At 41.0% G+C, this 235302-nt stretch overlaps 8 protein-coding genes and 3 long non-coding RNA genes across 34 annotated transcripts; 6 read left to right on the top strand and 5 right to left on the bottom strand.

Moving 5' to 3' along the window:
- Nucleotides 1–17272: 17272 nt before the first annotated feature.
- WDR47 (WD repeat domain 47) lies at nucleotides 17273–62303 on the top strand. Of its 4 annotated transcripts, none has more exons than XM_077332792.1 (16): nucleotides 17273–17548; nucleotides 33634–33800; nucleotides 35043–35126; nucleotides 35499–35583; nucleotides 36168–36967; nucleotides 38086–38215; nucleotides 39950–40128; nucleotides 40509–40739; nucleotides 44589–44667; nucleotides 45656–45813; nucleotides 48376–48456; nucleotides 54957–55126; nucleotides 57929–58099; nucleotides 59401–59532; nucleotides 60155–60373; nucleotides 60769–62303. In XM_077332792.1, the coding sequence occupies exons 2-16, from the start codon at nucleotides 33643–33645 to the stop codon at nucleotides 60909–60911; spliced, it is 2820 nt and encodes a 939-aa protein (XP_077188907.1). In that variant the 5' UTR covers nucleotides 17273–17548; nucleotides 33634–33642; the 3' UTR covers nucleotides 60912–62303. The 4 variants fall into 4 exon arrangements, with proteins under 4 accessions (XP_077188907.1, XP_077188908.1, XP_077188909.1 ...); XM_077332793.1 differs by having other exon boundaries at nucleotides 44592–44667; XM_077332794.1 differs by lacking the exon at nucleotides 48376–48456.
- On the bottom strand, nucleotides 59297–67382 carry LOC143835347 (uncharacterized). 2 transcript variants are annotated; one of them, XR_013230103.1, is made up of 5 exons: nucleotides 67247–67382; nucleotides 64061–64106; nucleotides 61052–61263; nucleotides 60096–60337; nucleotides 59297–59311 (listed from the first exon to the last, which is right to left on the bottom strand). It is a non-coding gene; the product is annotated as an uncharacterized LOC143835347 (long non-coding RNA). The 2 variants fall into 2 exon arrangements; XR_013230104.1 differs by lacking the exon at nucleotides 59297–59311 and having other exon boundaries at nucleotides 60206–60337; nucleotides 67195–67333.
- Nucleotide 67383: 1 nt separating this feature from the next.
- On the top strand, nucleotides 67384–87818 carry CLCC1 (chloride channel CLIC like 1). Of its 7 annotated transcripts, none has more exons than XM_077332813.1 (14): nucleotides 67384–67538; nucleotides 69951–69988; nucleotides 70434–70692; nucleotides 71892–72002; nucleotides 72229–72339; nucleotides 72832–73053; nucleotides 74017–74157; nucleotides 75281–75374; nucleotides 76820–76917; nucleotides 77005–77151; nucleotides 79608–79937; nucleotides 80345–80413; nucleotides 84426–84704; nucleotides 87688–87818. In XM_077332813.1, exons 3-14 carry the CDS (start codon nucleotides 70561–70563, stop codon nucleotides 87709–87711), a joined length of 1758 nt encoding a protein of 585 aa, XP_077188928.1. In that variant the 5' UTR covers nucleotides 67384–67538; nucleotides 69951–69988; nucleotides 70434–70560; the 3' UTR covers nucleotides 87712–87818. The 7 variants fall into 7 exon arrangements, with proteins under 7 accessions (XP_077188928.1, XP_077188930.1, XP_077188924.1 ...); XM_077332815.1 differs by having other exon boundaries at nucleotides 84426–84639; nucleotides 87688–87793; XM_077332809.1 differs by lacking the exon at nucleotides 87688–87818 and adding an exon at nucleotides 86174–86496.
- On the bottom strand, nucleotides 86422–128387 carry GPSM2 (G protein signaling modulator 2). Of its 7 annotated transcripts, XM_077332801.1 has the most exons (17): nucleotides 127989–128182; nucleotides 124878–125218; nucleotides 116049–116345; nucleotides 106584–106670; nucleotides 105803–106024; nucleotides 104888–105023; nucleotides 102606–102748; nucleotides 101047–101170; nucleotides 100386–100501; nucleotides 98461–98616; nucleotides 97342–97450; nucleotides 96619–96748; nucleotides 94351–94421; nucleotides 91997–92173; nucleotides 90661–90811; nucleotides 90337–90554; nucleotides 86422–87875 (listed from the first exon to the last, which is right to left on the bottom strand). In XM_077332801.1, the coding sequence occupies exons 3-17, from the start codon at nucleotides 116105–116107 to the stop codon at nucleotides 87708–87710; spliced, it is 2067 nt and encodes a 688-aa protein (XP_077188916.1). In that variant the 5' UTR covers nucleotides 116108–116345; nucleotides 124878–125218; nucleotides 127989–128182; the 3' UTR covers nucleotides 86422–87707. The 7 variants fall into 7 exon arrangements, with proteins under 7 accessions (XP_077188916.1, XP_077188917.1, XP_077188915.1 ...); XM_077332802.1 differs by lacking the exons at nucleotides 124878–125218; nucleotides 127989–128182 and adding an exon at nucleotides 128372–128387; XM_077332800.1 differs by lacking the exon at nucleotides 124878–125218.
- LOC143835348 (uncharacterized) lies at nucleotides 101207–108698 on the top strand. Its single transcript, XR_013230105.1, has 2 exons — nucleotides 101207–102234; nucleotides 104386–108698. It is a non-coding gene; the product is annotated as an uncharacterized LOC143835348 (long non-coding RNA).
- On the bottom strand, nucleotides 110691–115935 carry LOC143835346 (uncharacterized). Its single transcript, XM_077332818.1, has 2 exons — nucleotides 113841–115935; nucleotides 110691–113640 (listed from the first exon to the last, which is right to left on the bottom strand). The coding sequence occupies exon 2, from the start codon at nucleotides 113469–113471 to the stop codon at nucleotides 112809–112811; it is 663 nt and encodes a 220-aa protein (XP_077188933.1). The 5' UTR covers nucleotides 113472–113640; nucleotides 113841–115935; the 3' UTR covers nucleotides 110691–112808.
- On the top strand, nucleotides 128106–152019 carry AKNAD1 (AKNA domain containing 1). 6 transcript variants are annotated; one of them, XM_077332788.1, is made up of 20 exons: nucleotides 128106–128282; nucleotides 131748–131805; nucleotides 133001–134078; nucleotides 136690–136749; nucleotides 137127–137268; nucleotides 137989–138119; nucleotides 138221–138280; nucleotides 139480–139613; nucleotides 141553–141709; nucleotides 142476–142642; nucleotides 143646–143739; nucleotides 143937–144037; nucleotides 145231–145334; nucleotides 145466–145589; nucleotides 145756–145868; nucleotides 147263–147385; nucleotides 148799–148882; nucleotides 150021–150105; nucleotides 151256–151400; nucleotides 151571–152014. In XM_077332788.1, the coding sequence occupies exons 3-20, from the start codon at nucleotides 133110–133112 to the stop codon at nucleotides 151718–151720; spliced, it is 2943 nt and encodes a 980-aa protein (XP_077188903.1). In that variant the 5' UTR covers nucleotides 128106–128282; nucleotides 131748–131805; nucleotides 133001–133109; the 3' UTR covers nucleotides 151721–152014. The 6 variants fall into 6 exon arrangements, with proteins under 6 accessions (XP_077188903.1, XP_077188905.1, XP_077188900.1 ...); XM_077332790.1 differs by lacking the exon at nucleotides 128106–128282 and adding an exon at nucleotides 128528–129545 and having other exon boundaries at nucleotides 151604–152019; XM_077332785.1 differs by lacking the exon at nucleotides 128106–128282 and adding an exon at nucleotides 128528–129545.
- Nucleotides 152020–152733: 714 nt separating this feature from the next.
- On the bottom strand, nucleotides 152734–190966 carry STXBP3 (syntaxin binding protein 3). Its single transcript, XM_077332808.1, has 19 exons — nucleotides 190849–190966; nucleotides 185710–185759; nucleotides 184221–184302; nucleotides 179095–179171; nucleotides 178154–178232; nucleotides 176349–176449; nucleotides 174834–174982; nucleotides 174093–174183; nucleotides 172898–173022; nucleotides 168013–168117; nucleotides 165895–165952; nucleotides 164457–164522; nucleotides 162555–162635; nucleotides 161680–161818; nucleotides 159439–159545; nucleotides 159256–159351; nucleotides 158385–158470; nucleotides 158121–158269; nucleotides 152734–153610 (listed from the first exon to the last, which is right to left on the bottom strand). Exons 1-19 carry the CDS (start codon nucleotides 190904–190906, stop codon nucleotides 153513–153515), a joined length of 1797 nt encoding a protein of 598 aa, XP_077188923.1. The 5' UTR covers nucleotides 190907–190966; the 3' UTR covers nucleotides 152734–153512.
- LOC143835349 (uncharacterized) lies at nucleotides 153605–181085 on the top strand. The gene is made up of 3 exons (XR_013230106.1): nucleotides 153605–153677; nucleotides 174535–174680; nucleotides 180961–181085. It is a non-coding gene; the product is annotated as an uncharacterized LOC143835349 (long non-coding RNA).
- Nucleotides 190967–191143: 177 nt separating the features above from the next.
- Nucleotides 191144–219544, top strand: FNDC7 (fibronectin type III domain containing 7). Of its 3 annotated transcripts, XM_077332796.1 has the most exons (14): nucleotides 191144–191293; nucleotides 193514–193607; nucleotides 195297–195315; nucleotides 196881–197138; nucleotides 198690–198944; nucleotides 200726–200986; nucleotides 202672–202929; nucleotides 207044–207298; nucleotides 207906–208163; nucleotides 209779–210033; nucleotides 214099–214353; nucleotides 215325–215585; nucleotides 217648–217677; nucleotides 219391–219544. In XM_077332796.1, the coding sequence occupies exons 2-14, from the start codon at nucleotides 193545–193547 to the stop codon at nucleotides 219447–219449; spliced, it is 2487 nt and encodes an 828-aa protein (XP_077188911.1). In that variant the 5' UTR covers nucleotides 191144–191293; nucleotides 193514–193544; the 3' UTR covers nucleotides 219450–219544. The 3 variants fall into 3 exon arrangements, with proteins under 3 accessions (XP_077188911.1, XP_077188913.1, XP_077188914.1); XM_077332798.1 differs by lacking the exon at nucleotides 191144–191293 and having other exon boundaries at nucleotides 193475–193607; nucleotides 195297–195329; XM_077332799.1 differs by lacking the exons at nucleotides 191144–191293; nucleotides 195297–195315 and having other exon boundaries at nucleotides 193525–193607.
- Nucleotides 219545–220203: 659 nt separating this feature from the next.
- On the bottom strand, nucleotides 220204–233681 carry PRPF38B (pre-mRNA processing factor 38B). Its single transcript, XM_077332816.1, has 6 exons — nucleotides 233215–233681; nucleotides 226609–226677; nucleotides 225116–225267; nucleotides 224972–225032; nucleotides 223142–223365; nucleotides 220204–222270 (listed from the first exon to the last, which is right to left on the bottom strand). Exons 1-6 carry the CDS (start codon nucleotides 233533–233535, stop codon nucleotides 221409–221411), a joined length of 1689 nt encoding a protein of 562 aa, XP_077188931.1. The 5' UTR covers nucleotides 233536–233681; the 3' UTR covers nucleotides 220204–221408.
- Between the last annotated feature and the right edge of the window lie 1621 nt (nucleotides 233682–235302).

Below are 235302 nucleotides of genomic sequence, written 5' to 3' on the forward strand. Positions count from 1 at the left end.
TAACAAATCTTATTAATTTTAATTTAGTAGCGTTTTCTGGGGTTTGGGGCTCTAAACCCAGTAGCTTAGTTTATTTTGGATTCTAAAGTAATTGTGGAACAAATTTGCAAGTGTCCCACCTTGCGGGACTGACTTCTTGATTAACACCTGGTAGAGCTGGAAACTTTGTCTCTTGGTCTCTTAACTGATGGTTAGTTTAGAGGGGCTGGTGGTGGCCTGTTATCCTGAACAATGAAGAGTCACTCCCCAGTTTTGTGCATTTTGCTTTTTACGTTCACTCCAAATCCTCCTTGTGGGACTTGCAATCGCATAACTTCTCTGACCCTCTTGAGAGGAGAACAAGGTAAGCTTATGTTACCAAATGTAATCAAATAGACAAGCAGTGTACTAGATGTACACTGCTTGTGTGAATGAAACCTCTTTCCCAATCTGATCCAGATTCACTCTGGAGAAGCCAGGCCTAACAAGAGACATTTCACTCCTGTTCCTTAAAAGCTGCTGTTTTAGAGATTAGTACTTGGCTCAGGGTGACAATTGACGTGTATACAATTCTAACGGATCAGTTAAGCCAGCCATTCTCAACGTGGGCCATATGGCCCCCTAGGAAGCCCTAGCACATTTGAAGGGGGCCACAGATTGAAAAATGTGAGAAAGGGGAGCTCAAAGGGTTTGTATGGGGCCCTGTTAACAACCAATTAAATACCTTTTTGTTACATATGATGTTATTAATTGTAGAAAGTTCAACTTTCATCAAGGGAAAGAAAAATAAACCATGCAATCTGCTCCTTTGTGTGTGCTTCAATTAAAGTATCCAAGAGGAAAAAATGAATGCATGTGTTTTTCTTGGTCAAATGGTTTAGAAATCTGTCTTATGTCTATATAAGACAAAGTACATCAAGTATAATTAACTCCCTCTTAGCTTAGGCCTTTTTTTAGCCTTGCTCATTGCACAAGCAGCCAGCCTATAGCAAGGAGTCCTGGAACCCAAGAAGAGCTCCTAAAAGGGCTAAAAATAGGCAAAAAAAGTTGAGAATGACTGATTTAAACAAAGCAATTACATGCCTAAAGAAGTTGGAATAAAGCAAAGATCTGTGATAGTGAAACTTTTTTTGAGCAAGATAGAAGATATGTCATTAGAACAATATTAAGCATATAAACCAAAATTAGAACAATATTAAGCATATAAACCAAAATTCCCACAGTAAATATTTTACACATCCACACAGTCAAGCTATAACAAAATATAATATATTTGTACACATCTAAAATTAAAAACATTTACAAGCATTCCTAGTGGATGAATATATGATCCACATGAAACTAGTCATATTTTGGCCCCTACATTGGTCAAAATATATTAAATATGCATAACAAAGTATGATATATTTTTTCACAATCAGATATTCTCTGAAATTTAAAAGGGAGGAAATTGACATACTAAAATTTTATTATTTTTTAGCATTTTATAAGAATTCAGAATTATTTTACCACCTGTGCTGTGTGGTTAGACAGAGAATTTTTAACATATAAGGACAATCCATCAAATAGGATTAAGAAAGAAGTAAGAGAACTTTTGAAGGTGGGCCTTATAGAAAGTTTTGTCTAGACAACGGGGCCTTACCTAAGGGATACTATGGATTTTCTAAATCAATAATTCTCAATTAGATGTAAAAGAGTTCTTTGTCACAATAGATGTAGTTTCCCTTTGTGCCAACATTCCACAAGATGAGGCTCTGAATGTATTATGGGAAGTTCTAGAGAAAAGAGAACATTCCAATTCCCTGACGTGTCTGTACCACATTGCAGAGCAGTGTTCAAATAAAATGTCTTTGAAATCAAAGGAGAATTTTTCTGGCAAACTGTGACTGCGATAGGAAGCAAATCTGTACCCCAATTAGTCCATCTGTTTATGGACAGGTTGGAAAATAATTCAGGAGAGTAATTAATACAAAAAGTATATTATCTTTTATAAAAGATTCCTAGATGATTTTCCCCATTTGGAATGGAACAAAGGAATCTTTGATTAATTTCGGTCAGTTCATTAACAACATCCATGGCACAGTTAAAATTGAAATGTTCTATGATAAATTGAAAACAGTGCAGTTTTTTGATGAGATCAGAAGGATTGTAATAACTACGGATGGATGTTTACAGAAATTGGAAGATTTTGGGTTGAGTTTGCTTCCCCTCTTTTGTTATTCACCTGCATCTACCACAGCCTCTTCCCAAGCTAACCTATTGCATGCAACTGGGATATGGTGAGAGGGTGTTGCAGTTATACATAACTACAATACAGTGAAAGTTCACCTTCTGAGCAATGGCACAATCCTGGCCTGGCATACAAATCTGTGTGTTCAATTTACAATTAGACCTAAGCATACCATTAGACTCAATTTCACCACTAAGGCTGGCTCATGCAGTGAATGGACTGGGGGTGGGCATCAAAAATTACATCCTGTTACCAAATCCTCCCCCTCCTTCATAAGTCATTCATTGGTAGGAACTCTCTATAACAGTCCAGCCCTGTCTTTAACTGGGGTGGCAGTAGTGGTTTTTCATATATGCAAAATCATGCTGAGGCTTCATGGCAATGAAAGGCTGCCTTGGGCAGGCTATTTAAAACCTGTATTTCCTCCATTCCTTTAGCATAGATCACACCTACCCATCCTCCTGTCAGTGCAAAGGCAGCCTTATATCCAGCAGCGCTTTAATAAACTATGAAGTAATATTTCATCACCAATTCTACTATATCAAAGTACTATCCAGCATAACAAGTCCTGACAATGTTCTTTGAAAGTAAACACATTCATTTAAATGCCTGGTTGTATATTATCATACTCCCAAATCATTATTTGACACATTTTGAAGAGGAAGGGAAAGAATTAAGCAGAAGACCTATATGAGTATTGTTCAAGGCAAGGATAAGATCTTGGTCTGAGTACAGCTGGGTTTTTGAAAGGAAGTTTCCAGTCCCTCCTGTCTTACTGCAGTCTGCTAGACCCTGCCCTTGAAATCCTTCTAAGATTAGCTGTCTCCAGAGAAGAAGGTGGAAGGTAAAGTAAGGGTGAGGGTGAGGGTGAAGTAAGAGCCAGCTTGGTGTAGTGCTTAAGAGCAGCGGCTTCTAATCTGGCGAGCTGGGTTTGATTCCCCACTTCTCCCCCACATGCAGCCAGCTGGGTGACCCTGGGTTACTCAACGCACTGTCAGAGCAGTAATATCAGGGCTCTCTCAGCCTCACCTCCCTCACAGGTGTCTGTTGTGGGGAGAGGAAAGGGAAGGCGACTGTAAGCTACTTTGAGACTCCTTCGGATAGAGAAAAGCAGCATATAAGAACCAACTCTTCTGCTGCTACTGCTTTTTCTCCCCCAAAAGTCATGCTAGTAGAAATTACTGCCATCAAGGAAGCAGACGCAGGATCGAAAATTTTATGTGCACTTAGAGCTGGATTCTAAAGGGGCTGGCAGGGGGTACCGAAAGGCCTTAGTACAGCTATGCACAGTTATACGAACCAGAATTTGCTTTGATTGGAACAAAGCAGACGGTATTGTGAAAGTATAATGCCGCCAAGCCCTGCTCCATGCCATCACCAGGTTGTTTCCCATGAATTTCAGGATTTTGGATGCTGGGGGCTGAGCGACATTTAGGACTCAGACAAGATGAGCATCTCCACCATGTTTGCTAGATAAAGTATAAATTACAGGATCATTCCACCTCTATTTGTCTTGGAGTTGGTACAGGATGGTACAAGGAAGGGAAAGAGTTAACCCATCAACCTCCATTCAGTTTCATCATTTCTAGCTCCTTGCTTTGTTGTTAGCGTTTTTAAAGGGGAAAGCATCTGGAGCCTCAGCAGTTTCTCTAAGATTCATCACTGATCTCTTGTGGCGCTGTTTCGATAGCACTCAGCTGCCTTAATGCTGCTGGACTGGCCCTCACTCAAAGGCATGGAGCACAGCAATCCCTGCTGAATCACTAAACAGAGTGATGTGCATGTGTGGGAGGGGAGCAGGCCACACCAATAAACTGAGCAGCTGTGTGCGGAGCCCAGAACATATGTTATGCAACCTATCTTACTAGAAGACTGGACTCGAAAACGAACAAACATAGCTGCCATAGTGAGTTTGATTGTTGAGCTATCTAAATCAGTAAGATCTATTCTGAATGGCAGCAGCTCTCTGGGGTCTAAGACAGGGGTCTTTCACCTTCCCTGCTACTTTTTTAATGGGAGATGCTGGGAATTGAACCTTGGATCTCCTACAGGCAAAGCCATGGCTCCACCTCTGACATTCAATAATATATGTCTTGGCGCTCCCCTAATGCTTTGTTTTGCATTCTCAGACATGCATGGAGGGGGGGAATCAAGCTTTGCCAAACCCTTGGCAGGTAGCCATCCACGCGGATGGACTGTGTGGTGCACAATTTGTCCAAGTGTGGCTTTTAATATATGTATACAATCATACAGCAGATAGATGATGAATGGTTGCTTGAATATAAACTGCCCGTGCAGCAGATCTGCAAGAAGGATTTTTGCTACTACCGGGATGTAAATTTACACATCCAAATTAGCCATCCCACCTTCAGATGTGTTATAGGAAAGGAGTTTTGGAAATAGCAAGGAGCAAGAGAAAGGATGGCTGTTGTATAGCACTGCACCACCTTTTTTTTTGTTATTGGCCTGGATCACTTTAAAACCACGTTTTAAAAAATTGTTTAAGTGCTCCTATGTTTTCTTAAGAAGGGATGGGCATGTTTGCTAATGCCATTCACCCACTGCATGCCTCCTTCCCTCCTGAAGAAAGTAGAAGTGTGTGTGAGAAAATATTATGCAGTTTGATGGTAGAAGAGACAAAGAAGGAGAAGCAAACTGATATGAGTTGGCTGTGCATTGATGGAGGAGAGCAGATCAGTTCCCCTGTGCCTCGGCCTTCAAACAGAGAAAATACAGCAAGAAAACTGTCACTCTCCCTCTTCTAAAGGGAATACAGTAAGAAAACTGTCACTCTCCCTCTTTAATTCTCCCTCTTCTAAAGGGAACCAAACTATGGTTGAGGCTAAGGCCAGCGAGGTAGATCGACGCCCCCCCCCGGGTATGAGTAGTTAATCATTTTGGACCTCCTTCCTCAGCCCTCCTCAGTAGTGGGGGTTGGGGGGGGGGTTCCACCATGTTGGGGTTGTCATGTCTTTTAACGTGGTTTTTTAATGGGTTTTTAAGAGACTTGTAACCTGTCACAAGCCGCTTCAGAAGTGGCGGACATCATCATCATCATCATCATCATCATCATCGATGCTACTCCTGGAACTTATCACTGCTTGGAGAAGCAGAACATGATTAACATACACATTATTTAACATATACACCCCTAGGTCAGCTGGTCCACAGCTACAGGCTAGGTTGTCATCAATATGCAGATGACACCCAGTTCTAGCTCCTCATGGACAGCCACTCAGACTCCCCTCCCCCAGATACATTTGCCAGATGTTTGGAAGCAATTGCTGGGTGGTTAGAGCAGAGCCGCCTGAAATTGAACCCCTCCAAGATGGAGGTCCTGTGGCTGAGCAGGAAAGGGGCAGGACAGGAAGCCGGCTTCCCAATCTTTGCCAGGGCACAGCTTGACATCTCACCCATGGCCAGGATCTTGGGGGTGATCTTGAATGCCTCCCTGTCGATGGAGGCCCAGGTCACAGAAGTAGCGCGTATGCTATTCTTTCATCTATGCCAAGCATGGCTACTAGCACCCTACCTGCCCTTGGACTGTCTGACCACAGTGATCTAGACTCGCTCTACATGGGCCTGCCCTTGTCCTTGACCCGGAAACTCCAGCTGATGAAGAATACAGCTGCTAAGGTCTTCACTGGCACACCTTGGAGGAGCCATATCCACCTGATGCTGCAGCAGTTGCATTAGTTACCAGTTGTGACCCAGATCAGGTTCAAGGTTTTGGTTTTAACCTTTAAGGCCAGCCACAACTTGGCTTCTGCCTATCTGAGGGATCACTTGTGTCCTTATGCCCCTGCAGGGCCCTTTGTTCTGCAGGTACCAATCTGTTAGAGGTCCCTGGCCCCTAGACCAGAGCTTTTTCAGTCCTGGCCCCAGCCTGGTGGAATGAGCTCCTGGGAGAGCTCAGGACCCTGATGGAACTATCAGCATTCTGCAGGGCCTGTAAAATGGAGCTCTTCCCCCAGGTCTTCAGTTGAGGCTTGGCTCTTAAGATCACTGGGCACCGCTAAGGCTACGCTATATCATCAAGCGAACCTCCTAGTGGTTGACTGTGTGGGGGGAGGAACTTCGCTATCTTGATTTTTTATTGGGGTGTTGGTTTTATGGGAGGGGTTTTATAATGGGATATGACTTTTTTTGTAACTCGCCTTGAGCCTTGGAATAAGGTGGGCTAGAAATTAAATAAATAAATATTTATTTATTAAACATTTAATAATTAAACATTAGCATCTTGAGTTCCAGCTGTTAATAATTAAATTTAAACAATGTAACCGGTAAAAGTAAATGCAACCAATGAAGACTTTATGCTATCATTTTTTGTATTAACAACTTTTCTTCTGTATAACTAAATAGGCCTCTTTTCTTAAATGTAGTGGAAATGTGGATGGCTCTTAGACCCAAACGTGAACAAGTTTATAAGCTCTGGGCAAAAGTTTATATCATTGTGTAGTTAATGTGGGGTCGTACATTTTCAAATAAAGACTATATCTTACTATTTTTTGTATTAATAACTCATACTGTATTCTATATTTCTATCTTTATGAAAATAAAAAAACTTGTATTAAAAAAACAACAGTGTAACCGGATGCTAATCATTATAATAATAAAAATTATTATACTGGGGCTATGATAAGATCTTGTAGTGTTTACTCATCTTGTTCCACTAAGGCAGTGCTGAACAGAATACATCATTTATCAGGGTCAAAAGGTAGCAATCCAGTAGTTGCCTCACCAAAAGAGTGCAAAATTTTATCTGTACCTCTAAACAAAATATGGGGGAACAAGAAGTATTTTTAATAAGATGGTCTACATCATGTTCATACAGTCATCAGATCATCAAACTAATTTCCTTTCTCCTCCAGCTTACTCATATAGTTTTTTATAACCGGTATTATGAAGCTTTTATGTGTTTTATATGTGCAGTCATAATACAGATCTTTAAACATTAATCAGTCTAACTTGAAAAGGAATGTAATGTTACTGCACAAGGGTTTATTTTTTTAATTTATTCTTAAATGTTTAGCCTGCCACTCCCGCAAACAGCTCATGGCAGGTAACAACAAAAAATCCAGTTAAGACTCCATCAAAAACCCCATTAAAACCCTTCCATACAACAATAACAAATTCTGGCAGAGATTAAAAACTCTTCTCTCCACCCCTGGTCCAGAGCTGTGGGATATGAGGATCAGCCAGATGTTCAAGCTTGGCCTGGGGAGGGACCTGTGATCTTCCTTGCCCTGGCCTCAACCAAAGACCTGGTGGAAGAGCTCCATCTTGCAGCCCCTGCAGAACTGTGATGGCTCCATCAGGGCCCTTGAGGACCCTAGCATCTACAGGGCCAAGTTTGGATTCTGTGTCCTGCCACCTCAAAGACTTGACACCTTTGATTTATATACACCCAAAATCTATTCTGAATTTCTATAAGTTGCCTGATTTATTTAATTATGAAGACACTGGAAGGATAAAAGGACCTATCTCTGAACATGTGCAGAGAAACTTCCTCACTTACCTGAAAACTATTGGGGTGTCCTGATCTTGCCTGCCCAGATCAGTTGCAGTACCACAGCTGTTGTACTGTGTGAGAAGTATTCTGGGATGAGAGAATAGAAATTACTTTACTCCATTGATTGAGACCATTTATAGCAGCTGGAAGAAAATCACATACACTTGAAGACTTGCCAGATATATTCTACAGAATGGCGCTAGCCACTTCAGTTATCCTATTGTTAAGGGATGTTCTTTGTAGTAACACAGTGTGTATATATGTATATGTTTGTGTTTGTGTTTGTATTATTCACAGTACATTCATACTCCTTTCTCTTCAAATGAAGCTAACAGCTCTATGTGATATTTTTGTCTACAGCTGAGTTACTAACAGCAGTAACTTTTTTGCTGGATTTTTTTCTTGTCTTTGTAACTGTGCAAGAAAGCAGCATTTTGATTTTCCCAAGAAGTGACATCAATCTGTTCTAGGAATTGGCCCAAACACTGTGGTTGTACCATAGGCCAGTTCCTAGAGTGGCATGACTTCAGCTGATGGCAACCATCCTGTGACCTATCCCCCCAGTCTACCACTGGTTGCCAGACCTAGCAACCCTCGCTGATTGACATGGCTATTATTCCATGCTGGTCCTGCAGCCCTGAGTATAAACTTTCCCAGGATCACAAATGATTGATAAGAGGAGGGAGACACAGGAAAAACCTGTGATACTTGTGTCTGTGGATTTTGGGATCCAACTCAATATATCTATGCCCGTTCATGGAGCTTCAAATCAAGCTGTGATAAATTTAAGGAATAATTCTGGAAGTGAACCCAGATAATATCGAGTATCTTAAAAAGGTAAAGGTATCCCCTGTGCAAGCACCGAGTCATGTCTGACCCTTGGAGTGACGCCCTCTAGCGTTTTCATGGCAGACTCAATACGGGGTGGTTTGCCAGTGCCTTCCCCAGTCATTACCGTTTACCCCCCAGCAAGCTGGGTACTCATTTTACCGACCTCGGAAGGATGGAAGGCTGAGTCAACCTTGAGCCGGCTGCTGGGATCGAACTCCCAGCCTCATGGGCAAAGCTTTCAGACGGCTGCCTTACCACTCTGTGCCACAAGAGGCTCTTTGAGTATCTTAGTGTGACCATAGATAAAGACCTAACTGATGAAGTATTCAGTCTGGGGAATCTGATCTTGATAGTTCAGGCTACACTGATTTCATCAGATCATGAAAGTTAAAGCCTTGCCTATATTTGGATGGGAAACCTCCAAGGAATACCAGGCAAAGCAGGCAATGGCAAACCACCTCCAGGGGTGCCATTCTCCAGGTGGCCCCTGGAGATCTCCCACTATTACAGTTGGTCTCCAGTCAACCAATAGTTCCCTTGGAGAAAATGGCTGCTTGGGAGGGTGGAGCCTATGACATTATGCCTGTTGAGGTCTCTCCTTGCCCAAGCCTCACCCTCCTCAGGCTACCAGCCCCCAAATCTCCAGATATTTCTCTACCCAGAGCTGGCAACTTTATTCTGAACATTTCTTGCCTTGAAAATCTCATGGGGTGGCCAGAAGTGAGCTGTGATTTGACAACACTTCCCACCACCATCCAGTCTGGAGCAATTATATGAAGAAATGTATCTAATTAATTTGTTTGCCAGTTTAGTCAAAATCACTAAATTTAAGTGGACGGGAGGAGAGATTTTCTGTAAGACTGGAAAATGTAAGAAAAGACACAGATAACTTGGAATCATGAAGACTGCATGCATTGGAAACAATCTGGAAACTTCCACTCCCAAAGCAGAGGTAGAAAAAAAGAAAGTTGATGACAGACTGAGGGGCAGGGCCTGGCACTGGCAATAGAACCATATCTGAATTTGACCCAGTCTGAGAATGAGAAACACTAACTGGCAGCAGCACTAAACAAAAGGGAAGCTAAAAGACAAAACGAGACAAATATGGTTTATTATCAAAATGTAAAAGCCTCACAGAACATCCCCCATGTCTTTTCTGTATGAAGACAGATTCAAACAGGTAACTGTGTTGGTCTGAAGCAGCAGAACAAATTTTGAGTCCAGTAGCGCCTTTAAGACTAATTACGTTTTATTCCAGGTATGAGCTTTTGTGTACATGACTCTAAAAGCAGGAGATGAAGGAGGAGCAAGATCTTTCTCACACTGCAGTTCTTTTGCTGCCATTACTACCATCAAACAATGACTGCATCATTAAACCGATTACTGAAATGTGACGGTAGATTAACCATTGGGTATACTGATATTCTGGTGGCAGATATACTTAGGGCCAAGGTGAGCATTATGTTGGAAAGATATGATGGATCTCTCAGTCCACAGATGTGTGTGAGAATTGGATCAGGGCCACAGCATCAGGGCAGGAATTGGTTAAATCAAGAAACAATTTATCAGGCCACTTGTACTTGGCTGCTGAGTTTTGGTATATGTCATACGGCAATAGCCATGACCTCAAGTAAAAAAAAAGACATCTGAGAGATTAAGAGGTTAACTTTGGGTTAAATCAGAAAAATGGAAAAGGTTCATCATTATAACAGATGTCTGCATAAAATTATAACAACAGTCTGATTATGAACAGGAGCTGGGTGGGGATGGGGGTGAGGTGTGTGTGTATATATATATTGTTGTTGTTATGTGCGAAGTCGTGTCCGACCCATCGCGACCCCATGGACAATGATCCTCCAGGCCTTCCTGTCCTCTACCATTCCCCGGAGTCCTTTTAAGTTTGCACCTACTGCTTCAGTGACTCCATCCATCCACCTCATTCTCTGTCGTCCCCTTCTTCTTTTGCCCTCGATCTCTCCCAGCATTAGGCTCTTCTCCAGGGAGTCCTTCCTTCTCATGAGGTGGCCAAAATATTTGAGTTTCATCTTCAGGATCTGGCCTTCTAAAGAGCAGTCAGGGCTGATCTCCTCTAGGACTGACTGGTTTGTTCGCCTTGCAGTCCAAGGGACTCGCAAGAGTCTTCTCCAGCACCAGAGTTCAAAAGCCTCAATTCTTTGACGCTTGGCCTTCCTTATGGTCCAACTTTCGCAGCCATACATTGCAACTGGGAAGACCATAGCCTTGACTAAACGCACTTTTGTTGGCAGGGTGATGTCTTTGCTTTTTAGGATGCTGTCTAGATTTGCCATAGCTTTCCTCCCCAGGAGCAAGCGTCTTTTAATTTCTTTGCTGCAGTCCCCATCTGCAGTGATCTTGGAGCCCAGGAAAATAAAATCTGTCACTATCTCCATTTCTTCCCCTTCTATTTGCCAGGAATTGAGAGGGCCGGATGCCATGATCTTTGTTTTCTTGATGTTGAGTTTCAAGCCAACTTTGGCACTCTCCTCCTTCACCCGCATCAACAGGCTCTTTAGTTCCTCTTCACTTTCTGCCATTAGAGTGGTATCATCTGCATATCTGAGGTTGTTGATATTTCTCCCTGCAATCTTGATCCCAATTTGTGACTCCTCTAATCCCGCATTTCTCATGATGTACTCTGCATACAAGTTAAATAGGCAAGGCGACAGTATACAGCCTTGCCGAACTCCTTTCTCAATTTTGAACCAGTCAGTGATTCCATGTTCAGTTCTCACTGTTGCTTCTTGACCTGCATATAAATTTCTCAAGAGACAAATAAGATGCTCTGGTATTCCCATCTCTTTAAGAACTTGCCACAATTTGTTGTGCTCCACACAATCAAAGGCTTTAGAATAGTCAATGAAGCAGAAGTAGACGTTCTTCTGGTACTCCCTAGCTTTCTCCATGATCCAGCGTATGTTGGCAATTTGATCTCTAGTTCCTCTGCCTCTTCGAAATCCTGCCTGTACTTCTGGAAGTTCTCGGTCCACATATTGCTGGAGCCTAGCTTGTAGGATTTTGAGCATAACTTTGCTAGCATGAGAAATTAGTGCGATGGTGCGGTAGTTTGAACATTCTTTGGCATTGCCCTTCTTTGGGATTGGAATGTAAACTGACCTTTTCCAATCCTGTGGCCATTGTTGAGTTTTCCAAATTTGCTGGCATATTGAGTGTAGCACTTTTACTGCATCGTCCTTTAAGATTTTGAATAGTTCAACTGGAATGCTGTCACTACCACTAGCTTTATTGTTGCTCAGACTTCCTAAGGCCCATTTGACTTCACATTCCAGGATGTCTGGCTCCAGGTCAGTAACTACCCCATTGTGGTCATCAGGGATGTTAAGCTCGCTCTTGTATAGTTCTTCTGTATAATTTTGCCACCTTTGTTTGATCTCTTCTGCTTCTGTGAGGTCCCTACCATTTTGGTCCCTTATCATACCCATCTTTGCATGAAACGTTCTCTTCATATCTCCAATTTTCTTGAAAAGATCTCTGGTCCTCCCCATTCTATTGTTTTCTTCTATTTGTTTGCACTGTTCATTTAAGAAGGCATTCTTATCTCTTCTAGCTTTTCTCTGGAATTCTGCATTCAATTGGGTGTATCTTTCTCTTTCTCCCTTGCCTTTCACTTCCCTTCTCTCCTTAGCTATTTGTAAAGCTTCCTCAGACAGCCATTTTGATTTCTTGCATTTCTTTTTCTTTGGGATGGTTTTAGTTGCTACCTCTTGTACAATGTTGCGAACCTCCGTCCATAGTTCTTCAGGCACTCTGTCTATCAGATCTAATTCCTTAAATCTATTTGTCACCTCCACTGTGTATTCGTCAGGGATATGATTTAGTTCATACCTGAGTGGCCTAGTGCTTTTCCCTACTTTCTTCAATTTAAGCCTAAATTTTGCAACAAGAAGCTCATGATCTGAACCACAATCAGCTCCTGGTATATATATATATATATATTTTACTATTTCTCATCCACACATACTTCTCAAGTTCTAGAGCTGCTATTTATCTGTCCCAGGGGTGGGAAATATAGGAATACCTGAATGGTGTCTAGATGTTTCTCCTGCTGGGCAAATAGCAAATGGGAAGGGTAATTTGCATCAGGGAGATGACATAGGTTTTCCTTCCTTCCGTACGCTGCAACCCAAATCTGAATTGTCTCTCTAGTGCAACAGCCATCTGTTCATGGACCTCCTGATTTCATGTCAACTTTATCACTCAAATTGTATACCACTATTTGGTTGATCCCTTGGGCAAATTGTATCGGAAGATGGGGAAGGAAAATCATCGTGCATAATAAAGCTTGAATTGTTAACAAAACAATTCACAGATTTAAAAGGTGACTCTGTTAAACCAACTTAACTGGATTTTTTCTTAGTACCGTTGAGATGTTAAAAACTTGCGGAACTGGCACTGTTAAACGACTGGCATGGCTGCACCCAACTCACACCCCTACAGACTTGATAGCTGTCATCACTTCTACAACTTTGGAAAGTCTTGTATGTTGGTCATCATGACATTACTTTGTTTGTCCCAGAATACTTGGATTTATGCAGACAAGCTGACAGAATTTAATTTAAAAACAGGACATGCTACTTTGTATAACCCTTATCTTCTGATCTCCCTTCAGTGACTTTACCACTCTTCCCACTCCTCCCAGTAGTTTCTTCCTGGGAAAACTGGGACAAAGTTGTACAGTAGGGAACCTGCTAGAACTTGGAACTTGCTAGAACTTACAGCATTTTCTCCTGTATCTCCTCTGTACGCTTTCCCCTTGTTCCTCTTCCTGGCAGCCCCATATCCTCATTGTTCTCTGCTTTCTTCTCTCCTTCTTACAACTTTTTATCTGCTACTCCATCCTCAACTATTATTTATGTCAATTATATCCCACCTTTCTCTACAACGAGATCCCAAAGCAGCTTATCATTTTCCCACCCACTCCACTTTATCTCCACAACAATCCAGTGAGGTAGACTAGGCTGAGAATGTGTCACTGGCCCTAAGTCACTTTGCAAACGTCTAGGGTACCGTAGGGACTTTAACCTAGGGCCCTCAGATCCTAGTCTGAAACTCTAATCATTACAACCACCCTGGGGTTCATGGGATGTCTGTTTTGAACAGTTCCCAATACGTCCTCCTTCAAAGGTCAAAAGAGCCTTGTAAAGAACATTGATAGAACCCTTGGCTTTTACTGTCAGAAACCAAACCTGGGGGGGGGGGGTGAGGTTTGAGAAGAAGAACCCAAGAGTGGTATAATGCCACTGAGTCCACCCTCCAAAGCAGCCATTTTCTCCAGGGGAGCTGATCTTGGAGCACAGTTGTAATTCTGGGAGATCTCTAGTCCCCACCTGGGTGGGCAATCCCAGCTCCTATGGAGGAATGGCTGCTTTGGAGAGTGGACACTATGATATTATATCCCTTCTTGGGTCTGTTCCCTCCTCAAACCCTACCCTCCTCTCCCCAGATCTCTAGGAACTGCCTAACCTTGTGTCTGCAGTTCCATCACCTTCCTGTTCAACCAACCTTTTATCCACCCTTCCATCTGAAGCTCCCTCTGCCCCGGCAGCTTCTGCCTAAGAAAACTGTGTCCCAGTTGTGTAGTACCAGTTGTTCGGCCAGGCCAACATCCATGGAAGGAGCCCTCAAGGACTGCTGGGATGGCACTTCCCTTTCACCTCTGTCCCCCTCCTGACACTATTTCCTCTTTTCCTCCATCGGGCAACCTTCGTATCCTCTTCCCTTTCCCCGCCTCATTCTTTCTCATCCATTCATCAACTTACCTTTTATCTGCCTTCCATCTTCAGCTGTATTTATTATTTATTTAATTCATTAAAACCCAACCTTTCTCCACAGAAGGGACAAATACATTTTGCATTATTCTCCACTCTTCGCTTTTATCTGCACATGAACCCTGTGAGGTAGGTTAGGTTGAAAATGTGTAGCTGGTCCACAATCACCCATTGTGCTTCCAAAGCAATGTGGGGATTCAAATATGGGTCTCCCAGATCCTGCTCTGAAGCATTAACTGCTACACCACACTGGCTTTCATAAAGCGGCTGCTGTTGAACAAGAACAGACAGCCAGGCCCAATTGAGTGATATATGTTGGGTGGCATCAAGTTATCAAAGGTTGCTTGCAGGCCTAGAGTTTTCAACCTCCAGGAGGGACCCAGAGATCTGAACTCTTGGCAAAGATCTGTCCCCCTGAAGACATGACTGCTTTGGGGGGTGGACTCTATAGCATAATATCTTGCTAAGATCTCTCCCCTCCCTAAAGCCTGCCATCCTCAGACTCCAAAACACAATTTCTAAATGGCCTAGCTCTGATATGTATCAAAAGGCAAAATAGAACTGGAAATGGCCCCTATTCCACTGCCTTTTTCCTCATAAAACCATCCATTAATACTTTGGTTGCCTAGCAACAGGCCCTGATGGAATCTGCTGTTTAAAGTTACAGAGACACTTCTTTCATAATAGTTGACTTTTTAAAATATGCAATTTCTTTTTATTTGTTTTTAGATTTCACATTTTTCTGCAAAATCCAGAATGCTTTTCAGGTTTGCAGAAAGATCTGTCCCCATTCACAGATCTAGGCTGGTTCTGCAGTTACTTCCTTGACGCATCACCAGGGATAAAAAGCTCAATGCAGATTCAGCCCTTGTCACCAATTTCAAGTATCCAAAGACTGGCCAGCTTTACTATTAAAATATCAATATACTATTAGCTATGTGTGACCTCCATCTGTCGATATCTATATCCATGGATTGGGGCCACATGTAAACTAAATAGATTTTCTGGCTAACTTTGGGTACTCCCTAAATGAAAACAAAAAATCAGAGAATTTATACAGAGAGGGTTTTTTTTAATCCCCCCAAAAATAGCATTGTCTGCACAAGCATAGAAAGCACACTTACCCCAGGCCATCAGCAACAGGACAGGAGGGTTGTGCTGGGTTCAGCAGCAGTGTCAAAGCTTGGGAAGCCTCACTGGGCCTGTTGGCAGTACATTCCAGTAGCTCTGTTGGCAGCTACTCTGACCCAGCCATGGCAGCAGAAGATGCTAACTGTGGCTCTGAGCCCGGCAGCAGAAAACACTCTGGCAGCTTCTGTTGTGACCAAGCTGCAGGGCTCAATAGGAGTGATGGAGCTCTTCGCCCCCTGTGAGTCTTCCACCTACACTAAGCCATAAGAAATGTATCTGCAGCATTGTTTGTGTGTGGGGCTTCCTCCAGTATCACCTCTCTTTACTTATAATAATTGTGACAGACAATATGATGTCCTCAGCCGCTTTGTCATTCTGCAGTGCTCAACCCAACTGGAAATCCAAAGGCTGTACAGCAGCTAGCCATACTAGAATGTGTGTAACCTCCATTCAGTGTGTCTGGATCCTGCTTGCAATCTGCTGGGAACTAGTTTATAGATTATCTCAGTGTAAAGTACAAAAAAGGCTGAAGCACCAGGACAGAATTTACTGCAGTTGCCTAATCCTGTAATTAAACTGACAAGTGTGTTGAATGTCCCAGTATTGATAAAGCCAGAGTAATCACCCTGAAAATCACCTCTGGAGAAAAGATTCCAAATATCTTTAAGGATAGTATGGACTACTTAAACACTGCATAATCCCAAATCCCAACGTGATAATGATTAGAGTGCATGAAAAATATTGGGGGCTAGGGATGCCAGCCTCCAAGGGGAACCTGGGGATCCCTGGAGTTACAGTTCATCTCCAGACAAAAGAGATCAGTTTCTCTGTAGAGAATGGCTGCTTTGAAGGATGGACTCTATGGTATTATGCCCCTCCTAAAATGCCACCCCCAGATCTCCATGAGTTTCCCAACCTGATTCTGGGAACCTTTCCCCCCCCCCCCCCATCCCCTACCAGTGCCAGGGGGCACCTGCCAACCCTACTGGCGGCTGGTTATTCGTCTTATAAACCACAGGCACAAAAACAACCTATTTATGGTGATCCCTACAAGGGGGCTTCAAAGCAGTTGGGAAGCAGCGGTTTGCCATTGCCTTTCTCCGCAACTTCTTCCTTGGTGGCCTCTCTTCCAAGTAGCGTCCTTGCTTAGCTTCCGAGATCTGGCGACGTCGGGCGTAACCAGGCCGCCTCCCCACCCCGGATGGATGTTAGAGTTTGGAATGTGGCGTTCCCCAAAAGAACGAAGGAGCGGGTGAGGGCGTGCTACTTCAACCTTGAAGGGAAGATTTGAGCAGCGACCTCGATGGGTCCAATCAAAAGTGCTCTTGGGATGACAGCCCGGGAGATTTCCGTGTGAAGCAGAAGAGCTCCAATGTCAGGAAGCCTCAAACCCTGGCCTGTTCCGCAGCCGTCGGGAGGAGAGAAAAAATGACCTAAATGCGAAGGGTTTATTATAATTATTATTATAAAAGGGGGAGGGAGAGAGATCATTAGATCCATTGGACAATTATCAAAAGAACACTAACGTCTGTGCTTCCGCTAGGCCACCTGCTCCCTTCGCTCTGACAAGGCACGTTTTCAGAAGCGGCTGCATCCAGGCGCTCTGCTCGTCCCCCTGTCGGATCACAGCGGACAAGCCGCCGCCTTCCCTCAGCTGCGGGCTGACAACCCGCCCGCCAAGCATCCTTGCTCTCCGCCTCCCGGAGGAGCAAGCAGCCTGTCTCTGCGGCCGCCGCCCAGGCGCCGCCCCTTTCCCCATTGAGGCGGCGGCGCTCTCTCCCCGCCCAAGCGCCGCCGGGCCCGGAGGAGCTGCGCTGCTGGGCAGGGATTGGCGAAACCTCTTGACAACCGCAGTCAAGGGCGCCGCCGCCGCCGCCTCCCTCCCTCGCTCGCTCGCAGAACTGGAAGAGAAGCGGAGGCGCCGGGCCGTGCTGGCTGCTGACAGAACCCCTCGACCCTTCCTCCTTCCCCCCACGGCCCCCCGGTGTGAGGCGCGTGCCGCCATTTTGTGCGGGTCCCCCCGCCCTCGCCAGTGTTTTGGGACGGACCCTCTTTGAGGTGAGTCTTTTGAGAGGGAGGCTTTCGCCTCGCGGAGGTCTGGGGGCAGCGGGCGTACGAGGGGGACGGCGGGGCCCGGGGCGGGGACGCCGTCCTCTCGTGGTCGGGGAGATGGGACGCTGACTGACAGCCGGGGCTGGTGGGATGGGGTGGTGCCGGGGCCGGGCAGCGCCGGGAGTGCCCGAGGCCTGCGAGGAGGGAGGCCTGGGTGCCCTCTCCGAGGGGAAGGCGGAGGCTGGCCCCGGTGCCAGTCTTTGGAGGAGTTGACAGGACGAGGGCTTGACGACGACGACGCTGCTGCTGAGGGAAGCCGCGCGGTTGGCAGCAGGAGGAGGAGGGAGGGGAGGGGCTGGGAAGGCCACCAGCTTGCCTGGTACTCTTTTGATGCTGGACCCCCGCCTTTTAAAAAAATCAATAAATATCCACCACGCCTCTGCGGGCTGGTGCTTGCTCACAAACCATAGCTTTGCCTCCACTTATCTGGCCTCACAGATGAAAAGCAGGTTTTGCTGCTGAACTTGTTTTTTACTGAAGGAGCTCTTTCTCTCACTTGCATCCCATTTTATGCTCCTTTTGTAATTGATTTGGATCTAAACAGGGGATTTCGCTTGCCTCCTGTTTAGAAAATAATGCATGTCTTTTAAGGTGTCCCCTTTTGTTGCTATTTTGGATGCAGTAGACCAGCATGCCTACCCTTCTGGAAGTTGTTTTTCCTTTGTTACTGCAGAATTGCCAGCGCAAGCCAATCAGATTCTTTTTATGGGTATGCCCCCACCTTGGCACTGCCCCTCCCCAATAATGCATACAGGGGAACATAATACAGCCTGGTAGTTCAGAGCTTGACAGAGAGAATGCCTGAATCAAAGGCTTGTGCCGTCATGGGTGGCAGGGGTAAGGGAATAGGTGAGAGGTTTCTGTCTCAGCCTTACTAGCTTTGATGCTTTTATTTCATGGTTTCCTGTGAAAGCATTCCAGGTAGACTGTCCCAATCCTAGAAGCCCTTGTTTACAAGTAATTGTGTTGACAAGAAAGACCTTACTATGTCAGATTAGTTAGTTATTTCAATCTGTTTGAATAGAAGGGCACAAGATCAGATAACAGACGTGCAGATATCCAGTTTCTTAACACCGTAATAATCCTTTGTTCACCCAATCAAGCCGCAGTGAAAGAAGTATGGATTGGCGTGTGTGCTTCTTCCAGTGTGTTAGTGGCAGTTCTGGTGCTGTAAAAATAAAGGGTGAGAGTTCTTTGGATGCATTCTGGATAAAAGAATGTGAACCTGACCATGTGGAACAGCAGGCAGTTGCAGATGTTGCAGCAAGTGCATGTAGTAGCCTGAGACGATGAAGGAACACACTGTTCTTTGTTCATTCTAGTTTGTTGAGGGCTGTAGTTTGAAGGATGCCGTGAGCATAAGGATTCATGCCCTGACTTTTCTGAAGTAGTGTTTGTCAAAGAGATATTCAGGTTGTGCAAACTGAATGATATTACTGTGAATGACAGTAGGCCTGGCCTGGGAGAAGCTAAATAAACCAAAATATGCTGATACAAGTATTTGTATGCAAAGATGCATGCTTTAAATAGTAATCTTCTGAGAAGAAGCAGTTTGTTAAATCCCCCCAAATTGTATTAAGTAATTTTAGATTGCCTTATTTTAGTTTTTGCCATACTTATCTGTATAATTTCATTCATCTAGGTAAAGTGTAGGTTGTGAATTAAAATCCAGAATGGCAGAGGCTGGTGAGAACAGAATGATGGACGACTAGATTGAATACAGAAAATATCCATTTGATGTAAGGCTGCAGTTCATAGGGATGAGTGAGAAGCATATTGATGATACCCTCAACATAGAGTTGTAAAGATGCTGGCTGTTCAGTGTCCTTTTGTGACGCTTGTCATACTTGGAGTTGTCCATGTCCATTCTCTGGTCATTTGCCTTTGGTTTTTTTATTTCCAATGGAGCCATCTTGATGTTCAAGGAGCTAGTTTGAAAGGAGCAGACATACCTGAATGTGCTAGTGAGAGACCCCTCCCCTCTTTATTCCAGAGACAACTTATTGAGAGGTGTCAGGCTTTCGACCTATCCAGAAAGCATGTCCTGTGATTTGGAAACATTTTCTTTGAAACATTTCAATTCATGGAAGTGGATATGGTGGCCAAGTTCCCCATACAGCATCCATCAAGAAATAAACCCAGTTCTTCAGTAGTCTGAGCATCAGGACCAGTTTTTTTTAATGTTTAATGTTAGAGCAACTAGACACCTGGATTTTTGCTCTTCTGTTCCTGTATGTAGCCCCACTATCCTTGGCATAAGAAGTACTCCTAACTTGTACTGCCCTAGGGTTCTCTGCCCTAATGCAGGCTTTTTCAACCAGGATTCTGTTCAACCAGGGTTTCTTGACAGCTCTGGAACAGTTTCCTGAATGGGTGGGCAATAATTAATTTTAATATATTTTTTAAACATTTATTGGGCATTATGACCATATATAGTCATGTCGACCCACCCCTCTGAAAGAGACCAATGATGGACCTGGAGGGGATGAGAAGGGGTGTGCAAGTATACAGCTATGGTTCCTAACCATATTCTGCAATTATGCCACTTCTGAAGCTTCCCACAGCCTGAAGAATGTTTTAGGGGTTTCTCAACGCTAAAAAAGTTGAGAAGGGCTGTCCTAATAGGATGTAAGCTAAAAGGTATACATTCCTATTGTTCTGTTGGTGATCTATATTGGTTAAGACAGTGAAATTCTGTACCAGCTGGAGCTTCCAAACTGTTCTCAAAAGCAGTCCCATTAGTTATTTTGGAAGTCTAATCTGAAATGTACAATAATCAGTCCTTTGAGCTGTAGTAATGACAGCTGACTTTAAGAGCAGACTCCCAGGTAGAGCACATTGCAATATTCTAGTCCTGAAGTTCCAGTGGCTCGAATCCACTGGTCCAGATCAGCCAAGTCAATGTAAAGAGCCATATTCCAAGCAAAACTAAGGTAAATGAAAACAATGTTTTTGGCAGTTGTCTTAACTTGTTTGTCCAGCAATAATGCTTAATCCTGTATAACCCTAGGCTCTTAGTTGAGTCAGCAGGTAACCCCATCAAATATGAGGCCTTGCTACCAGTTCCTGAAGTAGTTCACCAGGCCTCCAACTGGGCAGGATGTGGACCTGAGTCCATAGCCTTCCAAGAAACACACTCATGCTGCCGAAACAGCATTGGCAGAAGGCCTGGGCTGAGGTAACCCAAGGAGATTAAATGCTTGACTTGTTGTATGCAACCCCATTCCACTGAGAACAATAATTATTTGCAGGATTCTGACCACAGCACAGTGCAACAGGAGGAGTTCAACGCCTGCAAAAGCAGGACAGCTGAGCCAGATTACTTCCCAGCCTGTTTAGACTATGGCTTGGGAAAGCTGCCTTGCTGGATCAACCAGTCCCCTAGGTACAAATATGTGTGCCAGTGCCAGTTCCTTGCTTCTAGTTCCATCTCTTGGCTGCTAGCACCTGTTGATGCTCCCAAGCCTTACTATCTAGTCCTGAGGGCATGGCTCTAGGGGAGACCTGACTGGGCCTGCCTGCAGATCATAGAACAAGGGCTTTATGTAGAGATTGAATAGCATGGATGGAGCTTTGTGAAAAATTTCACACTGATATCTGGCCTCCAGCAGCAACCCTCTGCTTATTGCCTATGACTATAATGAACTCCCCCTCACTGGCAGTCTTCAAGCAAAGGTTGGATACATACTTTTCTTGGATGTTTTAGAATACTTAGGGCTGATCCTGCATTGAGCAGGGGGTTGGACTAGATGGCCTGTATGGCCCCTTCCAACTCTATGATTCTATGACTTACTCCAAAGTGCATCTTTTGATGTCTTTTCCTACCGCCAATTGTCTCAACAAAATGATATGATCAAGTATATTAAATGCTGCTGAAAAATCCAGTAGCAGTAATGAACAGCCTGACTGAAAAGTGTCTAGAGCAGATGAGTTATCCAGTGAGATCTGAAGTTAGACCACAACTTCTCCTGTCTCAATCAACTAGCCTAGAAAAGGCAGACTAATGACTGGGCCACATCATTGTCTGTTGCAGTTGTTTTAAAGTAATGGATTGATAGCCACCTCTTTGCACGGCTGAAAGAAGGTGCCCTGTGTTAGTGATTGATTTATATGTGCTCTTTACATGATTTCAGCAACCAGGATGGACAAGGATCTGGGGCATGTCACTTTCACAGTTCCCAAGATCCTGTCAATGTTCATCCTGGTAACTGAGTTAAAAATAATCCATAAATCCACCAAGATGATACACAAGGCATTCCTTCTGTTTGAACTATATTTCAACTAGAGTCCAGATTGGAACATATTGTAGAGATTTTATCAGCAAAATTTTTTTTTGCAAAACTGTCGCAATGAATTAGTTGTTCTTGAGAATAAAAGCTCAGCAAGCTTAAGCAATTGAACTGGTCATGAACTAGCTGATGCTATGTTAGTTGCCTCCTACGCTTTCCAGTAAGCTGTATGGCACACTTCGGTGGATTCACTTGCAAGTGTCCACTAACAATGCTTTAGACATCTTCTGGCCCTCTTTAAGTTCCCCAGCTCCATAGTAAACCAAGGGGTTAGGTTCTATCTGAAGGATGGGAGTGGTTGACAAGGGACAACCTTGTTAGGAACTTCACATTCCAAATTCCCACTGCAACCTCAAAAGTGCTGTCATTTGGGATCTTAACATTCTCTAGAACAGTGGTCCCCAACCCGCGGGCCGCGGCCTGGTGCTGGGCCGCGAAGGCCTTGGCGCCGGGCCACGGCTCCCTCTCCCTGCCCCCCCCCGCAGTAAAAAACTTCCCAGGCCGCAAGCTTGCGGCCCAGGAAGCTTCTTATTGTGGGAGGGGGGGAGAGGGAATCAGAGGGAAAGTGCCGCGCATGCGCGATTTCGGCCACGCGTGCGCGGTACGCATGCGCGCATGCACGGCATGCGCGGGCAGGCAGTTGCCCTGCCGGTCCCCAGCCTCAAAAAGGTTGGGGACCACTGCTGTAGAACATCTTGGAATCCAGAAGAACCTCTTGTTCTCTGCCTCTTTTTAAATACTGTGTAATACCAAATGGGTTGCTGGTCAATGATAAAATTGATCTAATTTACATGAGAGACTTTGTTAGAAGAAAATGATGTGGTGTACCATTTAATTCCATCAAGTTATGTAATCAGTCATCAACCCCACACTGAAGGATGAGAGAGTGGAGCTATCATCTATGAAAGTCTCTCACAGACTCTGAGTTCAATCTCTACTGCCAGGATTAATTAGCTGTTCCTTATCTCGGGTTCCATAGAAAGAATGGGAATTCTACTTGTTAACCAGCTGTCTCGTTCCCTGCAGGGTACCCTGTCTGACCTGGCAGAAATACTCTTGGGCTCAGTGCTAGAGATACCCAAAATAATTGCTCTGGGGGACTTCAGCATTCATGTCAAAGGTGCCACGTGACCAGCTCAGGTTTTTGTAGTCTGTTTGGCTGCCATGGGCCTGTCTCATGTTGTGATGGATCCAGCACATGAAAAGGGACATTGTTTTTTGCATTAGGCCTTTGGGGGAAGTTCTGATTTGGGTGTTTGAGGTTCAGCCTGTTCCATGGTCTGACCTCTGTCTACTCAGTGACTATGGCTTCAACATTCTGCGAAAATGGGGCTGGTTAAAGTGTTCCCCCATAGAAACATTTGGATTCTTGCACCTCTTAGGATGGGAAATAGTAGTAATATCCTACCCATCCAGCATCCTACCATGTAGGATCAGAATAAACCCCCAACATTCAGCAATATAACAGTCATCCACAAAGGAGTCCAGTGGCTAAATTGGTAATAAGCCAAAGGCCAGTACTATTCCCAGATTCTGTCTACACTGAAGCCATGAACCCGGCTCTTGAGGTCAATGCACACCCCATCAATGGTTCTGTTTTTTCTGGTTTGCATTCATTTTCTCTTAGACACTCATTTAGGGACACAACTGTTTCAACTGGGTATGATGAAAAAGAAATAAAACTGGAATGGCATCATGTTGATGGCACCTTGCCTAATTTTATCTGATAACCTCCCAGAGTGGATTCATAAAATTTTACAGAGAATCAGAGGGATAATCTGTATTCAGGGAACCCTGCAGGGCATTTCCCACAAACAAGCACAGTAGTCTCCCACCTCCTGAAACCTGCCCAGCAGGAAGGAGCTGAGCCACTGTAAACAGAGTCTCCCAGTTCTGATCAGTTATTAATAAAGATAAAGGTACTGAAAGCTGCTGGAAGACTCAAGAAAACCAATAGGACCAAACTTCTCTTGTTTGTTTTGCAATTCAGTTTTAAACTAAAGTAACCAGGGTGATCCCGTGTTGGTTCCTGTAATGCACTTTTGAAGACAACCTATATAAGACCATTTCAAATCTTCATCATTTAGTACATGAAGAGACAGTATGACTGGTGACTGATATTAGTCACAGGAAACATCTTGCCAGGTCAAAAGAACTATTGTTTGAGATTTACTTCTGGGTTAAATTCAAATTGTCTGGGACCAAGAGAGTAACAAGATCTTTCCATATGAGCCTGTCTGACGTCTGAGATCATCTTTGGAGGTCTTGCTCAAAGTTCCTTTTTTTAAATGGGGTGTTTAGCAATTATGGGGTTTTCAATGTATGTCTGATCTAGATGTGGAAAATGTTTTCTGCTTCCATTTTCCTGGTCTTTTGTTTTTACTTCCAGTTATTTCTTCCTGAAGCATTTTGTTACCTTGTATATATCTGTTTTGTTTCTCGTTGTTTGCCTCTTACAGGGGTTTTATTACAAGATCAGCTAAGAAGGGTAAGGATCAAGCGAGCGTATGGTAGACAGACTTATGCATGCATATCTGAATCCTTAGGTGAAATTAAATTAGATCTTACTTCGGGCAATGTAGCAATACACTTGATCCATTAAGTGTGTTTTTTTAATTTAATCTACAAATGACATTGAAGTCACTTGATATTAGTGAATAGCAACATGAAACAAGTAGAGAGGACAAGTGAAGAGCTTCAGGCAGACTGCTCTTTGCTGGCATAACTCTGTTTTACCCTGCAATGTTGTTTACATGCAATATAAACAAGATTTCATGTATGAAGTAAAAAGGTAAAGGTAAAGGTATTCCCTGTGCAAGCACCGGGTCATGTCTGACCCTTGGGGTGACGCCCTCCAGCGTTTTCATGGCAGACTCAATATGGGGTGGTTTGCCAGTGCCTTCCCCAGTCATTACCGTTTACCCCCCAGCAAGCTATGTATGAAGTACAAAGAGCAATTTGCCAGAAGAAGGCAAAGGATGATATAATCAATAGCTTTAGTTAGTTCTTTTTTTCTGATTGAATGGAATAGGCTGTCAGGCTGTATATATACCAATATAAGCACTTGTGTGGAGCAAGCACATATGACTTACGGTGCTGCAAAACATGATCATTTCTGTGCTGTCTTAGATTGTGAAGCTGTGTTCACTGGAACATATCTTAATTGGTAGACAATTTCTAAATTCAAAATGCTTATTGAAGAGAAAGACATTCTAAATTCTGGCCCTGGCCCTCATTTATTCTTTAGTCTTGGATCAGTTTGATGACGCTGTGTGCTATATGTCTTGGCAGCAGAACGTGAGCTGTTTCTTTGAGATTTTTAAGATAGCTGTTTATCTTTCAGTATGACCAAGCCTTTATTTTCTATGTCTTGTCCTTCTATAATACAAAAAACAGTTGACCATATTTGTGTTCAGAATTTGTCAATTTTGTTTTTTTGTATTTGTTTGTTCTGTAGCATTTTAATGTTTCTTAAGTTCTTAAGCTTTTGTTTGTTGAAACCAGTTTTTTATCTTGTTGCATAATACTTAAAACATAGTTCTTCAATGTATAATCAACTGAGATACAGGCAGCTGTGGTGTTTTAAAAATGCAAGGACCACCATTAGGGGAAAATACCAGAAATTTTGAAGCATGGGAATTTTCCCCATCAGCTTACCCCAACAAGGACATCGCTGGGAAAATGGAAATATATGCAATACTTTCCTATCAAACAAAACTTCTTTTGCTGTTTAAAATTTAAGAATATCTAATCTCACTCATTCCTAAAGGGGAGGAAATGAGATTTTTTCCAGTGTTCCCCCAAAATTCCCAGGTTTTTTTAATTGTGAAATTTGGGGGGGCAGAGCCTCAAGGAGGACAAAATAGCTCACCTCCTGCATTTGTTCTGCTTCTTTTTCTTCCCTGGACCTTCACATCTCTAACCATCATCCAAGACAGCTCTTGTTGCATGTGAATATTATTTCCATGGGGCTAGTTGCTAGGATATCTGAATTTGCATACCATTGAAAAGTACAGATAACAAAGTAAATGTAGACTAGACAGTATTTGCATTTGGATACGCATCCAAAAATGCATTCAGTTTACTCCTGCATCTCCCAGATCATACAGAGCACTTCTCATACTGAAGACTCTTTTCATGTTTAGCTTTCATAATGATGCAAACTTTTGTTTTTCTTTTTTAACCTACATGTTATGTAAGAAAAAGTGATATAAATCAATTCACACTTTATTCTGGATTCTGGTCTCTTAATAATGCAGCATTATACAAAGCAAGATGATGTGTTGTTGTGAAATTTTAAAGCTTGCCACTGGTAGGGGAGTCCAGAACAAATATTCTTGTTTTTTAAAATTGAATTAGAAATGCTCATTATCTGCTGCTAATTTCGGAATGAAAGCCATGGTGAAAAGAAATTCAGGGATGTATCTTCAATGGTTTGCTGTTGTGTGGATTGCCCATTAATGCAGTAACTGTTCTTCAGTGAAGAACACATCCATAGATGATGACAGGCTCTCTCTAGGGAGAACCAATCCACTCTTTCACTTGAATTCAAAGTACGCATCATGCAGTATGTCAGCTGGAAACAGCATGTACACGTTAAGTAGTGTATAGAGGCAGTCATCAAATAGTTAAAGGGCTGCCAGAACGTAGTATGTGGGTTCTTCATTGCCTGCGTAGAGCATAGAAAGTTTTCGTCTGGAAGAGACAGACATAATAGCTCTGTTGTGCTGGAGGCCTCTTATTTCTGGCACTCAAGCAGGACTGGTATAATCTTCAGGGCATGTGTTACCTGTTCCAGCTTTTGAAGCTCGCTGGTGGTGGTGTGCATAACAAGAATAACAGTTATGTTAGAGTTGGTTCATCTCAGCTTGAATTAAACAAAAGTGGTAAATATGGCTTGAGGAAATCATACGTTAATGGTAGCCACCTGCCTGCTTGTGTGGTGCTACTGCAAGTTTTTAATGGAACAGACGATTGCATTTTCCCAATGGAGACTTTTGAATACATAATAGGGAGCTGTCCAAGGCTCGTTGCCGATGAAGCCTATGCATAATGTTCTAGTATCCAAATCTTACAGCAGTTGATCAGATGCAGAGGCAGTTGGGGCTTTTGTAACTTTAGTTATGGTGGAGTTAACAGAATTTCAATAGGGATGGCTTGTCTTGCTTCGATGAGAAAACGTGCCCCTGCTGAAAATACATAGGTCTGCACAATTGGGGGCGGGGTGTCTTTTGTATCTGGTTGTAATCTTTGGTTACAATGTAGACAGCTAACTTGAAGGTACCTTTTGATACTACCATGGAAGTCTGTTGCTTGGTGTAACGTACATGTTAATTTCTGTATCAACAACATTTATAAATCTTTAATATGAAAATTACTATTTTGGAAGGCATATAGTTTGCACTTCTTTGGCTTGTAAAATTCAAAGTCTGGGGACCTATTTTGTATGGGGTATGAATTATAAAAGTTTATATTATATACAATGAGTTATTTCTACAAATGAATCAATGTTAAATATTCATAGCATCCTTTAAAAACATTTAGGGTTTCTAGTAGGGAGAGAGGACAGAATTAGTATTCTTAAAGATTATATAGCTTTTGTGTTTAGAGTTATCAATCAGTTTAGCCCTGTGAGATTCCTGTTCCATGTAGGGAATATCTCTGTGGATCAGATGTCTGTCCCAACTGCTTAATGGGAACCAAACCAATTATGATGAAATGTATGCCAGCTGTCTGCATTAGTGAAAGACATTTCATTTACTGCCCAAAGATTTTGTGGTTTCCCCTCCATCATACACAGCACTCTATATTTATATGTTATCTGACTAGCACCTTCTGTGAACCAGCTGCCTCTTTTTCTTTGGTCTATTCAGCAACCAAAAGTGTAGTTGAGATTGATAGGCGTGACTGTCATTGAATCTCTTTGAATATTTAACAGTTCTCAGTTTAGCCTTCTTTATCTGCAGAATCAATGCTATTCTCAGGATTGATTATGTAGTTTGTTCCTGGCAAACAAGATATGGTAGCTTGGAAAATCTCATATAAATATATGTTTCTCTTGTAAAGATCCACTATAGGAATTGGACTATAGTGCTTGAGAATTTAAGGTAGAATTAAAAAAAAATCCTTGCAGTGAATCAATGTGTAATACAGATTCAAGTGGGTAGCCATGTTGGTCTGAAGTAGCATAACATAAATTCGATTCCTGTAGCACCTTTACGAACAATAAAGATTTATTCAAGGCATGAGTTTTCGTGTGCATGCACACTTCCTCAGACAAAATGGAACAAGGATCATGGCAGTACAGATATATAGAGAAGGTAAATTAGTGGCAAATTATATTATGTCATATGATAATTCTTGGCTAAAACAGCTAATCAGTCCTTTTGAGTTCAGTTGTAGTTCATAAAAACATTGGAGAAATAAAACTGTCCATGCTAGTAATTAATAGCAGACACTTTCCCAGTTGTGAAAAGAAATAATTCAAAGAGACTAGTTGCTTGCCCCATCCATCTCTACACAAGAGTAGAAGCATTCCTGCAAGTGACAAATTGTGCTGGCAAGTTATCTTGTCCTGGGACCAGAGAGTTAAATTTGAAATTACATATTTCTAACATCACATTATGTCTAAAATAAAATAAAATAAAAAGAGGATTGTAAGGAATGTGGCTAAAAGAGTTGAATGAGATTAGCATGCATAGTGAGATAAAAAAATCTATGTCCTTGTTGAATCCAGGGTATGCCATTGTTTTGAGTGTTGTAATAACTTGCATTTCTCCAGTCTCCCTTTCTAGTTTGTTCATGAAGTTCCTTTGCAGTAAAGCAACTGCTTTGAGGTCCCTTATTGAATGTCCTGGAAGGTTGAAGTCTTCCCCTACAGGTTTTTTAGTCCTTTGATTTTTTATGTCAGACTTATGTCCATTAATTATTTGATGGAGGGTTTGACCTGTTTACCCTATGTAGAGAACAGAGGGGAATTGTTGGCATTTAATGGCATATATAGTTTTAGAAGATGAACAAATGTATAAGCCCTTGATGGTATAGGTCATGTTGTTAGGTCCAGTGATTATGTTATTGGAATGTATGTGACAGCAAAGTTGGCATCTGGGTTTGTTGCAAGCTCTAGTACCAGTGTCCATGTTCAAATTAGATGTTGCATTGTTGTCGGTAAGGAGTTGTTTGAGATTGGGGAGGATGTCTGTGTGCAAGAAAAGGTTTCCCTCTCAGTACTTGGAAAAGAGAACTGTCAGTATCCAGGAGAGGTTGTAAGTCGTTGATGATGCACTGCACTATTTTGAGTTGAGAGCCATATGTAACCACCAGTGGTGTTCTGTTATTGTCTGTTTTGAGTCTATCTTTCAACAGGTTTTCTCTTGGTATCCTTCTGGCTTTCTTAATCTGTTTCTTGACCTCATTGGGTGGGTACTTAAGTTCCACAGCCCTATTATTCCCACCATGGTTCTGTAATGCTCATGGCAATGGCAAAAGTAGATGATGCCTTACTTAAGGCTCTATGATTTATCACAAGAAACTTAGATGAGAAAGCCTGCCCTTTCCTCTTGTGTTCCCCACAGTTGGCAAAGGACCAGAATGGGAAGGCTTTCCCCATGCATTTTGCAAATGTACAAAGTCTTATGGAAAAGTGCAAAAACACTTGCACTCCGCTCCCAAATCTGAAGAGGACAACATGCTAGTCAGTTCTAATCTATGTTTAAAGCAATGTTAGTTCACTATTGGAAGTTTCAGTTCCATTGGTGTACAAACAAAAACAAAGTTCATGGTATATCCCAATTATTAATAATTTCCTGATCTTGTGTTGGATTCCATTGGTTCATGTTGCTAGTGAATTCATGTTCCTCTGACACAAGGAACTTTGTTCTGATACAAGTGATATCCAGCCCCTTGTTTCCTCTTCGCAAATTTAAATCTGTTAGTCACTGCCCAGCGCAGGAAATACCTTTTAATAAATCCATATTTGTAAGCACATTCAGGCTTTCTCTGCAGGGCTCCACTTTTTAATTAAGCATTTCTTATTTGTTTTGCTCTTTGTCAGTTAAGCTGTTCAAAAATAATGGAGGAGTAGGATTGCTTTGTAGACCACCCTAAAATGATGGCACAACCAGGAAATCACAGTGTATTACCAACCACACCTCCTGCCAAGCAAATTAATACCACATTGCAAGTTAATACTGAGCAGGCTAGTGCTACATTTCTATTCTGAAAAAGAATGGAAGTTAGCACAAAACATTCTAGACTACTAGATGTTGGTAGTGGGTGATGTTCAGTGGCCATATGAATAAACAATATGATTCTAGACAAAAGGGCTAAAGTGGAAACAACATAAATGCTGATCCTAACAAATATAGAAACAGCTGTCATTAGCTGTTCTAGATATCCTTGTTGTTTTTTTAATAATCATTTTGGGTTTTTAGATGCAGTGTGTAAACTTTAGTATAAATCATGTGGATATGAGCATGGGATATAAAAATATGCTTATGACTAGGATTCCTGGCTCTGAGCAAGAACAAGTTTTAGATGACTGTACAACTGCATAAAATTTGTCTATGTGGGAAGCAGAGTGTGTCCTTAAATGCCTCCTAACTCTTTTCAATGTTTGTGCAGCAAACTCTATAATCTTTTAGCAAGTTCTATGGCTGAGTGGGTCCTTTCCCCCACTCATTCCAAGAAGATCAATCATTGATCAGAGAGATGGATAGACCTTCCTTGTGAACCTTCCACGGTGCCCTTGTAACTTTTTTCAAACTGGAGTACACTATAGCATTTTCAGATTCATACACATGCACACACATACAATGTGGCTTTTTTACTAAATCATAATAATAAGTGGGGAGCCTATGAGATTCATGGGGGACCCCATCTTTCCCCATCAGCAAGTTTTGTGTCGCTCCAGACCCCAACACCCATCTCTGAGCCTTGTTGCAATGTCAATGCTGACTGAGAACTACTCCAAGCACAAAATGGTTCCCAGAATTGCCCACTGCTGTTGGACCTGGAACAGTCTCTGGTGTCCTGGAGCAGCTCCCATTGCCCACAGCTGTACAGTCATGATAAACACACTGTATTTGCCAACATAGCAGTTTGGGAGGGGGGCTCAACAACTGGAGGGGAGGAGAAAAGGAGAGAGAATGTCTTCCCCAGGCAGTTTCCAATAGAAATAGATACATAATTGTTGGCTACTATTACTACTGGCTGGCTGATCAGAAAGGATGTAAAAGGGGATTAGCTATTTGCCTATCAAAGGTGCTTGTTGATCAAGGCAGGCACAAGAGGCTCTAGAAGTTCCTTGGCTTACTATGACTGAGGTTGTGACTGTAATGGCGATCCCACGGGGGCAACAGGCTCTAAGCTTTGCTGAGTGGTCCTAGTCAGTGGTCCTAGTCCTCAACGGCAGAACACAATGAGTTCCAACTGAGTCCAGGCTCTAAGCCACAGAAGGCCCCTGGTGAACTCCAGAGCTTGGAGGGCAGCAGAGGCCTAGTGAACGCATTCTCTATAGCAGGGGTAGTCAACCTGTGCTCTATAGCGGGGGTCATCAACCCCGGTCCATGGCTTGGTACCGGGCCGCCGGCAGCCGCGCCTGCCTCCCTCCCTCCCCACAGAGAGAAGGAAGGGAAGAGGCAGGCACGGCCTCCGGCACGCCGGCAATGCAAACACGCAGTTGCCGTGCATGCGCGTTTGCGCCCCTTGTGGCGAAAGCGCGCATGCGCAGCAACTGCGTGAATGTGCGCTAGCGCCCCCTGGTGATGAAAATGTGCACGTGTGGCAACTGCATGTGCGCGTTTGTGTGTAGCTACCGCGCGTGTGCGCAGCACCCAGGCCATCGGCTCTCCCCTCACCACCGGAGGCGGTCCCTGACCTCAGAAAGGTTGGGGGCCACTGCTCTATAGAATGAATTTTCCCTGTCAATTACCTGTGTGATAAGAATGCTGAATACTACCTTCTTAGAAAATAATGCAGAAGAATTTTATAGGAGACTACTTCCCCTAACCAGATATTCTGGCAGTGCATGAGCTTGTTTTTCTATGTGTACACATGATGGGAACTGGCTGCCAGTCACCAATCTTATACAAATTGCATAGTGGGAAAAAGCAAACTAACGGAAGCTTATTGCCTGCTAGACAAAGAAATTTGTTACATATATTGCCATAATCAAATAAAATTTTCAAATAGTTTATTTAACATCTTTTTTTAGAACTCACGTGTAACATTTTAAATATAGTCTTGCCTGGTAACTCTTTACCCACTGAGTGCTATTTTACCACTCTGTGTATTCCTCAGACTCCACCACAAATTCTCCAGGAACTTCCCAACTGTAGTTAGGCCTGGCCCTAATGAGTCTTCTCTTAAAAGCTCTGCCTTTTACTGACAGAATGTTCCTGGAATACTGTGGTTGCCCAGCAACAACCACTGAGGGAATCTGTTGCTTAAAGCTGCAGGCACTCCTTTTATGATTTCTGGACCATTTCTGTATGGAAGGGCAAAGCACAAGTGGCTTCCTGCTTGCAAATGTGGGATGGTAAATCTCGTGTTTGCAGCCCTCCTTGTGAGACCGTTCCCGCATTCTCCTTCTGCCTTGTTGCAGCTTTTTGCCTCCTGATGAGGCTGCAAGGGAAAGCAAAACTAACTTCTCCCTCTACTCCTTCACTTGTCAATCACAGCAAGCCACCAATCACAGCACAGCAGTTCTCTCATGGACTGAAACTTTCTCCCCCCTCCAGCCCCAAAGTTAATTTTTTTTAAAGGCACTTCCGCATTGCTATGGAGTAATGCCACAACACAGATGCATTTTTAATAAAAATCAGCAATGCCGAATTGCTATGGAGAAATGCCAGTGTGATAAAGTATTCCCCCCACTTTTCTGGGATTTGTATTTTTTTTAACTTTATTTGTGCCTCGGTGGATTCTTGAGAGGCTGCACATGATCCCTGGAGCCCAAAAATACATTTCGTGTTAATGGTTGGCTCAAAAACAAGGTGCTGGGACCCCTGTATGATCGGGAGAAGGCTGCTCAATCACCTGCCCCCCACCCTCTTTCCCAGTTTATTTCTCACCTCCAGAAAACAGAAAGGGAGCTAAAAATAGCCATTTCATTTATTAAAGGATCTTCCTGAATCAGTCCATTATCATGTAGACCTATTACCTTCATAAAATTCCATTCTGTTTTATATAGTTCTTGGAATTACAGAAGGCTGGAATCCTTCCTGACTTTCTCAGGTAGACCATTCCACAAAGTGAAAGCCACAACAGAGTGCATGCGTAGAGGCAGTTGTTGATCTTTCCAGTTTTCAGAGTGGCACCTGTAGAAGCCTCTGCTTGGATGAGTAAAGTTATTGTGGCAGGCAATGGGAGAAGAGCCAGTCTTGCAGATATAAGGGTCCAAGGCCAAGAAAGGCTTTTATAGCAGTCACTTTCAATTGATTTTATTTGTGTTTTTGTAACGGTCAATTATAAGCGTACAATTGTCCTGAATTATTAGAAAGGGGATGCTTAACCGTAATATATAAACTTAGGAAGCTTGCATCAAGTTTGGATTATTATTTATTAGTGATGGTGTATTAAACTTTATAAACTTTACTACTTAGGGCAGACAGCAAATTCTATTATATTATATTTTGCCTTGTTTAAATTAATGTAACAATATTTAACATTTGCTGACATGATTTATGAACAGCAGATTCCCCCAGTTTATATTGAAATACAGTTATTTTCTTTGCTTTTCAGTCTTCCACAATGACGGCAGAAGAGACAGTGAATGTAAAAGAAGCTGAAATAGTCAAACTGATACTGGATTTTTTGAATTCAAGAAAACTTCATATCAGTATGCTGGCTCTGGAGAAAGAAAGTGGAGTAATTAATGGACTGTTCTCAGATGATATGCTTTTCTTAAGGTAGAAATGGTGATTTTAATATGGACAGTCTGAGTGATTGCTGACTAATGCTAAGACTTTGCACTATAACTCTGACTGCTGTCATCCATCATGGGCATGACTTTTCATTGACTGCCTCATTATACATTTCTATGTGTGCTAGATAAGCACTGAATAATCTTTATCCACAGCCCTATTAAGCATCAGAAAAGTATAGGGCCTGGACATATTAATGTCATGAAGGTTAACTACTATGAATTAAGTGATTTAAATTGCAATCATGTGAAACACTTAATAAGTAAATATGTTGTTGACCGATCTGTTTTAATTTGCAGGTTTTTCTGCTGCCCAACATTATCTCAGCTAGTACTACTCTGTACAAAATAGCATAACAAAGATTATTTGAAATGGCTAAATATATGTTTAGAAAAGAATCGTGTGCATGCTAACTTGGAAATAAACCTCATTCCACCTACTTTTCTGTACTTTTTATTGTACCAGGGACAGATCACAGGAACAGATGTTCAGATAAATATTTCATTAGCCTGCTTACTAATTTTCATGTGTAAGTGGGAAGTTAAAGTTATAAAACAGATACAGGTATAGAATCATTTTGAAATACTTTAAAAATCAAATCTAAACATTTTCTTTTATAACGTTATAGCTGTAATGTATTTTTGTACATGTGTGTGTGTGTTTGCTAGTTGAAGAGGTTTGTTCTGGGAGTGAAACTGCCCATCACAGAGGCATTACAGTCAGTCTATAATGAATTGAAAAGTGTCCATTTTATCTCAGTACAATTTTGGCACATCTGTGCTCATTTTGACACAATTTGGTCACTTTGGGGTATTTCATGAGGAAATTTTTTTAAGCTGATATGACACTATCTACACAACTAAAATGGGTTTAAAATCTACAAAATCTGTTAGTCTTTGGATTGCGAAATAACAGAGCACTGTAGAAGAAATTATTAAATACTATAAGGCAAAAGAGCCCACTGAAGAGTCATCCGTGCTACTTGTCAGATATGCATGTTGGCTGTCTGTTTTCAGAACAGTGTTTAGTGCCACATGGGCATGTTATTTATAAAGATTAGGTTTTACTTTTATCTATTTAAATGAGAAGATAATCTTATTAAGTGCTTTCCAGAGCATTAACTTTTGTAAAAGCTTACAGGTCAGCTGCTGCAGTTGTAAGCATGCTTTGGTTAATATAAAAGAAAAAGTTCAGCGTAATTCAATAAATTTTCTCAACCTTCTTAAGGCAGTTGATCCTTGATGGTCAGTGGGATGAGGTTCTTCAGTTCATCCAGCCTCTTGAGTGTATGGACAAATTTGACAAGAAAAGGTAAAAAACAAGCTTCCAATATATTTACATAGAATATTGGAAAACATGTAATTACAGCCTCCATTATCCCATTACAGTTATTTCAGTTATGGAACACTATAACCTTTGTATTATTTTAAAAATAACTTTAGGATAGTGTGGCAGCTTTACTTCTTTCTCCTGCAAAACCTCTTGGTGAATGAACTCCATAAGAACTGCATATCGAAGTTTTCAGAGTGAGATGTCATTACTTTAAATAGAAGCAAAACAGAACTTTAAGCAAAGCTGTCACTATTATGATCAGGAATTGCAGGATGCAGTTAGTTTCATATATTTCATATTAGTTAAATTTACTGTGCCTATACTCATTTGGATTTTTTGTCTTATGTGCAGGTTTCGCTATATCATCCTGAAGCAGAAGTTTTTAGAAGCGTTATGTGTAAATAATGCAATGTCTGCCGAAGATGAGCCTCAGCATGTAAGGCACTAACTCTGTGCATGTCAAGACTATAAAATATACTTTTTAGCAGCCTTGCCTCTTGTTCATAATTATACAAAATATAGAACATTGAATGTGAAGTATATATAAAATTTTAACGTTAAAGTGAGGTCTGTAGTGATGCAGTGATTCCTGAAATATGAGAGCATGCATGTTAGTGTACCACAACAGGAGCTGATCTGTGGTTTGAAATATTCAGCTACCATATTGGATACATCTACCATATTATGCCCACTGGAGCAGGGATTCCTTGTGCAGAATTGCTTCTGCCAATAAATGGTGAACAAAATAGCATTTTACCTAGTGCCACAGTGAATAAGTATAACATTTATTGCAAGTTACCAGAGCCTCTGTAGAAAAACATTACATTGAGTTGTACTACATTGGTAAAATAAGTGGAAGTTGCCCTCACATCTGAAAAGCTAGGCTGAAATATTAAAAATGAAACCAATATTAAGAGCAGCTGAACAGTTGAGGGAATTATCTGGTTGTACTTTTACACAGCCACGAACTATAAAATTAAGGGATTTAGCCTTAATCAGGGATGCTCTTTTCTGTTGCAGCTGGAATTTACAATGCAAGAAGCTGTGCAGTGCCTACACGCTTTAGAAGAATATTGTCCTTCTAAAGATGACTATAGCAAACTGTGTTTACTTCTCACATTGCCTCGTCTGACCAACCACGCAGAATTCAAAGACTGGAACCCCAGCACTGCCCGAGTCCACTGCTTTGAAGAGGCTTGTGTCATGGTGGCAGAATTCATTCCTGCTGACAGAAAACTAAGTGAGGCTGGCTTTAAAGCAAGCAACAATCGCTTGTTTCAACTTGTGATGAAGGGGCTACTGTATGAATGTTGTGTGGAGTTCTGTCAGAGTAAAGCAACAGGAGAGGAAATTACAGAGAGCGAAGTGTTGCTCGGCATTGACCTTTTATGTGGTAATGGGTGTGATGATTTGGACCTTAGCTTGTTGTCATGGCTTCAGAATCTTCCCTCTACTGTGTTTTCTTGTGCTTTTGAACAAAAGATGCTTAACATTCATGTTGATAAACTCCTAAAACCTACAAAAGCTGCCTATGCTGACCTTTTGACACCCCTTATCAGCAAACTTTCTCCTTACCCGTCATCCCCCATGAGAAGGCCACAATCTGCTGACGCATATATGACCCGTTCCTTAAATCCTGCTTTAGATGGACTCTCATGTGGATTAACAAATGATAAGCGCATCACAGACCTTGGAACAAAAACATCTCCTATGTCCCACTCTTTTGCTAACTTCCATTATCCAGGAGTACAGAATCTTACTCGAAGTCTAATTCTGGAGAACACAGACTGCCACAGCATTTATGAAGAGTCACCTGAACGGTAAGTTGCACTCCGGGGCACGTAAATGTTAAATCCTCATCCTTTTTCAGTTCTCAGTTTAGAACTCGGAGAAGTTCTTAAAATATTACTCTAAAGTACCTGAGTAGGCCCCGCCTTTAAATTCTTTGCCTATTTCCTAACCAGCAACTGTTGAACCAGTGTCTCCAACTCTGACACTGAGGTCTTCCTCCAAGATGAACCAGAGTACTGTATTCATTACAACCTACACGTATATGTGCTTTACAAAAGAAAAAAAGGCACGTTCCTGCCCTAAACAACATATGACACAAGATCTATCTAAGGAGAGACAGGTAGTATTGGAAGGAACATGCATTAAGTTTGGTTATAGTTATTCAAAGAAACGAAGACAAAGCTAATGACTTCACTAAACAAGGTTCATAGAAAGACTTGAAGGAGTGGATACAGTTGACGTGTAGATCAGTCTTTCTCAACTTTTTAACCATTTTACCCCTGAAACGTTCTTTAGGCTTCGAGAAAATCCAGAAGTGGTGCGATTGTGCAGAATATGGTTGGGAAGCACAGCTGAGTACATGTGTCCACCCAGTGCCCCTTCCCTTCCCACCCACTCCAAGCCAATCATTGGCCATTTTGAGAGGAAGGGCAGGTCAACATGACCATATATGGTCATATCACCCAATAAATGTTTTGTATGTATGAACGTCTACCCATTTGGGAAACTGTTCAATGGCCATCAAGAAACTCCAGGGTTTCACGAAACCATGGTGTAGGTACTCCTGGGCACAAAGGACAGCAAGGGCACAATTGGGAGCAGAACACATTCACATGACTTGTGTGAGAGCCAGTGTGGTGTAGTGGCTAATCGTAGTTAGTAGAGTTACAGTTCTTCATTGCCCTTTTTGTATCATCTTCTCTGTACCCAGTCTTCTTATTCTGTAATTCTAAGGCAAGTTAATTGTATCCGTTGCCTGTCATTTAGTGACAGCAAAGGCTATGAATTTAGGAAATGTTATATTTGTAGACAGCCTTTTCTGCCCTAAGCTTGTGAGATTTGTTTTATACATGTTTAAATGCAAATCCATATAAGATGTTCAACAGAAAGAAGTTGAATCCCCTTTTTGTCTTTTTTACTGTTAAAGAAGTGACACTCCTGTGGATTCTCAGCCTTCCTCTGGCAATGAGACCATGTGCCAGAACTCAGTCCCAGACAAAGAGCCAGTAAATGGAGCACAGACCAGTCCAGGACCAGTCAAGCAAGAAAAAAATGAGGTAATGTTTTTATGGCTTCCAAGTGAGGGCCTGTAACTTGTCTTCTTTTGCTACAACACTGAGTTTGTTGTGAGAGAAACTAATGGGCAACATGGTGATTTTTAAGGGCGTTCTTGTGTGTACATGTGGTGGGTGTGCATATCTAATTTAGTAAGGTAAAGGTAAAGGTATCCCCTGTGCAAGCACCGAGTCATGTCTGACCCCTGGGGTGATGCCCTCTAGCGTTTTCATGGCAGACTCAATACGGGGTGGTTTGCCAGTGCCTTCCCCAGTCATTACTGTTTACCCCCCAGCAAGCTGGGTACTCATTTTACCGACCTCGGAAGGATGGAAGGCTGAGTCAACCTTGAGCCGGCTGCTGGGATTGAACTCCCAGCCTCATGGGCAAAGCTTTCAGACGGCTGCCTTACCACTCTGCGCCACAAGAGGCTCATTCTAATTTAGTAAGGAGCAGAAAAATATGGTGTTTTAGCTTACTAACATTTTTCTGCAAGGCACTCTACCATGCCGATAAAAAAACAGTAAAAATTGCTTCAGTTGAAGTCCAGCTATTAAAGAGTGCTTTATTAGCCAGAGCAAGCCAGAGGAGGAGTTGAAGGTGCTTGCTTCTTTCTTTTCAGGAATGGGGGAGAGGGGTGGAGCCAGCAGCAGCCTCACAGAGGACCAGGCAAATCTCTGCTGAAAGAAGTGTGGGCTTCTGGAGCTCAGTCACTTTAAAACAGGGCAAAATAAGTCTTGGGAGGAAAGCCATGCAATGGGGAACTGGGAAGTCTTTGAACTGACGCCCAACCAATCAGGGACAGACTGCTTCTCTGCATCAGTACCGTACGAAGTTAATCCAGCAAAATGCAGAAGTACATGCTGGTATTTGTTTAAAGCAGAGGATGCACACAATGTGTCTGACACCAATTCTTATTTTCTCCAGGATACTCCAAATCTGGCTTTCTCAACCAGGGTTTCCTGACAACCCTGGGAGGGTTTCCTGAATGGGTGGGAGTTAATTAATTATATATATATATATATATATATTAAAATGTGTTAAGCAGTTATTGGGTGATATGACCATATGTGGTCACGTCGACTGCCCCACTCCTGCTTAAATGGCCAATGATGGACCTGGTGGGGAGAAGATCCCTATAATTCCAACCATATTCTGCATGATTGTACTACTTCTGAGGTTTCTCCAAGCCAGAAGAATGTTTCAGGGGTTTCTCAATAGTAAAAAACTAGAAAAAGACTGCTGTAGGTTCTTGGGAGTCACTGTCTAAATTCCCCATTCTCACTTTCTTTTCTTCTCCCACTTACCCCCCAACTATGCGCAAGTGTCCTTGTTGGTTCACTGGTCCATTGACAAGCACAGGGAACTAGCAAAGATACTCTTAGAAATCATGGGAGTGAATACTTGCCCATGATGTGTCATTTAAATTGTTTTTGTCTGCTTATGGGAGATTTCCTCCAAATAAAGCATTTTAAGATCCTGGGATCATAGGTGTCTGGAAAAACTATTTTTATGCTAATAAAATTCTAATGTTTGTTTCCCAGATGATTCTTTGGCAGGAAGCAGCCAGGAAAAATGTGCAGATGCGAACAAATGTTTAAAGTATTACACCAGTGTGTGCAAGGGGGTGTTTTGGGCTTCGGTCTTGTTGGGGTAGAGTAAGGATAAATAAAGGTTATTGAGAATTATAATAGCTAATGTTTTTACAACACTTAATTATGTCTAATCTTGTCTAGCTTCGTGATTCAACCGAGCAATTTCAAGAATATTACAGACAGCGGTTGCGATATCAGCAACATCTAGAGCAGAAGGAGCAACAAAGGCAACTATATCAGCAAATGTTGTTAGAAGGAGGGGTAAACCAAGAAGATGGTCCAGACCCGCAACAGAATCTTACAGAGCAGTTTCTTAACAGGTTGTCGTTGGTTTATTAAGATTAAGAGATGTGATTAAGATTAAGCAATTTTTTTTAACAAATTACAATCTAATCTTACTTTGGTTTCATTATGCTTTCACTTTGGTCTCAGTATACTGTCATTAAAATTAAATGGGGTTTGTCACAAAAAGGAAATTAGGTTAAAGTTTCTTTTACAAAGGAAAGTTTCCTAAAATTTTCTTTGTGTATATTGCAAGGTCCACCTATAGTGTATTGTTTTGTTTGGCTTTCTATAGGAATACAGGTACTTCTTATTGCTTTCCTTAATCCTGAAAACTAATACACTCCTTATCACAGTTGACAACAACTGTATTTAGTCACACCATAACTGTTAATAATTTCAGTATTTCATCTGTCAGGTCTATTCAGAAGCTGGGGGAATTAAACATTGGTATGGACAGTTTGGGAAATGATGTGCAGACGCTAAACCAGCATTGCAATGGGAGCAAAGGAAGTGTATCCAACCCTCCAGATTCTAGTCAGAGAATAACAAATGATAACGCAAACATTAATACAAGCACACCTCGTAAACTTGGCTCTACGACTCAAATATCTTCACTCGAAGAATCACCTGTCCATGGGAATCAAACGTAAGTGATGGGAACATTTCATATATTTCAGTGCTGCTTGATAACTGAAGATTAGTGTGGATTTAATGTACAGCTGTTTTTATGATATCTTGTGCCTCACTTCTACATTTTCTGGAGTATTTTTTTAAAACCACATCCCAAATCCCAACCAAAACTTAATAGCAGCTAAACTGAAAGATACTATCCAAAGATTGAATTCGTATGGAGGTGTTTTTCTGCCTTGGCTTCCAAACTGCAGCCCTGGTATGTGTGTTGTTTTTCATCTGAGCATTCACTTGCTGTGGCCTTCAAGGCCCTCTCAAGGCTGCTCTGGTATGTTGTTTCTCAAACCAGACTCGGTACAGTCTGTCAAGATGCATGGTCTAAGTCCTCTAGGAAGCCGTCTGAATAATAAAACGTGCATTTTCAGTGGTCTGTTTTACTTCCATCACTCTGGGGCTTTACGCACCGGGATCTTTGTAGCAAATTGGTCACTGAATGAAAAATCGCCATTTAAAATAGTGGAATTCGTTGTTATGCATACCTGCCTTTGTAGTGGTATCCAGTTGCGTTTTGTAGCGTTTCCCACAGGCTTCCGGTCTCTGCAGAAATCGCTAGAAAGGAAGCGCTATTGCCGAGCTCATCCCGCCCCTGGCCGTCAAGCAGCCAATGGGCAGCCGTTAGCATGCTCCCAAACAGCCCCTTTCCCTTTAAGAAAGGTTTTTTTTAAAAAAAAACACACACCCATTGTAACGAATCTGTGTAGATTCGTTGCAACGGAGAGACCCATCCAGCTGCCTGGGGTGTTTGAGCTGTCGTTTGATCGTGGCCACGCTGCCTCCGAGTGAAACCCCCCCCCCTCACGGGCCCGATTTTCGGCTGAATGACTGTGTAAAAAATAAAGTGACTGCTTAGTAGTGTGCTTAGTGACTGAAGTGTGCTTAGTGACTGAAGCCGGGGAAGCCTCTGTTTGAGCTGTCATTTGATCGTGGCCACGCTGCCTCCGAGTGAAAAAAAAAAATCCCCCCCTCCCCCCCTCTCACGGGCCCGATTTTCGGCTGAATGAATGTGTAAAATGTGTGTGCTTAGTGACTGAAGGGGAGGGACTGAAGCCGGGGAAGCCTCTGTTTGAGCTGTCATTTGATCGTGGCCACGCTGCCTCCGAGTGGAAAAAAAAATCCCCCCTCCCCCCCCCTCTCACGGGCCCGATTTTCGGCTGAATGAATGTGTAAAATGTGTGTGCTTAGTGACTGAAGGGGAGGGACTGAAGCCGGGGAAGCCTCTGTTTGAGCTGTCATTTGATCGTGGCCACGCTGCCTCCGAGTGAAAAAAAAAATCCCCCCCTCCCCCCCTCTCACGGGCCCGATTTTCGGCTGAATGAATGTGTAAAATGTGTGTGCTTAGTGACTGAAGGGGAGGGACTGAAGCCAGGGAAGCCTCTAAACTGAAAGAGGCTCGCTGGTGCGTTATCCCCGCTCGCTCGGAGAAAAAAAAAATGGCGAACAGTTCGCCGGAAGTTTGGAGGACAGGCTCAGGAGGAGGGACTTTGAAGAAACCGCAACAATGTTAACGCACAGGTCTTTTTCGCTAGTGTTGCAGATTGGTTGCAGGAGTGTATCGCTTTCCGGAGGGTGAATCCACTTTTGGGGATTTCCCTGAAAGCGCTACAAGGAAGCGCTTTTTGCAGATTGGTTTCAGGTGTGTGGCAGATTGTCGACGACGTTGTGCAAAACAGCAAATCAGTAGCGTTTTCAATTGGCAACCATTGTGCTATTTTGAAGGCGTGCAAAAAGCCCCTCTGTCTTGGCTGTCATTTTCCCTGCCATGCCACCAGAGGGCTTTTCTTTAAAAAAAAAAAAAACATTAAATGCCACTGTACTGTAGCACAGTAATGTTGTAACATGTTGTATTGCTACAGTTTGGTTCCTCCACATTCTCCACTCTCTTTAAAATCTCAGGCCTTTTTCATTATGCACAATGAATAGGGCTAGATGCTCTTTTATTGAAAGCTGGAAATTCAGATATCTAGTAGACTGTGACAATAGAGTGTTAAAACAGAATTGTACTGTAGCACCATAGCAGCCATTAACATTTTTAAGACACTCTCCAAAAAGACCACAAGTGGCATAGCAAGAAAAAAGCAGCAACTGACAGAAGAAAGTACATACAAAGCACCTCTTTCTGCATTTGTGGTGGCGGTGACAGAGAAATGGAGCATTCTTGCCTTGTGGTTAAAACCAAATATTGGATTCTCTCATTTTATTTCTAAAAATGAATCAATATTATTGATAGCCCTTAGAGGCTAGCTTTTACTGTCATTAAAAAAGAAAATAAAATGATCACCTGATCTTCCAGATAACTAAGGAAAAAATCAACTTATTGTTAAAGAATTGGCAGAACATCAAGTTTCCATCCTTATAAATGAGTCAATTTAGAATGAGAAGAAAATGCCGGCTAGTACTTGGGGAGGGTGGGATAAGTAATAGGGAGCAGTTGACTGAAATGCACTGGGTATGTTTTGACTGCAAACCCCTTTTCTTCAAAAGAAACTTCTGTTTAATTTTTCACAGAATGCTGCTTCATGCGCTCTCAATGAGACAGCATAAAAATAACAGCATGAGAAAAAAATTCAGGAAGGAGACTGTCCCTGAGAAAGGGTTTTATATGTTTGCTAATGTATTTTTTTCTGTCATTTTCTTTAGAATGAGACTATATTCAGACATCACAACAGGCTATCACTGAAATGGTCATCAGACACAAGCCTAATTTGTTGCTGCACTTGCACATGACTTTCTCAGGTGCAAGCTTCTAAGTCAAATTAGAGTTTATTCCACATAAGCCAGGGTCGAGTCTGCACGGGGCTTTTTATCCTCTCCCAGCCCAAATAAATCCATTCCCTCTGGACTGAATTCGATTTCTATTTTGATTTTGGGCTCTTTAAATTTTCCCTCTGCAATATGCATGATTGATCCATGGTGACCCTACCTTTCCCCCATGATATCCAGGAGCAGATATAAGTCACCATATTTGAAAAACTGTCTTTGAAAGCCACCAGTATAAGTGTAAATATCTGCTTTTTGCGAATTAACTTTGTGCCTGCAACGCTGATGTAGCAAAGCAGTCTGTCCCTGATTGGCTGGGTGTCAGTTCAAAGACTTCCTGGTTCCTGGTTGCAAAGCTTCCCTCCCAAGACTTATTATTTTTGTCCTGTTTTAAAGTGACTGTGCTCCAGAAGCTCACACTTCTCTAAGCAGAGATTTGCCTCATTCTCTGAGAGGCTGCTGCTGGCTAGGGAGTCAAAAGAGAAGAAATAAAGGACAAATGCAGGCTGGACTTCCCTCCCCTACTAGTTCAGGAAAAGAAAAATAAAGCAGCTTTGTGACCACTGCCCCCTCCACCTTCTGAGCTTCCCCAATCAAGTGCAGAAGGCTTTCTGTTTCAATTCAGGGGAGTAGGAAGGAGGAAGACCCAGGTTCAATTGAGGGGGGAGGGGGGGAGTTCAAATCAATCTGAATTCAGCAGAATCAACAACGGAAAAAACAAGTAATTGCAGATTCAGCCCTGGATTCTAAACCCAACAGTTTGTGAGGAGTAAACCAACTTCAGTTTTATCAAGTGCCTGCATTTTGATGTCATGCTAAATAAAAGCATGTGCCAAGTGGGAAGTTTTGAATCAAACTCTATGCAAGAGTAGGGGGAAGGTGGGACGAGGAAGGGGATTGTGGGAATACTGCAAAAGGCGTGCTGTGATATCTGAATGCTTTCTATATGCTTTCATAAGGATTATGTTCATATTTTAGACACACACAAAAGATAATGCAATCTTCTTTGTCTCTCATTGTAATAGTTTTAATTTTGTTTGCATTAAAGCAGAATACCAGAGCATGCTGCCATTCAGGCACAACATGATGATTCTCCGGGAAATCTAGCAAGAACAAAGGGTGATGAGGTATGACTTCCATAGCACGGTTTGCTATGAAGAAATGAGGCTCATTCAGCTCTTTTAGATACAGCTGGAATCCCTGTAGAAACGTGTCATATTAGAATTTTCCTGTTAGCATAAAAACATTGTCTGAATGTTTTTAGAGAGACACTAGAGTTTTTCTTCATGTTTACTCTAGACAATGTTTGCATCTTGCCCTTTTAATGCTCATCCTTACAGGCTATTACTGAAGTAGTATTGCCCCTAAGCAATATTTGAATTTTTTGTTCAATGTGTTGGGTTTTGACTTCCCAGGATATGTAGCAGCTTACTGGTATTTCCTGGACTGGATAAGCAAATTGGCACCACTTTTGGTTGCATTAGTCATTTACATCATGCGTTAGACTACAGCTATATACTTTATGGAATGAAGCATTACACTTCAATTTGCCAGAAGTCCCCAACTGTGAAGGTATCATGTTTGACACAAAAGACTACTTGATAAAAATACTGTCTCCTGTTCAGTAATAGTGACAACAGTTGAATAAATTTTTATTTTTAATTATCCTCTTGAAGGATGTGGGTTTTCATAACACTGGAGCACACATCAGTTTTTCATGTGTACGGTATTGTTAAAACAGACACACCACATAGGCCTTTCTGGTAGGAAGCCCTTCTACCACTATCCTGGCTAGTCCCAACATTTGGACAGCTGTCATGTTAATACAATTAGAAAGATCACTGCATTATTGTGAAGAAAACTACTGAAGCTTGTTTTATTTATGGCTAATGCTTATATTCTGACAATTGGCCCTGTGCTATAGTTACATCCATTTGTGCAGTATAAGCATCTTACAATGATAGAATAACCACAACAGCCATGTGTTCTCGTCAAGAGAGGTTTTTAATTTAAAGCATTTTTTTTCTTAAATAAAAATGAAATTTTATTTCAGGAATTCTAGAAAATGCAAAATTGTAGAGACAGTCACATATATTCCTATTTTTCTTATAATAGGATGACAAATCAACAAAGCAGTTCATTTGTATCAACACCCTAGAAGATACACAGGCTGTCAGAGCTGTGGCTTTTCACCCAAGTGGCACAATGTATGCTGTCGGCTCCAATTCAAAAACCTTGAGAGTGTGTGCCTATCCAGACCTTCAGGACTCAAGGTAAGATTGATTATGCACTTTGTGAAAATCTTTATTTCACATCAGTATTTTCTGATATTTGTGTCCATTTCTTCTCAGGGCTTTTCTGTCAATCATTTTTCCATTTCCTGGTTGTTGTTGTTTTAATCTCAGTGATTTAATGTTGCAGGGACTTTTGAACCATAAAGATATTCCCTAAAAAATGTTCTGCAAATAGAAAGACTCTGAATAATTTTACCCATTATCATAATAATAAAATCTCAGTGTAATATTTCCTTTTGGTAGCAAATATTGCAACTATACAGAGAGATTTTCCTCTGTTGTTATTAAAATGACTGCTAAACAAAACCAGGATTGTTAGAATAATTATACAGAAACTCATATCTTCAGCTTCGGTTTTCATATGCTTGAAGAACCTACCTGACTGTGGGGAGGAAAGCCGACTCAGAATAATATGTCTTCCTCCCTCTTTTGCTTCATGCATCTACCATGGTGAGCTCAGCTATTGTTGAGCTGGAAATTTAAGTGAATTCTGAACTGATCATTTTTAATCTATGGATATCACATTAAGATGCTCATCCAAAAATTAGCTAATGCCTGAGCCTTAGGGGAGAGTAGTAGCTAAACGTAATAAATAATTAATACTTCCTGAATATATTGATTCTTAGCAATAGGTCTTTGATTTTATTTTGTTTGTTTTATTTATTTATGTAACTTCTAAACTGCCCTGCCAGCAAACTGATTCAGGGCAGTGTACAATATATATATATATAAAATACAATACAATGCAATTCTTAAATTAAGGTAAAAGTCAACTAAATTGTCAGTAGCACCAGCACATTTCCAGAGTATATTTTGGTAATCTTCCAGAAGCCAGGCTATGGTCTGCGTCTTTTTGCAGTGTTAAAAAAGTAGGTGGGGCCCATTGGATGTCTTATTTAATGACTGTTTTACCATCAACTATATTCTTTTTACCTTACTAAGGTTCTTACCTTACTATATCCCAGTGTTTCTCTCCTTTTTTTTTTACTGTTGAACAACCCCTGAAACACTCTTCAGGCTTCAATAAACCCCAGAATTGGTGTGATCAGGCAGAATACGATTGAAAAGCATAGCTGTGTACACAGCTACCTGGGGCTCCTCTCTTACCCACCCTCTCCAGGTCTATCATTGGCCAATTTCGGAGGGGTGGGTGAGTTCCCACCCATTTGGGAAGCCCTTCCAAGGCCATCAAGAAACCCCAGTGTTTTTACCTTACTGTTCCGTTTTTCTTTCAGCATTTTTCACCTAGCCAGAGTCACTTCCAAAAGCTTGCATGGCTTTCCCCCATAACAGCTGTTGAAGTGGCAGTGTTTTATTAAGGACACAATCAGCCCTTTTCTCATTAAACACCTTGAGATCTACAGTCCTTTTCATTGAACTCTTGCATCTGATCTGGTTTGGGCAGTTTGTCTATTAGTGTTTGCAGTGATGGCTGGGCAGCTACTGCCTGGTGTCCAGAAGGGAAGAAGAATGTAATATGTTCCTATTCCCCCCCCCTTTTCTGTCTGTTGGTGAATAAGCAAAATATAGCAGGTGTCACACAAGAGAGCAGAATACTAAGCGAACAGGTTGCTGCTTATGATGGAATCAAATCAAAGCCCTTGATATAAATAACTGATATAAATTACCCTTTAAAATGCCTAAGTATCAGTGCAATCTGGTTTTATAGCACGTTTTGTATATAACTGCTGACTAGAAAATATCCTTGTCAATTATGTATCTGCTGAGTCAGTCTTGTAGAAATCTAAACTAGGTGGTATGAGAATAACTCCCAGATTGAAATATTAATGATGGTAGGTAGTTTTTTACCAATTTGGGACTTTTTATATTAATAAAGGAACCTTTTCAGTTTGAATCTTGATTAGTTAGTATCTGAATACACACCCCTACTTCACAGTTTGCCACGATGTCAGACCAATACGTTAGCCCTGCAACATTCCATAGTTTGGGATGTCAAACCTGAATTTGATTCAGACATCATAGCCAAACTGTCTCCTTCAAACTGTTATTTCAAATTCTCAGTAATGAGACTCTTCCTTGTTGTCTGTGGCATTTTGTGCTTTTCACTGGCTACCAGAAGTATGCTTACAATACTCTGTGTAACAAATAAATAGCTAGTAATGACATTCATAACCTTGGCAAAGTCATTGAGATTATTACTAAGTGCTTTCAGAATTATCTGTTTCATTTTTGGTTGAAAATCTGAGTAAAACAGACAAAGAGCAGAGTTTCAACTCCATGTCTCATGCTGAGCTTTCTCACCTCTGTGGTCATGTATGGCTGCAAGCATGGCAGATACTATAACAGATGTCATTTGTGCCAAATGATAATGCAATGTAGAAATGTCACACAGCTTGCTGTTTGTTCAGTAACTTTCACTTTGTTTCATAATTGTTGCCCAGGTGGAGTGTCATTTTAATGTGACTCATTACAAGCTGGTCTTTACTTCAAATTAAAAAAGCCATAAATGTTACTCACACTGAATATCTTGTGAAGTGTGTGTTTAGTCTCTTTATAACTGTTTGCTTATATGCTGTTTAGCTCCTCCTCTGCTGTTCCTCGAAAACTGGTATTTGACTTAGGCAGATCTTCGCTCTCTTCCTCTGTAAAGATGACAACAAAGTAACTAGTAACTTTATTTCCTCTTATGAACACTTTGGACTTGCCAGAACATTTGTTTTCTGTCTTTATTTTTGTTTGGCTTTTTATTCCGTGCTTGTTGCTTAACTAATTGAAAATATCACCACCTTTGTATTTTGTACTTCCCTGCTCCCCATTATTTGTATTTTACAATTCCAGCCCCGCTTTCCAGCTTCTACAGCATGACTTTAAAACAATCTGCTATCGGTTAAAGCTTCTTATTTATATTAACTTTACTTTGCCCTGTTAACATTTTTGCTTTCATTTGAGCTGCTTAGCAGCCAAATTTTAACATGGTTTCATGACTTTTCACAAAATTGTGTTATTTCTGTGTTTAAAAAAATGGTACTGTTAATGTCCTTGCATCATGAATGAATGGCTAAGTTAAGGTAGAGAAGAAAAATGCCAAGTAAAGTATTATTTCTACAACAGTTTAAAACAGGGGTCCTCCACATGGAGTTTGTGGATGCCATTGTGCCTGCCAACACCTTTTTTGGTACCCACCAAGTGTTTTAGGAAGTTGGTGGGGCCAGGTATGGTTTTTGCCCAACAAGGCTTCTGAATGGCTACTGAAGATTTGATTGGCCATGAAAGATGTTCCTCTGGCAGCAGCTTGTCACCACAGCTCAAGAATTCTCATTATATGACTGATGAAAAGCTATCAGAATCATTTTGTGGCTGGCTCTGCCTCTTGCAACAGGCATTTTGTGCCAGCTGTTTGCAGCTTGTGCCCACCATACCATGCCAGAATTCCAAAGGTGCCTGTGGGCTCATAAAGGTTGACGACCCCTGATTTAAAAGATAAGAATTATGAAGTGCTTTGCAATTTGCAGTACACATTTTATGTGGGAACTATGACTTCATGTTTACCCCCATAAATATGGTTTCTTTTCTTGTAGACTGTTTTTAGCATTCCACCAAAGTTACCTTTGCAGTGTCTAAAGTATTGCTATAAATAGAGGATGGTTTTAGGAAAGAGAGAATGTCTTCTCACATTAGCTCTGGAATCTGCAAAGTTTCAGGTACCCTAAACTTATGGGTTGGCATTGGCTTATAATAGTGTTAGCACTTACATTGGTTTGACTACAGTGGCACAAACTTTATATAAAGGTGCTGGCCTGTACTTTCTCCCATGTCCTAGAAAAGTCTTGAGAATGCTCAACACCTTGAAGAAGAGGCACAATATATTTTAAAGCACAACTCTGCTTATGCAAGGATAGGAGACAACTGCCACCAGAAGAGTACTGATGAAGCAGGGGTTTGTGCCAAAGCACAGTTTGCACTTTTATCCTGGTAGGAAGGGACATGCATGTCTAATACCGAGAGCAGTGGAACAGCTTTTAGGACCAGAAATTACTATGAGAATACTGGGAAATGGGAAACAAAATATTGTCACTCTTAGGGCAGGGGTCCCCAAACCCTGGTCCGCGGCCCGGTACCGGGCCGCAAAGGCCATCATACCGGGCCGCCAGCAGCCGCGCCTGCCTCCCCCCCTGCAGCAAGAGGGGGGAAAGAGGCCGGCATGGCAGCCGGCGCGGCAGCTACGCAAACGCGCATGCGCGGAACTGCCGCGCATGCGCGTTTGCGCCCCTGGTGGCCAAAACACGCATGTGTGGCAACTCTACGCATGCGTGTTAGCGCCACCTGGTGGCCAAAACACGCATGCGCAGCAATTGGGCATGCGCGTTTATGAGCAACTGCGGCAGCCGGGCCGCTGGCTCTCCCCCACCCCCGGAGGCGGTCCCCGACCAGAAGAAGGTTGGGGACTGCTGTCTTAGGGGATTCACACTTCAGTGGAATGCTTTGAATATGTTCTAGGGTGCACCCAATTCTGGTAGGACCTCTTTAAGCCTTACTGAAACCTAGCACAGGCTGATAGTTTACCTTTAATTGGGCCCTGATATCTTCTGTAACATGCAGAAGTTCTTTCTAAAGTAGGCTGTGATCATTGGTAGCTATGCTGGTCCAATGAAAAACCTAAAGCAGCTCTATGGCAAATGCATTAGTGTAGAAAATAATATTCTGAGGGTAGGAATCTTGAACTCCTATGTGTTAGAATGAGCTCTTAACAAATATAAATTACACTTTTTAAAACCAGCTGCTTCGGACATTTTGCCCCGTTCTCTTCCCTTCAAGAGAATATATATCAGCCAGATGTTTCTTCAGAACACATTCACTTTCTGATTTTTTTGAGGTTTTGTACTCTAGTGTCCAAAATAAATGCTCCAATTGTTACATAACCAAGTGTACACACAAATCAATTCTGAGTACTTTGTTTGCAAAGTTTATAAACTTAAAAACAATACAATGCTGGGAACTAAAGTGTATTAACAACCCTTTTTTTACTGTATCAAATTATCTTTCCAGATTTCTTTCTGGAACAGAACACTGTTTATGATATGTAATGGAAAGCTAATGTGCTGTGTAGGGGAAGAGTTGCAAATTATAAGCTTCCATGCTGATAATTTCTTTTACTTGCCATATTATTAAGGCAAGTTTTTTGCATATTCTGATAAAATGAGGGCAGATTCCTTTGTCCCAGTGTAGCTGTTAGGAAGACTTTGGATCAAATGTGTTCAGGGAGTTCTGTGCTTCCCAGGCACAATTGGGCCTGATCTGGCAAGGGAAAGCTTTAAATTCCTCCCTGCATTATTCTCCCAATCTGAAACAGTCCTGTGATGCTACTATTTGCCCTTCTGTATTTGCATTTAGCCATTGGTATACATTGCCTCAAGGCCATTTCAGGGGGGAGAATGGTGTACAAAGAAATGCTTAAATTCCTTATCCCTGTGCACCTCAGCACCAAACTAGGTGTGATGGAGGTCCCTGCTATTTTAAAGCAATTGAAAAATACTGCCCCCTTCTCCACATACACAATTTCAGCTCTTGAAAATGTGTGGAAAGGAGATTGAGTACATCAGCATGTCATACTGCAGGTCCAAATCAGGATTTGGGTCTTTTTGGCATTTTAAAACTGCTTTAAAATGGCAGCAGCATCCAGTTTGGCATATTGTCTGGTGCAGACTAGGGGTCCCTGCCCCTGGAAATTGAATTCCAAGCACAGAAGTCTCAACACATGTCTCATCAAAAATCCTTGTGGCTGCCACATCGGGGACAGAACAAATTTTCGCTGTTGCCAAAAGTGGAAGGTTTGGGCATGAACAACAAAAGCTTGTGTGGTGTAGTGGTAAAGAGCAGCAGACTCCAATCCTGGAGAACAGGGTGACTTTGGGCTGGTCACAGTTCTCTCTGAACTCACTTAGCTTCACCTACCTCACAAGGTGCCTGTTGTGGGAAGAGGAAGGAAAGGAGATTGTAAGCCACTTTGAGACTTCTTATGGAAGAGAAAATCTGGGGGCCATTCCGCACCAGGATCTATGTAGCAAATTGGTTGTGGAACGAAAAAACGCCATTTTAAATAGTGGAATTCGTCGTTATGCATACCTGCCTTTGTAGTGGAATCCAGTTGCGCTTCTATCATTTCCCACAGGTTTCCGGTCTCAGCAAAAATCGCCAGCCAGGAAGCGATATTGCCGAGCTTTGTCCCGCCCCTGGCCGTCAAGCAGCCAATGGGCGGCTGTTATCATGCTCCCAAAAAGCCCCTTTCCCTTTAAGGAAGGTTTAAAAAAAAAAACACATTGCAACGAATCTGTGTTGATTCGTTGCAACAGAGAGACCCATCTAGCTAGCAGGTGGTGTTTGAGCTGCCGTTTCATCGTTGCCACGCTCCCCCGAGTGAAAAAAAAAATACCCCCCCCCCCGCACGGGCGCGATTTTCGGCCGAAAATACAGTGAAAAATAAAGGGAAAATAAACCAGGCAACAGGACTGTGTGTTGCTTCGTGCTTGGTGACTTAAAACAGCTCTAGGGAGGGACTGTAGCCAGGAAAGCCTCACTGGGTAAACGAAAGCTCGCCTGTGCGTTGATCTCCGCTCGCTCCGAGAAAAAAAATGGCGATCGCTTCGCCGGAAGTTCAGAGGAGAGAGCCAGGGGGAGGGACTTTGCAGAAACTGCAACAATGGTAATGCACAGAACTTTCCCGCTAGTGTTGCAGATAGGTTGCAAGAGTGTAGCGCTTTCCGGAGGGTGAATCCACTTTTTGGGATTTCCCTGAAAGCACTACAACGAAGCGCTTTTTGCGGATCGGTTTCAGGAGTGTTGCAGATTGTCAACGACGTTGTGCATAACAGCAAAACAGTAGCGATTTCAATTTGCAACCATTGTGCAATTTTGAACGAGTGCAGAATGGCCCTGGGTAAAAATCCTACTCTACTTTGTATCCCCTTCCAGGGATCTCTCCCCCATCCCCTTTCCTCCAGTCCTGGAACAGGCAAATACCTTAACTGAATGGCACCACTCTAGTTCTGATGTTTTACTAGAAAATGATACCCAAATGTGGTTTGTTGCCTGGTGTGCAAGCACCCAATGAAGGATACAACAGATAGATTCTGAAAGCAGACAGAACTTTATTCAGAATAAAGGAGACTTCAGGCAACAAAATTGTTGTTGGGACTTTTGGACTTGGCTCAGTCCTAAATCCTTCCAGAGAAACAGAGCTGCAGAGTAACAGTGCATTTTGAAAGTATGCAGTTATTACCGTATTTGCCGGCGTATAAGACGACCCCCCCAACATTTCCACTCAAAATATAGAGTTTCTTACATTACATTACAGTACAGTACTATGGGCCACTATGGGCAGCTATGTCTATCCCAACTGAAGTGCACCCGGCGTATAGGACGCCCCCCCCCCCACTTGGAGGCATGTATTTCAGGGGGGAAAAAGTAGTCTTATACACCAGCAAATACTGTAGTTATCTTTGTGGATGAGGTACAGATCCATATGCATAGTGCTTTGAGTTTTAAACGAGAGTAATCTTTACTGGGAAAGATTATTTGCAAACATATCATATTCATCTGCTTCAGTCTCCAAACAAAAGGTTTACCCATACTTATGTATGCTGATGATGCAGTAGTTCTCTCACAGACCAAAATAGGCCTGAAAAGGGCCTTGGCAGTTTTGGTTTTGCATTGTCAGGAGGAACATCTAGTTATCAATTATACCAAAACAAAAATTATGCGCTCTAACCTTAAGCATAGGAATCCCCAGACCTGTGCTAGGGAGTTTCCACTGCAACTTCACCAATGACCACTTGAAGCCAGTAGTGAACACACAGTCACAGCTCTACTGCTTGAACAGCTTTACAACAGCCCTTCAAGGTTGATTTCACCAAATTACTTGCTGACTGAGATTCCAACAAAAACACCAAGAAGTCCACTTGATTGACATAAGCACTAACTTTTATACCTTTCAATGAACCACATCTCATTGGATATGCATGCATCACACAGGGCATGTGCAGATGCCTCTAATGATATAACTTTTGCATAAGATGTATTTTTACCAAGTTGGTATTTCAAAAATAACCAGCTTGTTCTTGTAACTTTGCAACAGAGACTTTATAGTTCCCCTTATCAGTTCCTGTTCTCCAGCAACCCTCTCTGTACCATATCCTTTTTCTTGCTGAATCTTGTGATACCTGCTACCGGAGACAGCTTGCTTCATGCTGACAGTACACAGTAATATACTGACAAAAGGTTTTAGCCTTTAAGATCAAGAATATGGTGCTCAATTAGTTAGTTTTGGTTATCTTGAAATGGTAAGGGCCTTTGCCTTGCTAGAATATGGTGTTAGCTTCAAAAGAGCATGTCCTTCAAGTATCCAGAGCACCCTCCCAGGCAACTCCTTCTCCAGTCACTGCCCTGAAGTATGACTGAATATGAGGAATGAAGAACCCAAGCAGAGTGAAAAAGACAAGAAAAAAACAAGCACTGTAACAACTAAGTAAATAAGTGAACAGTTATAAAAAATGGAGCAGGAATAACACAAGCACTACAGCTACCCTTACTGACAAAACTCATGCCTACACGCATTCAGCTAGAAATCTATTGCCATATGTATTTTCTGTCCCTAGATTAATACCTGTTCCTAGTAATTAGATTTACCCCCTGGGGGTGTAGGATAAACTTCTGAAAGCATCCTCTCTATTGATTGGTTCAGGGAGTCAAAATCCTTACTTCCCTGGGCAGGGTCTTTGTGTCCAAGCTCTGCCTTCTTACCAGTGATTGGCATCTGCTTTTCTTGGAATGTTCACCCAGTCCAATCATTATGCTTAGAAGATGCTTGGAAACTGTTGGCCCATAAGGCCTACAAGTCCTAGCTCTGGGTAGACAAATATCTGGAGATTTTTTGGGAAGGGACCTCAGCAGGATGTAATGCAATAGGATGCACTCCCCAAAGCAGCCATTTTCTCCAAGGGAATTGATCTCTGCACCAATGTTGAAGACCTCTTTCCAGATACTTCTGTTTGTAGAAGTTAGCATTCAGCGCACAGACTTTGTTACACTAGTCTTTATTAGTTAGATCTATATGTATACTTACTGAAGATACTGTCATCTTACTATGTTTTACAATATTTTTCTAGTGGTGGTAACACTCCTAAACAGCCAGTGGTTCGTTTCAAAAGGAACAAACATCACAAAGGATCAATCTATTGTGTGGCATGGAGTCCCTGTGGGCAATTGTTGGCTACTGGTTCCAATGACAAATATGTAAAAGTGCTTCCTTTCAATGCAGAGACTTGTAATGCAACAGGTAAGTACCAGTTGCTGTTCTAACTGTTCAGGAGAATTTGACTTGCAAAACGATCCTTAAAGCAGAGGTCCGCAACCTTTTTCCAGTTGCGGACCGCTGCAAAGGGGTGGGGGGAGAGGGCGACCCGGGGCCTGCGCAAACGCGCATGTGCGGACCTGCCGCACATGCGCATTTCCACTCCCGTGGGGTACAAACACACATGCGCGGCAGCTCTGAGCATGTGCACATGCGCGAACCTGCCGCACATGCGCGTTTGCACCGTTGGCATGCCGGCAGCCACGCTTCCCTCTCCCCCCCTCCCGCAGCAAGAAGCTTGCCGGGCCGTGAGCTTCTCGATGCGGGGGCGGGCGGGGAGAGGGAGCTGCGGCCCACTGCCAGGGGCTCTCACGGCCTGGCACCGGGCCGCGGACTGCGGGTTGGGGACCACTGCCTTAAAGCCGGGCCGCGGCTCCTTCTTCCTTCCCCCCCAAAGCGAGAAGCTCGCCAGGCCGCGAGCAAATCGGCAGCCAAAGCAGCTGATTAGCTCGCAGCCCGGCAAGCTTCTCGCTTCGGGAGGGGAGGGGAGGGAAGAGAAGCTTGCCGAGCCGCAAGCTAATCGGCCGCTTTAGCGGCAGTCCGTGCATGCGCGGGCCCCTGGGCCGCCCTCTCCTTCCACTACGCTGCAGCAGTCCGCAGCAAGCGCTTGCGCCCGCTGCCTTAAAGGACAGGAAGTGTTTTCATATTTTATTTTTTATGCATAACGAGCATATTGATTTACTATGTAATGGAAAGTATTAGACTTATAAGATGCTTCAAATCTTTATATACAATATATTTAATCTGAGCCCAGTTTATTATTTGTGATTGCACTATTGCTATGCACACCATTTTGCAGATAGAAAAGATAAATCCTTTCCCTGCAGAGTCCACAACATTTACAGAAGAAGAGGAGGGGAGTCGGAAAAATAGAAGGAACTATTTCTGTCTTCTTTTTGAGGATGTAATAAAATATATTATTCAAAATTATATTCTTTGGTATATCTGAACAGAGACTGTTCATAATTGTATAGAAAGATCCGGTCATTTTAGAATTTCCAGATTAAGAAATAACACTTGGGAGCTAATTGGGTTTTTAATACCAGAGATAAGATAATGTAGTTCTCAAGGTAGCCCTTTACTTATTAGTTGCTATGACCTGTGTCCCTAAAGTCAACAAAATATTGAATTGTGGAAATAGCACAAATAACATGGATGGAAAATGTTAGTTTAGAGTTAGTCAATGGTGGTGTACATTACCTTGTACCTTGGAGATTCAGGGGGACATATCAGTAATTTTGAGCTATTTCATTGCTTTATTATTAGATTATTAGATCTTGACTAATTGTAAAGTGCTTATCACCATTGGGGTCAGGAAAGAATTTTCTTCTATGCCATATTGGCCCAGGGATCCTGGATGTTTTTTTGCTTTCCTCTAGGCATAGAGCAGGAGTCATTGGGGAAGAGGGGAGGTTGGACTATAGTACAAGAGGTTGGACTACATCACCCTTGGGATCACTGCCATATCTATGTTTAAATGTTAGAATCATAGAATCATAGAGTTGGAAGGGGCCACAAAGGCCATCTAGTCCAACCCCCTGCTCAACGCAGGATTAGCCCTAAGCATCCTAAAGCATCCTAAAATTCCTTTTGGTTGACCAATATACTGAAATTATTTTGGAACCCAAAGTATAAGTAGATTTATGAAGACTGAAAATGTTAGTTACCAGATACATTGCAAATTATGGGGGAGAGTACATGTCGACACCTCCTTGGTTTCTCAGTGTACCAGTGCAACATTTGGTAAAAGCCTTACATGATCTGCATCAGGGTTTAACGTAAATGTGTTGGGCCATAGATACATTTGCTAGACGTTTGTCATTGTAACAATGCATATGTATCTGAAAGGAGGTTCAGAATTAAACAACTTGAAATTATAAAATGTGCCTTTGTGAATATTTCTACTTTTAATTCCCAGTCTGGTCTCTTGGCAATGTGTTGGGTTTTTCCCCTGCCCTCAACCAGCTGAAAATAAGATACTGTTTGATGCCGTAGTATTCTATTCCTTAACATTTCTGTGCCAAACTTATTTATTGATCTGCAGCTTGTGTTTTAATGATTTGTTATAATGCTGAAAGCAAGATAAAACAATTAGATTATAAATTATTTAAGGGATAAAACAGGTGCAACAAAACACACAGCTCTGTCTGTACAAAGCAAATTGAGTCAGAGGAAGGTGACTCTGCTTGGTTTTGCTAATCAAAATTCTGCTTCCCGTGTTGTTAACATTTTAAAGAAAAGACATCTCTCCCCCCCCCCCAAAAAAAAAAAAAAGCATAGACAGGCCAGTTTCCATTAGGGTTGGAGGATTAAATCATGTTTCCTCTTATTAAGGCCCCAGTCTGAACTTCAGTTGTGCAAGTGTGCTATTTATTTTGTCTGTTTTAGCCTCAGTACAAACTAGAAGAAGAAGAGTTGGTTCTTATATGCCACTTTTCACTACCCAAAGGAGTCTCAAACCCTTTCCTCTCCCCACAACATATACCCTGTGAGGCGGGTGAGGCTGAGAGAGCCCTGATATCACTGCTTGGTCAGAACAATTTTATCAGTGCCGTGGCGAGCCCAAGGTCACCCAGCTGGTTGCATATTGGGGAGTGTAGATTAAGCCAGTTGTCAAATAAACCTTTTTGATTATTTTATTTGCTGTCACAAGAACTGTGTTAAAATGTGACTATATTATCCCGTAAAAAGCCCAGAATTTACTGTTGTGTGTTCAAATTGTGATAGGACCAGATTTGGAGTTCAGCATGCATGATGGAACTATTAGAGATCTAGCCTTTATGGAAGGTCCAGAAAGCGGTGGGGCCATTTTAATAAGTGCCGGAGCTGGGGACTGTAATATTTATACAACGGACTGCCAGCGAGGGCAAGGTCTTCATGCATTGAGTGGCCATACTGGTAAGTTGCTGGTAGTTTTTATCCAAGTCATGGAGTTTAAAATCTATTGTTGGTTTTTAATGCTTTGATGGATGGATGAATTATTTAAGAACCTTAGGACTGTAGATTATGAGTAAGAAAAGTGAAATCTGTCTATCACCCTATTGCCCTGATTTATAGGAACAATGCAGATTTGCACACCATGTTGTTGTTAGGTGCGAAGTCGTGTCCGACCCATCGCGACCCCATGGACAATGATCCTCCAGGCCTTCCTGTGCTCTACCATTGCCCCGAGTCCATTTAAGTTTGCACCTACTGCTTCAGTGACTCCATCCAGCCACCTCATTCTCTGAAAACCCAATGGGTTTTCACTGTAATGCATGGTTAATATATACAGTATTTGCTGGCGTATAAGACAGCCCTTTCCTCTCCCCACAACAGACACCCTGTGAGGTGGGTGAGGCTGAGAGAGCCCTGATATCACTGCTCGGTCAGAACAGTTTTATCAGTGCCATGGTGAGTCCAAGGTCACCCAGCTGGCTGCATGTGGGGGAGTGCAGAATCTAACCCGGCATGCCAGATTAGAAGCCTGCACTCCTAACCACTTCACCAAAATGACTTCTATAACTTGCCCTACACAGGCCTACCATCGTCCTTGACCCAGAAATTGCAGCTAGTGCAAAATGTAGCTGCTAGGGTCACAGGAACATCTTATTTTATTTTTTGATTTATTTCCTGCCACTCTCGACATGCGACTTGTGGTCCGTTACAAAATTGATGCCCAATTACAATAAAACCTCCATCTTGGAAGACCCACATCCAGCCAGTGCTGAAGCAGCTGCACTGGTTCCCGATTACAGCCTGGATCAAATTAAAGGTTTTGGTGTTAACCTTCAAGGCCATCCATGGTCTCGGCCCCTCATATCTGTGGGATTGCCTATCTCCTTATGCCCCCCCCCAGGGCTGTACGCTCTGCGGGTATGAATCTGTTGAAGGTTCCTGGCCCGAGGGAAGTTCACCTGGCCTTTTCGGTCGTGGTCCTTACCTGGTAGATCCTGGGAGATCTGAGGGTCCTGTCAGAACGTTCTCAGATCTGTAGAATCTGCAAAATGGAGCTCTTCTGCCAAGATTTTAGTTGAGGCCAGGGCAAACCAACAGTAGTAATAAACTTTGCACGTGCTGAGTGAGATTGCTGCCTATTAGAGCACTCTCATTTTTCTTTTTACTTGTATGCTGAAAAAAATTATTGCAACTTAAGTCCAATGCGAAGAATTTTGTGATATCCCTGATGAGGAATACAAGTTTAAAAAATTTATTTGCAGGTCACATTTTAGCACTTTATACTTGGAGTGGATGGATGATAGCCTCTGGATCCCAAGACAAGACTGTAAGATTCTGGGATCTTAGAGTACCGAGTTGTGTTCGGGTTGTTGGAACAACATTTCATGGAACTGGTAAGGTTGCTACTGCTGTTCCCTCATAGTTAGCAAGTATAACAATTTTTTGAGAAATGGATCTCCACATAAATGGGAATAATTTACTGATGTACTAATAATTTCTCCAGAGGTAGAATGAATATTCACAAGTTTAAGCAAGGGTACTGGCTAACAGTCCTTAGCTAGGTTAAGTAAGGATTTTATCAGAACTGTAGTAGTGATGGTTCCACATCCATATAGGAGTCATTTTGAACTATATTGTTTTCTGTGTACTTAATGACCAGAAAATGCTAGAGGGCGTGTCACCCCAAGGGTCAGACATGACTCGGTGCTTGCACAGGGGATACCTTTACCTTTACCTAATGACCAGGTATATTTATTTTTATTATATGAATATGAAAGTGATTATTCCCTTTTTAGCCTAACCTATGTATGGAACATTACTGACTTCAGTGTTAGTGAAATTATGTTCAGCCTACTGAGGAGAATTCAGTACTAACCTGCAAAGGATAAAGAGCCATATTTGAAATCAGCAGTTTCTATGTTAATAGACATCTACCTTTATTCTGATTATCTCTTACATTTTCATAAGGAGTCAAGAAGGCTCTGTTGGTTTAATGGTTTGGTTTTCTTCTTGCAGGCAGTGCTGTGGCATCAGTAGCTGTAGATCCTAGTGGTCGTCTTCTTGCTACTGGGCAGGAAGACTCCAGTTGTATGCTCTATGACATTCGCGGTGGGCGAATGGTGCAGAGTTATCATCCACATTCCAGTGATGTCCGTTCTGTTCGTTTCTCTCCTGGGGCTCATTACTTGCTTACGGGATCTTATGATATGAAAATAAAGGTGACAGACCTGCAAGGTAATTTACCTCAGCAACAAACAATGGGGAGTATTTTAATTCTAAATATTTATTCATAGATTAGGGGTGGGGGAACCATGGGTGGCAGGTGGTGGTAACTTTCTTGGGATGCAAAGCGTGAAATGGACTTTTGTCATCTCTAAGACCTGTAGGATCTCAGATGACTCTTGCAACTCAGGAATGTCACTTAGGAACTAGTTTGTGACTTCAGTTTAAATGGGGAAATACACAAACTGTGTATTTTATATTTTGACAACATACAAACTAACCCGCGAATTATCAACTTTTCTGGAATTTGAACAAAGGATTGCTTGTTAAAATGATCAAATCTACATAAATACATAATCTGGAACTGAATGGTCAATATAATCAGTATCTATTCTATTTTGTTTTAGGTGACCTTACTAAACAGCTTCCAATAATGGTGGTAGGAGAACATAAAGACAAAGTGATTCAATGCAGGTGGCATACACAAGATCTTTCCTTCTTATCATCTTCTGCAGACAGAACTGTAAGACTCTGGACCTATAATGGCTAGAGCGTAGTTTTCAAAAGCAATCTATGCAGATTAAGCACAGACATACAAGACTATTGGGAACATTTGGTTAGGCATTTGAAAAAAGAGCAGCATTTGACCAGGAAAATGTCTCATGGAGAAGCGGTACTTGCCACCATTACCTGATTGCTAGGAGTGTTGGTGTGTTGTAGTATTACTTTGCAGTGCTTTCCCTGTGATCTCATGCTGCTATGATCTATTGTAGTCTTGTTGCCAAAGTCTGTTGAAAGGGTTCTTGCATTGTCTGTGTGCACTCAAAAATAAGACTAATTATGTGTTTACAGTTTATTGTGAACTGCATTCTCTAGTCTTTGCCTCAGTAGCAGGTTTTTTTCTAGAAAAAAGTAAATCACAATTCTGTCAAGTTCATATGCCACATCATTAGGTCCACACAGAGTAGGAAATTACAAACTAGTAATGCAACGTTTCATACTGATGCATACATCACATCCTAGCTAGTGGTCAGTTTCCTTTTGATATGAACACAACCATGTTTGATTTTTTTTGTGCCCTAGATTATGAACTTTAAAGGTGACTAGTAGTGGCTGATCCTTGATCACAGTTCATTATGTGTGTGGTGCTTTTCAATTTGGAAACTTCAAATTGGCCTGTTTTTTTAAATTATGTACAACACACAAGCTTTTGGTGGAAAAAATGATTTGCTGAAGAGACATTTACACTTTTGAATGCAACAAAATACCTCTGTGTGTAATGTACTGTAGAAATGAAAAGCAGTTGTGGGTGGTTGGAACCTCCTTTTTTAATAGTAATGGCCATGATCTCACAAACTTTCATGTACACATGTGGGAAGACAGTATGTGCAGTGGAGAGTTTCTCTGAAGCTTTTGCCAGAACAGATGGCATTGTTGAAGATTTTAACTAATTTCTGTGTAAAAAACAGCTTAGCTGTTCAGCAGTACAGCCAACTTCAGTGGAGCACCAAGGAAACTTCCTTTTGCACACGCTTCTATCTTATATGTGGGCATTTTTTGAGCACCATAAGGATATTAAAGGCTGCAGCACGGCTTGAAATGCTATGTCTGCATGATGATGTAGAACTACATGATTCCCAGTTCAGAAGCTTATCTGGGTTTTTATTTCTTGCACTGTCTATAATATAGAGTTACAGTTTTATTTCTAAATATCTTTTAGAGTCTTTTATGTTTATGTATTGTTTATATTTTCATATTGTACAGTTATATTGCTTTTAAATTAAATAAATATTTAGGCTATTTATTTAAAGTAATGTTGAAGTTTGGTTCCAATTAATTCTGTGGATTGTAGAAGGGCCTTTTTAATTATCGTAAAAAATTTGAGGTTACTATAGCAGTGTGTATGTGCTTTAAACTCAATAAAAACTTCCAGCACCTGAAAGTGAGAAGGAACCATTATTTTGGTGTTTCTGTACTCAAATATTTCATAGGTTAATAATTGTATTATGTTGTCATAACTTACTACAACCATACTATTTTTTAAACAACATGGTATAGTTAAAAAATAAAATGGACATACAGTTTTTAGAGCTAGTCACTGGCTTGAATTCCATGAATTGTCAACTGCAGGATCGGACAGTTTTGGATCTTAGCCACGTCCCCGTCACCCATCCTTTCGTGTTGCATCTTTGTAGTCTAACAGCCGCAACATTATTAGGAAGCTACAAGAGGTTGACAAGCTGAAGGGGGAAGGGAGGAACATTGCTCTGCCTTCCCTATTCTGTCAATAGGGACAGTAGATATTATCCCCTCCCTGACCTTGGTAGCTATTAGATTACACAGGTGCTACAGTCCCAGGAAGAGACTTGACTTGGGAGACAAAGATGTGGGAATGATTCACAGTTCTCGTGTCTGTGAACTGCATGCTCTCCAACCCATTCATTTGTCCCTTTCTTAGACAGATTATGTGAAAACCTTCTAAATAATGTTTATACTACATCAGATTCAAAATATTGACCTATTCAAAGCCACTGTGTGGTTTCAAATAATTTACAAATCAAAATTACAAAATAAACTTACAAATAAGAATTGGAAGACATGCTACAATGAGGATGCTGCCAGATTCTAAACAAATGTTTAAAAACCTGTCCATATCCTATTTTGTAAATTGCTAGTAATTGACAATGATGACTGAATAAGTGTAACAATATGAACATTCACTTAGCATTCACAGAAGCTGGACATTATTCCCCCTCCCCCCAGTCATGTTATATGGATGTTCCTAAACACCTCTCCCCATTTAAACCATGTGTAATGCATCAGGCACCATCAGAGACACAAGTTTTATACTTGCCCTAATCTTGCAACTCTGATACCTGGCCACAATCAAATGACAGGCACTGCCTTGTAACAGGAAGATGTGGAGGCTATCCCTTGTACATCATATTTCTGCCTTGGCAACTAATACTCATGGTTCTCAAAACACCTTGCCAAAATACCCATTATCAACAAATAAGCAGGATAAGCCAATACACAGTTCAGACAAGCCTAAAGCATATAAAGAAGCAAGAATTTACCTAAAAACATGCAAAAGGCAGAAGCAACTTTTGGCCTTGCTAAAATGATGCTGCAGTCCTGAAGACTTAACTGCACTACTTATTCAGTGGCTTTTAGGCTACGGATTTGCTTTGGCATGTCTTTTGAGGCTCTTTTGAGCACTATTGCTCAATGTGACACCGTACCCATGTTTCAGGAAAATAGGCAAAGCCCTTGCTTGTGGTAGCCAGGTAGTTCCTACCATGAATGGGTAAAATGCAAGTGTGTCTCTGTGTGCTCTATCACTGACTTACTGTATGTGTCATAACTGCACAGTTTAAATTTGACTCAGATGCAACATCAGTTGCTCATTATCAGTTGCTCATACTGTGTCTCCTTGTGTTGAGCTGGCACAAGTTATTTTATCATCCCCAAAATATGTAGTGTTAAAGTGTAAAGCATTCCTAGATTCATTCACTTGTTAAGCATTCTGCATAAGTCTGCAGCCTTAACCATGATACCCAGCCATGAACAGGATTATGCAGCTAATAGATATTAACTATTCTGGGGGAGTTTACATTAACTTACATGCCAGGTAATTAAAAAATGGAAGCCAACAGAATTCGCTCACTTTTCCATGAAAGGTTTATTAAGGGTACTTACGTGGAACAGCATTTTACTCTCTAGTGGATTCCAGATATCAGTCTCTCTGCAATGCAAGAAAACAAGAAGATTATGAGGTTTCTGTTCCTGTGCAGGGGTGGGAACTGGTTCCCTAGGAGATGGGTTTCAGCTGTGTGGCAGTCAACTCTGTTTTATGCACCCCATTTCTACTCCTTATAAGGGTGATAAAGCCAAGATAGAAGGATCAAACATGACCCTGGTAACACACTTTAGGGCTTTGACAAATATGGGTTCCTGTCCACATGGAAATTTCCAAGGGTCAGTTTCTCCTACTTTCAAAGCAACCATATTTGATCAGTATCAACCATGTTTGTCATCACAATATGATCCTCTCAGCTTAATAACTTGGAGTCTTCAGAGAGACATAATATTTTCAAAAGAGGTTAAGGAGGTGTTCCTGCATCACATAGGCCTAGTACAAGTGATCCTATATCAGTAAGTGGAGGCAATTTTCACTCTGGTGTGGTAAGAATTAAATGTCAATGGGAAAAGTTTCTTTACAGGTCATCTTTGAATGTTATACCTGGAAGAGGCTTGGTGTTTTCTTTTTTTAAAGGTTTATCTGGCTGCTTTTGTTGTCAGAGGTACCAAGAGAGAATCATTCCCCCCCCCCCATCATGTAGTTAGGAGATTTCTTACGCCAGGGGTAATCAATCTGTGGTCGTCCAGATGTCCATAGACTACAAATCCCATGAGCCCCTGCCAGCATTTGCTGACAGGGGCTCATGGGAATTAGAGTCCATGGACATCTGGAGGACCACAGGTTGACTACCCCTGTCTTAAGGGGTTGGACAATCTCCATCCATCCTGGAATCCTTTTGTGTCTTAGTGATATTACTATCTGTGATATTAGCTCAATTAATTCTTAAATCTTTTTAATCCCCTTGCTACTTGTTCTTTGACAGAGCTTTCTATGAAAGCATGCTTTTTGTTTTTTATCACTTGAGCCAGAAAGGTGAGCAAGCTGGCAGCTCTTTAGATAGATCTTCCATTTTTGAATTTTTTGTCCTGAAAGGATAGTCCTTTGATCTAGTCTTAGGTTTCTACCAGGTAGTTTCTAAGCTTCATTTGTCCCCATATATTGTTGCCTGTATTTTTTCTCCACACTGAATTCTGAGACGTTGCACACCTTAAACATTAGGACAGCATTGTTATTTTATCTTAGGAAGACACTTGAGTTTTGTGGGGATAGGGTACTTTGCTTTGGTGGCCTAAAGAAGGTAGGAGAGCATCAAGGCAGATATTTCCCAGATTTACTGCTAGTTATTAGGGAATGTTATGAGAGGGCTAAACTCCTTTGCCCATTGAACGTTCATGCACATTTTACCAGGGCAACCGATTCTTCCACAGCTTTCCTGGATGGGTGTCTTTGATGGAGATCATAGAATCATCTTAACACAAGTCCGCGGCGCCAAGAGTAAGCCCTTGGGAGGCGGGATGAGGAAGGGTGCCGATTGGCCCCTTCCTCCTGACAGACTATCGGAGGGACCAATCGGCAGGCGTCAGCCCGCCGCCGCCGGAAGATCGCCGCCGCCGACCAGCCTGCCGCCGCCGCAGCCGAGGACGACTCAAGTAAGCACCTAGCGCCCGCTGCATTCCCCTGCAGTGGGCTTGCTTACTAGTAGAATAATAAAGTTGGAAGGGATCTCCTGGGTCATCCTGTCCAATCTCCTGCACTATGCAGGACACTCAAAACCCTATCGCTCATCCACTGTACCCTGCCAATCCCTTGAACCTTCACAGAATCAGCCTTTCCATCAGATCTAGCCTCTGTTTAAAAATTTCCAAAGATGGAGCCCACGCTCTGAGGAAGCCTGGTCCACTGAGAAACCGCTCTGTCAGGAACTTCTTCCAGATGTTTAGACGGAATTTCTTCTAAATTTAATCCCATTGGTTCCGGTCTGTCCCTCTGGGGCAAGAGAAAACAATTCTGCTCCGTCCTCTATGACAGCCTTTTAAATATTTGAAGATGGTTATCAGATCCCCTCTTAGTTTCTCGCCTCCAGGCTAAACAGACCAAGCTCCCCCAACCTTTCCTCATACATCTGTAGGTTCCTGGTTGCTGGCAGACATGTTTGTATGTCACTTTGCATTTACAGGCAAGATATTAGGCACAAGTGGGCAAAGCAGTCCATTCATTGTTCGAGTGAGAACATCCCTATTACCTGTTGCTAGAATCTGCACAAAAGATCAATGATGAAAACAAAGTAGCACTTTCTTATAAGTGCATTTTGTACAGGCACAAATACCCTCCTTCCTGCTCCACTGCATATTTTACTTTGGGAGATACTGAGGGTAAAGGGGACACTGCTGTGCATGAGCACATGTCCTTGGATGGAGCCCATTAGGCTCCAGCATAAAGCACCCCCTAGAGCCGTGGTTCTCAACCTGGGGGTTGGGACCCCTTTGGGGTATGAATGACTCTATCACAAGGGTTGTGGCAGGGCAAGCAAGTACAAGTGAGTACAACTTTGTAAAAGAGTGCAGGAGGTAGAGAAAAACAAACATCTATCTAAACTTTTTAAGAAGCTCTAACCAGTTCAGTCTTTTTTTCACAGGAAAAGTGATCCAGCCCTATCATTCTGGTTGTACCTCAAAAAAGATACTCTAGAGCAGGAAGACGTGTAGAAGATAGTAGGTAAAAGCAATGTGTTTAATGTAAACACTTTCTATTTGAAAATTAAGAGAATCAGAATCACACAGGGCTGGAAAAGGCTACAAGGGCCCCCCTACCTTCTCAGAGACTTAAAAATCTCATGCTCTTAACATGCGCTCATCCAATTTCCTCCTAAAAACTTCCAAAGCATGAGTCTCCACCACCCTCCCAGGCAGCATATTTCACCCTCCCTCAGAAAATGCTTCCTAATATTAAAGTGGAATCTCCTTACGCTAAATTTGAACCCATTGTTCCTAGTCCTTTGTCTCCTTAAAGCCTAATAATAAAACACTCCTCCAGGTTACGTTTTTGTGAACGAGAGCTTCCACTTCGTCAAATGCCAATCACTTTAACGCTAAAATAAAATGTTGCTCGTCTTTAGGGAATCGCTAGATCGCTGATTATTTTTCTACTGAACCCGATTAACACAGCCACGTCTCTGAAAATAAATTCACACCTTGATTTTCTACCCTTTCTACCACACATTCTTTGTTCCCGCCCGCTCTCACTTTCAAACGGGTAACTTGAAAGAGCATCAGAGAGACGCTCTCCAACATAGTTTGGTTGCCGCCGCCGCCCCCTTCTCTCGCCCCTTCCCCGTCAGGAGGAACCTCAGACTGGCTTTTGAGTGGGTAATTCCGAAGAAGGAAACGAGGCGCCATCCAACCCCAAACGGCGGCCGAGCCAGCTGAGGCGGGCTCCCGACCTCATGGAGATCGAGGAGGAGAGCGGCGGAAGGGAGTTGCTCTGCACTGCTGCCTGCACAACCGCCGTCAGGGGAGACCGTTGGAAGAGAGGAGGGTGAGGCGCGCGACCGTGGAACGAATGACTTGGCGTGGGGGAGGGGAGGGCTCTTTGTCTCCGCCGCATTAGTAGGGAGGCCGCTTTCTCCTTGCTCGTTTCGTCACGAGGGCAAGACTTTCGCCTCAGATATGCCCCCCCTCCCAAGCCTACCGTTAAAATAACGGTATGACCTAAATTCACCAGGTAAAGCTTTCCTCCTAGAGTCAAGAGGGAGCCTCTTAGCATGACAGCAGGGCGGCTAGTCGAGCCAGGCTTTGAGTCTGTGTAGGCAAGCGGTGGGGGTGGGGGTGGGGGTGGGGGTGGGGAGGCGATGTGTGTCTGCACGTTTTGTACACATTGGACACCCTTGGCAGCGAGGGCCGTTTGGCTGGCATGTATTCGTATAGAGAAAGCTGATGGTAGTGGTACTCACCCTGCACCTTACCCTCAACCAAAAGTGCCAGTGTCTTGTGTACGACCTGGCTAAACACACCTGCACAATAATAAATATATAACTCTAAATTATATAACTATGGCTTTTAAATTAAGCAGTATACCCCATAGCATGTAGGGTTGCCTCTTTCTATCTCAGTTGAGGCTCGGGCCTCCTGCATCTGGAGTGCAGGGAAGGGCTTGCAAAGTCAGACTTGGGACATGAAACATTATGCAAGCTTTCTGTTTGTTAGGCTGTTTGTAAAAAAAAAGAATGCTTCCTTGTGTTAAAAGTCAACCAGGTGCTGGCAGAAACCTCAGATAAAAATTGGGGATTTGCTGGAATGATCAAGCTGCTTTCTTCCATCCCTGGCACAAAGTCCAAAAGGTCAGGGAGGATCACAGTTTACTCAGCTTCTAGTCCAGGGGTAGTCAACAGCGGCCCTCCAGATGTCCATGGACTACAATTCCCATGAGCCCCTGCCAGCAAATGCTCGTGGGAATTGTAGTCCATGGACATCTGGAGGACTGCAGTTTGTCTACCCCTTTTCTAGTCAATCCACTGGCAGCTGTATCAAGGTGGGACCCACCTGACAACCATCACTGGGAAATGACTTTGCATGCAGAAGAACCAAAGATGGTGTTATCAAAAAGACCTGTGTGGCTTCTGAGCCACTGGGTATCACTGGCTTAAAGGGGTATAATTGGGATAAGGCTAAAGTTTTAAGAATCAGCCATTGAGAATCAAAGGTGTTGATGTCTACAAGAGCTTTGTATTTTAGTGTATGTAGATGTTTTGACACATCATAATTTGCTACGGTAGAAATATAGGGCATTTCTGCACTCATTAAATGTAGTGTGATGTTTGCCATATATTCCGGCCCCTCCATATGCCAGCATCCAGCATCTGGGCAGTAACCGACTTGCTACATCCTCCATTTTAAATCACAACTTTGGGAATCGCAAAAAATGGATTCACATAGTGCAACCCACCAGCTGACAACCAGCAGGCAACCAACAGAAGAAACGTATGGAGGCTCAATATTGCTATAGTTAGCCCTGCAATGCCCTGCCTTGTATCCGCCTCCTTCTCCCTTATTCCCAGGAGAAGCAGACAAGTTGCACTCTTTTATGCTTTTTCAGTCTGCAAATAAGGAGGGCATATAGTGCAAAAAAAAAAAAGAGCCTCTTGTGGCGCAGAGTGGTAAGGCAGCAGAAATGCAGTCTGAAAGCTCTGCCCATGAGGCTGGGAGTTCAATCCCAGCAGCCGGCTCAAGGTTGACTCAGCCTTCCATCCTTCAGAGGTCGGTAAAATGAGTACCCAGCTTGCTGGGGGGTAAACGGTATTGACTGGGGAAGGCACTGGCAAACCACCCCGTATTGAGTCTGCCATGAAAACGCTAGAGGGCGTCACCCCAAGGGTCAGACATGACCCGGTGCTTGCACAGGGGATACCTTTACCTTTATAGTGCAAAAAGATGGCAGAAAAGGCGAGAAGCCTATAAGGTGTGGAGGGCTGGTGAGGCACGATAAATTATCACGCTGTGCCATTCAGCGGGCATTATGCTGTTTTGGGCAATGTGCAGAAATGACCATAGAGTTCAATCCTATGAAGGATATCTGCTGATTGAAGGTGAGAGATGATTTCCCCATATTCTTTCCTCATGCTGTAGACTTTTGGTTCACCCCTTTGGAGATCACCAGGTCTCAAATGCAGCATTATGGGCTGCATTGGGAGGGAGGAGGCAAAGAAATAGCACTCTACTCTTGGAAATCTTTCTGTCACCTGAAAAGTTAATGGGATCCAAATCTTAATTCTGTAGAAGTTTAAAGGAGTCCCAAGTATAAATATGGGATGAACAGTTAGCACTTTAAAATGACAAGATCTGAAGCAATTTATTGATCTTAAGCTCATACTTGATATAATAGATTATTGCAAAATAAATTTAGTAAATTCTGTTAACATGAGTGAATTGTAGTCTTCACTGTTTATTGTAGATCAAGACTTGCTTTCCCTTGAACCTCTGAGACAATTGGTAAGTCAGCTGCTATTGTTCACTACCTTTTGTCACTGAGAATTGTACTTTATTAATATGATTCATCATTTTAATTTGCCTTGATTCTTGCTTTGTCTTAAGGCCAGTGAACCAAGTTGTGTTTTTGTTTAGATCTGAGAGTTTTGCAATGATGGGTGATGTAATAGTTGCTAATCTCTAAGTGGCTTTATGGCTGGGAAGTTTGGACTTTCATATGTACTTCAATAGTCTTTGCTGGTAGTTATAAGAAGATAAATAGTGGTGTAAACTCATGCTAGAGAGTGGAGGTCTGAAAATCTGTCACATTATCTCTTAATATTAGCAGATCTTGATCTTAATGAGCATTGCACGCAGAGCCTATATGTGTCATTCTGTTCCATGAATGATGAACAGAATATAAATTTGACAAGGAAATAGTGATAATTATTTTTCCATTTTGCTACAGAATCCAAATAATGAAGGAAACCAGGATGATAACCATGATAAATTTGGAGCACTAGATAGCTTAAGTATTCTCCAGGATCTTAAATATTACTGAAAACATCTTACTCTGTTGTGCTTGGTGATAGAGGATGCTGCTTTCTTTGGTACTGTGTGCCATTCTGCTGATTGGAAGTGGTGAAATGCAGAATGATGAATGGATTGATCCAACAGATATGCTAAATTATGATGCAGCTTCAGGAAGAATGAGAAAGCCTGATGAGGTAAGTATACAGAAACTCTTGTAAAATTGTGTACTATGGAAAAATAAAATTTAGATTTGTTTAGTTAATACCCTCTAGGCTGGGTATTACCTCACCTGTTTAAGCTGTGTGGATCAGTTTTTAAATAGGGATTTATATTCCTTACTGAATTCATAGTCTTCTGATTGTGTTGCTGCCTGTCACATGAATGTTTCAGATCTGTCCAAGGGATGGGAGGAAGTCTTAACATCTCTGATAGTGTTGTTAGAACAAAGTTGTCAGAATCAAACAGAACTGAAAGAAGGAGCAATTGGTAGTTTTTGAAAGCTGCAAAACTGCTTATTTTCACACCAGTCTTTCAGTAGTGTCTCCTTTTCCACTTATTTCTCTAACATGAAATGAACGCAGATTAGAGATGTGATCATTTCCAGCCATTTTGAAGCCATGGGAGGAAATGCTGTTTTTCTTCTTCTTTTTCTGGGGGAATTTGTGGGGGGAGGGGGTTTGTAGGGAAGGGGAGCAAAAGTTGAAGTACCTGAAGACTTGAGTGAATTGAAAAAAGCTTCTATATTTTTTTCATATTAACTTGCATGTTTCGTTGCTTGGTGAATTTTTAGCAGAGGCTATTGCATTGCATGATAAAGAAGATGTGGGAAGTTGAAGAATGCCAGAGAATTTGAGAATTTTATGTGTAGCTTGGATTTTACATGGGTTTTGAGAGACTAAAAAGAAGCTAAAGCAGTATTTTCCAACTTTGCCATAAGACTCAGTATTTTAACAACCATTTTTTAAACTCACAACTAGTTTATGCAGAAATATTTGGGTAGCGGGGTTCCTTGGAGAAATCAGAAAATAGCTTGCATTTAACCATAATTTTCTGTCTCCCCCCCCCCCCCACTTCATATGTCTAGCCTGGATCCAGTGATTCAAATGTATGTGTGGGTGTTCTGATATATGCATGAAGGCTCCATTCATATTAATGTTTTTATTTACATATACTCTGTGTATATCAATGGTCCAGGCAAGTATACTGGGCTCCTGCTTTAGTAGTGTTCCTGGTGAGCATTGAGATCCTGTAAAGCTTTGGCTCAAGCCAGTTTACTTGTGTTCCCAGACAAGCTAAATTAAGTTACCGAGTGTGTTTATGTCTAAACAGTCACATAATCTGGATATTAATAGACGGGCAACAAGAAAACACATATAAATAACAATTATTGCAGGTGAACCAGGATGCTTCTGAAAATAAGAAAATACCACAAGAGACAGTAGCAGCAGGACATAGTTTGGATGTTTCCAAGTGCCAGAGAAAACTAGATTCAGCCATTCAGAAGGTTTGTTCACATTTATACTGCTTTATAAATCTTGCTAGTATATCATCTTGGGTAAAGTGCTGGGCTATATAAACATCCATCATTTGTGGAGATGTAGGTGGTGGTGGGGATTAGTGTTCATAGTTATCTAGTGTGAATATAAATTTTGTGTATGGCATAAATGAAATGGCATAAATGAAATAGTTGTTGGGGGAAGATATAGTAGTGAAGTATCTTATTTTTGCAGCTTGAAGAATATGAAAAGAAAGAGAGAGCCAAGTTGTATGAAAGCAATAGTATTCATGTTTTTAAGAGATACCTGAATAAGATTTTAATTGAAGCAGGAAGACTTGGTCTAGTGAGTATTTGGGGTATTTTTTAAATTTTCATTTATGCATGTCTTTCTTACTAAGACTCAAGGTTGATTTCAAAATATAAAAACAATGAAATTAAAATATTTTCAGTGAAAATAAAATACTGAGCATCTTTATTTAATTTAAAAATTAAAGTTCATTTCTAAAACGTCCTGTGCTAGCAGTGAATAATAATGAGGCATAATTATCAAATCTTGGGAGAAGCATCATGCCTGTTGTATGATATAGTGCTGATGCTGTCAAGACATCCACTTTTCCCTTGTGATTCTGACGTTCCTGGTTCTTTAATTGTTTTTGTTGGTGTGCTTTTCCTTTATATTATCTGTTCATCTCCTGCATTTTATTATTATGGGTGGTGCTTCTGCTGTTTTAGATTATTTATTTGATTTCATATTACAGGATTTTATGGTTGACTTTTATTTGCCTATGCAAAACTGTTCACTAAAAGTTAACTTTTTGTTGTTGTTCCACTTCAGCCTGATGATAATATTGGAGATATGCATTACGATGCAGAGATCATCCTTACTAAACAGACATTGAATGAGATAAACAGATTTCTTATTGAAGAAGGCTGGAAATCAGCTGCTTTGGATGATGCACTTAGTGATATTCTGATTAATTTTAAGCATCATGATTATGAGGCATGGAAGTGGAAGTTTGAGGATGTGTTTGGGGTTGACCCCTACAATATCTTTATGGTAAGTGGATTTTTCTGTAATAAGGTGTTCTTCTAGAAAAATTGTCATATCAGGAGTAAAAGTGCAAATAATGTGGCTGAGCAAATCAGTTATTCCTTCGGGAGACAGTAAGTGAAGTATGAACAATTTTTACTACGGATAGTTCAGCAGCTATGAGCATTTGTCATATACATGGTATCCTATTTAATGCATAACTGATGGGCTGAATTAGCTTGGCAGGTCAGAAATTGTGCAGACCTGCAGTAAATTGTGCCTGTTTAAACTCACTGACTATTGTCTACTGTCAAGCTGTTCTACATTAAAGGATAGATTATTGCTTTTAGAATATTTAGCAAGCGGTTACCTACCTGACAATATTTACATTAATGTCACCATGTTGAGTCTAATACTAGAGATAATTTATTAAGGTATTTATTCCCTGCTTTTCTCCCTGAAGTGGCTTACGACATCATTCTTCATTCCTGCATTTTATATTCACAACTACCATGTGAGGTTGCTTAGGATGAGAGGCAGAGATTGGCTTAAGGTTACTCATCAAGCTTCCATGGAAGAGTGAAGATTCAGACTTGGGCCTCTTGGGTCCTAGACCAAAATTCTAACCACTACACTGTGCTGGCCTAGATGATATGCATACAACTTCAAGCAGAAGATGAATTTTATAAATAATGAATTTTACTTTAGATTCAAGTGAGTAGCCGTGTTGGTCTGTAGCAGCACAACAAAATATGAGTCCAATAGCATCTTTAAGACCAACAAAGATTTAAGTGTAAGCATTCAAGTGCATGCACTCTTCCTCAGAGTGGTCTTAAAGGTACTATTGGACTCGTATTTTGTTGTAATTAAATTTATTAGTTTAAAATTTTTTGGAACTTTCAAAAAAGAGGAAGTTTTTTTTAGGAGATTGTTGAAGTTTTTCAAGCCTATGCAACTCTTAAACAATTTTTAATCTCCTGTTTTTCCAAGGTACTTCTGTGTTTAGTGTGCATTGTAGTAATTGTTGCTACAGAACTCTGGACACGCATAGGTTGGCTAACACAACTGAAACGTGTTTTATTCATTAGTTTTCTCATCAGTTTTGGATGGAACTGGATGTACTTATATAAGGTAAGTAATATTAAAAAGGGAGGGGAAGGTGGGTATTTCTTTGCTTTGGAAATAATCTATGTACAAATTGAAGTTGCTGCTTATTCAAGTCTTCAACAAATGTATGCTGCACTGGTTCAATAGGCCAGCTTGCATACTGATGGAAAGCAGCCAATATAGACATGGCTGCTGGGAAACCCCCTCCAGTATGGTAGCTAGGGATAGGCACAAATTGGTTCACAACCTTAAATCCATCTGCATTTGGCTGGTTTGGCTCCTCCCACCCCCTACCCAGGTTTGGAGGAGGTGTTTCCCCTCCCCCCCAACATTTCCCAGACTTCTTGTCCTGTTGGGTTATTAGCCATATAATACCTCACTTTTGTTTCCCTCCATTTGGAGAGTGGAGCAAAACGGAGGATTGACATGGCTTCGTTTGGAGGGAGGGAAGTGAAATTGAAGGTTTAAATAGCTGCCAGACATTTAAACCTCACAGCTGACTGGCAGACTGGTCAAGCTGTGAGGTTTAAATGTCTGGTTGTTTAAACTCTCTGTTTTGCTTTCTGCCCTTGCAGATGGAGGGAAGCTAAATGGAGGTTTTAAATGGCTTCCACCTATTTTGGCCTCACAGCAGTCGGGAGTGGGGGGGGGGGAAGAAAAATTGATCCCTGAAATGGCTTTACAGCCATTTCAGCCTCTCAGTGGGATGCCCTGGTTTTTTTTCTCTCTACTTCTAAGCCGATTTGTTTCAGGGCTTCTGGGTAGTTTGAATTCAGGGTTCAGTTTGAGATCACCCTGAACCCCAAATCAAACTGGAATTTTTCAGTTCATGTCCAACCCAACTGGTAGCATCACCTTTGCTCTACTTATTTTAAGTAACTCAGGATTCTGTCACAGGGATGGAGAGAACCCAGCTTGGAATGCCACACAAGTACAATCTGCCTTTAAAAAGTACATTTTAATTAGTAGAGGTTGTAAATTCTTGCTGCATATGAAGACAGTGTTCAGTATTACTGACCATGATCACCTTGTTCAAATCAGATTCAGTGGAAACTCAAGCTTTTTTATCTCAAGCCACTTAAAAAAAATAAGATTACAAAATGAAATTATTTAGATTTTAAAAATTAAAAATTCCATTTTTTTTAAGGTAGCCTTTGCCCAGCATCAGGCTGAAGTAGCAAAAATGGGGAATTTTGATAATGTGTGTGCTGAGAAAATACACTGGAGTGATGGCCTTTTAGGTGAGCTCTCCGTTTTGGAGTTTGTTATTTAAGTTTCCATGTCAGATGTGTTTTATTTTAAAAGTGGTAATGTTAAAAATTGGGTATTGTACATTCCAAGTAGTGTCAGTTATTCTAGAATACTTTGCATCAATATTAACTTGAAACCCTTCTATGTGTTCTAGCACATCAGACTATTTATTGAAACATACCTGCCATACATGGAACTTGTTTGAAGATAATATCTCATTCCTTTTAGAAGATCCATGGTTGTCTTTGAATGGGTTTTTTTATGTATTGTCATGTGTGTGAGCATCCTGAAATAATTTCAATAAAACATTTCATAGATGCACCACATTTTTCAGGGCCAAACAACACATTGGGCACTACAGACCCTAGTATGTAAACCAATGTATATGTAAACGTGAGAGAAGTACTGGACCAACCCTCCCATCATTCTTTATCCTCTGTATTTTTCTTCCTCAGCTTTGCTTTACCAGCTATGGTAAATATATGTCTTGGAAACCTGCCTGTGGAAAAGCATATGAGAGAAATGTCAGAAGAAGGAAAAAATGATTAAATTCTATTTCAGATTTTCCTTCCATGTTAAAAATCCAATGGGAACCTGGGTTTTCAGACTTAAGTCTGCTACCTAATATTTAAATTGAGTTTTAGATGTGGCAGCAAAAGCCATACGAGAATGCTGCTTCTCATAAAACTGAATAGTTCTTATCAACTTGATTTTTTCTTGAGATCAATTGAGGAAACTTCCATGAAATGCTCATAACTTGGCTGTTGCCAGCTAATGTCATGTAATGCCTCATCCTTAACCTTAAGACCATTTGTGGCAGACTTGGGTTCTTCTACAAGGTCCTCACAACATGACACATGTATCTGGTATCTCAAGCTAAAGAAAGAATTACCTTTGTGTAGAAAATCATGCTTTCTGTACCATTGTTTTCAACTGTGGGTAAGCAGTCTGGTTCCATATTTCCCAGATTGCTGACTAGCAAAACAACAACAAACCTGGGAGTTTATCTCATTATAATTAACCACAATGATAAGAAATTTCTTTCCTGTCACAACTTTGTATTTACTATTTCCATAGTATATCTATTTCTGACATCTAATTTTATATTTGTATATTTGTTTGTTTGTTAAACTTATTCACTACTACTCCCAGACCAGTTGGCTCATGGTGGTTTACAACAATAAAATCAAATTTTTGATTTTAGCAATAAAATCCCATCTTCCAGCCATTTCCTCAACCCACCAATCCCTAAAAAACTCTGCAACTCCCCTTCAGAAGCTAAATATGACATTGCTGTTCTAAAATCAAGTCTTTAAAAGAGACATAAAAACAATTAAATGTCGAGTTTAAAATTTTAAATAATTAATGTATCTTGTAATTGAAATTGTTGCTACCTTCGTGTATAGCTGTATGATTTTTTGCTTTTTAACTATAGAATGGCTTAGAAGCTCATGGACATTCCAGGATGACCCTTGCCAAAAGTATTATGAAACTATATTAGTAAATCCAATTTGGCTGGTTCCTCCAACAAAGGTATTCCCAATTTCTGACCAAGCAGTTTACATTTTTTCCTAGTAAAGCCATCAAAATAATTATTGTTTTCCCACCCTATTATTATAGGCTTTGGCTGTTACATTTACCAATTTTGTAACAGAGCCACTGAAGCACATAGGGCAAGGAATTGGTGAATTTATTAGAGCACTCATGAAGGAGATCCCAGTGCTACTACAGCTTCCAGTGTTAATCATTTTAGCCGTCGCAGTTTTGGTATGTATATGTATACTCTCACCACTGTGTAAATACAGACATGACATTGTGGAATTGGACAACAGTTTGATATCAGCAAGTCTAAAGCTGAGTGTAATTAGCCACTTACCTTTTTACTCCAGAGTGAGCAGGTGGGGTCAGAAGGAGCATCACATATCTTATGTCGAGCACCAGCTTAGTGTAGTGGTTAGGAGCATGGACTTCTAATCTGGTGAGCCAGGTTCAATTCCCCACTCCTCCTCCTGTTATAACACTGTTATAAACTGCAGAGTTTGTTTTTCCATAGTGCCTGCCACATCCTTTCTTCCTATTCCTCTGATTAACATCTCCATTGAAAGAGAGTTTTGGTGAACTTTCCGACTATTTAAAGTTGTTTTTAATAAAATATACAGTTGCATTTGGATTATTTCTAATGTACCTGCATAGTTACCTGCAACTTTGGTTCGGTTGCAGTTGCTTTTTGAACTGCAAAAATCGATGTTTTATAATGAATGCATTGTGGCTTTATGGAACTCTGAACAACATTACAGACTCCCATATTTGATAAAGCCAAGATGAATAATTATGACCTCATATTCTAGTATTCTAATTTATCATGTATGTTTTAAATTATCATTCACCTTGGTGGCCCTTGTAAGAGCAGAAAGGCAGGATGAAATTTTTGTAAATAATTTTTAAAAGAAAATTACTGACATACACTGCAATTGTAGGAGCACCATATAGTTATTTACAGCAGTGGTCCCCAACCTTTTTTAGGCTGGGGACCGGCAGGGCATTGGGCCGCGCCCGCAGGGACCGCGCCCGCGCGGGCCACGCCCACGCTTCGGGCCGCGCCCGCGGCCACGCCCGCGGATCGGGCCACGCCCGACCGCGCCCGCCGGCCGCACCCGCGAGCCGCGCCCGCCGGCCGCACCCGCGAGCCGCGCCCGGCCGCGCCCGCGGATCGGGCCACACCCGCGGGCCGCGCCCGTGGATCGGGCCGAGAGGGCGCGGCCTGCACGGGCGCGGCCCGGCCCTGATTCTCCCCGCCCTCCCGCAGTAAGTAGCTTCCCGGGCCGCAGGCTTGCGGCCTGGGAAGTTTTTTACTGCGGGGGTGGGGGGGGCGGGGAGAGGGAGCCGCGGCCCGGCGCCATGGCCTTTGCGGCCCGGCGCCGGGCCGCGGCCCGCAGGTTGGGGACCACTGATTTACAGTATTTGCTGGCGTATAAGACTACTTTCCCCCCCCTGAAAAACATGCCTCCAAGTGGGGGGGGGTCGTCCTATACACCGGGTGCACTTCAGTTGGGATAGATATAGCTGCCCATAGGGGCCCATAGTACCATAATGTAATGTAACAAACTCTATATTTTGAGTGGAAATGTTGGGGGGTCGTCTTATATGCCCAGTCGTCTTATACGCTGGCAAATATGGTAGCTAAGAAGAGTAATTAATCCATTAAAACTGTAGACAAGCTCAGGCGGGTTGATGGTAGAATCTTGTTTAATGGAATGAGCAATTAAAAATGTAAAGCCTCTGTGAAAATAGATGTTGCAAGTCCTATGTATTGAGAAAACAATACTGTTAAAAGGATGAATGGAAAATTAAAGGAAGATATATGAGTACTTACAGGGATCCATGCAGCAGTCTAGAGATGATCCACAGAAGTGATCCATGCAATGGTCACTTCCAGACTGGACTTCTGTACCTCACTCTGTGTGGGCTAATCCTTGTCTTTGACCCAGAAACTTCAGCAGGTACAGAATCCAGCTGCCAGGGTCCTCAGTAGGACATCTTGGAGGGCCACATTCAGCCGGTGTTGAGAAAACTACACTGGTTACCTGTCTGCTTCTGGATCAAGTTCAAGGTTTTGGTTCTGACCTTTAAGGCTATATGCGGCCTGGGTCCTACCTATCTGAGGGATGGCTTATCTGCTTATGCCCTCCACAGGGCTCTTCGCCTTGTGGACAGAAATCTGCTGGTTGTCCTAGGCCCCAGAGAAGCACACCTGGTCTTGACCAGGGCCAGGGCCTTTTTGGCCCACCTGGTGGAATGAGCTCCTGGAAGATCTAAGGGCCCTGATGGAGTTATCTAGGTTTCGCAGGGCCTACAAGATGGAGCTCTTCAGCCAGGTGTTTGGTTGAGACCAGGGGAGGATTGACCGGAGTTATGATCTGGGGGTCCCGCTGTATTCTGTGCGTCCCATATAGAACGTGGAATCAGGACCTGTTGTTATATTATTAAGTTCATGATTTTGGTCCTTGGTTTGGGACCAGCTAAATTAAATTGTGGGAAATTGTTTTGTACCACCATCATTATGAGTGATTTTATGATTAATGTTATGATTAATGTTATTATATATTTTAATGGAATTTTATGGGTTATGCTATTTTATTATCTTGTAAGCTTCCTTGAGGCGACATTGCCAAGAGAGGTGGGATATACATTCAAAAATAAATAAATAAATATGTCTGCTATAGAGTTTCTGCTATGGGGCAGGAAGATCAGTTACTGCATTAAGGCACCTAACCTACCAAGAGAGACAGAACCCTCCTTCTCTTCCACCAAGCAACCTGAAAAGACAAGAACCTGTAGTATATCACCAACCTAATGGAGCAGATGGTAGAGTTAACTACTCAATGGGGTATATTGACTGCACCAATAGAGGACCATTGGACAGAGGAGATGCTTTGAATGCAAGAAATGAGTGCCAAAAATCTCAAGAAGGCAACAAAAGCAGAATTGACATTTTGCGAGCATGTGATGTACTAGATATGCCGCTTGAAGAGCATTCCAAAGTGACAGCCAAAGTAAGTGAGGAAATAAGGTATTTTCAGTAATATTAAACTAGTGCTGCATCAGTTGGGTTAGCAAGTAGTGTAAAATCATTGTTTTTATTTTTAAAGTAATATCCTGTTTCAAATGAAGCCATAGAAAAGGATTTTTAAAAGTAATAGTTCATTAATTAATTAGTATCTTTCTCAAAAAGAGGCATTGTGGGCCAGGATTTTAGCATGGGAAAAATAAACAATTGAAGCATTATTTTGTGCGATTAGAATGCAGTAAGCTAACTTCTTAAAAGGTTTTCTCAAGGAATTGCATGGTGAAAAAACTTGCAGCCTGATATTATACATGAACACATATGCAAGACCAAGTGTTTTTAATGAGGCTTATTCCTTTTTACGTATTATTTGCTTAAATTTGCTCTATGTTTTAGAGTAATCTACCTTTTGAGGAAGAGGAGATGCAAGTAGAACCAGAAAAAAAAGGCAGTGATAACTATGAGGTAAGCATGGTTAACAAAAATATTAATGTCATGCTTTTTGTAATTTGCTTCCTAGCATGTTGCAAAATTCTTAAAATATTTCAGACTAGTAATATAGCCCATTGTATAAAGGAGACAATGGGCGCTAGGAGACAAGGGCGGAAGGTAACATGTAAGAGGATGCTGCTCCTGATGGGTGCTCCTCGGCGGCTCGGTGCTTTCGTTTTTTTTTTTCTTTCGGCGGCTCCTCGGCTGTGTTTTTTGTTTCAGCGGCGATGAGGGCAGGGAGGAGCCGGCAGCCGTCCTGTGCGCACGCGTCGGAGGACGGGTGCTGCTGGGCGGCTCCTGACGCGGCTCATCGGCGGATTTGGGCGTTTTTTTTTCTGTTACTGGTGGCTCCACAGAGGTGTTTTTCTCAGCGTCGATGAGGGCAGGGAGGAGCCGGCAGCCGCCCTGTGCGCACGCGTCGGAGGACGGGTGCTCCTGGGCGGCTCCTGACGCGGCTCATCGGCGGTTTGGGTTTTTTTTTTCCTGTGATCGGTGGCTCCTCGGAGGTTTTGTTTTTCAGCAGCGATGAGGTCAGGAAGCCCCCGGCAGCCGTGCTGCGGCGGCAAAGAAGCAACTGCGAGCCGCGCTGCGAGTGGCTCGCAGTTGCTTGGGGCTGGGAATCGGAGGGATCAATCGGCAGGCGCAAAGCGCCTGCCGATTGATCCCTCCGAGTGTCTGTTTGGGTTTTTTTTTTTTCTGTTTGGCGGTTTGGGTTTTTTTTTTTTTTTTCCTGTGATCGGTGGCTCCTAGGAGGTTTTGTTTTTCAGCGGCGATGAGGTCAGGGAGCCCCCAGCAGCCGCGCTCCGATTGTCTGTCCAGAGGAAGGGTCCAATCCAGACCCTTCCTCATCACGGACACATCCCGCCTCAGAATGCCTTACCGTTTTATTTAGTCCGTGGCGCCACGGGCGGTGTTAAGATTATTAATATAGCTGCAATAATGTTATTTTCAAAGATGGGCTAAACTTATTTTCAAAGATATGTTGATCCCATTTTTCATTGGACTCTTGATAGAATCTGAAAATATCACTTTTCCAGACTCCTTTTAAGTTTATTCTTATGCGTACCGAAGTAGAATGGAAACTTGTTGAAAATTGTAGACTGCTATTTAGAATCATGTTTTTATGCTCTTTGTTTTAAAGTTCTGTGTTCTGTTGTTTGATTTTTCTTCACTATCTGCTGCTACTTGAATTATTGGTTTTATAGGATTCTATTTCATCTTTCTTATTGTAAGTTACCTAAGGTACTCCTTAGTTCAGTTCAATTTATTCAGTTCAGCACTAGATATTTCAGGATATAAGATAAAATACAGACATTTCACCATGTGCTAGGGAAGTACAACAAATAAATAATATTAACAATTTTGAAATTTTATAACGAAATAAAATGTATACAAGATTAAAAATTTGACGCATGTATATAAAAATTAAAAGTTAACCTTTTAAAAAAAATGTTATTTTTTCCCCTTTAGGTCACCTTTTATAGATCCTTAGCTGAATGTTTTGGACTCTGTATATTTGGGTGCAGAGCCTCTTGTGGCGCAGAGTGGTAAGGCAGCAGTCATGCAGTCTGAAAGCTCTGCCCATGAGGTTGGGAGTTCAATCCCAGCAGCCGAGGTCGGTAAAATCCTTCCGAGGTCGGTAAAATGAGTACCCAGCTTGCTTGCTGGGGGGTAAACGGTAATGACTGGGGAAGGCACTGGCAAACCACCCCGTATTGAGTCTGCCAAGAAAACGCTAGAGGGTGTCACCCCAAGGGTCAGACATGACTCGGTGCTTGCACAGGGGATACCTTTATCTTTACCTATATTTGGGTGCAATGTTTGGCAACGTGTGTAATACTTGAGGCTTTACCTTTCCATAGGAGTTTGATTCCCCCCCTCCATGTAACTAGGAGTATTTTCAAGTGTGTGTGGGAAATTAGCCTAGTTCTGACAGCTATATAGAAGGGACACCTAAGGATCATATGTACAGGAGATTTTACCACTGTAGAGTTGCAAGGGCAAAATCTTTCGGCTCTAGGCACTTTCCTATAAAAGCCCTCCAGAACCATAGAGGGCAAAGCTGATCCCCTCGCTAATGATGTTTGTAGCCTTGCCCTGACACCTTTATGAGTTTTTATCTGTTAGGTTAAGTTGTCTTCCCTATTGTAGCTGACTAAGTGAGGTCTTCCCATGTGGGGAGCATAACAGAAAGAGGAGTCCACCAATATTTGAGTACTTTCAGGAATTTTTCAGTGATCCCAACCCACTCAGGTGCTTTCCTCTTCTTTAATATCTCTATACTAGTAATCAAGTCCGCTGTAAAAAAAATACAGTGGGCGCTAGGCAAGGAAACCCCCAGCGCGGCTGCCGGGGGCTTCCTTGGCTGGCGGCCTGACGCGGTGAGAGGCGCAAAGCGCCTCTCGCTGCGTCAGGCCTCCGGCAAGGCAGCAACTGTGAGCCGCGCAGAGCGCGGCTCGCAGTTGCTTCGTCGGCAGGGCGGGAATTGGTCGGGCCAATCGGCAGGCACTTCGCACCTGCCGATTGGCCCGGCCGAGGGTCTGTCCGGAGGAAGGGGCCAATCAGCACCCTTCCTCATCCCAGACAGAGCCTGCCCTAACTCCTCCCACAAAGCCCTTACGGCTTTATTTAGTCCACGGCGCCCGTGCCGCCGCGGGCTGTGTTAAGATATGCAATGACCTCAGTTTAAGTAACGGGACCATTTGAGTAATTCACCTAGGTCTGAGACCTGCATAGATTGTAGGGATACATCCTCATACATACTTTCAAAATATGTGACCCAAATATTGGCTGGGATGGTGGCATCATTAGGGGTGGGGTCTGTTTTGGCACACTTTCTGGTCATCTTCCAAATCAGAGCAGAATTTATATCTTTCGCTGCCTTGTCCAGCTTTTTCCATTGTTCCCTTAGATGTTCCTTTTTCTATAGTTAGTTCTTTATACCTTTTTTTAAATCAGCAAGCAGCCATGGACATCCTCACTTGAGTTTTCTGGGGCAGTCTTAACAAAATTTAAATGAGACTTTTTTGAGTTGCATTTTTGCCTCCACGTTATTTATCAAACCAGGGTTTAGAGTATTAAATACTATTTCTCTGCTGCCCGTTTCCCACGCAGTCTAAACAGGATAGACTCCCAACTCTGCAATGAGGGCTTCAAAATATGTTATGGGATTCTGATAGATTAGAGGAGGCCATTTTAAAGGACTGCAGATCTTGATTATCTAGAACTCCCTTTAAATCAATGTGTAAATTGGGGGACTGTTTCACCCTACATCTTGTCCTAGAGTACAGGTGTCCATCGTGATTTTAAATGAGATTAGATTAGAAAGTTGGAAACCTGAAGAAATAGAGGGAAATGATCACCCTCTAAATAGAGAAAAAAGTCAAAGTTTTAGATCAATTTGAGGAGTAGTGAATATACAAGAATGTAGTCTATAGTACTACATCTGGAGCCAGTCATAAATGTGTAGGCCCCAGGGAAGTCAGATTTTAGTGAGCCATTTAGTAAGTAAAGATTTTGTTTTACTGCTAGAATCAGAAGGCAGAGACTTTAGTAGTTTAAATACTGATCTCTGAAGAAAGTACTCCTTCGTGTAGTGGTTCAAAGTGGCAGTCTCTGGTCTGGAGAAGCAGGTTTGATTCCCCACTCCACATGTAGCCAGTAGGGTAACTTTGGGCCATCACAGTTCTCGTAAAGCTCTCTGGGGAGAGGAGGATAGACAATTGTAAGCTGCTTTGAGACTTCTTCAGCTAGTAAAAAGTGGAGTACAAATAAAGCTCTTCTTTAGTGGAAAGACAAGGTAACAAAATTGCATGATGATGATAATAATAAGCTATCTTGATTATTTACAGATAATACTATTTACAGTGTAATTATATACAGCATTATTTGACTGCAACTATTCAGCAATTGCACTGTATTTTTCTGACATTAGGTGTTATTATTCATTCCATTATATGGTTCCATAATATTTCATTTTTTATAGATTGGACTGCATAACAGATTAATGGCTCAGGCTGATGGAGTACATCAAAACAGCACAGGTCAAAATCTAGCTGAAATAAATGTAGCTGAACCAAAGAGACCATACGACGTAAAAGATCCTACAAAGAGTAATGAAGAGGAAGCAAAGTATAACTCTGCAGATGATAGAGAAGTGAAGCAAGATGCTCTGGAGACAATCAAAGGATTTGAGAAGAGTAAGAGCACCTCATGTGAATTAAAGGAATCCACAAAGATGATTATGGAAAATTTGAGCTTTACTGTAAGTCTAGCTTACAATTTCTTTTACATACTGCATAATTGGGAAGTTCACCTGAACTGATTCAGTCTTCCTTAGTGAGGCAGCGGTAAGGAGTACAAACACAGGCCTTTCCCTCTTGCTGCAGTGGTTAATCATTTTATTTTCAATCTCATATTCTGGGAATAATAATACCTGAACAATTCTAGGCTGTTCATTTTTGGCCAGACTTAAAGGCAAAAGAGAATGTTGCACTGATTGCCACTTTGCAACCAGACATGAGGGAATTTTTAAAAGCTACCTTAAAAGAAAGTTAAACACATGATACATTATTTTGTCTAGTCTAGGGTAGGCATCTTTTTCATTTCTTATTGTGCTTTCTTTGGAGAGAAGAGTGAGAGTAGATAAACATAATTTGTTGCTTATTTCTAATAGGTTCAGACTCTGTGTTGCACTAAATTGGTTATGTCCCAGGCTGGCCCAATCTCATCAGAACTTGGAAGCCAAGCATGGTTGGCCCTGGTTAGTGCTACGATGGCAGATTACCAAGGAGATTCAGAGTCATAACACAGAGGCACACAATGACAAAGCACCTCTGAGTGTTTCTTGCCTTGAAAACACTATGATGTTGCCAAAAATCAGCTGAAATTTTCTAGGACAATTATCATTACATAGAACCTCCATTGATTCAGCTTACTACAGCCTTGCAGAAAAATATCGCTTGAAACCAGACATAATGACTTTTAGGGAAAATATTTGTCCTGAAGCATGCTTATCTAGTTATTGCAAAAAAATCAAAGTAAACAATTAAGAGGCAGTTATTGAAGGTTCAAGACAAAACAAACATGTGCAGAATCCAGCCACTGTAGAGAGGCTACTGGTAAGAAGCCTGCTTTGTGAGAATGAGTTACACTTTAATGTATTTTAAATTTCTGCTAATCCAAAGAATATTGATATCAAACTCTAAATTTTCAACGATTGGTCATGTGAAAATTACAAGGAAGACATTAAAAATAACAAATTATTGTTCAATTTAAGAGAATAAATTAAAATAATCAGTTTCGAAGAAAAAAGTTTGCAACCTGATAGTTCATATTGACTTAAGAATGGTTAAGACATGTTCATGAAATTTCCCCATCCTTTATTAGTATCAACTGTGTTGTGTAGCACTATTTAATAGCAACACTGCTGGCTTCAAACCCTGAGTAAGACTAGCCCTGATGTGTGCTAGTCAATGCTGACTAAGGAATAGAGGTTGACTTTGAGGACAAACTGCAACTAAGCACTTAGTTTTGTATGTAGGCATGTCAAGGGATCTCTTGCCATCTATTCCACATTCTTCATATATTTTCTCTACAACAAAAGTAGCAGGCCTTAGAGTAGAGCTGTTTTGCTGTGATTTCTGTCAGAAACAGAAAAGGTGATTTGCTAAAAGTTAGGGATTTTGCAAATGCACACATAGGCTTCTCAAACTTGAAATATTTTCGTTGCAGGAACAAAATCAGATGAATTCTGCTTCCTGATAGACCTCCAATTGTACCAGGAACACCCCACCCCCAATATTTCTGTTTGAAAAAAGCTATACAAGTGAACTGCTTCATATGCTTCAGTCAATATTCAGTACTTCGTTACATTTTAATTAGATCAGTGTGTTGTTCTCAAAGATCTGAATTATGTTTAGGTCTTTGAACCCCTTACAACAATTTAACACATTGAACAAACATTCTGTGGCAAAGTAATGTTGAAAACAAAGACATGTTTTATAAAAAGGAGTTGCAGATACTGTTTGCAAACAAAATAAAAACTTTCATGACAACATTGTTTTTCTATATTGTTCCACATTCAGCCGAGCTGAAGAGATGGAATTAAGCTGCACGTCTGTCACCCCTATGAACATTTTTAGCATTTTGAACAATAACTGAAAGGTAAACAATAGAATCCCATAAAAGCAGACATACACGCAAAAAGCTTTAACAGTAGGTTGGATCCAAATAGCATTTCCACTGGTTAAAACAGAAGGGGGGTCCCATGTGGGGAGGGCTAAATTAGGCAAGACTGTGAAAACTGGCTGGGTCTGATTCTTTGTGTTAATCAGCATCTGTTGCACCTTAGCTCCTGTGTGGTGACCAGAAAGTTTCAAGTCTAATAGCACCTTAAAGAACTTTCCAAGGTGTAAACTTTTGACATTCAAAGCTCCCATAGTATCTTGCTGGTTTTCTACTTGAGCCCAACATGGATACCCACCTGAAACTGTTAACCAGGACCAGAAAAGTCAGCCGAGACATAGGAGGGAAGAGAGTGCATTTCCAAAGACTGTTGCTAATGCTATGTCATGTTTTCCCAGCGAGAATGTGATCAAGCTTAGATTTTTTTGGGGTTGGATTATCTCAGCAGACTGTTCTTTGGATTGAAGCCCTAGATCAGGGGTAGTCAAACTGCGGCCCTCCAGATGTCCATGGACTACAATTCCCATGAGCCCCTGACAGTGTTTGCTGGCAGGGTCTCCTGGGAATTGTAGTCCATGGACATCTGGAGGGCCGCAGACTACCCCTGCCCTAGTTTGTATGCCATTTACATAGTTCTCTGACCTCTTTAGTTACAACAAAAAACAGCTGGTCTAACCTGTAATTAAAATTTATTTTTACAATTTTTTTAAAAAAACAATACTGTTATGATTAAGATACAGTAGAAATTAGAAAAAACATTGATATTTAAGTACTACTTAATCACAATTTTAGCTGAAAAATTCACAAGTTGTGCCATGTTGTACCTCAAGCACTACAATAATTAATAAAACAAAAAGGGGGCCCTGTACAGTTTTTTTTGAAGTTATTAGACACATTTTCAAGCACTGGCAGCAAGAACTGTACCATTTGTTATGTAAATTTATGTAGCATTTTGAACACTGCAAATTTACATTTTTAAAGGCATAGTTTTCTCTCTATATATATAAAATAAAAAAGATGTTTTGTTACAGTACTAATCCCCTGATGTTTTTGCTCTCCAGTGTGCTTTGCAAGAAGTCCATTAGCTAGAACTTGGTCTCTTTAAACTAGAAGGTAGAAATACTCTCTGTTCATCCATGCGCTTTCCCTGGGATCTCAAGATAAGGCTGAAGAAATCTTCATCAGGTACAGTTGGTCCTTTTGTGACAGTTGGTGGTGGTGCACATCTCTGATCATCCAGTCGAGAGCCCTGAAAAATATAAGGCTTAGTGAAAACAACTGAATTGCAATATTGTTCAACAGTTCAGAGTCTACCCTTTCCTCAATATTAACATCATCTTTACAAACCCATAACTTGAGTTTTTGGCTAAAATGTTATAGCCATAATCCATCAGAGAACTGAATTGTTTTAAGTGATGGAAATCCATGAGCTTTGGCTCCTTCAGTCTGCACTTCTGGAGTAGTCTATAGGTTGGATCCTGTACAATCACAAAACAAGTTCAAGATAGGGAATTTTTTTTCATAACCTCATCTCCTGCAGGTCTGGCTACACAGGAAAACCTATGCCAGAAATCCATCCTTAGGATTGTACATGCTTGAATCTCACTGGAATTAACAGGATTTAAAGAATAACTAACACTTCGGATTTGATTCCTATATAAAAAGAACAACAAATGCTCTTCATATAATTTTAAATACAAACTCCAATGGTATTGTTTTTATAAAAAGATATAAAGTACATTTATATATCAGAAAAGACAGTATTATCCAGCTAGCCAATTACGGTTTTTTTTTAAAAAAGAAATTTGTCAGTTTACATGGTGTTTACTCCCTGTAAGGCTAATTCTCAGATGCTAGTTGGAAATCCTGTACCCATAGTACAATACATATATTCTCCCCACCCAAATATTTAATGTGAGGCATATGGATCAACTATTCCCAGTTCATGTGAATAGGAGCATATAACTGAGTTTGTGAACTCTTCGAAGAAAAAAGATGAATTATCTCCCAAAGAATTGTCAGTAATTGTCCTTTGGTAGTTTGTTCCCCTAATTGTCCATATACAATTGAATAATATATTTCATGCAACTTTTAAAATATTCTTTGGTAACTTTTAGAGCTCAGTTTGCACAGCTGCATATTAAAAAAATGTTGTTACATTACTCACTGGTTGCTTGTAATTGCACAGATATAAAAAACTAATCTGCTTAAGACTGAATCCAAATGTAAAAGTAACTAAAAAGGTTCATAATAGTGAGGAGGCATAGTGTGTAAGGATCACCACACCATTTTTAAAAGGCATGTACTACCTATGTTTTAAAATTTTGAACAGAAGCTTTAAATCACATTTTCTGCTTTTTGTCATGCCATGAGGTAACTCTCCTTAACCAGTATCTTCTCATAAGATAGTTTTCCCCTCTACAGTAGCAGGATGTAATATTTACCATTTTCTGGTATTTAACCTGTGCAAAATAAATGAGGTGGAAGATACAATGATTGTAAAGCAGGACCCAAATTCAATGGTTTCTGCACTTCCTGATATTTAAACTTCTCTGTCAGTTAATTCCAACTCTATGCATTACAAGAACACTGTTGAACTTGAACTCCTTACTTCAGGTACGCAATATTATTTTATTTGGGTTCATAACTGTTTTGTTCCAAGAATATGGCACAAGAAAAGTTCTTTTTTTGAGTAATTGAAAATATAAACTCAGACATTTTTCCTGCCTATATTTTTAACGTCTCCGTCCTCTAGATTTATCCAAGGAATTCTGGGCTTGGGATCAATAATGTTGGCTAAGTCTCGGAGAGATTCTTTAGCTTCCCTAGTATTTTGTCCTTGGATAATCAGAGTTCTTTATTTAGATAAAGCCTGATTTACACCAACAGTAGTACAGTCAGCCTATAATCTGCAAGGCCCTCCAAACCACCTTCATAACCCCCCCTCACAATCGTCTTGGGAAACTGGCAATACTTTCTGTGAAAATACAAAACACCAACTCTGTGCCTCTAAGATAATTAAGTATACTAATTCTGAATACTTGAATATCCCTCTTAAAGGCAAGCTTCTGTATATGTTCTTCAAATGAAGGAATTATGGAAAAGTACGTATCTGTGTATTGTACTACCTAAAGAGTTGAGGTTGGTGATTTTATGATGACAAGTAAATGTGGACAACTTTGTCAATGAAATGAATATACAATAACCATGATTCTAAAGGCTGGAATGAAAAAAAAAGGTGCAGGATCTAAGACTTGTGTTGAAATTGTTCCCCTGGCTAAAATATAATGGACAAGAGTGTCATAGCTTTGCTTAGCCTCCCATCCAGTCAATGGTATTTCAGTGTGTCCAGTTCTTTGAGTTCAACTGTCATTTGCTTACAGCACCTCTATCATCGCATCCTTTGTAGAGCAGAGCTATTTTCAGTCATTGACTTTCAATATAATCCTATGTATAGTTACATCCTTCGAAGTGCATTATTTTCAGTGGACTTAGGGCATAATTCTGCTTAGGATGGCACTGAGTGCCTCTGCTGCTCATCTGTTTATCAGCTATTCCTTAGACAGAAGTATTAATCTTAAATAGGCTGTCAGTTCCCCGTCATTTTTTAAAGAGCTGCCCTTCTGAAGCTAGATATCATGATGTACCACCAAACATCTATTTTCTTGCGGCAGTTTCAATAAGCAGTATCACACAGAACAACCACTTACCTGACATTTTATTAAGATGTCAAAGAAGTCATCATCTGGTTCACTGTTACCACTGGCCATCAAGTGGCTAAGGACTGACTGACTATTATGCTGATTAAGCCGAAGCCCTGGTAAATTGCTGGCACTGGCTCGCTGATCATCTAGGCGGCGGCTCTGAGAGCTAGCTAGTAGGTCTAGAAATTCATCTGTGTGGGGTGAGACCATGGAAGCAGAAAACGCTGCAGAGCGGCAAGGACAAAATAATGGATTATGCTATTTGTACGATTTTCAATGGTTTCAGATTTCATTCTAACCACCCAGGCCACAAAACCTAAAATTAATTACATTTTTTCATTGTTCTTGATGGAGTGGAAGATGCAGTAGCTGTCAGTCTGCTCCTGTCCTGGAAACAGTACCGCTGATCATCCATTCTGTTGCTTTGAAATCTGCTTAGCAAATCAAAGAACCCTTCATCTCCAGCCACATCTGGGTTTTTCTAAAATATATTAAAAAATGCAACACAAACATAGCATACCAATGGCTATTTACCTTGTATAAAATTGTTTGGACAAGATAATCTGCATTGCAGGAACAAGTAGAAAAGAGCCACTGGTTTTTCATTTAAGGGCATCAAACAAGAAAATTACTTTAACAAATCTTAACAAAGTAGGTACACAGGTCTTATACTCCTACATACACAGAGTATTATGAAAATTTTCTTCTGATACATATACTTAGTAGCTAGCCCTAAGTAGTCTGACCATTAATCTTCGTGTTGCTGACATCTTTACAATAAATTGAGACCCACAATTCAGTCAAATCAGTTAAACTAGCGATTCCCAACCTGTGGGCCGCGGACCACATGTAGTCCTTCGACTAATTGGAGGTGGGCCCCGAAGGACGCCCTCCCCCCCCCCCGGCCCTTTACTTCATCCCCCCAGCCCTTTACAACACACTTCATTGTTGTGGTGTGTCTGTATCTTATTTTGAAGGGATGTTTAAACATTACCATAGCGATCAGAGAGCGTTAGGGCAGTGGTTGAGAGTAGAGGAGTAAACTACCCCCCCCCACCGGGCCTCGGTAAAAGGCGTTGAGTGGTCCCCGGTGAGTGTCCCCGATGATAAAAAGGTTGGGGACCACTGAGTTAAACTAATTAATTCCAAAAAGATACCATGAATAAAATAACACAAAGACCCTTGGCTGCACGGAGCAGGTAATCCGGGGTGGCAGCAGCAGGGTAGCCCTGATTGTGCATGATGCTGCCACCAACCCCGGCCTGGCCCGGCACCCCGGAAGGCACACAGTAAAGGAACATGGAATCTTGCGCATTACCAGGGATGCTGCAGTGCCAGTGGGGGCTAGGTTGGACCAGTGCTGTGCATAATCGGCATGCTCCATGAAGCCACAGAGCTAGCTGGGGAGTCCCCCACCCCCACCTTGGTGGGAGACTGGCATGCCACTCCTTGCCATCGTGCGGTGGGGGCCCCATGCCCCCCCCCATTGCTGCCACCTCTGGGCAGTATACTGGGCTTTTTACGCTGGGGCATTCCTTCACCCATGCATATGCGGGAAGTGTTGGGGCATGCTGCTCCGACACAATGCCCGGCATGGCTGTTGCCACGCATAATGTGTTTAAGAAATGCAAACCTCTAACATGAATGAATGCTGCAATACAAATACCTTCTGAGAACACAGAAGCCGATGGTCAATAGAATTACTAGCATCCTGTAGAACTTTAGAAGAGGTGATGTTTTTGTATTTTTTGCCTTTGAATCGATTTACAAAGTGCAGTTTTGCTGAAGGCTTAGGAAGTAGTGTTTTCTGTTTAGCCAGAATTTCACTGTTCCAGTCCTGAACCTAGAAAGGAAGGAACAATATACATAAATTGGCGGCTTCCACCTTGTTCAATTTCTTCATATTGCTGGGGAAAGTTCTGGCTTTGCAAACCCCTTGCATCAGCATATAGCAGAAATCTTGCCAGGAAAACAAATCCCAATCTAGACCAATACGACTATTTTGGGGAAATCCTAAACTGACTTCTGGGTTACAGCATCATATTCCACTCAGTGCCTGCTATCACTTTTTGGTATGTTTTAAATTGTCTGTACTCCCAATGAATGTTTCTAAGTTATCCTGACACATTTTTGACATTAATTTCTAGAAGGCTACTTCTCCAAAGATTCTGCATATGATATGACAAAATCTCTTTGAAAGATACAGTAATACAGTGGTAATCACCTAAATATAAAAAGCAAATTTACAAATATCCATGAAAAGAGTAAGTTAACATTACTTAGTACAAACCCACCAAACGTAAGAAAATGATTCCTTTAATGGAATGTCATTGTCAGATTAGCAGACCTTGATCCTACATAAATATGTATTTTGAAGCAGCAAACTCTATTGCATGGTTTTGAAAATTCAGTTATCAAAACATTGTTTTTAGTCTGCTATTCAGAACAGGATACTATTTTGAAGATAAGTGAAAAAAGCCAGCCTGAAATGGGGAATTACGAGAGACCCTTGTTATCTAGGTACTATTTATCTAGGTATTATGATACTTTTTTGTATAATATATGAATGTTTTCTCTGATTACCTTGTTAACTATGTATTCAAACTGGATATGTTTATTCAATAACATATCATTTATTATTTTATTTATTTATATTTTTATACTGCCCTTACATATGGCTCTGGGCAATTTACATAAAACATCAGTTTGAGTAGCTGGCATTTTTGCTGACAAAGACATTCCATTAAGGAAATTGTTACTTCCTTGCATTTGGTGATTTTGTATTAAGTAATGATAATTCAATCCTTTCATGGATATTTGTAAATTTGCTTTTTATATTTATGTAACTACCACTGTATTATGTTATCTTTCACTGTTTTTTTTTCTTGTTTGCATTGTCTACCTCTGTGACCTGGTTGTTTATGCCATGACAAAAGCAGGTTAGAATGCTACACTACAAACTAGCCATTCATTGTTACAACTTAGTTAGGATGTAAATAGCCTTATTTCCAGCAGTAGTTAACATTCCTGAATTTTAACAGCAAGACTTGGCACTGTCCATATTTCACTGGTCTTAGCTACAACATTATTTTTTGTGAGAATTCATTTCTCTTTAGCAGTTACTTAAAGTTAGTCAAATCGCTCAGACTTTTCCCACCAAATGGCAGTCTTGGAACAATTTCCTCTTCTTATCAGACCACAGATATGATTATTGAAATGTCACACTTTTATTGTCACGTTCCTGTTAATTATATAAAGATTTATTTCTTCCTGTTTGTCTTTCTTAAAAACTAACCAGACAAATTTATTGTTAAGGCAATAGTCTACCCATCAAATGACTCTTAGGAAGTGACTATGTGGTGTATTAAGTATCTTTAAACCACCCGTGGCGCCACGGGCGCCACGGACTATATAATTCGGTAAGGGGGGTAGAGGTGGGATTAGTCCGTGATGAGGAAGGGTCCGGATTGGACCCCTCCTCACGACAGACAATCGGAGGGACCAATCGGCAGGCCTGCCAATTGGCCCCTCCGATTCCCAGCTCCAGGAACTGCGAGCCGCACGCAGCGGGGCTCGCAGTTCCTCTTGGCCTGACACGGCGAGAGGCGCAAAGCGCCTCTCGCCGCGTCAGGCCACCGACCCAGGGAGCCCCCGATTCCCAGCTGAAGGAACTGCGAGCCGCGCGCAGCGCGGCTTGCAGTTCCTCCTGGCCTGATGCGGCGAGAGGCGCAAAGCGCCTCTCGCCGCGTCAGGGTGCCGACCCAGGGAGCTCCCGGCAGTCGCGTGAAGCGCGGCTGCCGGGGGTTCCCTGCCTGGCGCGCTGACGCTGCGAGAGGCGCAAAGCGCCTCTCACCGCATCAGCGCGCCGCCAATGAAACGAGCTCGCTGCCGCCGACCAGCCCGCCGCCAACCAGCCCGCCGCCGACCAGCCCGCCGCCGCCGCCGACTGAGGTAGGACCTAGCGCCCGCTGCATTCCCCTGCAGCGGGCTTGATTACTAGTAAACATATAATTTACAAACCTTTTCTGGAGTTAGTTTCATAAGTTCCATGTTTTCCATACTATGGCGACGTCCAAGCCGAGATCTAGGGCCTTTGAAAACAATTCAAACTGTTTCAGCTGGTGGAGAGTATCATACCCAAAGTGTTTTAATTTGGAAACATACAGATACACTGAACTCAGTCTTCAGGCTTATTGAAACCTTTTATCACCACTGCACTTAGACTAATTAAATTAAAGCAGTTCTTTTGAGAGCCAATTTGGTGACATTGTTAAGAGCAGCAGCCTCTAATCTGACAAACTGGGTTTGATTCCCCAATTTTCTACATGCAGCCAGCTGGATGACTCTCAGAGCTCGCTAGATGACTCTCAGAGCTTGCTTAGTCCCGCCTACTTCACAGGCTGCCTGTTGTAGGGACAAAAAGGACTGGCGATAGAAAGTCACTTTGAGATTCTTTTGGGTAGTAAAATGGGTACAAAAACACAGGTCTTTAAAATAGCAAAGATTTGATCATCAAACCATTTTCCTTAACATTTCATTATCCTCTAGGCATGGGTGGGGCTCTGCCCATAAACTTTGGAATGTCCAAGACATTATTGGAAATATGTGCACTCAATTATATTATACTAGGGGCAGAAATACAACGGGTGCTAGAGCTTGGCGATGGGAAGAGGAAGGGGAGTTGTCCAGTCTGTAAGGGCATGAGGTTGAATGTGTGTTGTGTGGTAGGTTGTGCTGGCATGGTGATGAGGAGGGATACACCTGCACCAATCCACCCCAACCACAGTCTGCGAGCCTCTACCATAATCTCTAGATCACTGCTCATCTCTAGATTATAATTATCAGCTCTGCAGGCAAAAAGGGCTACTTTGGAGGCCGGACTCTGAGGCATTGTATGATTTTGAAGTCCCACCTCCAAACTTCCAGGAATATTTTCAGCCCAAGGGTAGCCAACCTCCAGGTGGGGCCTGGAGAGCTCCTGGAATTACAGCTCATCTGCAGACTATAAAGATCAGCTCCCCAGGCAGAAAGGGCTGCTTTAGAGTTTGGACAGGGTTGTTGTGGAAAAGAAATATTTAAGGCCTCCCATGCAGGTTGTTGGTGAACTGAAACACTTGAGGCCTATTGCACAGGCCTAACTGTTATGACCAACAACTTCCCTCACTTTACTTCAAACCACTGGAGCTGGCAGGTGGTTGGTGACTGTCCTCCCTCTCACCCGTTCCTTCAGGCCTGCTGTGAAAGAGCCTCTAACAGCCCCTGACTGAGGTGAGGAAAGCATTTCCAAGAGCAATGCAGAGGAGCCTGTGGGGGTACTTGTGCTTTCCTTTTGAGGGAGGGAAAAGCCAACAAACAGTTGGCTGACAGAAAAGCCCCTTCTTATTTAAAATACTGCTCTGGCTGGCCTCACTGCTGGAGGGAAGAAACAGCCAAGCCATGTGTATTTCTTCTGAACGACTCTCTGCAGATTTGAGGCCTACTGTACAGGGTTGTTGTGCAGATGAAACAGGAGGTCAAAGAACCACTGCAACAGCATCTGTTGGTCCAGGAAGCCCTCACGCCATCTCTGCGAGGCGTTGTGAGGGCTTCCCAGCCTAAGGGGGAAAGGAGGTCACCTCCTCCCAAGCCCACTTACTGTGTCTCTGTCAGCAGCCAGGGCTGCGAGCTTGCCAGATTGCCCCTAGCTGGGGGGGGGGGGTTGTGTCACCTCCCTATTGGTCCAAACTCCGGTGGTGGGACAAAACGCCTTCCAATTGGTCCAAAGCTCAGACTGGCCCCGCCCACTCTCCACCCACCTAGGCCTTAGCTTTTTATATTATACAGTGAAGCTGTTCCAGATAGGTTTTTAAAAAGTGGCTTTCTAGATACCTTTTTAATTTAAAATACCTAAAATACCTAGATACCTTATCAAAATACCTTTTTAAAGTTATACTACCTGTTACACCACTATGCACTCAGGGCAAATATCTTCAAAATGCAAGCTGTTTCTTATGTGTTTGTTTTAATTGATGGTTATTACCTATAAGGGCCTAAACAGTTTGAAACTAAGTATGCACAGTCCCCACCACATATCTTTCAGCTTGGGTATATGGGACCTGAAAAAAGCCAGATTTAAATACCAGTAGAGTATCTGAATCCAGGATCTTTTGGGAATCTGAGGTTTTTCAGGTTCAACAGACACAGAAAAAAATACTGATCCACTAATAATCAAAATTAATGAACTGAAACCTTAAATTCTACTGAAAGAACAAATCCACTAGTCAAAATCAACATGGAACGACTGCTCACCATGTAAGCTATTATCTAGAACATGGTTTTCTGTCATCATCGAACTGTTAGTGCTGTAACTTAGACCAAGCACCATCTGAAGATCTGAGAGATTAAGTTGAGCTGTTAGTTCTCCAGTTTTGTCTCCCACCTACAACCAAAAATATTTGTGTATTTAATAACTGAATAATTAGCACATTCACAATCCATAAACATCCAAATATTAGTTCAATAAGACAGGTCACAAAAACTGAAATAATATATTTAGCATTTTAAAGTTTCAGTCTATGAAACCATAACATGACTATAAGTCCAATGGTGGTAACAGATCCTGCAGAAAACGGGAAATAAAACATTCCCAATCCCTACAATGATTGCTTACTTTCAGTTTCTTACTGCAGGAATTTGATAAGCTTGCAATACTGTGCTATCAGCATGTAAATTAGCAGTAATATCAGTCATGTCTAAAAGTTTGCTTTCAATTTAATTTGTTTCTGTATTATGTACATATGTGGTACGTATTCTACCAAGAGCTTTTCACTGAAATGAGAGACTATATATGCATCCATGTGTTCTTGTTCATTTCTCATTCAGCTGTAAGCAAATTAAAACCTTGTAAATGTTATTTGTGGCCACATTGCAAAGATGAGCATGTATAATTTATCATTTTCCTCTTCTAATGAATTTTTCTTGCAGAAAAAGCCAGAAAAGGAAAAGCCAGTAATTCAAAATATGTGTACATACCTCTCTTGAAATGTCCAAATGTTTTTCTGCGTAATGCATTGCTTGGTCGTGATTTCCCAGTGCTGTGTATGCATTCCCTAAACTCCAGCATGCTCTTCCTTCACCAATTCTGAAACATAATTCAATAGTGTGACATGGATTAATGCATTCCAGAGGTCAGCTTTCTAATTTTGCATTAAACAGGAAGAACCTACTTCCTCCCTTGCAGCATGTGAACTGTTGCTGTATGTCTGCTTCCCATGCTGCACTAGTAGCTACTTTCCATGACAGCAGTACCCTAGTTCCCAATGAAGGGCAATGGATAAGTCAATTTATTCACAAGCCCTTCCAGCAATCCAAGAAGCTCCTAAGACATCAGAGCCTCATGGGAAGCAGCCCTGTTACATTGACTCCTTTGCCACTAAAGTAAGGTAAAAGTGAGCTCCTCACTTATAACAACTGTCCTTTTCAGCATTAGACAGTAAAAACTTAGAAGACAAGAAAGTTTAGTAAGATCCAGCTCATATATAGTTTTTACCAACTTCACAGACAAGATCTAGAAGTTTAACTCAAAAAGTTATTTTTAAATTGCAAGAAAGCAGATGCACAAGACACAAGCTGTACAATGAAAGTAACATATGCATTGGTTCACATTAATTGGGCAATCCTACACAAAATTATTCCAATTAAAGTGAACTGAAATTGGCTTAGGCTGAATTGCATAGGACTGCACTGTAAAAGTTTGTTTTAAGAAGATGAGGATTGTATCCTACTTAAATACATACAAAATTCCATTAATGTAGAATTCAAAGTAAAATTTAAAATCTAGCACAAATAAATTTGGCCATCATAATACTATCTTGCAGGAATTTCAGCTGGGATTCAAAGAGCTGTACAAATAATTAACTTCAGAGCCTCCAAGGTTATCCATGTATTTTTAACACAGTAGGTCTCCAGTCAGAAACCAAGCTACTTCTGAAACTTGAGGGACTTTCAAAAGCAGTCTAAGCACATAATGTTCAAAGAAAACTTAATCCTTTACTATATAAATATGAATTTCTTTTACAAGATGTTAATTTTATCTACATAAAAAGTACCCATCTTATTTTAGTATACAATGATATCCTTTAAAAATATTACCTGTCATTTAGTTCTTCAGCAATTGCCAGGTGCTTTAGGTGATAATCTATAGCCTTTTCATAATCTTGAAGTAATGTATATGTATTTCCAAGGCTATAACAAGCTTGTGCTTCTACAGCCCTGTCTGTAAGTTGCCGAGCAAGCTGTAATGTCTTCCTAGGGGGGGGGGGGGGGGGAAATAGATACAATTGCCACTTAAACAATACAGTGATCAGTATGTTTGTTCACAGCAAGTGTTGCTGAATTTTGAAAAATTATGCTGGTAATCAGACTTCTATAGGAAAATTAGATTTTCTTTGTTTTTAAAGTTCTGCAAGTTCTTCTTTGATTTGATGAATATAATCTTGAGCTAGCCTTTTACTGAGTTAAAAAAACAACAGGAAGTGAAGAGCAGGTGTAAGTGTACAGGGCTCATAATGAGGATAGTAAGCAGCAGGTTTACACAAAGGTTACTGCTTGTTCCTGACATTTGAAACAGGGTCTACTGGCCAACTTTGCAGGTGGCACCAATTTATTTGGGTGGAGGTAAATCAAAGGTGATTATGAAGAACATCAAAAAAAGGGCCAAGATTAGGTATATAAGAATTGTGCATGGCACAGAGTAGTAGACAGCAGGAACTTTTTCTCCATAATCCCTAATACTGGAACTCAGGGGCACCCATTGAAGTTCATGATTTGGATGGAAAGAAGGCAGTACTACTTTACTCTGCAATCAAACTGTGTAATTTACTGCCAGTGGATGTTATGATGGCCAGAAGCATAAATGGGTATACAAGGGGATTAGACATAGAGGACAGGCCCATCAATTGCTATGACACCCAAGTAAACTCTAATTAACTGTGCTGAGAGCCTTGACCTCTATACCTTGTTGGCTGGCTTTCCAGGGTAGCTTGCTGTCCACTGTGTAAAACAGGATGGGGGACAGTATGGACCACTGGTCTGAGTCAGCAGGCCACCTCTTGGCCCATAAACTTTGCATAAATATGGAAAACTCAGAATATGGTTTCAAAGAGCCTTCACGAAAAGATGAAATAGTTACAGCCTATGTTTATATACAGAATTCTGTGTTGACATGTCTCTACTTATTAACTGAAAATAATACTTAACAAATGCATCTGGACCCTTGTGTTGTCTATATGAACAATAAAACCTAATGTAATAATGCAGTGGTCCCCAACCTTTCTGAGGCTGGGGACCAGCAGGGCATCGGGCCGCGCCCGCACGGACCATGCCCACACAGCGGGCCGCGCATGCGCGATGCACAGCCCGGCCCCGATTCCCTCTCCCCGCCCTCCCGCAGTAAGAAGCTTCCCGGGCCGCAAGCTGGCGGCCTGGGAAGTTTTTTACTGCGGGGGGGGGCGGGGAGAGGGAGCCGCGGCCCGGCACCGTGCCGCAGCCCGCAGGTTGGAGACCACTGTAATAATGTATCAATTTGAATTGTATACCTCTCTGCACTATTTCATTTTGTTTCTTTAAAACAAAATAAATGGTCACACCAACTGATTGGGTGTTGAAGTATTTAACTGGTATAGCCCCAATACAACAGGAAGAGAGATTTTTCCTGGTCACACTAGACGTTTGTCGCCTTGCTTCATGTCTGAGCCACAGGAAAGGAGTTTCATCATACTGGATGACTGTATCTTACTAAATATCTTTCCTGTCCTACAAATGTCATGAGCACCAATGCAATTATCATTTCTCTCTCTGCATTTCCTGTAACGTGCACCATTGTTTTCAGACGTCTCAAATTTACAGAATGAACAAACTTTGAATCTGTCACTCACAAACTGAGCTACTAAGTCCAATTTGCAATAGTTAACTCTGGGCACCTTAACAAGCCATCTAATTCTTTAACACATTTGTTGAAGTTAGAGCAGCTTGGTTAACTTTCTGTTCATACTGTATTGAGCAATATGGTGACTAACTTGTAGTATTCAGCAGCAGTTTCAAATTCCCCAAGGAAAATATAAGCATTTCCTAGATTACTGTATGCTCTTCTTTCCGCAGCTCTATCACCAAATTCTTTTGCAATTAAGAGGCGCTGAAAGAGAAAAAAGTCATGTGATTAAATTGTTGGTTTCTTTTTAAGCGCTTCCCTTAATGGCTTGTGCACCATGATGTTAAGCTAGCTTCTTACCAGACTAGCCTCTAGTCTCTGAAACAGCACACAATACTTGTTCTCTTTTCCTTCATGTTCAGTTTTTTTAAACTACAGAATTCGTTATAAATCCACAGGTTTCCATGGATGTAGACTGGAGTTAATTCTGCTTGTGAGTAGTATTCATACAGCCCAAAGAAACAGCTGTACTTGCATGACTTGGGTTTTCAATGAGACACACATAATGCAGAACACTGAAGATTCCAAAATACACCCATCCCTTCATCCCTTCATACTTCTTTCTAATAAATTCAGGTAGTTTACGGACAGACCCATCCTCAATCCCCACAACAATCCTGTAATAGTAGATTAGGCTAAGTGAATACCTAGTAAATTTCTCTCTCTCTCTCTCTCTCTCTCACACACACACACACACACACACACACACAGACACACAAAACCATTATAAAACAGTAGTTCTCATGTACCTGTTCATGGGCCATAACAGCACTCCTGAAGTTCCCTAGAAGATAATGAGTATTGCCCAAGTTTCCGTAGGCACGTCCCTGGGCTGCTCTATCACTCAGCTCAGTCACTATTGTCAAGTTATGCCTATTTAAAACAAAACAAGAAACCAAGAGATGGAGTTAATATTGAGAATTATACCTTCACAGAAATCCTGTGAGGAAGACGAGGCTGAGTGACGGGCCCAAGGTTCCCCAGCAACCTCCCCCAACAGAGTAGAGGTTGGAACCTGAGTCTCCCAGATTCTGCAGTGACATGCTAACCACTACATCTTAACGGCTCCCTGTATATAAAATATAGGACTGGCTTGATGGCCACAATAAGGCAGTAAAATTTGCCAGTTACCAGAATCCTTAGGAGATTATGTTCACATACATAGAAAGGCCCTGATCCAAAGAGCCAAGTATAGGGAGCTCTATTTATTCAGCAGAACTCACAGCATCAATACAAGTCACCCCTGAAATTTAAGAGGAGTTACAGAAGTGACCCCCAACACAGAATGAAGTTTTTCTGATGGGAGGGGGGGAAATGTACATACAAGGTACTGAGAGAGAACCAAGAGGTAATTGGTGTACTGGGAGAATTAAAATAAATCAACTCTGAGACCCCTATTTGTTTAGCATATGCTGCCTCATTAGAGGTATCTGAAATGAAAAATAAATAAAAACCTTTAACAAATAAAAAGAGGGGAACTGAACATAGGAAGAAAATCAATACTAGAACATTTCAAACAGTAAACATCTAAAACGGGTACCCAACCTTTTTGAGCTTGTGGACTGACGCCTTTGGAATTCTGACACAGAGGTAGGCGCAAACACAAAATGGCCACCAAAGAAGGTAGAACCAACCATAAAATGGCTGTCATAAGAGGTGGAGCCAATAACAAAATGTGGCTTTTAGCTTAATTTCTGTTTTTCTGAAATTTATTTTTGCATTCTGGTCTTAACTGTTTAATAATCCAGCTTTTCAGATAGCAGAAAAAATGTATGGATTTTTTTTTTAATTCTCAAATAATCCTGCTTTCACATTTAGATAATTCCCTGTGGAGTTCTGGGTACAGCGCATTCACAGTGGGAATGGAGTATCCACACAATCTTCTATGGTTGCCACTTCTACCCAACCAGAGGGCTTTTAAAAACAAAACTATAATAGTTAAGTGTATCATTCCCTGCTTTCATTTTTAAAATACAAGTCCCTAGACCTTTCCATTGTAGAGTTATAAGGATAAATATTGGATTGGATCTAGCAATGTTCAAGCAGAGACCTGAACAGCAGTTGTGCTTGCTACCAAAATCTTCTGCAGCACCTAGTACTGTCCTCCCCTCTATATTATGGTGCCCAGATATTGATTGCACAATATCAAAAGATGATCATCGTGCAGATGATCTCAAAAAATGTTTCAGTAAGGAAGTCAAGGCAGAGCAAAACGTTTGTGGGGGCCAGCCTATGGTTTCCAAAGGGATTCTAGTAATTAAACTGTATCAATTCTCAAAAATATTATCTCATAAAAAAAATTACTTACTCATAATAATCTGCTGCTTTTTGCAATGCAGATTTAACATCGTCTGGGAATTCTCCTGGATCATGGGTGCCTGTACAGGCCACACTTTTACCCTTAGAGTGATACACATTTCCAAGATTATAAAGTGCTCTTGCTTCACCGACCTACAACACAAATAGAAACACCTAGAAATGAATCTAAATCTACTGCCATATTTTTAGACAGAGAAAGGAAGTTTCTTGTATATCAACTAAAGGTGTCAACGTGTATGAATAGTCAGTCTTGCAATTCTAATGCATCTTTTAACTGAAGTATTGCATAAGAAGAATCCCTTCATTTGTTAAAAATATCAAAGCAATATTATTTGTAGAAAATGTTTTATATTCTGGCATAATTATCAGGGTAGCTGACAGTATTACTGATTTAAGAGGATTCTTCCAAGTCCGATCATTCTGGAATGACTGATTTTGGTAGGTCTGACAAAGACTGAAGGGATTGACACTTCTGAATATCAGAGCTCTACAAGAGTACAGAACACAACCATTGTGTTAAGTGAGGAGCTATCTCCTGCCGTTTTCTGGAATCTCATTTGTAAGTAATTTTGTCCAGTACATTTTGTCCAGGCCAAATATATGCCACCTATAGTTGTAGAACTAGTTATTTGTGCACAAAACTAACTTTTAAAAACTGGAACTCTTAGGAATTTGCAAAGGAATTTGCAAGTATCACATAAGAAGTCAGTAAATGCAACACACAACCTATTTCACCTATTGTTCTCAGCAAAGATAAGGCATAGGGAATGTTGCCATCCATCTACACATTAGTTAGGGAGGTGCTCAGAAACCTAGAGCTGAGATACCATTTTTGACTTTTACACAGCAAATGCAAGATATTGGACACAAGCCAAGAAATGTCAATGGAAACAGCACCTCAGCATACTTTCAGTTTCATTTTCAGCTAACACTAAATGCTTCCATGTGTTCAGTTATACCTGCTGGCTAAAAAATAAATATGGGAGAAGTTGTGGAAGAAGGGCTGAAGTCAGAGCCAATGTGCTGCCACATTTCCCACCTAAACTTTTGCTTGGGGAGTCCCACAAGTTTGAAATTTACTGGGCCACTGCAAGGAAGTTCATGTGTGCTTCCTTAAGCTTCTTGAAGGAAGAGCAAGATAAAAGTATAACAAATGGGTACTGGATAGCTTCTATCATGCTCTCACTACAACTAGATATCAACCCCCAATCTTTATAGATTGACAGTCATGAAAAAAAAACATAAACAGAAAACCTCAGTAGGAGGAAGTTCACTGTAGTTACCAAGTTTTCCCACTGAAGGATATAATGAAGCCAAGAAACTCTTCAAAGTGTAGAACTTGGTATGTTTGCCCCTATTCAAGATCTCAAGTTTTAATTAAAATTGCAAACAGATATTCAGTCTACAGAACTACTGAGGAACAGAACATGCTGGCAGAAAAGGTTTGCAACTGAGATTCCAAGAGAGGCAGTGGACAAGCTGAAGAGGCAGGGACTAGGACAGTTCTACAACCTAATCAACCTACTGTTCCTCTCTATTCTCTAAACCCTGCTCCTTTAGTGACTCTCAAATCTGAGTTCCCTCTTCAACACCTAACGTCTGACGAAGAGTCAATAGACTTTAAAAATTCTTGTATAAAATATTTATATCTTGCATTCTTAGTTGGATTAGTTACTATGGCAACAATATATAACGTATTTACATCCATATATACTAGCGAATCAGATGATCTGTTGGAGCTCTCAGCGTTTTGTTTTTTTTTACTTCAGGTTGTTTAACCCACTCAATAAAGCAGCTCCATACTATCATGTTACGGAATACAGGCCTTGCTATCACCGGATCCTAGGCTCCATCACTCCCCAGCCTGCAAATTCCATAAGTCTCGAAGATGCCTAGAGCAATTCCTCAGATCACAGTGAGTTTGTAGACAGAACTTAATGAGTTTTGGGGACCCACTTTAGTTGCCAAGTCCCCAAGGACTTTCCTCCCATGAAGGATGCTAGCTGGTCCCAACAATGCTACTGTAAATTTTAAATTGCTGCCAAAAACCATGCATCACCTCTATTGTCTACTTTATTTAAGAGAGGCTATCAACAGAAAACATATGAAGAGGTGCGGAGATTAATTGTTTAGGGTAAACTGTCCTAGAGGAATAGACCAAAACTGAGATTTTTTTCACACTAGTTGTACAGGATTCATTGTAAACTGTAATACTCTTTAAACTTAAACACATATATATTTGCCAATGTTCACTAAAGTAAATGCTTTTACCTTGTCTTCTAGTTCCCTAGAAATGTCAAGATGTCTCTGGCAACAAACAATTGCCTCTTCATAATTCCCAAGAACCTTTAAGGTGTTTCCTAAATTGCCATTTGCTTTAGCTTCCCCTAGCCGATCTCCAATGGTTCTAAAAATGGGAGGGGGGTAAGAGGGGAGAAAGATAAACATTTTCAGTCTAAACATCAGATAGTGTTTCTTTGTTAAAGATAATACAAATTAGCAATATATCCTACTTTCAAACGCCCAAAGCCATAAAGAATGGGTGGCATAAAAATCCGAATGAATGAGTATCCCCATTCTCAGCAACTTTAGTTTGAAGTCTTATTTCTACTTGCTAGTTAGCCTGTATAAATACATTAATTATATCAAATAGCTTAATACTACTTAGAGCTCTTTAATATTGTGTGTACTGATATATATTAATGCAGCATATTCTAGAAACCGATTGGTCTTATAATCATTTTTACTAATATGTAAATGAAATTATGTACATTTAGTGTGGAAATGCCCTTTCTATCACAAGTCATTAACAACACAATCTATGTGAAAAGACTTGCAAGTTTGCCTTTACAAACTGTAGGGATGAGAGAGATGGTAGTTAAACACCACTAAGCACATTACAGCACAACCATATTCAGCAAGCAACTGGTTCCATGTATACATTAACCGAAAGAGCCTCGTTTCATGACTGCTCTCAATAACATCTTTCTTCTATATAAAGAGGGTGCATTTCATGGACAGAAACCCCACTAGAATTAAAATTTAACAGAGCCACTTCTATTAATCTCTTTATTAGCCTTTTTTTTCAAATTCACAGGGTCAATAAAAAAAGACTACAGTTTATTCACCTAGAGAGGGGAAAAAATGAATATTTGGGTGATAAAAAGAATCACAAATTTAAATTACCTTGCAAGGGTTAAATCATGGTGATGATATTCCAAAGCCTTTGCATATTCATGCAAATAAAAATAAGCATTGCCTAGCTGGCTGTAAATTGCACTGAGTGTTTTCAAGTCTTCTGTTCCAACCTGAACAGCCGCTTCAAAGAAAGACACACCAGCTTGACAGTCTCCTGCTTTACACAACCTCTCCCCTTCCAAGGCCAGCTCCAGACAAGAAGCTTCCATTCTGCAGACACAGAATGCAAAAGAAGTTGCAAGTTTCATTATCCTGTTATTTTCGATAGCATTCATTTAAAAACAAACTGCTGTTATGGTTCTCACTAAATTTGTGTTACATTTTGTCTATATACCCAAGTACTGGAATTGCCTCACATTACAATAATGGTGTACAGCTCTGATTCATTATGTTACATCAGCTATGGCAAATATATACATTGAAACATCCACCAGGAGTGTGCAGTTGTGGTAACAAACCTAAGTGCTTAATAGCCTATAATTGCATTCTGCAGCCAGCCTACCTTATGTTAGTCATTTTGTGATGCAGACTACCTGGGAAAAGGAGGCAATTTCTCTTTCAATGTATTCCATCTAGTAATTCTTAGCACATGCAACCAAGCATATGTCTGTCTAGATGCTTGCCAGTTATTTTGTACAAGGGAAGCAGGGATGGGGCCACTTAAAAAAAACAATTTTTAAGCTGAATAGGATTTTAGCTGCAGATCTCAGCACCCGAATTAGATCAGTAGGAGGCAGTGCTTTTATTTTAAAAGAGCAACAGGATTTACCCAGACATAACAACTTTAGGGAGTGCAGCTGTGTCTTCCCTAGCATCCACTCTATGCAGCACATTTGAAAAGTCATGTATGTGATCTCTAGGAAAGAGATATATCAACAAGAAGATGCCATGTTATATAAGGGGACACATAACCATCTTTTAAAAAATACTCAATAAAAAGACTGCTTAGTATTGCCCCATATTAAATACATCTTTAAGGTCCCAACTGCAGATGGGATTCTACACCCCAAAAGGACCTTTCAAATTGACAATGGTTGATTCTCAGAATAAGAACAGTTTTCTAATTAATATACTGTAGCCATCTCTCTGTACATTATTTTCCTCATCATAACTCCCAGAGTGACAAAACCTACACACTTTCTGAAATATCTACTGTCTAACACAATAACTTAAGAATTCAAATTTAGAGCTAAATAGATTGCCAGAACTTGTCTTTCTTGGAAAATGGAAAAGACACACAGAACATTTAGTCCAATTCAACTTTTGCGAACGAAATCAATTTTACCATAATTGTGAACATCATTCAAATTTCACAAACTTTTGCAAAAACATCTAAAAGAATGTTACATATTATATAACATTTCCTTCTTTGAAATATTTTTATCAAAGGACATTTTAAACCTGGAGAAAACCACTATAACTAGCTTAGAAGGCAAGTCAAAACTAAAAGTACAGTACCTGTTAGCCTTCGACATTCCACAACCTAAACACAAGGACATGACAGACATTCTTAGCTTTTGTAGTAAAAGCCTGTGCACACCCAGTGATCAGGAATGATGCAGAATAAAAACAATATTTCTGGTATGGAGTTCTGCCAACGCTTTGTGTCTTAGGTTGGCTAGCCATGCCACAAATTGTCCTGGATTTCTTAGAAGAGGCTATTGATTAAAAACAGCCACCTCTGTCATTTTATTATTGTAGTAAGTGTGCACCCTGACTTTGGAGAAAAACAAAACTGACTGCTACAGGATTTTATACCATTGACAACAGAAGATTTAACACACACTATTGGGTAATCTTAACTAATCTTATCCCCTCCAATGAGGTTCTCTCCGGGCACCTCATGTTAAGTGTCACATTTAATTAACTTGATGTTTAGAAATTATGGCATTCATTATCATGGATGTTTACACTTATTTCAATGTGATAAATGTATAGCTACTGATTTCTGAATGTGGATGTTTTTAAAGAAATGGTCATACTGGAGTTTAGAGTCAAACTAGAAATTTTTATAAGATTTAAAATGGACTGAACCAACTCAGGCAGAACTAGACAGACAGATAATTTTAGGAGGCGAGTAACTCTAAACAACACGGAGACAATGCTCTTATTTAACTAGGATATATCTTATTACTATGCAGAGATGCCAGAGCTTGTAGAAGTTTTAAGTGGGAAACTGTACCTCCAGCCCAAATGTCTGGACTCTGGAGGTAAAATTGTGGTACGTCTTATTAGACAGCATGATCAAAGCAGCTTTAAGAAGACAAGCTGTTTAAAGATCTCACTGGATCTAACAGATGAGCCTTAAAAGCAAATTACATATAACCACAGTTAATTACAGGAACAGCATTAGGAACTGTGCAGAGTGCTACACCCGTGTCATGCCCATTTTTAAAATTCTTTCAACATATTCAGAACAAAGTTAGATAGCAAGTGGTAGAGAAGGTCAACATATAACATTTTTAGGCATTCATCAAGTAGCCACAGGCAAAGCACGTTTACGTTTTCAGTCTTTTCCACTGGCTTACTTGAATTAATCCATTATTCACTAATCAAGTACCCAACAAAGGATACTTTGACTAATGAAAGAACAAACTCCATTCATTGTGTACTCCAAGACAAGTAATGTCCTTGCTTTCCACAGAACTACTTTTTAGACTGTGTAAATATTTCCACAACAGTGATAGATAATTTTTTGGTTCTTCCTATAGTCAAATGACTCTTGCGAACAGGATGCATCTCTGAGATAGACAGACAGACAGTTTCCAGTCACTGTAACTCTACATTTTATCCTGAATTTTTTCAGCTTCTCCATCTTCCCAAATCTTGTAAAATGAATTTACTTTTGACTGTTGGTCTCAAAACATTAAATTAACAATTTTAACGCTGTCAGAACCCTGGATTGTATATTAGAGTAATCAAATGGAAAATCAATCTGTGCTACATTATAGCAATGGTTAAAGAGCTTCATACCCTTTACACTCTTGGGAGAAAGTGAGGAATACAAGTGCCATTAATAATACATCCCTCTAGCTTATTCAATTGTATCTTAAGCTACTTTAAACTTTAGGCCTGAATAGCTTTTGATGGAATAGGAATGCAGGGTAAAGGGATTGTGGAAGAATCTTGTGATCCTATCTCAGAACTATCCCATTATATCAAAAACAGAACGTTTGGACTACATGCAAATAGAGGTACAAATTATAGCTTCCACGGAAAGAGAAGAAGTTAATGATCTGATGATAGCTCACATAAACTCACAAAGAGGAAAAGCCCAGTTCTGTTCTGGATATGTCAGGTCAACAAGCCAACTGAAAGTTCCATGGATATCCCCCTCATCTGCCATGTGAGCTGTCTCTCCTTTTCTTTAAAAAAAATCTAATAGTCAACTGAGAGCAGGACCAAAGTCATCCTACCTGAGTAGTAGGGCAAATTGTCCTGGAGATGACACTCAATGGTCACTCCAGGAGGACTGGCAAAAAATTGCAGATCAATCTGCCCTACCCGAGTGAGCAGAGGCGTGCCCTAACCACCAGGATGACTTCAGCCCACTGAAGGAGAGAATAAGAGCTCTATCTGTTGCTCCTGCATATCATCTAATGCTGTTCTCAGGGTCAAATTCATTCTCCCCAGAACTTCACTGAAATTGTTCTCTCCATGCCTTTCAAAAAAGTGTGCATGGAGGGATTTATTCTCCAAACTATTTGAAAGGATTCTGGTGTGTCTTCTGCTTCACGTTGTTTCTCTTGTACAATACGTACTTTAAATCTAGCTATTTCAATCTCATTGTTTTATATAATACCGTGTAAAATGTATAAACTCAATATAAGGAGACAGATTACTAGATATTAAACTAAGCTTTATATATAGTACTAGGCAAAAAGCCCATTACATGAAATAATGCAATGGGTGCTAGCAGCCCCCGGGAGGGAGAGCGGGCATGAGGGGGTGGAGGCGATGTATCTGGGTGGCTGGATAGGACAGGGAGCAGAGCGGTGGGGTGGGGAAGCTGGAGTCGGTGGCACTCACTTGCAGACTCAGCTTGGCTTTGGCAATGGGAATCCTGAAGAAAGAAGTGGGGTGGTGAAGTAAAACTCCTCGGACTATGAGTCTTCCCAACCGCTGTAGTTCCTAACTGCTGTAGCTGCTATTCACGTTGGCAGTCCAAGTCATGGGCGCTGGCTGCTGCTGCTGTTCCTCCAGAGGCACTAAGTCCACCGCTGCATGGAGTCCCAGTGGGACTCAGCCAGCAGGAGGCTCTAGGTGCTATCACAGCCTCCTTGAGGGCACACTGTGACCAGCTGGCTTGCGAGGTTCCTCAGATCAGGGCAGTCATGTCTCAGGCAGCACCGGCTCCTGTGCAGACATGCCCTCCTCCGACCTTCACTTGGCTGCCTCCACTCAGTGACCTGCCACAGGGCGCTCGCTTCCCTCATTTGTTGTGAAGTTGAAATTTAACCGCACCTCAGCAGGTTGGCTCGAGGCGCAGGCCTGCTCTCCTTGCCGCCCAGGAACTAACTGGCAGCCAGGCTGGGTGAGTGGCTCACACGCGCTGACTGGAGGCGTGCCCTCTAGGGACCGGCCCAATCCGGATTGGGCCGCTGGAGCGGCGGAAGCGCTGGACTGACAAGGGCTTCCTGTCCCAGACAACATCTGAACAGTCGCCCCAGATGGCCTTTTCAGAAATATAAGAGGAAACTGTGGTAAGGATACTATTATAACAATGATGAAAGGAAAGATTTGGTGGTGGTTAACAATTTTTAACAAAATATGAGGTGCTTACCATTTTACACGTTTTGTGCAACTCATAATAGCTGGTCTTGTGACTGACCCAAATGCTATTTGGTATGGAAAGAGGAAAAAAGAGAGATGGCAGGGGAAAATAAATGTATCATTATCACATGATAAAGAATATCTGTACTGTGCTCTATTCAGAAGGTCTACAAGTGTCCACAATGATAATGGGGTAGCCAAAGCTCTTCTTGAACAATTAAAGTGCTATTTTTCAGCAATCAAGTTTAATATGTAAATATTTTACTCTAAAGAGAGTCAGCTTGGTGTAGTGGTTAGGAGTGCGGACTTCTAATCTGGCGAGCCAGAGCACTTATAAAGCTTTTTCTGATCAAGTAGAAATATTAGGGTTCTCTCAGCCTCACCAACCTCACAGGGTGTCTGTTGTGTGGAGAAGAAAGGATGGCGACTGTAAGCCGCTTTGAGACTTCTCCTGGTTGAGAAAAGTGGCATATAAGAACCAATATTTCTTCTAAAGTCAACGAAGAAATCCTACATTGATGTAGAATTACTCATGCAATGTCACATTATACAAATGAACTCTCTACTACATCTTAAGTATTTTCTCAGACAGTGGTTGTTTTTAACACACTGTCTTCAAACATAAAAATCATACTTTACAATATGCACTGAATAGTTGTTGTTGTTATTGTTGTTAAGTGCGAAGTCATGTCCGACCCATCTCGACCCCATGGACAATGATCCTCTAGGCCTTCCTGTCCTCTACCATTCCCCAGAGTCCATTTAAGTTTGCACCTACTGCTTCAGTGACTCATCCAGCCGCCTCATTCTCTGTCTTCCCCTTCTTCTTTTGCCCTCAATCACCCCCAGCATTAGGCTCTTCTCCAGGGAGTCCTTCCTTCTCATGAGGTGGCCAAAGTATTTGAGTTTCATCTTCAGGATCTGGCCTTCTAAGGAGCAGGCCGGGCTGATCTCCTCTAGGACTGACCGGTTTGTTCGCCTTGCAGTCCAAGGGACTTGCAAGAGTCTTCTCCAGCACCAGAGTTCAAAAGCCTCAATTCTTTTTTTTTTTTTTTTATAATGATTTTTTTTATTTTCATAAAGATAGAAATATAATCATCATTTAAGAATATACGACCCCACATTGACTCCACAGTGATATAAACTTTTGCCCAAAACTCTAAGAGCCATGAGTCTAAGAGCCATCCACATTTCCACTACATTAAAAAAAAAGGCCTGTTTAGATATACAAAAGAAAAGTTATTATTAATCAACTTACTTGTGAGATCGTAGACCTCACATTAACTGCTTGATACAATCTAAGAGCTATCCTAGCAGATATTTCTAGGTTTGAGTTAGATGCTTAACATTAAACATTTCTTATAGCACAGTATGAGTTTTGGCCCTGTATCAATACCCTGATGAAGGGAGAGGAAAGTAGGGCTTTGCCTTAAAGATGTACAAAGAAAAAAAAATTACAAAAGGATTTCATAATTTCTCCTTATCCTTAATACAGATACATCTACAAACCATTTATACTTGACCCATTCTAAGAGCCATCCTGACAGGTATAAGTTGAGAGCTTTGCATTTTCTACAGATCAATATGAGCTTTGGCCCTATAACAATACACCAATAAAAAAAAATAATAATAAGGGGGGAAAGCCCCATTTTATATTTCCAACGCTAACGATTATATTACCTATATGCCTACTAAGAAAAAGAAACAAGAGAAAAAAAAGGCACTGCTTCCCCTTTTTCATAAAAATAGCAATGTAGGATACAGTATATGTTGTTAATACAGAGAATAATAAGATTTCCAGGTTTAGATTAAATGCTTAACATTAAACATAGAACAATATAAGCTTTCAGTCTTCTATAGCTTCTCCTTATCCTTGGTTCTGATACATCTACAAAACAATTTATACTTGACCCATTCTAAGAACCATCCTGACAGATATATTTTCAGATTTAAGTTGAAAGCTTAACATTAAACATTTTCTACAAGTCAGTGTAGGCTTTAGTCCTAGGACAATACCCTAATAGAAGAAAGAAAAAATAAGGGGGGGGAACCCCATTTTACATTTTCAGCACTAATGATTATATTACCTATATGCCTACAAAAGAAAAGAGACAAAAAAAAAACAAGAGAGAAAGAGACACTGCTTCTCCTTTTTCATAAAAATGGAAATATAGAATACAGTATAACATTAAACATAAAACAATATGAGCTTTCGGTCTTCTTAAGGGGGTCTCATCTCGAGGCTTGCTACATCTTGTCGTTCCCGTAAAATTATATTCTGTCCCATTGGCCTTTGGCGTAGAAAGTGCAGTTGTACTCTTTCCCGCAGAATATGCATCGATAAATCTTGAGGCCGTTGCACCTCCTGGACTCCAGTATCAATACAATTTTCCCCCCAGAGAGATCCTTTAAATCGGTTACTTTCACTGCAGATCCATATTTCTTTTGATTGATTTTTGTACACTGTTGCTTTGAGATGGCTGTATGTCTTTTTAAAAAGGGTGTCCTTATCTGGGCTGCAGAACTCCGGCATCCCATTTTCCGTCTCCAGAATTTCAGATTTCTCTTCTACTGTTGGTTTTCCACCTTGTTTAGAGCTGTCATCAGCCACTGTTATTGATCCATTATTCCTGTTAAAGACGTCTTCCTTGGCATCTTGGATCTCCTTGAAGATATGAATTTCAGATTTCTCTTCTGCTGTTGGTTTTCCACCTTGTTTAAAGCTGTCATCAGTCACTGTTATTGATCCATCATTCCTATTGAAGACTTCTTCCTTGCCATCTTGGATCTCCTTGGAGATATTTTTGATCAATCCATCTAAAAATACTTTGTAATCTTGGGTTTGTATCTCTATTAGATGAGCCAATCTTTTTAACATAGACATGATTTTGACTTTAAAAAAAACCGGCCCCAAACAATTTTACAAGTGGCCAGTAGAGGTCCTCTGTTTTATCCTCTAATGTTCCGGCACAGGCATGTGACGTATTGAAGGCAGAGATTCTCGTGCTGGCACAGAGTTCTCGTGAGATTTTCCCATTCACAGCTTATCTTATCTTCGAAAACCAAAACAATTACAATAAGAGCTTTTGCCAATTAATTCGAGTTGATTTGAGTCCTTCTTCTGCTTAGTTAGGAGAATTAGCCTGCCTCTTAACGAGGTGGCTTCAGGCAGAGCAGAGTAAGAGGAGGGGGGAAACAAAGGGCTTTGATGCAGGAAGAGAGACGGAGAAAAAAAAAAGCGAGAGATACTTGCAGTAAATGATGTTTTGGAACTCAGCCGATGTCCTCCCCTCAGTTCAGAGCGTTCATTTGTGGTAAATCATCATGTAGGGTTGAAGCAGATACTTTAAGATTAAAGAAAGAAAAGAAAGTCCGAGGTAGAAAATGGCAGTCGTCCTCTGGACCTGGAACGCTGACAGCCTATAATCCAGGGAGATATACTCCCTAAAGGATTGGAGACGGCCCCAAGAACTTCCTGGGTAGAAAGGTGAGGTGGGGTTTGCGTACCCCTCCTCTTTTCTGCCAATTGCTTGCACAATTGACCCCTGTCAGGCTTCAGAGATAGCAGAGCAGATGCCCTGCCACCCTCTCAGGACGACATCTTTAGCCACACACCAAAAGCCTCAATTCTTTGACGCTAGGCCTTCCTTATGGTCCAACTTTCGCAGCCATATATTACAACTGGGAATACCATAGCCTTGACTAAATGCACTTTTGTTGGCAGGGTGATGAATAGTAGCAACCATGAAAAAGAAATACTTGATTGCTGTTGCCTTTTTGCAGTGAGGTACAAAAATTTGTGTTGCTTCACTTTCTGTCCTGTGTCACAGGCCATTTAAAAAAGAACAAAGGTTCAAGAAGTACGAGAAGTCTTGTTCACTGGCATCACCTAGCATTTCACCAGACAAGTAGAATGCCTTATTAATCCTCTCTTAGAATCACAACATCCTGCCTAGCCTACAGCACTAAGGCATGATGTGGAAGCATGATAAAGAATAGGCACTCAGAGAAAATATATGCATAGCATTGTTATTCAGAAATCCATTCTGAAGAAATTATAAAAAGGTATATTTTACATGGCATTTAAAAATTCAAAGAAATAATTTCTAAAAATGTCCAAAGGCTAAAACATACATACAGACAAACTTATTGGCTCAGGAGAGAATGCAGACAATATACATATGTACATACACATACATAATAGAGTCCAAAGCTTAAACATTCATCTCTAGAACAGTGGAGGACTTTCTGCAGAAAAGGGAGCAGCATTAAGCATAAGATACCTATCCAGACATCTATAGTAATAATAATAATAATAATAATAATAATAATAATAATAATAATAATAATAATAATAATAATAATAATAATTCTATCAATATTTTAGCATAAATTACCTCATGAAATGTTTTATTTATTTTTATTGGATGGATTTTTAGACTACCCTCTAATTGTGTAGAGTAATAAGCATCTCAAATAAAAACACACATTAAGGACTGGTTGATTAAATCTTTTAGCCTCCACTCAGCAAACGTTTAGACTCAGAAAAGCACAGATTACAGGATGATTTAATTTGTTGTACCATAGTCTGGACACACTTGAGCCTTATAGATTTCCTTACCACCAATAGATCTAGATTATAGAACAACAATGCACAACTGAAGCAGTTAACGTGGCCATACCCCTACAGGTTGCCTGTTGTACACCACAGTTCTTTCTTAGCAGAGAATGCCCAGAGGACAATAAAGATCGGTTATATGTCTGCCCAAGTTTTGCAACTTCATAGCTATTTCTCACCCTTGTCTTCACCTTGAGGAAGGCAATGCAGAAATGTTTAAATAAGTAAATTTAAATACATTTTATAAATGATAACAGACAACCCCAACCCATTGCTACGTGGCTTTTACTCTTTTTTAAAAAGAAGAGGGTGAGTTCATGCACAACAACCATACCACTAGCAGATATCAGATAGCAAGACAACAAGCAAGCAATTATAGTGTGTGGTGTCTACAAGCATTAGAAAGAAAAGTCAGCTGGGACTGGACTTCACACTTGAACAGAACAAATGTGTTTGCCAATGCAAGAGAAATAGAATCAATCAGAGTAAACAGAACTGCTGGGTGGATTCCTGTGGAACCATCCCACTACCAGTGGTGTTTCCTCTAGTACAAGGAGCCCTTCTCTGATGCAACAGTCTTATTTGCCAGTGGAAGAGCCTCTTGCACCTGGGGAAGGCTTCTAGCACAAGAGGTGCTATTTCTAGAAGACCAGATCCATAGGATTCGAGTCTATGATTTTAGAAATTTTCTATTGTCATTAGTAACCCTCTGATGCAACCCTCAAAAATCTCTTCAAAATGTAAAACAAGATATAACAGTTGCATCTAGAAGCCTTTTAATGCTAGTCTTTTAAAAGCACATATAAAAATTATGTTTTTTAAAAAGTAAGTATACAGGCTTACCTGTAACGAACATGAAATGAATAACCTTCACACATGTTTAATAAAATATTTTCCTCCATTGAAGTGCATTATGAGTAGGAAGAAATTAGTAGATTTTTGCATGCAGCAGCAGGATATGAAGGATGGTTTTCACACAGGTATCCAAATTAGTTTATTAACAACATTAAGTCAATACATTTTAAGTTCCAGCAGAAATATTCTTCTTTATTAGAAAAAAAAGTAGATCCTTGTAAGGCACCACTTAAGTGTTCAGAAATGGGTTCAAGATCTGTATCTGTGACTTAGTCAGCTGCGTTTCTGCAAAGGGAACACAAGATTTTCTGTATCAAGAATTATTATCATTGTGGCAGTTAAACTCTAATACAAAAAAAAGTTATCTGTGCTGAGAAATCAAAGAGACAAATAAATCCAATTCTTGCACAGAAGCTGCTGCTAAGAGCTTTTTCTATGCAGGTCAATTTCAGATTAACCATTTGTATTTGATTTGTATTCAAGTATGGATTCCCAAATAAAAAAATACACAATCTACTGTCATCAAGAGTATATTTATGTAAAACTCAGCACATGCTCCTCAGCATACGGAAAAGGAAACATTGATTTTTCAGTCAGAAAGCATGATTTATGAGAACAATTTCCTGATTCTAGTTCTTATTGTAGTTCTAATACAAAAAGCTATTATTATTATTATTATTATTATTCAATATATTTCCCGCCACTCCCAGAAAGCTGGCTCATGGTGGGTTACAGTATCAGTCTGTTGACAATAAAACCACAATAAAACTCTATTAAAAACATTAAATACAAAAGATATACAATACGTAATGTACAATACAACATGGCAGTATAACTAATCTACCTTACCCAACAACGCAACTCCCAACAGGGGAGGTGAGAGGGAGCCATGACTGAACACCGTCCGATGCTCAAGTGGTTGTATCTATTTCTTAATAAGGCGGGGGGGGCAACTTATCTCTCCGCCCTGGCTTCATCCATAATTTTGTTTTACTTCAAGGTTCTAATAATTTTTAATTCCTGGTAAAAATGATGACAAATAAAAAACACTAGCTTATCCAGAACCCTGATCTTATATTACATAGTTTGAGACTAGTAGCACCATTAAGACCTACAAAGTTTAATTCCGGGCATAAGCTTCCATGTACATACCCAGAATTAAACGCTGTCAGTCTTAAAGTTGCCTCTGGACTAAAACTTTGTTCTGTTGCTTCAGACCAACATAGCTACCCACCTGAATCCAGCTCTTAGCACTACCTAAAGTGAAACGCATGGTCATTATGTTATGCTTTTGTTAACAGGACCAACAGAATTCATTTATAAAAGGTGAATCCTTTAAAAAGTCTTTAAAGACTTAAAAGTCTTTACAAGATTAATCTGAATTTTAAAAATAACCTGTTCAATATACTTTGATTTAAATGAATTCTGAATACTTAAAAAAATGCATCAAACCTAAATTAACATCTCTGTACCATACAGTAGTGATCCCCAACCTGTGGGCCGCGGACCACATGTGGTCCTTCGACTAATTGGAGGTGGGCCCCGAAGGACGCCTTCTCCCCTCCCCTGTCATGAGTTAAACTGTCAGTTTAACTGTCATGAGTTAAAATTTCCATGAAAATAAAATGTTCCTTATGTTCATTGTTGTGGCGTGTCTGTATCTTATTTTGAAGGGATGTTTAAACATTACCAAAGCGATCAGAGAGCGTTAGGGCAGTGGTTGAGAGTAGAGGAGTAAACTCCCCCCCCACCGGGCCTCAGTAAAAGGCGTTGAGTGGTCCCCGGTGATAAAAAGGTTGGGGACCACTACAACACACAACACAGAATGGGAAACCTATATGCAGAATGAGGCTGCTCTACACACAGCTGTCAGATATCTAAATATGCTTACCCACCTACAGAATTGGCTATAAAGTAAGTTGACTTGTGTACGTTAATTAAACATAGGATACCTTGTTTAAGACACAAAAGGTGCTGCCTCAAGTTTGGTGATTCTATTTCCTGGGAATAAAACAATAAACTGCATATTTCAGGCTGAGACCATTGCCTGCCTGCCAAGAAGGGGCAAAACAGATAGCTATCTTGATATCCTGAATTAGGGCCATAAATGTTGGGGACATGCACCTTGATATGATAGGGCAAAGGTACAAGGCAGCACACTTGGGAACCCAAACCCGGTTTCAGGATAGGTAAAAGAAAAGCCCCCAATTGGAAGAGTAAGAGTTAACAGATTTCACTCTCCCTCAGACACATACAGAAAAAGGTACACAAGCCAAGAACCAGTTATCTAAAATTCCAGCTTGGCTTGTGTCAATCCCTGGGAAAGGAATGTCAGGGTAAACCCAATGATTTTTCCTCATTTATCTTGTTTTTAGTTTTATTGCTTTTAAGCTAATTTCCATAATGTTCCTGCATATGTTCTCGAGTTTCTAGAAACTGGAGGTGTCCATTAGTAAATAAAGTTTTTTCCCCCGTTCTAAAGATCTCAGTCATTTTGATCAAAAAGTTCTTACTCAAGCATGATCCATAACAATCTCATCTCAAAAATAATAATTCTTCAATGTTCACTTTAACACAAGATTTTGTAGAGCCTCCATAAACTGTGAAATGCTAAATAAATGATATCCTTTCTACTGAACAGAGTCAACTAATTTACAAACACATCAGTAACTTTATGGTACAATTTTGATGGATTTGGTATAGTAGTTTTTCATTTTCAGAACTGTGTGGTAGCCTACATTTAGAAACCTACAAAGATATAATGGACAAAGTAGCAACCCAAGAGCAGTATTTCCTGAACTATAAGCCAGATGGCATTACCGAGTAAATGTAATTGGTAGCAAGTATAACCAACTTTGCTATGGAAAATATCTATGAATCTTGAGCAGGATACGGATAAAGCATGGTTTGATTAGGCCCAAGGGCTCTGATCACCAAGCTGGAGGGGATTTATTTATTGTACGGCATGTGTAGTGCAGCCAGGCAAGGGGCGTTCAAGGGTAGTTTGCTTTCTGCTGGAGGGACAGTGTCAGGTATACTTTCTATTCATTCTCTTGCCCCAACTAAATATTTGAGGACTATCTTTTCCTACCATTGGATTCAATGCAATTGATGTCCTATAACAAAACATTATAGCATGTTTTGAATTATGTAATTTATAAGGATGTAATGAAAAGATGATTATGTCTCCCCTAAATCCCTTCTCATAAATTACTTACATGTACCCCCTTTCTGTAGTACAGGTTGCACAACCAACACTGAACCTTCCTATTTAGTATACAGTGATGGTGGGATTTAAATTCTTCCTGCGTGTATGTACAGGTCAAGGACTTGCTGGATAGTAGCAGGATCAGCCATCTGACCAATCAACAAAAGATTTGGACAACTGCCCAGTCAAACATCAGTGAGATGTTTTAAAACATAAATTTTAATTTGACAGCTCTATGCCAACTATAAAAACAAACTAGCTAATGCTGTGAAACAATAATAATAAATTTAATAGTTTTAAAAAAATTGTAATGAATTATAACTTCCAACAGAATCAGAGTCCAGTAGCACCCTTAAGACCAACAAAGATTTAATCAAGGCATGAGCTTTCGAGTGCAAGCACCCTTCGTCAGACTATGATCTTCTTACATGACAGGGAATATATAGCAAAAATCAGTTCTGTTACATCTGTGTCACAACTAGATACAGCCAATGATACAGCTAGATACAACTAGATACAGCTAGATACTAGATACAGCCAATGATACAGCCTTTGTCAAAACAGCCCATGAATCCCCTAGAATTCAGTGTACTTTACAAAGAGAAACCAAAGTGTTGCTGGTAGAGAGATCAAAGGCTATCACCTCTCCATATGTTGCTTACTCCATACAACTGTGAGACATTCCTCCCAGGGAATTGCTGGTTCCAACAGTGTTAGGCAAGTGTTAAATAAAGGTTAGGCAAGCATTAAATAAATGTAAATAATACAATGAACAGTCCTCTTTGGAATTTATCTTTGGACACCTGGATCATTCTATAATTTCAAAATATTTAAAAGTTGTCCTTAATTAAAACAGAAATAAAGCGAAGTAACATTAGCCATTTAAAGACAAACATATCGGGGAAAGGGAGGCAGTTACTTGCTAAATCACTATTTCCACAGGCTTGCACTGGTGCAGCAAGCTGTTCCCTGTAGTAACTAGACCTAGGATAGCAGGAGACGCAGTCACAAGGCAGAACCTGAGAACAGCAATGCAGGAAGGTAGGAATACTGGCCCCATCAACAGATATTTAATAGAACAACCATATGGTAGCAGCATGCTGAAGGAGATAAAACAGAGAAATCCCTCCAAGGATCAGTAGCACGCTGCATGCAGTGGCATGCTGCTGGGCAGAGAAGACAGTTGCTGGGCATCTAGATGCCTCAGTGGGCTGAATGCAGAAGCACTGACGGGCCAGCAGGGGTCACAGGCCCCAATCATAGGATTCTTTTGCAAATGGAGCAGGTCAAAATATCCCCAATAAGAGAAGGTTGAAATTAAGGTTGGGTGATGCATGCCATCAGGACCATTTCTGCATAGTTATCCCATATTTCCCAGCTTGCTTTACTGTAAAGTTTTGAGAAAGATCACAAAGCCTGCACTGGCTGCTATGTATGTGGGAAGGTTTCGATTTTCTTGGTCCTGCAGTCATTTTTACTTATTTTATTTATGAAGCAGACATCCTCATAGAAGGCAGTATGGCTGCTGCTGAAGGGCTTGGGCAGGGAAGTCTGATAGGTGGAAGTCTTGCCACTGCACTGTAACATCAATTGCACTAGACAAGGAAACCTCATAAGTTTGTTTCTGCATGGAAACCACAACAGAGGAGGACAATAGGGAACAGGTATATTTTTAAAGTTGAAAAAATTGCATTTTTCTTCCTAATTCATCTAAGGCAGGGGTGGTCAAACTGCGGCCCTCCAGATGTCCATGGACTACAATTCCCATAATTGCCAGCATTTGGGAATTGTAGTCCATGGACATCTGGAGGGCCGCAGTTTGACTACCCCTGATGTAAGGTATGGAAATAATCCTTCTCCACTGTCTGTGACTGGTCCTGTGTTACTGCCCTACTTCTCCCTTAACTAACAGAGGAAATAATTTAAAACAAGAGTCATTTTGCCTAGACTGAAGCCATAATTTGGAAGTATGCCTTGGCGTTTTGAAGTCTTCAATATATTTACTTTAAGCTTAGAAACAGACTTTCCTTTTCATCATTCTACGGATTTCCAAGATCAACAGCTGTAAAAGAAAACAGTGTGCACAAGAAAAACTGCCAAGTATGCAAAGCACAACAGAGAAAAGGCACCAAAATGTTTCATAATCTTGAAATGAACAAATATTGAGCCTTCTGTATCTTAAAATCTACACTATCTTTTCAGACTGAAATGTAATTATGATTAATTGTTTTTACTGTACTTGGAAAAAGGTCAAGTCCAACGCAATTTTGAACCATCTGGCACCAGAAGAAATAACACTATCACTACTGAACAGAAATTACAACAGCAGACAAGCAGGTCAAGTATGTAACCATACACACACCTACATTTATTTACTCATATGGTCTTAGACCAGAATACAAGAATATAAAGGATAAAAACCAAATGCTTGTGATAATCAAGCATTTGAAATATGATGAAGCACTAATCTAGATGGAGAACAATCAGCTTTGTGTAGATTTTTTAACAAGATCATTGATAAAGCAGATAAACATCAGAGAGCGCTAAAAGGCACCCTTGTCTAACATCCTTTTGAGTCCTAATTCTGTCAGAAAGATAGGCTTGCCTGGTGCATCTGACTCTCAAGGCAGTTTGTTCATGGAGAGCTTGAATAAGAAACAGTAGGCAATCAATAGTTGAAGATTCTAACTTATCCCAGAGCATTACACGGGAGATGGAATAAAAAACCAAGTTCAGATCTACAAAGGCAGCATATAAGGAGGATGTGCTCTTGTTGCTATACATTTCCACTAGCCACACGCCTATATTATAAACAAACAACACCGATGTTATTGATGACTACCAGAGTAAAGTCATTATGTTAAAACATCCATTGCATTAATGATATGTTACAAAATGTTTATGTATACTAACCAAACAGTATTAGGGTTTGACTTCCCAACTCCTACACCACCTATTTTTTGCCTGACAAGGATAAGGATCCTGCCAGAGACAGAAACTCAACATTGGGCTGGACCTACATACAGTCTTCCTCAATGATTCACCCTTGGAACTGGAAAGCTCAGATTCACACTGGAGAGTTTTCAGAGGAATGTGAAAATTCTATAGCAGGGGTAGTCAAACTGCAGCCCTCCAGATGTCCATGGACTACAATTCCCATGAGCAAACGCTGGCAGGGGCTCATGGGAATTGTAGTCCGTGGACATTTGGATGGTCACAGTTTGACTACCTCTGTTCTATAGCATCACAGCAGAATCCCAATAGTTGCATGCTGATTGAAATTGACCTAGTTCAAAGCAATTAATTAGCTAGTTTCTTCTTGACAATTACTCCAGAATAGAAAATGCAAATGCTTCTCTCTTGGGGGATGCTATACACACATGTTGTATCTAAATTGGTGTTGGAAGAATTCCTAGTTAACAATAGATTCATTAATGTCTCCAGAGTACCTCTGTACTAAGACAATGTGAACAGTTACCACAGCAGGGATCAATTAACTGTTAGAAATTGGCCAGAAATGCATAGAGTCCTCATACAAAAAGCATCTAAAAGAATGTGGAATATCCTCCCAACACAGTGAAGCTGGTTGGGGTAAGGCTTGGACTAGTTGAACTTACAATATTCATAGAATCATAGAGTTCGAAGGGGCCATACAGCCTAAAGCATCCAGGATACGTATCTATCCAGCTGCTGCTTGAAAACTGTCAGTGACGGGGAGCTCACCCCTCTGCTCACTGCTCAACTACTCTGATATCGTTCTCCACGTAGTTTAAACCTCTTACTGCAGGTCCTATCCTATGCTGCCAATAGGAACCTTTCCCTGACTTGCTCTAAGTGACAATCTTTCAAATACTTAAAGACAGCAATCATGTCCCCTCTTCTTCTCAGTGCTCTCCTCCTCCATTTTGTCCACATCCTTTTTAAAGTGAGGCCTCTGGAACTGCGCACAGTACTCCACGTGGTGTCTGACCAAGGCAGTATTACAGTGGGACTATGACATCTTGTGACTACATTTACCATCTTTACCACAACATACTGTGTGCTCATATTTAGCTTACAGTCCAGAAGTACACCAAGATCACATTCATACACATTGCTATCCAGAAGTGTATCTCCCATCCAGCATGCATGCTCCTCATTTTGACACAGATGCAGAACACTACCCTGCTTCTTATTAAACTGCATCTCATTTGCCCACTTTTCCAGTGTGTTCAGATCTTGTCGAACACTAGCTCTATCTTCTGAAGTATTTGCTACTCCTCCAAATTTGGCATCACCTGCAAATTTAATGAGGAGTTCCTCAACCCCCTTGTGCAGATCACTGAACAATGTTGAAAAGTACTGGATCCAGTATGAGCACTATGGCACTCCGCTGCTCACTTCCCTCCACTCTGATAAAATACCATTGATGGCGACTCTTTGGGTGCGGTTTTCTAGCAAGTTCCCTATCCACTTAACCATCCAAAAATCTAGTCTACAGTCCTCCAGTTTACCCATCAGAACATCACAGGGAACTTTGTCAAAGGCCTTACTGAAATCTAGGTAAACAACATCCACTAAGTTTCCATAATCTAATAAGCCAGTCACTTGGTCAAAGAAGGCATTATTTTCAGAAAGCTAGCCGTGAGTAGGCCGCTTGTTTGCCACTCAAAATATAGTAGAAGCTGTCACTACTTATTTTAAAAATACCTGCAACATGAAAAAGAGAGTTACTTTAATTATAATGTTGACAATGTAAATCATAATATGTAGATATAGGTCAATTTGCTGGACTTTCACTAAATCCTTCAGCCACAATTCTAGCAGCTGCCTTAATGCAAAACACTATTTCTCAGCAGCAGGTTCTAATGTAAAAAATCAAAATAATTGTGAAATGCCTCCTAAATTTTTAAATATATATAAACCTTACTTTGCTCCCTAAACGTGACTTACTATATCATTGATTTTTTCTCTGTTCCCTAACCAATGTAATATAGTGGTAAGGCATGGCAGATTCTAATATGGAGAACTGGGTTAGATTCCCTACTCTTCCACATGAAGCCTGCTGGGTGACTGGTCACAGTTCTTTCAGAGCTCTTTCATCCCCATCTACCTCACAACATTATGTTGCGAGGACAGGAAAAGAAGAGAATGTCAGCCATTTTAAGACTCCTTAAAGTAGAAAAAGCAATATATAAAACCCTGCTCTTCTACTTCTTCCACCCTGTGAGGTAGGTCAGACTGTGTCCAAAGCCCTTCAAATGAACTTCCATGGCAGAGTGAGATTTGACACTGGGTCTTTCAGAAACCAACCTGGCATTCTAACTCTTACATCAAATAAGATTAATACTTAAACTCAAAACAGAGGTAATGACACTTAAACTTGTTGGATTGAATATATCTCTCCCATGAACACTTCACGGGGAGGAGGAATTCACATCATTTTATCATTTCCAATGCTCCCCATAAAGCTGATCCCAAAGCTCAAGGGACCTCTGAGAACAGTACTGGATCTTAATTGAGAATCTATAGTAAGATAGGGAAATTAAATGAAAAAAAAAGAATTGAGAGAAGTTCCTGATGCACAAATCCACAAGCAGCATGAACTTTTGGTCCATTCATTTATTTACCTCACTTATAACCCAGATTTTTCTTCAGTGGGACTCAGAAGTGGCTTACATCCTTCTTCCTTCCTCCAGTTTTATCATCACAACAACCACACCACGAAATAATGTAACTGGCACTAAGTCATCCAGCAAGTTTTCATGGATCATATAGCAGTTATATACAAGTGTCAGCATGTCTGCTGATTTCCTTTTCTTGTTGTACACCCACACAGTCCATCATAGATCCTTGCCTCTTGGGAACAACTTGGGAACACAAGGGGCCACACAGCAAGGAGAAGAGGGGAAAAGATCCCTTCCATGAATGCAGCAACTTTTAAGGGAGTGAAGCTTAATAGTGTATGGGTCTGCAGACAAAGATGGATAAGCAAGTAAGTCAAGTTCAAAATAAACCCAAATATATCAGTTATCAACTAAACAGAGTAAAAATTACATTTAACCCATACCTTTGTACTTCAAACGTACTCTGTACTATGCAGCTTTTATTTTATTGTATTCAGTAAAACTCCGAACATGTCGACATTTTACAATTAATAAATAGATTTTTATAAAACAATTCTACTCTGACAGACAGCACTTTAAAAGCCAGAAGGAATTTGTTCATACTAAACTGTTGCTTTCCAACAGCATCTTTTCAATAAATTATTCCAAACAAGACATTTGGTTAAAAGTTGAACACATAAAAGTAAAGACCGTATCTTTTAAATATTGGCAATAGTTGAAACCTGGAGACATCAGGAGATAATTTATGGCAGTAACGTGTTTAGTCACTGCTTCTGCTAGAAGTGGGGGAGAGGAATTGCAGATTTTTGTTACCCAAAGCCGCCCTTTGCTTTGTACTGACTCTTGCTATTCAAGAGACCCACAAATCTTCAGAATCAACTTTTTAGGAGTAGAAGGGGCTGCAGCAGGAAGCCTGGGAGGAGAAAAACTGCTTGGGCAAAAGTAACTTTTGAATCTTTTAATTATTTATTAGATTCGTTTCCTGCCACTCCGGGCTAGCTGGCTTGCATGATAACCCCCCCAGGAAAAATCCCAATTTAAAACCCACTCTTACAATCCTCTCAGCAGCAAAATTGCTGCCTGCCACTCAGCTCAGCAAACCCCCAATTGTGCCTTGGGGGGGGGGATTAATAGGGGGTAGCTGATGGTCTGTCTATGCCAGGGAGGGGCCCACAGATCCTCAACCAAATACCTGGTGGAAGAGCTCCATCTTGCAGGGTCTGCAGAACTTTGTAAGCTCCGGCAGGGTCCTCAGCTCTTCCAGAAGTTCATTCCACCAAGTTGGGGCCAGCAACAGTGAAAAGGCCATGGTCGAGGCCAGCTACACTAGTTGAGGCCAGTAAAGCAGGAAAAATCCTCAGGAACTGGAAGTCAGCACTCAGTTTTTACCAATAGTTCTTCAACAGACAGCAAGTCAGTTTAGCTCCTCAAACTTCTACAGTTATAGACTTTCCCAACATTTTGAAAATATGGAGGTGGGGGTCTGTTATTTTCTTTAAAAAGAAAGATTTTTTTTCAAGGAAAAACTGAAATATATACTCTAGATTTATTTTACTGCTTTCAGAATGTTAAAACACATAATAATTTTGCCATATTAAATAATATCATTTGGCATATTAACAACATTTAAATGAATAAACCTCCAAATTTACCAGTTTTAGAAGCAGCTACAAACTGCCACAGCCTTTGCTATCCCAGCACATATTTTATTATATGGCAAAATTATTATGTTGTTTGGATATACTACAGACAATTAAAATGACATTTAAAATGACTGTGTTACACAGTACTTAAAAATGTTGTTTGGATATACTACAGACAATTAAAATGACATTTAACCACTGCATAAATATACAAGTGGACACTAGAAGAGACTCTCATACAAATCACTATGAAGCATTCATGTTTACTTTGGACATAACACACAACAATAATCTTGACACGATTAATGTACCTATTACATCATTTGTTTATTTTTCTTTACATTATTTATAATCTGCCTTTCTGCTGGGACTCAAGGCAGATTACACTAAGTGAGTCAGTGCAATCAACCGGATGGGGCATTCAATAAACAATAAAATAAGATTTTGGTTGTAGTACCAACCACTAACTTTAAAACAGTATTGAAGCAAAGCATAAGTGTCATCATGATACATTAAATTATGCAAAATTACATAGCAGGATCCAGCTTACAGCAAGCTAAACACAGTAGTAGACCACATCATGTCATGGCAGCAAAAATGAAGTACAGTATTTGCTGGCGTATAAGACTACTTTCCCCCCCTGAAAAACATGCCTCCAAGTGGGGGGGTCGTCCTATACGCCGGGTGCACTTCAGTTGGGATAGACATAGTTGCCCAAAGTGGCCCATAGTACTGTAATGTAATGTAACAAACTCTATATTTTGAGTGGAAATGTTGGGGGGGAGTCGTCTTATACGCCCGGTCGTCTTATACGCCAGCAAATACGGTATTTAAAAACAGCTACTTATGCTTGCACTCAAGTCCTCTGAACCCCGAAAAGAGTGAACTTCTAACATCCATGTGAGGATGTTTGCAGGCAAGTAACTCTAAACGTCCAAATGCTAAAGAAGAAGGCAACACAGGCAGCAAGCCTCCCTCAAAGTGGGAGCACAGATAAGATGTGTTGACACACAAACCAAATACAGAAAAAAAGAGTCCACTACGGGTGGGGGAAAGGAGGTGGGGGTTTATACAGGCTATTTAAAACAAACGGGGGGGGGGGACGACGACCCTGATAAGGCCTTTTGTTCGGTGCTCAAGTGTTCCCTGTTTGTTTCCTGCATCAGAAAATGAAAGGCGCCCCGACGTAAGGAAAAGCGTTGTGCTTGTGAATTCATGCTTGAAGACAAATAGATCGCAGCCGCTTTTCTGGGGGGAAAGGACTCGTTCTAACCGACGGCCTAGCATCAATCGCTGTCCGCCCCCGGATCGATTTCCTCAAAATGGCTCCCCATTAAAACAAAAACAAAAACCCTATACCCATCCTGGGCCAGTCTGTCATGCTCTCCTTGTCCAGCCTTGACAAATGCCCCCTACCTTCTATAGCGCCCCCCCACCGGCCATTGGCAGACCCCTCCACGTCTTAACTTACCAGGTTCAGCGACGGCCCCTTGGCGGGACGTCCCAGTGCTTCCCCTCAGCGCCTCGCTTCAGCCACCCTGGACAGCTCGCGGTCCTCCTCGCGCTCCGCCCCTCCCCCTCGCGGCCCGGCCCGGCCCTGAAGTCCCTCAGCCACTCGCGGCGGCACCTCCGGCCCCTTCCAGCGGGCAGCCCCGGTCTCACCCCCTCCCCGAAAGAGGGAGGGACGCTCCTAGTCCGAGCCCTCCCCAGCCAATAGCATCGCGGTTTCCAAACTCGGCACGCAGAAAACCAACCCCCTAACTCGGTGAGGGAGAAGAAAAAAAAAAACGGCTGTCTGCGCGCACGCGCCTACCCAAGTTCTAGAGCGCCTCAAACCGTGGAGCGTCGCCTTACCTTACTAGCATTTTTCGCGTAGTCCAATGAAATGAGAGGGAGGGGGTGGAGTTTGTTTGGGCCTCCCTTTTCCCTTTTTGTTCCGCCCTGGCTGGTGGGAGGTCACGTGGGCACGCATTTGGCTCGGGATTGGCTTCGTGGAGGATGGAGGCGCGGAGGGATTTCTTTCTTACCCACTCACCCTTCCCCTTCTCAGTCTGAGGGGGAGTTTGCCGAGCGAGTGGTTGGGTGATTGTGTCGACCAGGAGTGCGCTCGCGTAAAGCTGTGTCAAAAGGCTGTGGGAAAACTTTAGCCATCTCTCATAAAGTAGGCTTCGGGGGCGCCCGTACATGACGTGGTGGCTTCTTTAACCAGCCGCGCAATTTTTACACTATATTTGTGAAATAAGGCGCAGTGTAGGTGATCCTGGACGAGAACCCGGTGGGAATGGGGAGGCTAGTGCAAAGCTGAGGGGCTCCCCCGGTGATTGTTCACCAATGAAACGAAGGCGAGCTTCTATGTCTAGAGACAGCAAACTTCTGAATACCGGCGGGTAACATCAGGGGAAGACCTTGGTGTGTGTGTTAGCACTTGGTTGGCAGCTCTGGAAAAAGATACTAAAGCAGAGAAATTGCTGGTCTGATCCCTCAGCGCCCCTCTTATGTTTTTATAATGTACTTAAAATATCTCCAAAGTTCATATAAGCCTTGCCTTGTATACATGAAATTGCTAGATAAACACAAAAAACTGAAGTTTTCCAAAGTGACCCTCTGCCTTTAAATTGGCTTGAAGAAAAGTACTTGTGAGAAGGAGGAGGAGGAGCAGTGCAAGATAGTTATAGCTAAAGCTATCTTGGTCGTAGGTCTGATTAATTTTTTTCCAGAGCTTGATGTGGGAGCTCACTTATATTTCTCTTGGCATGTGCAATGTGCTCATTAGAGTGCATATTGCCAGATACTGGAAACAGTGACAGCACATTTGACACATGGGAATAGCTAATGGCTCCAATTTTGCACCTGAACACAAAGGCATTCTTAGACACTTTAGAATCCAGAGGCCTTCCATTCTCGTAAGCAGTATAAGTCATGCAACTAAATAATGAAGCAATGAAGAAGAGTCTTTTATATATGTTGGATGGACTGATAGTACTACAAATAGTAATATAACCCACCTTTCCCCAAAGGCTCAGTGCAGGTAACAACAAATATATATATAACAATAAAATAATACAATATGTAATAACCATAAATATTAAAGTCACTAATTAATATTCCAGTTAAAATCAATTCATACTAAAAGCTGCCACTTCTCTCTAGTGAGAGCATGATGATAGCATACACTGTATTATCAAACTATATAATGATGATGATGATGTTCAGTTGTGTCCAACCCTCGGTGATTGTATAGGAAAGTCTTCACCATGCGCCCCTGTCTCTGACTGATTCTTTTAGTTGATTCATGGTCATCCCTGTATCAGCTTTGATTGTGTCGAACTAGTCTGATAATAATTCGACTGATGTTATGAGAATGCAGACCACAGTATTGGTGTAGTTTCTGGCCTTACCCCTAGGCCTGGTGGAACAGCTGTTTTATAGACACTGGAACTGTCCCAAGGTCTTAGGTAACTTAAAATAGTAATCCTTACTTTCTTACTTAGAATAAAATTTAAATATTTTACACAGTTCTAATCTTTGAGGTTAGTTAGACCCCCACTTCTGACATGACACATCTTGAAATACTAGTTCAGTCTTGCCCTAGCTAGGAGCTGTAGAAAAGAATTCTTCCTTTTAAGCATAAAAAGACTGGAACAATCCAGATCTGCTTTTCTTGCCTTATACAGAATGCTTTAGAAAACATTGCAATGTAAGGTTCTGTTTGTGTTGCTGCAGTTGCAGAAAATGATAGGATCAGGCTGTGCATGTTTCTTCCTTAATTATTCCTTCATTTTGCCATGGGGCATACAGATGGACCCAAATCAGCTAAAGCTGAGCTTTTGTATTCAACAAGGTCACTTGCAAAAAGATTCTAATTAAGTCTAGAATTTACAAGTCTAGATCATAATGATAAAGGCCTTTGGGGAATTTTAAAATGTTGGCAGGAATGTATAATAACCTAAGCAACATGTCTTGAAATTACTGGTTTAGAGAATTTAAGATGCAAATACTTTCTCTTGATCTTAGAAATAAGTCCGAAATGGTAGCCATGAATAAATAATTAACTAGCATGTATCTTCCCTTATAGATTATTAAACATCTCCACAATGTGTGCAGAATAAACACATTTATGACATTAAAAGCATCAAATGTTAAGAAATTCAAGCCCAAGCTCCAAGTACTTCTTCATGGGGGGGGGGAACAAAAGTTAAGTAGTACTAGGCTCAATTTGGCATTCACACTTGGATCTGGAAAATGTTGGTTTGTTACTTTATATTCCCTTTGTGATCTCTCCGAACAATACAAATTGAAGGCAGAATAATAAATACCAAGGTGTAAGGTTGCAGTTAAAAAGCTACTGTGAGCTCCAGGTTTGTATGTTCAATATAGGGTTACACCTGATGAAAGTTAATATCTAGGATCTTGTTTGGTATCTAAACTCTTTGGTGGAGGACAACAGAATGCCTTGATAACTTTACTGGTTGTGTAAAAATGTAGCCAAATATTTGCCTGTGGTGCGTAAGTATAAGGAGGCAGTGTTAACTATATATGTTTTCTGTATGTGTATAAGAATAATGAAACAAGGAATTTTTTTGTGCAAGGAAAGCTGTATGCTAAAAGATTGTATAAAAGAAAAGAAAAGCTACCTTGGAATAAAGGTTTTCAGCATGGTATTTATAATGATAGTATTTAATAAAGATTGCCTGTTGTTTATATCTGGTTACCAGAATATGTATAATGAAGTTTAACTTAATCACAAAGCTGTTCAGAGTTCAGTTGTATGTATAAATAACAAAGCATTAAATATTTCTGAGAAGTTATATAAACTAAATAAACTAAATATTTCCAGCTGAATTCTAAACATGGTTACAGAATTAAGTGCTATTATGGAATGTACTTCCTAAATATTCTTAGGACTGTTGCCATTATTGTGAGTTAAGGAAAAAAGAAGCTAAATTTAAAGAACAAATTTATGGATCATCTTTAAATAAACAAAATATGAATAATGCCATGTAAATGGTACATGTGGAAATTATCTGAAAAGCAGAACTTAAAAGGAATCTTCTATCACCATTTGTTTTTCTGAATATAATATTAGATCTAATTATCTTTTCCATTAGGTTTTACCTAATTATTCTCTTTTGTATAGGCCCCATCCTGTTTAGCTTTTGTCTGTACAGATCCAAAACTATTATCATAACTTTTTGGTGATCAAATGGAACCTTTCCTTTCTTACCAGCAGATCATTCCATTGTTGTCAGCAAAGAGATGCATATGTTGGCCTTCTGACTAATAAAAAGGTTTGGTCATTTGACTTGTCAAATATTTTCATATTGTCTGTTATCTTTACAGCATTAACTTAATTACAACAAACATTCTTCAATCATCAACTGATTTCATTGGTATACTAATTATAAAAACAAAATATGTTATACTAATTACTAAAAATAACTATTTGTGAAACAGTACAATTAACATTGAAATTTATACATTTTAGCAATGTTTGGTAAGCTTTATAAAAATGTGAACAATTTACTGTACAATTCTTGTAGGCTTTGATCTTTGAATACCAGAATTCATCTGCAGAATTTCATATTTTAAAACAATTAAAATGAAAGAAAAATATAGCAAAGTAGCAACATTTTTAAAAGGCAGTTAAAAAGGTATGCTAAGTAGGCAGTATGCCTTTTTCTGTTTAGAAATGCCAGCAGCTATAGGAGTTTAGTAGATAACTGCTATATTGTACAGCAAGCAATTACTAATGGTTAATAGACATTTTGTTACACTGTCAAGTTTGCAACTGTCTCTTATAAGGCTAGAGGAGAAGCAGCTTTTATTCCTGATAATTAAAGCTGCATTGCAACACACACATAAACTTTATCTACACAGTAGCATTCTTCATGGACTATATGAAAATATTTTACTGTGCTCAAGTTGTACCTGCTTGGCAACATATTTTATATTATTATATGCGTCATGTGCATAACTCTGCCATAAAATAAGAAAACAACAAGTATGGTCAAATGAGAGGTAATCAGTTGACCAGTTCTTAAAGTTAAAAAACTGTCAGCAGTTGTACTTGGAGGTATTTTCATATAGGATTTTGAGTATATACAACAGGTATACATTTCTGCCAATATACGTGTAATGTTACATATTGCAATTTATAAACATGCCATGAAAATAAGGGAATTCTGCTATTGTACAAATGTATTAGTAAATAATCTCTTCATAAATATTAGCATATTTTATTATAATAACTTCATCTACTTAAATTTAGAAGTTCTGTTGCAATTCCTCTATGCTGCTATAGCCATAAATTCACATTTTTTAATGTTTTATTTGAATTTGGAGACTTCCTCCCAGCATACAATTTACTCTAAAAATGAAAACTTTGGAGTGGGGAAAAAGAAGGTTTACAGGTTTTTAAGACTCTTGATGGTACTCCTTTACATAAATGTATTAAAAGTATGCATGTTCTCTCAAATCTTGCAGAATTTGAAATGTGACATTCAGTGAAAGTTTTATGATCAGGATATAATGAGTATGTATTGTAAGCAAAGAAATTCAAACAGTGTGAAAACTGAATGAAACACTTCTTGATATGCTTGATTACCCTGAAGACAATACCGATGATGAACAAGAAGAACTGCCTTATGATGATGATCTACAAAATATATGTCCATATTACTGTAATTCACAAAATATAAAGGATTTCACTTCTATAGAAAATACCTCTCAAAGTTTGTTCACCTTGCCACCTCCACAAATTAGCAATAATTCAGAAGAGCAATCAAATTTCCATACACAACTTCATCAAAGAATTAAGATACATCTACAATCATCTCCAGAGAATAATGGCACTGAAATTGCTATGGCAACAGAGAAGGAATTACCAGCTGGATATTTTAGCAGTTCAGGAAGAAATCCACATTTCTCCAACTCAAACATTTCAGATGTCCTTTTACGTCATTTTCCCAAAGAAGAATTAACAAGTTCATGTCAATTAATTGACTGTGAAACTATTCCAGAGATATCACTTACTGAAAGTTTTGATGAAACTATCCTAAATAAAATTAAAATTTCAGAAAGTACAAGGATCTCTTCTCCAAAAGAAAAAAATCATCTGGAAATACAAAAAGAAGAAAAGCATGAATCAATTAAAAAAAGTTGGGATTTGATAGAAGGAAAACAATTTGTTGTAGATGAGAGAATGAATTTCAGTTGTGAGGAAAAAGACTGCAAAGAAGATTCAGTAAATGATGTAATAAAGACAGAAGAACAAGAGAAAAAAAATATTCTGGAAATGTCTAGTTCTTCTAAATTCAGATATGGTCAACGTCAGGTTAATTATCAGCTTCCTGATTTCTCTAAGGTTGCTCCAAAGGTCAAAATACCTAAAGGAAATAATAAATTGACCCCTGTGATGAAGAGAACCAACTCTTCCCCAAATTTGCTTGGTAAATCAACAATTGTGAAAGACATTCTAGAAGAGATGAATTATTTGGATTGTATCGCACTGAAGAAGCAAGAAGGGGAAATGAAAATTCCTGGACTTGACCAACAGCTAGAGGTAGATGTGATTTTGGCTGCCTGTATTGCCAATGGTTGTTAAAATGCTAAGTGCAGTTCTCTGTCTTGTTATATAGCAGAAACTCAGTCAACCATTGATCCCTGTAGATACAGATTTCCGGTCACAGGCTGTAGTGCAAGTCTAACTGAAATAATCAGTTAACAAATTACTGGGTTCTTCCTGAGTAAGTAGCTGAAGAATGCATACTAAACATACGATGAAAAATCTGTGAGTATTTTTACCTAATACTGTGCAATATTAGAACTACAGCAGGATTTGTAGAGTGTTGCTGCCTTAAGGCTTCTGCACATATTTATAATCCTTGTACACCTGCTGGACGTAAATATAATACATCTGTTGGGAAAACCGCTACCAATTCCAGCTTTCCAAGTATATCAATAAAAATCAATACATTGTTTTTTAATATGATAGAACACATATTTCCTTAGTACACCTGTGATTATGTGTGTAGAGAAAGCATCTTGTGTTGAAGGCACCGTTTTTTTGGCTGGGTGTTTTTATTATTGTGTTTGGATCTATGACCATATAAATTGACAGGCCGGAAGCTTCTGTGCTTTTCTAAAGCCCTATTCTAAAGCACTTTACAGATCTTGTTTATTCCAATAATAACATCTATTGGTGAAATTATTTGCATCGTAAATTCTGAAAATTTCTTCAAAATAAATTAGATTCAAAGGTTTCTGACCTATTGTGCCTTAATCCAAATCTGTGGCTAATGTTCCGAGGACTACTTTAGGCATCTCCAAAGATTTGCATGATTTTAAAACTTTCCCCCCTCATCTAGCAGACACTTGAGCTATATCACAATTGGCTGATGAAACTGCCATAGTTTCCATGGCAGGTTGCCAATTTGACATGGAGGGAGAGGATTCTTTCCCTACAGTTTTTCCTCAAACTAGAGTATCACCCCCCCCACCCCGACATTCTGACTTTCCTTCTGGTTGACACAGCAACTTCACATTTACTTCCTGGTTTTCTCTCCCCAAACCTGGTAAATTCCCCCCAGTTTCTCAGAGCCCTACAATGGGGTGAGAAGCTTGAAATCTGGAAATCCCCAAGCCCCAACCAGAATTGGCAACCTTAGCTGCTTTAAAACGGGGATCGTCAACCCCCGGTCCGCAGCCCGGTACTGGGCCTCAAAGGCCTCGGTAGCGGGCTGCCGGCGGCCATGCCTGCTTTGCTCGTGGCACGGCTAGCTTCTTGTTGCTAGAGGGGGGGAAGAGGCAGGTGCGGCCGCCGGCACACTGGTGACACAAATGCGCATGCGCGGAGCTGCTGCGCATGCGCGCTAGTGCCCCTGGTGGTGAAAACACGTATGCGCGGCAGCTCCGCGCATTCACATTTTTACCACCAGGGGGCGCTAACACGTATGTGTGGTGCCTGGGCCGCCGGCTCTTCCTCAACCCTGGAGGCGGTCCTCAACCTTCAAAAGGTTGGGGACCGCTGCTTTAAAGGATAAACTAATTCTATTAGGAAGAGAAACGTATAGAAAGAGGAGAGAAGAGAGAACTGTTTGCAGTCAGTCAAGCAGGAAGGAAGTGTGCTCAAAAAAGCAGGAATGTTCCAAATGAGCCAATCAGGATGTTGGAGGAGAGTATTTGAAATATATCAAGAAGTTCCTAATCTAACTATGCTACATACAAATCTCCAGGATATTCTTTATATGTTTTTGAATCATGCACATTACAGATCTTGTTTATTCCAAAAATAAAATCTATTGGTGAAATTATTTGCATCGTAAATTCAAAAATTCTATATAGAACTTCCATCTTGAAATGTATGTATTTGTGTTGGAGTAATATATGCTTTTGAGTTTTAACATTAACACCTAGATTAATATTTGGTTCATTTTGTTGCACGCTTAGGACTTATAAGGATCGTTTATTAATATTCTTGAAAATGTCTTAAATACCAGTTCACATTCATGTTTTATCCTACCTGCTGGAGACCCTTGAGTCTCACTTCCTGATTTGCTTCTTAGTCCGGCCTCCAAGTTTACCCCTCCCGCACACTTCTTTTCTGCCTGGAAAATGTGTCCTCTCATTTCTCTGGCAAGGAAAAATAAAAATTTCCCATCTATTTGCCTAAGTCACTTCCATGATTCAAAGTCACAGTTTAGATCGTAGCCTGCGTTGTACTTTTTTTCCACCTTCAACTAAATTCTTGTTTTTATTTTAAACCTTTTTACATTGTTTTTGCACCCATCAGGGCCCTCAAGGCAGTACACATAAAACTGTTAAAGCATTTGAACAATTAAAAACAGTAAAAATTATAAAACATCTCATGAAAACAACAATACGACTACCTTTCCCCAGATCTTTCAACCTGCCCATCCCTCTGTGCCCCTCTCATGCCACAACATGCTGTGCCTTGTCATCTTAGTTCCTTGGTAAATTTTTCCTAACCAGCATTATTTTTTACTTTCCCCCATAAAACTGCAGTTTCACATAATTCTAAATACGTATTTCTTTTGAACAGTGTAGTAGCTCAGCTGAGAGTAGGATGTGGTTCCAAAACATTAGACAGATGTTAGTATTTTCTATAAATGATGACAATGATTGTATCTTTATTATATCTATTAATATAACAGTTGCTGACAAAACAAGCTGAGACTCAGAATCGTATTGATCATCAGCGATTTAATGCTAAAGTAAGTCTTACAGTATATTAAATTAGATATTTTTGTAGGACACTACTTTTCTATAACCCACAGTTTTCTATATAGCTGAGGTATGAATGATACTACATACAGTTTATATAAAGTTTCTTGCTTTTACTGCTTGCTGAATAATACATTGTGCTCTTATTAAGTATATACTTTGGAATACAGATATTTTTGTTTTAATTTGTGGTGATACAAGCAGTTGCTTATTCCTTGACCATCTATGAAAATTCCTAATAATATTTCTTAATTTAAGCACATTTTTATCACCTGCCAATACTAAAACAGGGAATAGGACAGAAGAAAAAAGGCAAGTGAATTGATTGTAAATATTGATTTTGTACTTTCCAATGTATATTTAACAGATGCTTCTTAGCCCAAATTCTTGCAGTCCTAAACATGACATTAAAGCAAGAGGTGATGGGATAACTTCTGAAATTTCTGCAGTTCCACCCATTACAGTTCCTGTGAAACCCATGCTGGGTTCCTCTCAAACATCTTTTTCAGGTAACTCAAACTAATTATATAAATAAAATCATATTGTTTTAGAGCAGTGTTCTCAACTGGGGGTTGGGACCCCTTTGGGGGTTGAACGACCCTTTCACAGGGGTTGTAGAAGAAGAAGAAGAAGAGTTGGGTCTTATATGCCGCTTTTCCCTACCCGAAGGAGGCTCAAAGCGGCTTACAGTCGCCTTCCCATTCCTCTCCCCACAACAGACACCCTGTGGGGTGGGTGAGGCTGAGAGAGCCCTGATATTCCTGCTTGGTCAGAACAGTTTTATTAGTGCCGTGGCGAGCCCAAGGTCACCCAGCTGGTTGCATGTGGGGGAGCGCAGAATCGAACCCAGCATGCCAGATTAGAAGTCCGCACTCCTAACCACTACACCAAACTGGCTCTTTCTTGTGGCAGACCAAGCAGCTTGGCGGGGGGGGGGCACTGTTGCCACTCCTCCTGAAGGCACCCGCCAGTTTATATACAATTTATATACAATATTGAACAATGGATCTTCATACTATTGGTCAGTTTTGGTTTAATTTCTGTGAAATAACACTTGAATAATTTTATGGTTGGGGGGCCACCACAACACAAGGAAATGTATTAAAGGATCACGACATTAGGAGGATTGAGAACCACAGGTTTTAGAGTTTTGTTCTTGCATACTTAGGCTTCTTTCTAAGTGCACATATTTGAGTTCTAGATTTCCCCTTTTTCATTCTGTTTTATAGAACTGCCATCTAGAAAAATAGTCCCGTGGCTGCCATCAGCTGGTGCATCAGCTCCTTTATTGCAAAAAGCAACAGAAGGAGAAAAGTTCTTTCAGATGTTAAAGGAACAGACGGAAGAGCTGAAAACAAAAGTAATATGAAATACTTCTGCCTTCAATACCTGTGTGCAAATCAGCTTCCCTTTTTATGAAGCCTCTAAATTCTGCAATGAAATTAATTCCTTTTCTTAAAGGTGGAAACATTTTTCAGACATATAACACAAGATGGACTTCCCCTTGAAGAACGCCATCAGGTAAATGTATTTTGTGTATGTTTTATAGATATTCATTCATTCATTCATTCATTCTATTTATATACCACCCTTCCTGGAGGCTCATGAATTCATTTGATAATTCTGTTTGATGAAGTTATATTGTACTGAATAATATTTTTTCAGTATATATAATATTCTCATTCTTTTGTAACTCTCAGACTCAGCAATATGCCTGGTCTAAATAATTAAAGACATACATGTTCTGAATTGGGCATTACTGTATAAGTATAGTATGAAAACAAGGCAGGTAATTCAATTAACTATAAAAGCTGTTTATCTGCCGATAAACCGAAATATCAAAATTGACTTAAAAATGAGTTTCAGTCTGACTTTCTTTAATTATTAGTATTGCATTGATATTACCTTGTTCCTGTTGAAGGAGTTTTTGTGATCATTACAAATCTCAGTGGGTAGTCATATTACAGTGTGGAGTTACTTCTGCCTAAGACCATTTATTTCAATGAGTTTTGACTGGAGTAACTTTGTATAGGATTGCACAATTTGTGGCACTTTAATTATTAATAGATGTAATGGTAGGCCACAGTCTGGTAGATGTAGGAAGAAATCCTAAATAGGTCTACTTAGAAGTAAATGTCATGTTCCATTCAATGGGGCTTATTCCCAGGAAAGTGTCTTCGTCATTGCAGTGGGGTTAATCTCAAATCCAGAGGATTACATGTTCTTAGGACTGAAAGAAAGAAAGAAAGAAGAAAATACATGTAGGAAGTTTTCAATTGACAGATATGCTGAACATATCAATACAGAGTTTGAACATATGTAAGCATTGTGACTGTTCAAAACAGCATAGTACAAGCAGCTTGCTAAACTTGCTAGGATAATTTAAGAGATGTAGTATGAGATCCTATGATTAACAGTGATAGTGAATGATACAATTATTTACAGTATTTGCTGGCGTATAAGACTACTTTTCCCCCCTGAAAAACATGCCTCCAAGTGGGGGGGTCGTCCTGTACACCAGGTGCACTTCAGTTGGGATAGACATAGTTGCCCATAGTGGCCCATAGTACTGTAATGTAATGTAACAAACTCTATATTTTGAGTGGAAATGTTGGGGGATCGTCTTATACGCCCGGTCGTCTTATACGCCGGCAAATACGGTATTATAAATTATAAATTAATAGGGATTTCATACATTTTATTATATTTTGTTTATAAAGATTTTAAAACTTTTAAAAGAGTATCTCGACCAGTTGGAATGGAACTATTTAGATGCAAAAGAGAAACATTGTGCCCTACATCTCCAGCATTATAGGCACTCATCAACAAACATTGGAGAATTTGATCCTGACAGGTCAGGTATTTATTTGTTTAATAATAGGTATTAGTACATTTGTATTTAGGAAAACATAAAATACAACAAAAAGATACATACTTAAAAATATATATATATACTTTTTATCATTTTGTCCTGTGTTGTGGGGAGAGGAAAGGGAAGGCAACTGTAAGCCGCTTTGAGACTTCTTCAGGTAGAGAAAAGCGTCATATAAGAACCAACTTTTCTTCTTCTTAATCTCTGAAATAAAAGTGGCTTATGGAACATAGCTAAGATTGTTTTCAGTTTTGAAATTATTATTATGAATAAATGCTCTAGTATGATGTGTTTTTAAATGGATAATTCATGGAACAACATGTGGCTAGGTTGGTATGTCACAGATGAGGCTCTAGAACTCCCAGCCCATGACAGAGTTCAACTAACAACTTTAGCCACTGTCAAGAGCATGAGTCTGGACACCTCTATCCATGGAGGTCCAGGTAACAAACATGGCCCCTAGGTATTTTACTATCTACACCAGTTACAGCTAGTGTCCTGTTTATCAGCAGAGAAAAGGAAATATTATTTACTCAACAGGTAATTAAACTGCGGAATTCACTATCTGTAGAGGTAGTGATGACTATGACCATAAACATAATTGGGTTTAAGAGGTTCTTAGACATATTAATGGACAAATGTTCCATCCATGGTTACTAGGGAACCTCCATATTCAGAGGTAGCAAACCTGAATACCAGCACTTTGGGGCAGCCTCAGGTAAAGGCCTCAACCTCTATGCCCTGTTTTTGGCCTCCAGGGAAACCAGCTGGTGACTGTGTGAAACAGTTTGCTGGACTAGATGGACAATTTGTCTGATTCTGCGGGCTTCTTATGAGCCAGGTATTTCTCCTCCACTCATAAAAAGAGCCTTGTACATTTTGTACAGAATTGCTGCAAACATAAACTGGCATTAGATTCTTATACAGAGTGGGTACAGGAAGGGAATATCCACTAGTTTTCCCACCATGCAGAGTGACATTATAGATACTCTATATGCCTTAAGGTGGGTGGGTGTGGAATATGTGGCTGGGCATGGAATATGTGTTTATGTGGGGTTTTTACTGTGTAACCTGCCACAAGACAGCTTGCTGATAGCAGCAGGAAATAAATCTAATAGTAAATAATAATATGTATGCAGGTGGCAAGATAGATTTTTCAAGTTTATGTATATGATCTTTTACACAGAAATATTACCCTAAAAATAAGATGAAAGAGTGTCTCTTCATGGCAAGGTACTCACTCTGTGTGCTATTGCTGGGGTCGCAGCCCAGTGCCAGCTCATGAAAGCCTTGGCACTGGGCTGCAGCAGGGGGGGAGGCACCTCCCTTCCCTCCCCCCCCCGCAACACGGTGCTCACCGGGCCTTGAGCGAATCGGCCGCTTCGGTGAAGGCCCAGCGAGCACCACACTATGGGGGAAGGGAGGGAAGTGCGGCCACCGGAATGCCGGCGGGGGCAAACGCGCATGTGCAGAGCTGCCATGCCTGCGTGTTTGTGCCTGCTGGCGCAGTTCCGCGCATGCACGTTTGCACCCACCGGCATGCCAGCACCCGGGCCTCCCACTCTCCCCCCCTGCAGACTGGTCCCCGGCCTTCAAAAGGTTGGGGGCCGCTGTACTATTGTATGCAGTTTCCCCATATGTATATAATTATCTATTCAGTTGTTTTGTTATTTGATCTTAAATGCAGACTATAGCTTTTCTGGACACCCTGCCAGATAATTCTTTGTTCCTGAAAAAGTGTTATAATTGAAACTACTGTTAATTTTATAATCCATCAACATCGTATTGATCATTAAATATTTTATTTTTTAAAACTGAAGAACTTAGGCTTTTAATACTATGTTTTCTTTGCCTCCATAATACTATGCTAAATGTTGCACTATATGGTATTTGTAACTTTGTATCTTATATTTGTATTTAGAAAAGTAGAGGGTGAAATATTTAAACTTGGAATGCTGCTTGAAGATATCAAAGAAAAACTTGATAGAATTGGAAGTCCTAATTACTCTACTTTTACAACCTCTCCCTCACTAACACCATGTGAATCTGTGTGTTCCTCTTATTCTAGTGGACATGAGGTAAACTATTAAGCTCTATTGTTGTGGCATATGGTAGGGTGAATCCCAAACATTTATCTGTATTGATACCTTAGGGTTTTCCCCACAGATGTATTTCAAGTCTCTTTCTGAAAGCTTAGGTTGTTTGATTTTTATTTTTTTAAAGCCTTCTAATCCTTTTTATGCCGATAGAAGGGAGAAACCAAGTAATAATGATGTGTGCTCAAGTCATGCTACAGCAATGAGGTTCCTAGATATCGTAAATGACTGTGCATTGGAACAATTTGTCACAGAGCCAAACAGAGGCATAGTGACTATGGACTTGGTTCTGACTGATAGTCTGAGGAAGAGTGCATGCACTCGAAAGCTCACGCCTTGAATAAATCTTTGTGGGTCTTAAAGGTGCTACTGGACTCTGATTTTATTGTGCTAATCTGTATAATAATGTATATTTTTATGATCTGATTAAAGAGAAGACATAAGAATGCACAAAACTCTTCACAGTCCAAAGAAGAAGGAAAAGAATATTGGCTTCCTATGAAAGTTTTCAGTTTAACTTTAAATTCATTGTAAAATTATGACCACCTCCTGAATTAAAAGCAAGGGTCACAAAAATCACACTTATCAGTGGTCAATTTGTGCTGTGCAAAGTTGTTTTTGCAGATGAAAATGGTTATTTCATAATCCTGGTCTATTTTGTACAGTAAAAAAATGTAGCATGCTCTAGCATAATTTTGTAAGTTCTAAAGTAGACTATAGTCTGTAACCTCATGTGATTCTTTGACAGAGTCCAGTGATTTCAAGCATTAGTGAGCCTCCATCCAAGACTGCTGCTGGAGTCAATATTTTTAAGAATGAGAAATATGGAGAAAATAGAAACCATCTTGTGGAAGTGATTCCCCAGAGAAAATACCAGCAACCTACTAAAAGTGGGAGTTATCCTATTCTTCAAGAGTATGTTAGAATTCTGTTACATTAAATTACCATAAACTGCTGCACGAAAAAAATGGACGATTCAAAATTAGTGACAAGAGAGAAACAGAATCTATCCAGTGGCTTAATAAAGCTTGAAAAGATAAAGAGTCTCTTATGTTATTTATTCAGGCTTCGACTCTGCCAGAACGGTCTCTAGATTTGTTTTCCATTTTCAATCTTTCGTCAGTGGCAGTGAGTCCGTCCTTGTTAATATTTGAGTATAATTAGGCAAACGTTCCTGTATTATGGAGAGTCAAGGCTGTGAGCTTTTGATCTCCCAGGCTCACAGCCTTGACTCTCCATGATACAGGAGCGTTTGCCTAATTATACTCAAATATTAACAAGGACGGACTCACTGCCACTGACGAAAGATTGAAAACGGAAAACAAATCTAGAGACCGTTCTGGCAGAGTCGAAGCCTGAATAAATAACATAAGAGACTCTTTATCTTTTCAAGCTTTATTAAGCCACTGGATAGATTCTGTTTCTCTCTTGACATTAAATTACCATAACAACTTGTTAGACATTGATTTATTAAAGAGAGTCTGATCTAATTTCCAAAGCTTAAATACTTTGGCTAGGAGTCAGTCAGGAGATTTGCACAAACTTGTCAATTTTTTTATTTGTCTTCTGAGCCGGCTAGCACATCACAAACTGTTATTGAAACTCCTCAGTTTCATAAGTGATTTGTTCCAGAGGTTTGGAAATTTCTTTTTGAGGAACATAAGCCCATCGTCCCTTAGGTATAGGGATCTGGTTGCTGCTCAGTTCTTGGATCCTGGCCAGTATCAGTACGATAGATTTAATTGCAAATGTCCTTAGGAGTATAGTAAACTGTGAGCAGTCTCTGTTAAAACCTCAGTGCTTTAAATATGTGGGTGTATTCTTCCATTTTATACTAGCACTACTAGTTGTGTCTTCAGATCTGCTCACTATTTGTTATTAAAACACATTTTTAAAAGATAATTTTGTTTCCCCTTAGCCAGTTAGAACCACAAAAGAGAACTGTCTATGAACAAAGAATAGTGGAGCCTCTGGAAAAATCAAGACCGCCAGCAAATGAGCAATCTACCCATGCAAGTCCATTTTATGCTTAATTTAATCTTTATAAATCTGTTTTCACAAAGGTGGGTGGTCAAGTTACTACAGTTGTAGTCATCATTCAAATAAAAGAGCTTTATCTTTTGCTATTCAAAAAGGTGCTGCAAATGTAAATGGTATTTCCCTTTGTAAATTCCCTTTGTAAATAAGTGTGCTGTGTTTTGTAACGCAGTATTGCTACTTTTCATCGGACAAAGACATTGGAGGATTACGATCTCACATGCAATTTCCAATGAACCAGAATGATAATTGTGTTCAAGAAAACACAGATGGGTAAGTTTTCATGTCAGGGTTACAAAACATATTACAGTATATGTTCTTTGATACAGAAGCAGATATCATATTCACATCAGTTTGATTGCTGCAGGGTCATCAACAGGAAATTCTAATAACTTCTTGATCAGTCTTCACACCTGTTTTCTGTCTGATGGAAATTCACAGTGATTTACAACATTGCCCTGTTTTACAACAACTATCCTGTGTGGTTAAGCTGAGTGTGACTGTTTCATGGTCATCCAGCGAGCTTCCATGGTATAGTGGGGTTACAAACCTGTATACTCCAGATCCTACTCTGACGTTATTGCACTACAGCCTGAAAAACAAATGGAATTGTGTGAATGTTTGTGTACTTAACAGTAATAAGATAAAGTACCTTAAGTGCATAAATAAGAGTGCCTATCAATATCTTCTTGGAGATTTTTGTCTTGGTATGGTACTACAAAATACTATCAGGAATTTGAAACGCATAAATATATTCTGATTTCCAAATGTTATGCAAATGAAATAACTATTCATAAGGGAGTCTTATAAATTGATTATGTGGAGCAAAATGTCATTTTGGGAGATCCAGAGTCAAATCAGTCATGCATGTTCAGCCTATCCTACCTCACAGGGTTGTTGTGAGGATAAAATGGAAGAGAGAAGAATGATATAAACCTCTTCAAGTCTCCATTGGGGAGAAAGGTGAGATATAAATGATTTGCTCTTTTCTCCTTATTCTCTTCATTGATAAAAGATGCAGGAGAGCAATTTGACTCCCTTTCTTTTCATCAGTACCACTGCCATAACCCTCATGGGTATTAATCCACATTGCTTTGTAACCTCAGGAGTCATCTTGGCAAGAGTCAGCAGGGATTCTGGGGGAGGGGAATTTAATGCATAGGAAGGATCTATGTCCATCTGTGCCTTTATGCGAGAGATTGCTGGATCAAACCCAATATTTTTATTCTCCCATATTTATCTAGTTGGTAATTCTGACCTTGCATTTAATTAGTTAATTAATGATCAGCCAACACTAGATTGCATTTTGTTGTCATGATCCACAATCTCATTAAAATACTTACCAACCCTTAGGTCTTTGCTAGATGACTTTAGTAAATCTGTGCCCTTTTGTTGCCCTTTACCAATAATCAGATCCCCCGATGGCCCTGCATTGTGCCCCACTACTTTAATTTTTGTTCTATCAGGAATTTAAGCTACTGGGAAATGAAATCTCCACCCGCAGCCAATCCCTACAGTGCAACCAATAAGGAAGCTAACACCAGTAATCAATCATTGTTGATAAAACAGGGTAGGTATATGATAAAGTAACCATGATATATGTATGTTTTAATTCAATAAATGAAGTAATAGTTACAAATTTTTACTAATCACCTTTTTTTCTTTTAAACTTCTTCATTGGAAACTTATTGAATACTTCAGATCACAGTTTTCTTGGGGGACTGGAAAATCCTGCAAAAGAACATAATATAATTATACATCCTAGGCTAAAAATACAACTATCAAATAAACCAAATAAACAAATTTATTCCTCTTCTTCTAGTAGGTTAGTAAATATTCTTTTATGACTAAATGTGAAACTCATATTGAATTATCATTACAGGGAACTATTAGAACAAACAAGCATTCACAGTATACCTAAGACTTACTATTCTCATACCTGCTGTTAAAATTTGTATATATATTTTGCTGTATTTTCCCATTTAACACAGAAATAATAAAACAGAGTACAAAGAAGCAAACAGTGTACAAAGAAGCAAACAGGCAGACACTGAAAGATTCTCCATCTTCTTAGAAGGAACAGCAGTGGATCAAGATGTATCAGGTACTTAGGTTTTAATAATATTGATGCAGAAAATTTACATTGTTTAGAGTTTAAGCAGTTAATTGCTATATGGTTCTAGTCTCAGAGAGTAGCTGTATTGGTCTACATTAGAACACTGAGATTCGTATCTGACAATGGGAGCTTCGACTATTGAAAGCGTATACCTCCAAAATCTTGTTGGTCTCTAAGATGCCACTGGACTTGAATTTAGCTATTATGATTTCAGTAAACATAATAGTCTGTTGTCATCCAACAAAATTTAATTTGTGCTAGGGCTCAGCCCTATCATTTATTTGCCATGGCAGGGTTTAGATCTGAAACGTGTGAAGTCCAAATATGTGAAATGCTCTTGAGTCAGAGCAGAATACATTTCCTTGCTCAATGAACAATTAATTACTAACCTTGACATTTTTATTTCTCCAATGTTTTTGTGAACTACAACTGAACCCAGATTAGGTTTTTTAGCAAAGATTTATCCTACTGCATATTTTGAATGTTATGATAATTTACTAATTTGCTACTAATTTACTTTTTCCTTATATCTGTATTCATATGATCTTTGTGCCATTCGCTGAGGTAGAGTGCATGCACTCAAAAGCTTGTGCCTTGAGTAAATCTTTGTTGGCCTTAAAGGTGCTATTGGATTAAAATTTTGTTGTGCTACTTCAGACCAATACAGCTACCCACTTGAATCAATGGACAACTGTGTATCCAGAGTGGTTATAGCTCCAGAAACTAAACATAAAATATATCAGAAACAGGGCTGCGCCCCCCGCCCCAGTTAAGTTAAAATAAGAGTACTTACCATTCTGGACTCATTACCATCACATGCAATGAGCATCGGCCGGTAAGGATTTGTATGGCTGGCATCTGTCCCCTCCTCCAAGCCCATCATTGGACATTGGGGGGAAGGGCAGGTTGACATTACCATATATGGTCATATCACCCAATTAAAAAAATATTCAAAATCAACTCCCACCCAGTCAACAAAACCCTTCCAGAGCCAGCACAATATATTGTACACTTTATCATCTCAGTCAAAAGCAACAATTTACATACTGGCTAGGAAACCACATATTTAACTGGAGCTCGTTCTAGTTTTAAACCTGAACAGCAAGTTTCTCCTTCCATCAATTGGAAGTACAGCAGCAAAATGTATGCCATTAGTATGTTATTACTAGATGTATTATGTATTATATAGATATAGACAATAGACTTGTGTTAGCATTTCTGTTGTTCATGGGGACTTAAAAAATTAACTTGTATCAACAAGTGTTTTAACATTAAGAATGATAAAAGCCATGTCAGAATTGAAACTGCATTAAGAACTCATACATTAAGAATAATATATTTATGTCTAACCTCTTTGTGCAACTTTGGGGCTGGGGATTTAGATAGTGATACAGAAGACACTTCGTTTGGGGAGTTTAAAAACAATTCAAGAAGTGAATTATTTCTAGAGCCCAAGGCTAAACATCATGAATTATGGGAAATGGATGCAAGGAAGCAAAATAAAGGTAAATAGTTTTGTAAGACATTATTTGCTGTTTCATGTGGAAAATCTTGAATATAATTAAGTTTGTCTCAACACAGAAGACTATAGAAATAAGCTGTACTATTTACACAAATGAAGCACGAGAACAGGATTGCAGGATAAGAATGACCAAACACAAGTTGATTTCACATTCAGATGTGCATTTGAATGCACATCCCCATCAATGAGGTAGTCTATCTACACACTCAATGAGCCTCTTGTGGCGCAGAGTGGTAAAGCAGCGACATACTGTCTGAAGCTGTCTGCCCATGACGTTGGGAGTTCAATCCCAGCAGCCGGCTCAAGGTTGACTCAGACTTCCATCCTCCCGAGGTCGGTAAAATGAGTACCCAGCTTGCTGGGGAGTAAACGGTAATGACTGGGGAAGGCACTGGCAAACCATCCCGTATTGAGTCTGCCATGAAAACACTAGAGGGCATCACCCCAAGGGTCAGATATGCACAGGGGACACCTTTACCTATTATCCACACACTCAGCTGCCCTTCTTTGTATATGGTTACATAACCAGTTTAAATATGATTAGAGTTGGACCTGGCTACATGGCATAAACCTAAGCAACCACCATGAAGTGGTAGATAAGAGGGATAGTCATGTCTGTAGAAGTAGAAAACAGCAAGAGTCCAGTAGCAGCTTAAAGACTGAAAATACCTTGCCACAAATATTGTTAGTCTTATGGTGCTACTAGACTCTTGGAGTTTTCTACGTGAATCTCAGCATGTCAGACAAGTATTAGACCCAAGTCTACCATGGAAGCTCACTGGGTGACCTTGGGCAATCACACTCTACCCAACCTGCCTCACAGGGTTGGTGTAAGAATAATATGGAGAACAATGTAAGCCACTTTACATTGTAAGTGAATGTAAGCAGACTATAAATTAAGTGAAAAAATTAAAATTGTCCTAATTTTCCATTGTATTGAGAAGAACAAGTTTGTTGCAAATAATTTCAGCCCCATTGATTCAAATGAGACAAGCATGATTAACTCCTACTTGGGTCGTTCAGCATAAATGTATTCTTCTGGCTAGTACGTGGATAGAAGACCTCCAAGAAACACTAGGGTCATGATGCAGAAGCAGGCAATGGCAAACCACCTTTGAACGTCTCTTGTCTGGCTGCCTGACAGTCCTAGGATCTCCTGGCTATATCACACACATGCCATAATAAATGCAGAAGTGTACATTGAAAAACTTTCACTGACTCTCAAAATAGTATCATGTTGTCCATCAAGATCTGAACAATCTCATCTAGGAGGGAAAATAATGATTTAATTGTTTCTGCAGGTATCTTCAGAATGCTTAAACTATATTTTAAAAGTTGAGATTGCCATAGGACAAATTTGCTGTAACTTTATCCTGTCTCCTTTTTATTTCCAAAGCTTTTCCACAACAGGACAGAAAAACCCATTTTCACAGTGAAAGAAAAAGAAACAATTTTGAGGAGTGCAATGAGTGTGGTATTAGTAAATCTTCTCAAATATTTCATAATTTAGCACATAGTTGAGCAAGACAATGTAAAAAAGTATTCTGTTCAACCTCTAGTAAGGAGATGTGTTTCCACCTAGGACAAATATTTTATAGCTCAGAAACAGTTAAAAATGTGAATAAGCCTAAATTTAATGTATAGCCAGTAGGGTACTGAGAGACTCTGCAGAATAGTATGCAGAAGGATGCATTACAGCCATCTTTATCTGTCATGCCTGCAACAGGAGAGAGAATCAAATATACTGTGCATCTTCCTACACAGCTGTTTTTCAAGCACAGAAGGGCATGACTTCATTTCATTGGTTTGGATACTATCCAAGTTATAAACTGGGGCCATAAATTTGAGAGAATAAGAGTTAGGTTCTGATTAGTTCTGATTGCAGTGTAGGTAGAAGATTGCTCATATTGATGAAAATCGAAGTTTAAATCTACCGTATTTGCTGGCGTATAAGACGACCCTCCAACATTTCCACTCAAAATATAGAGTTTGTTATATAACCGGCCTGCCCCTGCATCTCCGTGTGACCAGCACTAGTGCACAAGTGCGCATGTGCGAGCTCTGTGTAGACAAGGGGCGGGCTGAAGCGCCGCTGCTTCCTGCTGAGCAGAACGGGCCGGTCACGCCGAAAAGGCTGGCACCCCTGTCTCGCTGCTGATGCTCGCCGCAGCCACGCTGATGACCCGCCGCGGCTGCGCTGGATACCATGCGATATTGGATGGTATGTAGAATGAGGTGGGCGGGCATCGGGAGGCCACTATGGGCAGCTATGTCTATCCCAAATGAAGTGCACCCGGCGTATAGGACGACCCTCCCACTTGGAGGCATGTTTTTCAGGGGGGAAAGTAGTCAGCAAATACAGTAAATAAAATATAAATTAGCAGAAAGGAGTTTTGAGCCCCTTTTTCCTTTGAATTACCAATAGTTTTTGAAATAGGGATGATTTTTTAAAATTGATTCTCTTATCTCCTTAATTGTTCTCAAAATCTTAAGGTTATGCACTTTTAAATTTTTTTGCGTTTGTATGCTGTCTTATGCCATGCATTTTTGTTGGTGTTTCCAAGATGTGATTATATGAAAGTTGTATTTTTTTCTAATTGTGGCCTTCAAAATTTCAGCTTGTTCACATAAGAAAAGCCTTGCCCTCCAAAGATTTTATTTTAACAAACAACCAGAAGAGTTCATATATAAACTTTCTGACACGTAAGTTATATATGCAGACTTTTGCAAATATTTAGTCATGTAGCCTTTTCTTTTCTGAAATTGTAACTATTCCTTTAAGTTTGTACTCATGTTTGCCATTAATAAATATTTTCTGCTGCTTTGGTGATCACTGTAACTGCAACTGCAAAGTCAGTCCACCTATCCCAAGTATAAGAATTTTTGTACTGGGGATTCTTCAAATTAAAAAGGTTTTGGAAATTAGAAAACCCACCACAGTAGGTAGGTGAGGATATAGTATGCTTCAGGAGATACAGAATATTATTGAAATTAAGAGGGAAAAAACACAAATGGGGAAGTTGTTCTACTCAAGTCCCTGAGAATTCCTAGAATCCCAAAGGAAAAGATGTGTAGGGGATGGATTTTCATGTCTCTTCTCACCTGCTTGAAATTTTTCACAAGTCCTCAGCTTGTCTCCTCTAATTTTATATTTAATAGTTGGATGTCTGTTAAGTAGAGCAGTAAAGCAAGGCCATAACTGATACAGTAGGAGTTTCTTCATAGTGGGGAGTCCAGAACCGAATGAGGCAGAGGCCCCTGCAACAGCCCAAATAAATAAGGGAGGGAGTGGACCAGAGACAAATCTCTGAACTCCTAGTCTGCCTGGAGTACTGCCCTTCTTAGGCCAGCTCCAGAGAAGATGATTGGCCAGCCTGGCCCTGCAGCAGGAGCCCAACCCTGGGCTGACTCTGTGGCTGCAAATACACCCCAGGTAAGTTCAGGCCTGTTGCTTCTTTTAACCATTATGCCACATTGACTCAGGCTTTTTCTGGACTCAACATATCTGTTAACCTTTGGAAAAAATGTAGAAGACAGCTGTGCATCAAGTAGGATGAAGAAAACAGAGGTGGATAGGGAGAAATTGAGACCTTCCTTTCCCCTCCCCAGCTCCTACCATGTCTCCTGGAATTCTGAGGTCTTAAACTTGTTTAAATGCTGTAGTAAAAAAATGTATTGCTTTAAAATTTTAAAAAGATAATCAATGTGCTGTAATGTAACTTCGCATTGAGCAAAAAGATTGTGTATATCCTTAGCCTTAATAGACTCCAGTCCTTTTCCTTTAATGCATTCAATGTGGAAATCTGTATTAGCCAATATGAAATACTTGCATAGATTTTCTCTTGCTTTCTAGGCAAAACCTACATATTCCCAAAACTCACTACTCAAGGATGTATGATACTATTATCCTTTCACCTCAGTACCTTGACAGTAGGAATACCCATAGAAGATCAATGAGTGAGCTGAGAAACAAGCATATTGAAGATGCAGAATCAAAGGTGTGTGGGGGAATGGGTAGCACTTGGCCGCATCCTTAAGAACCTGTTTAAAAGTTCAACAGTTTAAACTTATATTCAAGTTTAGAACCCTTTACATATCCTGAAATACAATTTTTTTTCAGGGAGGGGGTTTATAATTAGATAAACGGTATTAAATTTGTTCTTATCAGATCTTAAACTCCACTTTGGATCATGTTATACAGACTGCAAACAACTTGAAGAGAACCACAGAACACATGGTGCATGTCATTTCAGAAGATTTAGCCAGGGCTAAAACTCAGACATCTCCTAATGTGACAGCCAACCAGTACTACATCTGAAAAAGTGTTAAAAGAAACTGACTGTATCTGAAACTAACCATCAAAACCAAAATGGTAATAAAAAAGTAAACCAGTGAATAAAAATAGCAGAAAATAACTGACAGTCCATGTTCATAAATGTGAGTTGATACAAATTTTGAAAAATTATACCTGTGGGTTTTGCCTTTTGAACTTGTCCATTGGGTTTTCATGGCAAAGATACTGGAGTGGTTTGCCATTTCCTTCTCCAGTGGATCACCTTTTGTCAGAGCTCTCAGCTATGATCTGTCCGTCTTGAGTGGCCCTGCACGGCATAGCTCATAGCTTCACTGAGCTACGCAAGCCCCCTTGCCACGGCAAGGCAGCGATCCTTGATCCTGGATGGAGTCACTGAAATAGTAGGTGCAAACTTAAATGGACTCTGGGGGATGGTAGAGGACATGGTAGGAAGGCCTGGAGGATCATTGTCCATGGGGTCGCGATGGGTCGGACACGACTTCGCACCTAACAACAACATACCTATGGGTATATGAATCTTGGGCAAGAACATTTTCCCATTGCTATTAGAGTAGAATTCTTTGTTCCTGAATAATCTAGTTAGTTGTGTTGACCACAAGTTTTGGCATGATTTTGTCTAAAGATAAATGCTATCCGTGGAATAAAATACGTTCAGTGTAGCTTTTTCTACATCTTCAGTGTTGAATACTTCCATCATAGTTTGTTCTCAGAACAACTCTGTTAACTTGCTTGACACTACTGGTATTGTCTTTATATCTAAGTTTATGGGTGATGATTTCTAAATTCAGGGCACCAATTGGTTTAACTGGCATTTGGCCAAGTTAGATACACATTTCTACTAGCACTGGGACTCTTAGATTTTCATGAGGCTGCTGTTAAACAAACCCACTTTCCTACAACTTCCCTTCTTATGTGAGGACATGAGAGGAGAAAAGATATTAATGCGCACACACGTGTGTTCATTCACAGTAGTGACCTCCGGCAAAAATTAGCTATCAAGTAATTAAGACATCACATTCTTCAAGAGTTCTTTATTCATAAAATGTTTATTATTTCCATGATTAATACCACCCAAATACCACATAGAGATCCATGCAAAGCCAGACATACACACCAATACTTTATCTCCGATTTCTCAAGAAAAAGACCTTAACATACTTTTGTACCTTACTGCAAGCTGCTTTCTGTGAATTCTGACAGGTTGCATGACATTTTGTCATTCAACACAATGCACTTGTGAAATTGTGTTAAACATTTATACTTACAACTCTCATATTTTCAATTCATTTTTGCTATAGTATCTTTAGAAATAATCATGTTTCTAGTATAGAAAGTTTACATTATTACTGAAAGGTTATTAGCATATATACAAATGTTTTCCAAAACCTAGTATAGCATAATGCAGTGGTGACCACACTCTACGTCAAACATTTCACAGTGAAATGCCATCTATAACCAAGCACATTACTATAAAAATGCAAACTGTTACATATTCATTCTTATTCATGACCTTCCTACCCTATACCCTCGAAGGGAAAGCAGCAGCTTTTAAATTATAAAAAGATATCCCATTGAATTGGGAACATAGCAGTCCCAAACACAGCACAGAAAGTTAATTAAATATATACATAAAGCACAATCCAGATCAAGTTAAGCACTTTTAAGTCCCATTGAAATCAGTGAGAAAGTTAAAAACATGCTTAAAGTTGCTCCCATTGAAATCAATGGGTACATGGCTGGATTGTGTTCATAATTAAGTTAAATATAACCAAAATTCTTTGAACATTACAAATCCCTATTCATCCTTAAAGTAGACTGTATCCTTTGATTTTGTCACAGTAAGTGCTTTTATGTCATCCAGTAGTCTTCTAGGTGTCACAATGTGAGTAGAACCTGGTAAAAAAAATGTAATCTTGAAAAAACAGTAAGAAATAACAACTCACTGAAACATTATGGGAAAGTAAGTGGAGATTTTCCTTTCCTTTGGCTACACTCAAACTGTATTTTATGATTAAATTCAGACTTCATTAATAGGTCACAGGAGACTAAGAGGCAGCTGTGAACTTTAATCACATATGTCCCACTGGAGGAAGAACAGAAATAGCCTTTGACCAGGGCTCGAGGGTCAATGTTTAATAGTCTTTGAGATGTTTCAAGCTCTCAAGGACAAAGTTTCAGAGGGCACAGAACTCATTGTTTACACCTTCTGCAATCCATGGTGAATAACACTGTCAACAGTATTTGTATAGTGCCAGAGTAAATTTGTTGCAGCACCAAGAATTCAACTGCAGTAGATCAAGCAATGGACAGTCTTGAGAACTGAAAATCTTCATTTATATTGGTCATCTGATCAACTCAGAGTTGACCTTTCTACTTCTCCCGCTTCTGTGTTTAGAGTAACTAAATGTTCTCCATCTGTGGGAAAAAAAGCTTGTTTAGTTTTTGTTCTTGGGGAAGGTTTTTTGGAAGTTACAATTCTGCTTTTAATGTTCTCTCCTCTAGGTCCATTTAATGATTTTGATTTTTTTAATTGTTTTATTTTTTTCCAATTATTTTTCAATGATTGTGCTTTGCTTCAGGGATTCTGGATCAAAAGTGTGATACAACTGTAGGAAAAGATGAATGCCAGGCTTTTAGATGTTTAAAAGCATGTTACAGTGTTTGTTTTCCCTTCACATGTTTTGTATTTGAAATAATGTGTTTACACCCTCAAGAATGATTAACAATGAGAAATTATTTTTTTAAATGGCAAAAGGACATAACAATATTTATATAGCAAAATAAGAAATCAAGAATTTTTTTATAAACATTTAATTCTCCTCTACATTTGTCATCAGATAAATCTACCAAATTTACAACTTTAATATGAAGCAACATGTTTAATATGGTTGAAATAATGGAGGCAGTGAGTTCTCCTTTGGAAGATTTTAAGCAGAGGCTAAAGAGTCATCTGACAGAAATGCTGATTTTATGAACTTTGAAAGATTGTGAGTGGGTGGGCAGGAACAGATGTGCCAGTGTTTGTCTCTTGTGGCCTATCCTTGCATACCCAGGGAATTGGTAATCGCCACTAATAGGATGGTAGGTGATTACTTATTTATTTATTATATTTCTATACCGCCCTCCCCGGAGGCTCAGGGTGGTTTACATTAAACTTATAAACAATACATAGAATTTCCTCTAGGCTGAATTCTGGAGGTTTCTGGTGGAGGGATAACTTGGGCATGAAATTGGGGTCACTGTGGGTGGGAGGGTAGTTGTGAGTTCCTGCATTGTGCAGGGGGTTAGACTAGATGACCCTGGTCTATGATTCTATGAAAAATCCATGGATTTTAGATTTGGAAGGATTCAACAGTAAATTTGGATAGCATGCATATTTATGGCAAGAGAAAGATTGAATCCATGCAAACTTTTCAAATCACTATATAAGGAATAGCTCACTGAAAGTACAGGACTAAATAAAAAAACAGATTGAGTCGCAGTAATTTCTAGAAAAACTTAACTGGGGATTGGACTATTTATGAAGATCTGTTGATTACTAAACAGAGACTTCAAGCTTAAAGAATGGAGTGAGGTACAGGGAATAATAAGTGAATGGTTTAAATACCATCAAATATACAAAAAGGATTCAAAAATAGGTTTTCTAAAACTAAATCTGAATATTGAATGATTATAAAAGAGGAGAAAAGAGGATTACTTTGTAAAATGTACAATTTATTGTTAAATTTGTATACTGAAGATGAAAGAGTGAAGGAAGCAATTATTAAATGGGCTAAGGACACAATTAACTTAGATAATTGGAAGAAATTATAGAAGAAAGACTTAAGCTACACTGTTTGTACCTGCCTGAAAGAAAATGGCTATAAATTGATATACAGATGGTATATCTGTATATAACTCCAACGAAACTAGCAACATTTTCTAATAAAAATTCCAATAAATGTTGGAAGTGTAAACAGGCGAAAGGATCTTTTTTCCGTATGTGATGGCAGTACACAAAAGTCAAACAATACTGGGATATAATTTATAATGAAATGAAAAAGATATTTAAATTTATTTTTTCTAAAAAAAAAACAGCGCTTTTCCCAACGATACGGGGGACAGCCCTCAAACGGCTGATCTCCTTCCTTTGGGGTCGTGGTCAGAGGGTAGCAATAGGAAGGCGAAGGTGAGCAGGGATGTGGCGGCGGGAAAATCGTGCGGGGGAGAGGGGGGGTTGGGGTTGGGCAGGGCGGGAGGTGGGCTGACAAGCGCTTCGCACCAGCTGATTGAGCCCTCCGCTTGTCAGTTCGGGAGTAAGGGGCCACTCGTTGGCCATCCCCATCCCGGATCGAGCCCTCCCACACAGGCCTTAGCCTTTTATTTATACCGCTCCTGCGGAGCGGTATAAAGATATACACAAGGAGTGTAGGCATGGAAAAATTAGCATTGGTACTGAGACAGAAAATCCAGGTCTTGATTCAGACCAGGAGGAGGCATTGGACTTGAGCTTCAGTATCAGTTGCAATTCAGCAACCTCTCTTTGAAATTCTTCCTGAATTCCCTTTAAAATTCCTTTGTCAGAAAACTGCCACTCTTAGGTTAACAGCAGAACTCCTGGAAAGTTAAAATGCTTCCCCTCTAGTTGTTGTTGGATGTTATTGTTTCTAAAGTCAGTGACTGCTTTCCTTCCAACAGACCTGTTTCTTCTCTCCTCGTTAAGAGGAGGCAGGTATTAAGAGCCATACCTCAGCATGTTTCCAGACAAGCCATCTGCAGCAGGGGGAGCTTCAGGAGACTGGGACCTGTGCTCTTTCCCAGCAACAATGGGTGGCCTTGCTTATCAACAATTACCATTTCCAGGAAAACCAATCTGCATGCTGAATTCTCAGATCAGGAAGCCCCATTGGGTATGACCTGCTTGCTGCACTGCTTTTAAAGAGGCCAGAGGAAAGTGAAGATGAGAATCAAAACAGGATCTTGGAAGACTTCTCTGTGGGCAGTTCCCCATTAACAAGGGGAAGACCTAGCCTCATCTGCCAGCAATAATTAGCTGCCTGTTTCCAACTCAACCACATCTCCTCATTTCAATGGAGAAGGCAAGTGATATTGAACACAGTGGTGTTTGTATGCCACTGGAGGCCTCCACCTTAAAGCTGGGTGCTGTGGCCAGAGGGTACCACACCCTTAACATGAAGGCCTGCAACGTTTATGTGGCTCTTTCTTACTCAGTACACAAGAAGTATAATAGTGACATTCTAAATATTAGGAGAGTAATAAGGAGTGAAAGCTTTAGAAAGGCTGTCGTAAGTTGTTGCCAAGGGTAGAGAAAATTGTTGCCAGGGCTGGTTGAGGTACTACACATCTCATGTTGAAGCACTGGCTTTTGTATTGATTTAAAATATACAAAACTAGCAGTAAAGCTAGTAGAACAGGTCAAACCCTCCGCCAAAGAATAAATGGACACAAGTCTGACATCAAAAATCGCAGGACTGAGAAACCTGTAGGGGAACAATTCCAACTTTCCAGGACATTCAATAAGGGACTTCAAAGTAGCTGTTTTATTTCAAAGACATTTCAAGAACAGACTAGAAAGGGAAATTGTAGAAATGCAAGTTATTACAACACTCAAAACAATGGAATTCCCAGGACTCAACAAGGATATTGGTTTCTCATCTCACTATGTATCCTAACCCCATTCAATTCTTATATCCACATTTCTTACAATCCCCTCTTTTTATTTTATTTGGGACAATGAGACTCTTATGTGATGTAAGTAAGCATGTAATGCTAATTAGAATCTAACTGTTCTCAGGACAGGATAACGTACTCAGCACAGCTTGTTACTTGTGGGGATTCCTCCATGCTTGGGTGGAGATGAATGGGGCTAACAACAAGTTGCTTTTAATTACTTCTTTTCACAATTGGGAAAGTGTCTGCCATTAATTACCAACTTTACATTTTCATTGCCCCAATGTTTTTGTAAACAACTGAACCCAAAGGACTGATTGGCTTTTCTAGCAAAGAATTATCATACTGCATATTTAAACGTATGATACTGTTTACTAATTTGCTTTCTTCTTATAGCTGTACTCCAAGAAAGCTCATGCCTTGAATAAATCTTTGTTGGTCTTAAAGGTGTCACTGGACTCAAATTTTGTTGTACTACTTCAGACCAACATGGCTATCCACTTGAATCTAGTAGTAAAGCCTGTTACTTCTGGAATGCAATGGGTGCTAGGTAAGTGTTCTCTTTAAATGCTCCCCCGTACCTTCACAGGCATCTTTGCTTATGAAGGTGTTGGAAGGATTTAAAGGGAACAGGTGGCACAGTTGTGAAGAAAGATAGGAAGAAAAAGTAACAAAAATATAGCTTTATGTTGCAATCCTACATATACTTTTCCCCATTTCAAGTCAGACTTACCAATAACAACCTCACAAGACTTGAAGGCTTGAGAAACTTCATATGCACAGCGCATTTCTGAATATGTAATGCCTCCAATCACAAACACAATGAGCTTTGAACCACTCTTCCGATCCTCCAAATAATTAGTTTTGGGCTTATGTCGAGCACTGCAAAACAGAACATTTCAAATACTACTCTGCAAGCTGTTCATATTTATATGGAAGTAATCAGCCTACTATCAGGAATTCTACCCAGAGAGATAAAGAGGCTAACAAAACTTACCTCACTGCTCCAGTACCATTCCAGGGTGCAGGACACTGAGAACAATAAGGCCACTCTTTGGAATCTAGTTTATTTTCTATAGCATCCTGGAAGACAACAAGCAGATCATTTCTAGTGAAGAAGCTTTTGATAATTATTCAAAACCCACCTATTTCCCATCAATAGCAAACTGGTGAGAGAGCTGCACTCACTGCAGTACACATTCTTGTGTATTCATGTCAATGAAGAATGGAAGTCAGGTCTCAAGAATGATAAACTTTTTTAGGCAAAGGAAAATATTGCATTCTTACATCTTAAGTGAAACCCATCAAACTACACATAGTCACTACTCCACAAGCCCAAAACTCCACAAGCCCAAAATAGGATCTATTTCCCTCTTTGGATAGTGATGAATCAAGGGGAATACTAAAAGGGGGCTTTTAAACAACTTATTTAAAATAAATCTCGCTGAATTCCAGGCACGGTATATGTTTTTCAATGAATGGATATACTATTGTTCTTCTAGAATGCATATATATAATTTTCTGCAAGTCATCAGGAAACTGCTACTTGTATGCTGAGGAGTATACTGGAATGTTTTAAAAAACAAATTAACATTAATTTAAAAAATACTTTTCAACAATTGTCACCAAGTTTGGCCATTACATTACTTTTATGAATTGTGATGATGGAAGCCAGGAGGAAGCATATGCACTACTCCTGATATCCATATGATATGCATGTGATTGGTATCTATCTTCCCTCCAAGATGTCTGAAAGGGGACTTCCTGTGATATAAAGAGGGTCATTGTAAATGATGATTCTAAATATAGGTTTTGAAGGCCCTAAATACTTTATTCAAGATTAATATTAACTTTATTCAAAATTATACCTCCATAATGTCCTTAATAACAGGAGTCCATCTAGAAAGGTCAAACGTTTCTTTTGAAGACCGCTCCTTCCTTGAAGATCGACGCTGGGATGCAGACTAAAATAAAAATTATAAAGATGACAATCCCACGTGTACATATGAACCCATAAGCACTCTGAAGGCAAAAGATGCCGTGTTTCTTACCGTGGTGACGATAGGGACACCAAGATACTTCCAGTTTTTTATCATGTCACTATCATTTTCTATCTGTACATTCTGGATCAGCTTGTCCAAGTTCTCTTGCGTAGTGCCTTTTTCCAAATTAAAAATTAAAAAATGTTCAGATTAACTTACCAATTCCAGACAAAATGTTTAGGTAAGTATTGACCTGTGGCCACCGTAAGAGATGGAGTGAGGTTATGCATAACGCTAATAGTAAACCTTCCATATATCAGGCAGATGCTCTGTTTAAAAAATATGCCTTTTAAAATGAAGATATTTTAATTTTTTTGCATATCTTTAGTCACACAGTGAAGATCTTTGTGCTGTAGTGCCAGCTGTTGCCAAAGAAATATTTTTAAAAATATGCACAGCCAATCAGATCTCCAACAGTCAACTGGAAGCCCACCGGGACAAAAGGCTCATCTCCCTCACCCATTTTCTAACGCTTAGCAGATGCCAGGAGAGGTGTTGGTGGGTACCCGTGACCTACATCAGAAGTGATAGTGTAACTGAGTGTTTCTGCATGACACAAGGCAAACCTTTACTCTCCCTATCCATCTTGGCAGTTCAGTACTCCTATGTCTGTAGAATTCTAGCTTTGTACTGCCCTCTCTTCTCTCAGTCTATATGTAAATTTCTTACAGTTTTTTAAAACCCACTTTAATTTGAGCTCTGATGTGAAGAAAGTAACTTACTTCAGACATAGGCACTAGTAAGTAAGGAGGAATTGTGAGCTACATGAGGGCCTAAGAAAATTCAGGCCGAAGTTGTCTCTGATTAGGCAGCAAAATGCTCAAACACATAGTTTGCTTAATGGGAAGAATACTTGAAATTAATATTCCTTTTATTGTACATTTTTATGTCTTGTTTACTTTGCTTTTGTATTTTTAAATTATGGGAGGAACTTGTGTTTTTCCCCTTTCAACTGTTATTTCTTATGTTGTCTAGGCATAGGCACAAACTGGCTGATGAACAAGTTCATCACAACTTTAGCCTGGTTCATGATTGGCGATCTTCACAAACTTTCACAAATTTTGATGCAGTTCGTAAAAACCAGCTGAACTTCAAGGAGCTTCCTGCTACTCAGCTGTCAGATTTAGATAGATCAGTCATTTAAACCGGAGGTCCCCAACCGCCGGGCTGTAGCCCGGTGCTGGGCTGCGGCTCCCTGCCTCCGCAGGGCTGCGCCGGGTCACGCATGTGCGTTTGCGCCATGTGTGGCCGCAAGCGTGGGAGTGCCGTGCATGCGCATTTGCATCTGCGCATGGCGCAAACGCGCGGCATGCACGGCCGGGTGATCGCCCTCCCTGCCGCCACCAGTCCGCAACCTGAAAAAGGTTGCGGATCACTGATTTAAACCACTGCTTTCTTCACCCCAAGAAAAGCCATGAAGAGAAGAAATGACTTTGTGTTTCCCAGTGCTTAGCTGTTTGGAAACTCCTGCTCGCTGCAGCTTTTCACAGGAAGCAGAAAGCAGGGTTTAATTTGCTCAGAGCCATTTAAAGCAGTCCTCACTGCTCAGCTGTTTGGAAACCCCTGCTTTCTGCTCCCCACAGCTTTACCACAGGGAGTATAAAGCAAGGGTTTAAATTTTAAATGGCTCATGAACCAATATGAACTGGTTTAGTATGCAAACTGGTATACTGGTTTGTACCCATTCCTGCCAGGCTATCAGCACAATCAGGTCAGGTATATCTACAAAAGGCTAATTTCATCAACAATTCCAGTTTGATTTGCATTTATTTTTAAAGGCTTTCTCCAGAAAGTATCAACAGCAATTTCAAAATGATCTACATGCAACAGTCACATTTATCTAGTTAAGCATACAGTATAAACTGCATTGCAAGGAGGAGGAGGAGGAGGAGGAGGAGAAGGAGAAGGAGAAGGAGAAGGAGAAGGAGAAGGAGAGCTGGTTCTTATATGCCGCTGTTCTCTACCCGAAGGAGGCACAAAGCGGCTTACAGTCGCCTTCCCTTTCCTCTCCCCACAACAGACACCTTGTGAGGTGGGTGAGGCTGAGAGAGCCCTGATATCACTGCCCATTCAGAACAGCTTTATCAGTGCCGTGGCGAGCCCAAAGTCACCCAGCTGGCTGCATGTGGGGGAGGGCAGAATCGAACCCGGCATGCCAGATTAGAAGTCCGCACTCCTAACCGCTACACCAAACTGGGTCTCTATGTACTATAGCTCCCCTGTAAAGCAGATACTGAATTTAAATCTTACCATTTGTGCTGAAGATATAGAGAAGAATGGCTCTTATCTTATCATAATTTTCATGATTTTTATTGAGCAATACTGGAAGGAGGACTCTCATTGAGTCTTTCACTTTTTGTCCATCTACATCCGTTCCAAGAGCCAAATCCTAAGCCACAAAAACAGGAGACATTATCTCAAATCAAGGCAAACCAATTCCCTCTTTGAATGGTACTTAAATGTTGCTGTGAGATCTTTGTTTTTTGCAGGTGGAAATTATTAATTTAGCCACCTTTTGCAAGGTTGATAAAAACGGTGTGAAAAAGCAACTATACATTATTAGAAGCTGGGGGAGAACCATACGAATGCAATTGTGTATTTTCAGAGGTCTTATACCAATTTAGTTTGCAAATAAATTATCAGCCATCTTTGTAACTACTACCTCCCTTCTTTGCTTCCCCTTGCTCATATATTTCCCCAAAAGAGTGTTGGGGCATCCACTGATCTGTTCCCTGTGTTTCATAGAGTTTAATAAGGCAGCAACGACCTACCAATGGTGGAATAGACGAGCAAAACACACAACTGCAGCTGGGTTTTGAAGAGCAAGGAGGCGCTGCTGAATGAATGTCCTGGAATCCTTTTTGTCCAGGGAGCAAGTTCTATGGCATTTCTGCAGCCACACACAGTGCTTCTCCCTCACTAATGACAGCTTTGCTCTGACATCTCTGGGCTGGAAAACTCAACTAGTTTCTCTCAACAGAAAAAATGATGCTTCAAAGATGCTGCTCCTTGAGGTCACTCAAGGCAAATATCAGCTCCCTTGAAAAGGCCAATTGTTCCTCCCACATAACTCTACAAACATTGCATAGGTCAAACCACACTGGTCACATGAGTGATTCACACACCTGTTCAACTTTGCACAGCTTCTCTATATTACTCTTGAACTTACTCATACAATCTTCAGCTATGTTAAGATGGACCACTTGCTGAAAAACAGAAACAGGATTACTTGTACACAGTTTAATTTATAACGCATCAGAAAAAGCCACACAACTAAGAAATGACTTAACAGCCAATTATGCCTGCGAAGCCCCTTCTCCAGAGTACCTTCTACCCTCCACAATCTTCCTCTCAGGTTCAGGGTTTCAGGTAGGTCAGACTAGCACCCTTCTCATATCTGTTCCACATAATTAGTTCTGGCAAGGGATTGGAGGAGGAGGGTTTCACATGGCTTAAGTGCCACTCAGCGCTTAACACTCACTCAGGATGGCTATCCCGCCCCTGAGTGCATCCTCCAACTGGCTTGCCTGTCTGTCCAGCCAATCACTTTCCGTCCCCAACCCCTGACCAGTCCCTCCTCCTTCCACTTCACTCTGAGGCTGCAGATCCCTGCCGCGTGAGAGCTGCCCCTGCCAGTGAATTCCCTAACAGCTGCCTGCAGTCTTTCCAGGTCCAGGGGGGGGGGAGGCGGCTGTCTGCAGAGTTCTTCCACCCCCCCCCCAATCTAGCGTCCATTGTATTCCTGAATGCAACAAGCTTGGCCCCTAGTCTTTTATGATATAGACCATTTCACCTCATAGGTCCTCTCCCTCAGATAGGATAGCCCAGCCTTCTTTAATAAACCTCACTCAAACTTCAGAGTTATTAGGGTTGGTGCTCAAACACAGTTTGATTCACCTGCTGCCACTGTTTAAATATATACAGACCATAATATTACTCTGTGTTTGTGTGTCTATGTGTCTTCCCTTGAGACAACCAGCACACAGGGTTCAACAAACAAACAAACTTAAGAGAATAAGGTAGAAGGCACAACATTTCTTTTCTCTTGAATTTTTGAACGATTCCCTCATTCCAGCATTTGGGGATGTTTTGTTACTGACTTTTCTTTCCATTTAGCTTTAAGCTGTTCTTTACCTCAGTTTTATTCAGTTAGACTTACCCTTTTCCATTCCCTACCTGCCAGCTCCCAACTGCTCTCTAACTGCCCTCCTAACTGCTGTTTTCAAACTCTCACTACCCTTCCATTAATTCTCATTGGTTGCCATTGAGAGGTGGAACCTAATGCCTTATAGATCTGATCCTGCATTCCGTAGGTAAAGAAACCAAGGCAGTATTTCTCATTTCTGAGAGACAGACATGTTTAGAGATATACTGAACATGATTCTGGTGTTTCCTACAAAGCAAAAGGCTTGTGGAGTTCCCCAACTGCAACTGCTAATAAAGTGCTATGGCACCTGGACTTCCACAAAGCAAGTTTCTGCAGTTTCCCTGCTCCAGTATGCTGGCAGCAATTATTCCCCCCACCCATGCACTAACAGATTTCCCTTAAAAAAAGGCAACTGAATGTCATTATAATAATTAAACTGTATCAGGTTCTCTGATTTGCCAGAATTTTTTAAAAAGCTCAGTGTCTAGCCATCATTATGGAGATATGCCTTTCTCCTTACATCTCTGCAACAAAAGGGACTTTTTACTTTCAGATGATATGGGAATTCAGACTAGATACACTTATTTGTTTGCTGTTTGAAACAAAAAAGTCCACCAGTGGTGGGGGAAGAAGTGGCCATTGCAGGAGCAGGCAGAATGCTGCGTGTGGGCAGCCCCGGAAAATACAGATTCAATTCAAAATGATGCTTATCTAAATGTTAGCACATTACCCTACTGAAGCACTAACATTATCCAGGGTCTGAGGAAAATTTTGCACTGCATCCTATGCCAGCAAAGCTATCCATAGTATCAAACTATTAAGAACCACAAAGCATGAACAGCTGACACCCAAAAATACCATTGTATAAAACTTTGCTTACCTTAGTAATCTGTTTACGAAAATATGGCATCTTTTTCATAAGCTGGGCTAGATTACTTAAAGATAGCTGAAAAACAATTTTAACATTCAGTTTCAACTATTTAATTAAGCATATCTGTTAATTTCTAGTTTGGGGCAGCCTGTTTATTCAGGTGTCAGTATGGGGCAGTGGTTAAAGTATTGGACTAGGACTGGCTTATTCTGGTCTAGGATCTGGGTTCAAATCATCATTTGCCATGAAACTTGCTGGGTGACTTGGGCCAGTCACTCTCTCTCAGCTTAAACTAACTTCACAGGGTTGTCGTGAAGATAAATGGAGGAGGGGAGTGTCATGTATGTTGCCTTGAGCTCCTTGGGAGAATGTACAGAATAGGTCCCACTATGTTCAATGGCACTAGGACAGCCCTGTCTGCTTTCCTCCCTTCATTTCCATTTCTCTTCTGTGACTGAGATGCCCTAGTAATGTGTTTTCTTCTTTACTGAAGAACTTTGGCTGTTGGTTCAGCCTAGGAATGTGAAAGATGGATCAGGAGCCTGCACTTGAGGCATTTTTAAATTCAAAAATAATCAAATATTAACATAACATATTAAAATAACATATTAACATAAAGGGGAAAGGTCCCGCGTGATCAGGGATTGAAATCTCTATGATAAAACCAAGCACAGACTTTAGTTCTTAAGCTTTTCACAGTACTTAAATATTTACATTGCGCGTTTTTTGTTCCAGTGCTTTCCCAAAATACTTATTTATACTTCCTTTGAGTAATCTCTAGTTATTTTTGTTTTCAGAAGGTTAGTGCACTCTTTCCAGTATCCAAACCCTTTCTCTTGAAATACCAAAACCTGAGGTTTTAACTAACTCTTAGCTCGCTAAAGACAGTTTCTAACCACACTACACCAGGGATCTCTGAACTCTTCATAACACTCTCCCTGTTTGACTGGGTAGGGAATTTCCTTTTCTCTTTCTAGAAGTTATATCCCCTTTTCCTTGGCCCAAATAAGAGTCTCTTTCTACTCCCCAAATTTCCTTGACAATGTCCTCCAGTTCTCTGTCTGTGTGGAAACACCCTCAGCTAAAGCTGAAATCAGACTCAATTTTGTCAAGGGAGAAATCTGACTGGCTGTTTCCTTAGGTTGCGGTCTCAAGACTTTTTCTGCTCAGCTGATGCTAATCAATCAGATTGTTTGCAGCAGCCTGTTAATCAAGGCCTTGTTTCTGTGAAGAATTAATCCCTCACCATTCCTTAGTTGCTTGTACAGTACTTCTAAGCTTAAAAGTGCAGTCTGTCACAGGCACATATTCCCAATAAGTGTGCACAGGACCGCAGCCTAAGTATACCAATATATCAGGGTATTAGCAGCTATCTGGATGAACTTATACTATGTTGACAACTTCGTAAAAGAGCATTTAACATACTTAAGTTCATATTTAAACTTACTTTCCCTTCTGTTGCCTTCCTTTTTGAAGAAACTTCTTTCATAAGTTTTGGTATTTCCCTATAAGCAGACAAGGGAGTGACTGAATATTTCATCATTCAAAAGAGACAAAGTACAAGAGTATATTGGCTTAGGAAAAGGTTTGGAGATACCACATAGAATTTTCTCTACTAGAAGCTCCAAACATTACCTGAAATGTTGGTCCTGAGGGAACTGGCGAAAGTCACCCCTTCCTTGTACACAGAGAAATTCTAAGTAAGGATCCAAGATAGATAAAATGCCCTTACCTCAGCATGCAGCTCTCAAGACTTTCTGTGTTCAGCTCATGGTAACAAATAGATTGCTTGGAGCAGGGCACACAAACAGAAATAACTGTTTAGCAGATAGTAGCTTTGTTGTCAAGCACAAACCAGCAAGGGCTTCTTGACAAAATTGGGGTAACAGAAGAAGGAACACCAGATCATATAATGCCAGATTCTGAAGCAAGAGCCAAGCATAGGCATCTTTCAAAGCATCCGAATCCTGGATTTAGGACTGCAAATTTTTATATACACAAGTGCCACCACAGTAAAACTGAGGAAAGGGAGATGCAAGACTGATGGAAAAAAGTTCACTTCACTGATTTCCAAAAGATGGAGATTCTTTGTCTACATGTGGGCCTCCTGCAGATATCCATTGTAGCCCAACTGTCTGTATGTGCATGTACAGTTCTGTAGAGAAGGAGGAGGAGGAGAAAACTCCTTGGAGGACAACAATAAAAGGGATCAGAGAGGAGGTGCATAGTGCTGAATTAAGGGTTAAAGACCAGGAGGGCTTTTGATGGGAAAGACCTAGAGAGCAGTTTCAGCAAGGACAGGTCTAAACTAAAAATGGAAGGTGGTGGAAGAGCTAGCTGTGATTGTGCAGGTAGAAAGAAAAGACAGGTATAGAAAGCTGCCTTCTGAGAGGAAGGGGGGAAGAGAAAGTCTGGGCAAGCATGAGGAGAGGGGTCGGATTACAGAGAGTCTGACCCTGAAATAAGAATGGTGATTAAAATTTAAAATACTAATCTACAAGCTCCTAGATTTGTGCACTTTCTGATCATGTATTTTTACAAAAAGGGAAACCAGCCAAGAGAGGCCCTATAATTTATGTCAGGATGGATGAGTCATCGCCAACTGCAAAGTTTATGTGAACTTCCTATCTAAGGAGGTGCTAAGAGACAGGGGAAGATGTCTGTGATGGCCATCCTGTTTACACAGGTATGGGGTTGTTGCAAAGTCCTGTAACCAATTTTCAGGGGTGGGGGAGTTTAAGCACTTACTTCATAATGAGACTGCATTTGCTCTGATTTTATTTCCTTAAAGGTCCTCAGTCTGAATAAAATGTAATTTTTCTGCTACACCAAAATGTTCTCTTGACTCTGTATTAGAGTTTCATGATAACAGTAAGCTGGCCCACAGAACTCTTATGTTCCTTGGTTCATTTTTTGTTTAGTATGTTTTACAGGTAATGCAGCTAGGCAGTGGCAAAATATATTGTACAAATATTTTATTCCCATTGTACAGAAGAAGAACTGAAATTTTTCCAGGCTCATAGAAAGACTGCAGCCCAGCAGTATTAAAGGACACACAGATTTCCATTTGCATCACCTTCTAAACAGGAAATATCAGTTAGACCATGCCAATCTAGATGGAGCAATGATCTGACATGGTATAAAGCAGCTTCATGTGCCCAAACAGGCCCAGGACACCTTTCCTCATCTCACCAAGAAGATTTTACTCTCAAAGTCTAATATCCATGGCCAATATTTCTTAGTCAGAACCAATTGAGGGGGGGCGGAACGATTTACAGCATCCATAGCTGGCCAGACACACTCCAACCTGCATCTTTAGGCTACAAAAACTGAAACTCACCCACACAGCAAGTGACAAGACACTCAGCAAGGAAGAATCAAAGTTGGAGTGGTTCCAAAACACCTCACCGTGCTTGTGTCTAAATAAAAATTTTGCTACGGATCTTCCAAATCAACCCCTAAATTTTGCATATTCATTGCATATTCACTGACTGTTAGTACTTGACAAAGTTAGAAGTCTGTTTAGTTGTTATGTAATATGAGACGCAGGCAAAGGCACACATACTCCAACACATCTGCAATATGCTTATGCCGGATCTTCACCCAGACATCATCCTCTTCTTCTAGAATTGCTTCCCTTTCTTTCCCACTTGCACCATCGGTTTTATATCTACACACAGGAGGGGAAAAGAAGGTTAGTATGCAATAAGCAGCTGAACTTGCAGATCACATTTCCAAGACTCTTTGTGAACTTGTATTATAAAATGAATCTGATGCAGAGTAGTGTGCGGTAGCAATCTAGTTATCTGGGAAGCAAAGGCCCCAATCCAGAATGCTAAATACATTTACTAGGAAACAAGTCCTTCTAAAGTTAATGGGACACACTTCCAAGTAAACATGCACAGGATATGCTGAAAGGGTAATCATGTTTAGTTATAACAGCATGTATGAAAACAACTGAAGTGAAAAACTGCGAATCCTAAGAACAACTGCCAGCTGACCATGACATTTAGCTTCTTCTCTGGTCAGTTGAACCACTTTGTGGTATGAAATAAGGAAATGGTTTTGAGATGCAAGCAAAGGCTCCTTCATTTAAGATGGAAAAAGAATCAAAATATTGACTTTACATGCAATCACAGAATCGACTCTAATACAGTGGTTAATTTTTTACATACATCTATAAAACATGCTAAGCATTACACACTTATTAAACAGATTCCTATGAAAAAAAATACTACAGAACATTCTAATTGCTATGTCACAAAACACTACTGATAGGTAGAAAAACTCACACAAACTGATTCAACCAGCAAGCAATCGAAATAGAAGAGGAGGGAAACGTGAAGTTAGTTTATTAAAATGTTTATGACCATACCACTGATTTTGTAGCTACTATGGTCTGGTACCTTTGAGTATACTGGTTACTCCTCTTCTCCCTATACATCAGTTTAGAAACTGAGATTTTGCTTTGAGGGTTTCTGTGTTATTTATTTGTTACATTTATATAGTGCTCTCCCTGAAGGCTCAGGGTGGTGTACATGGAACGGGAACAGTAACAGTACAGAGATGTCATAAATCATTAAACATGGAACAATTGTGGAACAATGGAACAGTATTGGAGGACAAAAATTCATAATTGGAACTTGTTGGTGGGCCTGTGGTCGTTACAAGCATTAGCTTCAGTTTCATAGGAGGGGAGGATCAGGGGCCCAGTGGAAGAAGATGGAGCTAAAAGATCTCAACCAAAAGCCTGGCAGAGGAACTCCCTTTTTCAGCCCTTGCAGAACTGTTTTAGTTCCTTTAGGGCCCTGATCTCCTCTGGGAGCTTGTCTCACCAGGTGGGGGCCAGGACAGAGTAAGGTCTGGCCCTGGCTGAGGTCAAGCGAGCTTCCTTGGAGCCAGTGATCACCAGGCAGTTGGAAGCGGCAGAGTGTAAGGCTCATTGAGAGGTATAGGCAGGGAGGCGGACCCTCAGGTACTCTGGGCCCTGACCGCGTATGGCCTTAAAGGTAATTACCAAAACCTTAAGTCTGATCCAGAATTCGACTGGAAGCCAACACAGTTGTTAGAGAATAGGCCCTATATGGGAGTTGTAGCTGTGAGGATCGTGGCCGCTGCATTCTGGATCAGCTGTAGTTTCCTGATCAAAGCTAAGGGCAGGCCTGCATAGAGAGAGTTACAGAAGTCCAGTCTAGAGGTGACTGTTGCGTGGATCACTGTGGCTAGATGTTCCGAGTCCAAGTAAGGTGCTAGTAGTTTGGCTTGGTGAAGGTGATAGAATGCCAGCTGCACTACTTTCGTGACTTAGCCTCCACTGAAGGGGGGCATCAAGAAACACACCTAGGTTCCTGGTGGAGTGAGCCACTGCTATCTGTACTCTGTCCAGGTTAGCGAAGCATGCTTCCTCACTTGGACTCTTCCTACCCAGCCACAGGACCTCCATCTTTGAAGGGTTGAGCTTCAGACGACTCTGCTGGAGCCACCTCATCAATTCTTCCAAGCAGCTGGCTAATGTTTCTGAGGGAGAAACAGGGCAGCCATCCATGAGGAGGAGGAGCTGGATGTCATACACATATTGGTGACAACCCAGTCCGAACTTCCGTACCAGTTGGGTAAGAGGGCGCATGAAGATGTTGAATAGGATAGGAGAGAGAACTGCCCCTGAGGGACTCCACAAGCAAGCTGGTGGTGGTTTGATGAAGCTCATGATCGACTCTGTTGAAAGCTAATGAAAGGTCTAATAAGAGCAGTGCCAACCTATCCCAGTCCAACTGGCGACAGAAGTCATCCATCAGGCAACTAGTACTGGTTCTACCCCATGGTCAGGCTGGAAATTGACTGGGATGGGTCAAAGACTGAAGTTCCCTCCAAGAATGTCGATAGTTGGTCCGTGACAACCTTTTCAATCATCTTTCCCAGAAACACTATATGTGAGATGGGGCGATAGTTTTTGGATCTCATGGATCCAGATATGATTTTTTGAGTAGCAGACGAACCACTGTCTCTTTCAGACCTTCCGGGAATTCTCCCATTGATAAGAAGACATTGATTATTTCCTGGAAAGGGGCCACTATTCTTATATCTGATGTCCTTAGCAGCCACAATGGGCACAGGTCTAGAGAGCATGTGGTTGGCTTTGCCATCTTTAGCATCTTGTCCACTTCAGTCCGCATGAGTTGTCTGAGGTTACTCATGGTACTCTCCAAAGATGGCCAAGGGGCCTCTAGTTCATTTTCTAGATCTAAGGTTGGAGGGAGGTCATGGCGGAGTGTCGAGATTTTGTCTGCAAAGTGACTCGCAAATGCCTCACAACTGATATCCAATTGGCTAGTGTTTTGGCACCCTTCTTCCAGAGTGGTGAGAGATCGAACGATCTTAAATAATTATGCTGGGTGTGAGTCAGCAGATGCAATGCTAGTCAAATAAAAGTTGCGTTTTACTGACTTCATCCCCATCTCATAGGGTTTCAACTGCATTCTATAAGATGTTCTCAAAGCTTCATCCTCAGTCTTCCTCCAAATTCGCCCTTGTCATCTCAATTCCCGTTTTCCCCCGCAAAGCACCTCAGTGTACCATGGAGCTCGCTTTAAATGGGTGTGGAGAGGACGTCAGGGAGCTATCTCATCAATGGCAGTCAGCATTCTGTAATGCCAGTTGCTGACCAGACCATTTAGAGAAGTGCTAGGAGGCACTGAGTCCTGCAGAGCATTCAGCAATCCAGTCAGATCCATGAGTCTCTGCAGGCGAGCTGAAATCTGTTTAACGGCCAACTGAGTAGGAGGTGGCAGACTTAGCCAAACCTTCAGGGCATAGTGATTTAGCCATGGCACAGCCTTAGCCGAGACCATATCCATATTCAACCCCATCCTGAAAATGAGGTCTAGGGTGTGGCCTGCCTGATGGGTGGGGCGAACAACAAATTGCAAGAGCCCTAGTGTTCCCATGGCTGACACTAGGTCCAACCCATTTCTGGAGGGTGGCAGTTCAGCATGGACGTTAAAGTCCCCCAGAATTAGAAGTCTAGGGAACTGCCATGTCCAGGCTGATACCTCCTCCAGCAAGGATGGCAGGGCATTTGGAGGTGTACTGGGTGCGTGGTACACAAGCCAGATAGCCACCCAAGGCCCACACACTCAGTTCCTGGTATTGATGGCGTGGGGAAAGCCCTGAAGGAGAAATCCTCTTAGGATAGCCACCCTTCCTCCCTGCCCTGCAGTCCAGGACTGATGAAGGACAGAAAACCCAGCAGGGGCTAGCTCTTTAAGGGCAACTGTTTCACCCTTCCTGACCCAGGTTTCTGACATGCATGCCAGGTCTATCCTATTATCAGCAAAGTAGGTTTACAAGGTATAGCCTTTGTTTTTGAATATCAAAAGAGGATCTGTAGTTCTCAGAAATGAATCAGAGTGGCAAAAAACACAACTTGCAGTGCAAGTGCAGAAACTCAGTAATAAATGTGCTATGCAGCCCTTGTAAGAATGAAAAGCACTTTTTTTGCATTAGCCCCAAACCATGAGACGTTACACATTTATATTAGTTTCTACAAGCAGGTCTTGATTAAGAGTTATTTTGGAATTTGCCACAGAAAGAAATTCTGAAATTCTTCAGTCAGATTTGCATCTAGCTGTTATTTAACTGGAAAAAAAAACTTCTACTGAAGCCCATCCTGGTCCACATGCCAGGTTTTTTTCATGACTTCCAACAGCAAGAACATGGTGGCTGTACTAGAGGTATAAGATACAAACTTTGTATTCAAATTATTATTTTTTAAATGCCATTGAAAAGCCATACTGACTGGCTGATCCCTTTATTTCAGAACAACGAATAGTATGTATATTCCCTGTTCAGTTTAAATTCTGATAGCCCGTCTTCTGTGAGCAGACTGGCCCCTCAAGTGTGCAGTGAGCAGGACATGATGCCAAATAAAGATTGACGTGTGATACATGAGACATCTTTTAAACAAACATCATTATATGACAGGGAGCTGTGGGTATTGTACAGGATAGGGCCCACTCTGTAGTTCAACATCTTTGAACAGCATTAAATTAAAGATGTTGAACTTCCTAGCATTCATCATTAATGGCTTCTTCCTGATCAGAAAAGAGACAAGCTGTGGTAATTGCAAGAAAACATGTATCCCACATGTGTTTTAAACATTTCCTCACAACTCAAAGCACTGAACAGACTGCATGCTACCCTGGGGCTTTCTGAACAGACCACTCAAAACAGGAAACGTCACACACCAGAGTTCTGAGAACAGTTTTGAAAGCAGACAAATCTGGATTGCAGTCTAAAATCAGGCCTCCTAGAAATTAATTTCCATTGCAATCAACAGAAAGGTAATATAAGATAGATGGCAAGATGTACCCTTATCAATTCACTCTGAAGTTAATGAACAGTTCTACCAACTTCCAATAAAGTATAAGAAGTCTGTATAAAGTTATACTTGCTTGTATGTATCATTTTCAATTGGTAGCAGATCATAAGCCATTGCCTGAAACGTGAGTTCATGAAGCACAGTTGACACAGGGTCAAATCCGCGATCGATTATTAACAGCTGGGAGTGGGTTTTGCCCTAAAGAGGGAGTGGAAAATTGACATGTATATAAAGCAGAAAAATGCAGCACTGAATAGCTCATGTAACACACACATTTGTCAATGAAATAATTTGTCAACAGTTTATTATTATTATTATTATTATTATTAGATTTATTTCCCGCCACTCCCTTGCAGCTCATGGCGGGTAACAGCATCCCAAAATCCCCATTAAAACAATAATAACGTTACCAATATTACCGGCATGGCAAGAACGGCAGCTCAACTCCCCCCCCCCCCACTACTAGCAGGTGGAGAGGAGGTCCTGATGATGTTTTGCTTCGGGTCTGAATCCCGAGTCCCCGGGGGGTGAGCATAGATCTATATTATCAGCCCCGGCCTCAACCATAAAGATATTTACGGAACATTCTCCCCTCCCCCCTTTAAATAAAGAGAAACACCAGAAAATAAAAACCACAAAAACTAGAGCTAGACAGAAAAATTATTCTAGCAGAATTAAGATTATAAACATTCCAATGTGTTTCTGTAAAAATTCCCTTGGGGAAATAGAATCTGATCTTCTTTTCCATCATCAGGGAATCTTTTGGGGTCCTATAAAGCAGGGGTAGTCAACCTGTAGTCCTCCAGATGTCCATGGACTACAATTCCCATGAGCCCCTGCCAGCATTTGCTGGCAGGGGCTCATGGGAATTGTAGTCCATGAACATCTGGAGGGCCACAGGTTGACTTCCCCTGCTATAAAGGAATCCCTGTGAAAGATAGATCAGATGTCATTACTATCCCCCCACACGCACATTTTACTAAATTATACTGGGTTTTTAATGATATTGTTTGCCTATCCAGCATCAGCTTGAGGTTTGCTTCTTTTTTTAAACATTATTTTTCAATTCCATACCCTTTTAAGAACAGAAAATCAGTAGTTCAAGCGTCAAGAATATATTCCAGATTTCTTTGGTAAGAGCTCCTATCATTTATCTTTCCCAGATATATTGCCCAAGAAAACAGTTATAAGTTACAAAACTGGGAAGCTTTCCACAGGATTCCCATACTATTCTTATGTCGGGTGGGGGGGGGGGGATTGAGCTTTACCTTTATTTGGCTGCGTTCATCAATTTTATAGAAGTTTTCAAGTTTTTTTTCAACTAGCTGCGCTAGTTTGTTGGCATTATCCAAAGGCTTACTGAAAGAGGAAAAGACATATAATGCTGAACTTTGTTAGAATATTAAATAATCTTTGAAGTGTGTCTTCATGAGCTACTATAGTTTATTTGTCTCCTGTAAATTATGGTGGTTTAATCATTTGTATTTCTCTAAGGATGCCAAACACCCTTACCCCACTTCCAGTATTTTGCACAATCCTCATTTCTGAATATGGAGCTGACAAGACAGAACTCCCTAATATGCAGCTATTTAATTTTGTTGTTGTTGTTAGGTGCGAAGTCGTGTCCGACCCATCGCGACCCCATGGACAATGATCCTCCAGGCTATTTAATTAGCTTTGTTCATTTCTTAACTTTCCCTTTCTTCTCAGACAGAGAACATGGAACAACATTAGACTAGGACATCCACTTGTGAATGAACACAATCTTAGCCAGTTCTTGTTTTCTTTCTTTCTTTTGGCATTCAACTCATCTTTTGAAATTCCTGTCAAGAGGGTACTGTCCAACAATAGAAAAGGTAAGCACAAAAGCTTTCCCTACCACAAACTGGCTCCTCCATTTCTCAAAAGACAACATGGTAAATCCCAAACAGTACAGAATTCTTTTATTGTGTAGCCACCATAACATTCACAATTCCTGAAGTATCTTAAAAACAATTTTTCTGACCTACCTTTTGTACCTTACACCTGGATTTTCCTCTAGAGTTGCACACAAGGTAACAATTTGTTCAGCCATTTGCTCCAGTACGGCATCATTTGTCTTCTCTGTGTTGGGACTGTAACAGTGATAGAACGCATTCGGGACATCAAGAGTAAATACCTAAGTCAAGCATAATCAAGAAACAGTTTCATTAGACTGCAACTGGATACTAGAATGTCAGTAATTTAATTAGAAGATCATTTGAGAACTATGATTTTACAAAATACATTCATTAAGAATATCTCATCATACATAGCTCAGTGTTATCTAATGGGGGGTCAATTTCCCACCTCCTCTAACTTCTAGCATATTTAAGACAAGAAAATCTCTGCAGAGTACATATTTATTATCTAGACATCCCTATTTTAATATGACCTTATAAAAGTACAGTCCTTCCCACTTACTAATGAAGCAAATTATCAACAGGATTCACAGCTTCCTGGTGTAAAAATAACTTCCATCACCAATCTGAGCATATGTTCAAAACTACTTTGGCAAATTCCAAACAGGAAATTCCTTTCTAGACTGAACTTTTAAAGGGCTTTATAAAAGTGTGGCTACTCAAACCTGCTCTTTCTCAAGGGATGAGGCATTTTGCTTTTCTCCATGAAAATTGTCTCAACAGTGGGAAACCAGTTACGGAATTCTCTCATGAGGCAAAGGAGTTACCTAGAAGATCAATTCGAACCATGCCTCTGATGTGTTAGGGTAATCCTATAAATTCAAATATCATACACCCATATAATGAATGGGAGAGCTAATCTTGAGTCAGACATTGTCTGCCCTAACACATGAAAAGATAATTCAGTATATAAGGAAGCATCTAAAGAACTGAAATAGATAAAAGTTTCGAGTCAAGGGGGAAACACTTCTCGTTCCCCAGATGAGGCAGACATAATTAATGTCTAAAGATTTCCTGGCAAAATTAAACTGACACCTGATTCAGGGATATGAAATTTCAACTAGAAACTTCTTAGAAGACACCTATTTCTTACATAATTTCTAGGAACACTGATATGTTCAAACGTCTCATCAATACCTCAGGCTGAAATAAAAAGTTAATATTCTGCATCTAAGCATGGAAATTCAGCGCCAAGAAAAAATAAAATGTAGGATTTGCATATATTGTGCAAATTGGGTAAATTTGTATATCTTACTCTGCATAATTCTGCATTCTTTTGCTTTTGCGTGATTTATTCTGGTTTTGTTAGTCATGAGAAGGGGCAAGGAGCTATTCAGAACACCGAATACCCACCACAAATCACTGGAAATATAATTTCAGTGGACATTGCTACACGCTTTTTTCTTTAAAAACAATACAACATTCTCATAAAGTTGGCCACTAAACCTAATGCCACATTTTGCACTTTTTTACTGTGCCCCCGAAGATTTGTTGCATACACATAGAGAGTGCTCTGGCTCTGCTATGTCCTGTAGATACTTTGTAAAAGGACTCAGAAATAACAGTTCAGTGACTAAGTTTTACCTGTGATTCATAGGGGAGAAAGTTTATATTTATTTCTTTGCACCGTCTTATGGCCTTTGAACAAGATGACTTCATTCTGTTGAAAAGTTTGTCATCACAAACTGAAAGGGAAACAAATGGAAAGAAGTTAAAAGTAATGTCTCTGCAAAGGAAGCCTTAGTCACCAAACTGAAAAATGCAACTAAGAAAAAGCCAAGGGTTCGATCCAAACCTCATTTTCCACAGGCAGAAGGGCACTTCCACCAGTGGAAGAGAGAAAGAGATTGTGATTTTTGCCAACTGTTCTGTTCATGTGCAGATCATCACATCGCACCCTGCCCATATGAGTCTCCTATCACCAAGGATAATGTTTCAGGAGCAGAGAGGATAGATTGTTCTATAAATAGGGTTGTGCTTATGATAATTTTGACCCAATCCTTTGACTTTCCTCCCCAAATATGTACAGCACTGCATAGACTGAGGCAAGCTTTTTATTAAGCTGCAATTGTTATTATTGTTGTTGTTGTTATTATACCACCCTCCCAGAAGACCAGCTCAGGGTGGTGTACAACATTTAAATATAACATTAATTAAAAACATAAAATAAGATTTAAACTAAAATTAAGTTGTGCAGCAATGTCAGCATCGACTAGACAGATATTATATCGCTCAGCTCTCTTAGAACAAGATTGCAGTTCAGAGGTGGCTTTGATGTGTGTGGGGGGTAGATGTTATCTAATTCAGTGGTCCACAACCTTCCGGTTGCTGCGGACCGCTGCTCCGGAGTGGCGGGAGAGGGCGGCCCGGGGCCCCGCGCATGCGCGGACAGTCCGCACATGCGCGTTTGCGCCGCCGCCATGCCGGTGGCCACGGCTCCCTCTCCCATCCCCCCCGGGCCGCCAGCAAATTGGCCGCCAAAGCGGCCGATTAGCTCGCGGCTAGGCAAGCTTCTCTTCCCCCCCCTCCCGAAACAAGAAGCTTGCTGGGCCGCAAGCTAATCGGCTGCTTCGGCGGCCGATTTGCTTGCGGCCTGGCGAGCTTCTCGCTTCGGGGGGGGGGGGCGGAAGATGGAGCTGCGACCCGGCGCCAAGGCCTTCGCTGCCCGGCACCGGGCTACGGCCCGTGGGTTGGGGACCACTGATCTAATTCACTGGCCCCAATCAAACATCTCGCAGAACAACTCCATCTTACATCTTACAGGACCTGCAGAACTGTACTAGTTTCATCAGGGCCTGGGTGTACTCTGGGAGCTCATAATGCCCCGGTCCTGGTTGACCCAAAAAGATCAGAAAATCTGTAACTGGCTTAAATAATCTCCTGAAGATACTGGTAAGATATTTTTAAAATATTTCTTCAGCTTGGTTTGGTTGAGCATAGTCCCCTACTCAAAACTCTTTCTTATTCGTAAGTAAGCTCTGTTTTGTGTAAACACAAAAGAAGGAAGAGAACCAGAATGTATGAGGGAGCAAAACGTGTCCCAGACATGTGAAGAGTGTCAGTCAGCTGAAGTTCTAATGATCTGTCCACATTTGCAAGGCAGTGAATAGCAGCTGGCTGTGATGCAGAAGCAGGCAATCGCAAAGTATCTCTGAATGTCTCTTGCTTTGAAAGCTCTATGGCATCGCCATGTCAGGTGTGACTTGATGGCACTTCCTACCGCCTCCAAAGTTAAACCTAATTCTTCCATTCCATCTGACTCCTGGTGAATACCCTCCAGTTGCTCAATGTCATAGATACAAAAAAAAAAAAAAAAAGGTGGGGGGGAGGGTAAGGAGAAGTAGAAAACAGAAAATTGCATTCATTTGCATAAATCAATAAATACTTACAGTCAGTGAAGTAAACATAGGCTGCTTTGTACTTGCTGGCTGATTTACTTGCAAAGTCACTTATAAGCCCCTCTACAGACTGAAAATTAACACAGTATTTTGTAGTTAATTATGAATATCATTACCAAATGCTATTTTGCCTGTTCAAGACACTGAGAAAGCATTTAAAAATACTAATTATCTATTTCTAGGCAGTATTATTCTAGAAGTGACCAGTAAGTCTAAAATATCTCAAGACAACCCTTCAAAATTAGTCTGATGGCAGATTAGTTTGGCCTTCTTCTGAGCTTTTTTGCACTGCCACTGTGAAAGGCAGGTGGCTCGGGGAAAGTAAGCAAAGCATAAATGAGTGGACATCAATATTTCCCACCTCTCAGTATCCGTTGCAGCTTCCCCTGTACTTTTCAAAAAACTTACTGAAGGTCAGGGAACAGTTGGCATGAAATGTGGTAACTACCTCTTTTATACGAGCAGAAGTGTTCTGTGGCTTTGCAGAAGGGTTTGGATCTAACCCAGAAGGGGTTTGGATCTAACCCAGTCATGTGAGTTAGATCAGTAATTCAAGCCATAATTTACCATAAGAGATAAAATTGTAATATATCTGTAATCTGTAACCATTAATAAAGCCAGTAAGGGGTGCTGGGAGGAGCTGGGACTCACTGCCTAACCAGCAATCAGGTCGGCTATTCCAGCTGTCCATTCCTGATTGGCTATCCATCCAACGAACAGCCAACCAGGAAGGATGTCCCACCCCTGGTTGCATCCTTCTCCAATTCTCCAGGCCTTGGCTGGCTTGCCCGGGGGGGGGGGGGGGGTGGCCTAGCACCCGTTGGATTCAGGAATACAACGGGCTTTTCTGCTAGTTTATATATAACTTCTACACAAGACACAAAGGAGATATATTAAATAATCTACAGCAGTATTTTCTTTGGAAAACGAACCTTTACTGTAGGTGTGATGAGATAAATGGCTTTCATGTGTGGGACCGGTTCACGATTTTTGTAAACATTCTCCACAACTATAAGATAAGAGATCAATGATGCAAAAAAGTACCTTATAGTTACAAAAGTTATAACGATCTGTTGAAATGCTGTCTATATTTTATGCTGACATATTTAAAGTCTGTTGCATAAAAAAAACTGTGCCTAAAATACAACCTAAAATACAACTTACCTTATGCTATGAAGATCAAAATATTACTACACTGTATGCTGTATGATGTATTATTGAAATAGCAAATTCCACCACGAAAGCAGTAAAACAAGACCACCCACAGACAAAGTAAGGTTTCTACATACTTGGAAGATTTCCCATATAAGTAACACCCCCCCCCCCCAAATGGGCCTAATGGGGACTGTATACACTCTAGAAGTAGTTATAGAATATGGAGAGCAGCTGAGAACCATTCAAAGAAAAAAGGAGGGTTGAAATAAAAACTCCCTGAGGGCTGAAACAAAAAATCCACACTGCCATTGAAATTTGCTAGTCACTGTATCAACCTAATCTATCTCACAAGGTTATTGCTGTAAGGATGAAATGAAGGAGGGGAGAACAATATTGTAAGCTGCTTTAGGTCCCCATTTGGGAGGAAAGCAGGGCATAAGCATCTAAATAAAGTAAATAATACCGTTAGCTTGAAGAAAGTGTTGATAGTAGGTATTATTATTTCTAACCTAGGGAATTGTGTGTTTCTGTGATTTCACCCACATGTTAAGTAGAACCTTGTTCTATACAGGCTCCAGAGAAACCAATAACTGGTAATTAACTGCTGCTGTTACTTAGTGATTTTCATATCTAAAATTAGTATTTGTCAGCTTGCCGCAGGGCCAGTGTATGGATCTGCTACTGGGTGTATGTCTGTGATTGTGCATGATGGAAAAGGCTAGGATCTCCTTCCACTAGGATTATATGGCAGAGTAGTTCATAGAGGCAGGCTCATCAGTTAAGGTTGATTAATTTTTGCCAGTCCTACTTTTTTATTACTCATCACACACAAACACAGATATTTGTGGCTAATCTACAGATATAAGAACACACAGGAAATATCATACAGGCCCACCCCCACTCCCAGGAGAAGTTTAAGCAAGATAAGATGAAGCTTTAGACGTTTAGGCCACTATTTCAGAAGGTTTTCTTAATTATTGTGGAGTTCCTTTTTCGGACCTATGAGAAAGTGGAGCATCAGCTCAAAAATCCCACCATTGGTTAGAGCAGCCTTTTTAAACCATTTGACTGTAGAAGAGCCCCTGATTTTTTTTTTCAGACTGTGAGGACCCCCAGAAGTGATGTCAGCTTGTCAACCCCTGCCACACCTCCAGAAGTGATATCACTATCCATACTTTTAGCCCTCCTTTTGCTCCCTCCCCCCTGCCTTTACTACTAATAGAAGAGAAGGAGTTGTGAAGACAGCCTGGACCCCTTCAGAACTCCTGGGGCCTTCAGGGACCCCGGGGGGCCCCCCCGAACCACAGATCCATGGTTTGGAATCCCTGGGTTAGAGCTTAAACTATTTTTTAGTTTAGCATCCAAGGCTTTAGCATGCAGTTTCAAAACTAGTGAGATAGAATGACTTTGGGCGAAGACAGAAACAAAGATCGCGAGGACTATTTTCTTAATTTTATCCACACAAAGAAGCTTACAAAAATATACATTTAAAAAACTTTACATAAAACATAGGACAAAACAAAACAACAAGCAGGCAGAATAATCTAATCATGCCAAGGCCACAGCTAAGAACCAAAATCACAAATCTCCTCAAATGACAAAACAGTGTGACTGCATGCTGCTTTCTCTCCCTCCTCCCACAGGATGTGTATGTGCTTGTAGGAAGATGCTCACCAGAAGAAAAACTAAAGTAACTCAGCTCAAAACAGGGAGTAGCTTGGGCAAAATACAGGTTGTTACAGTGGACAGACATCAGAGTTAATTGCAAGCGGCATTCTTGAACTGGCTACTGTACTTAATATGCAGGCGCCTATGATAGCAGGACTCCATGTGACTATATACATCTGTCTGCCTTCCTTACTATTCTTTATCTGTTCAAAAGCATGTCAGAAAGTGAAAGTAGTAGGGAAGTAATCTCTTGAGTGGCCATATCCTGGCAGAGTGACTTCTAAAAGCTTGGTTCAATAAGAAGTAATCCACAGTTTAAGACAGTTGTGATAAATCTATATGAACATTTGGGCAGGTTTTTTTTTTTAATTATTACCCTGACCCCCATAGTTTACGGCAGCATTTGTAATTTCTTTCACCCACAGGCATTTGTAATGATAATAATTATTCTTGTAGAATTATAATAGTTTGAAAACTGGCCAAAAGTGATCTCATAGGTATAGTGATGGCCACTAGCACAGATTGTCTTTAATGGATTAATCAGATTCACGAAGGACAGGGCCATCAATGACTACTTGGTGCAGTAGTGAAGAGTGATGGCCTCTAATCTGGAGTACTGTGTTTGATTCCCCTCCCCTCCACACACAGCCAACTGGGTGACCTTGGCCTAGTCACAGTTCTCTCAGGCCCATCTATCTCACAGGGTGTCTGTTGAGGGAGAGGAAGGGTAGGTGATTGTAAGCCACTGTGAGACCCATTCGGACAGTAAAAATCAGGTTACAAAACTTATTTTTAAATCACAGTTCTTCTTCTACTAGCCATGATGAATAATGAGAGCCTCCTACCCAGAGGTAGTAAACATCTGAATACTGATGTTAGAAGGCATTGGCTCTATGCTGTTTTTTGGTCCTCCAGGTCAGCGCGGGAAACACAATGAGGGCCACTGGTCTGACCTGACAGGCCCTCTTCCTAGTGAGATTCATGGTAGAGCTGTAATTGGATTCAGGTTTCCCAGTCTAACATTTTAATCACTCCCTGATACTGAGTGATCAGGGTGACACCTTGTGAGATCAACAGCCTGGTACAAATCCTGTTGCTCTATACTCTTCATTACTACAGATGAAGAAACAATCAAGGACCCCCCCCCCCCAAAAAAAAGGCAGATCTTGTCAATAAAGCAAATATGCTGCTCCCTTTGTTCAATACAGAAGGTGTCAGGAGCCTGAGGTACAGGTGCAAATGAAGCAACAGAGAAGGAAGATGTGGAGTAAAATGTAAATGTAAAACAGTAAAAAAAAGAGTGGGTATCCATCAATCTCAGTGCTCCTGTGCACTACAACTCTATGACTACACTGCTGCACTCATTTCTACCATATATCTATATTGTGAGACTCTGTGAACTGGGAGATCCTCTAGGCTGCATTTATTTGTACTTTAATTGTGACATACTGACAGCTGCTTTGAACCAGGAGACTTAATGTATATATTTTTTCCTTTGTGATTTTAGAATGCTATTAAGGACAAAGGCAGGTATTGAAATCTAAAAATGGTGATGTGGAAGAACATTAGCTCGGCTTCTTCCACTTCTCAGCTTTTAATGGCTGGGGGGAAAATAATAGCAAAGGAAACATCCACAACTTTAATATTTCCCAGCTACTATTCACTGATGCTGGCTTTCCTTCTTCCTCAAATGCACCATCCTCATGTGCTTCTCAGAGTGATGACAGCATCTAATCCCATAATTAAAGGAAGCAACTCCCTAACCATTATCAAGATGCTGTTCTTTGGTATGAGGCCAGGGGATTAATGTTCCTCCATCGAAAACTGGACCTTCTCATTGATGAAAGACCGATGGTATCAAGTCTTTAGGTATTTTTCCTTGAAATCTCAACCTAACATCCTTCAGAGGAACTGAAGCATGCACTTTTCATTTATTCCCCTTAGAGGGACTCATTTATGGCTCTGAAGCAGACCATCACCAGTGTACTGATGATACCCACTTCTATGTTACTTCTTCCAAACTGCCTGGTGATGCTGTAGAGGTCCTGAACTAGTAGATGCTGTAGAGGTCCCCTACTGCTGTAGTGAAATGGCAAAGGATGAACAAACTAAATATCAGCAAGACAGAAATAATGTTGGTTGGGAAGACTGAGGCCCGGAAGGACATTGTGCTTCTTACTTTTAATGGGGTCCTGCTGAAACTTGCTGACTCAGTTAAGAGCCTAGCGGTTATACTGGAACCAGCATTATTAGGCCAGGAAGGCTCCCACACTTCCGTCACTTTACAGAATATACAAAATATACAATATAAAAGTGGTTTTATAAAGGGGTGAGAACTGTAGTACATATGAAACAGCTCAGGAGGTCATTTTCATAAGGAACAGCATTGTAATCTATTGCATTGTTTACTGTGTGTATCAACTTCCTTTACTGCATTGTCTTTTACCATTGCAAGTCAATTTTTGCATCATGGCTTGTCATGAGTTAGACTGGTTTTATTGCCATAGACAGGATTTTTCCTCCCTGCATTGTTTGCTAGTGCTGTAATCCTAGCCCTATTTACATTATTCATTGGCAGCTTTGCTTTCTGTTTGAAATGATTTTTATGATTTGTAATCTGCCTTGAGTCGCAGTGAGAAAGTAAATGAAACAAATAAATAAAAATTAAATAATGACTTAGACTCCCAAACCACACCTTACTCATTAATTCAGTCAGTGCCTTCTTGGCTAAAAGAAAGTATGAGAGGGGGAGGAAAAAAATAAAGAATAGTGTTGATAACCAGTGCTCAACACCACCAACCTCTTTCAACCGCAAGGTTTTAGTGTTTTTTTTCTAATGGAGTGGCCCATTCGCCTTACAATGAGATTCCTCTCCAGCTGGCAGTGGACAATTTGTGAAATATTAAGAGCTGCAACTGTTCTTAAGAACTTCTGTATATTTTCTCCAATAAAGAGGAAGAACCAGAAAGTGGTTACAGATACACAAACTCCTTTAGTGCCAGAATGGTCAAATCTGATTCTAAGAAATGTGAACAGCAATGAAGAGCCTGGTATTTTGTAAAAATAGTCACGTCTGGCTCATTAAGCAGATAACTTCTTAGAAAACCTTTAAGGTGGCGAAAGTGTTTCAGGAGTTTAAAGGATAGGGGAGAGTTTTTGGTTATTCCTTGCAAAGGCTTCAGCTGACAAGATTTGCTTTCATGAAAAGACAGGCATCTGCTCAACAGGTACTTACCAGTTATTCCCTCTGCCAATAAGTCTGTCATTTTACCGCATGATGACAGAAGCTTTGTAGTGAAGTCATCAAGAAGAATTATCTTTTAAAAAAAAAAGTATAAGTAGTAATTTAGGCAACTAAATATTACTCTAGATATCTACATTTAAATCCACTTTTACAGAGATCATAAACTTAAAACTACATATTGGTCACCACCTCACATACACAAATGTCAAGCTGTTTAATATGCTATCAGTCTGTTACAGCACTTCTACAATGTGACTGTTTTGCTTTTTATCCTCTCTGAGGGGATTTCTGATTTTAAGAAATATTTCATTCATTTGGTTGGTAAGGACGCCTACGAAACAAGAATAGGTGTACATAACACTGATCATAAATTCTTTGGCTTGAATTGAACATAAATTCTTTGGCTTATATTTTAAGAAGAGGTTAAAATATTTGCAGGAGGAAAAATCACCTACTGCGGCCTGAGAAGCTTAAAACAGTGCACACCATGATGTGAGCTTTCCAGGAAGTTATGAACCCAGACTTTAAATAAATAATATTAGCAAAATTAAAATGTTTCAAATATACCATGTACAAACCTGGACCACGTACCAATACTAGGGTTTGCCCATGCTTCTTATCCCATATGTGGGACAGAAAATTTCCCCTGGAGAAACAGAACCATAGAGTTGGAAGGGGCCATACAGGCCATCTAGTTCAACCTGCAACTCAATGCAGGATCAGACTAAAGCAGGGGTGTCCATGGACTATAATTCCCATGAGCCCCTGACAGTGAATGCTGGCAGGGACTCATGGGAATTGTAGTCCGTGGACATCTGAAGGGCCGCAGTTTGACTACCCCTGGCCTAAAGCATCCATTATAAGTATCTATCCAGGTACTGCTTAATGACCAGCAGTGAGGGAGAGCTCACTAACTTCTAAGGCAGTCGATTCCACTGCTGAACTACTCTGATATTTAGCTGCTATCGTACTATAATCTAAATACATAGCACTTGAAAATTTTCTACTCCACATCACTGTATGCAGACATCCTAACCATTGGTGGCTCTAATATTTGTGAAAACCCCCTATAGGTGGGCTGCTGTTCGGCCTGTGCTTCCCCCTGCACCGGCCAATCTGGGCATGCCCAGATTGGGCCAGCGCCTGGAACATTGGCATCCAGAAGCCGGCCGCAAGTCTGCAGAGCCATTGCCCCATCCAGCAGCATGACAACCACTTCAAGGCAACCAGCAGCATGACAACCACACTGGCTGCATGCCAGGCCGGCTGGCTGTAGAGCCATGAGCCCAACCACAAGAGGGAACGGCAGGTGGGGCAGCGGCGGATCCCTCAAGGGGGGGGCCACTGCTATCACCCATTGCATTCCTGGATGCAACGGGGTTTCAGACTAGTGCCTTAAATAAATGTATGAAGAGCATACTGTCTAGCTGATGGATGAGGCCCCAAACTGTGATACTCACAAGTCACTGATTAATCTTACCTTCCATTCTTCTTCTTTCCAGCAATCATCAAACACTGATGTCTTTAGCTCTGAAAAATGAAACTGCTGGTTAAGAAACACCATCTGTATTATAACCATACAACAGTATCATAGGTCTAGACAGCACATAACAGTGTGTACAGTGTAAACAAATACACATAATTAAACAGTTATATTAAATGGTACTGGTTAACAATTTGGGGGGAGGGAAGGGAGAGAGCAGTAAAACTGCAAAAAATAAAAGCCTGCAAAAACATTTAGTAGTCCTTTAAACCAGGGAGCCAGATTTCAAATCTACCTCTTTGAATTTGTCACTGCAATACAGGAGATCATATTTTCCCCTCCTTCAAGCACAACAGTCCCATCATTCAGTTTAAGAGTTCAGTCTAAAGACTAAGGATAGGCACCTGACCCCCACCCCCCATACACACATAAGTTACCCAGATACCCCTCTTTCGGCAGATTACTACACATCAAGGAATTCCAAGCTGAGCAGGTTCTTTCAACCCTTCTCCTAGGTCCTCTGGAAGACTGAAGAACAAAAGGGCCAGCAAAAAGAAGCAAAGTAACCTCCCTACAGATTCTCTACATGTGTCAGAAGACTTTGGAAAAAGGCAGGATCACAGGCAATCCTAAATTACCCTGTTCCAAGGACATTGCTACCCTTGAGGCATCTCAAGGAGAAGAAGAGTTGGTATTTATAACCCACTTTCTCTACCACAAGGAGTCTCAAAGAGGCTTATAATCGCGTTTTCTTTCTCTCCCCACAACAGGCACCCTGTGAGGCTGAGAGAGCCCTAATATTAGTGTTGTATTACTGTGACGAGCCCAAGGTCACCTAGCTGGCAGCATGTGGAAGAGTGGGAAATCAGGCTCTTTTACTCCGCAGCAGCAGCAGCACAAAAATTCTAGCGGAGTTCTTCCCTAACAACAGGAACTGAGCATTATAGCACCCTCTCACAAAGCTACTGCTGGTGTTCACTCTGGAAAAGAGTGAGTGAGTGAGTGAGTGAGTCCCTTCCTCGAGGGCTCAGGGAGACTTACAACATTAATAGTTAATTAAAACATTATTAAAATTTTGATCTATCATGAAAACACTAAAGACTCAACACCTTCCCTCTGGTGGGATGGAGGTGGAATAAAGTGCTGAGCTGGAATTTACTATATGACATATTATTGTCTGTGGAGGGAGGCCAGGTATTGCTGATGTTTCCATAGGTCTGGTGGGACAGCTCTGTCTTACAGGCCCTGCAAAACTGTTCTACCAGGCCAGCACCAGGGCAGAGAAGGCCCTGGCTCTGACTGAGGCTAGTTTCACACTTCTGTGGCTGAAGATCTTGAGCAGGGTAAGAGGTTGTCCCACAAGTATATCAAAGGAGCCCTTCATTTTAGCTTACACTGCATTGCAAGCAAGCATGGGTGGCTCTTCCATCTCTTGCTCAATTCAAAATATAGCCATTGTTTGAAGTTAGCTGCAGACTAAAAATCTAGAAGTCCCTCTTTGCTAGATTCTTGATGCATATTTGCGTATTGCAACTTTTATCCTCTGCCCATCCTCCATCAACTCAAGAATTGCCTTAGGAGTTCACTTCTGATGTTTCTAGATCCAAATCCCAGCCCCTCACACCCCTTAGTACTTTTTCCCCCCACTATCCCTTCTGAATGCTATCGGTTCTTTCCCCAACAGCTGTTCCAAATAATGCAGAGATGCCTGAAGATGCCATTTATAACTAACACACCGACCTGGTGGAATGAGCTCCCGGAAGAGCTGCGGGCCCTGCGGGAACTTTCAACATTCCGCAGGGGCTGCAAGATGGAGCTCTTCTGCCAGGCTTTTGGTTGAGGCCGGGCAGCAAGGGAGATCCGGCCCGCCCTCACAAATGTGGCAGCTGCGTGTGCTACCACCCCCCCTTTTCTTCCTTTTAATGGGGTTATGGAAATTGGGATAGTTTGCATGAACCTGGCCGCCATTCTTGTCTTGCCTTGTACTATGTACTATGTTTTATTGTTCTTATTACTGTTTTTAGGGGATTGGTTTTATGTGACCCACCTCGAGCCTCCGGGGAGGGAGGCGGGATATAAATTAAAGGATAATAATAAATAATAATAATAAAATAAATTGCCAATCATTCATTATTGATCTTTTCTTTTTTAACTAGCTCTATTTTAACACCCTTATAATATTGCAGAAAAAAACTGAAATATTCATTTTAAAAGTACATTCAATCTTTTCTGCTAGTTCAGGCTTGGATCCTAAGCCTGGCTTCTGCTGCAACTTTGCCCATTGCAGGGATGATTCTCTAGTGTGGACTGAATCCATCTGACACTAGCCACGTTTTGGTTCACTACTAAAAGATCTTGGTGTTGCATGAAAAACATGATGCACAACAAAAGGCCACCTCTGCAATAGAAATGGGCACGGATCAAGCAGAAGCAAGACTTGGGATCTGAATGGCATTCATCAGGCTTCCAGCCTTCCTGTAACTAAGGAAGGAAAGCTCTATTCAGTGTTTCTTGTGCAGTTCCCTTAATGTTTAATGCAAAAGAGGTAATTGCACTTCCTTATATTTTTCCTATGATCAGATTTTCCTGTTTGTCACTGCCTTATAGCTGCTGCCAGAGACAATACGGTATGGTTTTAACAATTGCAGCACCTCCATAACATGCAAAGAACTCCTACTGCCAATAAAAATGACAAAATACAATGCTGCCAGTGTATTACTTTTTCAGGTAGTCCTTCGGTTTAAGAAATTATATTGTGCTATCAATATTAATTTTTTTGAAGTGCAAAAATAAACAAAAAGACCAATCTCCTTCCCTGGTCTAGGCTTATGCCATACTCTTAATTGGCTAAAGTAGGCACAGGAGCTTGTCTTGGCTTCAAGATTCTATTTTACAGATTGTAAAAATATCCTGATGTCATATTTCAGGATACATTTCAAGCAGCAGTGTTTGGTGGGATAAAGGGAACACTACAAAATAATGCCTATTACAAAAAATAAATAAATAGAAGTCCACTTGGACGGATAGATGAAGATTTGACAGAGCCAACGCCCAAAGAGTTCCCACTTTTTAGTGAATTCTAATCTCCTTGAGAAATATATCACAACATACAACCATCAAAATAAAATGTTTCTTGCCCCAGAACTCCACAAGGTCTTCCTAGATATTTATATGAAGCTCAGTGAGCTATTCCCTTATCTGAGTGTGCAGCAGGGAAAAGAGACAGGCTATCAACCAACTCAAGAATCAAAAATCTTATTATCATGGACTACTTCACCCCTCTCCTATTGGAGCAATTCATTTACTTCATTTATATCCTGCCTTCCTTCCCACTGGGGATCCAGTGTAGGGAGGTCAAACTGCAAGTATGTACAGGCTTCAGTGGCAGAATGGGGAATCAAGGCTGTCTCCCAGATCCTAGTCAGGCACTCTAACCATTACTGGCTCTCATGCAGGACAAGGAAGAAATAAGCATAGGGGTGACACACTGAAGGAATGTAAGCTGCAGGAATTTCTCTCCAATATGTATCAGCCAATTATTCTTCCTTAAAATGATCAATGTTAAGATTACTTTTAGAACATAGGCTTGTTATAAGATATGCATCTGTTCTCTAATGGAAGCTACTGCATTCCCTGCTCCAATATTTTCCGTTCTGCAGCATTCACTATCTAACATTTCGACCTTGATCAGTACTTGTGAGCTTCAACAGAAACCAACTATAAGTTTGCACCATTTGAAGTTCTCCAGAGACTTTTGTAATCGGTCGGTAATGGGTTTCCTCACAGAATTGACTTGTAATAAACTTGTAATCAAGATCAGACTGAATAAAACATTTTAAGCAAAATGCATCAAATCAATGTCACACCCACAGTAAAGCCAGCAGTTCCCAACTCTTCTGCAGTACAAAATCTGCAGTACATTTTCCCTAAGATCTCCAGACACTGCTCAATTCATAACATTTATTATCTGCTCCAAAGGAACCAGGATTTCCTGTAATTTAACAAAATGATTTTAATTACTAGGAGAACGGTAGATAATTGAAAAAACTGTCTCTTTACCCTGAAACACCCACTCTGACCCTCATTTTCACCTTTAAATAGACAGTAGGGGAAGGGGGGAGGGAGAATATAAGCACAGAAATCAAGGTTTATTGCTGCATTAAGACTTTATTATAGGTAGGGTATAAATCATAATCCACCATTGTACTCTCAGGATAAAAGGGGGGGGGGGGAAGCCGAAAGCTGTTTATTTTAAAATATTACATCTTAGACAGAGAGATCACCAAACATGAGTTCTTAAACATCAGCTACACACAAACCACTGCAACTGCCTTCATCACTTGCATCCCATTCCTACACAGAGCTAGGATGCCGAATCCATTTAAATTGATGGCTTTTGGGAGCACAATTCATAGGACTGCAGTCTTAAACGCTAGAGAGAGAGAGAGAGAGAGACTAGGTTGGTAGTAGAGGAGAGCTTCTCTCCTTCAAGGTTATTTTCCCAACCACCGATCTGCTATTTGTCACTCATTCAGATCCCATAGCATCTCTTCAGCAACCTCGGACTGTTTTGCAGATCAACCTGCTGTTACTACAATAAGCGCATTTTTACCTTGCCTATCCCTCTTCAATCTACTCGCGCAAGCAGGTGTATTAAATGAAATACCAGCCACCGCCCTAAACTGTCTGACAGGAGAGCAGAATCCAAACGCAAGGGACAGGGCTGCCGCTTTTTCCGCCCCTTTCCCTGCTAGTTCCCCTCCTGTGCCTTTGAACAGCAGCCACGGAGCTACATTTAGCAGGTGACACTTTTCCTGGCGCAGAGAAGGCGCTCCCCTCGACAAGAGCCAGCAGGAAAAGAGAAGCCGGGCGGCCACTTCGCAAGCCACACGCGCGGTTCTCCCCGCAGCGCCGCTGCCATCGCCTCAGCGAGCGCCCAAGCCGCTAGCCAGCCATCCCCGCCAGCCCTGTGACAGCCCAGCGGAGGACGACCGAGGCCTCCCGCAACCTCTTCCTCCTCCTCCTGCAAACGGAGGGAGAGAGGGGGCGGCCTGCCGCCCGGCTTCCCCAACAGGGCGCACTTCCGAGCAGGGCAGGGCAGGGAGGCGACGGGCGCAACGACGGGCCGGCACTTACTCTGCCACACCAGGCTCTTCAGCCCCCGATCCCCGCTCGCAGCCACCGCCGGCGCCATCTTCCTTCAGCGCCTCCACCTCGCTTGACGTGACGAAAAACTTCCGCGCTCTCCACCAAGGCCATTCACCCCGGGCCTTCGAGGCAAGCTCCCGCCCACTCCCGCGTAGGCCGCACCCCTCGCCTTGCTTTTGAATTTGCGGGGGGGGGGGGGGACTGGGTCGTCTGAGACCCCGCTTCACTCTGCAAAGAGACGGCTGCATTTAATGCTTGGCGGTAGAAATGTGCATCCCGCTGTCGTTTATGGTATTCAATAAAAGCGGCTGTTTTCGTTTAAATCTCTCTTCTCAGCATGAAACAGGAAACAAAGCCGCCCTCACTGTCCAAAGGCGTCTGATACAGCATACAATCGCCTTCTTTCCTCTCCTTGCAACAGACAGCCTGTGAGGTAGGTGAGGCTGAGAGAGCAGCTTCTAACAGGAGTCGCCCAAGGTCACCCAGCTGGCTGTACATGGAGGGAGGAATCAAACCCTGCTCCCCAGATTAGAAATCACTGTTCTTAACCACTACACCATGCTGGTTTAAAGAAGACCCAAACCATAAAACCAATTAAAGACCACATCTTACTGCAAACCATACACCCTAATAAATTCAGTGCAAGTTATTAAAAACAAAAATGCAGTTACAGAAAGCATTTTGGTTTTGTAAGGGAAAATCTGACTAGTTTCAAACTAGTTGTGCAAGTAGTTCAATTGGCTGGACCCCGAGGTAAGAAAAAGACAGGGTAATACCTCACAGTCCAGTTGAACCAGTTAAGTGGTTCCAACACTGGTTTCTTGCATTCCATGCTGGCAGCACCTTTTTAACTACCTTGCAGCAGCATTTTGAACCAGCTGTTTTTAAAATCTTTTAAAAAGACAGAACATGTCTCCGGAGTGCAATGAGAGTCACTAAGGCATGTTTGACTGAAGCCACATCCTTCCTTTCTAGAAAAGAGTGCAGTTTGACATACTAGCCTGACATATGGAACAAGCACATAATTTGTGCACAGAAAGGTACTGAAAGTGAGGCCAGAAAGCGAAAATAATTCATTTTCCACCCCCCCTTCTACCAGGAATTTATTATTTATTTTATTTATTCATATTTATATACCGCCCTCCCCGAAGGCTCAGGTAGAAGATCAGAGTCTAAAACTGTTGAGATTTTGGGGAGGTCCTGCCTCATGTATCAGGAGCACACACTACCCATGTTGATCCTGATACCTGTGATCACCATTTTGTCTAAGGAGACACACTTGTTTCAGGTTTCACTACACATGAACTCAACCCATACAATTAAAAAGATAGTATTTTGTTTATGTTTCCTGAAGCTTTGAAAACAGTAGCCTTGTCCATAAGTTATAGTGAACACTATCTGTGTACAGAATACACTTGCTTTTACTTTATACATGCATTGACTAATTCTCATGTTACATTCAATTCATATATAATTGAATGTGTGATTGAAACTGCACATTTATTCAAATACTGGTCCCCAGTTTAATTTGTAAAGTGGGTGGATAAGGGTTTTTTCATAAAAATAATTGTACCGTAACACATATAGGCAAGCTGTATGTGCATTCACTTTAACATGTGAACAAGACCAGTGCATTGAGAGCATCACAGGTAGTACACACTGACAGTACACACCTTTATTTGCTCTATATTGAGTGGTGGCTACCCTCTTGTAGAAGTTGGATCTCTTTTGCCTCTGCAACAGAAGGGGACAGAAAAATCTCCCTGAGAAAAGAGTTCCAGAGCTTTGGTGCCATGATTGAAAATGCCCTCTCCTGGGTTGCCACCTACCTAATCTCAGAAGGCGGGGGAGGTGCTTTAAGCAGGATCTCTGAGGATGACCATGAGGGTCAGGCAGGTCCATAAGGCAGTAGACAGTCCTTCAGCTATGTTGCTCTTAAACGATGTAGGGCTTTGAAGGTCAAGTCCAGTATTTTCAATTGTGTCCAAAAACAAACTGAAAGCCAGTGTAGGTGGGCCAAGACTGGACTGGTAAGGTACCTACAACTCACTCCAGTCAACATCTTGACTGCAGTATTCTGTAGCAACTAAAGTTTCCAAATACTTTTTAAGGGCAGCCCCATGCACAGGGCACTGCTGTAGTCTATTCTGGATGTAACCAGGACATGTACCACAAGCATCCAGAACTTTCAGTGATCAGTGTGTAACATTTGTTTACACAATTGAATGTATGATATACAAAACGGATAATTTATTAAACTGCATAAGAAGATATAAAACATGCTCCACTGAAAGAGGAGATAGAATATTACTGGGGGGAGGAGAGGGAGGTTCAAAGAGTAAAAACTAACAAAAACTATTTCTAGCTCAGAATTCAGATGAGACATCACTCAATATGTCTATGAACAACAGAGAAAAAGGGAATGGAAAAGTGATTTCCATATTCAGTGGATATCACAAATAGTTTTATTCATTTGATGAAAAAAATTAGGTAAACTTGACTGGTCACCATCTGCACTCCACCCTTTCTAGGCAAGGCTAGAGGAGGAGCTACAGACAAGCATAAACTCTGTTTCTAAAACATAGCTGATAACATTCATAAGAAGGTGGTTTCTGCTGATTTTTGCTGATGGTGATCTCTTTGTATCCATAAGTGAAAGGGGAACTAAAAGTCCAGCTTGCAGAATGATTGCTACAAGATATAGACATTTCATACTTTCTGGGTTCATTCTCATCAGCTGTAAAATGGTGAGTCAAAGCAGTTTATTTCCTCATTTCCAGGACAGACTTGTTTGAACAAATGTCATCTACAATGCTACTTTCCCCCCCATTTTTTTGACAATCCAATTGTTGTGGATATATGTTGGCTTTGCTCTTGAAATATATAAGAAAATATTTTAATAGCTAAAATATTTAAGATCAAGCCAATTTTGAAGGGCAATATTCAGCTTAGTCAATGGACCTTAAAGGCTATAATTCTGTTTAGGATTTCAGTGTAAGCTGCAATTCTATACACAGTTACCATTCATCTCAGTGGGACTTTTTCTGAATAAACATACTTAGAATTGTTTTATCTGCTATAATAAGGACCTGAGTGCAACTTAAAACACTGAGGTGACATATTACATCCCATTTTACTACTTTTTTCTAATTTATTTGCTCTATATTGAGTGGGGGCTACCTTCTTGTAGAAGAATACATGAAAACAAATTGTTGAAATTTCAGAACACAAGCAGTCTGATTCACACAAAAATATTCAAAAGATATACCATCCTTGATTTGAGAATAAGGTTGTCTTATGACTCTATCAACCATTATCCTCCACTTTTAAAATCTCTCATTGCTATGGAAATATTTGATAGTTCTCACTGTAAGGATACCAACAGTCTGGCTCTATGCTTTTATATACTTTTATTTAGAGAATAGTCATATTGCATGTGTTCAGTTTACTCTGATTTGATCCTTCGTAAAGCTATTTCAAAGTATATCACATCAAGTCCCTTTTCAGGTGAACTAAATATGCTTTTGTCCACAGACTCATGTTAAATCTAGCACAAAAATCTTTAACTTTTTTGGCTCTGAATTATTGATTTAGTCATGTTACATGCTGCCATTCAGCATTTTCAAGGGCTGCAAGATGGCTCACAATCTAAAATCTCCAAAGAAATATACATAATAAAATCAATACTCATAAGTCAGGTATCCCCAAAGCTGCTCATGGAACACTGACAGAAATCTTGTAGAACAAAAATGCCCTAAGCTTCCTTCAGGAGACATGTCACAAATGCACCAAGTCCTGGGAGAGGGAGTTCCTCCCAATACATCCTTAATGCAGGCTCCCACCAAAACTCCTGTCTTAGGGCCACTGAAGCTTCAACAGGCTGATGTAGATCCTTCTGTATTTGTAGGCAACTTGTGACTTAGGATAACTGGCAGTCTTGATGTGCATCACATCAGAAAACATTTAGTCACTAGGACTCTGATAAGCATGATTTAACAGATGTGGATCCAGATGCTAATCTATATCAAGCAAATGTGGAGATAGCTAGTTTTCTCTTACCAGCCTGGAGATATTACATAGAAGAAGCTTCACCTACAAACAATGGTTCTTATGTTTGTATAATCTGTTTGAAATCAGCATGCTGGCCTGTCAGCAATTGGAAACTTTCCCTTCAGGATCAATAGCCAAATGCCAGGAGGGGAAGGTGAACTTGTAATCTGATCTCCATACCTATGCCAAAACTCATGAATAGCTTTGTAGAGGCTATACATATCTATGCATGTTTAAACAAGATATCAAAATGACATGTTATTTGGCTAGTTATTTGCACTTTTTAAGACATCATTGTTTGCACTAGAAAGATAAAGTTTTAATTAATTCTAGAAAAAGGATTTCTCCCAATGCTTTGCTTAAATACTCTCAATCTTCTTTTACAGGTTATCTCAGCTAACACAGGTAAAACAAGGAAGGTATTTGCCTTTTGCAGTTATTTAAAAAAATAAAGATAAGAAAATTTAAATTCCATGTTTTTAAGCTTTATAATTTCAGGAACTTCATATACTCTTAACTAGGTGGTGAGCCCGTAATATCAACTCACATGTTTCAAATTATCCTAGTTATTTTGAGGGGTTTCAGAACCTGAGGCACTTGAAATGAAATTTAATGGGTTGGATTTAGACTAAACCAGCTATTTCCACTGACTCCCCCTTTTCTCTGCATGCCCCCTTCATATTCTTCAAGGTTCCCTGTTCCCAAGAGCAGCATTTAATATAATTCAGTGGACTGCAATGGAAGGGAGTAGCAGGGGAGTTCCATTCTGCCACTGAAAAATGTAATTTAGAACCAGCTCTGTGTGCATGCATCTGAAACATCATATGCAGAATTAAACTTTGTCTTAAAAGTGCTACTGGATTCAAATGCTGTTTTTAAGAAACTACTGTACATTATACAAATAATGATAAGTATTTCTATAGCACTTTCCCACAAAATACTCCATTCCTATTACCTCACAAGCATTGGTTCACAGGTAATGGCCCACATTGCCTTGAGATGAGGGTTTGGAGATTTGAGAGCAAGATTCATTCTCATTAACTTCCACCTTTCCCTCTACTCCTGCCTCCTTTTGTACACTCAAAGTTAATTTCAATTCAAATAATGGACCAGTTCTTCACAAAGGCGTTAAACTCGTGCCGCCTCCTGCTTGCAAATGTGCAGTTGGAAGCCACGGGAGACTCTTCCCGCATTTTCCCTCTGCCTCATCGTGGCTTTTTGCCTCCCAACGAGGTGAAAAGGGAAAACAAAGCAAACTTCTCCCTCTACTCCTCGGCTTGTCAATCACTGCAAGCAACCAATCCCCACACAGCGGTTGTTTTGAGGACTCAAATTTCCATCTTTCTCCCCCCCCCCAAGCCCCCAATTTTTTTAAAGGGCACTTCCACATTGCTATGTGGTAATGCCACAACACAAATGCATTTTTAGAAAATTAACACTTCCTCATTGCTATAGAGAAACTCCACAACAATAAAACATTCCTGGGATTCTTAGAGTTATGTTCTCTATGTTTGGGTAGATTTCTGAGAGACTGGACATGGTAACTAGACCCCGATGAGTGACTGTGTGTGAACAGTCAAGATTTTCTCCCTCATACATATTGAGAATTGTGTCTGAGAAATTGAGTCTGTAATCCAGAAACCATAACTGCCTGAGTTCCATCGTCATTTGTAGAAATAAAAAAGCCTGCAATGGAATACTGATACCTTTCTCAGCGTGGCTACGTAAGACGCAGATATTTTGTTCTAACAAGATCATGGTTTATCTTCCAAAAATTTCTGAGGATTGTACTTTGTTGAGATGCTGATAACTGTTGAGTTTGAGTTAACAATCCCATCACAAAACTCCAGGGAACAGGGAACACTTTATTGCATTACTTGAGGTGTTCACTCACATACTCTCAATTTTCTGTAGCTGGTGACTATTCTGTGGCAAATTAAAGAGACTGGATATGCATATCTGTTTTACAGGTTTCTCTGTATCTGTTTATGATGTGACATCAAGAAGCATTTACCTCCGGTGGCCCAAATTTCCAGGAGCCCTTTCTTACAGAGTCGTGGCAACCCCTATGAACACCATGGAACACTCTCCGTCAACCTATTTCAGTGATTTCTCGTTTGTAGGTACACTAGCCTCCCTCGCCCCCAACACTGTTTATATTGTAAAAGTAGATGCTGTTGACAAGAATGGAATTATATTGGCTGGAGCACAGACCATGCAGTTAACAGGTAAGCCTGGGATTGCTTTATTTTGTTTTTAGGGTTACTATTTTCACTGAAAGCTACTGGAGATGTGTTTTGAAAAGACATATGACAGGATCCTTCACAGGATTAAGCTGCTTAAAACTGCAGCCCTATCAGCATTGTTACGGGGAGAGGAATTTTGATGTGACTAAAGAGCTTTTGAGATAGTAGGTCATTCTGTGAGGGCTCGATTTATCTCCTGTTTGGTTGTGGCTGGGCCAGGGAAGGGGAGATGAAACTGAAGCAAATGCAGAGCAGAAATAGGGAAAGAGCAGAGTCTCCTAGTTGCTACTGCAACAAGCAGACTTGAACTGACATCTGACGTGGCAAAGACTTCCTTGCTGGCATACCTACTCTTCCTATACTATTCTGTATGTCATCTCAATTTGGTGCCTTCTTAGATTGCTAAGATAGACTAAGAAGTTTGCCTTCTTAGATTGCCACTCTGAGACACACATTGGGGTTTGCATGCTACTAAACATCCTGAAAAACCTTTGTCTGTACTTGTTGCTATGTATTAATGTATCTAGGCTTTTTGAAAGTTTACAGGAATAATCCGGTCATCTAGGGCAGCAGGTTGCAAACCATCTGAGTCTTATTGACTTCTTGCTGTTCAAGAATAGGAAATACACATCACACGTTGAAGTGCACTTTACTCAGTGAAAACCTCCTTCCTTCCATCCTCCTCATAGGCTCTTCAACTGCTAATCCTGTTAACTTTCACTTTCTTATGCTTGCTGAAAAACCAAAGCAGTTGTATTTCCTCTTCCATGTTTCATGCACAATGTGAAGTGATTCAGGTACCCTAGTCTGAGAAACCCAATTGTAGAGAATACCTTGGCATAAATAAGATCATGATATTAATAAGCAGTGATGTCCATAGGGAATTCCTACAAAAATATAATATCTGTATTTTAGGATGCAATTGTTTAGTAAAATGAAGGTCTGTATCTTTAATCGGAATCCTGGTTAAATTTGCAGATGTTATTTTGGCAAGAAACATTCGCAATGAAGGAAAATACTTTTTAGTCAAAGAGAAATGAGATAGGTCTATTCCTTATCCTCTGTGTTGCTTTATTAAACAATGCTTAGGAGCATGACAAATGGTGCAGAATGGGGACATATCTGGCTTGCTGGCTGGCTGGCAATGAATGAAAAGAAATCTTGGCACAACACAATGAGAATATTGTTCAAGAAGAGCTCATCATGCTAGTGAAAGTACAGCTCCTGTAATACTGCCAAGATCTCTGAAACCCTATTTTATTTGTTATGAATTTTTGGGTTGTGTTTCAATGTGCAAGCTGACATATCATTTTACTTAATTTTTTTAAAGTTTAGCAGAGTGTATTGAAAGTCACATATATCCTTTCTGTAAGCTCTCTCTTCCTCTCCACAACAGTGTCGCACAAGATTTTTCTAAATTAAATTGGAGAGCAAATAGCCGGGCACACAGTAAGGAACAAAGTTATATCCTTGAATGTGGCGTTCTCTGTTGATTTTGAAATGACCCTCATTCCAGGTATAATTTTTTTTAAGCTCCTGAGGTCCCCATTATTGAACAAGCTTATTCAAAGTTGAGTAACAGTATCACTGTGGAATGGGCAGCAGTTGCAGGGGCATCCAGTTACTTGCTGACAGCACAGGATGGAGATTCATTCATTGAAACAATCATCACAAATTCACCAGGCACTGTGACAGGGCTGAAGGCCGCCACAGTATACAAAATATCCATCCGATCTATAAACTCTGGAGGGAGAAGTCAACCTTCACCTGCAAAGAAGGCAAAGACAGGTAATTTTCATTCATATTTAAGAGCCAGTAACTTATTATCAGTACTATTGCATTACCAGCATATTCCTCAGTCCATTTCATTCTGGGCTTCTAATCTGGATTTGGAAGGACGATTGCAGGGTTAGTCTTGAACATCCATTTCTGTTGCATAAAGGAGAAATGTCCTGTTGATGCTTGGCTTTGCCAGTTGGCTTTTGACTCTGAAGATCCTTGCATTTCTACTGGATCATCTTTAAAATCTAGACCTCCATAGGTCAATAAACTGTTTATTTTTGTCTGGTCTGTTCCAGAAATCAGAGCTCAATGAATATCATTACACATCATGACCATTTTTCAGGAGGGGTTCAGTTTGTTCTGATTTTGTTCTCTAATGAACTAGGAGCTACGTCATATCAGTTCTAGACAACAACAGGTTGTGTTAAATCATTAAACAATTAAAATGGAATTAGGACAATATCAAAATATTTAGTGCAATATCTTCTACCTGGATACTCTCAAGGGAAGTCACATGATATTAAAGTATAGTTAATGTGAATGTCTGAGAGTAAGGTAAAGGTAAAGGTATCCCCTGTGCAAGCACCGGGTTATGTCTGACCCTTGGGGTGACGCCCTCTAGTATTTTCATGGCAGACTCAATAGGGGGTGGTTTGCCATTCCCTTCCCCAGTCATTACCGTTTACCCCCCCCCCCCAGCAAGCTGGGTACTCATTTTACCGACCTCGGAAGGATGGAAGGCTGAGTCAACTTTGAGCTGGCTGCTGGGATTGAACTCCCAACCTCATGGACAGACAGCTTCAGACAGCATTTCTGCTGCCTTACCACTCCGCCACAAGAGGCTCTTGTCTGAGAGTAGACCACTTCAATTATGGTTTGTTAGATTAATCAAACTGGGATCTGAAACCCTGGTTTGAGGTTAGTTTATTAGACACAGTAACTCTTAACTTCAGTTTTGTGCGACATTCCCCAGTGTACAGAGATAACCACTTGGAGCATCTCAAGACTGTACCCTTTATCACTTTTCACTATTTCTCACTAGCAGTTTCCCTGATCCATTAAACCAGCATTTATGGAAACAAAAAAGGATGCAAATTCTTGTCTGCAAACTGAATTCTGGTTTCACAAAACAATTTGTAGTTAAACCAGTGACTCTTCGTTAGGTCAGGACTGAGGCACAGAGATAAAAATATTTGTGATAGACAAAGATCATGGATTATTCCTTCATTTGTTCTAAGGAAAGCATGGCATTGGTCTACTACTTCAGGTTGTAATTGAGGCTTTGAAAGAGGCAAAGACTCAGCATTTCTGCTCCAAAGGAGCAAAGAGAATGGGGACATAGACACACTATGCTGGAAAGAATCAGGTCACAACTTTATTGACTCAGGTTCCTTAGGTTTTGGCACAGCATAGGCTGGGGACATTGGATGCAGTTGACAGCCCAACTGTTCTCAGCACCTTCCCCAACCCATCTGTTAGGGTAATTAAAGGAAGAGTGCTGGCACTGGGGCTGGAATGGCATGAACCTCTAATCCTGCTATCACCATTCTTCTGGGGGTGTCAGTGCATCAGCCCTGAGGGTGGCTGTCCAAACCTTATTTCTGTGTATTTTCAAGGACATTCGGAGTTGCTACTTATACTACAGAGTGCTATATGGCTTTGTACTTAGGTGTGTGTATATGAGTTCAAAATGCAAAGTGAGAAGCTGTTCTAATGTTGATAATCTAAAATGAAATCTTCTACATACAGATATAAAACCCCATTAAACTATGCTTGTTCATTCTCAGTCTTGGCTGCTCCAATCCTGACGGCAAGTTCCCCAGGCTCTGGCAACATAGTGGTGAGCTGGAGAGCTGTGTATATGGCTGTTGGATTTTTTGTGTCTATCATGAGATCAGATGGTTTGGGCAACATGCTGAAAGAGAACACCACCAACACCTCATTGGTGTTTTCTAGTCTAGATCCAGGAACTCTTTATACCATCAAGGCACATGCTTGGGATGCCAGTGGGATACCTGGAGATGATGTCACCTACAACCAAAGAACACGTAAGGATTAAATGTAGTTAGTAACTTTGCATTAGCCATTGTGGAAGCAATGAAAGAGGAGTGAAAATGTCACCTTTTTATGTATCTATGTTTATAAAATTATTTACATCACGAAAAAACAGTTCAAAAAGTGCAGATAGAAAAAAAAATATGATGAATGAGTCTTTCTCCAAAGGAAAGACTCTGACTCCAATGGAAGAAGATTCCTTCATTAGAGCCAGGTTGGTGTAGTGGTTAGAAGCGCCGACTTCTGACCTGGCGAGCTGGATTTGATTCCCCACTCCACCAAATGCAACCAGTTGGCTGACCTTGGGCTTGCCACAGCACTGATAAAGCTATTCTGACTGAGCACTAACATCAGGGCTCTCTCAGCCTCACCTACCTCACATGGTGTCTGTTGTGGGGAGAGGAAATGGAAAGTGATCGTAAGCTGCTTTGAGACTCTTTTGGGTAGAGAAAATAGCATATAAGAACCAGCTCTTCTTCTTCTAGAGCAAGATTTTGGCCCTTAGCAGAAGGACCTTATTAGCAGAAGGGATCCATCAAACGCAACCTATGCTGTTTGCATTAAAAATGGCTATTTTGGAGGTTGGGGCTGGGTAGTCACCAACATATACTCAGCTGTTTTTCACACTTTCAGCTGATCCCACAAAGCTGTAGAAACCCTGAACCAGTGCCTGGGGGCAGTTTTAGAATTAATGCAGGCTAATAAACTGAAGCTTAATCCCAACAGGATGGAAGTGCCAGTGGTGAGTGGAAGGGCTGACCTGGGGTTGCACTCCCTTTGGCTCTTGGGCTCAGACCTACTGCTGAATAAGCAGGTGGCAGCTGTGGACAAGAGTGCCTTTTACCAGCTTTGACTGGTTAGCCAGCTGTGACCTTTTCTGGACAGACTAGATCTGGCCACTGTGGTGTATATCCTGGTTACATCCAATTATTAATAGTAATATTAATATTATTAATTACCCATCTCCCCCCGGAGGCTCCAGGTGGGTGGGTTACAACACTCCATAAAAACTCCAAATACAATTCATTAAAACAATATAAAACCAATACATACAAAATATCAACCCCATAAAACTAAGATGAAGCGGTGAAAAAACTCCTGGCTTAAAACCCCAAATCTTCATCACCTAGAGGGGATGGTGCAAGAGGATGCTGATTGAGTTCATTACCCCCACTCCTCTGAGTGGCCCTGATCTTCTTGGCCACCCGGCCTCAACCATAGACTTGGCAGAAGAGCTCCGTTTTGCAGGCCCTACAGAATGCAGAAAGCTCCCACATTCATTCCACCAGGTCAGGGCCAGGACCGAAAAGGTCGAGGCCAGGTGAGCAACACTAATAGACTGCCCTTGAAAAGTGTTAAGAAACTTCAGTTGGTACAAAATGCTGCAGCCAGGATGTTGTCTAGATGGGGTTCCTATCATACCTGTATTGTCCTACCTACATTGACTTCCAGTTTGTTTTCAGGCACAATTCAAAGTGTTGGCCAGACCAATCACTCTTTCTCAGCCTAAACTACCCCACAAAGCACAAGGTTGCTGTAGGTTGTTTGTAAGGAAAACATGGAGGAGGAATGATTAATGTTGCCTTGAGTTCCTAGGAGGAAGGGCGGAATAATTAAAACTGTAATCGACGTGTTCCACTTAAAGGAATAATTTCATATTTGTTTTGACCTCTTGTAGGGCCCCTCGCACCAACTGATGTTCAGGTGACTTTTGACAGTGGAGCTTTGAGAGCTGTTATTTCTTGCACACCAACAGATGGAGCTTCTAGTTATATGATGGCAGCCCACAGTAGCACCTCTGAGCTAAACTGTAGTACAAGTACCAGTTCCTGCATTATACCATCACTGGAGTGTGGGGCTGAATATTCCCTGTCTGTCATAGCAAGCAATGAGGCTGGTTTGAGCATGCCTGCTGAGGCTGTCACTTTCAAAACTGGTATGTGATTGAAATCCCTGTGATGTAAATGAATCTGTGTACAGTTCTTGTGGTGCAGAGACATGTGTGGTATTATGATCTTGTTATTATTGTTATACTATTATTACTGCTACTGTTACCTGTTACCATATGTTAATTGTATCCTTTCCTGTTTTCTGTAAACCGCCCTGAGCCCTCAGGGAGGGTTGTATATACCGGCGTATAAGACGACTGGGCGTATAAGACGACCCCCCAACATTTCCACTCAAAATATAGAGTTTGTTACATTACATTACGGTACTATGGGCCACTATGGGCAGCTATGTCTATCCCAACTGAAGTACACCCGGCGTATAGGACGACCCCCCCACTTGAAGGCATGTTTTTCAGGGGGGGAAAGTAGTCTTATACGCCAGCAAATACTGTAAATATAATAAGGAAGGAAGAAAGGAAGAAACGTGGGCTTCACATTTGTCAACTGACTATAGCTGTCCATGTTGCAGCTTAGAAGAAAGACAATTTGGCAGGTAGTTATGAAAGTAGGAATGGTGCAGAAAGGCCAGCCAGACATGTGTTTTTTGTGTATTTTTGCCATCCATCATAACCTTAGAATTTTGGGTCACTCAATTAAATGGACTGGCATAGGTTCAGGAACAATCCCATTTTGATTATGATAATTTTGGAGTTCACCACCACAGGCTGTGACAATGGCCACTAGCCAGAATGGCATTGTGAAAAGGATTAGAACATGTATGGCTCATAGATCTCGCAAATACTATTAGTGTCAGGATTGTAGAATCTCTGTCATAAATTAGCCTGAGTTCTTCCATGACAGTTATATTGCTTGGTGCCTGGTTGCCACAGGTCCTATATTCTTGCTAACAATTAAAAGTGAAATATGTTGTTGTAACTCTTATCAGTTGTTGAGGCGTCTTGGCTGGGCCCGGTTTCGCTATCACCCAGTCAAGGCCATGTGAATGTATCACTGTTTTAATTGCCTGTGCCTCTTCTCTCCTTCTCCCCTCCCTTGGGAACTTTCAAGTTTTGAGCGGGAGAATTGTATTGATAAGAAGAAGCAAATCTGTACTCAGGTCAGATTTGACTTCGCCAGTCTTGATGCGTGTAGTACTTCTCAATAAAGCTTTCTAATAATTAAGAAGCTAGTTGTGAGTTCTCTCAGCGTTTGACAATTAGCAGTAATAGCTAACTAGAATCTCTAGGTGAGGTGGATATAGACACTGTGCTCAGCAACATTTGAAGCCCTCCTCCAATGAAAGAGATTCTTAATACGAGGCTTTGTAAGCTAGAGAAAGATTTCAAACCTAGGTGAACCAGGCCAGATCCACCTCAGAATACTTGGGGGGGGGGAACAATGCTGCGAGGGCTGTTGATTAGGTATTTTGAGAGGGGGCTACCTCCAGCTTTTGCAGGTGACTCATCCTTGAGCCACACTCTGCATCTGTCAGTCAGTCTTTCTTACAGCCCACAAGCCATATGGAAGCAAACAATGTCCAGTGATTATTTAATATTATATATCTATATTAATCACCCTAGACAATGAGAAGGATCAGAAGTTATCAAAGTACATTGCATACACATACATTTTCAGAGTAGAATACAGGAACTTAGCTAGATTTACAGTGATTATTTGAAAACAAAATGAGAGTCCAGTGGCACCTTTAAGACCAACAAAGGTTTATTCAAGGCGTGAGCTTTCGAGTGCAAGCACTCTTCCTCAGACTAAGAACTACCATCATGACAGTGGGAATGTAAAGCAAAAGTTAATGCTGTTGGTTCTTAGTCTGAGGAAGAGTGCTTGCACTCGAAAGCTCATGCCTTGAATAATTTTTTGTTGGTCTTAAAGGTGCCACTGGACTCTCATTTTGTTTTGTTGTGCTGCTTCAGACCAACCTGGCTACTCACTTGAATCAGTGATTATTTGGTTGACCCTAGCCAATAAAATTTGGAGTCTTCTGTTCAGAAAAAAAGGTTTTTTTTTAAATCAGCCACAAACACATTTGGAGTGATAAGCCTTTCATCTCTTCAAACCTGTTTGCATTGTAGACAGAAGGGATGACTGCAAGGCTCAGATGAGATATTATGTGTAATGCCTGATTGCTACAGATACTTGCAGACAGATGGCAGTTGTGCCTTCTCTGTGGGGACCATATACTGGAGCATTACAGTGTCCTGATTTGGATCAGAGCATGGCGGGGGGAGAGATGGCGCTTCAGCTTTCCCCAAGCCATTTCCCTGTCCTGAAACAGCCCCAGGAGCTTTTTGGCATTGAGGAAATGGTGCAGGGGGATAGGCTGAAGCCCAAGTCATGAACCTATTCTGCATCAGGCCCCTGTGGCCCATAGATCTTGCAATGATCATTAGCAGTAATAGCTAACTAGAATCTCTGGGTCCAGAGGCTCAGCAAGCCCTCCTCCAATGAAAGAGACTCTTAATGAGAGGCTTCATAAACTGGAAAAAGACTTCCAGCCTAGGTGAGTAGAGGGGCTGGATCCACCCCAGAATACTTGGAGGGCAAACAATGCTGCAAACTTGTAGCTCATGTCTGGCTAAAGCTCTGTGTCCAAAGGACAACACTGTGAATATTGCCAAAAAAATTCAAGTCAGAAAATAAATAATGAATAATGAACATCAGACAAGCAACAATGAAAGTAAAATTTAAAAATACACAGAAATGCAATAGACCATTCTATGCACAATGAGAAATATGGACAAAATTTGCCATCCTTTTACAGATAGATAAATCCTTTTGCGAATGGATTTCAAGAGAAATCCACAGTCTCTAATACATGTATTCTACATGAATTCTGGATAAGACACTTTTCAATAATAAAACTACTTCTTCAGGCCTACAATGTACATAAAGGTATTTTCCTTTGACATCCCAGAGTCAACATAGCACCATTGGGGATATTCCCTACTTGAGATGCTGCAGTAATCTATCTGGCAGAGTGTCTTCTGCTGATAAGCTATGGACAGAAAAAGCTTTGCCGCAAGCATAACTGGCAATGCTGCAGATTATATTTCAATGAATTTGTGGACTCCATCTGATTTCTTTCTGTGTGTTATCTAGAATTCATGTAGTATACATTTATTTCATTGTACATAGATTGGTCTATTGCATTTATGTACATTTGTATATTGTAGGTCCTTGTTGGTTGTCTGATATTCCTTATATGCTATATTCATATATTTCTTTTCTGACTTTTTTGTAATATTCGCAAAGTCCTTTGGTTACAGAACTTTACTTGGTTTGTTACACTATGACCCCATCTACTTAAGAGTCTGGCTGAAGTGCTCTTGGCAGATACATTTTACATGTAATATCTAGTTTTGCCCTCAATGAGTACTGTATGACATGCACAGTAGAACTCAGAATGTGTATTTAGGAGGAAACATGCTAGCTTTTCTTTTCACACTTCACAATGAGTACTGAAGTGTCAACGTTTCAGATAGTTTCTGCACCTATGGGATAATAGCTAACGACACTGATTCAAAAGGTGATATTTGTGTTTTAACAATAATTTCTGTGGTTGCACAAAACTACATATTTTCCAGTTTTGCCTCCATGACAATAATTCTGTGAGATACAGATAAATGAAATTATGATGCACAGCTTCTTTTAAGAAACAATTAAAACATGTGAAGAAGAAGTCCAAGAAACCAAACCTTACTTACTCTCTAGTTTTAGGAATTTTCCAGACATTCCAGAATAAAGATACATAATTACAAATATACAAGCATGCCAACTTTCACTAATTTTTTTTTGGGGGGGGGGGTTGTTGTTTTTGAAACCCACAATTCCTCTCATTGTAAGTGGCTTGCAAAGCATATAGCTTGCAGTCTGCTGATAAACATGCTGCTGATAAAAGTACATCTGCTCTATACGACACACAGTCCACATGGATTGATGCTGCACTCTCATTAGCTCCCATACTGGGCAGTGGAGGAGGCTTTCTGCACATGTTGGCCTCAGCATTATGATAGCGCTGCAAAATGAGCAGTCCCTAAATTCCTCTTATGGATTGGAAACTGTTTTTTAAACAAATTGTATTTTGGTGTAACGGTATGAAACATGTTTTAATAACTTGGGGGGGGTGAAATTTTGATTTTGCAGTTCCTTGCGCTCCAGAAAGTGTAACAATTGAAGAAGCGGAGCCTGGCCGCTTGTCAGTATCATGGTCCAATGTTGATCTAAGTGATTATTACGTAGTCTTTGTGAAAAGCGATGATGGCTTGGAGGTGCACTGCAATACCTCCCGGACTCAGTGCTACTTCCAGTCAGACTGCGGCTTTACCTATTTCATCAGTGTCTTTGCCTATAACAGGGCAGGGCAGAGCCCCTTGGGTGACATATTTAACCATACTACTGGTACGTACCACTTTACTTTCTCATTTGTACTTAGTAAATCTGTTGGGGTTGTATCCCAGTTAGACACAATATTTCACTGGCAGAGATGGTATCTAGTATATTGTCTGCATAATTTATCCTTGTCTAGGAGAAATGGCATATGTGTTTCAAATAGTTACATAAAAGGAGACCATGAGGGCTGGCGGTAATGCAGGCAGTCCATAGAGGATGGGAAATAAAAGGATAGCATAAATGATACTTGTGTGATGATTTGTTCATAGATTCAGGTGGGCAGACCTGTCCAGTGGATTCAAGCTTTGTTCTATTGATTTGTTCAGACTGTGGAGCCAGGCCAGAGCAGGTAAAGCTGTCAGATCCTAAACAGCCCGAACCTTCTAGGCTGTTAGCTGCAGTACCACTCTCTGGCCATCCACAGTGGTAGAACTGAGATGCAGTAGAACATATCCAAGTAATTCCTTTTAGTAAAACACCAAAGAGAAACAGGCTTGGGCAGCAGCGCTAAAATTCCTTACTACTTACTTCACTTAAAACGAGTCAGTATTGATTCTGATAACCTTTGAGCATTATTGCCATTAGAAACAAAATGGTTTCTCTTTTATTTCCTTAGCACCATGCTGCCCCAGGGACTTCAGCCCGGTGTTTGTGTCTGGTGACACAGTTCAGATTGTCTGGTCTCCTGTCCGTGGTGCTGAAATGTATGAAACCAAAGCTGTTGACTGGTCCAGTGAGCTGCTGTGCAATGACACGGCCACCATTTGCACCCTCTCTGCACTGCACTGCAACACCCTGTACAATATCACCGTCTATTCATTCAGTGAAACTCGAGGCAGCAATACCTCATGTGCAACTAAACATGTGGCGACAGGTACTATGCTGGTTTACACTTCTGTTAATTCTAGAGAACAGCTCAGAACAAAGGAGATGTGCAAGCTGAAAAGACTAATTGCTGAAAAAGCTAATATTTTATTTACATATTGGCAAAGTTAAAGCCAAAACTAGATTCCACCCTACACTAAATGTGGTGGAAAGGTACAGTGGATAGAGTGACCAAGTTCAAGTGACTATGCTTCCTCCTTTTGAAAATCTTGACCTAAAGAAGATAGACATAAGGGCTTGCAATTGTATTCAAGACCCCTTGAATAACACCAGGCTTAAATCCAAGCAGACCTACTTAGGATTGCTCTTATAACCAGCCGTCCTTTAACATGTAGCTGTCACTTATTCATATCACTGCAGCCTGCAGCTGGGGAAGGCAAAAATCTGCATGCTCTCCTACATAAAAACGTTATAGCATCTACAAAACTAATACATCAGAGAAAAAAATTGTAACCAGATTTTCTCCCCAACTGGCTTGTTCTGAATAGACATTGTTATTTTATCTTGAACAAGCCTCCAGACATTCTGTTCCCCCACTGAAAACAGACCCTGCACAACCGCTAAACATCATGATGTTGTGTGTTTTGACTCATAGATCAACAATTCCAGCAACTATCTGCTTTTGTACAACTTGAGGCCGTCGTCCTCTGGGGAGTTATGCCTTTAAGTATGAAGCTCTGAATACATTTACTTTTAAGTAAGTCCTGTGTAGTCAAATGGGACTTAAAGGGGGTCATACATTGTATTAGGCTGCCAATGTCAATGCCAAGAACCAGTGTGATCCATTGATTAGAGTGTCATACTAGGACCTGGGACAAATGGTTGCAAATCCCCTTTCTGCCCCAGAGGTTCATCACAATATTTCAGTCTAACCTACCTCACAAGGTAGTTGTTGTGAAGATAAACTGGCAGAGGGATAAACACTGTAATAAGCGTCTTTGAGTCCATTAGAAGGAAAAATGGGGTAGAAATAATAAATAAGCAATCACATTTCAAATGGGCTGTGTTGGTACTAGGGCCGAAGCTCCCAACCCAGTTGGTACATTGACCGTTTCTGTGGATGAAGATATTTTCTTCTGCAGAATGTGACTTCCTCACTTCCATCGTTCTTTTGCAGCTCAGCTTGACTTTCACAAATGCTGCTCCTGGGGAACAGTAAATCCAATCAGGTAGTGATGGAGAAAATCGCCTACCTTCCATGAAATTGAAGAGTTTCCTGAACTAATGCTCTCTCTGGAAAGCCTATATATACTAGCATGACACTACCAACCATTGCACTGCACCATTTCTCCAAAGCTAACCACAGCCAGTGCATCAACACTGTTGTACTCTTTTTAAAATTCAGATATCAAAGCTGTGTATGGACATTTATAGAACACTGTTACAAACAAGCCTTGTCAGATGTTACTTATGAACCGTTCAGGATCACGGGGACATTTGATTAGTATATATTGGTTTTTTTAAGCAGGTGAATTAATGCAATCTTTCCATGGAGCAGCCCTTATCAGAGATAATGCCATAGCAAATGCAGTTTGCAGCACTTCTAGCACAACATTAAAGCCATTTAAGGCAGTTTAAATTTGTTCCCTCTCAAATCTTTTCAGCTCCATGCAGCCCAGAAATAATAAGCGTCTCAAAGGACACAGTCTCCGTAATTCGTGTACAATGGCTGGCTAATAATGATGACGCAACATACACAGTCAGTGCCAAAGGAGAGGCAGGAATTTGGGACTGTACAAGCTCTGGAAATTCATGCACCCTTCATAACCTCCCGTGTGGGTCCTTGTTCTCTATCAGTGCTGTTGCAAGCACAGAGGCAGGACTTAGCTTGCCTAGTTACAGCGTTCCTTTAGAGACAGGTAAGTTACACCTGACCAGAGATGTTATTTATTATTTACTATGCATGCATCACTTCCATTGTATGACAAGTAGAGAATGGAAGTAGGGAGAAGAGCCTCTGTCTGAGGCCACCTGTTGAGCTGGGCTGAAGTTTAAATTCATTTCCTGTATGCAACACTGCCATTGGTTGCTCAAATGTGCTGAAAAAAAACGAGACCTCAACAAAGGAGATCATATACCTTATGCAGATGTTTAGATGAATATATAGTGAGGAACCAGGCCAGCTGGAACCATCTCTTCTGATACCTCCCTTAGCACACTTGATTAAACAAAACCATCTGGTATCAAAATATTGGATAATACATTTGCAAAGGCCCTTATTCAGGAATAGCTTGATTGAATAAGCCCCTTTGTATGGCCTGTTCACCACGGAAATTGATGTGTGTATTTCTACCTATGACAATATTTCGATATTAAAGACACACTGGTGAGGAGGCAATAATGGGAAAAGGGACAAATTCACCCTTCCTACCTCTCCCATTACTAGAGGGGAATGGAAGAGGAAAATATTTCACCCCCTTTGTCCTCCCAGTGCTTCTCATTGCTCTACATGTAGGTACTATACCTGAAGAAATAAACTTTATTTGGGGGGGGAGGCAGAAATGACTGGCGGGCATAGGGGAAAGGCAGGAAGATCCATTGTCATTACAGTGGATCCTACCTAATACCCAGTGCACCAGATAGTGGTAGATGATTGGTTACAACCTTGATTGCCATCACCGACTGACTTCAGTTAGAAAGAAAAATAGATAATTATGGGGGATGAACTAAAACAAACAACAAAAATGCCAGCTGGAAACTGGGGGAGATGCCTGAAGGATCACTGAATATAATTGGAGCCAGGAATGGCAACATCATGGACTAACCTCATACCAGGGGACTCCTTAGAGGGTGAACTGAACTGTGGAGATATGAAACAGGCAGAGTCCCAATAGGAGGAGCTGGAAGAGCAGGGAATTAAGGAATCTCAGGTAGAAATAGCACAGCCTAACAGCCCAGCTCAAGCCCAATCAAAGAGCAGGCTGCTCAGGACACCAAGCCAGGAGTTCCTGCAGAAGCTCCTCGGCCCAGTTGCCAGCCCTGCTCAAGGCCAGCTGTAAGTCATCAGGCTGACAGCTCCCCCACCCAGACAGCTGCAAGTCATTGCAGGCAGAGTCTTTGAAGGGAACTGACAACTAAAAGATGCAGAGCACAACTTTTAGCCTATTGTCAGTTCCTTCAAGGAGATGCATCTCCTCAGGATAAGGACTGAGCCAGAAGAATACACCTGTTTAAACGCAGCTGGGAGTCCAAGCAGGCGTGCATCCAGCCCACACCCACCATGCCTGATTCCTGCTTGTCTCCTGCTTTGCTAGTCTCCCTGAAACTCCTGACCTTGGATTAGACTTTTGGACTATGCTTCTGGATTTGTCCTACCTGCTTGCTTGGAACTTCTTGCTTTCACTCTGCTCCTGTGACCATGGTCTCGCCTTGCCCTTCTCAGCTAGGAACTTCAGCCAGCTGCTGTTACCAGACATTACCCTGCCAGAAGGCACAGGCCAGCACAGCCAATTGACTAGCATGAGCTCCATTGAAATATGTTGCAGCAAACAAAAGTTGCATCAAAATGCAGCATGGGTTGGGAGAGAGTGGAATGCTGGTGTCTGAACCCAGAAAGCCCACTCAACGACAGCAGTGATAGCTCCCAGTGTGGAATGAGGGTCCCTGGGAGTAGCATGAGTGTAGTGGGACTGGAATGACATTCTCCAAAGTGGAATGATGTCCTTTGGGATGGGAATCAGTAGACTGGAACAGGACTGACAGCCCCAAGGGCACTGACTCTGGTCCCAGGGACTGTCACTACAATCCCAGGACATTTTATGTGAATCCAGGGAATATCATTCTACTCCCAGGGATTGTCATTCCACTCTGGAGGCTGTGAGTCTGGGCCCAATACAAGTTTTTTTAGAATCACAGAGTTGGAAGAGACCTCCTGGGGCATCTAGTCCAACCCCCTGCACTATGAAGGACACTCACAACCCTGTAACTCATCCCCTGTAACCTGCCACCCCTTTGCCTTCACAGAATCAGCCTCTCTGTCAGATGGCTATGCAGCCTCTGTTTAAAAATTTCCAAAGATGGAGAACCCACCACTTCCTGAGAAATGTTTCTTGTAATGTTTGTGTACTCTAATGAATTTTAGTGGAGCCTATACAAGTCAATTGGCATTCCTTGCTCCCATTATATTAAGGCATCTCCCGTTGTTCAAAGAGATGAAGAAAAAGCTGTGTTGTATGGGAAGGTTTTATTCCAAAATATTAGTAATCCCAAAATATTAATATCCCTTGGTCCAATTGATGCAGCCCTTTGTTTTCTTCTCTCCCACTGTTCCCAATGGGCAATCCTGTCCTTTGTTTTAGTATGCCCCCATAATGACAGACTGACAGATAGGGATGGGAGGGAGTCTGAAAATGAAGCTGCTTTTACTTTGTGGAAGGAGTCAAACAGGCCATCATAAGGAAGAATGTCAAATGCCGTGTTTTCAGTGGAAAGATAAGGAATTTTGATTGTCAGTCTCTGTAACAGCAGGAATATGCCATCAGGTTTTTGTTTTGTTTTGTGCTTCTGCCATGACTGGTTGGAGCTCTTTTCCTCAGCTGCTGCCTGCCTGCTATTTTAAGAATCAGCAGAGATAACTGATTCTGCACCAAGAGATATCTACCTCAGGGGTCTATAAAATTTGCCCTCTTGGTCCAGTTAACTTGAAACTTGGGAGATCTTTTGACTAGAAGGAAGAATATCTTCTGTGCAAATCTGATGCCATTATCTTTATAAACAACTACTCTGAGCCATATATCCATTGCCCATTAAATATAATGGTTCTGAACTCTTTAATCACATAACTTGCATCCCAAAATACTAGTGTCCTACCTGGAAATAAAAAATCACTGTAAAAATCCCTCCCCCAAAGAACCTGGAACTGCTTATAATAAAATTTTCTTGATGCACACCCCTAATGAAAAGTACCCCCATGAAAGAAAATATGTTGTCAAATCATCTAAATTGGTCTTAATCAGCCAGGTATTAGTGATAGTCATCTTTTGAAGTGAAAATAAAATGGAAACTCTTTTGTTCAGTTTAAGTTGAAAAACATAGAAGATGAAGAAGAGCTGTTTTTATACCTCCACTTTCACTTCCTGATGGAATCCCAAAATGGCTTACCATAACCTTTCACTTCCTCTCCCCACAACAGACACCTTGTGAGGTAGGTGAGGCTGAGAGAGTTCTAAGGGAACTGCTCTGTGAGGACAGCTCTAAAAAGCCCAACGTCACTCATCTGGCTGCATATGGAGGAATGGGGAATCATATCCAGTTTTCCAGATTAGAGTCTGCTGTTCTTTAACCACTACACCACACTGGCTTGGTTGAATCCTACACTGCTCCCAAGCACACATAGGATGAACTAAGAGAACCGTATTCTCTTCCTTGCTGACCCCAAATCCTTTGCGGAAAGTCATGGAACCTCTTGTAAAAACACTGCACCACAGCAAAGGCCACTGTTTTGGGAAGGAGTCAGGAAAAAAAATATCGATTCTCCAGCCATCTTTGCAAATGGAAAAGAGAGATGGCTATTTTGCCCAGTCCCTCCTCCTCACTTCAGCCCCCCTAGCTGCCTCACATCATGGCTCCCTAATTCCTGGCAAATGCTGATCTCAATAATTACTGTTGATGGTTACCAACAATGCCACTTTTCCCATGTGGTTGCTGGGGTGATCTTGTGAAGAAGGAGCCTTGTTACCAAAGATTAGCAGGAGATGTGAGAAGTAAAAAAGAAATCACCCATGTTGTCTGGGTAGCCACTTCACAGTATTTTCACGTCATAGCTTGAAAAGTCAGTGTTAGGATAAGGGAAGAGTAGCATTTCCATCTAAACTTCCAAGATCAGCTTTATATACTGGCTGTATATACTACCTTTTGCAAAGCAAAACTGGTAAAAAAGTTAATCAGGTTCTATGGAAAACTGACCCTTTCCCCTCTCTTCCCAGCTCCTTGTTGTCCATCTGATCTTTCAGTAACCCAAGTTACGCAGTCTGTAACAAACATCAGCTGGTCTACTGGGACTGGTGCAAGGACGTACATAACAGCTTTGGAATCGCACAAAGGACAGGCCAGATGTCACACTCTCCAAAACAGTTGCCTCCTAGGATGCATTACATGTGGCACCAATTATACTGTATCTGTCAAAGCAATCAGTGAAACAGGCTTGATATCAGATTGTATATACAGAAGATTTTCTTCCAGTAAGTAAATGCAATTTCAAAAAAATCAAATATGTATATTAAAGGTACAGTATATATTAATAATATTCTGATCCTATTAAATGCATCTATTTAGATATTTAATAGCTACCTTTCTTCCATACGGAGCTCAAGGCATCATACAGTATATAAATGGAATACATCAAATAGGTTATAAAAACAAAGCTTAATATTTAAAATCACAATTTAGTATTGCAATCCTAAATAAAACTGTTTTCAGCTGCCTTCTAAGATCAAAAGTAAAAGGGACAGGCTGTAATGTACTCCAGGCAATTGATTCAGCCATGACCTCTGCAAGTTGTTCCACTTTTCACATGTGATTCTTGTCTCTTTCAGCACTGAAGGAGCTTGTATAAGCTACTGATCAATCCCAAGAAGGAGGGAAGGGGGGTGGGTAGGCCCATAGTCAGATTTGAGATGCTTGGGAGAAAGAAAGGCATATAAATATTTCAAATAAAGAAAAAATGTATTTATAGAATCCTAAGAATCTTTGTGTTGGGCATATGAGACCTCTGCCCTGGCCCATTTCTCCAGAAGATGTTGAGAAAGGCACCCACCACTGTTGTTATTGTATTGATACATCCAACATCTCACCTGTTAATTGTGCTGCTGAGAAAAAGTAGGTAATGTATCAAAGTGCACCTTTATCTGCTTCTAGGCCATTGTATAAGCATTTAGATTGGCTGTCTTTAGGCTGCAAGGGATTAACTTTCCAAGCTGGCTGACTCTTGTTTTACAGGAGAACCTAATGTGCTATCTGAAAAGATTTATTTATTTATTTATTTATTATATTTCTATACCGCCCTCCCCAGAGGCTCAGGGTGGTTTACATTAAACATATAAACAATACATGGAACAGGATGCTTTATTTCGCCCAATAAAAAATCAGTTCCGGAATCAGGCAGTTCTTATTGTCTATAATTAACAACTATTAAATTTCCTTTTCCTCTGAGGTGCCTGCTGCCCAACTGGAGTTAAACTATACAGACTGGATAATAATGGCATACGAATATACTGGCGGATGTCGGAAGGGTCAATAAACTATACCGCAGATCTGTATGGTTCAAAAGGAAATTTCACCTGCACGCCCAGCGTAACCCTGAGTTACTGTGATGTCACTGAGATACCCTGTGGAGATGTCTATACGGTTGTGGTATCACCACTCACTGATAAAGGATCAAAACTTACATTTTGCCCTAAGAAAATATATTCAGGTAACCAAATAAAGCTGCTTGAATTGCCATCCAAGTAGAGAAATGTTGTACATGAAAAAGGAATCAAATTAAGAACATGAATCAATAGCATTCTGTTCCAGTACTGCTTTCCACTAAGGACCAGCTCCTGCAAGTAAAATGCTACTACATGCTGAATTGCCATCCAATGTCTAGCTATTCTTGCTAATGGTCGACAGTGACAATCTGCTTTCCACACAAAATTCATAATTAGTTTCTGCATGGATTTGATTTCCTTGTTGCAGTGTTTCTCAGACTTGCTGTGAAAGGTAATATAGTTCCTCGTAACCTGGTGGAAAAAGCACACACCCATCTCCACAGATGGATCAGCATCTGGTCTGCTGACATGGAAACGTTTGGCAAATTAAAGAAAAGCATCAGAAAATTGGTGTGACCCAGTGCTCCATGGATGCAAAGACTGGTTCTTTTTTCATGTTCTACCCCCATAGGCAGTGCCTTTTGACCCAAAGAAAATTTAGTCTTGTGCTGGTGAGACCAGCATGAACTAATAGCCTCATGAGATGGGAAACCACAGTTAGGAGGCAACAGTTAAATTGTCCTCTTCTCTCTTTACTGGCAGCAGAGCTCTACTGATAGAAGAGAGCAGAGGGGGATTTTTCCTCATCCCCACAGCAGCCTTCCAATCCACATGGATCCCATCTGAACCCACTTCCACCCTTTTGCTCAGTTCCTCTGTTCCTCCCCCTTGCTAGCCATTTCCATCCATTTTTCAACCCACCTTGAGTTTTTCCCTGCTCCCTCCCTCTACTGGTTAGACCACCAGGCCCACCTTCCCCCATGGCTATCCACTCTAGTCCTGCCTTGTCTTCTTCCTGGGCCGCTGAGGCTGGCATTTTCTATAGTTTTGAGGCTAGACCTCAGCTGGATCCTCCCTCAGCAGCCTCCCCAGAAGTGAGATATAATCCAAATAAATGTGCTGGGTCAGCCCCCTTGCTTTTTCTCCTGCTGTGATGGGGCAGACAGTGAGGGAGAATTGCACTAGCCATACCAAAGGTGGCAGAGGCCCTGAGATCAGGGCTGGCTACAGTGATGGTGGGGAGGCTTTCTGGAGCCCAGCAGTGGCAGCCTTATTGCAGATTGGCGCTACGGGGGGGGGGGGAGGGCTACTTTGAGTACAGTACCATTCCTGGACAGCTACCTTCTTGTCTTAATCTGTGGCTGGGGAAAAGCTGCAAATGTTGCCACCACCCCCTCCCCCAGCACCGGGCCAATAACCAGCATTGATGGGTAGTCTGTGCTAGTGTAGACAATGCTAAAATTTGCGGGGAAATACATTTTTTTCCATGACCCCACTCGTGAATTTAAGTATCCCTAGATGGTATACTTGACTGTGGGAACCAGCAAATACTTGAGGGGGTATCTCACTCCACCTCCCACTATCTTCCTTCCCTTCCCCCCTTAAAGCCCCAATAGTCCCTCCCCTTTTCCTACCTCCAATCCTTCCTGCCAGTGAGGAAAAATTAGGTTTAGAATACGTAACTCACCTGAGGTCACCCAGTTAGTTTCCACAGAGTAACTGGGATTCAAGCTTCTAGTCTGAAACTCTACTCACAACAAACCGATTTTCATAGGGTGGCTGCTGTTGAAAAGGAAGCAGTGGTGGCCTGAGTGAGTCATACAAGCAGCATGCTATCAAGGTGCTGAATGGTTGCTGCAATCCTCCCTTGAAATCCTGCCCCCTCCACTGCATTTCCTGACAGAAACCAAGCTCAGAATTTCATAACTTGTTGTGGTTGCTTACTAAAGGCATTCACTTTGAAATGCTACAAGCACTCAACTTTTAAAAGTATTTCACCCCCCCCCCCCAAAAAAAAAAATCCCTGGGACATTTTTCAGGTTTGTGGAAACATTGTTTTGTTCATGGCTCTAGAGGCAATTGAAGTATTGTTGGATTTGGCTGGGTTGAGACTTGGAACATATCTCTGCAGAGGGTGGTTTATAAATTCACTAAGGATAGTGCTGCTTTAATGTGCAATTTACTACGGATATCGAATTTTTCAGCTATGTATATTTCTATTTCTAGTGACTTGTTCTGGAAGTTCAGTAGGAATGGGTAAGTAGGCCATTTGAGTCACTACTGGTGGATATTGGATGAGGGGGAAATTTGGTTTACTTATCCTGAAATTATTTGCTGGCAAAGTCTCAAATTACACCACATACAGAATTCACCCGTTAATGAGTGATCAAGAATAATCTTTAATTCCACATAAAATCTGATGCAATAAGAGATATTGACAGATCCTTACATTTTCTCTTTCTTTATTTCTAGTTTTTGTGATCTAGACTTGGGTTTGGAAGATCTATGGGCACTGGTCACATGGGCTCATACATATCTGATGTTGGCACTTGGAATCTCAAATGTTTTTCCTCAGGCAAGCCTGGCACAATATGAAGGTTCCTTGAAATGTGTCTTACAAGACAATGGAAACAACACCAAGTTATACAAAGGGGAAAATAGTAATTTCCTCCCCAGGAAAATTTGTTCAAGGAAAAAAAACCTACAATGTAAAACCCAGTCATTGTTGATCAGCTCCAGTTCAGATGTCATCTTGTTCATGGACTAATATGTTATTTTTTTTCCAACTAGTTGTTCCTTGGCTCCCTCGTTTAAGGAAATAACCTGGGATATATACTAAACATTAAAATCAGCAACATTATTTTAAGCTACTTTGTGCCAGGAGTCAATCAAAACTCTCTAGGGCTGTCCTCCGCAAAAGAACTTTTTGTCTTGAAACAACAAAAATAAGAGTCCAATAGCACTTTTATTCAAGGCGTGAGCTTTCGAGTATATGCACTCTTCTTCAGACTACATGAAAAACCATCATAATTGTGGAGATATAGGGCAAAAGCAAATTATGAAAATTAGTAAATTCTTATAATTATCCAAATTAACCCATATAATTCTTTGCTAAAACAGCTAATCAGTCCTTTTAAGTTCAGTTGTAGTTCACAAAAACATTGGGGAAATAAAACTGTCCAGCTAGTAATTAATGGCACTTTCCCAGTTGTTGCTGATTAGCTGTTTTAGCAAAAAATTATCATACGGCTTAATTTGGATATTATGAGTTTACTAATTTGCCTCTTGTGGCACAAGGTGGTAATGCAGCCGACATGCTGTTTGAAGCTCTGATCATGAGGCTGGGAGTTCGATCCCAGCAGCCGGCTCAAAGTTGACTCAGCCTTCCATACTTCCGAGGTCGGTAAAATGAGTACCCAGCTTGCTGGGGGGTAAACGGTAATGACTGGGGAAGGCATTGGCAAACCACCCCATATTGAGTCTGCCATGAAAACGCTAGAGGGCGTCACCCCAAGGGTCAGACATGATTCTGTGCTTGCACAGGGGATACCTTTACCTTTACCAATTTGTTTTTGCCCTATATCTCTACAGCTATGGTTGTTCTTTTAGTTTGAGGAAGAGTGCATGCCTTGAATAAATTTTTGTTGGTCTTAAAGGTGCTATTGGACTATTTTTGTTGTGCTACTCCAGACCACTTGAATCTATTTTTGTCTTAGACTTTTTCTTCTTATACCTTCATGCTAATCCTCACTACATTCTAAAGCTGGCTTCCCAACACATTTAGGGTGGGGCAGGTAATGCCTTTCAAAGTGATTGTCACTTCCAGGATACACAGCAACAATCCCAAAACACGGGAGGAGCGGGGGAAGACTAGGAAAATGGGATTAAAACAGGCAGAATAAAAAGTTTGCCCATCTACTTATCCTAACGTACCAAATTTGAAATATGTTGTTTTGGTTGGTTTTGCAGTAATCTACAAGGGAAAGAAGAATGCTGATCACCACCAGGTTTCACAGGAAATTAAGTAGGTAAGAACCTATCAGAGCAAGGTAATTAAGTTTGAACCAGGGTAAAAGGGTCTATCAGTTCCCATTCAGTATTCAGTGCATCACTGTGTTCACCTTGGCAATGTTCTCCTCTCCTGCTGTAGCACTCTTAGCAATGACATGGTAGAACAGATCAAAATTCCTAGTAAGCAAAGCAGAACCACTTACCCACTTGATTTTAAATTTGTCCCCATTTTTCAGGACTGTAAGGATACTTAAGCTGAGGAGTCCTCCATAAATTAAGACTTTTTTAACCATCAAGAGTATTTTGTAATACAAATCTGTAATACCAATGCAAAATTTCAGCTTTCGGGCTGCCATAAAAATACACCACAAATTTGATATCTTTCCTTTCACTTACTGAGTGAATACAAAGTCTTTTTTCATATATATATAGTGCATAAGACAGAAACGTTCATTGTAAAACAAAGTCTGAAAATTGACATGGAAGGGGAATAGCAGTTAACCTTCAAGTAGCAGTTAACATTCAAAATACAGGTCTTTTCTCCATTTCTTGCAGGTAGACAGGCAAATATAAATATGCAGTATTTCAATCAGAACCTTACTTTTAAAGCCGTTGTGATGTATCAAATTGCCACCATTCCAGTCATATATGCTGGGAAGTCTATCCTTTACATGTTAAATGGATCTATCTACCATACTGTTTCTTTAATGAGTCAAAAAAAGACCAACATGACTTGGCAGCTGGCAATGAACAACTGGGGAAAGCCACACATAAATTAATCCAGTCTTTATTCCAGAGATTTTATATTTCTTATACAAGTCACTAGAACAAGTCTACCAAACAGAAATGAGCTTTTGTGATATGGTTTCTTTCAATACTGCATTTTGACATTATCTCACAATTAATCAGTGTTTTAAAAATTTGCCTAGTTTTCCCGTTGCTAGAGAGAAAATTCTTCAGCTCAAGCAATGCTCACAAGTCTTTGTAAAAAAAATGCATTAAAAAAAGAACACTACGAAGATACTTTAAATGTGTCTTTCATTTATAAAAAATGATCTGGAAACCATAAATTAAAGTTTGCTGCTTGACCTTTCATTTTCCTGGCTCCCTCGTTCAATCTTCTTTAGCTTTGTTAGCATAGGGTTCCTTTATAAGTGATAGGGTGGTGGCACCAATTTTGTTTTTCACAACAAAAACCCAGGGATATTGTATGGAATCTTTACATTAATAATAAAAGTGAGCCAGAAAGTCTATGTGGATATGGTATAGGCTTATCAATGTTCCTATGAGGTAGCATGAACTACTACATAAGCCTCAGCAATTACTAAATCCCTGCCTTAAAAATTGCTACCTCCTTGAGCAGCCTACCCTAAAAGTAATGCCTTGTTGAACGTCACGGGAAAAATTTCAAATGCTTTCCCAAGACACGACGTACAAATGGACACACAAGTTTTGGAACTTCAGCCTTCATGGATGTTGAATGCACATAAATATTTTAGCTATAATACACGTTCAAGACCCATCCTCAAAAGCTTCTGCCATACTATTATGCAAAGCACAGCCATGCTAATTCAAAGAGAGAAACCATAATTCCACATCTATAAAACAAAGTAGAATTAGTGGCAGTTTTATTGCCGTATACAAATTTAACCAACATGGCAAACCATGCCAAAGGGATTAGAACAGTTTCAGGACATATGTACAGATTGTACATTTCAGATACATTTTGAACAGGTTAAAAAAAATGCACAGATTTGTATCTTGAATTTTAACTAAACAAATGGGCTGGAATAGTCAATGCATTTAATGGGATTACAAAGGCACTTCCCTACTCAAAAGAGGAAATGACAATCTGCAGCCTAGAGGGAGATTGAAGAAGAGTGCTCATCAACTACTGCACAACCTCAACTTTAAGGGGTGAAAATAAGCAAGATTTCAAACATTTACAGGATTCAATATGATCCACTTCTGAACATTCATACAGTCTCTTCTTTGTCTTTAGATTGTTTTTCTTGATTCTCTCGTTCTGGACTTTGGCTCCTCTGACGTTCATGTTTGTCTGAGTGTTCCTTATCACTGGGGTCATGCTTATGAGAACGTTCTTTGCTTTTACTACGTTTCCGTGTTTTCTCTTTACTGGGACTAAGCTCTCGTTTTCGGGACTTTTCAGCGCTATCAGTTCTTCCTCTGCTCCTACTCCTACTCCTCTTATTTAATTTCTCTTTACTTTCACTTTTGTATTTACTTGACTTCTCTTTGCTTCTGCTTCTACTGTGCTTGCCGGCATTCCTACTCACACTTCTACTCCTACGCTTTCGATCCCTACTTCGACTCCTGCTGTGTTTTCTTTCTTTCTTGGCATCTCTTTTCTCATCCCTATGCTTCCTTTCGTCTTTTTCATCTTTGTGCCTCTTCTCTTCAATGTCACTCTTACTTTTTCTGTCTTTTGATTTTTCTCTAGAACGATCTCTCTCCCTTGAGCGCTCTCTTTCCCTTTCATTGCCTCTTTCTTTGTCATAGTCCCGTTCTTTCCTCCTACTACGCTCATTTTCTTTCTCCCTCTCCCTCTCCCTGTCTCTTCTGTCTCCTTTTCGATCACGGCTTCGACTTCTGTGCCTCTCCCTGCTTCTACTTCGCCTCCGTTCCAATGCCCGATCAGAACTTCGGGATCTTCGCCTCTCCCTCTCTCTCTCCTTGGCTTCACGCTCTAGTCTTTGCCGTTCTCGTTCTCTCTCCAGTTCTCTATCAAAGCTGGATAGCCCACGACTTTCCTGATGACGACTTCTGCTTCTTGATCTTCTAGGTGACCTCCTGGGAGTCAAGGACCTTCTTGGAGACCTATATGAAGAAAAATACTTAAGAAACTCATTTTTTTCTGATTACGGTTTGACACAGAAGTTTTTGTACTGTGTTTTATACATTTCCACCCCATGTTGCTGCAATTGTTACTTTCAAAATAATTCTAATTTCTATAATTTTTGAATGAGTGTATCAACTGCACTACAGCTACTGTGGTGTTTAGCAAAGACAGACATAAGGTAGATAATCACACTGGCAAATCTCTGTGGCATAATCTTCAGAGTCACCTGGACTGAATGCCCAAAAGCTTAGATTCAATAAAAAGGGATTTGATATTATAACGGATTAGAATCCTACACATACTCACCTGGAGCAAGTACCATTAAACCCAGTGGGAGTCACTTTTTAGTAAAGATCCATATAATCAGATTAAATGTTACTGAGGCTACCTGGCTAGGTTGGGAAAAGCTTTAGACATGAGCCACAAATCTGATTTAAGTAATAATAAAAAAAGAACACTTGCCAGGATTTTGTTTTTAAAATGTCACCAATTGCAGAGTACTTTTATGGAATACTGGCCACTGGCCACAATTACACTTAAGAGGACTTAAAACCTATTCCAGCCCTCCCCCCACAGTTGCATAGGAACCAAATAGCTTTATGTTTCATATTTAAAACTTAATATTTAATGCTTAATTCTTTTATGTATTTATAATCCTTCTGTAAGCTGTGTTGAGGCTCTGGGGAAGGGTATAAATGCAAAAATAAATACTTTAAAGCAGTGGTCCCCAACCCGCGGTCACTATCGCTTAGAGGTCAATACTGCAAAAAAGGATCACAGGACAATGATATTAATTTAAAGAAAGACAAAATCTAAATACAGCAGTTATTCTTAAAGTTTATGTATAACCTTGAACGTCTACGTTCTGCATGTCTTTCCACTTCTTCTATTCCCTCCTTGCCATCTTTCTTGATTTTTCTAGGTCTCGCTTTGATTTGCTGGTCAATGTTTTTCTGGACTGGTACTGGAATCCTCGGAAATAATGTAGAAAACCATTCGAGCTTAGTAAGGAAAGAGCGCAGCATTTCTCCAATGGTCATGACACAGCCACCACCTGCTTTCACATCAAGGTCCTTAAAAAATGAAACACAAAACAGAACACAGATTCTGACTGTGAGAAGCCATCTAAAGTTCAGTTTAAAACAAATGCAACTATTCTGACTGCCACCTTTCCTGTTTCAAATATGATTGCTTAAGCACTTCAACACCTGTTCCTTTGTATTTGGCCAAATATGTTACAGGCTGGAATTTTGATTCAGTGTGTATGCAGGCAGGTGTGTACCAGTCCTGCAGTCAGACAGTAAAGGGTCCATTTCTTTACAGTGAATTCCCTTATACAGCCGGTGTATATGCTGTCATCTTGAATCTTTATGCCACCACATAGAAGATAATTAGTTCTAAATTAATAACACTTTTGAGGACACTTATCACACTCAACATTGTGGTCCAACCAGATTTAGGTCGACTTCATTTCCTGTCTAAAAATGATCAGAAAAAGCTGTAGGCACAAAATGGACCCTACTTAAATTGGAAGCAATAGCAAACCAACTGCCATGAAGCAGTGAGGTTTCTAATTTAGAGTTATGCAAAAAAATAAATAAAGGAACAAATAATTGGAAACGCATAATCCATGATGACCATTGTCTCGGAAAAGGGTCATTACCGCATGAAGGCCTTCTTGCTATGCCCTCTCACAGCTCAGGACATGTTAGTCAGCTATTGTCAGGCCCAAACCTATAGTGCAAGCACACAAGGAAAGTGAGATTTGTTATCTAAAACAGGAAGACAAAATCTAAATGTAAAACTGCTTGCACTCACACACATTTAAGTGTTCATATACAGTATTTCCAAATAAAATCGGTGCACAGAGATCTAAAGAAGAAAACAACACATTAGCTTAATGAAGTACCTGAAAGGTGCACACAAAAACAGAGTATCAAAGCATTTACTCAGGCAAATACATGTAGCAGAGATACAAAGCTGACCAGCTTCCATATCTTTAACGGAGGCAAACTTAGGCAAACTATAACTGATTAAAGTGATGCCTGTGCAGTATTACATTTTTTACTAATATGGGACACAGGGAGCAAAAGTGACCATGACTTTGTGGAGGACAACAGCAAGCATCTTTCTGTATTACCATAAAGGGGCAACAAAACATATTTCAATATATCATATACTCCAGCAAGAACTGGAGGCACAAAAATATCCTACCTAAAAAGAAAAGAAAAAAAAGGGGGGTGGACTTAATATATTCTACACTAAGTATGAAAAGACCAAGTGCTATGAAAGTGTTCATTCTCTTGGCCAAACCTCCAATTTATTTACTTATTTAAAATATTGTCCACTTGTTTTTAAAAACTGTGTCTCATGAATATTTCTCCAGCAATATTTCTCTAAACTTTGGGCATCATACTGCCACTTAGGCAGGCAACATGCTAAATTCCTTTCAGATTTATTTGGCCACGATTAGCATGGCTCTATAACCTAGTCCCTAAAAAGTTTGCATAAGTTAAAGATAGGAAAGATTTTAGTGCTTGACACATGTGGTCAAAAATGTATCTTAATTTCATTCATGCTTTGGAACCTATAGCATTTTATCTCAAAGTTGCCTTAGCTAAGATTTTGGAAAGAAAACAAAAGATAAAAGTAAACAAATTATTACCCTTGTTGACATACCTCCTCATCATCAAGGAAGGATTCAAACCAGTCCCATAAATCTGTTGGAGGCTGTGTGTACCTTGAAGTATAAAGAAACTGTGTAAATTTAATAATGCTTCTTGCGCACTAAGTCAGTTGGCAACTGCTTATGTTCCTACTTACCTAATATACATGAATCCAAGGGCCCTGATATATGGTGAGTCTGTATGGGTTATTAGTCCCATCACTTGTTTACGGGTAAGCTTCAAGGTAAATAACTTGTACAGCAGGCAAAAGGCTGTGGATACTATGCCGCCAGTCCCAACACCACGCACCTTGAGAAATTAGGAAGACAACAATTGCAACTGATTGAATATTTGAGATTAATAGAGTCCTTTTTTCATTTTACCTCCTTCTATAAATGCCAATGTTTCTTTTTCATGAACAAGCAGGATTAGAACTTTGGAAGGATGTTCTGAATCAACTATAGGTATTTACAACAGTACTTTCTGAAGCTGAAATGATCCATTCAGGAGTTGTATCTGATCACCCAGGAGAAGACTTAGACATGTAAATTGCCTAAGCACAGACGTACATACAAAGCACTCATGCCTGGAGAAAAACTAAACTTATTTCCCATGACCATCAACTGATTAATCACACTATCTAAGCAATTAAGATTCATCTGCTTCATTATTATTACTATTTTTGCCATCTAGTCACAGCTAACTTGTGGCGACCCTGTAGGGTTTTCAAGGCAAGATATGGTTAGAGGTGGTTTGCCAATGCCTGCCTTTGCATAGCAACCCTAATATTCCTTGGAGGTCTCCCAGCCAATTACTAACCAGGGCCAACCCTGCTTACCTTCCTAGATTGGGCTATTCTGGGCTGTCCTGGTCAGGGCTTGCTTCATTATATGCTGCCGTTTTGATTTATATGCTTTAAAAAAAACCCTCTCATTTTTAGCAATATTGTTTCAATATATTTTTAGGGGATATTACTGTATTTTATTGATTTTGTAAACCGCTGCAAGACATTTGAGAGCAGCAGTATATAAATATAAATAAATAAGCATCGCACAATATTTTGCTTTTCCTCCCCCAGTTTTGATTCAGTGACAAATCACTTTTTGAAGTCAGTTTACCAGAAAACGATCTACCAATAAAAATGCCCTCTTCAATTAATTAACTGAGGCTTTACTACAGTGGTCCCCAACCCCCGGTCTGGGGACTGGTCCCAGTCCGTGGATATGTTGGTACTGGGCCGCGGCTCCTCGTCCTCCTCTCCGGCTGCTGACTCGGGGGCTGCCCTGCCACTCTGCCGCCAGCTCACCTTTGGTGCTCTCCAGCGGCCGCCATAGCTGGGGCTCCCCCTCAGCATGGCACTGCGCAGCTGCTACTGGCAGTGCCCCCCAGCACACGGCAGGAAGTCAGGGGCTCAGGCGGCGGCAACGTCCCTTGGCAAAAGACTACCCCCTCCCCGGGCCTCAGTAAAATTGTCAAGCGTTGACCAGTCCCCGGTGATAAAAAGATTGGGGACCACTGGTTTAGTAGACTGATATAACAATTAAACTAGCAATCTAAGAGTTTTCAGATGATCAGTATTCATTTTACACACAAATAGCTACCATATTAAAAAAAACTGCAAAAATTCAGAAGGCACGTACTTCTACTTACCCCTCCGCACATCCCTGTCTGGCCTGCTGTTTTTCTGCTTCCTTTTTCCCAAGGCTCAACATGTGTGACCTGCAAACAGAAGGGGAATGATCAAACTTACTTTAATTTCAGGCTCTCAATTATGATCTTCTGTTTATTTGCTGAGAAGCACTGTGATATGTCATGAGCCTCTTGTGGCGCAGAGTGGTAAGGCAGCCGTCTGAAAGCTTTGCCCATAAGGCTGGGAGTTCAATCCCAGCAGCCGGCTCAAGGTTGACTCAGCCTTCCATCCTTCCGAGGTCGGTAAAATGAGTACCCAGCTTGCTGGGGGGTAAACGGTCATGACTGGGGAAGGCACTGGCAAACCACCCCGTATTGAGTCTGCCATGAAAACGCTAGAGGGCGTCACCCCAAGGGTCAGACATGACTCGGTGCTTGCACAGGGGATACCTTTACCTTTACCGTGATATGTGTATTTTAATTTAAGATTTAAGATTGCACTATTAAAGGAAATGAAGGATGCTCCTGTCAGTGCTCTCCTGTCACTGCTAGTTTTATTTATGTACCTGCTTCCTACATCTTTATACAACTGAAGCTGCTGCTGGTGAAGACTTAATGTGTTGGACAGTGGGCACGGCCAGAAAAAATGTGTTGGACAGTGGGCACTGCCAGAATCCCAGTATGTGGATTCAAAGGCAAACCTTCCAGTTTGATTTGGGGGAAGGGGCTGATGTTGGATTATTCAACCTTGGTCTTCTAAGAATATTAATATAACTGGATCAAACTTTGAAGGGAGCTCAGTAGTAGTCAGATTTTGAGGAAAGTACCATAGAACATTCTGAGCTGCAGGAAGCAGGATAGACACTTGCCCATAAAACCAAGGCTGCAGCTCTCCATAACTTTAGTTGGGAGTTAACCCCCCCCCCCTAAATATACTGATCTAGATTTCCAACTTAACATATGTAGGATCAGACTGTAAATCTATAACTTTGGGACATACCACAAATCTTTACACCGCCCGTGGCGCCGCGGGCGCCACGGACTAAATAAAACAGTAAGCCCTTGGAAGGCGGGCTGTGTCCGGGATGAGGAAGGGTGCCGATTGGCCCCTTCCTCATGACAGACTATCGGAGGGACCAATCGGCAGGCGCGAAGCGCCTGCCGATTGGTCCCTCCGATTCCTTGCCGGAGCAACTGCGAGCCGCGCGTAGCGCAGCTCGCAGTTGCTCCAAGCCAGCCGGCCTCTAAGAACCTCTAAGAACCTCTAAGCTCTAAACCTCTAACCTCTAAGCCCGCGAGCCGCGCCCGCAGATCGGGCCGCGCCCGCGGGCCGCGCCCGCGGATCGGGCCGCGCCCGCCGGCCGCGCCCACGGATCGGGCCGTGCCCGCGGGCCGCGCCCGCGCATCGGGCCGCGCCCGCGGGCCGCGCCCACGGATCGGGCCGCGCCAGCGGGCCGCGCCCGCGGATCGGGCCGCGCCCGCGGGCCGCGCCCGCGGGCCGCGCCCGCCGCCGCCCAGGGAGCCCCCGGCCTCTAAAAACGCATCGCCGGCACATGAAGATGGCCGCCGGCAAGAAGACCGCGCCAGGGAGCCGCCCGCCGAAGGAGCTGCCCGCCGAGAAGAAGCCACCCAAGGAGCTGCCCGCCGCGAAGGAGCTGCCCGACGTCGCTACAGCCCTCTCACCGGTAAGCTACCTTTCCTCACCCTGCCCTCGCCAGTCCCTCGCTCTCCACCCCCCTGCTAGGGCCCATTGTATTTGGAATGCAATGGGCTCTTTTACTAGTATAGCCCATATTTCATAAAACATAACCTGCCAAACACATCTGCTTTACTAGACTTTCCCTCTTGAACTGTTGCCATATTAAATGGCAGACGCACTCTGAGTATAAGCACATCTTAGTAGTTATATGTCAAAGAAACAAGCTGTTAAAAAGAGAAAATAACTCAAAAGTAGCCTACATTGGCTAAGTATCGCTACAATTCAGCATGATGTCAAAGTCCCTCTCCTTTTCTAAACAGGAAGGGACAAGTTGGCAGCACAAATTTTAACTCATTTTGGAGTATCCCTGGCTAAAACAATTAGATTCTTAGTCCTTTTTTCTATTGGCAAGCATCCATTGCTGTAGATGTGTAGGATAAAAATTGCTGGTTAAATAAGATTCTTTTTATGAAATTGGCCTTTTCTTGTGACCCCAAATCAATCCAGGAGTATATAGAAAGAGACAATACTTTCAGGTTGGGCACTTTGGACGCCCTGTATGCATTGTCCTAAATTTCTGGAAATGGCCATATTTTTCTGATACGAACTTCAGAGAGTGGGGAAAATTCTGACTGCAAAGTCACAGATGCCATAGGAAGAGGAGCTCTTAATCTTCAGATGATAATCTTGAAAATGAAGTTCACAATTGTTATTCTTGTCTTCACCACATTTTTACCCTACCCTTTCTACAAAGAACTCTACAAAGATAGCAATCTGTGGTTTTGCATACATTTTGTCCTCATATTCATCAAATGTGGGTTAGACCAAGAGAGAATGACTGGCCCAAGAGCCATGAATAAGGTTTACGTCTGTGGTAAGGATCTAATCAATATTATGGTAATGCTATCATAATTTTATGAAAATCGAATTCTGGTATTTAGCTCACTACTGTTTTTCTGGGACTTTAAGTGGCTCTATAAAAAAAAGGGCAGAACACTGAGAGGGCAGGGGAGAAGCACTGAATATCCCTTTCTAATCCAATGACAGGACAGGTTCTTAGGAGGCCATGGAACAAGCCATACAGTTGCTTGGATCAGGTCTGGACAGTGTGGGCTAACCCACCAGGGAATCTTTTTTCTGGGAATCAGCGGTAGCTGGTCAGCCCTGCCCTCTTGTGTCTCTGAAGCATCAAACAGAACCTGAGACTTTGTCATTAGCAACTGGACAAGCAACAGCTGCACCCTCTAGGGAAGATTAACATTTGATGCTTCATGATTCTGCTCAACATCATTCTTACAAGGAAATTAGATGCTATGTTCTCTGGCTTTACCACTGAAAAAGAAATCAGCCACTAGAGTACCTACAACAGTGCTGGGGTATTTCTTAGACCACCTTGGAAGCTTTTATGGCTTGTATAAGTATTATATGTTTTAGTTGCTCAAAACCTTCATTTGATATGAAACTAATACAAAATGTAAAAGGAAGAGTAGGGTTTTATATGCCACTTTTCCAAAGCAGCTTACAATCGCCTTTCTTTTCCTCTCCCCACAACAGACACCCTGTGAGGTGGGTGGGGCTGAGAGAGCCCTAATACCGTATTTGCCGGCGTATAAGACGACTGGGCATATAAAACGACCCCCCCATTTCCACTCAAAATATAGATTGTTACATTACATTACAGTACTATGGGCCACTATGGGCAGCTATGTCTATCCCAACTGAAGTGCACCCGGCGTATAGGATGACCCCCCCACTTGGAGGCATGTTTTTCAGGGGGGGAAAGTAGCCTTATATGCCAGCAAATACTGTATTACTGCTCAGTCAGAACAGCTTTATCAGTGCTGTGGCGAGCCCAAGGTTACCCAGCTGGCTGCATGTGGGGGAGCGCAAAATCAAACCCGGCTCACCAGAAGTCCGCACTCTTAACCACTACACCAAGGTAGCCATCCTCCTCTTCTGAAACTTGTGCTGATTTTTAGACTAATTAAAGTACATTAGTACTTATCTCAACAAAGGACAAAAATGTTTAACTGACTTTATATTTCAGTCCTTCATGTACAAATATACTGGTGTGTATCCAGCCATCTGCAGAATTTGGAGATTTGGACTTTCCTGCTGAGGTCCACCTGAGACCACTGAAAAGTTTTTCCTTAGTAGGATCATTGGATCGTTGGAAAAATAGGGGGAGGGAGTGGGGGACTGCAGTAGGAGAAAGAAATCACCACTCCCTGTTCTGCAAATGGTATGTCATTCTGTCAGAGGAACAAAGAGACTGGATAATGTAGTTACATTATTTATAGTTCCCCTTTCTCATGGAGACAGAAGGCGGATTACACAGTGACAGTCAATACAATCAATAGGATGGGATGTCTGAGGAACAATGTAATAGAATTAGGATTATATAAATTGGACAGTGAGCAAAAATCCAATGTGAAGTGGAAAGTGGAAGCATCAACATGACTGTTAAACAATACAAAAGTTACACAGAATACATACAACGAAAGACAGTACTTACTATACATAGTAGTATAGTTCACAGTCCATTTCCTTTTATTAAAGCATCTTCCTGAATCATTATTATATAGTCCTATCACTTATATATCTGTCCTGAGTTATTCAAAACTCAGTTTGAAGTAATTTGAGGATTGCCAGGATTGCAGGTACCTTCCTAACCTAATCAGGCAAGCTATTCCAAAAGATGGGGTCCACAACATGGATTGCATGTATTCAGGCATCAAGTACGGCCATTTACAAATGCATAAATCCCAATGTAGTCAGTGAAGCTTAAGCCTTACTTCAGAGTGAATATGCTTGCAGTGCACATCCATTATAAATCACTCTGAAAGTATTAATGGCATGTCTCACTGGACAGATTTCATCTTTTTTGACTGTATTATTTGGAATTAACATAAGTCAACAAAACCAGCTTGATAGATTCAAATGGACAGACATGTTGGTCTGAAGTAGAACAACAAAATTTGAGTCCAATGGCACCTTTAAGACCAACAAAGATTTATTCAAGGCATGAGCTTTGTCTGAGAAGTGTGACTGCACACGAAACCTCACACAAATTCTGTTAAAACTATCCTGACAAATTAAAAATATATTAGCTTGACAGGTTTCCCAAATCATACTTTAATTTAAACTGAAGCACAACATTATGTCTTAAAATAAAACCTACCTATTACAAAGTAGATTAAAGCAATGTTTTTCTTCAATTGAAACAACTTCATTTTGGATAGACATTACAAACTTTAGACATGAGAATATTTGCCAGCGAACAGTAGATTGCACTAGACATGTCTTTTATCATCATCAGTGGTAATAAAAAGACATGGCATGCCACATCACAATCAAAGGAAGAAAAAGCCACTAAAATCAACAGATGGTTAAAGAAATGCAAGGCAGCAACTTCAATGAATAAAGCCTGCCTTTTTCTCTCATGTTAGAGACACAAAAGTGGGAAAAACTGACAAATATCACAGTTCAGCACAGCTAAATACATTCAACAATTTCACTCTTGGTTAGAGAAAAAACTTGATCCATTAGCATATCAAATGATGCCAACATCATAACATATTATCCATGAGTTGGGAGGGGGGGAATGCAGACTCCAATTTCTATTCATGCTATTCACTCAGTTTGGTCCCTTCTTAAAAGGGCGAAAGAGTTCATAAGGACACAAAGATAATAGGTGAATTTTGAGTCATCTTGCTGCTGGATCAATATCAACTATTGTGCTAACTCCAGAAGTTCCCTCCTTCCTAGTCCAGCTCTAATGTTAGAATTAGCTTTCAGAAAAAAATCTGATCAACTTCCAGACTGCAACATTTGGATTTGCTTGACAAGAGACCCTGCCAAGTGGTGACAGTAAACGAAGAGATCCTAGTCTCCATATCAGGACACCTCATTTATGAATCAGACTTATAATCTGAGCCCCCAGGGAGGGCGGTATATAAATATAATAATAAATAAATAAAATAAATAAGCACAAATATTTCTATTATTACAATTCCTTAATAAACAAAGAAAAATGCACCATCCAAACCATTTAAGGCACAACAGCCAGTGTGATGTTGTGGTTAAATGGTCACTAAGATCTGGGGGAAATCCCCACTCTGCCATAGAAGTTTGCTGAGTGACCTTAAATACTCTCAGCCTAATCTACTTGACACCTGTTATTGTGGGAAGAAAATCAAGAGGAGAAAAGTATACTTTAATTCTGGTCCCTGCTGTGCTGAAATGTGGAATATACACTGCATAAGTAACCAAGCAGCAGCTATAACCAGAAGTCTTCAAGGAGAGTTTAAAATGCTAAATATTTATTTTATTAATTATATATATTTATATACCACCCTCCCCGGAGGGTTGGTTTGATTTGAAATGGTGTTTTCTTTGAAGCTGGCCTTAGGTTTCAGTTGAAAAAAAATACGACCATCTATACCTAAAGTAAATAACACTGACAATGACATTCTCCTTGCAAGTTGCTTCTCTTTGCTTCTATTCACAGAATCGTTTAACCAGAGCCAGCCACACGTTTACGCATTTGACCAGCCCCAATTTCGACAACGTGGAATAGTTACACAATGTGTCTCCTCCTCCCTACACGAATGAAGCCGAAATATCTCCAATTCGGTTTGGATTATAACACAGCTGTCCAGCCTTTCATCATAGAAAAAAGGAAAACTGCAGAGAGTTCTTACAGCCACGCTGGGCTCATTTGGGAGTAGTGAAGCCCAGGCCTTGACTTGATTTTGGGATCGTAAAAACGCCTCTTATTGCCTTACAAAAAAGAAAATGGCAGAGGGGAATGCGACGCCGGGGCTGGAGCCCACCCACGAGCAAAGGCTCCGTCCCGTCCTCCCCAGGGCAGGCCCGCCGGGCCTTGCCCGCTGCCGCCATCCTCATCCCCTTCGCGGCCCGCTCACCTTGAAGAAGATCTCGTCGACCACCTCGTGGTAGGTCTTCAGCTCGTAGAGCTGCACCTTGAAGTAGGGCGAGGAGAGGATGTTGGTGAGGATCATGGGGTTCAGGTTCATGGTCTTCTCGTTCCCCCACAGCGGCAGGACGTTGCCTTGCTTGCCCGAGGCGGCCGGCTTCGGGCCCGCGCTTTGGAGCGGCAGCGGGGGCGACAAGACGGCTCCGGCCTGCGGAGGCTGCGGCGGGGCCCTCGGGTAGTGCTGCAGTTGCTGCTGCTGCGGCGGCGGGTGGCAGTTCCCGGCGCCCACGATGGGGCAGTTGTTGGCCATGGCGGCGGCACCGGGGACCGGCGGCGGCGGGAAGGCGCGGGGGGCTTCGACCGAAGGCGCGGGCAAACAGGCCGGCGGAGGCGTCCCAGCTTGAGCCGCGTCGAACTCCACCAACCGCCGACAAGATGGCGGCCTCCGCGGAAATGACGCACGGGCCTTCCGGGACCGAGGCGGCCAATTGCGGAGCGAGGGCGGAGGGAGGCGGCGGAGTGCGGCTCGCGGGAGGAGGAAGAGGAGGCCCGAGCGGAGCGGCGCAGAGAGGAAGGGAGACGAGGGGCGGCTTGCGCGGGAAAGCGGACGAATGAGGCCCTCGTCACGTTCAGCATATTCGCTTCTGCGGTCTGCAGTGGGACAAGCGAGCCGCCAGCCGCCATCGGAGTCGCCTCAAGAGCACGGACGGAGGAGGGCCAAGGAAATGCGCTTCGATGTAGGGAAGCTAGGATTCGAGAACGAGGGATTCCCCCCCCCCCCCAAAAAAAAAGAATTTGAACAAGTAGGCCTTCGTTTTGCCTTTTGCAAAAGGCTGTGCCAAATTATCAAAGGATGTTCGTGGACTGCAGTAAATTATATGGTTTTAATTATAGGAAATGCTGTCCAAATTAACTTATCCTACAGCAAATTTCTCACAGTGCAATCCTAAAATTGTATATTCAGAAGAAAATCCAATTGACTTCAGTAGAACTTTCTCCCTAAGACGTGTGTTCAGGATTTCAGCCTTAATCTTTAAAACCACCATGAGACTTGGCAAAGATGGTAATTTGAACTCTTCTCTTTCTGTCTGTTTAATGGAACTTGCATCTTGCATGTATCCATATTTCTTGGAAGCAAATCCCACTTTTGTTCAAAAGGATTTCCTTTCAAGTAAACTTAGGAGTGTACCCTGAGTAACATCTTCCCCAAGAAGTTTAAAGGATGCACTTAGTTGATAGCTGTACTCAGTGACATATTCTTATTTGTGTGTGAGCATCATTTTCTTTCAGGTTCTTCTGCACAAGCCCCCTCATTTGGGAGAAGCTACCCCTTCAAAAGTTAAATGTGGTTGTGTAGGTCTTTGGGGGAAATCAGCGCTAAACTCAGTTGGTGCTATCATGTTTCTGATGTAATTTATGTTCAGGAATCACAGTATCTCACTGATTATCATCATCCCACCAAGTTTCTGAAATGCCCCCCCCCTCCAATGTATATGTGTGTGTATAAATACACAGAAATTGCACTTACTCTCCCTGTGTTTCTGCTAAACTCATCTGTTTATTTACTTGTCCCAGACACTGTGTTTCTGGATGTTTCATTGCTGGAGTGAGGACTGCTACCTTGCAGAGCTCTGTGGCAGTAGTTGAAGTAGTAGTCTATAGCAGTAGATGAAATACCTGGTATTTGATAAAGTGAGCTTTGATTCACAGAAACTTACACCTAGAAATGCCACCATCCTTGAGCTTTGTCCAATTACAGGCAGTGTAATTTTAGACTACCTAGAACTGCTATGATCTCCTTAAGACTACCTCAAACTGTTCTTTGAAGCCACACCACCTTGGTGTAGTGGCTAGGAGTGCCAACTTCTAACCTGGTGAGCCGGGTTTGATTCCCCACTCCTCTACGTGCAGCTAGCTTGCATGACCTTGGGCTCGCTACAACACTGATAAAGCTGTTCTGGCCAAGCAGTACTATCCGGACTCTTTCAGTCTCACCTTCCTCACAGGCTGTCTATTGTGGGGAGAGGAAAGAGACAGTGATTGTAAACCACTCCTTTGGATAGAGAAAAGTAGCATA

The sequence above is a fragment of the Paroedura picta genome, chromosome 4, assembly GCF_049243985.1.
Source record: "Paroedura picta isolate Pp20150507F chromosome 4, Ppicta_v3.0, whole genome shotgun sequence".
NCBI classification, from domain to species: Eukaryota; Metazoa; Chordata; class Lepidosauria; order Squamata; family Gekkonidae; genus Paroedura; species Paroedura picta.

What these genes read in the sequence shown, in the direction of transcription:
- LOC143835346 (XM_077332818.1), bottom strand. Translation starts at nt 113,471, where the DNA reads ATGTCTATGTTAAAAAGATTGGCTCATCTAATAGAGATACAAACCCAA.
- STXBP3 (XM_077332808.1), bottom strand. Translation starts at nt 190,906, where the DNA reads ATGGCGCCGGCGGTGGCTGCGAGCGGGGATCGGGGGCTGAAGAGCCTG. An exon ending in GGAAAGAAGAAGAATGGAAG is followed by an intron (nt 184,303 to 185,709) that starts GTAAGATTAATC and finishes TTTTTTTAAAAG; the next exon opens with ATAATTCTTCTTGATGACTT. An exon ending in TCATCACACCTACAGTAAAG is followed by an intron (nt 178,233 to 179,094) that starts GTTCGTTTTCCA and finishes GTTAATTTTCAG; the next exon opens with TCTGTAGAGGGGCTTATAAG.
- WDR47 (XM_077332792.1), top strand. Translation starts at nt 33,643, where the DNA reads ATGACGGCAGAAGAGACAGTGAATGTAAAAGAAGCTGAAATAGTCAAA. An exon ending in CCGAAGATGAGCCTCAGCAT is followed by an intron (nt 35,584 to 36,167) that starts GTAAGGCACTAA and finishes TTTCTGTTGCAG; the next exon opens with CTGGAATTTACAATGCAAGA. An exon ending in CAAGAACAAAGGGTGATGAG is followed by an intron (nt 44,668 to 45,655) that starts GTATGACTTCCA and finishes TTCTTATAATAG; the next exon opens with GATGACAAATCAACAAAGCA.
- CLCC1 (XM_077332809.1), top strand. Translation starts at nt 70,561, where the DNA reads ATGCTGCTTTCTTTGGTACTGTGTGCCATTCTGCTGATTGGAAGTGGT. An exon ending in ACTGGATGTACTTATATAAG is followed by an intron (nt 74,158 to 75,280) that starts GTAAGTAATATT and finishes ATTTTTTTTAAG; the next exon opens with GTAGCCTTTGCCCAGCATCA. An exon ending in GGCTGGTTCCTCCAACAAAG is followed by an intron (nt 76,918 to 77,004) that starts GTATTCCCAATT and finishes CTATTATTATAG; the next exon opens with GCTTTGGCTGTTACATTTAC.
- FNDC7 (XM_077332796.1), top strand. Translation starts at nt 193,545, where the DNA reads ATGATTGCTACAAGATATAGACATTTCATACTTTCTGGGTTCATTCTC. An exon ending in GGCTGTCACTTTCAAAACTG is followed by an intron (nt 202,930 to 207,043) that starts GTATGTGATTGA and finishes TTGATTTTGCAG; the next exon opens with TTCCTTGCGCTCCAGAAAGT. An exon ending in CAGCGTTCCTTTAGAGACAG is followed by an intron (nt 210,034 to 214,098) that starts GTAAGTTACACC and finishes CTCTCTTCCCAG; the next exon opens with CTCCTTGTTGTCCATCTGAT.
- AKNAD1 (XM_077332788.1), top strand. Translation starts at nt 133,110, where the DNA reads ATGCTTGATTACCCTGAAGACAATACCGATGATGAACAAGAAGAACTG. An exon ending in CGGAAGAGCTGAAAACAAAA is followed by an intron (nt 138,120 to 138,220) that starts GTAATATGAAAT and finishes CTTTTCTTAAAG; the next exon opens with GTGGAAACATTTTTCAGACA. An exon ending in ATCATTGTTGATAAAACAGG is followed by an intron (nt 145,335 to 145,465) that starts GTAGGTATATGA and finishes TGAATACTTCAG; the next exon opens with ATCACAGTTTTCTTGGGGGA.
- PRPF38B (XM_077332816.1), bottom strand. Translation starts at nt 233,535, where the DNA reads ATGGCCAACAACTGCCCCATCGTGGGCGCCGGGAACTGCCACCCGCCG. An exon ending in CTTGGATTCATGTATATTAG is followed by an intron (nt 225,033 to 225,115) that starts GTAAGTAGGAAC and finishes TTATACTTCAAG; the next exon opens with GTACACACAGCCTCCAACAG. An exon ending in GCAGAACGTAGACGTTCAAG is followed by an intron (nt 222,271 to 223,141) that starts GTTATACATAAA and finishes TTCTTCATATAG; the next exon opens with GTCTCCAAGAAGGTCCTTGA.
- GPSM2 (XM_077332802.1), bottom strand. Translation starts at nt 116,107, where the DNA reads ATGGAGGAAAATATTTTATTAAACATGTGTGAAGGTTATTCATTTCAT. An exon ending in CATGATTTAACCCTTGCAAG is followed by an intron (nt 105,024 to 105,802) that starts GTAATTTAAATT and finishes TCCCATTTTTAG; the next exon opens with AACCATTGGAGATCGGCTAG. An exon ending in AAAGCAGCAGATTATTATGA is followed by an intron (nt 101,171 to 102,605) that starts GTAAGTAATTTT and finishes TGTTTTAAATAG; the next exon opens with GCATAACTTGACAATAGTGA.